A 208,673-nucleotide genomic window follows, 5' to 3' on the forward strand; every position below is an offset into this window, starting at 1 on the left:
GATAGTGTTCTAGGAAACGGATGAAATGTTCCAGGACCAGCTGTCCCACCTCATCAGGAAGTGGGTCTTCCTGACAAAGAAAATAAATGTAGGAGGCCCGTTAGAGGCAAGGCCTCCCTCCGTGCTGGCTGGTTAGTTCGAGGGGGTGATGATGGCAATTACAGCAGGGTGGGAACAACCTCCTTGTCAACATGATTATAGTTTACCTTTAATATCAGGAATCAGTGTACGTTCTAGAACACTGATTTTGAAACCGGATCTATAAATGGACTTCAGGGAGTCAGTTTTCCCTGCATAAAAATCTAGGCAGAACTTTTTTTTTTTTTTTTTGCATTTATCTGAGATAAAATTCACAGGTGTCCTCAAATTTTCTGAGGGGTTTTGTGAACTAAATAAGAGTTAAATATCACAGACCTGGACTTTCAATAGAGGTAAATGCTAAAATAAAAACTGTAATGTTGGTATTTATCTTTGGTATTTCCAGCCTCTTCTTTCTGTAATATTTTACCTTTATTAATAATACTCTGTTTCTATCATCCCTTACCATTTTATGTACTCAGCATTCTCACTGTCTTTTTCTGTCTTTTAAAAGAAAAGGAAAAGTACTCTCAAACTCTGGATGCCCCACTGAGATGTATGACTGATAAGGCAATCACCCATCTGTTCTCTTCTGTTTAGTTGAGCTAGGGTTTGAGGAGGGCCACCTACTTCCTGCTTTGGTAATGAGAGGATGTCTTCAACAATCCTTGGATCTTTGCAGGCCAACTTTAATGATTCCAGGTGGAATATAGTTCCCTTCCTGTGTTTATCAATTTAACCTTCTGAGAACATAGAGTTTTGTCTATGGGAGCTAGGTAATATTTCTATTTCTATTGTCATTGTCTATGGGAGCTAGGTAATATTTCTACTTCTATTACCATTAAGTCCTAAGAATTCTCTAATTTCCTTTAAGATTTGTGTTTGTTTGATCTTCATTTGTTTAGAAATCTGGTTTTAAATTCCCAATCATAAGCCTCTTATAAATTCAATGCAATCTCTATCAAGATTCTAATGGCATTTTTCATAGAAATAGAGAAAACATTTCTCTATTTATATTTATAAAACATTTCTCTATTTATATTTATAAAGAACCACAAAAGACCCTAAATAGCCAAGGAAATCCTGAGAAATAAGAACAAAGCAGAAGGAATCATACTTCCTGATTTCAAGCTATACTGCAAAGCTATAATCATCAAAACAGTATAGTACTGGCATAAAAACAAATAGACCATGGAACAGAATGGAGAGCCCAGCAATAAACCTAAATATATATATACAACTAATATTTTACAAGGGAGCCAAGTATAGTCAATGGAGAAAAGACAGTCTATTCAATAAATGGTGCTGTAATAATTAGATATTTGCATGTATAGGAATAAAGCTGGACCTATTATACCATTCACAAAAACTAACTTGAAGAAGATTGAAGATTTAAGTGGAAGACCTGAATCCATGCAAGTCCTAGAAGAAAATATAAAAATTAAACTTCTTGTTATAGATTTTGGATAATTTTTTTTGATATGATGCCTAAAACAAAGCAATAGCAACAACAATAAAAAAGTGAGAATACATCAAACTAAAAAGTTTCTGCACAGCAAAAGAAACCATCAACAAAGTGAAAAGATAACCTACAGAATGGGAAAATATATTTGCAAACCATATATACGATAAGAGGTTAATATCCAAAACATGAAAATACTCATATAACTCAATAGTAAAGAGTCAGTAAGCTAATTAAAGAATGGGAAAAGGACTCGAATAGACATTTCTTGAAAGAAGATATATATAAAAGGCCAATGGGTACATGAAAAGATGCTCAACATCATTCGTCATTAGGGAAATGCAAATTAAAACCAACATGAGATATTCCCTCACACCTGGTGAAATGGCCATCATCAAAAAGACAAGAGATAACAAATGCTGGCATAGATGTGGAGAGAAGGGAACTCTTGTCCACTGTTGTTGAGATTGTAAATTGGTATAGCCACTATGGAAAACAGTATGGAGCATCTTAAAAAAAATTAAAAATAGAGCTACCACATTGTCCAACAATTCCATTGCTGGTGAGAGTGCAGCTACTGTGAGCACCATCTGCGAGCACCATACTAGATACAAGGTATTGCTTTGGGACTCACAGGAAAACTAAGCCGCGAAAATTTTACAATACAGATTTTCCTTGACTTACAATGGGATTATGTCCCAATAAACCCATTGTAAATTGATAATAGCCCATGTCGAAAAAAATCCATTTAATACATCTAACCTACCAACATCATAGCTTAACCTAGTTAGTGTACCTTAAATGTTCTAAGAACACTTACATGAGTCCACAGTTAAGCAAAATCATCTAACACAAAGCCTATTTTATAACAAAGTATTGAATATCTCATGTAATTTATTGAATACTGTCCTGAAAATGAACTACAGAAGAGTTGTATGGGTACAGAATTGTTGTAAGTATATCAGTTGTTTGCCCTTGTGATCTGGGTGGCTGACCAGGGCCTGTGGCTTGCTGCCACTGCCCAGCATCATGAGAAAATATTATATTGCATATCAGTAGCTCAGAAAAAGATCTAAATTCAAAATTCAAAGTACAGTTTCTATGGAATGTGTAGCGCTTTCACACCATTATAAGTCAAAAAAATCATGAGTCAATCCATTGTAAGTCGGGGACCATCTGTATTTTGGTGGTATCTAAGTAGGGGAGGTAGAAGGATAGGTATGAGTAACAATGTATAAAGTTGTGTTTTTTTGGCTTATTTTGATTTTATTAGTTTTTTGACAAATTAAAAATTGTATATATCTAAGGTGCTGTGATAGGCATCAGGACATCTCTCCCTACCAAGAAGTTGACAAAATCCCAAATCAAAAACACTGGACAGTGGACTAGGCCAACACTTGGTTGAGTTGGAAAAGGAGTTATATCAGCCACATAACTTGCATCTAGAACTCTTTTCTGGAAATACAAAGATCTAGACAACAAGAAGGACTCAGAAAATATCATAGAAATCGAACAGGTATGACTGGACCATTTATTCCTGAGTCTAGAAGGGGTAACAATTCCTACTAATCAAGTCTACTAGAGAGGAATAGAGACTATAGTTTACATCTTACATCCTATACTATTTAGGATTAACACAAATGCTGGTATGAGACACATTGACTCTAAGGGTGGTAACGCCAATAAAATTGCTGTGAAGAGCTGGAGTGGCTAAGGGGAGGGGAAATTTGTGAAGACTACAAAAAAAAAAAAAGACGGAAGTCATGTTTTAGAAAGATCAGTCTAAATGAGAGATGCAAAGTATTCTATAGGAGAGAAAGCTTAGGCTTAGGAGAGCCAAATTTATACACTGGAACATTTCAGAAGTCCAGGCATAATAATAGAAATTGAGAAGGGGGTGATGAACATACCAAAAACTGTAGGTGAATAGAAAGTCTTGCAAGTATACAATTGAGACTTTGGGGCTAGATGAGTTACTATATAATTTACCATCCAAATCAAGCCATATTGAGAGTGAAAAGTGGTAATACCAATAGTTAGGCCAAGACAAGAGGAGTAAATGGGACAACTCACCGCTTGTCCCAGGTGAGTTAAGATGTATGGTCACCCTGGGTATGGGGTGAAAGTACAGGAAAGATTCTCAGGTTTGCTCAGCTCATGGGAGACTCCAATCCCGCATACAGGGAAGTAGCACTTTACCTTCACTCACCCTTTGTATGATGTGGGATCACAGAGGGGTTAAATCACCTAAGTAGGTGTGATTTTCTTTTCAGACCCAGGTGAGGTTATAAACTTCCATCCAGGCCTCAGAGCCATGCTCTGAGGAAATGTTCAGGCTCTGTGGGGAGACCTTGTGTGTGTGGTTGTGTGGTCCAAGCTGATGCCTGACTTGGGTCCCAGGCAACAGCCAGCGCTAACCTCCAGACGTGAGAAAAGGATCCTTCAGGTGTTTCAAGCCCCAGCTGCAAGACACTGCAATTGTATGAGAGATTCCAAGCAAGAACTGCCTAACCCAGGCAAATCCCAGAAATATGAGGGATAACAACACTCATATATTATTGTTTTGTAAGTACTGATGTGTGTGAGATGATATGTTATGCAGCAGAGATCACTGGAACAGATGGTAACCATTCTTTCACCAAAATTAGTTTCATGATCAAATATCTTCTGGAAATTCTAGATAGTATCTTGGCATATAAGCAGATATAGTAACATTAAAGTTCCTGATAAGTCTTCCAGTAAAGAAAGCCTATCTATCATAAAAGGTATACACCTCTGCCCCACCTTTTTTGGTAGAAACAGCTCTTAATATCTAAAAAGATTTTCACAGAGAATATTGAAAAAAAACTAGAAAAGCTCTGTTTCCACTTGGCATTGCAGATTGTTACTGAAATATCTCATTCGGGGCTAAATTTATGCTTTCATGTGCATTGCTATCTTTCTAATTTTGCCAAAATAGATACTGTGCAACTGAATAAAAGCTTTTGCTCAAATTCATCAAATGTCTTTTATGGACCAGTAAAGATCTTCCTTTCAAGAACGGGCTAGGGGCACCTGGACGGCTCAGTTGGTTAAGCATCCAACTCTTGATTTTGGCTCAGGACATGATCTCAGTTTCTTCGGGCTCCGTGCTCAGCACAGAGTCTCCTTGCTATTCTCTCTCCCTCTGCCCTTCCCCCCGCTTATGCTCCCTCTTAAATAAATACATAAATACATAAATACATAAATAGATGAAATCTTTAAAAAAAATGGGCTAGACAGAACCCAGGGGTGATGGCACAGATTATTAGGTGGAACAGAATAAAACTCAAGTTTGTGGGTAGGCTAAACTCAAATTATCTACCTGGATGTCTCCTGAATCTCTATCCTGATCTCAAAATGCCATCTGAAGTTTATCAGAAGTAAAGATTAGCAGGCTGAAACAATGCTAGAGCAATTGTAAGGAGAACAGAACCATGATTAATATATACGTAGGGTCTTTGGAGAAGATGGAGCAATACACAATTCACTCTGATATGAAGCTTTTTTAAAAATATTTATCTATTTGAGAGAGAGAAAGAGAGAGCACAAGCAGGGGGAGGGGCAGAGGAACAAGCAAGCTCCCTGCTGAGTGAGGAGCTGGATGCCAGGGCTCAATCCCAGGACCCTGAGATCATGACCTGAACTGAAGTCAGACGCTTAACCAACAGCCACCCAGGCACCCCTCTGATATTAAGCTTTAACGAGAAATGATAAAGAGAAGTATAAATTAGTCATGACTCACTTTGTAATCTGGTACAGACCGCACCCTCTTATGTGAAATACAGCAAGCCCTGTCCCTCTTTCCCATACACAACTACTGGGAACAGATGGCTTTGGAGAAATTTGTTTTGTAAGATGAGCTTCTGAATTGTCTAATGCACTTTTTTACACAAGCTTTACCTCTAAACATAAGACCTTCAAATCCTTTATTTATCACACTGTTAGGGGATGCCAACTCCTCTCATTCTACACTGACAAATCTCATGCTCTGGCCCTGGTCCATTTCTGCCTAAATTAACAAATGAAAAATGCTATAACTGGAAAAGAGTTTTGAAGGAAAAAAAAAAAGCCCTTGATTGAGAGGTAAGAGAACTGAGTTTATTTCCTTTTTTGGCATGAACTGATGGTGGGATTTTTTTTTTTTTTTTAAGTAACTTGGCATGACTGACCTCAGCTTTCTTAGGAAAATAAGTGGGTTTGGCTCAAAGGCTTCTTAAGAATTCTTCCCACCAAACTAGTTATGCAGTAGCTCAGATCCCTGATCCATTCAGCAGTACCTCTGTTGGGGTTAAAAAGAGTGTGTTCTGCAAAACAGGTTTGATTTTCACAGCTCAGTTTTTCACTTTCCTGGTTGTATTTTCTCCCTCTCCTCCACCGATTTCCAATTATCTTCTCACCACGCACATTATCAGCTAACTTTGCTTCAGCTAGCATCCCCAGACTTCCTGTCCCTTTTACCTTTCATTAGTTCTAAATTCTAATGTTCTCTCCTCATTTCCTCATCAGCTCCTTTCTCTCAGTCCTCAACCCCGTATCCAGGTTGTTAGCAATCACTAGAACTGTTGCTTACGTCTTCAGCCTGCCACTTATCTATTTCTATTCCCGTACAAGATTTTGAAATATTGTAGCTTCATGATTGATTCTAACATCTGCTGAAAATTGACCCCCTCTTGTTCTCACTTTAATGAATTAATGTATTAATCAAGAAGGTCGAGAACATGAAAAAGACCGTTCAGGGGCCATTTACAAAGTTTTGACAGGTAAACTGACAATGTATTTCCTTAGGTCTCTGGGCCAGTAATTTCATTATGACTTGTTTACATACATAGACAGTTTTCATCTGCAGATCAGTGCTTCTCCTAATCAGCTCATAGAGCTCTTTGGATTCTGTGGTTCGTGTTTCATTCTATTTATTCTACTGCTCTAGTCTCATTCACAAGGTATCACTGTTCCTGATAAATACCTTTTCTACAGTAAACATGTTCTAAGGTGTGTACCCAGCAGATAAGGTATATCAAGCAACTCTGGCAATGATTCATTAGGAAATGCATGCTTTAGACATTTAGGATTGCTTTTGGAAGTTTCTGTGATACACAAAGATAGTTCAAGACAATGTATGTACATGAAAACTCTCATCTCCCATTTCTGCATTCTCCTTATTTTTCTCCTACAACTGTATCTTTTTTCCTAGAATTGTACCTTTTTCTTTCAAGTCCTGGCATCCTTGGTTATCTTTCCAAATAGAAACTACTTTGGTAATTTTTTTTTCTCTACTCTTCTCTAAAAAGTTCTCTGTTCTTCCTAGGCTAACTTGTCACCTCGCCACTGCTCTGTCTTCCAGGCAGGCTAGTGTGCCTTCCAGAATGTTTCATTGTTTACAAAACCTGTATCATTTTCAACATCTCTTCACCTCATTCAACTACTCCAAGGACAGCATACATGTGTAGCTTTTTTGTAGACAATCCTCATTCTATCACTTCCTAGGAATGGAGAAAGCAGTGGTTAGTTTCCATAAGTTTCCCACTGACGTTCACATGCTTTTTTCTTCTACCTGCTGCAAGGATATCTTTTTCCTTGTAGCCAGGAACCTCTCCCCATTTGCTTAGCCCCCAAGCTATTTCTCCGCACTTACCTAAAATTTAGCACATAGTTAACAGGTTTTCCTCTTTCAAACCCTAGTTTCTGCCATCATCCCACATGATTACAATGTTCAAGTCATCTGATAGAAAACCTTAACTTACCTTTCAATTTCTGGACATTCAGTTGCAGTTATTGTCTCTCTTCTTATGCCATTTCCAGAAATAGCTTCATTCTTGACCTGTTCGTCACTCTAAAATTCTTCAGCTTTGAAAAATTAAAAAAAAAGTTTTGATTTCTTACTTATTTTATAAAAATAATAATGTTCATTTTAGAAAATTCTAAGAAATCACAAATATATAAAGAAAATACAAATTCCCAGTAAGTTCATGATATTGGTAATTTGTATATTATATATGGACCTCTATATCTACCATCTATCTATCATCTATCTATCTAATCTGTCTATCTATATCTATCATCTATCTATCTATCCATCTATCATCATCTATTTATTATCTATTGTATGTATGATATCTGGCTAGTTAGCTATTATCTAGCTATCTAGCTATCTAATTATCTATAATTCTTCCTCTTCACACCCACAGCCGCCCACTAACACACCTATACTAATATATAGGTATACAAAACATAATTTTGTCTATGTCTATGTGAGGTGGCATAAAGCCCATTCTGGCCCAGCCTGCTAGGAATAAGCATGTGCTCTGGAAAATGACTGGGTAGATGAATTTTCAAAATTGTAATGGTATGATCCAAGCCAATTTGAGCAAAGAGCACAAAACTTCAGACATACTAGCTCTCATAGTCTAAATGGAAGACCTCTTTAACTGTCTATAGCTCTTAAATAGTTGCCAATAGTGTGACTAGCAGTGGTGCAGCAACTGTCCTAAAGGAAATTCAAGCTACACTATGTTCGGTATATCTCCAGAGGACTTGGAGTGTCTGGAGCAGAAAGATCAGGTGCTTATGCTCACATTGCCATCTTACACGTTTGTCTCATTACAGGCAGCTCTCTCTGCATGTTTAAGTGTGGTTCCTTCTCATGCCTTTCTCTTCCTGCTATACAGAGATTTAAAAAAAATACATTTTGGAGGGCAACATACGCCTCCTAAATTTTTTATATAGCTTTCATAAAATTATTTTAACATTCATGCTTTTTTATTAAATTTGAGGGTAACGTTCAGTTGCCTTAATTCTGCACATATTTTCATTGACTCCAAGTTGGTTATTTTATCTATATTCAGCTTGGATGGAAAGATATCCTTCTAGTTCTGGTGTTTCCTAATAGGCATGTTGATGGAACTGCACTGCAGATTAATGGATCCCAACATCCAACATGCTTCTCAAGTCCCTCACCTAGAGCAGGTTACTTTGCTCTTTTTTTTTCTTGGAGAAAATAGTTTTCATAGTGTGTGTACTTCTTTACTAGCTGCCAATATTTTTTACACATTTCTTTTTTTTAAGATTTTATTTATTTATTTATTTAGAGAGAGGGAGGAGGAGCAGAGAGAGAGGGAGAGAGAGAATCTCAAGCAGACACTGCGCTGAGTGTGGAGCCTGATATGGGCCTTGATCTCATGACCCTGAGATCACAAATTGAACTGAAATCAAGAATCAAACGCTTAACTGACTGAGCCACCCATGTGCCCTTTTTAGATGTTTCTATACATGTAACCACTTATAATTAGTAACTCCAGTGTAATCCATTTATAAATCCTCACATAAGTGGTCAACTACTATTTGACAAAGGAACCAAGAATACTCAATGGAGAAAGCTTAGCTTCTTCAATTAAGACTATTGGGAAAACTGGATAATTACATGCAGAAGAAATAAGTTGGACCCTTATCTTACACCAAACACAAAAAAACTAACTCAGAAAGTATTAAAGACACATATGAGACCTGAAACCATAAGACTCCCAGAAGAAAACATAGGGAGCAAGCTCATTAACGTTGGTCCTGGTGATGACTTTTTGGATGTGACACCAAAAGCACCACCAACAAAAGCAAAAATAAATAAGTTGGACTACAGCAAACTAAGAAAACTTCTGCATAGCAAAATAAGCAATCAACAACATTGTTGGTTTGTAACCTCCTCGGTAGCTTCCTGGGTCTAATCAGAAACTGGCCCCTGAACATGGAGGGCAGGGAGAGACCAAAGAAAGAGGCAGGCCAGTCCATGTTGGTAGGTGGTGGCAGTTTTAAGAAGCAAAGGGAACTTGCATACAAGGCTTGTCTGGGGCAACAGCCAGACAAATGGATCCTTGCACCTGCCCCCTACAAATCTTAAAAGTCATCTTTTCAATGTTGCCCCCCAACATTCCACCCCTTGCAGCCAGCTCTTACATTCTCACATACTCCCCTCTTCTCCCATGGCCCCCGAGTGGTCAGCACAGGTTTCACTAGTATGGAAGTGGCTCTTTTGATGGCTACCTGCCTGCACTGAAGGCAGCGCTACAGCCACGAATCAGGCACATGCAAAAGAAAACATAGATTAGACCACGATTCCCAAAATCAGTGACAACCTTTTCTTTTCAGAGCTCCATGATATGAACCCTAATATGCATGTTGCTCAAGTCCCCTAAACTGAGGGTCAGATCATTCAGGGTGTTTACGTGTGTTCTCATATGACTTAATAAAAAGGATTCATTCACAGATTCATCAGGTATGAACACACAACATTCTGTCTGGATAATGGCACAGGTGCCTCCTTGAGAGGGAATAATAATGTCTTTGGCTCTTAATTTTGGAAGACAGCTTTTCTCATGAGATACATTTTGGTGTTCTCCAAACCAAGACAGGTTTTGTTGCTATTAGTTAAGGCTTGCTCAGTGGAATTTAGTAAAGGCTTCTATGTGTGCTATCCCGTCCTCCAGGCCAATCGAGGAGACAAAGATGGCTGCCAAATGATTGTGGGTGGAAAAACCTGACCTGGTTTTACATACTGTACATATTAGCTCGGGGAGGCACCACTATCAGGCATAGATAGGCTGGGAATGGGATATGCCAGACCAAGACCCCCATCTTTGCCCCCTCTTTCAATGGAGTGTGCTCCATTTCAGGTATAACACATTTTAACAGGTCCAGCTTGAAGTAGGACAATGGGATCCTAGTGGAGATTGAATAGTTCCCCTTCACCCCGAGGTGTGAAGTAACTCACCCATCTCAGCAAGATGTCCCATTGTAAATTCCAATGTGCTCTCAGTGGCATAATATGTTGATCCATGGTGAAAATAAGGGGAAAGGCTGTTTCCCACGACTTCCACATTTTCACAGTATTGGGTGCCTTGGCCGGGGTCCCCTGTCTGGCATATGAGGGAACAGGACCTACAAGTCGATCATTCAAATGTATTAAAGCTTGGGACAATACTTCAGTCTACCTGGCCAGGGTGGTTTTATGTGTTAGTAGTTTAATCTGCTGCTTTAATTTTCCATTTTTCTTTTCTACCAACCCTTTTGCTTGTGGGTTAATAGGGGAGATGAAATCACCATTCAATGTCATGTTCTTTTGCTCAGCCTTGCATGCCATGGCTTTTGAAATGTGTTCCCTAAAGACTGTCTTGTCAATGAGGGTATCCATAGATTCTATTTCATTTTTTTAAGCACCTAATGGTGGCAGTCTGGTTTGCACTCTAATAGGAAAAGCTTAAGTTAGGCCAGATGTAGTGTCCACACAAACTGAAGCATATTTAGAACACTTACTCAGAGGGAGAGTGCCAATATAATCAATTTGCCAATCCCTCACTGGTTGGGAACTCAGGATTCTTTTGGTAGTAGCTTGGGCACTGTTTAAAACACACAAGACACGCTGTTATGGCATTTACCAAGTCACTAATTCTTCAGGGTCAACTGGCATTCTTGGCAATATGCTATCTTATTTAGGCATCATAGTAGCTTTATGTACCTAATCTACTGCACCTACTGAAGGGTCAATACCTAAGTCTCATACCGAAGCTAAGGCATCTGCTTCCTGATTACCAGAGGCTGTCAGTATCTTATGAGCTGGGACATGAGAAACATTGAGGTCTGGCTGCTTTAGGTTCTTGCAGATGGACCCCAATGTCTTTCCACATATCTTACCCCACAAGGGCTTATTTATGATCATGCACTCCCATTTTCTATTGTCCAAGCCATAGATAGGGTTAATCCCTTTAAAATAGCCCAACTGTCCGTGCAAAGGGTTAAGGGCTCATGAGTGATCAATCTCCAGCCAGACAGTTCTGAGCTCACCCACTGACGGCTGTGTGAAAGGCTTTAGCTGGAGAAGTTCCATGTACACTGCCAGGGTATATATTGGGTTTCTGCCCCCTTCTAGAGCTTGGACCCCAATTCTAGGGGCATTCTTCCCTTATTGTGTCTACCACAGGGTCCGACCCATACCTTCTAAATTCATAGACACAACTCACTCAAATAGTGGCCCATGCTTAGGAGATATCCCAGAACTTTAATCTGCTTTACTGGTATTTTTGCCTTCTAAAAGGCAACTTGTTGCTCTGATCTCCAGTCCCACACATGCCCTTTCTTTATCAGGCAGTACAAAGGACGGGGGCACTGTGCCAGGTAGGGATTAAAAGTCTTCCCAAACCCCCAAATCCCTACAGAGGTCTGCACCTCTTTCACATTCTTACCGGTTAGATGAGCTTGCACCTGATCAATCACAACTTTTGGGACAACACCCATCTTACCTGTCCAGATGACTTCCAAACCTTTACAGTGGTGCCTGGGCCTTGAATTTTTCATGGGTTTATTGCCCAGCTTCTCCCTCACAGATGTTCCCCCAAAGCCTTCAGTTTGTCCTGCAACAGAGGTAAGTCTTCACTTGTTAACTTTATACTATCAATGTAATGGGCCCATTTTACTGATGTGGGAAAGAAGAACAAGGGTGGGTCCCTAGCTGCCATCCCATGACATATTGTGGGGCTCTGCAGGTAGCCTTGAGGGAGCACTTGAAAGATCTATCACACATGAAGGCAAACTGATCTTAGTTATCATCTGCCTGTACTTGTCAAAGTCGTTTCCATAAATATCTTTGAAGATTAAGCACTTTTGAAGGAACACATTTTTTTTGCTAAAGGATCAAAGTGAAACTATAATTGTCTGCACATGACCAAAGACTTAAAAATGGCCATGATTGAAGATGTGGTGAGAGTTTGTTATAATGCAATTGACAAAGGAATTTGATTATTTCTGCGACATACATACATATATTTTAAAATTATGACTGACATTATACCAAGACAAATGAAATGGAACAGGTCCAGCTCAAGGGTCAATTTGTGGTTATGTCTTCTCAATGACCTCTCCCAGCACTTACTAAAAAAACAAAAGGATTAAAAACACAGCTTCTAACCATGCAAGTCTCTTCTGGACCACTTATATGCAATTGGTATTTAGTTAGCTGTTGTAGCAGAGTGCATTACAATGAATTGACAAGGGCACTTCTATAGCAGTCTGTATTTTAAAAGGTCTCTCTCCCGCCTTGTTTTTCTTCAATCTCTGTGGGCAGTGTTTTTGTTATATTCTGGGGTGTTTACATTCTCAAAGACAAGGAAAGATTTACAACTTTAAAAGACAGAGAAAGAATGCAAGTTTTCTCCTATGAGTTTTGGGGTAATTACTATTTTAAAATGTTCCTTTGTATGCGGGGTCAGAAGTCTGGGGCATTTCAGCTGTTTCCTCGTCAATTACAATACCCTCCTCTTCATTTTCATCACTTACTCAGAGGTTCTTCCTCAGCATCCTAATCCAGGTGTGTCACAAGTGCCTGGAACTTAAATCCAGGCATTCGACCCCTCCTAGTTTTACAAGACAGCACGTTAAAGGTTCTAATTCATTATCCTGCTCTCCCACCTTATCTGTCAGCCTCCAAACTGGCTGACTAGTGGACATCCACACATTCTTCTCTAACCTTAGCTCGTCTTCTAACTTCCTGACCTGAGCCTCAGCCCCCAGTTGGGCATTGGTGGCCAACTGAACTGCCCGCAGTAGAGGCCAACCCACTGCACATACCATGTGCTTCCCTCTCCTGCTGCAGTGTGCTATGTATGTGTAGTTCCTCCAACAAATGCATGAGACTGGCTCGTGTTTGGGGAAGTGCCCCTGTACTTACATGGTGATCCACAAGCATCTAATGTGCTGGTCACCCCTCCCCACATAGAGGTCAATGGCCACCTTGGGATTTCCCCTGAGGTTGCCTTATTCACATTTCTCTGGTCTCCTGGCAGGCTCAGCAGTTGTTGGTTTGTAATCTCTTTGGGAGCTTCTGGTAGAATCTGAAACTGGATCCCTAATGGAGAGGGCAGAGAGAGAGAAAGACGCAGCCACTCCACTTTGGTTGGTGGCAGTTTTAAGAAGCAATGTCCACAATAGCCAAACTGTGGAAAGAGCCAAGATGTCCTTCAACAGATGAATAGAAAGAAGATGTGGTATATATATATATATATATATATATATATATATATATATATACACACACACACAATGGGATATTATGCAGTCATTAAAAAGAATGAAATCTTGCCATTTGCAACTATGTGGATGGAACTAGAGGGTATTATGCTAAGCGAAATAAGTCAATCAGAGAAAGAAATGTATCATATAATCTCACTGATATGAGGAATGCTTAACCTCAGGAAACAAACTGAGGGTTGCTGGAGTGCTGGGGGGTGGGAGGGATGGGGTGGCTGGGTGATAGACACTGGGGAAGGTATGTGCTATGGTGAGCGCTGTGAATTGTGCAAGACTGATGAATCACAGACCTGTATCTCTGAAACAAATAATACATTATATGTTAAAAAAAAAAAAAGAAAGAGAGAGAAGATAGTAGGAAGGAAGAAATGAAGGGGGGGAAATTGAAGGGGGAGACAAACCATTAGAGACTAGGGACTCTGAGAAACAAACTGAGGGTTCTAGAGGGGAGGGGGGTGGGAGGATGGGTTAGCCTGGTGATGGGTATTAAAGAGGGCACGTACTGAATGGAGCACTGGGTGTTATACACAAACAATGAATCATGGAACACTACATCAAAAACTAATGATGTATGGTGATTAACATAACATAATAAAATAAAATTTAAAAAAGGAAATACAATTGGCTATAGCAAAAAAAAAGAAGCATAGGAAGTCTGTCTTGCATGACAGCAAGACAAAAGAATGCACCTGCCCACCAAATCTTAAAAATCCTTGATTTAAATGTACTCATTTAACAAATATTCACAAATATTTACTGGGCTCTTACTCTGAAACATACACAGTTGTAAGTGCTGGGGCATGCCCTTATAGAACTTAAGGTTCAAGTGGGCAAAAGACAGACTGTAAAAATGAATAAATAAGTAAACAAATGCATAGTGTAGGATGCTAGTGTTTGATGATTTCAATGGAAAAAATAAAACAGTAAGGGGATAGGTTGTGCTAAAGAAGAGAAAAATGGAAATTATGGTCAGGTTACCTTTCACTGAGAAGGAGATGTTAGACCAAACACTTGAACTAATTGATCATTCAGGTAGATACCTGAGGGAAGCATATTTCAGGAAGAAGTGACAGTCAAAGCAAATGTTGAGGCAGGCATATGTCTGACATATTCAAGGAATATGAAATAATTCAGTGTGGCTAGATTAGAGCAAGCAAGAAGATGAGGTCAAAGATCAGGAGGGAAAGAGTAAATGCAGAACATTGGGCTCCAGTTCCTGTTCAGCCTGAAAGTCATTGCAGTGGATGGAATTGAGTTTAATAGAGATGGTGAAGATTTTTTAATCACTCTGGATTTTCATGTGTAGGCAGACCATGAGTAAACATAAGAAACCTCTCTCTATCCCTGATTATAAATAAGAGGAATGAATAAGATTTCCCTGAGGGAGTTTAACTGTGAAATAAAAACATAATGAATCAAAGCAGATATAAACAGAATACTTCTCATGGCCAAGGACATGTAACTGTGACTGGAGGTATCCTTGTGCTGGGGTGCTTAATGCCTACTATTTTCTCCACTGGTGAGGGAGCGATGCCTGCCCTAGTTATGGGGATGGCTGAACACACAACCCCCTACACTGGACAAATGAGATCAACAAGAGTTTATGTCTCATATACTCACAGCCCAGGGTTGGAGGGGTAGCATGCCATGCACGCTGCACCCAAATACCCAAGGGTTGCACTTGGGAACAGAGTGAACCAGGGACTGTGAGAGGTAGGCTTGGTAGTATCAAGGATATGAGGTGACCCCCGGTTCCCATGGAAGCATTTCATTGGTTTGAGTAATTCTGTAAGTTGGCAAGGAACTGAAGCCTGCTATTCAGGAGATAAGCAGGAACTGGGCCTGGTCCTATAATTAAGATTGGTGTTTAACTAGGGGCCCTGACCAATGGAAATAGGGTAGAAACGGAAACTCATGTTTAGGCCAATCCAGGCCCTCTTGTTTTTCCCTAGATGTTAAGGAACATGTAATATTGGATCTTAATTTTAGTTCTTATACCAGATGGAGTGCTGGGGAGAGTGTGGGTCAGCAACGGAACACAGAATTGAAGGATCAGATATAAACATGGACAATATCTATCTTCGTTCTATCTGGATGGTGAAGTGCTCTCCTAGTCCTTTGTACTTAGTAAGCCCTTGTCTGATTGTTAAGTACGTTAGATTATGCAAATGGTCAATCAGTTGATTGGACCCAATAAATCTCTGCTGATTACCTACTGCCTTTTGATTTAGATTTTGCATGATGAGAGGAAATTCATATTGTAGGCATACCTTGGAAATATTATGGGTTCAGTTCCAGAATACTGCAATGCAGTGAATATTGCAATAAAGTGAGTCAAATAAATTTGTTGGTTTCTCAGTGAATATAAAAATGATGTTTATACTGTACTGTAGTCTATTAAGTGTGCAATAGCAGTATGTCTAAAAAAACAATGTAGAGACCTTCATTAAAAAATACTTTATTGCTAAAAAATGCTAACCATCATTTTAGTTTTCAGCCAGTAATAATCACTAATCACAGATCACCATAACAAATAAAATAATAATGAGAAAGTTTGAAATACTGCAAGAATTATCAAAATGTAACAGAGACAGGAAGTGAGCAACTGCTGTTGGAAAAATGGCACCTATAGGTTTGCTGGATGCAAGGTTGGCACAAACCTTCAATTTGTGAAGTGCAATAAATGTAAATAAACATATCTGCAAAAGGAGATACTCCTGTACAAAGAACCTAATGCGATGTAGCAGGCCTTAAACGCATAGCTAATAATTCAGTGCCCGCGGTTATTGGCTGATTATAATATTAAGACCTAAGCAAGAAACTAGACTCTTAGGTAAATACAGTACCTGAAAGGTGATAACAAAATCTCTTGGCTTTCTTATGTAAAAATGTATTTACTAAGCTTAAAAGCAAATAGCTTTCTTTCATTTGTGTCACACTACTTACCACAGGTAGGAATCTGATAAGTTAGAATAGGGAACCCTAAGGCTTTAAAGTGGTTTTGGTTTTAAAAGACTACTAGCTATTTCTCTCCCTTTTATTCTAAAACTCAGCTGTTCATGGCTTGTGGTTCAGAGACTCTGCCTGTGTTTTTGAGTGATCCTCCTCCAACCATTAATTCAGCATGCAAACCCATATTTAGTAGCCACTATTTTCAAAGCACTATCTTGGGGTCTTGGGGGTACAATGATGGCTGAAATATATCCTAAAGGAGAGCTCAGTTTAAGGGAGGGAAGGCCCGTCAATGATTTTGGAAAATATTTTGATTTTTTAGTATTTGTTATATAATTTTTAAATTATAAAAAAATAACAACCACTACTTAAAAATCCAGAAATACAGAAAGAGGTAAAAACCCTCAACTTCCCAGCACATACAGCAAAGCTTCTCCAAATATTTTGATTTTTTTTTCTGCTTTGTTTTTCACTCTGAATAGGTTTGTGAAGGTTTTATTTAGTTTTGATCATTTTGTATACAACTTTATTGCTTTACTTTTGTTCTAATATTATAATGGAGAGATTTCCCATAATATTAAAATTCATTACACAGATAATTTTAAATAATGGTTTAATATTTCACTCAATAGATATGTAGTAGATTGCAGAGCCATCTCCTTATTTGGGGGATATTTAGCTTTAGCTTTTTTCCTTTATAAATAATATAATTAACATCTTGATGTATAAATCCATTTTATATTTTAGACAATTTTCATAGATTGATTCTCAGTGGTGGAATTCTTTGTTTAAAATATAAGAAAATACTTCAAAATGTTGAATCTGATGACTAGTCTGTCTTCTTTTGGAGATTACTTTCAAACTCTGTTTGTATTTTTGTTTGCTCTCTTACCCTAAATAGAGGTAAGAGATGTGATTAGGTAAAATGTCAACATGTGTACAATGTGTGTATAGAGCAGAGAGAAGGAATTTTCCAACCATGTTAAAACCTGAGCTCCTTATGCCCCTCCACACACATTTTAATGGCATTACTGGAAGCATTGACTCAGTGCCAACTCTGTGCTGTTCATTTCTGGGTGCAGGGTAAACAGTGGAGGCAATGCCTCAGAATTCAGTCACCTTATAGTCTGTCTTTGGTTTGAAGGAGTGGTATGTCTGTGTCTGTTCCAGAAGCAATTGTAACAGCACAGCGGTTTAATGTTTTAATTAAATAAAAACTTATATTAAAGATCCTATCCCCAATGGTACCAAAGTTTGTCACACATGCTTAGAAAAGATCAACTGTCTTTGATATTTCAATGCTACTTCTTTCTCAAGGTGGTGGTAGAGATGGGTCCATGCTCATGTAAAGATCCTGGCACATTCTAATCACCCAGTAAGGCTTTGCGCCCTTCTCTCTTCCTTTTAAGAAGACCTTGCATCCTTGGCCTAACTGGGTCCAAGTGGGTGGTGACTGAATTATCTTTTTCTTTCATTTCCAGTACTAACACCCTTTGTTCTTCTTTCTACATGACAGTCTTTGGAATAATTAAATTGAAAGCAGAAAGGATAGTGAGAAGTATGGGATGAAAAGAGACTTTTGTGAAGTGAGGATATATAATCTTCCACATGTGCAATTCCTTTTCTGCCCTTAGTGAATAGAATAAATGGGATTGGAATCACTATGGTCCTGGGGGTGAAACAGTTACAATGAGGTCTTCCTGGTGCTTCAGTAATAACCCACCTTGGATAGAATGATCTCTCATTCATAGAATTTGGTGGTTCTAAGTAATTATTTCTGAAGATATTTTGAAGCCCTTGAGTGAAATATATTTACAGAGAACAGAGCAAAGTAATTATGTTTATTTATTTAATCAGATCCAATCTATGGGTCTCCAGAAACTACCCATAATTGGGTCCTTTTTTCTCATTCTCATACTCCCAAGTTTTAGGTCCATCCACTCCTAAGAGGGAGAGGTCATCTACCATAAAGATAAGGTGTTTTAAACCTTGAACACCTCCCCTCTCCATTTATCTGTATCTGTTTTATCCAGCACTTTCTTTCTTTCTTGAGATGTGCACCAGAAAGAAAATAGGAGAAGGTATCATACCTTGCTATAGATACTCTGCTCTAAGAAACACCTCACAAAGAACCAGTAAAAAGGCAGTGCTCAGGACCAGATCTTCCTTGAGACAGTAATCCTCATTACGTCTTCTGCTTGGTGCTGGAGAATTCTTTTACTATCAGTCTCATCCCAATCAGCACCCCTGAAGGATTTTTCTCTAACAATCATTACTCAGTGAGCTGTGTCCCCTGAGGGATGGAGCTAGGATCTGAGCAAACTCTGTTGGTGAATGTCACTACCAAACAATCATCAAAAGCTACACACTGCTGGCATCTCTGAGACAGCCCTAATACCTCTGGGCCTCAGTTTCTTCAGATGGAACTTGCAGTTGATGATATCTACATTGAAAGGTTTTTATAAGAATTAGGGACACTAAGTACAATGCACTTCAAATGGTATCAGACATATATTAAAAGAAAGGGGCTTTCTTGATATCCCATAAATTACAATATATAGGAACTACACAATTTGGAACACTGGTACAAAACAGTAATGCTCTTACTGCATCCAAATCAGATTTCATAGCTCATTATTTTTAATCATATGGTTAAAAATGGATCAACTTGTTGGGGTGCCTGGGTAGCTCAGTCAGTTAAGTGTCCGACTCTTGGTTTCAGCTCAGGTCATAATTGCAGGGTCATGAGATTCAGCCTCGAGTGGTCTCCACACTCAGCTGGGAGTCTGCTCTCCCGCTCTTCCCCCTGATCAAACATGCAATAAATAAATAAATAAATAAATAAATAAACCTTAAAAAATGGATCACCTTGCTAGAATCCTCTTTTTTAGCTGATATTTAACTAAAAGAAGTTTGTGTAGAATAGAAAACAAAATAGACATTTTACACATGTGTTGGAAAGGAGGGACAGGAAAGCATCCTTCAAACTGAGAAGGCACTTTGAGACCAAAAAAAAAATGAAGCAGGAGACATCATACAGTTTATGGAGAGTTTTATTCATGTAACTTACTGACGGGGGAGCAGGTGGATTTCACGCCATTCTTCCACAATGACCGTACATCCGAATACTGGGAGGTGACTTGCATCCTTATGCCACAGCAGCAATATAAAAATTAACATGAGATTATTATGCATATAAGACAAAAGAAAATACTTAGAACTAGAGTTCCCTCAGTGACCTGGTTAAGAGATGAGCTAAGTAGTGAAGGCATCAGCAAAAGAGATCTTTTCTACATGATTAATAAGCTTCTGCATATGAGGCATTAAGTTCAGCATTCTGCAGATGCAGTAGTGGAGTGATTGTGAATTTCAGCATAGATGGTGGCCCATGACAGCACTAGGTTGAGCCCTCATCCTTTGTAGAACCATTATTTTGGAACTCTCATGTACAGGTATAGAAACATCTGTCCACGGCAGTAAGTGGGGTGTTAAAGTCCTTTAGTATTGTTGTATTATTATCAATGAGTTTCTTTATGTTTGTTATTAATTGATTTATATATTTGGGTACTCCCAAGTTGGGGGAATAAATATTTATAATTGTTAGACCCCTTAATTATGATATAATGCCTTTCTTCATCTCTTGTTATGGTCTGTGGTTTAAAATCTAGTTTGTCTGATATAAGTATGGCTACTCCAGCTTTCTTTTAATATCATTAACATGATAAATTGTTCTGTATCCCCTTACTTTCAATCTGCAGGTGACTTTAGGTCTAAAATGAGTCTTTTGTAGGCAGCATATATATGGGTCTTTTTTTTTTTTTAATCCATTGTAATACTCTGTGTCTTTGGCTGGAGCATTTAGTCCATTTACATTTAGAGTGATTATTGATAGATATGAATTTAGTGCCATTGTAGTACCTGTAAAGTTGGTGTTTCTGGAGATTTTCACCATTCCTTTCTAATCTTTGTTGCTTTTGGTCTTTCCTTCCCACTCAAAGAGTCCTGTAATATTTCTTGTAGGTCTGGTTTAGTGGTCATGACTCCTTTAGTTTTTGTTTGTCTGGGAAACTTTATCTTTCCTTCTATTCTGAATGACAGACCTTCTGGATAAAGTATTCTTGGCTGCATATTTTTCCCATTCAGCACACTGAATTTATCATGCTACTTTCTTCTGGCCTGTCAAGTTTCTGTAGACTGATCTGCTGCGAACCTTGTTTGTCTTCCTTTGTAGGCTAAAGACTTTTTTTCCTTTGCTGCTTTCAGGATTCTTTTCTTGTCTGTGTATTTTGCAAATTTGACTACGGTTTATGTCTTGGTGTTTGCAGACTTTTGTTAATTTTGATGGGAGTTCTCTGTGACTCTTGGATTTCAATATCTGTTTCCTTCCGCAGATTAGGGAAGTTTTCAGCTATAATTTGCTCAAATAAATCTTTTGCCCCTTTTTCCCTCTCTTCCTCTTCTGGGACTCCTATAATACAAATGTTATTACATCAAGGCTAAGGTCTAAGCCAAATACTTGCCATCAGATTTGCCTACAGTACCTATAGATTTGGATTACTTCATCTTTTTTTGAGATCCCCAAAATATCTTGAGGTTCCTGAGCCTGTCACAAAGTGACCTTCAGTACTTGATTGTGAAGTCCCCCAGAAATGTTATAAAAAAAGGTACCAGGTCAATTTTTCCAAGGGGCTTCACTGGTTGCATGAAGTCAACCTTAGTTCCTTAATACTGTCTTGTCATATCTGAGTCTATGTATGTCTTTCTCAAATATGACATTCCAGTCAAAGCCTTGGTAATATAACCAGCATTTCCCATAGTGTCCTGTTATAAGGAGAACAGATTCTTGTTGAACTTATGCAATAACCGTAATTGCCGTCAAGAAAGAATACTCACTGAGAGTTTCTGAATTCTGGAGGGATCAGGTAGGGAGAAAATGATAAATGTTTTTGTTTTTTAATCTGGTAGAGCAAATATAAGAGTTAGTGATGTTTTAAACAGGAGTCAGAAAAACTATAGTTATCTTTTTTGATTCATTCAGTCCCATGTTACCAATTCTTTTTCTGTTTGAATGAAGTTTTTCCTTTAATTCTAGAAATTCTTACTCAGCTTAGTTTTCTGATCTTAAGTGTATGAGAAACGTTTATTCATCAAAAGTCCTCCCCATAAATCTCTTTGAAGATAAAACACATTTGTAAGAACATCAGGACAATAGCTGTAAACAAGACTCAAAAATGACCATGGTTAAAGATCTGATGAGAGTTCAGTATCAATAATTAGAATTACATGTAATGAAGTTATACCAAGACATATGAAACTTCAGGAATTTCATTAATTTCCAGAATAGTTGTAGCATTCACTCATACAATATAACCTAAAAAGGTTTATCCTACCTTTTCTGGCAATGTTTCCAATTTAACTTGACATATCAAGTAAACAAGCCTAATCAGGCAAAAAGGCATCATTTAGAATTTGAATTTTGGGAATTTTGTTAAAAATATCAGAAGGTTTTAAAGCATATGCCTAAATAGGATTATAGGTCATTACAAAATTTAAAACTTAATTATCTGTTTAACCAAGGTGACAATAAGAAATTCTAAAGGCAAATATAGAAGTTTACATAGTTGTCAGCAAAACTTGGCTCTTTTAATATTGAGAAGATTTAGCTTTCCTAAGTAATGAAAGACCCAATAAAGACAAAACATAAGAAACTTTTTTTTCTGGGCAGATAAACATTTTGTTTACAATTTTCTTATCAAGAGCAGACCAACAATAAAACAAGAAACAAAAAACAAAAAAACCTTTGTCATCTTAACAGAGAGAAAAAAAAAACAAATTTTAACCTTACGCCATTATACTTCTGATATTAAAACTCATTCATTCCGATCTTAGTCATTCCTGATTATGCATAAAAATTCTTTTCCAAAGAGTATCTTCTCATAAACTTTCTATAACTTTCTTTTTCATTCAGATTTTGTTCTGTTTTCCCTCTCCAAACAAGCAATCTCATTTTAGGACAAATTTACTTTCTTTTCCCTCAACAAAAATATATTCCCATTCCTCATACATTTCTTACCAAAAACACATACCTTACTTTCCTTGCATACAGAGTTGTTTCTCTTGTTTCCAGTAGTCTTAATGACATTTATTATAATCTTCATGTTTAGAAAACTCACATTTGAGTGAAAACTAAATAGTAAGCAAGTGTGAACTTTCCACTTCACCAGAATTCTTTGGATTGGCAAATTTATGAATACATTTCATAATCTCTAGAAATGTGTTTTTCCATGGTACCACCTTTCAATAAAGCATAAAACATGTTTACTAACAGACTCAAATTTACTTTATCTGTAATCAGACAAAAGTAGATAAATGTATGTTTAGTAATCAATGTTTCAGTATTTTATCTTACTTGGAAAAGACAGGTATCCAATGAATTCAACCAAATTTATCATTTAACCTAGCCAAACTTTGAAGATTTAGGTTACCAGAGATTCTGAAAGCTATTTAGAAATTTATCTACAAACCATTTTATCTATTCAACCTACTTGTTCCTACTGATTACTCATGAAAACTTCATGAGACAGACAAAATCAACTACCATGTTAAATCATTTTTGCTGACAAATTGCAACAGATACAACATGAATTTAACTAATAAATTCAGGTAGAATATAAGTTGATTATCTGTATTGTATTTGATGTTTATAACTCTAAAAAGCATGCCTATTTTAATTCAACCAACAAACTTAAACTAGCTTTTTTTTTTTTAAAGATTTTATTTATTTATTTGACAGAGAGAGGCACAGTGAGAGAGGAAACACAAGCAAGGGGAGTGGGAGAGGGAGAAGCAGACTTCCTGCCGAGCAAGGAGTCCTATGCAGGGCTCCATCCCAGGACCCTGGGATCATGACCTGAGCCGAAGGCAGACGCTTAACGACTGAGCCACCCAGGTGCCCCTTAAACTAGCTTTAATACTGAATATTTTTCACATGATCACATGAACATGAAAAACATTTGACTTAATCTCTGTTTTTTTTGTTTTGTTTTGTTTTCAGTTTTAGAATGCTCAATTCTTACAAGTGCATGCCTTTTAACCACTGAAATAGAGCTCTTTTACAAATTAATTATAACAATATCATCCGGAGGGAGAAAATATCACATACAGACAGAAACAATAAAATAAAAAAACGTTATAGTGAAGATTTGTATTTATCCTTGATAAGTAACCTCATGGGAGCTGTGACTAGATTTTGAGATACTTTCCTTAAAAGACTTCTTTTTCCCTTTTTTAAAAGTTTCAGTCTTAGGAATGGGAATGATCTAGATAAGAGTTCCCAGAAATGTTGAAAAACCTTGGCTTGTTTCTGGGGCCTCTTTTCTAGTTTTTGCAAAAATTTGCAAGATAAAGACAGTTGCTTTCAATCCCTCAAGGAATTCGGTTGCAACCCAAATGGCATTATAGGTTGATCTACTCATCTGGCTCCATTTTATCCTGTCAGTGTTTTTAGAGGCTTCCAAGTACAATCAAAGTATGCATCCCACTCAGGTTGTTTAATCTACTAGCTGATTTCTCAAGTAGGGTGTACATATACAGTTATTAGATATTTTTTTAAAGATTTTATTTATTTATTTGAGAGAGAGAGAATGAGAGATAGAGAGCACGAGAGGGAAGAGGGTCAGAGGGAGAAGCAGACTCCCGGCTGAGCAGGGAGCCTGATGCGGGACTTGATCCCGGGACTCCAGGATCATGACCTGAGCCGAAGGCAGTCGTTTAACCAACTGAGCCACCCAGGCGCCCAGTTATTAGATATTTTTTAAAAGAACCTCATTTAGGCCATTCAAGTGTTAAAATCATCCTCGGTGTAATCTTAAAATTTTCTTTTGACTTCCTTCATCCAGGGATTTCTAGGCTCTACTTGAACAGAAGTATTCAGTCTGCCAGTGCATTTACCAAAGGGGGCTTTCTCTTTCTCTCTTTTTTCAAAGGGGGCTATCTCTTAAAATACTTCCCCAGACAGTTCCTTTTTTCCTACTGCTTGAGATAGGGGCAGAGCCCTAAAGCTGATTTGTAGGGCAATTGCCACTCACCTCTCTGAAGGGACTCTCTGATTAAAGTGTCTGGAGTGGCCACTGAGCCTGTTCAGTCAGTCGAGGTGCACAGACCAGCAAGGTGCCAGGAGGGATTCTCCTATGCACCCCTCCCATAGATTCTCCAGCAACACAGATGAGCTGTGGACAATGGACAATGGGCTTTCCCTGGGCAGGACCCCTTCACCCACACTTGTTTTGTTTTCCCATCTCCTGGCTGGCTTCTCAACTGTGAGAAGATTCTATTCAGAGTAACTTACTGATGAGGTAATCTGGTGGTCAACAATCCAGACAGTGACACAGCTATCCCCCACAGAGTCCAAACATTTGTCTACGGATTTTATAAAGTGAGGAGATATGCAGAGGTCAAAGAATCTGCAGGCACTTACTTGATCGTTAACACTTAACAGAATTTGTGGGGCTATTTGGGCAAAGGAGTAGGGGGAAAACAAAATTATCTCTATTGATTATCTAAACAACTTTAGGGAAGACCAGAATAAGCCTCCCTGCCTTTCGGTCAGGGCACACATTAACCTCCAACGGGCCTGGAACCTGTAGTCCCAAGGGAGGTCATCCCATGAATATGAACAAGATGGAGGGCCAAATATGAAGTCAGTATTGTCAGTACTTGCACACTGACAAAACCAGACATAGGATCTCTTCCCATTCCTCCAAGCTCTCTTTGCTCCAACAACACTAAACTATTACCACAAACTAGTATGTTATGACATAATGTCCTCACCTTTTCTCATAATTAATTTTTCATTGACCTCATTATTCTTGCTTCCAGGAAGTCTTCCTTGCCCTGCTAGGGGTAGCCTCTGACCTCCATGCCTATGCACAGACCTATGCACAGTGTCTCATGATATACAGGTAGCACTCACTTTGCACATCTTCATGGCATCTCCCTCACCAGACTGTAAGCATCTCAAAGGGAATGACTATTTTCAACTGTGATCTCAGTGTCTTACATGTCATTGGTACTAATGAATGTGCATAGAATTAATGGGGGGAAATCATGTGACAATTAAGAAATGGGTATAACCTTTCTATTCTCTGAAAAAGAAAAAGCAGTAGAACTTGGATTAAAAGAAAAGAAACCTGTGATGTTCCCAATCCTATGGCTGAAATGCGCAGTAACTAGATTTATTTTTATTTATTTATTTATTTATTTATTTTTAATCAACATATAATGTATTATTTGTTTCAGGGGTACAGGTCATCAGTCTTACACAATTCACAGCACTCACCATAGTACTTACCCTCCCCAATGTCCATCACCCAGCCACCCCATCCTTCCCACCCCCCTCCTCTCCAGCAAACCTCAGTTTGTTTCCTGAGATTAAGAGTCTCTTTATGGTTTGTCTCCCTCTCTGGTTTTGTCTTGTTTCATTTTTCCCTCCCTTCCCCTATAATCCTCTGTCTTGTTTCTCAAATTCCTCATATTAGTGAGATCATATGATACTTGTCTTTCTCTGATTGACTTATTTCGCTTAGTATAATACCTTCTAGTTCTATCCACGTTGTTGCAAATGGCAAGATTTCATTTTTTGATGGCTGCATAATATTTCATTACATCACATCTTTTTTAACCATTCATCTGTTAATGGACATCTAGGCTCTTTCCATAGTTTGACTATTGTGGACATTGCCGCTATAAACATTGGGATGCATGTGCCCCTTCGGATCCCTACATTTGTATCTTTGGGGTAAATACCTAGTAGTGCAATTGCTGTGTCATAAGGTAGCTCTATTTTCAACTTTTTGAGGAACCTCCATGCTCAGTGACTAGATTTAAACAGTCCCTTGTGGTAGTTAGTTGATGCTATATGTCATTTTGAGAAATCCCTTTTCATCAAAATCACTCTATTACAAAAATACGCTTTGGAATCCATAGAACACCGCATAATTTTAGTGGACCAAGAATTGGTTAACACCAATGTCATAACCTCAGGATTGTCTAATAGAACTTTTATTTCATAGGATTAGGACTTGTATTTCATAGGCAGATATTATATAATTTTTCAGTAGAAATAAGACTGGGTGTATAAATCAGCTGTTAGAATGTGTGACTAAGAGCTCAGACAATACTGAGTTCAAGTTCCACTCCTGCCACTTACTGGTTAGATGACCTTGGGCAGAATGCTTAGTCTTATTTACTATATAAAAGGAGGACAACTGAGTCTTAATCTTTTGAATCCTTTATCTTTTTAAATCCTAATTTTTTAATCTACAAAATCGGGGTAAGGTGGCATTTATCATACAGAAGTGTCATAAGAATTAATATGATAGTAAGTATAAAGGACCTGGAACTTAGTAAAGCAACTCAACTTTAGCTATTTAATTCATTACACAGTGTGATATCTGGACATGATGGCTTAGCCTCACTATACCACACCAACAACAGCTCCTAAAGTTTTTCTGGAATTACATCCTTTGGGTCTTGAAGGCCTTCCCCAACTCCTGGTTTTTAGTGATGATACAACTGCCCTTGGGGATCTGAAAAACCTTGAGCTTGTATTATCATCCATTCTTATTTGAGGATAGTTCAAGGTCCCTCGAGCACTATTGTGTGAGAAGAGAATAGGAGGTAACTGGAAAAGAGAATTTTATGTAATAATTGGATTGGATTAGAAATTGTTTCACTGACTGCATATGCATGTGAGGGAAGAATAACATTCGCAACAATTTGTTGCCAACATAGCAAATACATATATAAATATATTTATATATATTTTTAATATACATAATAAATGCACACTCTTATCAAGGTTCATCAGTCAGTTATGTCAAGGTTGCTTATTGGGCTATAGTAACATACTGGAAACGTACTACTTCTGAGCGGGGAATAAGGAGAAGCAAGAAAAGAGAAACAACGGCTTTTGGTAAAGGAGTCCTACAGCCAGGAGGCGGCCAGAACTTCCGCCTGCTGTGCCATTGTCACAGGACCACAGCTCCAAGATTGTGCAACACCTTTAGTAAACACTTCCTGAAGCAGAGACAAGAATGAACCTGGGAGTTTCATTCTGTCTCACTTGCGAGGAGGCAGGGACAGACCAGACCAAGTCGTGCTCTCGGAGCGCGAACGGCCGGCGCTGTGCGGCCTTACGGTCCCGCAACATGTTGCAGGGGCTTCTTCTGACCGCCACTTTCCTCCTTTCGCCAGTTCCAGGTTGGTGTCTAATTCCTTTTCAGGTTCTGGTAAATATGTCAGTGAACTGCTTGCTTTTCATCTTCTCTCAATAGGTTTTTTTTTTTTTTTTAACCAATTTTACTAACCAGTTGGACTGGTTTTAATCTGTTGCTTTGAGGGGGCTGTGACTGATGTAAACTCAATGTAAAGGAGAGACAAGAAGACGTCTTGAATCGATAGGTCTGATCTGAGACTAAATAAAAATCAAAGGGAAAACTTAATACAGCTTAATTTAAATAGTGAATATGATCTTAGAGTCAAAAAGTGAAATTCGTCAAGTCCCACCTGACCGTTTTTAGAGCAGTAAAGATGCAGCGGATGTGACTAGCTATCTCTGTGCAGGAGGCTTTCAAAAGTATCTCTGTTCTTATTGGGACCAGTTTGGCTGGGTCCTATTCCTTTTGAGTGCACATTTTTATGCTTAGTCCTTCCATAACTGGTGATAATAAATATGTCTAATTAGAAATAAACAGTTGACCGATTCGATACTTATAAAGCATTGTGCTATTACTTGACTAAAATAATGTTGCTGCTAAGCTTAAACTGATAATTCACTTCCATTTTGAATTTAAGAATTCAAAAGTAGAGGAATTTTACTTCCCAATAATAAATCACTTCTAGCATGTCTCTCCATTTCTGAGAAATTCACCAATTAGATTTTGGTTAAGTTCGATTGGGTAACACATTTCCTTAGCTTATTTCTATTTCTAGAGCTTAAGTCACCACATTAGCTTCAATGCCTGGGAATCCTTCCCTAGCAAACCTTTTCTTGGGTTTTAGAATGCTTGCCAGGACCTAGTAACAGGAACAGATTATCAACAAGAAGTATAAGATTAGGGAGGGAAAGATTCTCCTCCCCCTTGCACTCACTCAGCACTTTGTCACTAAAAGTGATTTTCCCCACCCCTGGTTTCTGATTTGTTTTCCAGACTTGTGAAAGTTTTAGTTAATATCATTAAATATAGAACTGTACTAGGCATTTATGTTATTGACTCAAAATTTCTACTTTGTGAGTCAAACTTAATAGAAATATTTTTTCCCTACATTCTCCAAAAGTGCTATCCCTAAAAATTCTTTGGGATCCTTTACTTAGTTGAAACATAAGAATTGCTTGGGAACTAGCTTTATCCAACAGCATAAAGATCAAGCAAGATATATTAACAGAATCACATAGCTAACCCTGGAGTCCACCCACAGGACAGCCTTTTCAGTAAAATAGGCATATGATGGGGCAGCTGGGTGGCTCAGTCGGTTAAGTGTCTGCCTTTGGCTCAGGTCATGATCCCAGGGTCCTGGGATAGAGCCACGCATGGGGCTCCCTGCTTGGTGGGGAGTCTGCTTCTTCCTCTCCCACTCCCCCTGCTGTGCTCTCGAGAGCTCTCTCTCTGTCAAATAAATAAATAATATCTTTAAAAAAAATTGGGCATATGAGGTAATTGTTCCCCTGTCTTTGCATTCACAACATGGCACCAAGAGACAACTTCCTTAGAATTATGCCTCAAACTGTAGATTTTCAAGTACTTGGTGGCGGGGACAGAGGTTCTGCAGTGTCTTTTGTGAGAACAGGGGGACATATAGACAGTTGTCCCTTATCTTCCATCTTGAACAGAGAGCTACCTCCTCTTTTACCTTCCATCTTGTATTTTCAAGACTGTCTCCTTGGTATTATTCCCACTGATATTATTACCACATGGATTTATTTCCCAGCCAGAATGTAAAAAATAAAGCAATTTGCATTTTCCCATCTTTTCCCTTTTGTTTATCTGCCCCCATCATCCAAAGGAAAAAATATGCACCTCAGACCATGACTTGTACTCAGTTTCCATATACATGAAATGAAAGAATGAAACATAATTAGGCCAGCTGTTTGTTTGCCCTTCACCATCCCCTGAGAGAAATAACTTATAGGATTTCATCATAGAAAAAAATACCCCAAATATTTAAAAGGTTGTGACAGTTGTTTGGGGGTGACGATGTAAGTGCAATGACAAAAGAGAAAGGTCTTCAATATACTACAGGAGGATATCTAAAGGATACAGTACTTTTTGAAATTATTTTGTTTCAAATTAGCAATGCTTTCTTGTCTTCATAAAGTGACTAGAAAACCCTCAGAAGTATTTATAATTTAATCTTAATAGCCAAAATGATAGACTTAATCAGGATGTGTTTTCCCTCGATAATTTGTACTCACTTTTATAACACTAAATTTAAAATCACCAGATAGTTTGAGGGGTACAGCAAAGCCCAGATCTGAAGTCAATATTGGATAAACTCTGATCCAGGTCTTAATGTCATGTGTCTAGTTTGGGAAGATGTTCTTTAAACAGTTTGGAACAGGTTTGAACAAAAATGAAAATGCCAATATTATGTATTATGGGCTAAATTCCAAGAATGCTCCAAACTCATTAAAGAATAAAGTAGCAACCCAGACCAGTGCCTGTTATATTAATCTTGTCAATGAGTTTTAACTTTTCTAAAACTAATAAGCAGTAAAATAATTATCTAACCCAATCCAAAATAATAGTTTTATTTTCTTCATCTAAGTTTTGCTTGTCAGGAGTAAACCACCGTGTGAGTTCTCTGGGAGAGAGAAAGCAAGTATTAAAATGAATTAATAGAAACATATTGTGTTACGTCTCAGATTTGTGTAATCCCTGGATGGCAGTTAGTTGTGTTTATTCCACAGGCTTCAAAATAATTAGCCTGATGTTATTCAGCTGGGAGGAGGCTGAGTCATTTCCATCAAACTTAAGGATGAATGAGCCAAACAATATTTAGGTCTGTCATATTTCTCTAACTGCCGTCTACTTTGTTCTAATTCAAGTCTCTTTCAGAGTCCTTCTTAGTTTCATAAAAATAAAAGCCATTTAAAGAAATTCTATCTGTTTCTTTTAGAGAATGTACTCTGTTGCAAGAGTTTGGGAAGAGCTGAAAATCTGTTGATTTCAAACCGAAGAAAATGAGAGGTTGCTGGAGGCTTTTTAAAAAATACTCTGGTTCATTTGTTGATTTATTTTGTTTGTCATTTGGAAGTGCTCAGCTATCAAAAAGTTGGGAATAATTTTCTCCACTAATTTATGTATTTGACTCCATATTTAAGTCAATTGGTAATTTCTGATTTCATGAAACATTGATTTAGATATTAACTAGAATCATGGAGATGAGAGTGTATATTAAGAAAGCTTGCAGTGGTTGGATTGGCCTGTTTCCCTCGCTACTTCTGAATGGGAAATGTGTGTGGGCTATCATTTTTTGCTTTTATAAAAGAATCAGTTATAATTAGTTATTATTTTATGACCCCAGGGAAGGTTGGACTAATATTTACTCTCAGAATAATGTGTGTATTGGATGAAACCATTTTTCATGCAGCATTTTTAGAAGAGTTACTATGGTTGCAACATTGGTGAATACATGGCTTCAAGAACTCCATATTAGTGGGACTAATTGCATTGATTGGACAAAATCCACTAGACAGCATGTGGTTGCCTTATGGTATGCTTGTTTGGTATTATGGGTTTACAAGAAGCTCCAGGGAATTGTGTCAATACCATCATTTCATTTCTGGCAAGAGTAATTTTCTTACCTCATGGCATCTTATTATTTTGAAATAATTATGATAATTATGAAAATTTTAACTCAATGTTAAGAAAATGATTGTAATGTTCCTTTAGGCTTTTGAATTTGATATAATTTTTTATAAAGTAATGTTATTATTTTCCTTTACCAAAAATTAATTAAATAGAAATAAAAATGCCCAGTGATTATCTCTGTAACAGCAAGAAGTCATTGAGGTACCTTATGCTTGAAGTCTTGACTGTGTAATGAGACTTATTTTATCATAACCAATTAAAACTTTATCCAAATGATCATCACCTTTTCAAAGAGATTATGGGGAATTTTGTATTTATTTTCATAAAATCATAGACTACTTGAACTGTCCTTAAAGATCATTTAATCTGCCCTGTCTGTTCCAACAATTAAAAAATTAGAAGCAAACCCAAAGTTCAAGTATTCTAAGGTTGAATCCATGGTTTTAAAGGGTTTTGAAATGTTTTTAAGAGTAAATCTTGAGGCACATACACCCCAGTCTTTATAGCAGCAATGCCACCATAACCAAAATATGGAAAGAGCCCAGATGTCCATCAACAGATGAAAGGATAAGGAGGATGTGGTATATATACACAATGGAATATTACTTAGACATCAAAAAGAATGAAATCTTGCCACTTGCAACAACGTGGATGGAACTAGAGGATATTATGTAAGTGAAATAAGTCAATCAGAGAAAGACAAATATCATATGATTTCACATATGTGGAATTTAAGAAACAAAACATGAACATAGGGGAAGGAAAGGAAAAATAAGACTAAAACAGAGAGAGTGAGACAAACCATAAAAGAATCTTTTATTTATTTATTTAAGAGAGCACAAGCAAGGGGAGTGGCAGGCAGAGGGAGAAGCAGGCTCCCCGCGGAACAGGGAACCCAATGTGGAACTCGATCCCAGGACCCTAAGATCATGACCTGAGCCAAATGCAGATGCTTAACCAACAGAGCTACCAGGTGTCCCAACTGTAAAAGACTCTTACTATAGGAAACAAACTGAGGGGTGCTGGAGGGGAAGTGGGTGGGGATGGGGTGACTGGGTGATGGGCATTAAGGAGGGTACTTGATGGAATGAGCACTGGGTGTTATATGCAACCGATGAATCACTAAATTCTACCTCTGAAACTAATAATACACTATATGTTAATTAAATTGAATTTAAATGTAAAAAAAAAGAGTAAATCTCAAACCAGTGAAAGAGAAGTTATTGCATCCCTTTAATTTTTCATTTTTGACCTAATAAGTTTTTAGCCAATTTAATTACTTTTCCTATTCTTCAAAGTTAGAAGTAAATGGCTCTTGAGTGATCAAGTGCATTTAGCCATCCTAAAATGATAAAAAAAAGTGACATAAATAGGATTTTTTTAAAGATTCTGCTTTAATTTCTAAAGAAAATTTTTAAAAATAAATATTCTCTGGAGTATTATTGGGATAACTGTACAAGTCATCCAAGATGACTAACAAAAAAATACTCACTTTTATTTGTTAGAAGATCAACAATAATAACATAAATTTATATTACAATAGAATTTAGGGTTGAGTAATTTAATAGGCTGGGATTATCTTTAGAGCAACTCTAGTCATGACACAGAGAACTAAAGCCTTTCCAGTCCATAGTGTTAGTAAATTGCTAGGCTGGGCCCATACTTTGTTTCCTACTGCATCTATATTCTGGGTAGACCAGTAGCCTCCTGAGAAACCAAAGAGTTGGTCTAGTGACATTTCCTTACACGCTACTCTACCCAGAGCAAGGACTCGATCAAGTGGGCAAATAAAAGAGAAAATAGAAAATTAAGTGTTAGCTTTGGGAAAACTGAATTCCTCTTAAAAATAATTTGTAGAGGGGCACCTGGGTGGCTCAGTCAGTTAAGTGTCTGACTTCTGATTTTGGCTCAGGACAGGATTAAGGGTCTTGAAATGGAGCCCGGAGTTGGGCTTGTGCTGGGCATGGAGTCTGCTTGGGATTCTCTCTTCCCCCTCCCTTTGCCCCTCCTTGTTTGCTTGTGCATGCCTGCACGTGCTCTCTCTCAAAAAAATAAAAGAAAATTTTATAAACATAACTCATATTGAATGGAGCACTGGGTGTTATACACAGACAATGAATCATGGAACTCTACATCAAAAACTAATGATGTAATGTATGGTGATTAACATAACATAATAAAATTTAAAAAAGTAATAACTTGTAGAAACAATGTTGACTTGAGAATTCAAAATATAGATAGAAGGTTGGAGATAACTGTTCTGTTCTCTTTCAATATGACTGCAGGCTCAAAAATTTTCCTTCCAGACCAGTAAAAATGTTCTAATTGTTTGCTTCTCTAATTTTCATTCTTTTCATGCTCTGTATGCAAAAATGAAAGTTTATCTGTATTGCAAAAGCCTTGGCTTTTTTTCCATTCTATGGAGCTGATATTGGAGGTTTTCTTACTGTGTCTTAGTTTTATTCATTACAATTGGAAAATATAAGAAAAAAATATTAGACTCAGAAATGGCACACATTAGTTATTTCATTTTTGTAACACTGTAGTTTTCAGAGTACTTCTACTCAATTATGCTGACATTGATTAGCATCTTAGATTAGGTTGGCTTTTGCCTTCCCGTACTAACTTTTGCCTGTACTGCTTGCTACATTCCTCTATAGAGGATTCAAGGGAGCAAGGAGAAATGGAAAAATCCAAAAGAAATATTTTCACCAAATAGAGAAACACTTGTAAACTTTCAGTGGGGAAATATTTGAAGATATAGGTTCAAGATTTGAGAGGAAGTGTGGGCTTCTGATTTTGTCTATCTCTACACTTAAATAACTCTCTGACATAACTCAGGTAAGCCTCTGTGTGTAGCATTATTCATCAGAAATGCAATAAGTCTGATGATTATCAACCAGATTGCTTATTTGTTATGCTCCACTAAATCTTCTCTTACCTTTTTTTCCCCCTCAGTAAATGCTATCAAAGAACTCCCTGGAGTAAAGAACTATGAAGTGGTTTATCCCAGAAGACTTCATCCACTACATAAAAGAGAGGTCAAGGAGCCAGAGCAACAGGTACAGCTTTTGGTTTACCAAAGAATCTTGAAAAAATATACATAAATATATTTACATATGATATATAGATAGATATACAACCATAACGTATATACATATTTATATATAGACATTTGCATTTGTTGTTAGACCTTATTTTCATTAATCTTCACAATAATCCAGTGTTTTATCATTAGCCCCATTTTGAAGATTAAGATTCTGACAGTAAATAAACTGCCCAAGGTCACACAGAAAATAAACTTTAATACTTTTATGATAATTTATAATTCTGTGTACTTCCAAAGAGATTTGATACAACTTATTTTATCTATTATCTATCTATCCATCATCTATGTATCTATGTACACACATACAAACAAAACCATAAATAATAAAACTGAGGTGGAAAATAAAATATTGTGGATGAAAATTAAGTTAGAATGAATTACTGTAATTAAACATGAAATTTACCTTTGTCTTTTCTGAAGAGAAAGGTATGAAAGTTTGTATAGTTCTTATTACTTAATGAAAAAACACATTCTCAGTCAAAAGATAAAAGCTAAAACACAATGATCATTCAACAGTTTTCTAAGTACCTGCACCCAGAAGTTTTTGCTGGGAGCTAGGAAGAATATAGATAAATGAGACATAAATAATAATTTGCAGAAATATTGTAAGATGCCACTCCCTGGGAGTACATACTTCCCCAGCGGATAAGATTCCTAACAGATGATTTCTTCTAAAGCAAATGTTTATAATAGCAGAACCCACAGTAGACATTGTTTATAAAAACAATTCTTTCTCAACAAAATGTTTCTGTTAAATTTAAATGGGACCTATATGCATTGCATTCCTCATCAGTATGGCTCCCTTAAATGCTTTCCAGCATTCTCTTAAAAATGCCAGATATCAGGACACCTGCGTGGCTCAGTCAGTTAAGCGTCTGCCTTCCGCTCAAGTCATGATCCCAGAGTCCTGGGATTGAGCTCCGTATCGGGCTCCTTGTTCAGCAGGGAGCCTGCGTCTCTCTTTCCTTCTGCCTGCACCTCCCCCTGCTTGTGCTCTCTCTCTCTCTGACAAATAAGTAAATAAAAAAATTTTTTTAAATGCCAGATACATTGGGGTGCCTGGGTGACTCGGCTCAGGTCATGATCCCAGGGTCCTGGGAACCAGCCCCACATCAGGATCCTGGCTCAGCGGGGAGCCTGCTTCTCCCTCTCCCACTGCCTCTCCCACTGCTCAAGCTCTCCCCTCTCTCTCTCTGTATCTCTGTGTCTCAGATGAATAAATAAATAAATAAATAAATAAATAATAAATAAATAAATAAATAAAATGCCAGATACATTTTGTCACTCATTATTTTGAGGGAAATTTGAATACACATCCAGTGTTTTTTATCGCAGTTATAAAGTGATTTCTTTATAAAACAAATTTAAGTTTTTGAACAATTTATTTTGATGAAAAACCATAGAGTAGTTACTGGTACCTAATAGATGATCATCTTAATTTTTGGAATAGTTGAGTAGATACATGCAGTTGATGCAATGTGTTTGCTATTTATTGCAAATACATCATTTATCTAGTCTACAACTCGATTAACTGGTTGCATGAACCTTATATTTTCGTGATCCAGAGTGAAAGGGTAAAGGATCTGAATTGAAAAGGCTTGTTTATATTCACATCTTAACTTTGTTAATTTTCTTTGTATAAATTTAGACAAAAATGAACTTCAAATTCATGTCTTTAAATTGAGATAATAATAGTAATGCTTATCTTATGTGGCTATTTTGAGAAAACTTGTCTGAAAAGCAGAGCTGGATGCAATCATTAACTCCCTGATCAAGATTATGTTATGACACTGTCCTATGTAACTTATGACTAACCATCATGGCTCTTTTGCTTGATGTTATGGTTTATTAAGCCATTTTGTCTTCTTTTTGCTTTTGACACAACCTCCTTTTTAGTCAGCTTTGGTATTCTCAAGGCCTTTCTTAATAATACACTTGTTTCCACCTCTCTGCACTTTTTTAAGGAGTTTTTCCCTACTTAACGTGTTCTCCTTATATGTAATGCCCAATCTACCTTATATTCTTTGTGAAGTCAACGTGGAATTGTCCATGCTTCAGAAATGGTCAGTATTACACCGTTTGGCTCTTGATTTTCTTTTAATATTGATTTTACTATAGTTATGGTGTGTGTGTGCGCGTGCATGTCTGTGCACGTGCATGTCTGTGAGAGTAAGTTTAATCTTCTCTTCTGGTTTAAAATAGCCCAGGTCAATTAAAAAAAATAATTTCCTTCTAGTGGGTACTTTCCAAATCAAGATGCATCTTTCCTCTCCTCACCCATAGTTCAGGACCCAGGTTGCACACAAATAGGGTAGATTTTTTATTAGCAGGCATTGCTCTCCACCACAGACTTCTACTTGGGACATAAAGTTATCACATCACCCAGTGCACCCTCTTTCATAAATACTTGTTTTCTTCCTTATTGTTTCCTTTCATCTATAATCTCTATGCCAGTGTTGGCTAAAACTTCCAGTCTAAAAGCAATAATCTTTTCTAAAACAATCTCCAAATAATATTTTAGGTGAAAATCCACTAAAAACCATTGCTGACAGGAAATAGAAATTGGAAAGCTCTTCTGGACAGAAGATTATATCTACTATCCTAATATTTTAATTCCATCTGGCCTTTCTTAAATCTAAATGATAAGTGGTACAATGATTCCCCATAACTTTTATTTTCAGCCCTTAGCCTTTTTTTTTCCCCAGCTCCTGCTATTCATCAACATGAAGTGAATTACAGCAGCCTCTCCTCTTCTAGACCTACAGTATAGGATATTTATACCCCGGAGTTTTTGACATCAGAGAGAACTCCAGTAACTAATCATTTAAGGGGAATGCGGACCATACCAACTGACCTTGGAGATGGCAAATCCCTGCACAATCCCCCTGACTTGAAGTCTCTAACTCACTGTTGTCCCTTGCTGAGCTCAGGTATTGTTCTGGCCAGGAGAGGGAGGAGAGAAGAAAAGCTTGGCCTTACGTGCAGCCCAGCAGAGGAAACAGTACTCAGTCATATTTGGTCTGCCGTATTTAGATCTCTTTAATAACAACATCGTGGCACTCCCCAGTGAAAAAACTCTGTTTTATAGAACAAAATCAGAATTCAGTACCCAATAGCATCTTCTTCAACATACAGTCCTCTGTATCTCTTTTGGTATATATAAATCTCAAAACTGTTCTCCTTTTCCACATGAGGTTTGCTTGAGGTGTTATTTTCTCATTCTGAACTCCTGAGACTTTATTTTCTTCCTGATGACTTCTCTCTGCTTTTGAGTACATATTTCTGTTGTTCTGTCCATATTCTGACCTCCAGTTAGCCGTGAGAAGACCTCCAGACCAAACAACTATCAGTTGGAGTCTTTGAGGTCTTTGGGTCTGTGGGCATACTATTCCTTCTTCTCAAATAACTTCCCCACCCTGCTTCACCTGGCTAATTCATATCTCAGCTTACATGTTACTTCCTCAAGAAAGCCTTTCCTGACCTTAAGATGTTAGACATCTTACATTGCACTCATATTTATATCCCTTGTCATACAACATAAATCACTTTTATTGTCTGTCTTTCCACATGATTATAAGCTTTCTGACAGTAGGTTTCAATTTTTCTTGCTTAGAGTTGAATTTCCAGAACTGAGTAGAGGCATGCATATAATAAACACTCAAATAATATTTGTAGAATGAATGGGTGGATGGGTGGATGGATGGATAGAAAGGTCCCAAATAATTTGTCTATTCAGCTGGCAGGGTTAAATCAAACTAACAAATCAGAAGAGACTGGAAGCAGACATTAGCGATGTAAACTATATAGACTACCATTAAAGAAAGCAAGCATTGTTTGCTAATTATTAAAAAGATGGACATAGCCAAATGAATATTTATGTGTGTTTATAATCACCAGTAAATGTTTGTGCATTTTTGCAGGAAAAATTTGAAACTGAATTGAAGTATAAAATGACAGTTAATGGGAAAATCGCAGTGCTTTACCTGAAAAAAAACAAGTAAGTGTTTTTACTTCTCATATTGTCCTTTTCTTCTGATGTTGCCCTTACCGACGGTAAGTCAGCATGTGGAAAATGTGTTAATTGAGGCTGTTTCTGCTTAAGGCTCTCGAAAACCTCTAATAAGTTTTTTCTTTCAACCGGCCCAAGGGGTTCAGTGAATACTTGTTCCTACTGAAGTGGTGAAAACACTTTGAGTAAAGTAACAGTTTACTAGTATTTGGATCCTTCTAAAAAATAACAGTTTACTAGTGTTTGTATCCTTGAGATACTAGCAGATATACATTTTATCAAATTCTGTGAAAAAGCAGATAGATTTTTAAATCTTCCCCTACATTATTGTAGTTTGTTATTCTAATACTGAAAGATTAGGTCTTAAAACAATTTGCAACCATTTCCATCAGGAAAAACAAAAAAGACATACATAATTAAATAAACTCTAGGACCAAAGGACAAGTCAGTGGTAAAACTGGAATTGGGCTCTCCTGATGCCCACACCAGTGCTCCTTCCATCCAGCTACACACTAATCTGCCCACTTTCTCATGCATTATATTGTTCTCTTGTTCCTTCATTCTCTGCATTCAGGTCAGCTACATTCAACATTTCCTTCAAGTTTCACTGTCTCAGCTCTCACTCAAATCTTGATGAGCTTATATGTCGACTATTTCAAAAGTAGTTTTCTCCCCTAATTTTGTGCTTTCAAGCTCTTCCATTCCCTAAACTATTCTATATAGTACAGCAAGATTTTTTCCTCAAATAGACTATTGCCTTTTGCAAAAAATCACAACGGCCTGGACTTTGGAAATGGAGTGCTAAAATGGAAATAGTACACGTGTGGACTTTAGGCAGACCTAGATATGATCCTTTGCCCCTGGAACTGTGTAATCTCATCTGAAAAATGAAGCAAGTCATATTTATCTTATCAGATTGCAGAAAGGATTAAATGAATGATCCATGTAAGGTGTCTAACTCAGTGGCTGGCATAGAGATGGCATTCAACATATAGCAATTACTTCCTTTTCTCCTTGCCCTGCCTCTTTAAAAAGTATATCCAGACGCCTATGTGCTGCCAGGTAATTGAAAGAATTCTGAGAAGTGCAATGAAAATGCCGGAAGGGCCCTAATTACCAAATGCAAGTCAATTCCCAATAAACTTTCCACTGCTACAATTGTTAGCAGTCACTGGGAACCAAAAAGGACTGGGTGAAAATGTAGTTATCTTAAAATGATGAGGAGAACTGCTCTTTCCAGTCATTTTTATCAACTCTACCCTTCTCAGTTCCATTTCTTCCTCAAATCTCCCCTCAGAGAAGTATCAAAGTCTGATGAGAAAGCAGACACCGTTCCACACTACTCAGGAATGTCAGAAACTCAGCTCTCTCAGTCTTAGCATTGTAAGCATCCTTTTTATGCTTGGATTCCTCTTGAGGGCTTAGGAGAAGGAGCTCAGGAGTTAAAACTTTCCTGCACATCCAGTGGAACCTTTCACTTTGATCACTGCACTTTTCAATTAACATGAGTGACCATGAATTTTTTTTTCTTTTTTTTTCTCCAGGGGTCTCCTTGCACCAGGTTATGTGGAAACACGTTATAATTCCACTGGAGAGGAGGTCACCACAAGCCCACAAATCATGGTAAAAGAATATCCTAGAATCATTGTCATTTGGGGTGTGACCCACATACCCAAAGGTAGTGTCATTGCCAGACAAGTAGTGAAAGTGAAAAAGCATTTACAACATTGCTGCTTTTCCCAGCAGTAGTGATATCTTTTTTTAAAATTTTTATTGTTATGTTAATCACCATACATTACATCATTAGTTTTTGATGTAGGGTTCCATGATTCATTGTTTGTGCATAATACCCAGTGCTCCACGCAGAACGTGCCCTATTTAATACCCATCACCAGGCTAACCCATCCCCACACCCCCCTCCTCTCTAGAACCCTCAGTTTGTCTTTCAGAGTCCATCATCTCTCATGGTTCATCTCCCCCTCCGATTTCCCCCCCTTCATTCTTCCGCTCCTGCTATCTTCTTTTTTTTTCTTAACATATATTGCATTATTTGTTTCACACGTACAGATCTCTGATTCAACAGTCTTGCACAATTCACAGCGCTCACCATAGCACATACCCTCCCCAATGTCTATCATCCAGCCACCCCATGCCTCCCACCCCCCACCACTCCAGCAACCCTCAGTTTGTTTCCTGAGATTAAGAATTCCTCATATCAGTGAGGTCATAAAATACATGTCTTTCTCTGATTGACTTATTTCACTCAGCATAACACCCTCCAGTTCCAACCACGTCCTTGCAAATGGCAAGATCTCATTCCTTTTGATGGCTGCATAATATTCCATTGTGTATATATACCACCTCTTCTTTATCCATTCATCTGTCCATGAACATCTTGGCTCTTTCCACAGTTTGGCTATTGTGGACATTGTTGCTATAAACATTGGGGTGCACGTACCCCTTCAGATCCCTACATTTGTATCTTTGGGGTAAATACCCAGGAGTACAATCGCTGGATCATATGGTGGCTCTATTTTCAACTGTTTGAGGAACCTCCATACTGTTTTCCAGAGTGGTTGCACCAGCTTGCATTCCCACCAACAGTGTAGGAGGGTTCCCCTTTCTCCACATCCCTGCCAACATCTGTCATTTCCTGACTTGTTAATTTTAGCCATTCTGACTGGTGTGAGGTGGTATCTCATTGAGGGTTTGATTTGGATTTCCCTGATGCCGAGCGATGTTGAGCACTTTTTTCATCTGTCTGTTGGCCATTTGGATGTCTTCTTTGGAAAAATGTCTGTTCATGTCTTCTGCCCATTTCTTGATTGGATTATTTGTTCTTTGGGTGTTGAGTTTGATAAGTTCTTTCTAGATTTTGGATACTAGCCCTTTATCTGATATGTCATTTGCAAATATCTTCTCCCATTCTGTCGGTTGTCTTTTGGTTTTGTGGACTGTTTTCTTTGCTGTGCAAAAGCTTTTTATGTTGATGAAATCCCAATAGTTCATTTTTGCCCTTGCTTCCCTTGCCTTTGGCGACGTTTCTAGGAAGAAGTTGCTGCGGCTGAGGTCGAAGAGGCCTGTGTTCTCCTTTAGGATTTTGATGGACTCCTGTCTCACATCTAGGTCTTTCAACCATTTGGAGTCTATTTTTGTGTGTGGTGTAAGGAAATGGTTCAGTTTCATTCTTCTGCATGTGGCTGTCCAATTTTCCCAACACCATTTGTTGAAGAGACTGTCTTTTTTCCATTGGACATTCTTTCCTGCTTTGTCAAAGATGAGTTGACCATAGAGTTGAGGATCCATTTTTGGGCTCTCTATTCTGTTCCATTGATCTATGTATCTGTTTTTGTGCCAGTACCATACTGTCTTGATGATGACAGCTTTGTAATAGAGCTGGAAGTCTGGAATTGTGATGCCTCGAGCTTTGCTTTTCTCTTTCCACGTTCCTCTGGCTATTCGGGGTCTTTTCTCATTCCATACAAATTTTAGGATTATTTGTTCCATTTCTTTGAAATAAGTGGATGGTATTTGGATGGGGATTGCATTGAATGTGTAGATTGCTCTAGGTAGCATTGACATCTTCACAATGTTGGTTCTCCCAATCCATGAGCATGGAAATTTTTTCCATTTCTCTGTGTCTTCCTCCATTTCTTTCATGAGTATTTTATAGTTTTCTGAGTACAGATCTTTTGCCTCTTTGGCAAGGTATTTATTTATTCCTAGGTATCTTATGGTTTGGGGTGCAATTGTAAATGGGATCTACTCCTTAATTTGTCTCTCTTCTTTCTTGTTGTTGGTATATAGGAATGCCACTGATTTCTGTGCATTGATTTTATATCCTGCCACTTTACTGAATTCTTGTATGAGTTCTAGCAGTTTTGGGGTGGAGTCTTTGGATTTTCCACATAAAGTATCATATCATCTGCAAAGAGTGAGAGTTTGACTTCCTCCTTGCCCATTTGGATGCCTTTGATTTCTTTTTGTTGTCTGATTGCTGTGGCTAGGACTTCGAATAGTATGTTGAATAGCAGTGGTGATAGTGGACATCCCTGCCGTGTTCCTGACCTTAGGGGAAAAGCTCTCAGCTTTTCCCCATTGAGAATGATATTCGCTGTAGGTTTTTCATAGATGGCTTATGATATTGATGTAGGTACCCTCTTATCCCTATACTCTGAAGAGTTTTGATCAAGAAAGGATGCTGCACTTTGTCAAATGCTTTCTCTGCATCTGTTGAGAGGATCATATGATTCTTGTTCTTTCTTTTGTTAATATATTGTATCACGTTGATTGATTTGTGGATGTTGAACAAACCTTGCAGCCCAGGGATAAATCCCACTTGGTCATGGTGAAGAATCCTTTTAATGCACTGTTGGATCCTATTGACTAGTATTTTGGTGAGAATTTGTGCATCCATGTTCATCAAGGATATTGGTCTGCAATTCTCCTTTTTAATGGGGTTTTGTCTGCTTTGGGGATCAAGGTAATGATCAAGGTAATGGTAACTCATAAAATGAGTTTGGATGTTTTCCTTCCATTTCTATTTTTTGGAACAGTTTCAGGAGAATAGGTATTAATTCTTCTTTAAATGTCTGATAGAATTCCCCTGGGAAGCCATCTGGCCCTGGGCTTTTGTTTGTTGGGAGAGTTTTGATGACTGCTTCAATTTCCTTAGTGGTTCTAAGTCTGTTCAGGTTTTCTATTTCTTCCTGGTTCAATTTTGGTAGTTGATACTTATCTAGGAATGCACCCATTTCTTCCAGGATATCTAATTTGCTGGCATATAGTTGCTCATATTATGTTCTTATAATTGTTTGTATTTCTTTGGTGTTGGTTGTGATCTCTCCTCTTTCATTCATGATTTTGTTGATTTGGGTCATTTCTCTTTTCTTTTTGATCAGTCTGGCCAGGGGTTTATCAATCTTGTTAATTCTTTCAAAGAACCAGCTCCTAGTTTTGTTGATCTGTTCTACTGTTCTTTTGGTTTCTATTTCATTGATTTCTGCTCTGACCTTTATTATTTATCTTCTCCTGCTGGGTTTAGGCTTTATTTGCTGTTTTTTCTCTAGCTCCTTTAGGTGTAGGATTAGGCTGTGTATTTGAGACCTTTCTTGTTTCTTGAGAGAGGCTTGTATTGCTATATACTTTCCTCTCAGGACTGCCTTTGCTGCATCCCAAAGATTTTGAACAGTTGTATTTTCATTTTCATTGGTTTCCATGAATTTTTTAAATTCTTCTTTAATTTCTTGGTTGACCCATTCATTCTTCAGCAGGATGCTCTTTAGCCTCCATGTATTTGAGTTCTTTCTGACTTTCCTCTTGTGACTGAGTTCTAGTTTCAAAGCCTTGTGGTCTGAAAATATGCAGGGAATAATCCCAATCTTTTGGTACCAGTTGAGACCTGATTTGTGACCTAGGATGTGATCTATTCAGGAGAATGTTCCATGGACACTCAAGAAGAATGTGTATCCTGTTACTTTGGGATGGAATGTTCTGAATGGATCTGTGAAGTCCATTTGGTCCAGTGTGTCATTTAAAGTCTTTATTTCCTTGTTAATCTTTTGCTTAGATGATCTGTCCATTTCAGTCAGGGGGGGTGTTAAAGTCCCCTACTATTATTGTATTGTTGTCAATGTGTTTCTTTGCTTTTGTTATTAATTGCCTTATATAATTGGCTGCTCCCATGATAGGGGCATAGATATTTACAATTGTTAGATCTTCTTGTTGGATAGACCCTTTAAGTAGGATATAGTGTCCTTCCTCATCTCTTATTACAGTCTTTGTTTTAAAATCTAGTTTTCTGATATAAGGATTGCCACCCCAGCTTTCTTTTGGTGTCCATTAGCATGGTAAATGGTTTTCCACACCCTCACTTTCAATCTAGCGTGTCTTTGGGTCTAAATTGAGACTTTTGCAGACAGCGTATCGCTGGGTCTTGTTTTTTAATCCAATCTGATAGCCTGTGTCTTTTGATTGGGGCATTTAGCCCATTTACATTCAGGGTAACTATTGAAAGATATGAATTTAGTGCCATTGTATTGCCTGTAAAGTGACTGTTACTGTATATTGTCTGTGTTCCTTTCTGGTCCATGCTACTTTTAGGCCCTCTCTTTCCTTAGAGGACCCCTTTCAATATTTCTTGTAGGGCTGGTTTCGTGTTTGCAAATTCCTTTCGTTTTTGTTTGTCCTGGAAGATTTTTATCTCTCCTTCTATTTTCAATGACAGCCTACCTGGATATAGTATTCTTGGCTGCATATTTTTCTCGTTTAGTGCTCTGAAGATATCATGCCAGTCCTTTCTGGCCTGCCAGGTGTCAGTGGATAGGTCTGTTGCCAATCTAATGTTTCTACCATTATAGATGAATCTCTCCTCCTGAGCTGCTTTCAGAATTTTCTCTTTGTCTCTGAGACTTTTACTATTAGATGTCGGGGTGTTGACCTATTTTTATTGATTATGAGAGGGGTGCTCTGTGCCTCCTGGATTTTGATGCCTGTTTCCTTCCCCACATTAGGGAAGTTCTCTGCTATAATTTTCTCCAATATCCCTTCTGCCCCTCTCTCTCTTTTTTCTTCTTCTGGGATCCCAATTATTCTAATGTTGTTTTGTCTTAATGTATTGCTTATCTCTCGAATTGTGCCCTCATGATCCAGTAGTTGTTTATCTCTCTTTTCTCAGCTTCCTTATTTTCCATCGTTTGGTCTTTATACTGCTGATTCTCTCTTCTGCCTCATTTATCCTAGCAGTTAGTGCCCCCATTAATAGCCTTTTTGATTTCAACTTGGTTAGATTTTAGTTCTTTTATTTCTCCAGAAAGGGTTTCTCTAATAACTTCCATGCTGTTTTCAAGCCCAGCTAGTATCTTTAAATGATTCTGAACTCTAGGTCCGACATCGCACTAATGTCCATATTGAGTATGTCCTTGGCAGACGGTTCTATCTCTTGTTCTTTTTGTTGAGGTGATTTTTTTCATCTTGTCATTTTGTCCAGAGGAGAATAGATGAATGAGAGAACAAAATGCTAACAGGTTAACGGTGTCCCCAGAAAATATACTCTAATCAAATCAGAAAAGACCTGAAACCAGGGGAAAAGAAAGGGAAAGAAAGAAAAAAGAAAGAGAAAAAAAAGAAATAGATAAAAACAAACAAAAACAGAACAAAACAAAACAAAAAAACCCAGAATATGATGAAATATGATAAGGCTGGTGCATTGATCAGTGCCACAGCCTAGATTTTGGGTGTATTTTAGTCTGTTAGAAGAAAGTGCCTCCTAAAATTTTAAAGAAAGACATATATGTACAAAATAAGGGTTGATACGATGAAGGGATGGAATATGACTGTAAAGATGAAAATTATAAAAAAATTTTTAAAAAGGAATTGATAAGAAGATGTTTGAAAAAAGAAAGAAGGGGATTAAAAAAAGGAAAGAAAGAAAGAGAAAAAAAAGGGGGGGAGAGAATGTGATCAGGCAGGAGACTAGAACAAAGCCATACACTAGAGATGTAGGGTATATTTTGATCTGTTAGAAGAAACCATATCTCAAAATTTTAGAGAGAGAACAACTTATATATATATATATATGCCAAAAATAAGGGTAACTACTATGAAGGGATAGAATGTGACTCTAAGAATGAAAAATAAAAATGTTTTTTTTAAAAAGGGATTGATAAGATGTTGGTTGAAATAGGGAAAAAGAAAAATTAAAAAAAAAGTTAAAAAAAATTAACTTTGAAAGTCTAATGAATCATGGTAAGAAAGCCATGAATTCTATGTGCAGCATTCCCCTAGCGCTGGAGTTCTGCTGTTCTCATTGATCGGTAAACTTGGTCTTGGCTGGCTGTTCCTGCTGATCTTCTGGGGGAGGGGCCTGTTGCCGTGGTTCCCAAATGTCTTTGCCGGAGGCGGAATTGCCCCGCCCTTGCCGGTCTGGGCTAAGTAATCTGCTCGGGTTTGCTCTCAGGAGCTTTTGTTCCCTGCAAGCTTTCTGTACAGTGTTGGAGGATGACAGTGAAAATGGCGGCCTTCCAATCTCCGCCCCGGAGGAGCCAAGAACTCGGGGCCCCGCTCCTCAGTGCGCCCCCAGAGAAAAATAGTCAGTCACTCCCGTCTCCCCAGCCTCTGGCCGCACTCCGTGCTCACCCGGCCTTTGACCGAGCGTTTCTATCTCTGGCACCTGACCCCGTGTGGAGTCTCCAAACCCAGCAGATCCCTGCGGTGCGCTCCCGCGCCACTCCTCCCGGGGGAGGAAGGGGAGTCTCCCCGGCTCTGACGCTTGTTGGGTCCCTGCCGGAGGAGCAGTGGCCTGACTGTCACCGATCACAGTTTATGGCAACCCCGAGCTGAGAGCCCGCGCCTCGGCTCCGTCTCTGCAGCCGGCTTCCCCGCTCTGATACCTGGGAGCTCTGCCGCACTCAGGCGCCCCCAGTCTTTCTGTGACCCCGAGGGTCCTGAGACCACACTGTCCCGCGAGGGTTCCATCCACCGCTTAGCCACTGGAGCGACATCCCTCAGGGGAACCGACTTCTAAAAGTTCCGATTTTGTGCTCCGCGGCTCTATCACTTGCCAGAAGCGGCCGACGGAGGCCCCCTCCCCCGCCGTCTATCCTCCCGAATATCGCCTCGGATTCACTTCTCTGCATGTCCTACCTTCCAGGAAGTGGTCACTTTTCTCTTCAGAGAGTTGTTCCTATTCTTCTCTTCGATCTCCTATTGAGTTCGTAGGTGTTCAGAATGGTTTGATCCCTATCCAGCTGAATTCCTGAGACCACAGGAAATCCAGGTCTCCTACTCCTCCACCATCTTGCTCCACCTTGCAGTAGTGATATCTTAATAGATCCTCTAATATTTGTACAGTTTGACAAGAACAAAGGCATTCCTTGACAACCATGGTAACCTCTTCCAACCTTCAGGAGCTCCCTATAACAGAGTGGGCAGGAGTTTCTCATTTTCATTAGAAGAGTGAAGAATTAAATACATCTTATGTTCTTAGTCAATGCCAATCACCTCTCTAGATCATATAGTGGCTCCAACTCAAGACTATTGCCTCAATGACAGAATTATAGGATTCTGTTTTCCTTAAATATTTTTTATTCTTGACTCTTATTTAGAAAATATGGCTGTGTGAAGTAGCGTGAGGAGTCTTTTGTCATTGCCATCTTTTTTGAGCTCCATTTTTCTATTGGATGGCCTTCAGGCATTCTCCTCATAGTGATGGGGCAGACATTTATGTGGGCCAATACCTCATCTATCTCAAAGCACAAAGGTATGCTTGATTCAAGTACATCCACATGGGAAAGTGCTAGGATTGGGCATTTTGCTCCAGATGGAGAAGAGGCTGTCATACTAACTCGGTCTGCTGAAACTCTTTGAATAAATCAAGAAATAACAACATTATCATGATAATCCATTCTTTGGAAAAAGCTTGTAGGTGTTAGAAAATAAAATGAGCAATCAGCCAAGGGAAAGAATGAACCTCTGATGTTTTGGGGGCTCCGATTTTAAACTTCTGTCTCTAAATTTGTTTCTTCCAGATGATGCATCTATCCCTGTTATCCTTTTTCTGCAATACCAATGTGCATTTAGTAAATGCTCTTTAAGCATTGGGTTAATTAACTAAATATTACAGATTTTAACCATAAAAAGCTTCTTTTTTTAAAGATTTTATTTATTTATTTGACAGAGAGGGACACAGCGAGAGAGGGAACACAAGCAGGAGGAGCGAGAGAGGGAGAAGCAGGCTCCCGCGGAGCAGGGAGCCCAATGTGGGGCTCGATCCCAGGACCCTGGGACCATGACCTGAGCCGAAGGCAGACGCTTAACGACTGAGCCACCCAGCCGCCCCAACCATAAAGAGCTTCTTAACCATTTTTTTTTTACATCTCTAAGTTGACTGTTGCTCAGCATAAAGTGATTTGAAAACATTAGGGATCTTGTTTCAAGCTTTCAAATTCAAATTTAGCAGTGGATCTTCGAAACATATACTTTCCTTTACAAAACCCCCTTTTTCATTTCTATAGGATGACTGTTATTACCAAGGACACATCATTAATGAAAAAGTTTCAGATGCTAGCATCAGCACATGTAGGGGTCTAAGGTAAGGCTTCATGAATGGTTTGTGTATACCTGTGGTATTGGCATGAGTGTGTGTGTTTTAAAAAACCTGATGAATCTCAAATAGAATGAAGTAGGGCGCCTGGGTGGCTCAGTTGGTTAAGCGACTGCCTTCGGCTCAGGTCATGATCCTGGAGTCCCGGGATCGAGTCCCGCATCGGGCTCCCTGCTCAGCGGGGAGTCAGCTTCTCCCTCTGACCCTCTTCCCTCTCGTGCTCTCTGTCTCTCATTCTCTCTCAAATAAATAAATAAAATCTTAAAAAAAAAATAGAATGAAGTATACTGTAGTTAAATATGAATCCTAAGGGTTCAAGGATTTTGAGATTTGAAGGAATCAGGGCTTCTCTTAATGGTGGTTTGTAAATTTACACATTTGAATTGCTTGCAGAGGTGTGTTTGTTTGTTTGTTTTCAAAATATAGGTTTTATGAGTCTGACTCTTTAGGGAATGGGAGCTCTTCACCTTTCCTCTTTATTCTAAACTCTCTCTTCAGTTTGTCCCCATATCAATGCGCATGACATTCTTTTCTTCTGTATATTAATGACTCCCGAGGCATCTCTCTACAATGAGATATTTCTTCTGATGCCCAGACCTGATTATCTAATTTTGTCTTCCATATATCCATATCTGGATAGATTAATGAAATCTCAATCGCAATAAACCCCTAATCAAACTAATGTTTTTCTCCCAAATCTGGTATTTTTCCAGTGTTCTTTATCTCAGTGAATGATATAATCAACCAACCACTTGCCCAATCCAGAAACCTAGGTTCCTTGATGATTTCTTGCCTCTCAGCTGCCCATTTTCAACACATTATCAAGCCCTATTGATTAGATATGCTAAATATTCACTGAGATTATTCACTACATTCTTTCTCTACTGCCACATCCTAGTCCAAACTACCATGATCCTTTATGCAGACCATTGCAACAAACTAGTTACTTATCTCCTCCCATCCACTCTTTTAAGATTTTGCAGCAGGGGGGAGGAGCTGCAGGCAGAGGGAGAAGCAAGCTCTCTGCTGAGCAAGGAGCCCGATGCGGGACTCATTCCCGGGACCCCGGGACCACGGGACCACGACCTGAGCCGAAGGCAGACACCCAACCGAGCCACCCAGGCACCCTCCTCCCATCCACTCTTGCCTTCTAGTTCTGTGTACACTTAATCCAGTCTCCTATTATATATCTTTATACTTTTTTGTCCTAGCAGTTATCTGTAATTTTGAATATCTCATATGTCATGTAATTATGTTATTTGTAGGTCAAATGTGACTATTTTATCCACGTCTGTCTTCCTCACTTGACTATAAACTCCATGAAAGGAGAAACCATGACTCTTTTTTCTTATTGTCTGCCTTTAATCCAAGGACTAATGAATAATGGGTGCTCCCTAAATATTGGTTAAATGAATCTTAGCTTGGGGCTTCAGCAGAGATAACTGAGAAGAAATTGGTAATATTTGTTTATCATGTGCTTTATATATTATGTCCTTCAACCTTTATAATCATTCTATTAGGTAGGTACTATTCTCATGTTATGGATGGAGAAACTGAGGCTGTGTGAGTTTAGGTAATTTTCCCATGGTATCACATCCAAAAAGTTATAGACTGAGAATCTTAACTCTTTTTTTTTTTAAGATTTTATTTATTTATTTGCTAGAGAGAGAGAGCGCGTGCGCCAGGGAGTGAGCAAAAGTACTAGCAGGGGGAGCTGCAGGCAGAGGGAGAAGCAGGCTCGCTGCTGAGTGAAGAGCCCGATGTGGGACTCAATCCCAGGGCCCTGGGATCATGACCTGAGCTGATTAACCACCCAGGTGTATCTAGAATCTTAACTCTTATTTATAAGCCTTCAAAGTCTTTATTTTCAGTGCACCTTTTGAGCAGACAAGGTATTAGATTGGAAGAACACTGAGTGAGAATCAGGAAATTTCCATTCTAATGTCAGCACTGACGTAAGTTAGCTATGTGACATTACAGCAGTCACTTCATCCCAACAGGTCCCATTTCCTTATAGAAAAAATAGGTTTAGGTCATCTCTAAGTGTATCTAGCTACAGTGTTGCACTATAGTCTACTGCCATGAGCTTGAAATTATGTGGAATTGGCAACGTTTTGGAGTCTATAAGTCTATATAGCACCCAAAAGCAGGAATATTTTTTAAGGAGCCTGGATTTTCATGTTTTTCAGGGGCTACTTCAGTCAGGGAGATCAAAAGTACTTCATTGAACCTTTAAGCCCCACAAATCAGGATGGACAGGAACATGCACTCTTCAGGTATGATCCTGATGAAAAGACTAACAGCACCTGTGGGATGGATGACATATTATGGGCACATGGATCTCAGCAGAGTGTGGCTCTACCTGCCACCGGTCTGGTGGTATGCATACTTTCCCTTTTATTTGCAGTGCTTTCATGTATTCTGTCCTGGCTCTGCTGCGCTCCAGTCTTAGTAGTTGCAATTAAAGGAAATTTTATAGTCTTTGTTGAAGTACTAGTACTATCGTAGGCTATAGAGACACTAGAACCTTGTTGTACATTGATGATTTATTTAATAAGTGTTTGTGGATTAACTATTATTAACAACAATGTGCCAGGGTTAAAAAAAAGTATAAATATAATAATGCTTGCCCTCTAGGAACAGGCAACGTTAACAATACTACAACAAACAACAAAGGTGTAAAGTATTATTACTTTGACATAAAATATCCTGCTGTCTTTATGAATGAATTCATTCAACAGTTTTCTTCCAGTCACGGAAGAAAAATGAATATGGTTTGTTGAAACCATAGGAGGTATCTAAAAAGTCATTGCCATAATCACGTTCATTTCCTTCAGGGGACACTTTATATCCAATCATCTCTTCAAATGTTCTCAGAATCCAAAGCACTGGACAGAACTGGTTTAAGCAAAAGAAAATCTCTTTTGGGTTCACTTTGCTGTGTGTTTAAATTCTTCCGGGGATATGATACCGGGAACCCAGAAGAACCACTCTTAGGGATGAAGGATAAAAGAATCAAGGATAATTTCTAGATTTGGGCCGGAGCAAATGATGGATGGTAGTACTGTTACCTGAGCTGGGGAGAATGAGGGAGAAGCAGGTTTTGTTTGAAGTTTGGGAATCAGTAGTTTTATTTTGACCATGTTAAATTTGTGGTATTAGACATTTGAATGGATGCATGGAATAGGTAGTTAATTATAGCAGTCTGGCCTTTAGAGGAGAGGCCAAGGCTGGAGATACACATTTGAAAGTAATTAGTGCAGAGTTCCTATTTAAACAAGGCATAACACAGGATGGGATTACCTAGGAAGAATGTGTAGATAAAGAATGGGACGTGGGGTTGAGCTTTTATGAGGGCCTTAATATAGAGAGGTCAAAAAGAGGAGGATGACAGTGAGTTACAAATCCTTATATGCTTAGGGCCCCACTTCTATCTGTAATCTACCTCCTTCTACTCCCTGCCTACAAAAAACCTCCCCCAATATATTCTGACAAACACAGATATCTTTTCTGTGCTTTCAACATGCCAATATCAATTCACTTCAGTCTTTTTGTTCATTTTTTTTTTCTCTGCTGGAATTATCTTCCAATTTATCTTCCCTCGCCTGCTTTCTCAATGAGGAGGCTGGGAGGGAAGTGTGTAGCTCATTGGACTACACCTAAAAGTCTACTTTCAGTAATGTGTTCTTTTAATGGAAGCTCATTTGCCTGTTTAAAAGACAACCACCTCAGGGGGAGGAGCAAAATGGCAGAGGAGGAGGAGATCTAAATTTCGTCTGGTCCCAGGAATTCAGCTAGATAGGGATCAAACCATTCTGAACACCTACGAACTCAACAGGAGATGGAAGAAAAGAATAGCGACAACTCTCTGAACAGGAAACCGACCACTTTCTGGAAGGTAGGACGTGTGGAGAAGTGAATCCGACGTGATATTCGGGAGGATAGATGGCAGGGGAGGGGGCCTCCATCAGCTACTACCAGCAAGTGACAGAGCAGCGGAACACAAAATCGGAACTTTTAAAAGTCTTCTCCTCTGAGGGACGTTGTTCCAGTGGCTAAGTGGGGGGTGGAATCCTCGCTGGGACAGTGTGGTCTCAGGAGCCTCGGAGTCACAGAAAGACCGGGGATGCCTGAGTGCGGCAGAGCTCCCAGCTATCGGAGCGGGAAAGCTGGCTGCAGAGACAGAGCCGAGGAGTGGGCTCTCAGCTCGGGGTTGCCATAAACCATGATCCACGGCACAGTTGGGCCACTGCTCCTCCAGCAGGGACTCAACAAGCGGCAGATCCAGGGAGATTCCCCTTCTTCCCCTGGGTGGAGCAACTTGATAGTGCACTGCAGGAACCTGCTGGGTTTGGAGACTCCAAACTGGGTCGTGTGCCAGAGATAGAAATGCTCAGTCACAGGCCAGGTGAGCAGGAGGGCGGCCAGAGACTGGGGAGATGGGAGTGATTGACTGCTATTCTCTGGGGCTCACTGAGGAGTGGGGCCCTGAGTTCTTGGCTCTTCTGGGGCAAAGATTGGGAGGCTGCCATTTTTGCTCTCATCCCCCAAAGCTGTGCGGAAAGCTTGCAGGCAACAAAAGCTCCTGAGAGCAAACCCAAGCATATTACTTAGCCCAGCCCCTGGCAAGGGCAGGGCAATTCTGCCCCCTGCAAAGATATTTGTGAGCTGCTGCGACAGGCGCCTCCCCCAGATCAGCAAGAACAGGCAGCCAAGACCAAGTTTACCCATCAATGAGAACGGCAGAACTCCAGTGCTAGGGGAATACTGCACATAGAATTCATGGCTTTTTCCCCATGATTCTTTAGTCTTTCAAAGTTAACTATTTTTTTAACTTTCTTTTTCTTTCTTTTTTTATTTGAATTTTTCTTTTTCCCTTTTTCAACCAACATCTTATTAATCCCTTTTTTAAAAATGTTTTTTATTTTTCATTTTTAAAGTCATATTCTATCCCTTCATAGTAGTTAAACATATCTTTGGTATATATATATATATATATATATATATATATATATATATATATATATACGTTGTTCTCTCTTTAAAATTTTGGGATACAGTTTCTTCTAACACAACTAAATATACCCTCAATCTCTAGTCTCCTGCCTTATCACATTCTCTCCCCCTTTTTTTTAAATCCGCTTCTTTCTGTTTTCAACAAAATTCTTATACTATCAATTCCTATTATAAAATCTTTTATAATTTTCATCTTTACAGTCATATTCTATCCTTTCATCATATTTACCCTTATTTTTCTACATGTATAAGTTTTTCTTTCTTTAAAATTTTGGGAGGCACTTTCTTCGAACAGACCAATATACGCCCAAAATCCAGTGTGTGGCACTGATCGATTCACCAGCCTAATCATATTTGATCATATTCTTTTTTTTATCTTTTCTTTTTCTTTTTCTTTTTTCTTTTTTCTTTCTTCTTTCTTTCCCTTTCTTTCCCCCCGGTTTCAGGTCTCTTCTGATTTGTTTAGTGTACATTTTTCTGGGGTCATTGTTAAACTGTTAGCATTTTGTTCTCTCATTGATCTATTCTCCTCTGGAAAAAAGACAGGACAGAAAAAATCACGTCAGAAAAAGAACAAGAGGCAGTACCGACTACTAGGGATCTAATCAATAGAGACATTAGTAAGATGTTGGAACTAGAGTTCAGAATGATGACTTAAAGATACTAGCTGGGCTTGAAAAAACCATGGAAGATATTAGAGATACCCTTTCTGGGGAAATAAAATAACTAAAATCTAACCAAGTGGAAATCAAAAAGGCTATTAATGAGGTGTAATCAAAAATTGAGGCTCTAACTGCTAGGATAAATGAGGCAGAAGAGAGAATCAGTGATATAGAAGACCAAATGATGGAAAATAAAGAAGCTGAGAAAAAGAGCTCAGATAAACTGAGATAAAGATCCAGAGATAAACAACTACTGGATCATGAAGGCAGAATTCGAAGATAAGTGATACCATAAGACAAAAAAATATTAAAATAATTGGGATCCCAGAAGAAGAAGAAAGAGAGAGAGGGGCAGAAGGTATATTGGAGCAAATTATAGCAGAGAACTTCCCTAATTTGGGGGAGGAAACAGGCATCAAATTCCACGAGGCACAGAGAAACCCCTCAAAATCAATAAAAATATGTGAACACCTTGACATCTAATAGTAAAACTCAAGAGTCTCAGAGACAAAGAGAAAATCCTGAAAGCAGTTCGAGACAAGAGATCTGTAACCTACAATGGTAGAAAGATTACATTGGCAGCAGACCTATCCACAGAGACGTGGCAGGCCAAAAGGACTGGCATGATATATTCAGAGCACTAAATGGGAAAAATATGCAGCCAAGAATACTATATCCAGCTAGGCTGTCATTGAAAATAGAAGGAGAGATAAAAACTTCTGGGACAAACAAAAACTAAAGGAATTTGCAAACACGAAACCGGCCCTACAAGAAATATTGAAAGGGGTCCTCTAAGCAAAGAGAGAGCCTAAAGGTAACATAGACCAGAAAGGAACACAGACAATAGACAGTAACAGTCACCTTACAAGCAAAACAGTGGCACTAAATTCATATCTTTCAATAGTTACCCTGAATGTAAATGGGCTAAATGCCCCAATCAAAAGACACAGGCTATCAGATTGGATTAAAAAACAAGACCCATCAATATGCTGTCTGCAAGAGTCTCATTTTAGACCCAAAGACACCCCAGATTGAAAGTGAGGGGGTGGAAAACCATTTTTCATGCTAATGGAAACCAAAAGAAAGCTGGAGTGGCAATCCTTATATCAGACAACTTAGATTTTAAACCAAAGACTATAATAGATGAGGAAGGACACTATATCCTACTTAAAGGGTCTATCCAACAAGAAGATCTAACAACTGTAAATATCTATGCCCCTAACATGGGAGCAGCCAATTATATAAGCCAATTAATAACAAAACCAAAGAAACACATTGACAACAATACAATAATAGGAGGGGACTTTAACACCCCCCTGACCGAAATGGACAGATCATCTAAGCAAAAGATTAACAAGGAAATAAAGACTTTAAATGACACACTGGACCAAATGGACTTCACAGATCTATTCAGAACATTCCATCCCAAAGTAACAGGATACACATTCTTCTTGAGTGTCCATGGAACATTCTCCTGAATAGATCACATCCTAGGTCACAAATCAGGTCTCAACTGGTACCAAAAGATTGGGATTATTCCCTGCATATTTTCAGACGACAATGCTTTGATAATAGAACTCAATCACAAGAGGAAAGTCAGAAAGAACTCAAATACATGGAGGCTAAAGAGCATCTTACTAAAGAATGAATGGGTCAACCAGGAAATTAAAGAAGAATTAAAAAAATTCATGGAAACAAATGAAAATGAATACACAACTGTTCAAAATCTTTAGGACAGCAAAGGCAGTCCCTAAGACGAAAGTATATAGCAATACAAGCCTTTCTCAAGAAACAAGAAACGTCTCAAATACACAACCTAACCCTACACCTAAAGGAGCTGGAGAAAGAACAGCAAATAAAGCCTAAAACCAGCAGGAGAAGAGAAATAATAAAGACCAGAGCAGAAATCAATGAAATAGAAACCAAAAGAACAGAGGAACAGATCAATAAAACTAGGAGCTTGTTCTTTGAAAGAATTAGTAAGATTGATAAACCCCTGGCCAGACATATCAAAAAGAAAAGAGAAAGGACCCGAATAAATAAAATCATGAATGAAAGAGGAGAGATCACAACCAACACCAAAGAAACATAAACAATTATAAGAACATATTATGAGCAACTATATGCCAGCAAATTAGATAATCTGGAAGAAATGGATGCATTACTTGAGATGTATAAACTACCAAAACTGGACCAGGATGAAATGGAAAACCTGAACAGACTTAGAACCACTAAAGAAATTGAAGCAGTAATCAAAATCTCCCAACTAACAAAAGCCCAGGGACCAATGCCTTCCCAGGGGAATTCTACCAAACATTTAAAGAAGAATTAATACCTATTCTTCTGAAACTGTTCTAAAAAATAGAAATGGAAGGAAAACTTCCAAACTCGTTTTATGAGGCCACCATTACCTTGATCCCAAAACCAGACAAGGCCCCATTCAAAAGGAAAATTGCTGACCAATATCCTTGATGAACATGGATGCACATATTCTCACCAAAATACTAGCCAGTAGGATCCAACAGTACATTAAAAGGATTCTTCACCATGACCAAGTGGGAGTTATCCCTGGGTTGCAAGTTTGGTTCAACATCTGCAAATCAATCAATGTGATGCAATACATTAATAAAAGAAAGAACAAGAAACATATGATCCTCTCCATAGATGCAGAAAAAGCATTTGACCCAGTACAGCATCCTTTCTTGATCAAAACTCTTCAGAGTATAGGCATAGAGGGTACATACCTCAATATCATAAAAGCCATCTATGAAAAGCCCACAGCGAATATCATTCTCAAAGGGGAAAAACTGAGAGCTTTCCCCTTAAGGTCAGGAACACATAAAGGATGTCCACTATCACCACTGCTATTAAACATAGTATTAGAAGTCCTAGCCACAGCAATCAGACAACAAAAAGAAATCAAAGGCATCCAAATCAGCAAAGAAGAAGTCAAACTCTCCTCTTTGCAGATGATATGATACTTTATGTGGAAAACCCAAAAGACTCCACCCCAAAACTGCTAGAACTCATAGACGAATTCAGTCAAGAGGCAAGATATAAAATCAATGCACAGAAATCAATGGCATTCCTATACACCAACAACAAGACAGAAGAAAGAGAAATGAAGGAGTCGATCCCATTTACAATTGCACCCAAAACCATAAGATACCTAGGAATAAATCTAACGAAAGAGGCAAAAGATCTGTACTCAGAAAACTATAAAATACTCATGAAAGAAATGGAGGAAGACACAAAGAAATGGAAAAGCATTCCATGCTCATGGATTGGAAGAAGAAATATTGTGAAGATGTCAATGCTACCTAGAGCAATCTACACATTCAAAGCAATCCTTATCAAAATACCATCCACCTTTTTCAAAGAAATGGAACAAATAATCCTAAAATTTGTATGGAATGAGAAAAGACCCCGAATAGCCAGAGGAATGTTGAAAAAGAAAAGTAAACCTGGTGACATCACAATTCCAGACTTCCAGCTCTATTACAAAGCTGTCATCATCAAGACAGTATGGTACTGGCACAAAAACAGACACATAGATCAATGGAACAGAATGGGGAGCCCAGAAATGGACCCTCAACTCTATGGTCAACTCATTTTGAAAAAGTAGGGAAGAATGTCCAATGGCAAAAAGACAGTCTCTTCAACAAATGGTGTTGGGAAAATTGGACAGCCACCTGCAGAAGAATGAAACTGGACCATTTCCTTACACTACACACAAAAATAGACTCCAAATGGTTGAAAGACCTAAATGTGAGACAGGACTCCATCAAAATCCTAGAGGAGAACACAGGCAGCAACCTCTTCGACCTCAGCCGCAGCAACTTCTTCCTAGAAACATCGCCAAAGGCAAGGGAAGCAAGGGCAAAAATGAACTATTGGGACTTCATCAAGATAAGAAGCTTTTGCACAGCAAAAGAAACAGTCCACAAAACCAAAAGACAACCGACAGAATGGGAGAAGATATTTGCAAATGACATATCAGATAAAGGGCTAGTATCCAAAATCTATAAAGAATTTATCAAACTCAACACCCAAGGAGCAAATGATCCAATCAAGAAATGGGCAGAAGACATGAACAGACATTTTTCCAAAAAAGACATCCCTATGGTCAACAGACTCATGAAAAAGTGCTCAACATCGCTTGGCATCAGGGAAATCCAAATCAAAACCTCAATGTGATGCCACCTCATGTCAGTCAGAATGGCTAAAATTAACAAGTCAGGAAATGACAGATGTTGGCTGAGATGTGGAGAAAGGGGAACCCTCCTACACTGTTGGTGGGAATGGAAGCTGGTGCAGCCACTCTGTAAAACAGTATGGAGGTTCCTCAAAAATTTGAAAATAGATCTACCATACGACCTAGCCTTTGCACTACTGGGTATTTACCCCAAAGATAACAAATGTAGGAATCTGAAGGGGTACGTGCACCCCAATGTCCACAATAGCCAAACTGTGGAAAGAGCCAAGATGTCCATGGACAGATGAATGGATAAAGAAGAAGTCGTATTTATATACAATGGAATATTATGCAGCCATGAAAAGGAATGAAATCTTGCCATTTGCAACGACTTGGATGGAACTGAAGGGTATTATGCTGAGCAAAATTAGTCAATCAGAGAAAGACATGTGTCATATGACCTCACTGATATGAGGAATTCTTAATCTCAGGATACAAAGTGAGTGTTTCTGGAGTGGTGGGGGGTGGGAGGGATGGGGTGGCTGGGTGATAGACACTGGGGAGGGTATGTGCTATGGTGAGCGCTGTGAATTGTGTAAGACTGATGAATCACAGACCTGTACCTCTGAAACAAATAATACATTATGTGCTAAAAAAAAAAAAAGAAGAAGAAAATAGCAGGAAGGGAAAAATGAAGCGGGGGAAATCAGAGAGGTAGATGAACCATGAGATACTAGGGACCTTGAGAAATAAACTGAGGGTTCTAGAGGGGAGGGGTTTGGGTGAATGGGTTAGCCTGGTGATGGGTATTAAAGAGGGCATGTACTGAATGGAGCACTGGGTGTTATACGCAAACAATGAATCATGGAACACTACATCAAAATCTAATGATGTAATGTATAGTGACTAATCATACATTACATAATAAGAAAAAAAAAAGGACAACCACCTCTGGGGCCCCTGGGTGGCTCACTCTGTTAAGCATCGGACTCTTAGTTTTGGCTGAGGTTATGATCTCAGGTTCATGTGTTCAAGCCCTGAGTTGGGCTCCATGCTCAGCATGGAGTCTGCTTGAGATTCTCTCTCTCCCTCTCTTTCTGACTGCCCCCACCACCACTCGTGCTCCCTTTCTCTTTCTCTCAAATAAATAAATAAAATGTTAAAAAAATACAAGTACTTCCAGAAATATAATAAACTTTGATAGTTTATTATTTAGTATGAATAATGTATCTGCTACTTTTCAATGGAACAAAGCACTATGAAATGTGTCTTTTGTTGTTGTTTGGTTTGGTTTGGTGGAATAAAAGGAAGCTTGGAATGTGGGAAAGAGATCCACCTCTGCCTGAGGAAAAGAGAGCCATGGTGAAGAGAGATAGGTGCCATGGGGGCTCTGGGCTTTGCACTGTTGCTAAGGAAGGGGGTGCTCACTGACAGAAGGATAAAAGGCTACTTATAGCCACCACCACCACCTCCAGCAACAACAACAACAAGAAAACACTAGGAGGATGATGAAGTCAGAGTTTCTCCATTTCAGGGCAGGATAGTGGAGAAAGCCCATTGTTCAAAAAATGTGAAAACTTTGGTTTTAGTTCCAGCACATGTGCAATCATTTAAATTCTGTCAAAATGGAGTCAGACTAGAATTTCACTCATGTCCCTTCTAGCTCTGATATTCTGAACCTCATCTATAGATAATTTTGCTTGGTTAGAGTTAAAATGGTAATGTTGTTTTCCCTTATTGCCAGATATCAACCAATCTTTTCTAAAATTACACATTTCAAATAAAAGAATGACTCTTGAGGAGAATGATGTTGTTTCAGTAATTTTCTTTTTTATATTTATTACAGAAATCCAAACACCAGAAGGGTCTGGAACATAAGAAATACATAGAATATTATTTGGTGCTGGATAATGGTGAGGTAATTATAACAAATAAATGTGTCTTTTAAAATCCCCTTCTACATGAATTTATTTTGGGAAATATAAAACATATGGATCAGTTTTGAAAAATCATGAATCTGAGCTATTCCTTTTTATGAATTGTTCTGATCCTAGGAAATTTGACATATAATTAGACTGATATGATTTTTCCTTCTCAGGAATGTGCACCTGATATGATATGCATAAAGTGAATTTTTTGCATTTTATCCTCTATTATTGTATCCAAACTTAGTTTCCAATTAAATTCCTTTGTCCTTTTTCTTTCATTAAGCAGTTAAATCACTGGTAAGTTAGAATTTATCCTCATCAGAGAGTGGTAAATGTACAAGACTGATGAATGGAATTTTCTGAAAAAAGCATTTTTTGGTAATATTCATTGTTTATATTATTTACAAGAATGCATTTTCAAATATTGGAAAACTAAGGTTCACATGTGTGATCTCAAAAGGGAAAGCTTTGCACTATGATAATATGATAAGTTAATTTCTTCAGGCCCTAAAGCTTGACCTCTCATTATACTACATTCATTTATCATTTATCATTCATATATATGAATAAGCTACTCCTTGCACCAGTTCTGCACAACTTGTGAAACCATGGCATTTAAATGAGAATATATTTGGAGTAATTCCTTAGAACTTTACACTGAGCTACTACTTTAGGGGTAAAACATCATCTCTACTCCAAAAGTACTTCAATTTAGCTAAAGAAATAAGGGAGCATTTTGCTTCTATCTTTTAACTGTTAACTTTTATAACTGATTATTAATTATAACCACTGATAAGCAAAATAAACTGAAGTTACCTTTTTATTTTTTTTACCTTCCAATTATATTCATTTCTGTCAGTACCCATATTTTGTCATGGTTGGTTTTTGTTTGTGTGTTTTGTTTTGTTTTTTTTTCCAGTTTAAAAAGTACAATCAAGATCCAGAGGAAATAAGAAAGAGGGTGTTTGAAATGGCCAATTATGTCAACATGGTATGGTATACTTCAAGTGCAATTTTAACAATTTGTGAGGCAGTGTCATTGGGTGTATCTATGAATGCTCATGAAGCAAGGAAAGAGAGACAATACTCCTAAGATTAATACTGCTGATTGGTTCTTGAAATTTTGCTACTTAATTGAATATTAATATTACATGATAGAGATGTTTCTTACCTACTTGCCACACAACTCTCAGGCTGATGAAGGTATAAGAAATGGTTTTGTTTGAATTGGTTGTTTTGTTTTGTTTTTCTAAAGCCTGGGGAGATAGCACTGACCAGCAAATCCCAACAGAAAGCCCATCTATGGGAGAACATGGGAAAACAAACAAAATCAGCCAAACTCTGGCACAGTACTATCTTTCAATACATCATTTCATTGAATCTTCAAAACAGCTCTGTGATATTCCTAGACCTAATTTATAGCTAAAGAATTAAATTCTGGGAAGCAAAGTAACTTGCCTAAAATCACAGTCAGGAAATGGTAGAGATAAGATTTGAACTTGGATTGGTTGGATTTCAAAGTCCATTTCAATTGGAACGATGTTGATTTCAAAATCCATTTCAATTGGAAAAATTAGATGATTTTGTCATCTAATTAACAAAATCTTTTAAAAATGATTTCTGTATCCCTTCTATTTAAATCTAATTGTTAGTGTCTTGTTAGTTGAACATACAGTTAGTCTGCCTACTTACATGAGTGAGTCACTTTGTGGTAGCCTGCAAGTCCTCTAAGGATAGAGAGAAAATGAAGGTGGATTTAATGACCAATATCATCCCTATCTCATCTTCTCACCACAAAGATCATTCTGACTCCTCTTAAAGAACCCCAAGAACTGGCCATATTTATTGAACATCTTTGTGACAGGAACTTTTCTAGGTGACAGAAATAAAGTGAGGAACAAAACTGACAAATATCCCTTCAAGGAGTTTACATTCTTGTTCAAGATGAACATAAACACACCAAATAAAGAGAATATAGGATGGTGATTATAAGTGGCCTAAAAAAATAAAGCAGCTTAAAAATAAAGAGATAGGTTCATCTTGGGTGCTGTGTTAAATAAGAAAGCTCAAGTCCAAAGTGTCCAAGTTGACATTTGAGTTAAGGAAAGGAACGGAGATAAGAGTCTGACTCTAGGGGAGGTTGTGCAAGGCAGAGTGAGGTTCTGAGGACAGAACCTAGATTGTCATATTTGAGGAACAGTGGGAAGGCCATTGTGGATGGCATGCAGTAAGCCGGGGCAAGGGTGGGAGCAAATGACATCTGACAGGTAGCAGTGGTCGGAATCTGCAGCTCCTGGTAGGCCTGTGTAAGGACTTTGTTATTCTTCACAAGCAAGGAAGACATTGGAGAGCCTGAGCTGAGGTGTAACATGTTCAGATGTGTATTCTTAAAACGTTATCTTGGCCATTATATTGGAAATAAACTGAAGGAAAGCAATTGGCAGAAGGTAGGGGAATTATTCCCTAACTCAGGGCAAGAAATGATGGTGGCTTGAGAAAAAGCAGTGGTATTGGATCTAATGAGAATAGCTGATCTCTGGATAGAGTACACAGGGTAGATGAGGTAGGTGAGAGATAAGTATAAGAAAAGGAAGAGAGTCAAGTGACATCAAGGATTTGAACCTGAGCAACTTTAAGGATGGGTAACATGGTGGGGGATAGTGACTCAGAGGAAAGATGAGGATTTCCATTTGGAACACATTTGCTTTGAGGTATCTTTTTGTATAAAGATTTCCAGGTGCACATCATTATGTTGTATACCTAAAACTAATATAATGTTATATGTCAATTATATCTCAACAAAAATATTATTGTTCTTAGTGGGGGTGGCAATGGCAGTGGATTGCTAATTTTTATTAAAAGTGTTCTATGACTATAATTTTTTCAAATGTGTACATGTTTCATTTATACATCTATATATTTTTATATTTAAGAAATGAAAAATTAGAGACTTTACATTTCAAAAATCAGAGAAATAATACTAGGAAATTTCCCTGAGATGAGGGGTAGACATGTCCATATTGACAATGCCCTCCACATGTCCAGCACCTAGTAACATGTGTCAGATTATATCATTGTGAACTTTTGGATCATTAAAGATTAAAGAGAAGATTCATGGATGCAAAAAAAAAAAAAAGATTTCCAGGTGAAAATGCTAGATATACAAGATTGCTTGGAGTTCAGGGGTTAGGTCTGGGTAGAGATATAAATCCATGTCTTTAACACATACAGATGGCATATGACATGGATCAGCAAACTGTAGCTTGTGGGACAGATTTGGCCTGCTGCCTTTTTAAAAGTAGTTTTAATGAAACATAGCTACACCCAAGAGTGCCACTGGTGGTGAGTAGTTACCACAGAGACCACGCAGCCTCAAAGTCTGAAGCATTTTCTGTGGACCTTTACAGAATAAGCTTACCAATCCTGGTATAAGAGAACCAAAGGAGTGGGCATAGATAAGTAGAAAAAAGACTGAGAACAGGTCCTTGAAGTTCTTCTTTGAGGAGAAATCAAAGTGCAGGAGAAAATGACAGAGACCAATAAAGAGTAGACAATGAGCTTTGAGAAAAATCAGGGGATATTGTTGTTCTGGAAGCTACTTGAAACAAAAATCTATCAAAGGAAGAAATGATCAATGATGTTAGATGCTTCTGAGGACTGAGGATTGGCCATTGGATTTAACAAAGTAGAAGTTATTAGTCACCTGATGCATGATGCAAGTTTCTGTAGAGTGTAAGAGTACAAGCATGATTAGAGTGAGTCCAGTGAGAATAGGAAGTAGAATTAGAGACAACAGATACAGAAAATTCTCTTCAGAAGTTTTGCTATAAATGGAAGCAGAGAAATGGAAATAAGTGAAAGGGAGAGGGGTCATAAAAATTGTCCCCCAACCATGATGGGTCATCCTTTTTATGCTGATGGGAATGATTCTGTGGAAGGCTAAGCATAGAATTGCAAGGACGATGGAAGAATTGCCAGAATAATCTCCTTGACCTGGGAAGAGGTCGGAAATCTAGTGCATGAGTGGAGAAGTTGGCCTTAGGCATACAGCATTCATTCATATAGTAAAGAAGGGGAGGTATATGTTGTTTGAAGTAAGCCAGTAGGCAGACAGTGGTGGGAGCTTGTGGATATTCTCTTCTGGTTGCTTCTATACTCTGAGTGAGTTTGGAAGCAGGGGCATCTGCTCAAAGTGAGGTTTTAATAGAAAGTGTCACAATTTCTAAAAGAGAAGAGTGAGCATGGAAAAAATGTGCAGAAGCCTCTGGGAGTAAATGGATTTTGGAAATGCAGCAGGTTTGCTGAGACTGGTAAAGACCACTTGAGGTTAGTAGTCATGGCTTCCAAGTGAAACCAGTCAGCATAGTGTGCTCTCTCCTTTGTTCTGGGGCATGGTGCATGAGAGTCATAGGGAGGAATTGTTTTAACCAGGATTGAAGTTTAGTCAGGTGGGTCAAATAAAGAAAGAACGGAAGAGGGAAGTTGAGGGAATCATCAAGGGGAGGGTTTTAATCTAGTTAGATTCTGACTTCTTTTGATGATAATTGCATTCCTCAATGCTTTTATTGTTTTCCAAACTACTTAAACAGTTCCTTCAGGTTTCTCAGCAAGAAGTTGCCCCATGAGAAAACCTGTCACTGTGCAGGTTTTTTCCCAGCGTTATTGCGATATAATTGGCATATAACATTGTGTGAATTTAAGGGGTCCAGTGTGTTGATTTGATATACTTACTTGCAAAATGATTTCTGCCATGTTAGCTAACACCTCCATTGCATCACATAGTTGCTGTTGCTTTTTTGTGGTGAGAACATTTAAAAATTATTCTCACCAATCTTAAAGTAATTAAGACAGTATTTTTACTGTCACTACCAAGCTATATATTAGATCCCCAGAACTCATTCATTTAATAACTGGAAGTTTATCTGACCAACACTGTGCAGTTTTGTGAACTATAGCAGCAATTTAAACTTTTGTTTTTAGAGTAAACATACTCTCTTATAAGATTAATTCATTATTTCTAAAGATTATCCTATGTGCATTATAGATTATTTGGTTCAGTCCAGTTTTAAGAATTAGAGGACCACTTACTTTATTGTGACTCACAGATGCAGGACTTTTTCATATAGCATGTTCCTTTCCCAGTGTCCAAACCAGTACTGGATCAACCTTGCTAATTCTGAAATGTTATTACTCTGAGAACATTGCAAAGCATTTGAATAAATACACTTAAGTTGAAGTCATAGTAATGAACTACTAACAGAAAATTATAATGTTTCTTGAGGTTGCAAGCAAGAGAAGTTTGTTTCAATAGGAACTTTTCTCCAAAAAAAAAAAAAGGAGTTTTCACAGTGAATTATCTAAGGGTGTCTGCCTTGCCTAAACAGGGATGCTAGCTAGCATCTGTGAAAAGAGGTAGTAACTTCCATTTCACAAGTATGTTTGGAAAGTTTTTACAGTGCTGCTATTAATAAGTTCAAAAATCTACAGTACATTGAAAATATTGAAAGATAATATCACCATTATGTAGTTCCTTTGACATGTATTCTCTTTGGACAGCTTTACAAAAAGCTCAATACTCATGTGGCCTTAGTTGGTGTGGAAATCTGGAATGATGAGGATAAAATAAAGATAACCCCAAATGCAAGCTTCACCTTGGAAAATTTTTCTAAATGGAGGGGAAGTGTCCTCCTCCGAAGAAAACATCATGATATCGCTCAGTTAATCACGTATGTATAAATTTTCCCTTTGTATGTTAAATGGTATTTAGCATAGAAACTTTCCAAAGCCTTGGCAAGGCAAGTGGTATCTCAGGGGATAGGGTAAGAGGAAGTGGCTTATGCAATGGGGTTGAAAATTTAAAAAAGTACTCATTTGAATATCATGGTGAATATGCTCTTACCTTTGTTACAAGTATTTCTTTTTCTTTCATTTTTAAAGAAAAGCTAACAGTTTAACAATGATTCATCAGAATTTTGTCTGTTTTGATTAGGTATACAGAAAGGAAAGATGGGTTTAGAAAATGGCAAGAGAAATTTCGATTCAATGTTTTAAAAGACCTGATTAGCTTTAAGCACTAGTCAGGACAAACTTCTAGGATTGAAAGAAAATTGCATATTATATTCTAATCCCAAACCTCTACCATCCTGCTGAAATGACTAATTAAAAAAAAAAACAGGAAGTAAATCTGGTGACTATAAATTAGATAAGACTGCTGAGCATGTGCCTCAAAAGAAATCAAGAAAATTCTGCTGGATAGTTTGCAGCTGGAATCAGATAGAAGGAAGCAGCAAGAAGTGACTTCAAATTATTCAAGTTTTACTTCCTAAGAAAACAGGAGTTATAGGAAATAAGAATTAATTAATATTCTGTGTAGTTATCTACCACACATAACATATCAGCCCACAACTTCCTGACTTAAAGTAAATCTTCTTAAGTGTCTGGTTCCTTGCCTGGTATGGCTGGAGCATGGGTGCTGGGTTGGTCATCTCTGCATAAACAGCTTTCATGTGGCTAACTAGGACTGCCTCCAGCATGGCAGTCTCAGGGTTCTGGAGATCTTGCAAGGTGACTAGTTTTCCCCCAGAAGAAGCATTCTAAGAGGACCAAAAGAAAGCTTCAAGACTTCCATGACTGAAGCTTAGAAATTGCTCAGTGTCTACTAGGTATTTATCCAAAGGATACAAAAATAATGATTCAGTGGGGCACCTGTACCCCAGTGTTTATAGCAGCAGTGTCCACAATAGCCAAAATATGGAAAGAGCCCAGATGTCCATTGACAGATGAATGGATAAAGAAGATGTGATATATATATATACACACACACACACACACACAATGGAATATTACTCAGCCATCGAAAAGAAAGAAATCTTGCCTTTTGCAACTATGTGGATGGAACTAAAGTGTATTATGCTAAGTGAAATAAGTCAGTCGAGAAAGACAAATACCATATGATTTCACTCATATGTGGAGTTTAAGAAACAAAATAGATGAACATAGGGGAAGGGAAACAGAAGTAAAATAAGATGAAAACAGAGAGGGAGGCAAACCATAAGAGACTATAGGGAACAAACTTAGGGTTGCTGGAGGGGAGGTAGATGGGGGGATGGGACAATTGGGTGATGGGCATTAAAGAGGGCACAAAACGGCAATCCAATATCAAGAGCAGATTTCCTGACTAGACTAGAATAAACAAGATAAAAGTACTAAAAAGATATGATGGAAGGAAATAACTGTCCTTTCACTTGTAAACTGAAAGTCATAGCCTTTAACTTACAAATTAACAAAAGGTATATATCTATACCTGGCATAACCAGGTAAGAACCTTGTGGTACAGCTATACCCCACCCACTGAAAACAGGAACCAAAATAGCTAACTCCATAATGGGAGAAGATTTTATTTATTATAAATAAGCTCGTAGTGAATATTAAACCCACACAAATGCAGACTTAAGTAATTTTATAATGTAATTTTTAAAGAGGATATAAATGCCATGAATCTTTAAAATATGTATAATGCAAAATACCATTTCAAAATAACAGATATCTGAACTTTCCAAAGGAAATGTAAAGTGGGAACAAGTTCTCTAATTTTCCTTATTTTGCATGGCAAAATTAATACTCTCCATTTTTGAGGATGATAACTGGGAAAATATAAGTTCGACTATTTATGTAAATACATCTACTAAAGGAATTTTTAAAATAATGCATTCTTTGCAAATTACTAAAGACAAACCAGGGCTAGGATCTTGAACAAATAGCAGAATAATAACAAAGGCAGCACATGAAATCCCACTACAAACTGAAAGAAAAACAAAATGAACAAAACTAAAATAAAATTATGAAAGACCAAACCAATTGTCTATGCAAATAAATGCAAGTGGTTCTGATTCCTTTTCAGTAACAAATATTTCAATAGCATAAGTGCTTCAGTAACACAAATATGTTCAGAATGGGCCCAAATTCCAAATCCCACTATAGCTAAAACAGTGCTAAAAGAGAACAAAGGTAAATGGATATAAAAATATATGAGAGAAAAATATAAATTAAAACAAAGCATGTGTGATAATACTAATATACAAATAAGATATGTATATATACATATATTATAATAAATAAATAATAAAATATATTTAATATTTTATATATATAATATTCAAAAGGTGATTATGTCCAGGTGCTTATATTTAGGTGCTATGACAACCATTGTATATAAAAAAAAGCCTAATTCAATTTCAAAAACTGAAGGAAATATTTAAGTTATTCACAATGTGAGTTTCTCTATTAACCGTTTAGAGTTCTGGATTGTCTATAGGACATATAGTTGAGAGTCATAAATTGTTATATCATTTTTTTTCTTTCTTGCAGAGCAACAAAACTTTCTGGAACAACCGTGGGCCTTGCTTTCATGTCTACAATGTGCTCTCCTTATCATTCTGTTGGCATAGTTCAGGTTTGTTTGAAGATAAATAGTTGGTTCTACAATTCAAGTGTGTCAAATGCTCTTTTTTCTGAATCATGTAGTTTTTTGTTGTTGTTATTGTTGTTGATATGGTAAATAACATGGATTGAATTTCAAACCTTGAAACAGTCTTGCATATCCAGTATAAACCCAGCATGGTCATAATGCATTATCTTTCTTATATCTTGCTGGATTCAACAAGCTAACATATCTTGAGGATTTCTATATTCTATATAATCATGAGGGATATTAGTCTGTAGTTGTCTTTTCCTGTTACCTGTTTTTCAAGTTTTGTTATTAGGGTAAATCTGGTCACATAAAATGATATATTCCCAACTCTTCCATTTTCTGGAATGTCTTAGCAGAATTGGCATTACTACTTCCTAAAATATTTGGTACAATTCATCAGTAAAACCATATGGGTCTGGCATTGTCCTTATGGAAAGGTTTTTAACTACAAATACAATTTCTTCCATAGATACAGGACTATTCAGGTTATTTATCTTTTCTTGAATAACCTTGGCCATTTGGATCTTTAAGGAAAGTGTCCATTTCATTTAAGTTGGCATAAATTTGTTGATGATATTCTTATAATATCCTTTTTTTTATATCTGTAGTGATGTCCTCTCTCATTCATGATATTAGTAATTTATGTCTTTTTCTCATGGTCAGTCTCACTAAGAGTTTATTAATTTTATTCATTTCTAAGAAACTGCTTTTGTTTTATTGATGCTCTGTGGTTTTCCTTCTTTCAGTTTCATTGATTTCTGCTCTTCTCTTGATTATTGAATTTCTTTTGCTTTCTCTGCACTTAATTTGTTCTTTTTTTTTTCCTATTACTTAAGGGAGAATTTTAGATCATTCATTTGAGACTTCTTCTTTTCAAATGTAAACATTTAAAGCATAAATTTCCTGCCATGCACTGCTTTAGCTGAACCCATCATATTTAGATATGTGTGTTTTCATTCAGTTAAAAATATTTTCTAATTTCTTTTTTGATCTCCTTTTTGATTCATGTATTATTTAGGAGTGTACTGTAATAATTTCCATTATGGTTTTTTTTTAGTTTCATGTTGTTATGATCTGCTTATTCATTTGCTAGGGCTGCCATAACAAAATACCCCAGAGTGCATGGCTTAAACAACAGAAATGTATTTTCTCAGAGTTTTGGAGGTTAAAAATCCAAGATCCAGGTGTTGGTAGGTTTGGTTTCTCCTGAGGTCTCCCCCGTTGGCTTGCAGATGGCCACCTTCTTGCTGTGTCCTCACATGGCTTTTCCTCTGTGCACACATCCCTTCCTCTTTAGCCCTGTTGTATTAGGGCCCCAGGATCATAGTCTCATTTAACTTTAATTATCTCCTCAGAAGCCCTATCTCCAAATACAGTCACATTGGTGGTTAAGGCTTCAACATATGAATTGGAATGTGTGTGTGGGTGGGCACAATTCAGTCCATAATAGTCTAGGAACATAATTAGTAGAATTTCGATATTTTAAAACTTTTTGAGGTTTGTTCTTGGTCAGTACCGCATATGCACTTGAAAAAGAATACCTTCTGCTGTTATTGGATGGAACATTCTGTAATTGTCAGTCATGTCAAGTTAACTTATAGTGTTGTTCAGTTCTTTTGAATCATTGATGTAGAGAGAGTAGTTAAGTATCCAAGTATAATTGTAGATTTGTCTGTCCTTTCAAATCTATAAATTTTCACTTCATGTATTTTGAAGCTCTGTTGTTAAACAAATACACAAATAGAGTTGTCATGTCTTTTTAGAGAATTAATCCATTTATTATTTCATGTTCCTCTTTTTTCCTGAAATATTCCTGTTATGAAGTCTACCTTGTCTGTTATCATTATAGTTACTCTGACATTTTGTGACTAAAGTTTGCTTGATACAACCTTTTCCTGACTTGTATTTTTAGCATATATTTTTCTCTGCATTTAAAGGTTTCTTGTAGACAGTATATACTTGGCTTTTACTTTTTATCTAATCTGACAATCTCTGTCTTTTATTTGGTGTATTTAAATCATTTATATTAATATAATTTTTGATATTGTTGAACTAAAATCTTACATTTTGCTAGATCTTTGCTATTCCTTCTATTCTATATTTTTCTACCCTCTTTAGGATTGAGGATTTTTGAAAATAATTTCATTTATTTTCATTATTAGCTTTTCATTTTTATCTCTCTTTATTTTTAATGGTTGTCTTTGTTTATTATATACCTCCGCTTGTCTGTTTTTACCTTGAAATACTCTTGTCCTCAGTGTGCCTGGGTGGTGCTGTCAGTTAAGCATCAGACACCTGGTTTCACCTCAGGCCGTGATCTAAGGGTTGTGAGATCGATCTCCACGTTGGGCTCCATGCTCAGCATGGAGTCTGCTTAAGACTCTCTCCCTCTGCCCCTCCTCCCTGCACACTCTCTCTCTCTAAAAAAATAAATAAAATCTTAAAAAAAAGAAGAAATATTCTTCAGCTGCTTCACAGGTAGTATAAGGATATTATAGGAGTATACCTCTAATTACTCCCTTCCATTTTTTGTGCTATTGTTATCATATGCTTAACTTTACATACATTAAAAATACACAACATATTGTTACTAATTTTTCTTAGTCTTTCTCAGTGCAATTTAAAATAAGAAAAAAATAATATTATGCTTACCTTATCTTTACCTACACTCACCTTTATCACATTCCCAACACTCTCCATTACTTTTCTTTAACACTCTCTGTTTCTTTTTTTTACCTTTTTTATTTTTTTAATTTTATTTTATTATGTTATGTTAATCACCATACATTACATCATTAGTTTTTGATGACTGTTCCATGATTCATTGTTTGCATATAACCCCAGTGCTCCATTTAATACATGCTCTGTTTAATACCCATCACCAGGCTAACACATTGCCCCACCTCTCTCCCCTTTAGAATCCTCAGTTTGTTTCTCAGAGTCCATAGTCTCTCATGCTACATCTCCCCATCAGGTTTCCCCCCTGTCATTTTTCCCTTCCTACTGTCTTTTTTTTTTTTAACATATAATGTATTATTGGTTTCAGAGGCACAGGTATGTGATTCATCAGTCTTACACAATTCACAGTGCTAACCATAGCACATACCCTCCCCAATGTCTATCACTCAGCCACCCCATCCCTCCCAACACAACCACTCCAGCAACCCTAAGTTTTTTTCCTGAGATTAAGAATTCCTCATATCAGTGAGGTCATATGATACATGTCTTTCTCTGATTGACTTACTTCGCTTAGCATAGTACCCTCTAGTTCCATCTATGTTGTTGCAAATGGCAAGATTTCCAGGTTTTTTTTCTAAAGGCTGCATAATATTCCATTGTATATATACCACATCTTATTTATCCATTCATCTGTTGATGGACATCGTGGCTCTTTCCATAGTTTGGCTGTTGTGGACATTGCTGCTATAAACATCGGGGTACACATACCCCTTTGGATCCCTACATTTGTATCTTTGGGGTAAATACCCAGTAGTGCAATGGCTAAGTTGTATGGTAGCTCTACTTTCAACTTTTTGAGGAACCTCCATACTGCTTTCCAGAGTGGCTGTACCAGCTTGCATTCCCACCAACAGTGTAGGAGAGTTCCCCTTTCTCCACATCCTTGCCAACATTTGTCATTTCCTGGCTTGTTAATTTTAGCCATTCTGACTGCTGTGAGGTGGCATCTCATTGATGTTTTGATTTGGATTTCCCTGATGCAGAGGGATGTTGAGCACTTTTTCATGTGTCTGATGTCCATTTGGATGTCTTCTTTGGAAAAATGTCTATTCATGTCATCTGCCCATTTCTTGATTGGATTATTTGTTCTTTGGGGGTTGAGTTTGATAAGTTCTTTATAGATTTTGGATACTAGCCCTTTAAGTGATATGTCACTTGCAAATATCTCCTCCCATTCTATCGGTTGTCTTTTGGTTTTGTTGACTGTTTTCTTTGCTGTGCAAAAGCTTTTTATCTTGATGAAGTCCCAATAGTTAATTTTTGCCATTGCTTCCCTTGCCTTTGGTAATGTTTCTAGGAAGAAGTTGCTGCAGCTGAAGTCGAAGAGGTTGCTGCCTTGGTTCTCCTTTAGGATTTTGATGGACTCCTGTCTCACATCTAGGTCTTTCAACCATTTTGAGTCTATTTTTGTGTGTGGTGTAAGGAAATGGTCCAGTTTCATTCTTCTGCATGTGGCTGTCCAATTTTCCCAACACCATTTGTTGAAGAGACTGTCTTTTTGCCATTGGACATTCTTCCCTGCTTTGTCGAACATGAGTTGACCATAGAGTTGAGGGTCCATTTCTGGGCTCTCTCTTCTGTTCCATTGATCTATGTGTCTGTTTTTGTGCAGGTACCATACTGACTTGATGATGACAGCTTTGTAATAGTGCTTCAAGTCCGGAAATGTGATGCCACTGGCCTTGCTTTTCTTTTTCAACATTCTTCTGGCTATGTGGGGTCTTTTCTGGTTCCATACAAATTTTAGGATTATTTGTTCCATTTCTTTGAAAAAAGTGGATGGTATTTCGATAGGGATTGCTTTGAATGTGTAGATTGCTCTAGGTAGCACGACATCTTCACAATATTTCTTCTTCCAATCCATGAGCATGGAACGTTTTTACATTTCTTTGTGTCTTCCTCAATTTCTTTCATGAGTATTCTATAGTTTTCTGAGTACAGATTCTTTGCCTCTTTGGTTAGATTTATTCCTAGGTATCTTATGGTTTTGGGTGCAGTTGTAAATGGGATCTACTCCTTAATTTCTTTCTTCTGTCTCGTTGTGGGTATATAGGAATGCCACTGATTTCTGTGCATTGATTTTATATCCTGCCACTTGACTGAATTCCTCTGTGAGTTCTAGCAGTTTTGGGGTGGAGCCTTTTGGGTTTTCCACATAAAGTATCATATCATCTGCAAACAGTGAGAGTTTCACTTCTTTGCTGATTTGGATGCCTTTTATTTCTCTTTGTTGTCTGATTGCTATGGCTAGGACTTCTAATACTATGTTGAATAGCAGTGGTGATAGTGGACATCCCTGCCTCATTCCTGACCTTAGAGGAAAAGCTCTCAGTTTTTTCCCCATTGAGAATGATATTTGCTGTGAGTTTTTCAGAGATGGCTTTTATGATATTGAGGTATGTACCTTCTATCCCCATACTCTGAAGAGTTTTGATCAAGAACGGATGCTGTATTTTGTCAGATGCTTTTTCTGCATCTATTGAGAGGATCATATGGTTCTTGTTCTTTCTTTTATTAATGTATTGTCTCACATTGATTGATTTGCAGATGTTGAACTAAACTTGCAGCCCAGGGGTAAATCCCACTTGGTCGTGGTGAATAGTCCTTTTATTCTACTGTTGGATCCTATTGGCTACTATTTTGGTGAGAATTTTTGCATCCATTTTCATCAGGGATAATTGTCTGTAAATCTCCTTTTTGATGAGGTTTTTATCTGATTTTGAGATCAAGGTAATGCTGGCCTCACAAAATGAGTTTGGAAGTTTTCCTTCCATTTCTATTTTTTGGAACAGTTTCAGAAGAATACATATTAATTCTTCTTTAAAAGTTTGGTAGAAATCACCTGGGAAGCCATGTGGCCCTGGGCTCTTGTTTGTTGGGAGATTTTTGATGACTGCTTCAATTTGCTTAGTGGTTGTAGGTCTGTTCAGGTTTTCTATTTCTTCCTGGTTCCGTTTTGGTAGTTGATACATCTCTAGGAATGCATCCATTTCTTCCAGATTATCTAATTTGCTGGCATATAGTTGCTCATAATATGTTCTTATAATTGTTTGTGTTTCTTTGGTGTTGGTTGTGATCTCTCCTCTTTCATTTATGATTTTATGTATTTAGGGCCTTTCTCCTTTCTTTTTGATAAGTCTGGCCAGGGGTTTATCAATCTTACTATTCTTTCAAAGAACCAGCTCCTAGTTTTATTGATCTGTTCCTCAGTTCTTTTGGTTTCTATTTCATTGATTTCTGCTCTGATCTTTATTATATCTCTTCTCCTGCTGGGTTTAGGCTTTATTTGCTGTTCTCCAGCTCCCTTAGGTCTAGGGTTAGGTTGTGTATTTGAGACCTTTCTTGTTTCTTGAGAAAGGTTTGTATTGCTATATACTTTCCTCTTAGGACTGCCTTTGCTGCATCCCAAAGATTTTGAACAGTTGTGTTTTCATTTTCATTGGTTTCCATGAATTTTTTTTTTAAAGATTTATTTATTTATTCGACAGAGAGAGACAGTGAGAGAGGGAACACAAGCAGGGGGAGTGGGAGAGGGAGAAGCAGGCTTCCCACTGAGTAGGGAGCCTGATGCGGGGCTTGATCCCAGGACCCTAGGATAACGACCTGAGCCGAAGGCAGACACTTAATGACTGAGCCACCCTGGCGCCCCTCCATGAATTTTTTAAATTCTTCTTTAATTTCCTGGTTGACCCATTCATTCTTTAGTAGGATGCTCTTTAGCCTCCATGTATTTGAATTCTTTCCAACTTTCCTCTTGTGATTGAGTTCTAGTTTCAAAGAATTGTGATCCAAAAATATTCAGGGAATGATCCCAGTCTTTTGGTACTGGTTGAGACCTGATCTGTGACCTGGGATGTGATCTATTCTGGAGAATGTTCCATGGGCACTAGAGAAGAATGTGCATTCTGTTGCTTTGGGATGGAATGTTCTGAATATGTCTGTGAAGTCCATTTGGTCCAGTGTGTCATTTAAAGTCTTTATTTCCTTGTTGATCTTCTGCTTACAGGACCTGTCCATTTCAGTGAGGGGGGTGTTAAAGTCCCCTACTATTATTGTATTGCTGTCGATGGTTTCTTTGCTTTTGTTATTAATTGCCTTATATAATTGGCTGCTCCCACATTAGGGGCATAGATATTTACAATTGTTAGATCTTCTTGTTGGATAGACCCTTTTAGTAGGATATAGTGTCCTTCCTCATCTCTTATTATAGTCTTTCTTTTAAAATCTAATTTGTCTGATATAAGGATTGCCACCCCAGCTTTCTTTTGGTGTCCATTAGCATGATAAATGGTTTTTCAACCCCTCACTTTCAATGTGGAAGTGTCTTTGGTTCTAAAATGAGTCTCTTGCAGACAGCATATCAATGGGTCTTATTTTTTTATCCATCCTGATAGCCTGTGTCTTTTGATTGGGGCATTGAGCCCATTTACATTCAGGGTAACTATTGAAAGGTATGAATTTAGTGCCACTGTATTGCCTGTAAGATGACTGTTACTGTATATTGTCTGTATTCCTTTCTGGGTCTATGCTGCTTTTAGGCTGTGTCTTTTCTTAGAGGACCCCTTTCAATATTTCTTGGCGCGCTGGTTTCGTGTTTGCAAATTCCTTTAGTTTTTGTTTGTCCTGGAAGCTTTTTATCTCTCCTTCTATTTTCAATGACAGCCTAGCTGGATATAGTATTCTTGGCTGCATATTTTTCTCGTTTAGTGCTCTGAAGGTATCATGCCAGTCCTTTCTGACATGCCAGGTCTCTGTGGATAGGTCTGTTGCCAATCTAATGTTTCTACCATTGTAGGTTACATATCTCTTCTCCCGAGCTGCTTTCAGGATTTTCTCTTTGTCTCTGAGACTCGTAAGTTTTACTATTAGATGTCGGGGTGTTGACCTATTATTATTGATTTTGAGAGGGGTTCTCTGTGCCTCCTGGATTTTGATGCCTGTTTCCTTCCTCACATTAGGGAAGTTCTCTGCTATAATTTGCTCCAATATACCTTCTGCTCCTCTCTCTCTTTCTTCTTCTTCTTCTGGGGTCCTAATTACTCTAATATTGTTTCATCTTATGGTATCACTTATCTCTCGAATTCTGCCCTCATGATCCAGTAGTTGTTTATCTCTTTTTCTCTCAGCTTCTTGATTTTCCATCGTTTGGTCTTCTATTTCACTAATTCTCTCCTCTGTCTCATTTATGCTAGTAGTTAGAGCCTCCATTTTTGATTGCACGTCATTAATAGCCTTTTTGATTTCGACTTGGTTAGATTTTAGTCTTTTATTTCTCCAGAAAGGGTTTCTCTAGTATCTTCCATGCTTTTTTCAAGCCCAGCTAGTATCTCTATAATCGTCATTCTGAACTCTCATTCCAACATCTTACTAATGTCCATATTGATTAGGTCCCTGGCAGTCGGTACTGCCTCTTTTTTTTTTTTTTTTGAGGTGATTTTTTTCCGTCTTGTCATTTTGTCCAGAGGAGAATAGATGAATGAGACAACAAAATGTTAACAGGGTAACAATGATCCCAGAAAAATATACACTAAGCAAATCGGAAGAGCCCTGAACCCGGGGGAAAAGAAAGGGAAAGAAAGAAAAAAAAAGAAAAAGATAAAGATAAAAAAAAAGAATGTGATCAAATATGATCAGGCTGGTGAATAGAGCAGTGCAACACACTAGATTTTGGCCGTATTTTGGTCTGTTAGAAGGAAGTGCCTCCCAAAATTTTAAAGACAGAAAAACTTATATATGTGCAAATAAGGGTAAATATGATGAAGGGATGGAATATGACTGTGATGAAAATTATAAAAGATTTTATAAAAGGAATTGATAGATAAGAAGTTGGTTGAAAAAAGAAAGAAGAGAAATTAAAAAAAAACGAAATAAAAGGGAGAGAATGTGATCAAGGAAGAGACTAGAACAAAGCCATACACTAGAGATTTATGGTATATTTCGGTCTGTTAGAAGCAACTGTATCCCAAAATTTTAAAGAGGGAACAACTTATATATAAACCAAAAATGAGGTTACCTACTATGAAGGGATAGAATAAGACTCTAAAAATGAAAAATAAAAAAGATTTTTAAAAAGGGATTGATAAGATGTTGGTTTAAAAAGGGAAAAAGAAATATTCAATAAAAAAAAGAAATTAAAAAAATTAACTTGAAAGACTAAAGAATCATGGTAAAAAAAAAAAATCATAAATTCTATGTGCAGTATTCCCCTAGTGCTGGAGTTCTGCCATTCTCATTGACTGGTAAACTTGGTCTTGGCTGGCTGTTCTTGCTGATCTTGCCTGTTGCTGTGGTTCCCAAATATCTTTGCTGGAGGTTGAATTGCCCTGCCCTTGCAGGTCTGGGCTAAGTAATCTGCTTGGGTTTGCTCTTGGGAGCTTTTGTTCCCTGCAAGCATCTGTACGGCTTTGGAGGATGAGAGTGAAAATGGCAGCCTCCCAATCTCTGCCCAGGAGGAGCTGAGAACTTGGGGCCCCACTCCTCAGTGAGCCCCCAGAGAAAAGCAGTCAATCTCTCCCATCTCCCCGGTCTCCGGCTGCACTCCATGCTCACCTGGCCTGTGACCATGCGTTTCTATCTCTGGGGCACGACCCCGTGTGGAGTCTCCAAACCCAGAAGATCCTTGCAGTGTGCTCCCGCGCCGCTCCTCCCAGGGGAGGAAGGGGAGTCTCCCCAGATCTGCCATTTGTTGGGTCCCTGCAGGAAGAGCAGTGGCCCGACTGTGCCGCAGATCACAGTTTATGGCAACCCCGAGCTGCAAGGCTGTGCCTTGGCTCTGTCTCCACAGCTGGTTTCCCCGCTCTGATACCTGAAAACCCTGCTGCACTCAGGCACCCCCAGTCTTTTTGTGACTCTGAGGGTCCTCAGACCACACTGTCCCGCGAGGGTTCCACTCCCTGCTTAGCCACTGGAGGGACGTCCCTCAGTGGAGCCAACTTCTAAAAGTTCTGATTTTGTGCTCCGCTGCTCTATCACTTGCCAGCAGCGGCTGTTTGAGGCTCCCTCCCCCACCGTCTATCCTCCCAAATATTGCCTCGGATTCACTTCTCCGCACATCCTACCTTCCAGAAAGTGGTCGCTTTTCTGTTCAGAGAGTTGTTGCTATTCTTTTCTTCAATCTCCTGTTGAGTTCGTAGGTGTTCAGAATGGTATGATCCCTATCTAGCTGAATTCCTGGGACCAGAGGAAAGTTAGGTCTCCTACTCCTCTGCCATCTTACTCCTTCTCAACACCCTCCATTTCTTTATATAGCTACAAGTTTCTACCTGGTATATATATTTTTTTTCTTCCAGAAAATTTGTAAAAAATATTTCCTGTAATACAGGTCTGCTGTCAATTAATTCTTTTAGTTGCTTCAGATAACTCTATCTCTCTTTTATTTTTGCATGTATTTTCACTGGTTTGTAATTCTGAGTTAATAATGTTTTACTTTCAGCACTTCTAATGATTTCACTTCACTGCTGGATTGCAGAGTTCCTGATGAGAAGAAGTCTGCTATAAACTTTATCTTTGTTGCTCTAAAATGTGTCTTTTTTTTTTTCTACTTCAAGATTTCCCCTTTCTTTTTAATTTTCTTCAGTTTGATTATAATTATGGTATAACTAAATGGGTTTTTTGGGAGAAATGGTTAATTTATCCCACTTAGTGTTCTTTGAACTTGGCCCGGGGCTTGTATCCGTAAAGAATTTTGGAAAATTCTGGGCCATTACTTCTTCAAGTATTTCTTCTATTTCATTCCGTCCCTTTTTTCTTCTAGGGATACCAATTACATGTATCTGTGACCATTTTATATTGCCCCTCAAAAGTTGTATGCTCTGTTCTGTTGTTTGTTTGTTTTCTTTTTTATTCTTTTTGCACTTTGTGTTTCCATTTGAGTAACTTTTGTTGAACTATTAAGACGAGTGATTATTTCCTCAGCTATTCCAAATCTATTGTTAAGCCTGTTGAAGACATCATTCATCTCTGTTACTGTCTTTTTCATTTCTAGCATTTCCATTTGAGTCTTTCTTATGGTGTCCAGCTCTGCTGAAATTTCTCATCCAAACTTGTGTGCTATTCATCTTTTCCACTGGAGCTTTTAACCTATTAATCATAGTTATTTTAAAGTATCGTCTTATAGTTCTAACATCTGTGTCAGATATGAATCTGGATCTGTTGATTGGCAGGGTATTGCTTTTCTTTCTTTTTTTCTTTTTTGTTTTCTTGGATGACCTATTATTTTTTCTTGAAAGTCAGACATCCTGTGAAAGACATTAGTCCAAGGTGTGTGTGTGTCTGTGTGTGTGTGTGTTGTGTGTGTGTGTGTGTGTGTGTGTGTGTGTATTTTGGCCTAGAAGTGATCAATTCTTTCCTTCTGCTAGGCCTCTTGCATGAGGATTTGAATCAATCTAGAAGTAATTGAGTTGGGTTTGGGATTTTGTTGTTGTTACTATGACTACTCTCAGTACATCACAGGCTTTAAATTCCTCTCCCATTATTTTGTGTTTAGGGTGAAGTCTCGTTTTCTAGATGGTTTTCCTTAGTGTGTGCTTCACGCTCATCTTTAGGTCTTTACTGGATTCCCCAGTTTCTTTATGCTGTTGGCTCTCCCCTCTCAGTAGGTTGTTGTTACTTGTTACTGGATGATCATTAGACTTCTGGTGGGAGGAAGGCATTCTCTTTGTTCTTATTAAGTCTCAGTCTGGTGTCCCTTAGTGTCTGGGGTAGGTCCTTATAGTGATCTTCCTCCACTGCCAAGTGGTACAGACCTCTAATGACAGAGCCCAGCATGTATTCCTGCCCTTCCTTCCCCCCGCTTCCAGGGGTAGAGGTTTGTGTGTGTGTGTGTTTCCCTTCCCATTCCTGTTTTAGAGTTGCTTTGAGACTTCACCAGTGCTCTAGATGACAGGATTTATTGCCCTTTCTCTCAGAAGCTTAAGCCCTTTAGCTAGGTTTAGGGCTAGGACTAGAGTAAGGCAAGGGAGACACTCATTCTACCCTGAGTCTGGTCATGTTTGTTCCATAGCAGAGATAGAGGAGAATGATCCTGGGAGGGTTTTATGACTTTTCAGCTGCTGTTCCCCTCCTCCAGGCCCATTCTATGGGGGAAGCTTTCTTAGAGCTTTCACTTGGTGAGGTCCATGTGGGGAAAAATCAGTAGGTAGGTGGGAATTCCCCTATTTCCGAAGCGCCCACATTTTGTATATTCACTTTTATTTAAATAATTTTTTATTGTTATGTTAATCACCATACATTACATCATTAGTTTTTGATGTAGTGTTCCATGATTCATTGTTTGTGCATAACACCCAGTGCTCCACGCAGAATGGGCCCTCTTTAATACCCATCACCAGGCTAACCCATCCCCCCACCCCCCTCCCCTCTAGAACCCTCAGTTTGTTTTTCAGAGTCCATCGTCTCTAATGGTTCGTCTCCCCCTCCAACATACTCCCCTTCACTCTTCCCCTATCTTCTTCTTTTTTTTTTCTTAACGTATATTGCATTATTTGTTGCAGAAGTACAGATCCGTGATTCATCAGTCTTGTACAATTCACAGTGCTCACCATAGCACATACACTCCCCAATGTCTATCACCCAGCCACCCCATCACTCCCACCCCCCACCACTCCAGCAACCCTCAGTTTGTTTCCTGAGATTAAGAATTCCTCATATCAGTGAGGTCATATGATACATGTCTTTCTCTGATTGACTTATTTCGCTCAGCATAACACCCTCCAGTTCCATCCACGTCGTTGCAAATGGCAAGATCTCCTTCCTTTTGATGGCTGCATAATATTCCATTGTGTATATATACCACTTCTTCTTTATCCATTCATCTGTCCATGGACATCTTGACTCTTTCCACAGTTTGGCTATTGTGGACATTGTTGCTATAAACATTGGGGTGCACGTACTCCTTCGGATCCCTACATTTGTATCTTTGTGGTAAATACCCAGTAGTGCAATTGCTGGATCGTATGGTAGCTCTATTTTCAACTGTTTGAGAAACCTCCATACTGTTTTCCAGAGTGGTTGCACCAGCTTGCATTCCCACCAACAGTGTAGGAGGGTTCCCCTTTCTCCGCATCCCCACCAACATCTGTCATTTCCTGACTTGTTAATTTTAGCCATTCTGACGGGTGTGAGGTGGTATCTCATTGAGGTTTTGATTTGGATTTCCCTGATGCCGAGCGATGTTGAGCACTTTTTCATCTGTCTGTTGGCCATTTGGATGTCTTCTTTGGAAAAATGTCTGTTCATGTCTTCTGCCCGTTTCTTGATTGGATTATTTGTTCTTTGGGTATTGAATTTGATAAGTTCTTTATAGATTTTGGATACTAGCCCTTTATCTGATATGTCATTTGCAAATATTTTCTCCCATTCTGTCAGTTGTCTTTTGGTTTTGTGGACTGTTTGCTGTGCAAAAGCTTTTTATCTTGATGAAATCCCAATAGTTCATTTTTGCCCGGGCTTCCCTTGCCTTTCACGATGTTTCTAGGAAGAAGTTGCTGCGGCTGAGGTCGAAGAGGTTGCTGCCTTGGTTCTCCTTTAGGATTTTGAGGTACTCCTGTCTCACGTTTAGCTCTTTCAACCATTTGGAGTCTATTTTTGTGTGTGGTGTAAGGAAATGGTCCAGTTTCATTCTTCTGCATGTGGCTGTCCAATTTTCCCAACACCATTTGTTGAAGAGACTGTCTTTTGCCATTGGACATTCTTTCCTGCTTTGTCAAAGATGAGTTGACCATAGAGTTGAGGGTCCATTTCTGGGCTCTCTCTTCTGTTCCATTGATCTATGTGTCTGTTTTTGTGCCAGTACCATACTGTCTTGATGATGACAGCTTTGGAATAGAGCTGGAAGTCCAGAATTGTGATGCCTCCAGCTTTGCTTTTCTTTTTCAATATTCCTCTGGCTGTTCAGGGTCTCTTCTGTTTTCATACAAATTTTAGGATTATTTGTTCCATTTCTTTGAAAAAGGTGGATGGTATTTTGATGGGGATTTCATTGAATGTGTAGATTGCCTAGGTAGCACTGACATCTTCACAATGTTTGTTCTTCCAATCCATGAGCATGGAAAGTTTTTCCATTTCTTTGTGTCTTCTTCAATTTCTTTCATGAGTATTTTATAGTTTTCTGAGTACAGATCCATTGCCTTTTTGGTTAAATTTATTCCTAGGTATCTTATGGTTTTGGGTGCAATTGTGAATGGGATCGACTCCTTGATTTGTCTCTCTTCTGTCTTGTTGTTGGTGTATAGGAATGCCACTGATTTCTGTGCATTGATTTTATAGCCTGCTACTTTACTGAATTCCTGTATGAGTTCTAGCAGTTTTGGACTGGAGCCTTTTGGGTTTTCCACATAAAGTATCATATCATCTGCAAAGAGTGAGAGTTTGACCTCCTCTTTGCCGATTTGGATGCATTTGATTTCTTTTTGTTGTCTGATTGCTGTGGCTAGGACTTCGAATACTGTTGAATAGCAGTGGTGAGAGTGGACATCCCTGCCGCGTTCCTGACCTTACGGGAAAAGCTCTCAGCTTTTCCCCATTGAGAATGATATTCACTGTAGGTTTTTCATAGATGGCTTTTATGATATTGAGGTATGTACCCTCTATCCCTATACTCTGAAGAGTTTTGATCAAGAAAGGATGCTGTACTTTGTCAAATGCTTTTTCTGCATCTATTGAGAGGATCATATGATACTTGTTCTTTCTTTTGTTAATGTATTGTATCACGTTGATTGATTTGCGGATGTTGAACTAGCCTTGCAGCCCAGGGATAAATCCCACTTGGTCGTGGTGAATAATCCTTTTAATGTACTGTTGGATCCTATTGGCTAGTATTTTGGTGAGAATTTTTGCATCCATGTTCATCAAGGATATTGGTCTGTAATTCTCCTTTTTGATGGGGTCTTTGTCTGGTTTTGGGATCAAGGTAATGCTGGCCTCATAAAATGAGTTCCAAAGTTTTCCTTCCATTTCTATTTTTTGGAACAGTTTCAGGGGAATAGGTATTAATTTTTCTTTAAAGGTCTGATAGAATTCCCCTGGGAAGCCATCTGGCCCTGGGCTTTTGTTTCTTGGGAGATTTTTGACGACTGCTTCAATTTCCTTAGTGGTTATAGGTCTATTCAGGTTTTCTATTTCTTCCTGGTTCAGTTTTGGTAGTTGATACATCTCTAGGAATGCACCCATTTCTTCCAGGTTATCTAATTTGCTGGCATAGAGTTGCTCATAATATGTTCTTATAATTGTTTGTATTTCTTTGGTGTTGGTTGTGATCTCTCCTCTTTCATTCACGATTTTGTTGATTTGGGTCCTTTCTCTTTTCTTTTTGATCAGCCTGGCCAGGGGTTTATCAATCTTGTTAATTCTTTCAAAGAACCAGCTCCTACTTTCGTTGATCTGTTCTACTGTTCTTTTGGTTTCTATTTCATTGATTTCTGCTCTGATCTTTATTATTTCTCTTCTCCTGCTGGGTTTAGGCTTTATTTGCTGTTCTTTCTCCAGCTCCTTTAGGTGAAGGGTTAGGTTGTGTATTTGAGACCTTTCTTGTTTCTTGAGAAAGGCTTGTATGGCTATATACTTTCCTCTCAGGACTGCCTTTGCTGTATCCCAAAGATTTTGGACAGATGTGTTTTCATTTTCATTGGTTTCCATGAATTTTTTTAATTCTTCTTTAATTTCCTGGTTGACCCATTCATTCTTTAGTAGGATGCTCTTTAGCGTCCATGTATTTGAGATCTTTCCGACTTTCCTCTTGTGATTGAGTTCTAGTTTCAAAGCATTGTGGTCTGAAAATATGCAGGGAATGATCCCAATCTTTTGGTACTGGTGAGACCTGATTTGTGACCTAGGATGTGATCAATTCTGAAGAATGTTCCATGGGCACTAGAGAAGAATGTGTATTCCGTTGCTTTGGGATGGAATGTTCTGAATATGTCTGTGAAGTCCATTTGGTCCAGTGTGTCATTTAAAGTCTTTATTTCCTTTTTGATCTTTTGCTTAGATGATCTGTCCATTTCAGTTAGGGGGGGTGTTAAAGTCCCCTACTATTATTGTATTGTTGTCAATGTGTTTCTTTGCTTTTGTTATTAATTGCCTTATATAATTGGCTGCTCCCACGTTAGGGGCATAGATATTTACAATTGTTAGATCTTCTTGTTGGATAGACCCTTTAAGTAGGATATAGTGTCCTTCTTCATCTCTTATTACAGTCTTTGTGTTAAAATCTAATTTGTCTGATATAAGGATTGCCACCCCAGCTTTCTTTTGGTGTCCATTAGCATGGTAAATGGTTTTCCACACCCTCACTTTCAATCTGGGGGTGTCTTTGGGTCTAAAATGAGTCTCTTGCAGAGAGCATATCGATGGGTCTTGTTTTTTAATCCAATCTGATAGCCTGTGTCTTTTGATTGGGGTATTGAGCCCATTTACATTCAGGGTAACTATTGAAAGGTATGAATTTAGTGCCATTGTATTGCCTGTAAGGTGACTGTTACTGTGTATTGTCTGTGTTCCTTTCTGATCTTTGCTGGTTTTAGGCTCTCTCTTTGCTTAGAGGACCTCTTTCAATATTTCTTGTAGGGCTGGTTTTGTGTTTGCAAATTCCTTTAGTTTTTGTTTGTCCTGGAAGCTTTTTATCTCTCCTTCTATTTTCAATGACAGCCTAGCTGGATATAGTATTCTTGGCTGCATATTTTTCTCGTTTAGTGCTCTGAAGATATCATGGCAGTCCTTTCTGGCCTGCCAGGTCTCTGTGGATAGGTCTGTTGCCAATCTAATGTTTCTACCATTGTAGGTTACATATCTCTTATGAGCTGCTTTCAGGATTTTCTCTTTGTCTCTGAGACTCGTAAGTTTTACTATTAGATGTCGGGGTGTTGACCTATTTTTATTGATTTTGAGAGGGGTGCTCTATGCCTCCTGGATTTTGATGCCTGTTTCCTTCCCCACATTTAGGAAGTTCTCTGCTATTATTTGCTCCAATATACCTTCTGCCCCCTCTCTCTTTCTTCTTCTTCCGGGATCCCAATTATTCTAATGTTGTTTCATCTTATCGTATTGCTTATCTCTCGAATTCTGCTCTCGTGATCCTGTAGTTGTTTATCTCTCTTTTTCTCAGTCTCTTTATTTTCCATCATTTGGTCTTCTATATTGCTGCTTCTCTCTTCTGCCTCATTTATCCTAGCAGTTAGTGCCCCCATTTTTGATTGCACCTCATTAATAGCCTTTCTGATTTCGACTTGGTTAGATTTTAGTTCTTTTATTTCTCCAGAAAGTGTTTCTCTAATAACTTCCACACTTTTTTCAAGCCCAGCTATTATCTTTAAATTCATGATTCTGAAATCTAGGTCCAACATCCTACTAACGTCAGTATTGAGTAGGTCCCTGGCAGACGGTACTACCTCTTGTTCTTTTTGCTGAGGTGATTTTTTTCATCTTGTCATTTTGTCCAGAGGAGAACAGATGAATGAGAGAACAGAATGCTAACAGATTAACAACGTCTCCAGGAAATATACTCCATACAAATCAGAAAAGACCTGAAACCAGGGGACAAGAAAGGGAAAGAAAGAATAGGAAAAAAAATGAAAAAGAAAATGATAAAAACAAACAAAAATAGAACAAAACAAAACAAAAAAACAAAATATGATCAAATATGATCAGGCTAGTGCATAGATCAGTGCCACACACTAGATTTTGGGCGTATTTTTGTCTGTTAGAAGAAAGTGCCTCCTAAAATTTTAAAGGAAGAAAGACTTATATATGTACAAAATAAGGGTTGATACAATGAAGGGATGGCAGATGACTGTAAAGATGAAAATTTAAAAGATTTTATAAAAGGACTTGATAAGATAAGAAGTTGTTTGAAAAAAGAAAGAAGATATAAAAAAAAAAAACAAAGAAAGGGAGAGAATGTGATCAGGCAGGAGACTAGAACAAAGCCATACACTAGTGATTTAGGGTATATTTTGATCTGTTAGAAGAAACTGTATCTCAAAATTTTAAAGAGAGAACAACTTATATATATATGCCAAAAATAAGGGTAACTACTATGAAGGGATAAAAATATGACTAAAAATGAAAAATAAAAAATGTTTCTTTTAAAAAAAGGGATAAGATGTTGTTTGAAAAAGGGAAAAAGAAAAATTCCAAAAAAAGTTAAAAAAATTAACTTTGAAAAACTAATGAATTATGGTAAAAAAGCCATGAATTCTTTGTGCAGTATTCCCCTAGCGCTGGAGTTCTCCCATTCTCCTTGGTCGGTAAACTTGGTCTTGGCTTGCTGGCTGTTCGTGTTGATCTTCTGGGGAAGGGGCCTGTTGCCGTGGTTCCCAAATGTCTTTGCTGGAGGCAGAATTGCCCCGCCCTTGTTGGTCCGGGCTAAGCAAGCTGCTCCGGTTTGCTCTCAGGAGCTTTTTTTCCCTGCAAGCTCTCAGTACAGCTTTGGAGGACCAGGGTGAAAATGGTGGCCTCCCAATCTCCCAGGAGGAGCTGAGAACTCGGGGCCCCGCTCCTCAGTGCGCCCCCAGAGAAAAGCAGTCACTCCCGTCTCCCCGGTCTCCGGCTGCACTCCGCGCTCACCCGGCCTGTGATGGCGCATTTTCTATGTCTGACACCCGACCCCGTGTGGATTTTCCAAACCCAGCAGATCCCTGCGGTGCCGCCACTCCTCTCGGGGGAGGAAGGGGAGTCTCCCCGGCTCTGCTGCTTGTTGGGTCCCTGCTGGAGGAGCAGTAGCCCAACTGGGTCGCGGATCACAGTTTATGGCAACCCCGAGCTGAGAGCCCGCGCCTTGGCTCTGTCTCTGCAGCCGGCTTCCCCGCTCCGATACCTGGGAGCTCTGCCGCACTCAGGCACCCCCGGTCTTTCTGTGACCCCGAGGGTTCTGAGACCCCACTGTCCCGGGAGGGTTCCACCCCCTGCTTAGCCACTGGAGCGACGTCCCTCAGCGGAGCCAACTTCTAAAAGTTCCAATTTTGTGCTCCGTGGCTCTATCACTTGCCAGAAGCAGCCGACAGAGGCCCCCTCCCTGCCTTCTATCCTCCCGAATATCGCCTTGGATTCACTTCTCCGCACGTCCTACCGTCCAGAAAGTGGTCGCTTTTCTGTTCAGAGTGTTGTTACTCTTCTTATCTTCGATCTCCTGTTGAGTTCGTAGGTGTTCAGAATGGTTTGATCCCTATTCAGCTGAATTCCTGAGACCAGATGAAATCCAGGTCTCCTATTCCTCCACCATCTTGCGCCACCCCTCTAGTTGCTCTTTTTTTTTTTTTTGTATGAGTTATTACTGGCATCTGGTAGTGTCTGTTATCACGGTAGTGTAAACAAATATTCATGCTCTGACTTTCCCCGTAGATGTAAGCCTACCTTTCCTTAGATTTCAGGTTTGTTTGTTGCCTTGTGACCTCAGCTCTGGATGAGTTCTATAAATTATGAATCTTATTATGTCCAGTGGTTCTCTCCCCAGTGGCTTCTGGCTTCTGTTCCTTAAAAGAGAAAGATTTGGATATGGCTTATGCTCTTTTCCTGCAGCAACAGCTACTTCACTCCTTCTGGCCCATTCCACAAGAGAAATTCTTTCTGTTTTACTACCTGGCTCCCAGTGTCTATCATGAGCTCCTAGAGAGGAGGTCTCTGGAGAAATGTCTGTAAGTGTGTGCAAAGCACCCTTGTTTCTGAGGTCCTGCAGATTCTATACTCTTGCACTGGCCCATACTAGGCCTTTAGCAATTAATTTAAGAATTTAAATGAATTACTTCCCCACTTGCAGGTACCTGGCATCTCCTTCTCTATGCTTTGCTGGAGATAAACCAGTTCTTATGTCCAATCTGTACTTGGGAGGGCCTGTCTCTTCTTAGTTTCCAGGATCTGTCAATGTCCTACAACCACAATTGACTGATAGATTCAAAGAAAATTATAATGAAGTTTATCTACCTAGTCCTTGTTTCTAGTGCAAGAATAATGTTCTTTCCAGCTTTCTACATCCTAGGTGGAAGTGTGAGATATATATATATATATATATATATATATATATGAGTCTGGTTTTGTGATAAGCTTCATAAGGTGAACAGAAGAAGTAAAATATATTTTTTCTTTTCTTTTTTAAAGATTTTATTTATTTATTTGAGAGAGAGAGAGAATGAGAAAGAGAGAGAGAGCACATGAGAGGGGAGAGGGTCAGGGGGAGAAGCAGACTCCCCACTGAACAGGGAGCCCGATGTGGGACTCGATCCCAGGACTTCAGGATCATGACCTGAGCTGAAGGCAGTCGCTCAACCAACTGAGCCACCCAGGCGCCCCAAATATATATTTTTTAAATTAAAAGAGCTTACCATAGAATTGGAAGAGAAATTAGACTACTTAAAGCAATACTTAATAATATATGATAATAGAATTGAAAACTGCAGTAGGAATCCAGAGTAGAGGATTATTAATGAAGATGAATATGGTCAGGAAATGTAGCTGTAAAATAAACTTCAAAGGGTGGGTAAGGTTTAGAGAGGGGGGAGAGAGAATGGAGTTCATTCCAAAGGAAAAAAAAATTAAGTTATGAAAATAATTGTTTAAACGAAGATACTATAAATTTAAGGAGTCTCACGTAAGGCAATTGTGGAAAGTCTAAACATATTTTCATTTTTCTTAATTTTTTTTGGTTTGTTTTTGTTCCCACTTGAGTAACTCCATCTTACTAAATAGCAAGGTTTACCAGATTCATCTTCACAGAATGATTGAATATCATGAATTGTAAGTATTAACTTCCTATCTTACACAGGTGTTCCTTGTTTACGAGTCTTGTACCATGCCCTATGGATCTCTTTATTTGGTTCTTTAGAATGAAGTTGATAAGGAAATCAGGTTTCTTTGGGTGGGTGTAACTGGCAGATTCCTGTCTCCCCACTGGGAAATTACAGCCTGCAGTGATTCTGTAGTGCTGTTTTATTGCTCCTGAAAAATCTGGAGCCCCCAGTCCAACACTTCTAATCAGAAATAATCTAGTAATCAAGTTGGCTACTAGCCAGATTTCATGCAATGGGGCAAGTCTAGAAGCGACTGATGTCTAGTCTTGGTGGTAACAGAATTGAAAAAGATACCAATGGTACTAAAGTCCTGGGTTAACAGACACTTTCAGATCCCCACTAGCTAAACATATCAAAACCCTTCAATCAAATTAGAAGGTATTAAAAGCCAGCCGGGGGGGGTGGGGGCTGGAGGTAGATCAGTTTAAAAAATTCTGATTCCTTATCATCGTTGAAGACATTTCACCACTATCTCTTATGGCAGGAAACCACAGAAACGTTTCTCATCATAAATATTCCCCATGTACAAGAATAAAGAGCAAGCAATGTGTCTGTGATGCACATTCAGTACCAAAGTTGTGTGTGTGAGAGAGAGAGAGAGAGAGAGGGGGAGAGATAGACAGACAGAGGCAGGAGAGGAAAGGAAGAGAGAAGGGGAGGGAGAGAAAGAGACATGGTGAGTAGTGAAAAAGCTGAAAGTAAAATCACTCATTCAGCCCCAGTTAGTAAAACTAATTATACCCTGAGTTATAATTTAGTTTGAAAACCAGAGGATCTATTTCCTTATTCTCGCCCTTAGGACCACAGTGACAACATGCTTAGAGTAGCAGGGACCATGGCCCATGAAATGGGCCATAACTTTGGAATGTTTCATGACTCCTATGTTTGCAAGTGCCCTTCTACAATATGTGTGATGGACAGAGCACTAAGGTGAGGCTCTCTGGGAAGATGCTTTCTGTCCCAGTTTTTGGTTCACTCTGGGCTTTATCTGTGCTATATCTTTCATGTCATCTTCAGCAACACACTCAAGCTTTTAAATATTAAATAGTATAATCATGAATGCCTATCTATACCAGACCACTTTATCCCTCATCTATATGCAATATTTTTCATTAACTAATACATCATTTAAACATATTGTGTCTTTGCTGTTGGCATGATTGACATTTTTAACTTCATCTTATCTACATAAGACCTGGTTTCAGAAAATCTTTAGTATTTATCAAATTTTCAATGAATTCAGATTGGGTGGGTTCTAAGAGAACATCCTTGCAGGAGCATAAAGAAATGATACATTCCTGCCTTGCCTAAGCAAAGTTTCCAGGGAATTTTATCTTTAAAAATCCCCAAATCCCTTTTTATGTATGTATTTCCTCTCTTCTATTTCCCTGTCCCAGCTCACTCAATCTAGGGTTAGTCTCCTAGGCCATTCCCCAAAATACTTGGTTCTGGTGGCTGCCAGTCACATACATTTGTTATCTCTCCCAGATACTACTGCATTTTTAAACCTCATCTTTAGTTGAGGTATGTGAAATGAAAAAATTCTCCCCAAAGTATTTCCTCTGAAGGAAAGTGAATTCTTAGACACATAAATAAGTATGACTACTAGCTGTAGGACTTCACAGCCAAAATGACCTAAGGCTGAATAAGATTATCTGGATAAGTCAGACGCATCTTTGTCTTTTTAAACAGCAGCCCGGATGCTACACTTTAAGATCTGACATATTTTTTCATTAAGCTGGAGGTGTTTGTGTCCATCTGGGGCTAATTCAGGTACACAAATGAGCTCATGATTTAGCAGTTGGACAGTGGATTGGGTTTAATCTTTTAGGGCAGGTTTTGGGTGTATTATCCCCAGTGTGTCATATTGCTCCCTTCATGCTCAGCGTGACTGTGTTCCATTTTCTTTCCTTATTGTCATAGCTTCTATATACCTACAGACTTCAGTTCCTGCAGCCGCATCAGCTATGACAAGTTCTTCGAAGATAAATTATCAAATTGTCTTTTCAACGCTCCCTTGCCCACAGATATCATATCCATCCCAATCTGCGGGAATCAGTTGGTAGAAATGGGAGAGGACTGTGATTGTGGGACTCCTGAGGTACCACCAAATACTTTCTAAAATGATCTAATTTGTTTTTCAATTGCTAAGAAGATAAACTATAAAATTGTATTATTACTCTGAAATTGTGCGTTTCTTATAATTTTGCATATGTTTATTTGTAGACATTTGTCAGGCCAGCCTTTCTAACAATGACTACTGCATTGCTTAGCAGACCTTCCTAATTTCCTTCTTGGTGTTCTTTCCCCATTTCCTGATTTTTAAGAACCACTCAACAACTGGGCTTTGTATCCTCCTCCCTCTCCTTCTGGCAGAAATAACTTCACTTTTCTTATGTGGCTACAACCTGCTGAGCCGTTACTTTAGGGTCAACACCACAATAACGCTCAGAGGGTGTAAATGGCTTGCCCAAGGTCACGGAGCTGGTAGAGGGAGAGGCCAAGATGAAGACTCAGGTGTTTGTTTTGGCAGTCCTGGGGACATCTTGCACTGAGATTTAGTTCTTCTCTTTGTGACTTAAGAGTTTGTACCATTAGGAGTCCTAGCCTGATCCCACCCTATTGACAAGGCAGCCAGGGTTCTGAATGGGATCTTTGTCTCCATTTTATCAACACTTAATATGAGTGACATGTCAAGGCTTCAAGGGGTCATCTCTTCAGTAATTTCAAAATACGACCACAAATGTATTCATTCTATGAGAAAGAGGAATTTTTCCAAGATGATGTTTATATTTGAAATAAGAGCAAGAGTTTTAACCCTAAAAAGTTGTAATTCTCTTAGGGAACCTAAACAGCTATAGGAGGAAGTTTCCAAAGTAGGAGCTTCCTCAAAGCCTCATGCAGTTGACTGATTTCTCAGAAACAAGGTGGGGAGAGCAAGACACAGCCTATTGCTTTATGCAGAGTTGAATTAAATGTCAAAATTGCATAAAGAACTATACTTCTAGATTTTTAGTACGTGTCCTAGAGATTAATTTTGCTGCTGGATAGGTACAAAATTGATGAGCTCAACTAATTATGTTTTTAACTATTTAGATAAATTTTATTTTATTTTATTTTATTTTCCTTGAATAACAGGTTTATTGCTCAGATAAACTTAAGAAATGTTACACATACTATTTGCCTCTGGAAAGTCACAGTGAGCCTTGTGTATTAAAGGCTCTGAAAAGTTCCGCAGTCAGCAGTTGTGCTTTTTAAATTTTTTTTCTTATTATGTTCAATTAACCAGCATATAGTAGTACATCATTAGTTTTTAATGTAGTTTTCAATGATTCATTAGTTGCGTATAAATTTTATTTTAAAAAAATATCCTTTTTCCTTTTGTTTTCTTTCATATTTTACCAAAAATAGATCATTTTCAGTACTACCCTGGGAGGCTGAGTGAACTAGAAGAGATACTCAAATTTAAAAAGATGTCAGTAGACTTCAGATATGTGACAAATCACCAGTGGCTCCAAAATCTGTTTTTCTAATGTTGAACTTTGTTCTATCTTTTATTTTCCTGAAAATTATTTTCAGACTATATCACAGTAGGATCTGTATGATAAAAAAATATATTATGAATTGTAGTGAAACAAGAGCAAAAAATTGAGACCCAATCTGGCATTTGCATTTGTTTCTGGTATTTCTCAGGAATGTACCAACATTTGCTGTGATGCTAAAACTTGTAAAATCAAAGCAAGTTTTCAATGTGCATTAGGAGAATGCTGTGAAAAATGCCAGGTAAGATTATTATTTTATTTTATTTTAATAATTATGATTACTGTTTATTTTTCTATATTAAAATCTCAGTGATTATGTTAAATAAAATAGCAAAGCACTAGTTTTCTGTCTATAAAATAATGCTGCCTACCATTTATATATGAGTGTTTATAAACATGGGCTATTTGATCCCCCAACATCCCTTTGAATTAGGTATTATTATCTCATTTTGCTCTTGAAGGAACAGAAGCTCAGAATAGAAAATGTGCAACATAATAGACCCACTGAATGGCAAACTCCAAATACGACCTGTTCCAAAACCAATGCTGGGGAACAATATCTGCCGCTGCATCTGATGCCACAGAGCCTTCTTGCACCAAATCTCATAACTGGTTGCATATTCCTTTAAAAATAGGTTCAGTGGAAAAGCTTTTGTTTTTCTCTTTCTTTTTTCTTTTTTTTTTAAATTTTATTATGTTAATCACCATACAGTACATCATTAGTTTTTGATGTAGTGTTCCATGATTCATTGTTTGTGTATAACACCCAGTGCTCCATGTAGAACATTCCCTCTTTAATACTCTCCACCAGGCTAACCCATCCTCCTACCCCCCTCCCCTCTAGAACCCTCTGTTTTTCAGAGTCCATCATCTCTCATGGTTCATCTCCCCCTCCAATTTCCGCCCCCTTCATTCTTCCCCTTCTGCTATCTTCTTTTTTTTTCTTTAAATATATAATGTATTATTTCATTCAGAGGTACAGATCTGTGATTCAACAGTCTTGCACAATTCACAGCGCTCACCATAGCACATACCCTCCCCCATGTCTATCACCCAGCCACCCCATCCCTCCCACCCCCCACCACTCCAGCAACCCTCAGTTTGTTTCCTGAGATTAAGAATTCCTCATATCAGTGAGGTCATATGATACATGACTTTCTCTGATTAACTTATTTCACTCAGCATAACACTTAAAGCTTTTGTTTTAAGTAATGTGGGGTCTCCCCTATCTTTAGACTTTGAAGTCACTTCAGGGTGAATTTCTTAGAAAACAGACATAAAGTAAGGATTCTGTGTCATTTTCTCTGTGGGGCGTATTGACTTGCCTTTCATGTTCAAGTTTAGGATTTTACCTTCTATTGTTGCAAGGAATTCTCTATTATGATTATTTGTTTATATGCCTGTTTCCTTAGTTAGACTGACTTCTGAGGGCAAGAGACTGATTCATCCTCAACTACCACAGAGTTTCATACATTTTTTTATTAAAGATTTTATTTATTTATTCATGAGAGACGGAGAGAGAGAGAGAGAGAGAGAGAGAAGCAGAGGGAGAAGCAGGCTCCCAAGGAGCAGGGAGCCTGATGCGGGACTCGATCCCAGGACCCCGGGATCATGACCTGAGCCGAAGGCAGACGCTTAACCATCTGAGCCACCCAGACGCCCCAGTTTCATACATTTTAAATGCTCAAGAACTGTTTGCAGAAGGAATGTGTAGATAGATGGCATACCAGGTTATAGGTAGTATTGGGGAATTTTTTTTTTTTTAATGTCAGAAGGAGAGGAAAGAAATAAAAGAGGCCAAAAGGAAGAAAGTTTGAGAACTTAAGTCGTATTCAACAAGTGTTGATTAAATGCTATTTGTTGGAAATTGTGGGAAATTAACAAAAAAAGTAGTTTTTGACTTCAAAGAACATGCTGTTTCTTTAGGGTAATGATATACATACCTGAAACAGATGAAAATATAGTGCATGATTAAATGCCCAGGTAGACATTATAAGGATATATGCCCTTTGTGTAATGCTTTCCACTTAAATTTTCACTTAAGTTCCATAATGACTCTGTAAAGGAAATATTAGATGGGGAAATGGATTTTCAGAGAGATTAGGTCCCTTTTCTAAGGCATACACCTAGCCCCTGGCAGAGCCAAGATTTAAACCCATATCTTCCAAATCCAAATTCAAGGCTCTTCCCACCATGTGTAGGAAGAAAAGGCAACAATGTGCCCTGAAGACGTCAGAGGAGGCTTCGTGGAAAATGAGGCTGTCACTAGTCTTAGAGTAAGGCGTAGATTTTAGATAAGTAGACAAAAAGAGAAAAACACTCCTAAATGAGGAGGCTGAGGGAAGGAATAAAGTTGGATCAGGAGGTATAAGCATGGCTCTGGTAAGAAAGCTTGTCTGGCTGGAGCAGCGGGGGTTGAATTTGGAAGGTCATGTATGATCTAATTAAATTTTGGATTCCATTCTGTCATCAATGTTAAGATACTGAAAGTTTTCTGATGATATAGGGAAACATGCTTGCTCACCTCAACTAGGGAAAGATATGCTTCCAGTACCCATACAGGCCTCTTCAGATCTGCATAAATGGCAGAAGTTGTCTAAGGTTTCTCTCAGGCAGTAAGAGCAAGATTTGCAGGAATAAATTGCAAGGAATTAATACATCAAATGCACATCCAGTTATTTCTCCCCCATAAGAAATCATTTCATAGGAAGAAGTGAATTGAAAAGAAACATTTGAGCATACAATAAAAGGAATTAAGGATTAGGAAACATGATGCCTGGGAAAGTCTCAGAGCACGCTGATCTGGTGCTTCCTTAATACAGAAGATTCACTTTGCCAATAAATCTCTAAAGTTGCAGGTGTAAATCTTGAAAATCCTGACAAAGATGCCTTTAACAAAGGAAAAAATAAATCCCTTCTTTGCATCTAAGATGAGGCTTGGTTTCCTTCTGCACTTTTCTCATTGATATTCTATAGTGCTTGCACCATAAATTCAGAAATATTGATTACTTAAAAACTCAGGCCATTGGCAGAAGTCAATAGAAGTGATATAATAGGAGATGTCTTTAGTTTATGCAGTGCAGATGTAAGCTACAATAGAATGATGCCTCTAACTACCTTGCCAAAAAAAGGCCAAAGGGAAAATATTATTTGCATTAATTTGAGATATTAGAGTAAGTCAGATAGAAAAAAGCCTTCTCTTCATTTTTCTTTCCCTGCAGTTTAAAAAGGGTGGTGCAGTGTGCAGACCAGCAAAAGATGAGTGTGACCTGCCAGAAATGTGTGATGGCAAATCTGGTATTTGCCCTGATAATAGATTCCGAGTCAATGGCTTTCCCTGCCAAAACGGAGAGGGCTACTGCTTGATGGGGATGTGCCCCACGCTGCAGGAGCAGTGCACCCACCTGTGGGGACCAGGTAGGAGGACAAGCCCCAGTGTTATGGGCATTCCTGCCTCTCTCTAGTCACATAAAAAGAAAAATCATGTTACCGTGTTATAACAGATGACAGTGTTTAATCATGGCCAAAGTAGTATTCTATCCCAACCTTCTTTCTTGGAAACTGCGCTACAGCTCCAAATCTTGGATGAGTGCATTTTAAGACATAAGGTCAATTTGGGGATTTCTAGATTCAACAAATAAAAATAAGGATGGACCAGTCAATTTGAATTTGAATTCCAGATTAACATTTTTTTTTTTTTTTTTAGTATCAGTATGTCTCATGAAATACTGGAGGTAAGCTTATACTAAGAAAACTTTATTTGAAATTCAAGTTTAACTGGGTAAAGCAGGAAAGGTTATCCAATGGGAAAAACTCTCTTCAACAAATGGTGTGGGGGAAATTGGACAGCAACATGCAGAAGAATGAAACTGGACCACTTTCTTACACCATACTCAAAAATAAATTCAGAATGGTTTAAAGACCTATGTGTGAGACTTGAAACCATAAAAATCCCAGAGGAAAACACAGGCAGTAACCTCTTTGACATCAGCCAGAGAAACTTCTTTCTAGACATATCTCCAGAGACAAGGGAAACAAATGCAAAAAATAAACTATTGGAGCTTCATCAAAATAAAAAGCTTCCACACAGTGAAGGAAACAATCAACAAAGCTAAAAGGCAACCTATGGAATGGGAGAAGATATTTACAAATGGCATATCTGATAAAGGGTTAGTATTCAAAATGCATAAAGAATTTATAAAACTTAACACCCCAAAAACAAATCATCTGGTTATAAAATGGGCAGAAGACATGAATAGACATTTTTCCAAAGAAAACATGCAAATGGCCAACAGACACATGAAGAGATGCTCAACATCACTCATCATCAAGGAAATGCAAATCAAAACTACAATGAGATACCTCCTCACACCTGTCAGAATGGCTAAAATCAACAACACAAGAAAGGACAAGTGCTGGCGAGGATGTAGAGAAAGGGGAACCCTCTTGCACTGTTGGTGGGAATGCAAACTGATGCAACCACTGTGGAGAAGAGTATGGAGATTCCTCAAAAAGTCACAAATAGAACAACCCTATGATCTAATAATTGCACTACTAGGTATTTACCCAAAGAATACAAAAATACTAATTCAAAGGGATACATGAATTCTGATGTTTATAGTGGCATTATCTACAATAGCTAAGATATGGAAGTAGCCCAGGTGTCCATCGACTGATGAATGGATAAAGAGGATGTGACATATTAATATGTATATATAAATAGATCTACATATATAAGTAAATATATATAAGTAAATATATGTAGATCTATTTATATAATATAAATAAATAGGGAGAGGAGTATTACTCAGCCATAAAAGAATGAATCTTGTCATTTGCAATGACATGGATGGAGATAGAGTGTATTATGCTAAGCAAAATAAGTCAGAGAAAGACCTACCACATGATTTCACTTATTTGTGGAATTTAAGAAACAAAACAAACAAAGCAGGAAAAAAAAGAGACAGGCAAGCCAAAAAACAGACTCTTAGCTATGGAGAACACACTGATGGTTACCAGGGGGCGTTGGTTGGGGGAGATGGGTGAGATAGGGGATGGGGATTAACGGGTACACTAGCTGTGATGAGCACTGGGTGTTGTATGGAAGTGTTGAATCGCTCTATTGTACACCTGAAACTAATATAACACTGTATGTTAACTACTGAAATTTAAATAAATAAATTTAACTGGATATCCGGTACTTTATCTGACAACCCTAATCAAGATCCTTCTCAGATAAGTACACCCTTAGAAGTCTCTGTGTGTGTCTGTGTGTGTGTGTGTGTCTCTGTGTATGTGTCTGTATGTGTGTTTGTGTGTGTGTCTCTGTGTATGTGTCTGTGTGTGTGTGTGTCTCTGTGTATATGTCCGTGTGTGTCTGTGTGTGTGTCCATGTGTGTCTGTGTGTGTGTCTCTGTGTGTGTGTCCGTGTGTGTGTGTCCGTGTGTGTCTCTGTATGTGTCTCTGTGTATGTCTGTGTGTGTGTTTTTGTGTGTGTGTCTGTGTATATGTCCATGTGTGTGTGTCCGTGTGTGTGTGTCCGTGTGTGTCCGTGTGTGTCCGTGTATGTCTCTGTGTGTGTGTCCGTGTATGTGTCCGTGTGTCTCTGTGTGTGTGTGTGTGTGTCTGTGTGTGTCCGTGTGTGTCCGTGTGTGTCTCTGTGTGTGTGTCCGTGTATGTGTCCGTGTGTCTCTGTGTGTGTGTGTGTCTGTGTATGTGTCCGTGTGTGAGTGTGTGTGTAGGGGTGGCAGGAGTGCTGGGAGATGGGCAGAGCATAAGGGAAGGGGGAGGGAAAAAAAAGGACTGTGGGAATGCAGATGAGCAATGTGGAAAAGTGAAATCTCTTAAATGCTTATTTTGCCCCAATACTAGAATTTTAGAAGCCATATTCTCTGATATACCACAAAAAATAAATTAAAAATAAAACTTAACAATCTCCAAAACTGTAAACTAAAACTTAAATTGTACTAAACAACCTTGATCAGAAAGGCAATATAAAAAAATATCAGTTCTTTGGACTTTCTGGATATGATGTCCATTGCGCACATTCCTTAAATGACTGAAGGGAATTTTTTACAGGGAAAATACATATTCCTAAAAATACTTGAAGATGGTTATCACATGCCAGGAACTTTTCATAATTCCTGAAAATATACATAAAACAAGATAAAGGAAAGCAACAAAAATCAGTCTTTCACAATATACCCAGTAAAAAGGAAACCTGAGAAATACAGGGATTAGAACTTAGAAAAATTCCTGAATTAAAATAAATTCTTTGTATCAGGCAAGGGTGGGCTGAGACACAATTTGAGGAGCATAGCTTAATACCATGGGTGCATGGGCAGGTGCACTGGCGTGCAGGAATCTGGCCTCAGCAACCCTCCCGCTTACAGGTAATGCAGACTCACATGCTAAGTTACAGGTGGAAACAAAGATGTTTGTGTGGGTTAAAGAGAGACTCTGTGCTTTCTTTTTTTTTTTTTTAAAGTTTTTATTTATTTATTTGACAGAGAGAGACATAGCGAGAGAGGGAACACAAGCAGGGGGAGTGGGAGAGGAGAAGCAGGCTCCCGCCTGAGCAGGGAGCCTGATGTGGGGCTCGATCCCAGGACCCTGGGATCATGACCTGAGCCGAAGGCAGACGCTTAACGACTGAGCCACCCAGGTGCCCCGAGACTCTGTGCTTTCTTGACTAACTTTGGTATATAGCAGAAACTAGGGAAAGAAAATCTTCTGCACAGAGTTGAAGCTCTGAGCATCCCCTTTATTATCTGGTGATAAATCACTGCAGTAAATACTATTACCTTCTCCTTTTGCCTGACCCTTCACTATCTGCCTCCCCTGCAAATCTCTAAATTTCCCAGTACCTAGACACTGTGTATTTTGTTCACAACTGTATTCCCAGTGTGTCCCAGCACATTGCCTGACTTTTGTAAATGTTCAAAATTATTGAATTAATGTTGAACATATTTATCTTTTATTGGAAGAGGAAAGATCTTTTAAATCACACATTTAAAGGTAGCCCATATAAAAGATCAGAGAACAGATTGGCCTAAATAAAATTCCAAATTTTGTAATTCCTAAGGGATCACAATTTATTTCAAATTAATCTTCAGAGTTTGAAAAGTCTTATATATAAGGAGGGAGATCACTCTCTCTGATATCAAGTCATTTCTATAAATCATTTGCAATTCCAAATATTGAAAATGCGACCAAGGCATTAACAGGCAATTTGTCATAAAGAAGTCCAAATGTCCAAAAACCATTAAAGTCATTCTAACTTACTAGCAAGAAGTATGAAGTACTGACACATTGATGTGTCAGGAAATGCCAATATAGTAAGAAATATGAATGAAAAGTTGATTCCTTCAACACTTGTCAAATTGGCAACACGTTGTTACAGTTAATCCTCAGTGTCAGTGAAGATGTGGCAAAACACCTGGTTTTATACAGTCTGGTAAGAGCATGAATTAGGACAGTCTTTCCAGGATGAATTGGAAAAATGTATGTACAACTTAAAAAGAAAATGTACTGCTTTCCCCAGCAAGTGTATTCCGGAATATTTTTTTCACAAGGGATTTTTCAGCCAGCACTTTTAAAATTAATAACGGATAATTGGGAAACATCTCAAAGTCCAAGAATAAGCCTCAGTCAAATAAGTTATATAGTATTTCTTCAGTGCAGCTTTTACAGCTATGAAACTGCTTAATATTTAGTGCCTGGGGAAAGCACAAGTATACTGTTATTTGGGAAGCAGCATGGTACCAGGTGTATGAATGATACTTTCTACAATATTAGCCGTAATAACTCTGAAGTTTGGGATTAGGAATATGCTTTTTCCTTATTATTCATGCCCAACTATTCAATATTTTCAGTGTAGATATTTTATTATAATAATGAGCCTATAAATGTTACTGAGATCAAATAATTAAGAAAATATGATAATAAAACTTATTTTATCATCTTGGACATTGAAACATGAAATTCATTTAAAATGATTCAGGTTTACAGATAAACCAAGAGGTTAAGGCACTTGGCCAAGGTCACACAGCTGCAACTTAGCTCCTGAGCTCTTAACCACTGTGTTCTATTGCTTATCTGATGAGGATCTAAGGAAGATCGCCTGAGAAATTAAATATGTGGTGCCTGCACAAAGCAGAAGTTTGACTAAGCATAGCAAGTAATTGTGACAGAGCAAGTATTAGCAGAAGAGCATCCCAATGTCTGCCTGCGAGATGTTAATATAAGGATTGTGGCTCTCCTAGCTAAGTCTTCATATTTAGATGGATTTTTTTAAATCTTCAGCAAATCAACCACATTTCCAAATATTTAGATGGCCATTATTCAAAATTTAAATATATGAAGGGTTATTTTATTGTATTTTTTAAAAGATTTTATTTATTTATTTAGAGAGAGAGTACGTGAGGGGGAGAGAGGCAGAGGGAGAGGGGAAGGATCTTAAACAGACTCCAAGCTGAGTGAGGAGCCTGTTCCGGGGCTCGATCTTACAACCCTGAGATCATGACCTGAACCAAAATCAAGAGTCCCATGTTTAACCAACTGAGCCACCCAGGCACCCCTAAAGGATTATTTTAATTTCTAGCCATGTTTCTCAATAACAAACTATTGCAGCCTATATTTCTGACAATGTCCAATGGGATTATGCCAGAATAGTATTTCTCATGCTATATATTTCATTAATTTTATATTTCATTAATCCTTTGTAGCATTGAGTATCTTATCTCTTTTCTTTTCTAATATGTCCCTACTCACCATGCCTGGTTTCAGGGACCAAGGTTGCAGACAAATCATGTTATAGCAGGAATGAAGGTGGGTCAAGGTATGGGTACTGTCGCAAAGTGGACGACACACGCATTCCCTGCAAAGCAAGGTGAGTGGCCTTGTTTGAACCTTCCCGCTCCTCAGACCAGAGAAATCATTCACTTTCAGACACATGTTCTGATTTATTCCAATTAAAGCAAAAGTTAATTTGGACATCATTCGTTTAGTCAGCATTCATGAACTATCATGTGCTGTGTTTTAGACTAGGCACTAAGTTAAAAGACGAATAAGAAATAAACTCTTTTTTCCAGTCCCTCATGGTGGGTGCTTTGGAGGACATCAAGTACAGTCATCGTGAAATTGAGTGACTGTGTGGATGGAACATGCAGCAGCAGTGAATGGGCCTGTATGGAAGTCTATACATGAATTTTTCAATATACGTTAGGCACTTTTCCATCTAGGTATTTTGTTATGATTCTAGGAGTAGAAATATTTATCTACTCAGAGGAATAACCAATACAATGCTTGTATAGTTTTGTTTAAGCTTGTCGTGGCATTACAGAAAGAAAAAAATACAGTAAGAGAAAAGATTGACAATTCGCCTGGAGAGCTTGTTTTACTTTTTGTATGGATATTCTGGAAAAAAAATTTCTAGAATATCATGAGCAATGGACTTGAGATTTTTGTATAAGATTTTTGTGGTTCTACAATTTTAAGGTGACCTTTAAAATTCAAATTATAATAGGTTAAACTTAGTGCCTTCTCCAAATTTCACACATACTAAGTAATGTATAACAAGAGACTGAACAAGATAAACATTTCTCAAAGTTTTTCTTTTAAACAGTGGTTTTTCCAGATGATAAGTATTACCAAACTATACTTTGGACGTAGTGTCATCCCTTGGAGAGTCTGAGCCTAAAGGATAATAATATTCCATGGCCTCTCCTTTCTAAGAAATCAGGGTAGATTCAAAAGGGAAAACAGTTATGTAAAAAGCAATGTGTGTGTTTTCTGGGAGCCAATATGTAGTTCGAGAGGTAGCGAGCGGGAAAGAGCGTAAGGTGGTTCCACTTCCTTCTGTTAGCATGCACACACATTGTCCTGAATGACTGTATGATCCCTGGATCATTTCTGCAACTAGAGGCACAAACATGTCATTCTTTCCACAGGTTGACCTCTTAGTCACTTCTGAATAGTCATTGGCTGTAGTGGAGAATAGACCTGAATAGTCATTGGCTGTAGTGGAGAGTAGACCTGAATGGTCATTGGCTGTAGTGGAGAGTAGACCTGAATGGTCATTGGCTGTAGTGGAGAGTAGACCTGAATGGTCATTGGCTGTAGTGGAGAGTAGACCTGAAAGTAGGCCTTCCTTATAAAGCTCTAAGTGACTCAAGAAAAACAGCTCTTCAGGTTTGGAAAGAATGTGTGCCTTTCTCCACTCCTCAGTCATATTTGCTAACCGCCACCAGAAACATCAGGAGAATCTGATTCTGTCCCTTGCAGAGTAGTTTTTCACAGCCCTCCTCTGAATTCAGCATAAAGCAACTGACTCCAATTTTATTGGCCCTGACTTTATTCACCTTGGCAGTAGTGAATGGCTTTACTGAGTACTGAGCTGTTTCATCTTTATTTGCAGGGAGACAGTTCTTTCAGTAACTCCACATGATGCCTTGGAGTGTCACCCAAGGCTCAGCCTTACGTAGACACAGCTATAGTTGGGAGAATTATTCTGCTGCAATTCATGAAAATAAAAAAGTAACTTTAGCTGAAACAAAATAGAAACTGTCTACGTGCCCTCCATGATATTAGAAGTCCATCCTCCTTATATCTGGAGCATGACCTTCATTCCCAGGTGTTTCTCTTGGCCTATCATGGCTTCTGCAGCTACAGCCATTGCATTCCAATAAGCCAAAAAGAGAAAAAAATGAGAAGTAGGACATACTCTTCATGTAACGCCCTCCTCAAGGATTTACACATAAGATTCTGCTTCCTTCCCATTGGCCAGAACTAGGCAATTGGCCAAAATTAGCTGCCTAGGAATCTGGGAAATGTGGGTTTTGTTTTTGAGCAATAATGTGCCTTGCTAGTGCTTTGTGGTTCTATTACTGAAGAATAAGGGGAAATTTGACATAAAGGGAGAACTAGGAGTCTCTACTATGGGGAGAAATATGATTAGTTAAATACTGATAGCCAGGGAGCTGATTTAGAACTGCATAGGACTATAATTTGGATTCTGGTATTTCAACTGCAACAAATTTGGCTTTTCCTCAGTGATGCCATGTGTGGAAAGTTGTTCTGTCAAGGTGGGTCAGATAATTTGCCCTGGAGAGGACATATAGTAACTTTCCTGACATGTAAAACATTTGATCCTGAAGACAACAGTCAAGAAATAGGCATGGTAGCCAATGGAACTAAGTGTGGAAACAAGAAGGTAAGTTGAAAATGTAGCCTTTAATCAAAATGTTCTTTTGTCTTGTTTTTTTGTTTTGTTTTGTTTGTTTGCTTCTCAAGGACTCTTTATGTTTCATGGGGCACAGTTTTCAAAACAATACTTAATGCCATTCAGTTATGCATGTGTGAATTCATCCCTCCAATACTATTTAATAAGTAACTATTATGTGCTTAGTACTAGGTTATTAAACCTTGGTAAGTTTTATTGTCCCCAAATCAGTAGGTTCTCGATAAATGATAGCCACCCTGATAATAATAAAGATAATAATAACAATACTATTTATTTTTACACAAATGATAGGTATTATAATATTGCAGATGATGTGATATTAACATGTTTTCCATAATATTTTTGTTTGGAGTGGGTGCCTTGTATCATGCACAAAGCTTAGCTCAGTGCTAAGTTATCAGTCTCAGGTATGGACTGAAGAGGTGGATTAAGGGAATGACCCATGAGGAATAAAGTGAAGTAAGGAACTATTCTTTAGAGGACTTTCCAAACTTTTTCAATAAAAATTATCTAGCTTCATCTTCTTATTTCCAAAAGAATGCTGTGATTTCCCTAATAAAAAGGTAAGTTTGATAACAATAATCATAGCTAGTAATAGAAGACTAAATTCCAAAGAGTCAGCAATTTGCAGAGCTGAAGCCTTTGGGTATTGATGTCAGCTTGATGTTTTTCACATCACTTTCAGATTTGCATTAATGCAGAATGTGTAGATATCGAAAGAGCCTACAAATCAACCAATTGCTCCTCCAAGTGCAAAGGACACGCTGTAAGTTTTGAAAATGTTTCCTCAAGCTTGCTGAATCTTTTGTAATTTTAGGTCAGTCTTGATGATGCTAAAGTAATGTTTCAGCATTAAGTGATTAAAATTATTAAGTTTGCCTTAATGCACAGTAGTTTGGTTCAATGAAAAAAATTTCTTCTAAGAACCTGGTATTGACATTCCTATGATGGATTCATACATTATGTAGACAGCTGAAAGGCTGCAGAGTTGGGGTTAGTTTCTGATGAATAGGGCCCTTGGGTTGGTGGTCAGCCTAGTGTGGCAACTAATAGGATCACTGCTTCTCTAGGTGTGTGACCATGAGCTCCAGTGTCAGTGTAAAGAAGGATGGGCCCCTCCTGATTGTGATGACTCCCCAGTGGTCTTCCGTAGGTAACATTACACGTCTAATCTGAAAAATTGCTCTTCTAAGCTTTTATCTCATATGACATAAGATTTCATTGCCACTTTTCTCTCCTCTTGGAATTCTTGTTCATTCCATAAATATTGAATCTACAATATTAATCTTCAAGGTCTCTAACAACTTTTTAGTCATATTTTCCACAATCTTTTGCTTTTACTATACATACAAAAAATTTCCTCAAATTTTATATGTGTAATCTTAATTTTAATTTCCTAAATGTTCTTGTTTTATGATTGTTCTATTTTTGTAGGAGCTTTGACTTAATGTATAGGTATAATATTCTCATAAAATTCTCTAAGAATATGGCTTGGATTATTTTTGTAGGTTCAATTCTGTTCTTTGAATCATCTCTATTTCTTTTGAGTTTGATTTGTTTTTCACCCTGTCTCTTATTGTGCTATTTTTCTTCAGGATATAGGACCCTTAGCTGAGGGTGGGATTAGGTTGACTTCAGTTAGCTTTCATCGGTTTTCTTTGCATGCTTGTGTGCTTGTTGTAACTACCCATACTTCTCCAGATGGGAGATCTGGCTGTGAGCTCTATCAGTAGATAGATAGGCCTCCATCCAGACCATCAGGGTGGGAAACAGCCAGGGTGCGGATCCTCACCTCCAGTCACCATGGTGAGGAGTACTTTGCCCAGAAGAGAGCTCCTCACTGCATTTACTTCTTGAGAGAACTGCTTTCCCTCAGCACTCTTTCCTTGATCCTCCCTCTGTGTCATCTACTGTGGGTATCTGCAGTTAGCCTCTGTTCTGCTCCTCAGGCCCTTGCATCCCCCATTGCTTCTAGAGAGCAGTTCTTGGGTCTTTGTCTTCACTCTTTTTCTTTATACAAAAGGGATGGGGATAGGGATGCAGATGGGGATGGACCTGAACAAACCATCTGTCTCAAGTTAAGATTCTCTGTGGGCTTCCCAAGAAAGAATAGCATCTACTTCTGATGTTTGGGTTATTTTTTAAAGATTTATTTTTATTTATTATTTTTTAGAGGAGGGGATGGGCAGGAGGAGAGGGAGAGCAAGAATCTCAAGCAGACTCCATGCTGAGTGAGGAGCCTGAGACAGGGCTTGATTTTACAACCCTGAGATCATGACCTGAGCTGAAATCAAGAGTCTGACACTTAACTGTCTGAACCACTCAGGCACCCCTGAGCTATTTTTTAAAAATGTGTTGGTGATGGGTATTAAGGAGGGCACGTACTGCATGGAGCACTTGGTGTTATGCACAAACAATGAATCATGGATCACTACATCAAAAACTAATGATGTATTATATGATGAGTAACATAATAAAATTAAATTAAGTTAAAAAAAATTGTTGGTTATTTGCTAAACTTCCCAAGAAAGAATAGCATTTAGTTCTGATGCTTGGACTATAATTTACTCTGTTTCTGTCTGCCTGAATCCCTTTACTTTCTTTCTGAAATTTCTAAAAGTTCTTTACTATTTTTCTAGTGCTCTATGATTTTATTACATATATGTTTAAATATTAAATATATTATTACATTTATATAGACATGCAAACACATGCACATATGCTACTTAGGATGTGTTATCTGGTATTTGGATATGGTAGGGGAATAGACGCATCAACATCAATCAACTACTTATTTAGAGAATTCTTTAATGGTTTAAACACTCACTAAAAATCCTTTTAAAATATGACTTCCCTCTTCTTGAACTGTATTTTGTTTAATCTCTTGATTTGCTAAATCACTTCCATTAGTCATTCCTTCTTTCTTCTTGCATGAAACTTTCTATGTTGCATTTATAAGGATTTATTTCCACTGCTAAATAGAAAACATGAATAAATTGGATTGGATTAGATCTTTTGACTCACAGTTTTAATTTCATGACTCTCTCAAGATGTAGATACTGATATTTAATGTTCAAAAACCAAGGCTACCCAGATTTTGCTTGTTGTTGTTGTGAAATAACCCTTTAAAAATCATTAGTTTATTTTCCCTTAAGTGTTTTTAGACTCTGAAACAAATAATGTTTAAAAAAAAAAAGAAGAAGAAGAGAGCAGGAAGGGAAAGATGAAGGGGGGGAATGGGAGGGGGAGACGAACCATGAGAGACGATGGACTCTGAGAAACAAACTGAGGGCTCTAGAGGGGAGGGGGGTGGGGGGATGGGTTAGCCTGGTGATGGGTATTAAAGAGGGCACATTCTGTGTGGAGCACTGGGTGTTATGCACAAACAATGAATCATGACACACTACATCAAAACTAATGATGTAATGTATGGTGATTAACATAGCATAATAATAAAAAAAAGAAAGCAACAACAACAACAACAAAAGAATTGCTACTATCTGAAAACTAATCATCATGCCATGCCTGGGTGTTGTTTTGTTTTACTTATTTTAATTGTTAGCGAGTGAGGTCTTTCAAACTGAGGATTTGATTCTTCAGTACAAGGAATGTTTCTGTTATTACAGATATTAAAATTGATTCTGTTCCACTTCTCTGGTTTCTAATTCAGAAATATAAATTATTTGTATCAAATATCTTGATTGTGTGGCTTTCTTGTTATCCTTTTTTGTCATTGTCTATCTCCTGTTATTTTGGGGAAAGTCCCTCAAAATTATTTTCTGTATCATAGAGTGAATTTTTGGCAATGTCAACACTCCTATTTATTAGTTATAATGACATTCTAAAATGGTCAGTGGCATTTTTGTGTTTCTTTAAACCTCTTTCATACCACTCTATTGTCTTCTCTTATTTTGTATCTTTTTTAACAATCTATTTTCATTTTAATGGGAGTACCAAGCAGATGCCACCTTAAATTTACTTTGATTCTTTATAATTTTTTTCTGAAAGCATATATTCTATATCTATTCTACTTCCACATATTATTTTAAACCTAATCTTTTCATATTTTTATGTTCTTTCCCCCTTAATTACTTATCCTCCAGTAAAGAAGAATCAATTCCAACACAAATTGTTAAAGTATTTCTTGAAAACTTTAAATCAAAGGACTAGTAATGGAAATATGCATTATGTGACATCAGATTTATATCTTAAGGGGATCAAGGAGGCAACTGGAGTGGTTCAGGATACAGATAGGGGATGTTTTTCTCTGAATCACTTGTTCTACTTGTTAAAGCCACTGTGTCAGGATTCAACTTCATCCATCAGGTTTTCTTTTTGTTTCCGGACACTGTGTTGGTGAGTTTGGTTCCATTTGTGGCACTACTTCTGACCCAACCATCGAGCAAAACCTCCACCAGACTGGGGAAAATGCAGTAAGGTGTCCCGTCACCAAAATGACAGACCGCAATGGCTGGTTTTCCTGAAATCCAGGCTTCTAATCAAAACTTGAATGAGAAAAATTACATTTCTATTTTCACTAAACTCTAACTAAAATTTAGAATTTTCTACAATTACAGGGATGTAAGGAAACAAACCACAGTGGTATTAGTTCTCATGACTGTGTCACCAATAGAAATTACACATTTTTACATCACATTGCCGTTGCTGCATAAATCCTTAAATGTCCTATATGTGTGTTTCTAGTTTGAAATTATAGTGGCTACTAAGCCACTGTCAGGTCTTATAATTTAGGGGTTAAAAAAGAAGTATATATGTAACCATATCATAAATTCCTTTATAATATTTTGACAACTGTATTCTGACATAATTGGCTTCCTTTTTAGTCCTATGCATTTTATTAATGAATTTAAAAGCATTCAGAGAAAGGGTTTATAGACCTTATCAGATTTCCAAAATGATCTGTGGCACATAAAAGGTTAAGACCCCTGCTCTCTAGTATGGCCATACATAACCACCGGCTTTCAAGCTTCCTTAATTAAAACAATTTTTTGTAAAATGTGTACAGAAAAACATATAAATAGATATATTACATGTATTGTTTGTATACATTTATAATATAGCATATATATATATATATAATACAAATTATAAAATGAGCATTCATACACTACAGTCTGGGCCAAGAAACAGAGCATTGCTAGCAGCCCAGGCATGTTAGCACTTGGCTTCATCCCTGTCCTAATGTCTTCTCTCTCTAAGGGTTAATCATTAATGTGTCTTTTATTATAAACATTTTGTTACTTTTCTTCATGGTCTTCCTTTCCAAATACACATTCCTAATCAGTAGGTTCTGTTTTTAACTATATATGTGTATGTGTGTGTGTGTGTGTATATATATATATATATATACACACACAATTATTGGTCCCCATAGTCTTCTTTTCTCTATATTATGTTTTTAAGAGCATCCATATTCTTATGGATGGAATTAGTTTATTTTTGCTATTGTGCATAATATCACAATTTTGTCATATATTGGTATAATATTGTGTATGTGTATATATATATATATATATATGACAGTTTCCTTTTTTTTTACTGCTTTTATGGATATTTCAGGACTATTTTGAGAAAAAGTTTCTATAAATATTGTCATTCAAGTCTAATTTAACTAGATCGTACCAAACTGTTTCCAGAGTGGCTGCACAATTTCACACTCCTAACAGCAGTGAATACAAGTTCCTATTGTTATACAACCTTTAAGCCATTTGACACTCGCAGATAGCAAATTTTATTCCTTCTGGTAGGTTAGTAGTGATAGCACATTGGGGTTTTAATTTGGTTTCTTTATTTTCTTAAAGATTTTATTTATTTATTTATCAGAGAGAGAGAGCGGGAGTGAGAGAGGGAGAGAGAGAGAGAGCACAAGCAGTGGGGAGCGGCAGGCAGAGGGAGAAGCAGGCTTCCCGTGGAGCAGGGAGCCTGATGTGGGACTCGATCCCAAGAGCCTGGGATCATGACCTGAGCCGAAGGCAGATGCTTAACCAACTGAGCCACCCAGGCGACCCTTAATTTGCTTTTTATAACTAATAATAATAATAACCAAAGAATCTTTCTTTATTTGCGGGCCAGTTGGATATTCTTTTCTGTGAAGTATTTGTTCAAGCCTTTTTGTCTGTATTTCTATTGAGTTGTCTCCCCTCACCCTTTTATTAACTTACATATGTTTTAATATATTTTTGATATAAGCTATTTTCAGTTATGTATGTTGAAAGAACTTCCCTCCTGTGTTTTCTCACTCTCTTTGTGATATCATGTGGTTAATGGAAGATTTTAATTTCAATGTAGTCAATTTTTTAATCATTCTCTTGATGGTTAGTTTTTTTTTTTTTCCTTTGTGTGTCCTTTTCTAAGGAAATATTCCCTACCCTGAAGTTATGAATATATATCTGTATATTGTCTTCTAAAAGCATTCTGGTACTGTCTTTTCAAATTTAGGTCTATAATCTGAAACTATTTTGTGTATGATACAAATGTTTAATTTCATTTTCATCCCAGATAGATGGCCAACTGTCACGTTATCATTCATCCTTCCCAAATGCAAGTGTTCACATATGTGTCTTTCTGGGATATCTATTCTTTTCTGGTGGTCCTACTTGACTGTCCTTTGTGCTAGTATGACACTTTTTTAAACTCTGTCTTTAGAATAATTTTGATATAGGCTGTCCTTTAACTTTGTTCTTCTTTAAGAATGATTTGGTTATTAGCTTTTTGCACTTTTACATATATTTTATAATCAGATTCTCAATTTATACACATAATTCTTGTTAGGATTTACATTTAACATAAACCACATCTATGATTTACTTGGGAGAATGAGTATATATAAAAAATATTGAATTCCTAGGGCACCTGGGTGGCTCAGTTAGTGAAGTTGTTGACTCTTGATTTCAGCTCAGGTCATGATCTCAGGGTCATGAGATGGAGGCCCGTGTTGGGCTCTGCACTCAGCAGAAAGTCTGCTTGAGATTCTCTCTCTCTCTCTCTCCCCTCCCCCTGCCCTCTCTCTCGCAAATAAATAAATAAATCTTTAAAAAAGTATTGATTTTCCTCTCTCTCTCTCTCTAACAAATACATAAAATCTTTTAAAAAATTAAAAAAAAGAAAGGGGGACACCTGGGTGGCCCAGTCGCTTAAGCATCTGCCTTTGGCTAGGGTCATGATCCTGGGGTCCTGGGACTGAGTCCCGCATCAGCTCCTTGCTCAGCGGGGATCCCACTCCTCTCTCTGTCTGCCACTCCACCTTCTTGTGCTCTCTCTCTCTCTCTAACAAGTAGATAAAATCTTAAATAAAATAAATAAAAAATGTTGATTTCCTAATCATTGACATGAACTATCTATTCATTTATTTAGTCTTTCTTAAAATTAGTTACCCCCCCCTTTTTTTTGGCAAAAATGTCTTAGTTGCTTTTAGGGGGAGAGTTGGTCAGAATTTCCCAAACCACTGTTACCAGAAACAGAAGAGCATACTTACTCTTCAATTATTTCCATGTTAAACTGCATACCTCCTTCCTATCATAATATTCCCCATCTGTCTTTTTTTTTTAAAGATTTTTATTTATTTATTCATGAGAGACAGAGAGAGAGAGAGAGAGAGGCAGAGGGAGAAGCAGGCTCCCAAGGAGGAGGGAGCCCGATGCGGGACTCGATCCCAGGACTCTGGGATCATGACCTGAGCCGAAGGCAGATGCTTAACCATCTGAGCCCCATCTGTCTTATACCTCAACTTTCTCTGCAGACCTTGTCCTTTCAAATAGGGGTGTTTGTTAAGTCCTGTCAATTTCCTCTTTATTTCTTCTGATACCATGTTGCTCTTCTGAAAATAGTTATAATTCTGAGGTTAGTGCCTGTATATTTTCTTTTTCATTCTGAATCTATCTATGCTATATTCAACTGAAATGCCTCAGAATTTTATTTTCTTTGGCTTTTTGGATAGGAATTGTTATGGAGGGGTGGTAAGTTTAGATATTGTTATTATCTTAGAATTCTACTTCTGACATATCTGCCTCTATCTGCATGTATGCATGTTCACACTTGGGAACTTTTCTTGCATTATACCAAAATTAATCTTATTATTGCCTGGCTGATCTCTAATGAGAAAGCAGTAGTTGTTCTCATTGCTCTTTAAATTTGTACCTCCTGGTCTCTAAAGTTTCAGATTATTATAAGAGAAATTAATATTTGACATAGCAAAAGATTGACGTTACACTCGTTACTTCAATGAGCAGTTAAAAGAGAAAATACCATATAGACCCAGGAAATTTGTTCAAATTGGTCTGCAACTCACAGGGTCACATAGTTTCTTTTCTGTCTGTAATAATTCCGAGATGGAGCAAACACCAGTAAAACGCTCACCTGTGCCTCTATCAATTCTCTTCTTCTCGTCTCCACTCCTCATTTGCTGCTGACAGGAATATGATCACAAGGCTTCCGTTTCTTTTTCTTTGTTTGATGCCAAGGCCAAATTTTAAAAATGTTTCACTCCTTTTCTTCCATCCTCCTCCCTTCCCATTCTCTTTAAACTCCCAGCCTAACACTTTCCAGTTGGTACAAACATCATCCCTTCTAAGGATTCTCAGTAGTATGATGCTTTACCTATTTCATATGCCATGTTTTATATGGATTTTCCCCCTACTTCCTCTATCTACATAATATTACAACACTCATGATCAAAATGCATTTTCATTTTACTGATTATGAGAGATTTTCCAGGGAATGCCTTCTTTGGAGGAAAGGGTAGAATGGAGTTTGTGATAAATGAAGAAATAAGGACTAGAGTGATGCATATTTGTGCATTTCTCATACCCTTAACAGGTCTGGGTTCTCTTTGTTGCAGACTTCTCCATTGTGGTTGGGGTGCTGTTCCCTGTGGCCATGATATCTGTGGTGGTTGCTATAGTAATCTGGCATGAAAGCACCAGAAGAAAGCAGAAGGAAGTCCAGAGGTAGCCTTCTATCTTACTTTGGGGACTTTTTGACCTCTAATTTATTTTAAATTCAAGGATATGACCCAAATTCTCAAATTTAAGTAGTTTACTACAAATACTCAGAAATAAGTACAGATACATTTCTCTTGGACCAGAGGCTGGGTATCAATTTTACTGGGAAATCCGTCACAGCAATACATGTATTGTTTTTATGTTGATTACTGTATTCATAATTAATAAAAAGTTATAACTCTTATTAGTAAAGATTTTACACCCATTATAAGAATACACTGTGTAACATTTATTGGTCATTATCTTTATGACAAGTGCTATGCTGAGTCTTTTTATAATTCATTATCTCTAATCTTCACAAGAATGTTGTGAAGTAGTAACTATTATTTCCATTTTATAGGTGAAAAGGTGTTTTATATTAGTCCTTAACTGTAGCAGTCTTGCAAAATCAGGCACTTCACACTTTTTCTTAAGTGGAAACCAAGGCTCAGAGGTTAACAAATATGTTCGAAGTCTTACCACCTCAGTTGTTGGAATCTTGATTTGCACCTACATTGGTTAATCTTTCAAACATGGTCTTGACACTACAGTTATCTTTCTAGCCTTTGTTAAAGACTAACTTATTCACATATAATGGGTTTCCTAAATATTGAATGAATAAAATAAATCATTAATTAAATGAGATAATTTAAATAAACGCTGATTCAACACCATCATTATTAGGAATCAAGGCCCTGTAGAGAATCTAGAAGAAATTTAGTGGTGGTGATTATGAATTCCAGGACAAGGAGTCCTTAAGAAAGTGCTAGAGAGCAGAAGAAAGCCCAGTCAATGACCAAAGATGACACAATGGGCAAAGAAAATTACCAAGCTTCTTTCAAGTGTCCTCATCATGGTGAAGGAAATGTTAAGTCCTTTTATATGATATGCTTTCATATACAGGCCACTTTCTACTACTGGCACCAGGCCTCGCAGACAGAGGAGGACCCCACTGATGGTGAAGGATATTCAGCCCCAAGAGGTGAACCATAGTTTATAGTGTGCTTGCCTTGGACGCCAGTTTGTGATTCTTTCATTTTCTTGTCCTGACCACCTACCTATCTGTCTTTCCTACTCAGCAGTATTTTACAAATCCAGTCCACTAGTTAGTATGTAGCTAGAATTTGGGGCTCTCTAACTACACATTCGGAAAATTCTCCTTTGCCTTTTTTTTTTAAGATTTTATTTATTTGAGGGGGGCGGAGCAAGATGGCGGAGGAGTAGGAGACCTAGATTTCGTCTGGTCTCAGGAATTCAGCTGAATAGGGATCAAACCATTCTGAACACCTACGAACTCAACAGGAGATCGAAGAGGAGAGCAGCAACAACTGTCTGAACAGAGAAGCGACCACTTACTGGAAGGTTGGACGAGCGGAGAAGTGAATCCGAGGCGATATTCGGGAGGATAGACGGCGGGGGAGGGGACCTCCGCCGGCCGCTTCTGGCAAGTGATAGAGCCGTGGAGCACAAAATCGGAACTGTTAGAAGTTGGCTTCGCTGAGGGACATCGCTGCAGTGGCTAAGCGGGGTGGAATCCTCCCGGGACAGTGTGGTCTCAGGACCCTTGGGGTCACAGAAAGACCGGGGGAGCCTGAGTGTGCCAGAGCTCCCAGGTATCGGAGCGGGGAAGCCGGCTGCAGAGACGGAGCTGAGGCACGGGCTCTCAGCTTGGGGTTGCCATAAACTGTGATCCGCGGCCCAGTCGGGCCACTGCTCCTGCAGCAGGGACCCAACAGGCGGCAGATCCGGGGAGACTCCCCTCTCTCCCCTGGGAGGAGTGGTGCGGGAGCGCACCACAGGGATCTGCTAGGTTTGGAGACTCCACACGGGATCGGGTGCCAGAGATAGGAACGCTCAGTCACAGGCCGGGTGAGCACGGAGAGCGGCTGGAGACCAGGGACAAGGGAGTGACTGCTTTTCTCTGGGGGCGCACTGAGGAGCGGGGCCCCGAGTTCTCAACTCCTCCGGGTGGAGATTGGGAGGCCACCATTTTTGCCCTGGTCCTCCAAGGCTGTACCGAGAGCTTGCAGGGAACAAAACTCCTGAGGTCAAACCCGAGCAGCTTGCTTAGCCCGGACCGACAAGAGCAGGGCAATTCAGCCTCCGGCAAAGACATTTGGAAACCACAGCAACAGGCCCCTCCCCCAGAAGATCAGCACGAACAGCCAGCAAGCCAAGACCAAGTTTACCGATCAAGGAGAACGGGAGAACTCCAGCGCTAGGGGAATACTGCACATAGAATTCATGGCTTTTTTTTACCATGATTCATTAGTTCATCAAAGTTAATTTTTGTTAACTGTTTTTTTTTTCTTTTTCACTTTTTCAACCAACATCTTATCAATCTCTTTTAAAAAAAAATTTTTTTTTATTTTTCATTTTTAGAGTCATATTTTATCCATTCATAGTAGTTACCCTTATTTTTGGCATATATATATAAGTTGTTCTTTCTTTAAAATTTTGAGATACAGTTTCTTCTAACAGATCAAAATATACCCTAAATCACTAGTGTATGGCTCTGTTCTAGTCTCCTCCTGATCACATTCTCTCCCTTTTTTCTTTTTTTTTAAAAATCTTCTTTCTTTTTTCAAACAACTTCTTATCTTATCAAGTCCTTTTATAAAATCTTTTATAATTTTCATCTTTACAGTCATCTTCTATCCCTTCATTGTATCAACCCTTATTTTGTACATATATGTCTTTCTTCCTTTAAAATTTTAGGAGGCACTTTTTTCTAACAGACCAAAATACGCCCAAAAGCTAGTGTGTGGCACTGATCTATGCACTAGCCTGATCATATTTGATCACATTCTGCTTTTTTTGTATTGTTCTGGTTTTGTTTTTATCTTTTTTTTTCTTTGTTTTTTCTCTTTCTTTTTCCTTTCTTTCCCTTTCTTTTCCCCTGGTTTCAGGTCTTTTCTGATTTGTATACAGTATATTTGCTGGGGACGTTGTAAACCTGTTAGCATTTTGTTCTCTCATTCATCTATTCTCCTCTGGACAAAATGACAAGACGAAAAAAATCACCTCAGCAAAAAGAACAAGAGGTAGTGCCGTCAGCCAGGGACCTACTCAATATGGACATTAGTACGATGTTGGACCTAGAGTTCAGAATCATGACTTTAAAGATACTAGCTGGGCTTGAAAAAAGCGTGGAAGTTATTAGAGAAACCCTTTCTGGAGAAATAAAAGAACTAAAATCTAACCAAGTCGAAATCAAAAAGGCTATTGATGAGGTGCAATCAAAAATGGGGGCACTAACGGCTAGGATAAATGAGGCAGAAGAGAGAATCAGTGATATAGAAGACCAAATGATGGAAAATAGAGAGGCTGAGAAAAAGAGGGAGAAACAACTACAGGATCATGAGGGCAGAATTCGAGAGATAAGGGATATGATAAGACGAAACAACATTAGAATAATTGGGATCCCAGAAGAAGAAGAAAGAGAGAGAGGGGCAGAAGGTATATTGGAGCAAATAATAGCAGAGAACTTCCCTAATGTGATGAAGGAAACAGGCATCAAAATCCAGGAGGCACAGAGAACCCCTCTCAAAATCAATAATAATAGGTCAACACCCTGACATCTAATAGTAAAACTTACGAGTCTCAGAGACAAAGAGAAATTCCTGAAAGCAGCTCGGGAGAAGAGAGATGTAACCTACAATGGTAAAAATATTAGATTGGCAACAGACCAATCCACAGAGACCTGGCAGGCCAGAAAGGACTGGCAAGATATCTTCAGAGCACTAAACGAGAAAAATATGCAGCCAAGAATACTATATCCAGCTAGGCTGTCATTGAAAATAGAAGGAGAGATAGAAAGCTTCCAGAACAAACAAAAACTAAAGGAATTTGCAAACACGAAACCAGCACACCAAGAAATATTGAAAGGGGTCGTCTAAGCAAAGAGAGAGCCTAAAAGCAGCAAAGATCAGAAAGGAACACAGGCAACATACAGTAACAGTCACCTTACAGGCAATACAATGGCACTAAATTCATATCTTTCAATAGTTACCCTGAATGTAAGTGGGCTAAATGCCCCAATCAAAAGACACAGGCTATCAGATTGGAATAAAAAACAAGACCCATCAATATGCTGTCTGCAAGAGACTCATTTTTGACCCAAAGACACCCCCAGATTGAAAGTGAGGGGGTGGAAAACCATTTACCATGCTAATGGACACCAAAAGAAAGCTGGGGTGGCAATCCTTATATCAGAAAACTAGATTTTAAAACAAAGACTGTAATAAGAGATGAGGAAGGACACTATATCCTACTTAAAGGGTCTATCCAACAAGAAGATCTAACAATTGTAAATATCTATGCCCCGAACATGGGAGCAGCCAATTATATAAGGCAATTAATAACAAAAGCAAAGAAACACATTGACAACAATACAGTAATAGTGGGGGATTTTAACACCCCCCTGACTGAAATGGACAGATTATCTAAGCAAAAGATCAACAAGGAACTAAAGACTTTAAATGACACACTGGACCAAATGGACTTCACAGATTTTTCAGAACATTCCATCCCAAAGCAACGGAATACACATTCTTCTCTAGTGCCCATGGAACATTCTCCAGAATAGATCACATCCTAGGTCACAAATGAGGTCTCAACCGGGACCAAAAGATTGGGATCATTCCCTGAATATTTTCAGACCACAATGCTTTGAAACTAGAACTCAATCACAAGAGGAAATTCGGAAAGAACTCAAATACATGGAGGCTAAAGAGCATCCTACTAAAGAATGAATGGGTCAACCAGGAAATTAAAGAAGAATTAAAAAAATTCATGGAAACCAATGAAAATGAAAACACACCTGTCCAAAATCTTTGGGATACAGCAAAGGCAGTCCTGAGAGAAAAGGATATAGCAATACAAGACTTTCTCAAGAAACAAGAAAGGTCTCAAATACACAACCTAACCCTTCACCTAAAGGAGCTGGAGAAAGAACAGCAAATAAAGCCTAAACCCAGCAGGAGAAGAGAAATAATAAAGATCAGAGCAGAAATCAATGAAATAGAAACCAAAAGAACAGTAGAACAGATCAACGAAACTAGGAGCTGGTTCTTTGAAAGAATTAACAAGATTGATAAACCCCTGGCCAGGCTGATCAAAAAGAAAAGAGAAAGGACCCAAATCAACAAAATCGTGAATGAAAGAGGAGAGATCACAACCAACACCAAAGACATACAAACAATTATAAGAACATATTATGAGCAACTCTATGCCAGCAAATTAGATAACCTGGAAGAAATGGGTGCATTCCTAGAGATGTATCAACTACCAAAACTGAACCAGGAAGAAATAGAAAACCTGAACAGACGTATAACCACTAAGGAAATTGAAGCAGTCATCAAAAATCTCCCAAGAAACAAAAGCCCAGGGCCAGATGGCTTCCCAGGGGAATTCTATCAGACATTTAAAGAAGAATTAATACCTATTCTCCTGAAACTGTTCCAAAAAATAGAAATGGAAGGAAAACTTCCAAATTCATTTTATGAGGCCACCATTACCTTGATCCCAAAACCAGACAAAGACCCCATCAAAAAGGAGAATTACAGACCAATATCCTTGATGAACATGGATGCAAAAATTCTCACCAAAATACTAGCCAATAGGATCCAACAGTACATTAAAAGGATTATTCACCACGACCAAGTGGGATTTATCCCTGGGCTGCAAGGCTGGTTCAACATCCACAAATCAATCAACGTGATACAATACATTAACAAAAGAAAGAACAAAAATCATATGATCCTCTCAATAGATGCAGAAAAAGCATTTGACAAAGTACAGCATCCTTTCTTGATCAAAACTCTTCAGAATATAGGGATAGAGGGTACATACCTCAATATCATAAAAGCCATCTACGAAAAACCTACAGCGAATATCATTCTCAATGGGGAAAAGCTGAGAGCTTTTCCCCTATGGTCAGGAACACGGCAGGGATGTCCACTCTCACCACTGCTATTCAACGTAGTATTAAAAGTCCTAGCCGCAGCAATCAGACAACAAAAAGAAATCAAAGGCATCCAAATCGGCAAAGAAGAAGTCAAACTCTCACTCTTTGCAGATGATATGATACTTTATGTGGAAAACCCAAAAGACTTCACCCCAAAACTGCTGGAACTCATACAGAATTCAGTCAAGTAGCAGGCTATAAAATCAATGCACAGAAATCAGTGGCATTCCTATACACCAACAACAAGACAGAAGAGAGACAAATCAAGGAGTCGATCCCATTCACAATTGCACCCAAAACTATAAGATACCTAGGAATAAATTTAACCAAAGAGGCAAAGGATCTGTACTCAGAAAACTATAAAATACTCAGGAAAGAAATTGAGGAAGACACAAAGAAATGGAAAAACGTTCCATGCTCATGGATTGGGAGAACCAACATTGTGAAGATGTCAATGCTACCTAGAGCAATCTACACATTCAATGCAATCCCCATCAAAATACCATCCACTTTTTTCAAAGAAATGGAACAAATAATCCTAAAATTTGTATGGAACCAGAAGAGACCCCGAATAGCCAGAGGAATATTGAAAAAGAAAAGCAAAGTTGGCAGCATCACAATTCCGGACTTCCAGCTCTATTACAAAGCTGTCATCATCAAGACAGTATGGTACTGGCACAAAAACAGACACATAGATCAATGGAACAGAAGAGAGAGCCCAGAAATGGACCCTCAACTCTATGGTCAACTAATCTTTGACAAAGCAGGAAAGAATGTCCAATGGCAAAAGACAGTCTCCTCAACAAATGGTGTTGGGAAAATTGGACAGCCACCTGCAGAAGAATGAAACTGGACCATTTCCTTACACCACACACAAAAATAGACTCCAAATGGTTGAAAGACCTAAACGTGAGACAGGAGTCCATCCAAATCCTAAAGGAGAACCACGGCAGCAACCTCTTCGACCTCAGCCGCAGCAACCTCTTCCTAGAAACATCACCAAAGGCAAGGGAAGCCAGGGCAAAAATGAACTATTGGGATTTCATCAAGATAAAAAGCTTTTGCACAGCAAAAGAAACAGTCCACAAAACCAAAAGACAACCGACAGAATGGGAGAAAATATTTGCAAATGACATATCAGATAAAGGGCTAGTATCCAAAATCTATAAAGAACTTATCAAACTCAACACCCAAAGAACAAATAATCCAATCAAGAAATGGGCAGAAGACATGAACAGACATTTTTCCAAAGAAGACATCCAAATGGTCAACAGGCACATGAAAAAGTGTTCAACATCGCTCGGCATCAGGGAAATCCAAATCAAAACCTCAATGAGATACCACCTCACACCCATCAGAATGGCTAAAATGAACAAGTCAGGGAACGACAGCTGTTGGCGGGGATGTGGAGAAAGGGGAACCCTCCTACACTGTTGGTGGGAATGAAAGCTGGTGCAACCCCTCTGGAAAACAGTATGGAGGTTCCTCAAAACAGTTAAAATTAGAGCTACCATTCGATCTAGCAATTGCACTACTGTGTATTTACCCCAAAGATACAAATGTAGGGACCCGAAGGGGTACGTGCACCCCAATGTTTATAGCAGCAATGTCCACAATAGCCAAACTCTGGAAAGAGCCAAGATGTCCATGGACAGATGAATGGATAAAGAAGAAGTGGTATATATACACAATGGAATATTATGCAGCCATCAAAAGGAATGAGATCTTGCCATTTGCAACGATGTGGATGGAACTGGAGGGTGTTATGCTTAGTGAGATAAGTCAATCAGAAAAAGACATGTATCATATGACCTCACTGATATGAGGAATTCTTAATCTCAGGAACAAACTGAGGGTTGCTGGAGTGGTCGGGGGTGGGAGGGATGGGGTGGCTGGGTGATAGACATTGGGGAGGGTATGTGCTACGGTGAGCGCTGTGAATTGTGTAAGACTGTTGAATCACAGATCTGTACTTCTGAAACAAATACCGCAACATATTTTAAGAAAAAAAAAGAAGATAGCAGGAGAGGAAGAATGAAGGGGAGTAAGTCAGAGGGGGAGATGAACCAGGAGAGATGATGGACTCTGAAGAACAAACTGAGGTTTCTAGAGGGGAGGAGGGTTTGGGGGATGGGTTAGCCTGGTGATGGGTATTAAAGAGGGCACGTTCTGCATGGAGCACTGGGTGTTACAAACAAACAATGAATCATGGAACACTACACCGAAACAAATGATGTAATATATGGTGATTAACATAACAATAAAAAATTTAAAAAAAAAGATTTTATTTATTTGAGAGAGAAAGAGTGAGAGAGAGAGAGAGAGAGGGAGAGAGCACAGCAGGGGGAGGGACAGAGGGAAAGCAGACTCCCCACTGAGCAGCGAGTCTGACATGGGGCTCGATCCCATTACCCTAGGATCATGGCCTGAGCTGAATACAGATGCTTAACCGACTGAGCCATCCAGGCCCCCCTCCTTTGCTTTTTTTTTTTTTTTAAGTGCAAAAGTGTCTTGCTAAAATGCAGAGGCTGCTTTGTTGAGATTCACAAATGCAAAGAAAATAAAGAGAACAAGGAGAGCAGAGTCCAGATGTCTCTCTCTTTCTCTCCCTCTCTCTCCCTCCCCTGACCCTCCTCCATCTCTCCTCCCCTCTCTGTCCCCCTCCCTCCCCCTTCTCTCTCTCTCTTCTTCCTTCTCTCTCTCCTTCTCTCTGACTCTAAGTTGATTCCTTTTTCCTTTTGCAAATGTCCCAATTAAGACAATAATATGTGTATTTGTATGACAATACATGTAATATGTATAACCCTTAAAGCCCTGGCTGTGTCCTGCAAGTTTAGAAGTTTTAGCAGAGATTGGCTAATGGTAATGTCATTGGAAATAATGTTTTTGATGGAAACATACCTATCTCTGACAGCTCTGGATACAGCAGAATGCAGCAGCTGGACCACTGTGATTGCCCATCCTATTTCTTGGTGTCATCGCAATTCTGATCTCCCATCTCTTGAAAGGACTGCTTATTTGGAAGTTGAATTTAGAAAACTGATCATTTCATTTAAAAATATTATTATTTTCTTTTTTTTTAGATGAGTCAGATGAAGCTCCATGCACCTGATCTGCCAGTAGAGAGCAATGAGCTTCCAGCTTCTGTTGTGAGTTAGCAACTTCTCTTAAATATCACTTCCAATCTAATCTCAAGGTAATACTAGTAAGAGACATAACCCACAATACCCAATTATTTCCTCAGAAGAATGTTAAAATCTTGGTGAATATTAATATAAAATACAGATTTTCCAGCAAAACTTTTTAAAATGCAAAATGTGAGAAGGTTGAACCTACCTATGTTTAACCCCTTAATCTGAATTACTGGGTCTGAAAAGCTGGTAACTTATTACAAGAAGAGTACCAAACTGCTTCATAGAGTGGCATTTTCATCATCTGTCTATTGGCACTGGCCTTATTTCTGAATTGTATATATATATGTATATATATATATATATATATATGCGCTTAAATAAAGACACTTGAGCTTACAGATTTAAACTATTTTCATGGGTAGTATCATGAGTTCTCCATTTCTGAAAATGATTTAAGCCTTTCCATTAAGCACATCTGTTTTCAAGGCCCCATCTTTGAATTAATTTTATTTTACCTTTTTATTAGCTAATTACAAAGCCAGATTTTCCACCACCACCGATTCCTACGTCTGTGTCATCTTCTTCTTTCCTTGTAAGTATCAGGTAGTCACTAATAATTTTTTAAATGTCTTTTGTGCCCCATGTGGATAGTGTCTCTAAATCTATGGATTCTTTCTCAGGATACATGCTCCCTAGGCCAACCTGAGATATTGTAGCACATGGGTTTATCTGAGAAAGCAAGGCCTACTTACTATCTATAAATCAATATGGGTATTAATTTTTTATTATTAAAAATATTTCTGTTACATAATCATCAAGAAATGATAAATAGTTTTTATTATTAAAAATAGTTCTGTTACAAATGGTAAGTAGTTTTGCTTTAGGAGGTAAACAGTCTCCTTTCTAGATGCTTATTTTGGAGAATATAAAATTTTATTATATATTTTACTTTTTAATTTAATATAGATAGAATAAGGCCTATATTAGCTACAGTTTTCTATAGAAGGTGGGGTATGAAAAACAGACCATATGTAGGCAAACCTGGAATAAAAGTTAGGCACTTAGGAAGTAAAAGGTAGAATTCATTCACTCAGTAATTCACGTAATTACTGAGCATGTTTCTTCATACTTGGTACTCTGTTGTGGGTAAATGAGAAAGAACTAAAATTAAAGTCATTTTTTCAAGAATGTTTACATTTTTAGTGTGAAAACTAGTCATATGTGTATAGAGCGCTTAATCCCTCACATATTTTTTTGTGCCAAGGTATGTGATACCTATGAAAAGAATGTGGTAAAGGGGAAAATGAATGTTAAAGTGGGAGAAAGATCCATTGGGTAAGTGGTTGAAATTTGAACTAGAGTGATGGGGCGGTAAGCGATGATTTAAATAAGGAAATAAATATGCCTAGGATTGGGAAAGAATAGCATTTCTAATGACCTACTATTATTTTTGTCTCTAATATAGCATAATGCCACAAAAGTACTTCCCTCTACTGTTTTTAAGGATAAAATAATGTCAACACCTAAGGTAAGAGATCCATAGGCAAACAACTATAATCTTGTCACACTCCCACTGTCAAGGAGAGAAGTTCTAACTGTGTCTTCCTAGAAGATGTTCACTAAGAACAGTAGCTGTATGATTATAGGGTGGGAGCGGAGATATGTCTTCCTTCCTAGTGTGGTCAAAACCAAGAGGAAGAAGATGGAAGGGTTTTAGCTAGAAAGTGATGATGATCCCAATATTCTTTATTTTCTCAGAAATATTCCCCAGGGAAGTGAGATAGAGAACATCTCCCATAGGATAATCCCCCAGTGTCTCATAACTCTTCTCTTGATCCCTCACCTTCTCCATATTACATCAATTAGTCAGATGGATATTTGGATCCCAGGGTGGTGTTTTTCCTCACATTCTTTTCCTGCCTTCCCATGTTTGCACTCCTTCACTGCGGTATATCAAATGATCTATAAAATAGGAAGTGTGACTACACAGAATTTATTTTAACTTCTTAATAGTTCAAAGTTATAGAATATCTAAGTTTTAGAATTAAATAGACCATTTAAGAACTTTGTCTTTTTCAGGGTTCCAATCCAAAAGTCTGAAGCATCGACTAAGCAAGGATGGGTGCAGTAATGATCTACTTGGAAGATTGGATAATCTGGATGGAAGAGAAATATACTTACTTCCTCCTTATTATTTGCTCTTGATACTCAAGATGTTAACATATCTTGATTCATCTTGTACTTTGAGGAGACTAAACAAAAATTTTCGAGAGAGACACTCTTGAGAATCTTTGTATGAATTTACAATTTCTATCTTCCATACTCATGGGAAAGAAAAGGACTCTAAACAAACAGCTGTGGATCTGAAATCTCTAATTAGGTGACTTTCTTAGACAACCCTCCTTTTCTTACTATGATGTTGACTAATATTTCCTCAAATATTTTGAACATCTTAATTTTCTCATTTAGTAAGAAACAATTTACCCTCTAATTAAAACAAACAAACGAAAATCCCCAGGAAATCACAGGAAACTGGGAGGGATGGAAGAAAACCCTATGTTCCTCATTAGATGACTAGCAGCATCTTGACTGTTTTAACCATAAACCCGTCAAATTAGAACGGTAAGAACAAAATTATATAAACAATCTCTGATTTATATAACTTTTTCCTACATTATCTTTTGCAATCCTTATTAGCTGTGTCATTTGAAATTTGCTACAAGTGAATAAAACTTTATTAATTAAAATTTTTTCACAGAAATTTGTACAATTCAGTTACTGGCAAGCTTAAAGTGAACTTCACTTTCTACGTGGAGAAAGTTTTAATTACATAAATTAATAGCATAAACCAGAGGTTGTCAACTGGTAGCTTGCCGGACATATCTGGACTACAGATTTAATTTATTTGGCCGGGATGATTTTGGTCATAAAGTATTTTAAAAATGTTTTGAATTTGTGGTCAGTATTTAAAAATTGGGAGATCTTGCATAAACATCCAGATTTCCAGCTTTGTAAAAGTAATCAAATGGTTTGGCAGCACTGGAATCACATTGCCGATAGCAACCATTAGCTTAGTTGACTGATGTTGGAATAAACATTGTTGGTTGCCTTCCAAACAACTTTCTTCCTTCTTGTTTTCAGAACACCAGTTTTATTCAGTTGTCCATATTTTAGAAAAAGGCAAACCTGATTCCATCTCCAGGTTAAATCTCTATCGTTTCAAATCAGTCATAATAATCTTATTTCCCTTACTAGTGATTGATTTGGTAAGTGTATGACTCCCCCCCTTTTCTTTGCCCATGAAACAAGAGAAGAGACATGTTGTGAAATTTTCACAAACGGTATTCTGTCCCTTCTTCTGGATGTTGGGATCTGGATAGCCTATCTGATAGTGTTGCAACCATGTTGTGATTATGACGTCAAGGTTGATATAATAAAACCTGGTCTCTTAAAGATGTCATTGAATTGGTAGATTAATAACTGCTGGAGTTACCCTAAACTTTGCTGGGATTTCCTATTATGCAATCAATAAAATTTCCTTATTGTTTAAGCCATTTCAAGTTGGATTTTCTTATTTGCTACACAAATCGTCCTAACTAATAAAGTTGCTGCTTCCATTATTAGGGTACATGCTTTCCATGTGTGCAATTAGGGCCACTTCATCATCACCACGATTTTTGTGTTTTTTTTTTTTATACTTGGCCTGCTTTGCCCATTTCCACCACGGACCTGGTCCCATACCCCTTCTTTTCCATGGGGAACTTTATCCGCAAGAAGTTCATTTCCCCTTTTAGTGTGAGTTTCTATATAAGCTCAATCCCCAGCATACCCAGAGTCCATCTGTCAAATCTCTCCTATTATAGCAGTCTTTCTTTCCACGTGGGAGTTTACTCAAGAACACATTAAAAACTATAGCTTTATCTTTGGGGTTAGGTTTCAGAAGACCTTGCCCTAACCAGAAATAAAACCCTATTTCCCACGAGGCCACAATCTCACTTATGACAAACCTGTAGATCTTTGCTCTATTGTTTGTTTTCTTTCTTTGTTTTTTGGTTTTTGTTTTAATTCCTGTCCCTGTCTCATTCTTAATATTGATAAAATGGAAATCTTTAACCTATGAATCTTCAACTGGCCACCACATGACCTGAGCTAGAAATAAAACTTATGCTATCAAGAAGAACCTTCCTGTAAATTTTGAAATGATGGCACTAGGTCTCTGATGTGGAGGCCTCAGAGCTCCTTATGAGGACAGACAACTGGAAGACAATGATGGAGAAATGATTCTCTTATCCTAAGACTTTGAACCCAAGCCCTGCAGAATTTCCTACTGAGCTGAACTGTAGAACAATTTAGACCGTTTAAAGCAAAGACTTTGATTTCACAGTCCTGTTTCCAAATTAGATCTGCCACTTACCAACTTTGAAGGAATTGCACAATATGACATTTAAAACCTCAGGTATACCTCCAAGCTTGCTTTTATAATTAGTTATTTTTACTTTCTCTGCTTTAAAATAATAGATTAAATTATGGTCTTTTTCAGGTATACCATATGGTTTCTCTAACTACTCCTTAGCACCTCACCAAGTTATTGCTTTTTATGATATTTGAAAATGCTTTTAACTTTGCATGAAATGACAAAGTTGTGCGAAGTATGAGTGAAAAAGAAAGCAAGTTTTAGCTGTAATTAGAAATTATGGAAAGGGTGGAGCTATACGATTTAAGCGAGTAATAATGACAGCTAAATTGTAAAGAATCAAGGGCCTCTGAGTGACAACTAGCAGGGAACTGAGCCTGTCAGCCCAACAACACTCAAAGGACTAATTCTGCTAACAAGCACTGAATGACCTGGGGAGCAGCTTCCAACCCGGTTGGACCTCGGTGGCTACCTCATGAGAGAAACTGAAGCAGAAAACTCAGCTAAGATTTGCCCAGATTCTACAAAAACAGAAACTATGAGAAAATAAATATGTGTTCTTTCAAGCTGCTATGGTTCGGAGAAATTTGTTATGCAGCAATAGATAACTACTACAAAGGAGTAGAGATCAAATGTTTCGAATATTCCAGACAGGTTTAGGTAGAATTAATCACTATCTTTAACAGGAATTTCACCATCTCAAAACTTTCTTTTTTTTTTTTCTTTCTTTCTCCTTTTTTTCCTTTCTTTCTCTTTTTATATTCTCTTTCATTTATCCTCTCTTTTTAAAAATTATCAGTTATCCTCTTAAGATTTCTGATATCCCATCTTCTCATATATCATGTTTTCTCTCACATCTGTTTGCCTGTTTTCTTGGTCTTTTTGAAGAATTCGTGAAGTTTATCTTTTAAACTTCTTATTTATCTTTTATACTGTGAATGCTCCTTTTTGCTAATTTTAAGGCATTTTATAATTATTCCTCATATTTGCTTAATAACAGTCTCTCCATTCTTATCTCCATTCAGTTTTATAAAGGCCTGCTAATGAACTATTTTGGCCTCTTGTTTCCAGAATTTTACTTTTAAAATTCAATTAGTGAAGCAATTTCTGTCTAAATTTTATTAGTGCTTCTCAAAGTAACTATTTTTCAAAAGTTCATCCTTCCTCAGCCACTTGAGTACTATGCTCCCCGTCTTTCACTGACATAATTATTTTCATAGGTGATGCATTGCTATTTTCCAGTTGGCTCACCCTCGTGTTTTAAAAGTTCTATCCTGAACTATAATATTCTTACATTTTATGTCTTTGATGAGAGAATCTATCTCTTCAGCTAAAGAATTTCAGTACAACTAGTATTCTGAGTGTAATTTGCAAGTAGCTGGGCCATGGGTAAATCTTGCATATTCTCCTCTGCCCAAGATTCTCTTTTATTTTGAGCTAAAACTGTCTACCAGGGCCACATCAGGAGTGGCAAACCTTGTTGTTGATACTGAGATCTACCTCATCAGGCCTTCCTGACTCATTATGGGAAGGCCTCCACCAACAAAACTTGCAACCATCTTGGCATATCTGCTCTTTAATTTGCCTTGTCTTTTCTGCTGCTTCCAGAAAAAGACCTTCCCTTGCCAATGACAACTTTAGACATTGCTTAGCAACTAGCCCCGGGCGGTCTGTTATGCTGCTCATCAGTAGTACAATATTACTATTATTATCATGCTAAGTAAGTAAGATTGCTATGGAATAACCTAAATCCCTAAGCAGAAGAAAATTATGGTATGTAATTTATTGTGAAGGCATCTTCTTGATAAAATTTAACTCTCATGCCTAGTGTTGAAATCCAAACTCTTTTTTTAATAAATTTAAAAAAATTATTGTGGTGAGAATGCTTGACATGAAATGTACCCTCCTAACAGATTTTTAAGTATACAATACAACATTGTTATCTATAAGCACAATGTTGTACAGCAGATCTCTAGAGTTTGTTTATCTTGCATAATTGAAATTTTATGTCCATTGATTAGCAACTCCCCACTTCTCCCTCCTAGGCCCTGGAAATCACAATTCTATGCTTTGTTTCTATGAGTTTGATTACTTTAGATACTTCATATAATTGGATTCATGCAATATTTGTCCTGCTGAGACTGGCTTATTTCATTTAGCATAATGTCTTCCAAGTTCACCCATGTTGTTATATATGACAGGATATTCTTCCTTCTTTAAGATTGAATAGTACTTCACTATATGTATATATCACATTTTTAAAAATTTATCATCCAGGGGTACCTGGATGACTCAGTTAGTTAAGCGTCTGACAATTGATTTTGTTTCAGGTCACCATCCCAAGTTCTTGAGATCAGCCCCATGTGGGGCTCCATGCTCAGTGGGGAGCTTGCTTGAAGAGTCTCTCCCTCTGCTCGCCTCCCCACAGGTTCACACTAACACACACACACATACTCTCTCTCTTTGTCTAAAATAAGTAAATAAATCTTTAAAAAAATCTGTCATCCACTAATGGACATTTACATTGTTTCTACATTTTTGGTATTGTGAATAGCTGCAATGTATATGGGATTACAGATAATTCTTGCAGATTCTGATTTCAATTATTTTGGATGAATACCCAGAAATGGAATTGCTGCGTCAGATGGTAATTCAATTTTTATTCTTTTGAGGAATTCCCATGCTGTTTTCCATAGTGGCTGTATCACTTTAAATTCCCACCAACAGCGCACAAGTGTTCCCTTCTCAACACCCTCCCTGAACTCTTGTTATCTCTGATCTTTTTTGATAATAACCATCCTAACAGGTGTGAAATGATATTTCAATGTGGTTTTGATTTGTGTTTCCCTGATGATTAGTGAAATTGAGCGCTTTTTCATATACCAACAGGTATAGGCATTTATATGTCCTTTTTGGAAAATATGTCTATTCAGGTCCTTTGCCTATTTTTAAAATCTGGTTGGGATGCCTGGGTGGCACAGTCAGTTAAGGGTCTGCCTTTGGGTCAGGTCATGATCCCAGGGTCCTGGGGTCGAGTCCCACATCAGGCTCTCTGCTCAGTGGAGATCCTGCTTCTCCCTCTGCCTGCCGCTCCCCCTTCTTGTGCTCTCTGCCTCTGTTTTCTTTCTCTCTCTGACAAATAAATCAAATCTTAAAAAAAAAAATCTGATTATTTGTGTGTGTGTGTGTGTTTTTGAAAATATACATAACAAAAACTACCATCTTAACCATTTTTAAGTTTAAAGTTCAGTGGCATTAAGTACATTCATAATGCTCTACAACCATCATTACTATCCATTTTCAGAACTTATCACCCTAACCAAAAACTTTGTCCCCGTTAAATATTTTCTCATTACTCCTTGCCCCAGCCCCTGATAACCTCTATTCTACCTTCTGTCCATATACATTTGCCTATTCTTGGTATTTGATGTAAGTGAGATCATACAATGTTTTTTTCTTTTATGTAATTGGCTTATTTCATATAGCAAGGTTCAAGGTTCAAAGTTCATCCATGTTGTAGAATGGACCAGAATTTCTCTCTTTTTAGGGTTGAATAGCCTATTATCATTTTATTATATTTATTTTCTGTTTGAAGCAGTTGGGGATAATTTCTGGGGCTCCACATACTCATTCACATTAAGATTGCTTTTATCTTGCTCATTTTCCTGACAAATAATGCTTTTGACACTTTGTTTTACTGTACTTCTTTGAGGGTGAACATATTTTTAAGTTGATAATTTTACTTACTCTATTCCTAGCATTTTAGAAGCTTGTTTTAAATCAGGATTATTTCTATCTTCGTCTTAGCAAGGAACCATATCTGAAGTTGCTTTCTTAGTCTTATCAACCCTCTGCATCAGTTCAGTGTTGAAATCCATGGTGTACAACCCTGATGGGGGGAAGTAACAAGGAAGTTCACGAATATATATAAGTGAAAAACATGGTGGTGACACTATGACTGTAGATAATGATCTCCTCCTGATGTCCTAGTAACTTCTGAGGCAAAATAGTCTCAGCCTCTGAACTGCAAAAATTATCACATTTCTCATAGCAAAGACTCCTGAATCACAGGCCAATTGTTGTGACTCAGCATGTGGCATTTTTCCCTTGTAAGTCAATGTGTGTCACCAATTTGGCTTTCTAAACTATGTGAAATAGCTCACAGAGATTTGTGTGTCTTTTGGGACATGTAACTATAATTGGAATGGAGTCTACAGAAGTCAATTCTAGGCAGGGACTCCTTTAGCTCTATTGCCAATGGTGGAGCCAAACAGATCCAGTAGAGAGCTGAAGTATCAGATGGGAAAATAGGGAAAGTCAAGAGAAAATTCAAAAAAATGTCCAGGAGAGAATAAGAAATTTTTTTTCCTAAAATAATGTTATATGAGGGAAGTAGAAAACATACAGGATAAAAACAGAGACAGACCCCTAACTCTACTAATAGCTGGCTTTTTAGACTTAGCAAATATTTTCAACTCTTTGGGAAATTTAAAAATTTCCCCATCCTTGAAATGGAATTAACAATTTGTGACTTACCAATTTCCAAAGATTTTTTAAGTAACATGTAAAGGCAGTATGAAAATATAAAACAAAAAAGAAAAGAGATATCCATTGTCTAAAAGGATGACTCTGTCCTTGGATTTGTCAGAGGTAAGGCCCTCTCTGTGTGGGCTACTGTTTCACACAGCTTTGAGCAGGATCTGAGAAAAATTACTAATTATTTGTACATATTTCATGATGAGACTGCATTTTTCTTGGTGTTTTATTCTTCCTCTGAAATGTGTCAGGGAGCAAGAATTCCTGTCCCCTTCAAGGGTCTAGCTGGACTAAGAATCAAATTGACATGAGGCAGATTAACATGAGAAAATCAAATTTAATAGCATATGTAAGGGGAATCCAACACACAGGGAAATTGCAAAGACAGTCAGGCAAAATGAGGTATAACTGTCAACCTGAAACAAGAAGGGGATCTGGGACTTCAGAGAAAAGGAACGCACTTCACAGGACATTAAGAAAAGAGCAGATGTTTGGTAATTAGATGTTTGCCCTGCCATACAGATGGGTCACTCAGATAAAATTTACCTCTGCTAATAACCCTGATTCTGGGAAAGAACCCCAATTTAAATTTTCCTGGGTAGTTAAGGGAGAAGCACAAGTTTCTCTTGAGCTTCATGGGGCTGTCAATTGCCTTCAGCATAGAATAAACTTCATGTTGAAGTGGCCCATTTTGGGGTGGCCTTCCCTCAGCCTCTACAAGTGCTTTCAGAATGTGTCTCCATTTCTATTCAGATTTCTCCTATTACATTAAGTCTAAATCTCAAGCAGGACTTCTGGATTGAATCAAACACTGTCTTCAAACTGAGGCTGCCTTGTGCAATGATCATGAATTGATGATTTGGGGAAATCAATATGCACTGAATCCACAATCTATTAGAAACTATGAAATTACAGCTGGTTGTCCATTTGATGATTTTTAAAATGAAAATATCATATGATAATAAAAGTTTACATTTGTAGCATGCAGTATGATTTATACAAGTATGTGTATATGTTGAATACATGACTTCACATTCACCTAATCCTTATAACAAATCCATGTAAAGAATCATTGTTCTCATTTAACAGATGAGAAACCAAGATAAAAATGAAAATAGGTGATTTTTCTCTACCTCACACAGCTAGTAAGGGTTGGAATAGGGATTCAAACCCAACTATTCTGAGTCCAAGTTTTTAATTCCTTCTACACAACCACACTGCTTGCAGCAAAACTATTTTGCACAAAAAGGCACATTTAATATTATAGTACGAGTATAGAAATTCCCTTTTATTTCGAGCTACAATTTATTTTTGTTTTTAGTTTACTGTTTATTTTTATAATAATTTATTTGAGTATAGTTGACAATTTCTTTTATAAAATGTTTCCAGTGAAAATTTATCTGATGTTTCAGTCAGATAAATAGGCCCCCTGACTGTCCACTCCTTCTGAAAATCACTTTGGATTTTTGTCCCCATTCTTGTGACTAGTGATCACCATAAAGCCTAGAAAATGGAAGTCCTCAAAAAGTCTTTGTTTAACAAAGGTTTTCTATCAAAATTCTGGATTTATGCATTGTACAGTCTACACTTACCTGGTTGTTTTCTTTTTTTCTTTAATTCAAACATTTACAAACCCCTTATTTACTATGTTGCCACTGGAAATGGAAAGATTAAACTCTTTCCCTGCTGTCCATGGACTCACAGCCTCCTTTTAAAGACTGACATCAATAAATACAGAAATAAAGTAATTGCTAAAATAGAGGTACGTTGCTAAAACACCAGCACAAGGGAACAAAGGAAATGCTTATCAAGGGAGGGCATGAGAAGTTTCTCAAGGAGATGCCATTTAAATCTTAAATTATAGGCGGTTTATCAAGACTATAAAGAAAAAGGGGACAAGGGCATTGCAGGGAGGGAATGAGGTTCAACAACAGAATGTGTGAAGCCATGATTCATCAGGTTTATCAAGGCTGAACTGAAGTAAAGCATTTTATTTATTTTTAATGATCCCCTTAGTATGTTTATATGTACCACCCTTCATTAAACATGCACACACTTGTGCGCATACACAAATTGAGGAGATTTAGAACATATAACAAAAGAAAAAGAAACAGTTAAGAACAGAAAACATGAAAGCAAGAAAGTTCTAGGAGTTGTAGTACCATGGATCAGACGATACCAGTGAGATATAAAAGTATAATAAGTAGGAGCTCCAAGTTTCATTCCAAACTACAAACAAGCAAAAATATAAACAAATGAGAAGTAAACAGGATTGATTCTAGATTTGTAATGTCCATAAAATAAAAACGCACATGCTATCAAGGATAATAAAACCACATAAACAGAGCAAAACCAACCAACCAAATAAATAAAAGTCAGTGGCTCAGATGGAGTATAGCTCTTCTGCCTCTGAGATCTTGAAAGAAGTTTTCATGATGGTATTGCTCTCAGATTAAATTTGGGAATGTGTCTCTGCCTTTTTCCTGGGTTCTCACGCTGCTAGGCCCTAGGTATTTCACATATACAGACTCTTGGCTCCTTGGCCTAATCCACACGCTGGTCACACCCAATAAGAAACAAACCCCAGCGGGGAACAATGCATAGGTTCAAATCAGGGCATCTGCCCAAACTTTTTGTTAGTAACTTTATCATGTGTCATGGTAATGGAGTAGTTATTTTTAAGTGAGCTGCATATCATGAATTGAGAAACCAAGTAATAGCTCCTTCTCAAGCTATGATCTCATATCAACATTGAACAAATAAAATAGGTATTTTCATCTGTTTTAACAGTACTTAAAGGATTTTTTTAAATGTATATCATAACATATTTGAATTTTCTACTGAGGGAATTTAAATCTGAAAGCAACAATGCTTTTACACTAAGTGACATTGCTTACATTTTATATCACTGCAGAGCCATTATTTATAAATGTTTCTATCTCAATTGATTATTTGAGAATCTGAATCTATTTTTTCTCAAATAGAATCATTCCTAGGCTCATTGAATTGATCTTTTATGTTCACTATGGTATATATAGAGTATCGTATTTGCTCTCTTACCCATATAATGATTTTATCTGTAATCAATTCTGCTCAGAGTAAAATAAACAACGAAGTTATATATAACATTTTTTTCATTTCCTAAAAATCAATAATGAGAGTGTTTTTATAATTTTTTTATTGAATTATAATTGACATGCAATATTAGTTTCAGGGGTACAACATAGTGATTCAAAATTTTTATACATTATGATACGATTACCTTGATAAGATCTAGTTACCAACTGTCACAATACAAAGTGCTTATTATTGACTATATTACCTATGCTATCAATCCCCATGATTTATTTATTTTATAAGTAGGAGTTTGTACCTCTTAGTCCCCTTTACCTATTTCACCCATCCCCCAACCTCCTCTCCCCTGTGGCAACTGACAGTTTGTTCTCTGTATCTATGAGTTTGTTTGTGTTTTGTTTTGTTTGTTCATTTGCTGTGTTTTTTAGATTCCACATATAAGTGAAATCATACAGTATTTGTCTTTGTCTGACTTACATCTCCTAGCATAAATCCTTCAGGTCATCCATGTTGACACAAATGGTTAGATTGCATTCTTCTTTTTTTTTAATGGCTGAGTAAGACTTATGTATACCACACCTTCTTTATCTATCCATCTATGGGTAAACATTTAGGTTGCTTTCATACCTTGGCAGTGGTAAAGAATGCTGTAATGAACATAGGGATACACATATCTTTTCAAATTTGATAAATATCCCAAAGTGGAATTGCTGTGTCGTAAGGTAGTTCTATTTTTAATTCTTTGAGGAACCTCCATACTGTTTCCACGGCAGCTGCCCCAGTTTGCACTACCAAAAACAGTGCACTATTCTCCACATCCTTGGAGACACTTGTTATTTCTTGTCTTTTTGATAATAGCCATTCTGACATCTGTGAGGTTTTGTCTCATTGTCATTTTGATTTGCATTTCCCTAAAATCTGTGATGTTTAGCATCTTTTCATGTGTCTGTTGGTTATCTGTATGTTTTTTTTGAGTAAATGTCTATTCAGGTCCTCTGCCCATTTTTTAATGAAGCAGTTTGTTTTCTGTTGAATTGTATGAATTCTTTAATTTTGGTTATTAACTCCTTAACATTATATCATTGGAAAATATCTTCTATTCAGTAAGTTGATAAAGATTTTCAAACAGTCGTTATACAGATGCAAAAACAAGCAATTATATTTTAAATTTTTTATTGTTATGTTAATCACCATACATTCCATGGTTCATTGTTTGTGCATAACACCCAGTGCTCCATGCAGAACGTGCCCTCTTTAATACCCATCACCAGGCTAACCCATCCCCCCAACCCCCTCCCCTCTAGAACCCTCAGTTTGTTTTTCAGAGTCCATCATCTCTCATGGTTCGTCTCCCCCTCTGATTCCCACTGCCCCTTCATTCTTCCCCTCCTGCTAGCTTCATCTTCTTTTTTTTTTCCTTAACATATATTGCATTATTTGTTTCAGAGGTACAGATCTGTGATTCAACAGTCTTGCACAATTCACAGTGCTCACCATAGCACATACCCTCCACAACGTCTATCACCCAGCCACCCCATCCCTCCCACCCCCTACCACTCCAGCAACCCTCAGTTTGTTTCCTGAGATTAAGAATTCCTCATATCAGTGAGGTCACATGATACATGTCTTTCTCTGATTGACTTATTTCGCTCAGCATAACACCCCCCAGTTCCATCCATGTCCTTGCAAATGGCAGGATCTCATTCCTTTTGATGGCTGCATAATATTCCATTATATATATATATATATATATATATGTGTGTGTGTGTGTGTGTGTGTGTATATATATATATCACTTCTTCTTTATCCATTCATCTGTCAATGGACATCGTGGCTCTTTCCAAGGTTTGGCTATTGTGGACATTGCTGATATAAACATCGGGGTGCATGCACCCTTTCAGATCCCTACATTTGTATCTTTGGGATAAATACCCAGTAGTGCAATTGCTGGATCGTAGGGTAGCTCTATTTTCAACTGTTTGAGGAACCTCCATACTGTTTTACAGAGGGGTTGCACCAGCTTGCATTCCCACCAATAGTGTATGAGGGTTCCCCTTTCTCTGCATCCATGTCAACATCTGTTGTTTCCTGGCTTGTTAATTTTTGCCATTCTGACTGGTGTGAGGTGGTATCTCATGGAGGTTTTGATTTGGATTTCCCTGATGCCGAGCGATATTGAGCACTTTTTCATGTGTCTGTTGGCCATTTGAATGTCTTCTTTGGAAAAAATGTCTGTTCATGTCTTCTGCCCAATTCTTGATTGGATTATTTGTTCTTTGGGTGTTGAGTTTGAGTTCTTTATAGATTTTGGATACTAGCCCTTTATCTGATATGTCATTTGCAAATATCTCCTCCCATTCTGTCCATTCACTTGGTTTTGTTGACTGTTTCTTTTGCTGTGCAAAAGCTTCTTATCTTGATGAAGTCCCAGTAGTTCATTTTTGTCCTTGCTTCCCTTGCCTTTGGTGATGTTTCTAGGAAGAAGTTGCTATGGCTGAGGTCGAAGAGGTTGCTGCCTGTGTTCTCCTTTAGGATTTTGATGGACTCCTGTCTCACGTTTAGGTCTTTCAATCATTTGGAGTCTATTTTTGTGTGTGGTGTAAGGAAATGGTCCAGTTTCATTCTTCTGCATGTGGCTGTCCAATTTTCCCAACACCATTTGTTGAAGAGACTGTCTTTTTGCCATTGAACATTCTTCCCTGCTTTGTCGAAGATGAGCTGACCATAGAGTTGAGGGTCCATTTCTGGGCTCTCTCTTCTGTTCCATTGATCTATGTGTCTGTTTTTGTGCCAGTACCATACTGTCTTGATGATGACAGCTTTGTAATAGAGCTGGAAGTCTGGAATTGTGATGTCGCCAGCTTTGCTTTTCTTTTTCAACATTCCTCTGGCTATTCGGGGTCTTTTCTGGTTCCATACAAATTTTAGGATTATTTGTTCCATTTCTTTGAAAAAAGTGGATGGTATTTTGATGGGGATTGCATTGAATGTGTAGATTGCTCTACGTAGCACTGACATCTTCACAATATTTGTTCTTCCAATCCATGAGCATGGAACGTTTTTCCATTTCTTTGTGTCTTCTCCAATTTCTTTCATGAGTATTTTATAGTTTTCTGAGTACAGATTCTTTGCCTCTTTGGTTAGATTTATTCCTAGGTATCTTATAGTTTTGGGTGCAGTTGTAAATGGGATCGACTCCTTCATTTCTCTTTCTCCTGTCTTCTTTTTGGTGTATAAGAATGCCACTGATTTCTGTGCATTGATTTTATATCCTGCCACTTGACTGAATACCTGTATGAGTTCTAGCAGTTTTGGGGTGGAGTCTTTTGGGTTTTCCACATAAAGTATCATATCATCTGCAAAGAGTGAGAGTTTGACTTCTTCTTTGCCAATTTGGATGCCTTTGATTTCTTTTTGTTGTCTGATTGCTGTGGCTAGGACTTCTAATACTATGTTAATAGCAGTGGTGATAATGGATATCCCTGCTATGTTCCTGACCTTAGGGGTAAGCTCTCAGTTTTTTCCCAATTGAGAATGATATTCGCTGTGGGTTTTTCAGAGATGGTTTTTATGATATTTAGGAATGTACGCTCTATGCCCATACTCTGAAGAGAGTTGATCAAGAAAGGATGCTGTACTTTGTCAAATGCATTTTCTGCATCTATTCAGAGGATCATATGGTTCTTGTTCGTTCTTTTTTAATGTATTGTATTGATTGATTTGTGGATGTTGAATCAGTCTTGCAGCCCAGGGATAAATCCCACCTGGTCCTGGTGAATAATCCTTTCAATGTACTGTTGGATCCTATAGGCTAGTATTTTGGTGAGAATTTTTGCATCCCTGTTCATCAAGGATGTTGGTCTATAATTCTCCTTTTTGATGGGGTCTTTGTCTCATTTTTGGGATCAAGGAAATGGTGGCCTCATAAAACGAGTTTGGAAGTTTTCCTTCCATTTCTAATTTTTGGAACGGTTTCAGAAGAATAGGTATTGATTCTTCTTTAAATGTTTGGTACAAGTCCCCTGGGAAGCCATCTGGCCCTGGGCTTTTGTTTTTGGGAGATTTTTGATGACTGCTTCAATTTCCTTAGTGGTTGTAGGTCTGTTCATGTTTTCTATTTCTTCCTGGTTCCGTTTTGGTAGTTGATACATCTCTAGGAATGCATCCATTTCTTCCAGATTATCGAATTTGCTGGCAAATATTTCCTCATAATATGTTCTTATAATTGTTTCTATTTCTTTAGTGTTGGTTGTGATCTCTCCTCTTTCATTCATGATTTTATTTATTTGGGTCATTTCTCTTTTCTTTTTGATAAGTCTGGCCAGGGGTTTATCAATCTCATTAATTCTTTCAAAGAACCTGTTCCTAGTTTCGTTGATCTGTTCTACTGTTCTTTTGGTTTCTATTTCATTGATTTCTGCTCTGATCTTTATTATTTCTCTTCTCCTGCTGGGTTTAGGCTTTATTTGCTGTTTTTTCTCTAGCTCCTTTAGGTGTAGGGTTAGGTTGTGTATTTGAGACCTTTCTTGTTTTTGAGAAAGGCTTGTATTGCTATATACTTTCTTCTCAGGACTGCCTTTGCTGCATCCCAAAGATTTTGAACAGTTGTGTTTTCATTTTCATTTCTTTCCATGAATTTTTTTAATTCTTCTTTAATTTCCTGGTTGACCCATTCATTCTTTAGTAGGATGCTCTTTAGCCTCCATGTATGTGAGTTCTTTCCGACTTTCCTCTTGTGATTGAGTTCTAGTTTGAAGGCATTGTGGTCTGAAACTATGCAGGGAATGATCCCAATCTTTTGGTACCGGTTGAGACCTGATTTGTGACCTAGGATGTGATCTATTCTGGAGAATGTTCCATGGGCACTAGAGAAGAATGTATATTCCGTTGCTTTGGGATGGAATGTTCTGAAAAATCTGTGAAGTCCATTTGGTCCAGTGTGTCATTTAAAGTCTTTATTTCCTTGTTGATCTTTTGCTTAGATGATCTGTCCATTTCAGTGAGGGGATGTTAAATTCCCCGCTATTATTGTATTGTTGTCAATGTGTTTCTTTGCTTTTGTTAGTAATTGGCTTATATAATTGGCTGCTCCCACGTTAGGGGCATAGATATTTACAATTGTTAGATCTTCTTGTTGGATAGACCCTTTAAGTAGGATATAGTGTCCTTCCTCATCTCTTATTATAGTCTTTGTTTTAAAATCTAATTTGTCTGATATAAGGATTGCCACCCCAGCTTTCTTTTGGTGTCCATTAGCATGGTAAATGGTTTTCCACCCCCTCACTTTCAATGTGGGGGCGTCTTTGGGTCTAAAATGAGTCTCTTGCAGAGAGCATATTGATGAGTCTTGTTTTTTTAGTCCAATCTGATAGTCTGTGTCTTTTGATTGGGGCATTTAGCCCATTTACATTCAGGGTAACTATTGAAAGATATAAATTTAGTGCCATTGTATTGCCTGTATGGTAACTGTTACTGTATATTGTATATTTATAATATAATAATAATATATATTGTATATTGCACCTCATTAATACCCTTCTTTATTTCCATTTAGTTAGATTTTAGTTCTTTTATTTCTCAAGAAAGTGTTTATCTAATATCTTCCATGCTTTTTACAAGCCCAGTTAGTATCTTTAAAATCATCATTCTGAACTCTAGTTCCAACATCTTACTAATGTACATATTGATTAGGTCCCTAGCAGTTGGTACTGCCTCTTGTTCTTTTTGTTGAGGTGATTTTTTCCCTCTTGTCATTTTGTCCAAGGGAGAATAGATGAATGAGAGAACAAAATGCTAACAGGGTAACAACGGCCCCAGAAAAATATACACTAAACAAATCAGGAGAGACCTGAAACCGGGGGAAAAGAATGGGAAAGAAAGAAAAAAGAAAAAGAAAGAAAAAGAAAAAGATAAAAACAAACAAACAAAAACAAAAACAAAAAAGACAGATTATGATCAAGTATGATCAGGCTGGTGCATAGATCAGTGCCATACACTAGATTTAGGGTGTATTTTGGTCTGTTAAAAGAAAGTGCCTCCTCAAATTTTAAAGAAAGTAAAACTTATATATGTACAAAAATAAGGGTAAACACGTTGAAGGGATGGAATATGACTGTAAAGATGAAAATTATAAAAGATTTTATAAAATGAATTGATAACATAAGAAGTTGGTTGAAAAAGAAAGAAGATTAAAAAAAGAGAGGAGAGTGTGATTAGGCGGGAGACTAGAATAAAGCCATACACTAGAGATTTAGGGTATAATTTGGTTTGTTAGAAGAAACTGTATCCCAAAATTTTAAAGAGAGAACAATTTACATATATATATACCAAAAATAAGGTTAACTACTATGAAGGGATAGAATATGACTCTAAAAATGTAAATAAAAAAGATTTTTTAAAAAAAGGGATTGATAAGATGTTTGTTGAAAAAGGGAAACAGAAAAATTCAAAAAAAAAGAAAAAGAAAGTTAAAAAAATTAACTTTGAAAGACTAAGGAATTATGGGAAAAAACCATGAATTCTATGTGCAGTATTCCCCTAGCTCTGGAATTCTGCTGTTCTCATTGATTGGTAAACTTGGTCTTGGCTGGCTGTTCTTGCTGATCTTCTGGAGGAGGGGCCTGTTGCCGTGGTTCCCAAGTGTCTTTGCTGGAGGCGGAATTGCCCCGCCCTTGCCCGGTCTGGGCTAAGTAATCTGCTCAGGTTTGCTCTCGGGAGCTTTTGTTCCCTGCAAGCTTTCGGTACAGCTTTGGAGGAGGAGAGTGAAAATGGCGGCCTCCCAATCTCCGCCCCAGAGGATCCTAGAACTTGGGGCCCCACTCCTCAGTGAGCCCCCAGAGAAAAGCTGTCAATGACTCCCATCTCCCCAGTCTCTGGCCGCCGTCCATGCTCATCCAGCCTGTGACCGAGTGTTTCTATCTCTGGCACCCTACTCGGTGTGGAGTCTCCAAACCCAGCAGATCCTTGCGGTGCACTCCTGCGCTGCTCCTCCTGGGGGAGGAAGGGGAGTCTCCCCAGATCTGCTGCTTGTTGGGTCCCTGCTGGAAGAGCAGTGGCCCGACTGTGCTGTGGATCACGGTTTATGGCAACCCCGAGCTGAGAGCCCACTCCTCTGCTCTGTCTCTATGGCCGGCTTCCCCGCTCTAATACCTGGGAGCTCTGCTGCACTCAGGCACCCCTGGTCCTTCTGTGACCCCAATGGTCCTCAGACTACACTGTCCCAGCGAGGGTTCCACCCTCCCCCAACCCCCGCTTAGCCACTGGAACAACGTCCCTCAGCAGAGACGACTTCTAAAATTTCCGATTTTGTGCTCCGCTGCTATCACTTGCCATCAGTGGCTGATGGAGGCCCCCTCCCCCACCGCCATCTATCCTCCCGAGTATCACCTCGGATTCATTTCTCCTCATGTCCTATCTTCCAGAAAGTGGTCGCTTTTCTGATCAGATAGTTGCTGCTATTCTTTCTTCGATCTCCTGTTGAGTTCATAGGTGTTCAGAATTGTTTGATCCCTATCTAGCTGAATTCCTGGGATCAGATGTAATTTAGGTCTCCTACTCTGCCATCTTGCTCCTCATAACAGCCTATTTTTACAACGCAGCTTTTATTCCATAAATAAGCCCGTAGCAGTAACCGTTTAAAAAAATTTTAAGAAAGGTCCCAAGAAACCAACTGTTCTAAATTGTTGATATTTTTATGTATTTTTATAATACAAACTTCAAAAGTTTTTTAGGGGTATAATATGCATATGCATATTCAGAAAAGTACACAAAATTTATAATGGTGCAGCTCAGTGAGTTTTCACAAGGCATATATCCCATATAATACCATCTCCATTAAGAAATGTAACACTGACATTACCCTGGAAGACTCAGTCATACATCTTTGGAGTCACTAAATGTCTTCCTTCCTAAGGGATATCTTATATGATATCTAAAAGAATAGCTGAGTTTTGCCTGTTTGGGAATGCATTTCAGTAGAATCATAGAGGCTTTTTTCAAAATATATTGGTGATATTTGTCCATGATTCTGCATGTGGCCGATGGTACACTTTCATTGCTGTCTAGTATTTTACTGAGTGGATATATCAAACTTTACCTTTTCTTTTGGTAGGCAGTTAAGTATCAAGGTAGATCACTTTCGTACAATTTGGGACTAAGTCAATCAGAAGCTAGTTTTCAATCTCTGTAAAGGCTGAAGTATTTTTTGTTTGCCTCTACTAACACAGTACATTCTTTCTCAGATCCCAACTAATGCTGAGGAGCTTATTAGACTCTTCTCCTTCTTGGGGGACACTTAATTCCAATTTTTGCTTTTATAGTACTTGTGAAACTACTGAAAACCCTACTCAGCTTCTTAATGTCTTAATTGAAACCTAAGAAATGCCAAGTGCCTGGAGGAGAATGTTGAGGGGAATGCCAAGTTCACCTCTGTGTACTACTTTTCTCTCTGGGATGCTGGACATCTACTCTAGTTCTTGTTGCCTCAGCTATTCTCAAATCCCTTTAATAGATCACATCTGGATAGATAGTTAATAGATAGATGATAGATGATAGAGGATAGATAGATGATAGATATGATGAAAATAGAACAGCATCTATTATATACATACATATGTATACATATGTATATAATATGTATATACTATTTGTATATATATATATACTATTTCCATGTATACATATATACATATATATCTACACAAATATAATACCCAACTCTATATTCTCCCTTTTTGCATTGTTCTACTTAACATTCAGAGTAATTTTCTCCACAATTCTATTCAATCTCACATCCCCAGAAAATTTGTACAAAGCCTGGAGCATAAACAATTCTAAATATTTGTTGAATAAATGGGCAAACTCTACTGAACCCTCTCTCACTCCTTTTGCTGATATATCTAGAAACCTTTGTTCACTGCAAGCTTACCCTACATCTTCAATCTCTTAACCATCCATAATACCTAAAATCTCACTTTCTATGAAATGACTTTTTTACCTTCCACCTATTTCAGGGATATGTTTCATATACTCCAGTATTTCATACATAAGTGGGAAAACTGTCCGTTCACCAAAGATGGTTTTAAAACTATTGCTTTTTTCACTTTTATTTCTTTTGAGTTCATTGTTGCTCAGGTATCACCTTCTAGTCTTACTCATCTTTGATATCTAATGACTTTTTATCAACAAACATACATTAAAGCTGTGTGGCATAGTTCTTCCTCAAACCCATTTTCCTTTTCTCTGGGTCTTATAGCTAGACAGTTGTCTCAGACTCCCTTACCACTACATGTGACCACGTGACTGAATTTGGCCAATGGAGTTCCAAGGATGTGATTTTATCATTTCCAGTTTGGCCCCATAAATGCTCCACTCTTTCTTTCTCCCTCTTCCAGCTGGATGTTGATTTCAATAGTAACACTGCAACTTACATGTGGAAAATGGCAGTCCCCCTTCATCTTGTGTCTATGAATGGCTGTGTGGAGCAGAGCCCTTTGCTGCTGATTGGATTTCAAATAAACTATATTATGTTTATAACCACTGAGATTTGAAATTGACACGTTACTACCCTTAGAGTTACCTTTGGTGATACACCAAGCTACTTCTCCATATTGATAAATTTTGCTATAATTCTAGAAATTTTAGGATTTTAAGAATGAAAAGTATACTAACATCATAGTTCTTGGACCTTACCATCAGACAGCATGTGGTAACAAACTTTACTTCCATTTCAGAAAACTAGAAAACCTAACGTATTCTCTAATGTGAAGCTCTTGTACATCTAATTATTTCTGTAATTTGTAATCTTAGTTATTTTGTCAATATTAACCAATTTTTTAACGTGTCTTTAGCTCTCCTTCCATTTTTCTCAGCAATTATTCCGAGTCCTCTCTTCTCATCTCAAACCTTCCTCTCATATTCTTAGAATAGTTTTTTTTTTCCCCTCTAGTTCATTAAGATATCACTAGTGGAGGACTGGTCTGATACATGCTCATCCACCGAAGCTGGAAGCATTCCTTGGTTGGTACCTAATTCCTATCCTCTCATATTCTTAGAATAGACTTCTTCTTTGAGGCAACTGAAGCCATCTTATATTTCTTCCACAAAAAATATTTGAATTACTTTAGTTCTCATACCAAGTCCTCTTCTACCTCAGTGACTTAGGGAGTGTATTGCAGACCCTGAAAATCATTTGAAGTAAGTCATTTAATCTCTTAATCTGTAACATGGGAATTGAAATCTTTGAACTGACTACTTAGATCTATTATGATGATAAAAATGGTAAATTATATAATAATCTTTACTTTTTAAGGGATTATTGCAATTCTTATTCATGATGCTGTATTTTCATTTCTAGTTAGATAGTGTTTAAACATGCATCCCCAATCATCAGATATGCTTTATTATGAAAAATTCCAGAATGTTAAGTTGTAAGTTTTACGGGAACAAAATTCTCTGTGGTCAGGATGTTGGTCATGATTTCTTAGTTTTATCATCATAAATTAAGCCCTATGTTTAGTAATTCCTTGGATATTGTATTCATAAGGGTACACATATGTCATTCCTCATTGCCTCCAGATGCAGCAAATAAACAATCTCTTCACTGTTATTTCCACAGTTTTAATTTACAGGCTGAAAGTCAACTATCTAATAAATATCATTCATAGCCCAATCAGATAGTTCAGTTTACAACTTCTTTCATGGTGTGTATGTTCAACGAACATGTTTGAACATCTATTATCTTCAAGGAGCTGTGCTTCTGAAGGATATCCTGAAGATATATCAGGAGATATATCTCCTCATTTTAGGAGATATAACTAAAATGCAATTCACATCAACTGACCAAATTAGAAGATGTCATCTATAAGATTCGTGCATTTGCGGGCACCTGGGTGGCTCAGTCGTTAAGCGCCTGCCTTCAGCTCAGGTCATGATCCCAGGGTCTTGGGATCGAGTCCCACATCGGGCTCCCTGCCTGGCAGGAAGCCTGTTTCTCCCTCTCCCACTCCCCCTGCTTGTGTTCCTGCTCTCGCTATCTCTGTCTCTTTCAAATAAATAAATAAAATCTTAAAAAAAAAAAAAGATTCATGCATTTGCTCCAGCTGCACCTTAGAACTCATTCCAGATTCCTCTATCTCCCTCGGTTGCTACAGCCAATCAGTTAACAAGACTGACAATTTTATTAGCTAAATATTTCTCAGATGTGTGCCTTCTTCTTAAGGTCTTTAGCATTTGTCTCTCCATAACTTGACCCTGCATATATCACAAGTTTTATGTCACATACCTATGACTTTTAATGTTATATCAAAGTCATGGAGAACATATTATACTTCTACAAACATATTATGATTTTCTACATTCCCTCGGCTATGCTCATGTAGTTTTGTCTCACCAGAATGCCCATTCTCTTGTTTTTCTCTTTTTTTTCCTTCCAAATCTTTATTTAAATTCTAGTTAGTTAACATATAGTGTAATATTGGTTTCAGGAGTAGAATTTAGTGATTCATCATTTACATATAACACCCAGTGCTCATGATAACAACTGCCCTCCTTAATACGCATCCCCCACCCCCCATCCACCTCCTTCCATCAACCCTCAGTTTGTTCTCTATCATTGAGTGTCTCTTGGCTTCCCTCTCTCTCCTCTTTTTTTCCCCTTCCCACACATTCATCTGTTTTCTTTCCTAAATTCCACATATGAGTGAAATCATATGGTATCTGTCTTTCTCTGACTGACTAATTTCGCTTAGCATAATACACTCTAGCTCCATCCACATTATTGCAAATCATAAGATTTCATTGTTTTTGATGGCTCAGTAATATTCCTCCGTATATCTATACCACTTCTTCTTTATCCATTCATCAACTGGACACCTGGGCTCTCTCCATAGTTTGACTATTGTTGATAATGCTGCTATAAACATTGGGGTGCATGTACCCCTTTAAATCTGTATTTTTGTATTATTTGGGTAAATACCTAGTGGTGTAATTGTTGGATCGTAGGGTAGTTCTATTTTTAACTTTTTGAGGAAACTCTGTACTGTTTTCCAGAGTGGCTGCACCAGTTTTCATTCAATCAACAGTGCAAGAGGGTTCCCCTTTCTCCGCACCCTTGCCAAAATTAGTTGTTTCCTGTGTTGTTAGTTTTAGTCATTCTGACAGGTGTGTCTTGGTATCTCATCATGGTTTTGATTTGTATTTCTCTGATGATGAGTGATGTTGAGCATCTTTTCATGTCTGTTAGCCATCTGGATCTCTTCTTTGGAAAAATGTCTATTCATGTCTTCTGTCCATTTCTTAACTAGATTATTTGTTTTTTTTGAGTGTTGAGTTTAAGTTCTTTATAGATAGTGAATATTAACCCTTCATCAGATATGTCATTTGCAAATATCTTCTCCCACTCTCTAGTCTGCCTTTTAGTTTTATTGATTGTTTCCTTTCCTGTGCAGAATCTTTTTATCTTAATTAAGTCCTAATAGTTCATTTTTGCTTTTGTTTCCCTTGCCTCCTGTGATGTGTCTAGTAAGAAGTTGCTATGGCCAAGGTCATAAAGGCTTCAGCCTGTGTTCTTTTCTAGGATTTTGATGGTTTCCTGTCTCACATTTAGGTCTTTCTTCCATTTTGAGTTTATTTTTGTGTACAGTGTAAGAAAGTGGTCCAGTTTCATTTTTCTGCATGTTGTTGTCCATTTTCCCCACCACCATTTGTTGAAGAGACTGTCTTTTTTCCATTGGATATTCCTTCTTGCTTTGTTGAAGATTAGTTGACCATATAATTGTAGGTCTATTTCTGGTTTTTCTATTCTGTTGCATTGATCTATGTGTCTGTTTTTGTGACATTACCATATTGTCTTGATGACTACAGCTTTGTAATATATCTTGAAGTCTGGAATCATGATGACTCCCACTTTGATTTTCTTTTTCAGGATTGCTTTGGCTATTTGGGGTCTTTTGTGGTTCCATAAAAATTTTAGGATTGTTTGTTCTAGCTCTGTGAAAAATGCTGTTGGTATTTTGATAGGGATTGCAGTAAATGTGTAGATTGCTTTGGTAGTATAGACATTTTAAAAATATTTTTTACCTCTTGGTTAGGTTTATTCCTAGGTATCTTATGGCTTTTGGTGCAATTGTAAATGGGATTGATTTCTTGATTTCTCTTTCTGCTGCTTCATTATTGGTGAATAGAAATGTAACAGATTTCCTTACACTGATTTTATATCCTGAAGCTTTGTTAAATTCATATATGGTTCTTAGTAATTTTTTGGTGGAGTCTTTTGGTATTTCTACGAAGAGTATCATGTCGTCTGCGAATAGAGAAAGTTTGACTTTTTCCTTGTCAATTTGAATGATGTTTATTTCTTTTTGTTGTCTGATTGCTGAGCCTAGGACTTCTGGTACTATGTTAAATAACAATGGGGATAGTGGATATCCCTATCTTGTTGCTCACCATAGGGGAAAGGTTCTCAGTTTTCCTCCATTGAGAACGATACTAGGTGTGGGTCTTTCATGTATGGTATTTATGATGTTGAAATATGTTCCATCTATCCCTACTTTGTTGAGGGTTTTTATCAAGAATGGATGCTGTATTTTGTCAAATGCTTTTTCTGCATCTATTGAGAGGACTATATGTTTTTTATCCTTTCTTTTATTAATGTGGTGTATCATGTTGATTGATTTGTGAATATTGAACCCACCCCTGCATCCCAGGAATAAATCCCACTTGATCATGGTGAATAATGCCTTTAATGTACTGTTGTATTTTATTTGCTAGTATCTTCTTGAGAATTTTTGCACCCATGTTCATCAGGGATAATGGCTTCTAATTCTCCTTTTTAGTGGGGTTTTTGTCTGTTTTGGAATAAGGTAATGCTGGCCTTAGAGAATGAGTTTGGTAGTTTTCCTTTCATTTCTAGTTTTTGGAACAGTTTGAGAAGAATAGGTATTAGCTCTTCTTTAAATGTCTGATAGAATTTCCCTGGGAAACCATCTGGCCCTGGACTTCTGTTTTTTGGGAGATTTTTGATTACTTTTTCAATTTCTTTGCTGATTATGGGTCTGTTCAAATTTTCTAAATTCTTCCTGTTTCAGTTTTGGTAGTTTGTATGTTTTTAGGAATTTATCCATTTCTTCCAGATTGCCCAGTTTGTTGACATATAATTTTTCATAATATTCTCTTATAATTGTTTGTATTTCTGTGGTGTTTGTTGTGATTGCTCTTCTTTCATTCATGATTTTACTTATTTGGGTCCTTTCTCTTTTCTTTTTGATAAGTCTGGTTAGGGGTTTACCAATTTTGTTAATTCTTTCAAAGAACCAATTCTTTGTTTCATTGATCTGTTCAACTGGTTCTTTTTTGTTTGTTTCTGTATCATTTATTTCTGCTCTAATCTTTATTATTTCCCTTCATTGCAGTCTTTAGGCTTTGTTTCCTGTTCCTTTTCTAGCTCCTTATGGTGTAAGATTAGGTTGTGTCTTTGAGACTTTTCTTGCTTCTTGAGGTAAGCCTGTATTGCAATATATATTCTTCTTAGGATAACCTTTGCTATATCCCAAAGATTTTGGACTGTTGTGTTTTCATTTTCATTTGCTTCCATGTAAATATTTATGCTCCCAAATTGGGAGCACACAAATATATAAATCATTTATAACAAGCATAAAAAAACACATTGATAATAATACAGTAAGAGTAGGGGATTTTAACACTCCACTTATAGCAATGGATAAATCATCTAAGCAGAAAAATCAACAAGGAAACAATGGCTTTGAATGACACACTAGACTGGATGGACTTAACAGATATATTCAGAACATTTCATCCTATATCTTTTCAATATCTATGTCCTCCCCCAAGTTAAGGAAGTTTTCTGGTATAATTTGTTCAAACCTTCTGCTCCTTTTTCTTTCTCTTCTTCTGGGATTCTTTTCATACGAATGTTATTATGCTTTATTGAGTTGTTGATTTCTCCAAGTCTACATTCGTGATCCAATACCTTTCTTTACCTCTTTTTTTCAGCTTCATTATTTTCCATAATTTTTTCTTCTATACTAACTGATTTGTTTCTTTGCTTCATCCATCCTCGTTGTCATTACACCCATTTGGCTTTGCATCTTGGTTGTAGCATTTTTATTTCAGCCTGACTAATTTTTGGTTCTTTTATCTCTGCAGTTCTTTTATCTCTGCACCTTCTCTAGTGTCTTCTATGCTTGTCTCAAGCCAAGCTAGTACCCTTATGATTATTGTTTTAAATAAACATCTTACTTGTATTTGCAGTGATTAAATCCCTGGCCATGACTTCTTCCTATTCTTTCTTTTTTTAAAATTTATTTTAATTTTTTAATTAACATATAATGTATTATTTGTTTCAGGGGTACGAATTCCCCATCTTGTCATTTTGTCTGGGTCACTGTTTTTTGGTGTGTGTGATTGTTAGGAAAGCCTGTTTTATTCCTGTTCCTGAGAAAAATGACTGTGTTAAAAAGAGGTCCAAAAGAAAACAAAACAAAAAACAATCAAAAAAGAAGCTAGATCCTAGGTGTGTTTTGGTCTGCTTGTTAAAAGAAGCTAGATCCAGAAAAATAAATAAAATAAATAAAATAAATTTCAAAAAATTAAAAAAATTGTTTTAAAAAGGAAGCTAGATCTTAAGTGTGTGTTGGTCTGTTCATTAAAAGAAGTTAGATTAAAAAAATAAATGGCGGGGGGGAAGCTAAATCCTATTTCCCCTAGAGTTGAAGGTTTACAGCACTCTATGACTTGGTGTGTGTGAAGAATTTGTGTTGGGATTTTGGGGGAGGGACAGGCTACTCTGAATCTCAGATGAACTTGCCCTAATGAAGATGTACCTGTAGGGCACGGGACGGGGAGGGGGCGGGGGGGTGTGGGGGCACCCACGAGGAGGTGCTGTAGGACTCCATGTAAACAGCTCTGGCCTCCACTGGGTGGTGCTGTTTTGCTCCCTGAAGTCAATCAGTGCTGATGGGGATGGAGAATGGTATTGCCCCACTCTTTCATCCCTAGAGCAGGGAGCTCATTCCCACCACTCTTCAGGAAGCCCTCTCAGAAGAGCAAACAATTACTCTCTTGTGTCCCAGGCTTCTGCTAGATCCCTGCCGTCACCCTGCCTGTGTCTGAGCTGTCCACCTGCCAAGCAGCATAGCAGTCTTGTGTTTTATCTCAGGCACAAGTGGCTGGGTTTCAAAACTCCAAATTTAGAGATCCACGCAGTCTGGACTGGTGCTGATCCTCTGGGGGAGGGTCTTGCTGCGCTGTTGCCAGTGCCTGTTTGTCCCAGAAATCGGTTGTACCACCATGCAGCAATTCATAGTTTATGGTAAAGTGCAGCTAAAAGCTGACATGAAGGTCTGCTGCCCTCAGGCGGTGTCTTTGTTCCTATGCTAGGGCACAGGACAGCATACTGGTGCTGCTGGTTCTTTTGCCTCTGAAGAGCCTGTGCCACCACTCTCAAATACTTCAAGCAGCTTCCCTGTGACCCAGGGGATCCTCAGACTACTCTGCCCACTCCTGTATCTCCACCCTTCTTCTCCACTGGTGTACCACCGATCCTGCCAAGTACAACCCTGGCCGTGGTGCAGACCTCCAAAACTTCAGACTCTGTGCTCTGAGTATTCAGGGATGCCTGGATATCATCTGACTCTTAATTTCAGCTCAGTTCATGATCTCAGGTTCATGGGATCAAGCCCCGCTTTGGGCTCCACTTTCAGTAGGGAGCCTGCTTGGGATTCTCTCCATCTCCTTATGCCCCTCCCCCTACTCACGTTCTCCCTCACTCTAAAATAAATAAATAAATCTTAAAAAACCAAAATAAAACAAAACAAACTTGTGGTATTCGGCCCCTCTCTCCCTTTCCCAGTCAATGGTTTTGGAAAAGTTTCTCTTGTGCAATTCCCTCTACGTGCTTTCACTCTCTCGCTGTCTCTTTCTTTCTTTCTCCCTCACTCTTTCCATGATCAAGGCTCCCCCCACTTCGTAGCACCTGCAGCTCTTTTCTCCCCCAAATCAACTCGCCACAGATCCTACCTTCCAGGATGTGGCATTTTTTTTCTACCTCTAGCTGTGCAATTTTGCTGTTTCCATCCTCCGATCGGTTTTTTGGGCGTTCAAAATGATCTAGCTGTGCTCAAGGGATGAGGCAAGCTTCAGGTCCCCTTACTCCACCATCTTAACCACTCCTCCCTATTTGTTTTTCAGCTAATATTACCTAGTTCTCTCCACCCACCAAATGATAGGCTTCTAAAATCTACCCCAACACAATGCACAAACTTCAACAGTCATGCATAGCATTTATACAAATTGTATCTGTTTGTAGATTTATCTTAATTAGACTTTGTTGCAGGAATACCTCAATAGTAAGGATAGTATCAGGGTCATATTGGAATGCCTAGAAATGTAGTATTAACTTAATATAAACTCAAACTTAACATGGTCTCCATAAATATTTATCTTGCAATACTGTTAGATAATTAATAAACAAAATGAAATTCCACTTAATAGAGTGAAAGTAGAATTTTAAACTGCAATAAGAGTTGCCAAAAGGTAATAAAACAGCTCCCAAATACTGAAAGACATCATCATTCTAAAACTGTATTTCCAGCTAAACTACCATTAAAGAATAAGGTAAAATAGTCTCAGCAAAAATGAAAAGAAAACATGAAAGTGCTTCTCTAAGAAAATTTTAATGACGTGTTTATCAAAGAACAGTTAACCCAGAACAACACAGGTTTAAACTGCACAGGTCCACTTACACCTGGATTTTTTTTTTGAGAAAAATATAATACAATACTGTAAATCTATTTTTTCTTCCTCATGATTTTCTTAACATTTTCTTTTCTTTGTTTTACTTTATTATAAGTATACAGTACATACTACCTATAACATACAAAATATGTGTTAATCAACTATGTTATCAGTAGGCTTCTGGTCAACAGTAGACTATTAGTAGTTAAGTTTTGGGGTGGTTAAAATTTATACCGAGATTTTCAACTGCACAGGGGGTCAGCACCCATAATCACCACATTTTTCAAGGGTCAACTATATGTTTCACTAGGAAATTTCTATTTTTAAAAAAGAACTGATGTTAAAAGAACCTGTGAGTAAAGAAGGTGGTATATATATGAGTGATTTCAATTAGCATCATCTGTATAAAACACACAACTAATGATAATGACTAATTTGGGCATGAGAATCATGATAGAACTAAAATACTTGACAACAACATGTAAGGTGGCAAGGAGTGGGTTATGGATAAGAGTTAAACTGTGCCAAGGCCTTGTATTATTTGATAGTAGAGATGTTAATTAAGATTATATTCTGTTACATTTTAATGACAACCACTATAGGTTGTATGTAGAATGTTGATCTTCTGGATCAGCAAAATAAGTATAAAATTACAAAGAAAACTTAAATGACTCAAAAGAATATAAAAGGATGGAAAACAGGCTAGCTAGACCTAGGGAAGTAACTATAAAATTTACAGTCACATCCTAGTAAGTCCCCAAATGTATCAGGAAAATTAGCCTCAGCAGTTAAAGAGCATAGATTTCTAGATTGGGAAAACTATAAAAGGAAATGCAATTTGGTGATAACTCTCTGAGAAGTTTCATGTCAATGTATATGAAGAATCTCACATCGATTTACCTTTTTTAATTAAATAATACCATTTCTAGTAACTAGTAATTTATCTACAAGAGGTAATTAGAAGTGGCAATTGAAGAAATATACACATACTGAGACACACATAAACACAGAAATGCTTCATGCTGTGCAAAAAAATAACAGTTTCCCAAAACCCTCTATACAATAAGAACTAAAGTTTATAAATTTTAATTTCCTTTTATTTCTTTTCTTTTATTAGTAAATAGAAAAGATATAAAAATGCCACAATGTTAATGGAAATCCTTTCCTGATGATGGGCCTTTAGGTAGCCAACTTTTTTTTCTTAAATATTCCCTTGATATTTATGACCATGAAAATTCATTATTTTTGTAATCAGAAAAATACTGTAATTTTTCTGCAGTGGTGTGCTTCAAATGTACTTCATATGCAGGATAATTAGGTTGAGGCTCATAGTGCCAGGAGAATCTACATTGTGCAATTCTTTATAGTCTTACATGTGTATGTGTCATGCATATGTGTGTATTACCTTGTACAAATTTTATAAGAAGCTTGAGGTAGGTGTTGTTATTATCTGTTTTTACAGATAAGGAGACTAAAGGTCAGGGAGATTACAATATGCAAGTTTGTAAGACTTTACCTAGTACTTGCTTTATAGATTCTGTGTTCTCTGTGCCAACTTCTCAAAATATGTATGGACTACTAATACCTTTTTTAAATTTGTAGATCAATTTCTATAAAGTTACTGAATGGCAATTGTGGTGGTTCAGTTTGGTGAGTATGCAAATATGTACACAGGCATCTCAGCCTCAGCTGATTCTTTCCCACCACTATGGGAACACCAGGGCCAAGCCGCTGTCCAGATATAAATTCCTTAACAAGCTGTAACCACAGACATAAACACCTCTCTTAAATGAGGAACATTCTCATGATCTTGACACTGCAATTTCTTGGCAATTTCCCAACACCATTAAGAAACATTCCCTAATCTCACAAAGAATGCTTGAGGTTTTTCTGTTTTGTTTTTTGTTTTATTTTGTTTTGTTTTTTATTTTTTGTAAAGAGAAGAAGGGGAAGATAAAACCGGACTGCTGGGGAAACCAGTTTCATGCTGTGTGGGACTTCTCAGCTATATGCAGTAGGCAACATGTCTTTGGCACTACTTTCTGTCCTCTGGCTCATCATTCAAACTCAAGGTAAGCACTAAAATATTGACATTTTATACAAAAGTCAAATTATTTAATGCATTTTTAAAGTACCCTTGAAAAAGTAACATTCTTATATGACCCAAAGATCACTACTGTTTGCATTTTGGTATATTTACTCAATTTACATAAACTCCATGCTCATAGTCAAGGTGTTGTGATTCGTATAATAATTTAGTTAGGATGTACCTGAAATTTTACTTCTCATTCAATAATTCTCCTAGATCTATAATTGTATTTTCTAAAACATACAGCCCAAATAACACCAGAGGATTAACTTCCAGATCAGAAATCAAGAATTTTCTCACCATCTCCAATGCTATCTTGAATAACATTGATATTTTATACTCCATAAAGAGACAATCATCTATCAAGACACAATTTGACCAAAAATTGTGCTAGGATGGATGACAAGGAAGACTTTTAAGTAAAATTAGCATTAGACATAATTACAGTATTAAGCAAAATTAAAACTTAATTGACCAACTGAACAGTTAAAGACTAAAATTTATTAAAATTTATTCTAACCTCAACCCCACAACTCTTTCCATTAACTGGATTCATATTCTCCATTGATTAAAAAAAACTCTTAGTAATATATTTATAAATTTCCTGTTTTCCGGTGTAATGAGTCCTTCTTGGGATAGCATCATAGCAGAACTCTGGGGTCTGACTAGGAGAAAATTTTTGCTTGATTATTTTCCTTCAGGTTCTCCACATCAGCCAGGTGTTAAACTGCTTCGTGTTCTCAAGGTCACCCTGTCTTTCAGTGGGAAATTGTCTCTAAGCATAGACATTTACCTTTGAAAATGGGAGCATTTAAAAATAAGACTGACCTTACATGAGTGATTGAAAAATTAAAAGAAAAGGTAGATAAAGTGCACCTATACCATCTTCCTAGACTAGTGCTGCATAATTTTATATATTTTATGTTATTCAATTTTTACATCAACCTCCATTTTAGATAAGTAAACTGATAGGAAAGCAAAATAACTTTTATAAGGTCATTTAGCTAGGACTTAAGACCACATCCTTTGGCTCTGATATCAGTTCTCTTCCTACTATATGCAAGCAAAATATAAAATTGTCTGTGTAATATTATACCAAGTGTATCAAGAAGGACATTTAGCCTACTTGCTATCTGATTTTCCTACTTGCTATCTGATGCTTTGAAATTGCTCCAGCAGGGGATAACACAAACTTTGTTTCCTATGAAATCTGAAGTCTTGAGGGTAAATGCTAATGAGAGGAAAAACAATGGTTTATTGTTACACTTAGAAATAAAAATAAAATAGTGGTTAATAGAGTCTTCTCTAATAATGAGGTATTAAATGCTTATGAAAAATTTGATTTTTGGAAGAGGTAGTCAGGGGTTGCACCACAAAGAGAAAAAGACATAGAAAGCAAAAACAGAGATCTCTGAGAACACTGAGAGAAAGATCCACAATTTTGAAGAGGACTACAGAGGAAGAGGGAACTGGACTACAAGGCAGAATCCTGGCTCTTATAAGCTTCCATGTACTGAGCAATCCTCTGAAGAATTATTTCATCATCTCCCTGTCTTTCCAGAATAAGTAGATAGAGCAAATAAAATTTCTTTGTTATCAAAGTTGATAAGGAGGAAGAAGGACGACCTTGCTTTTCTTAATACTTACTTTCTGGATGGGAATTCAGCCTTCCATGCCATTTCAACAAAGCCAACCAACCCAAACCAAAACAAAACCCAAGACCTTTAAATGTATTATATTAATATTTTCTCTTTTCTTCTCCAGCAATAGCCATAAAGCAAATACCTGAATTAGAGTTCTATGAAGTAGTTCGTCCTAAAAAACTACACATTTTACACAAAAGGGAGATACAGAACAACCAGACAGAGAATGGCAAAGAGGTAAGTAATGTGAATAATAGTGGGATTTCACAATCAGAGAGCCAATAAAGGGTCTTTTTAGTAATAGAGGTGATGCCTAACAGTTTACTTTTGAAGCCCATATCCACAGCTTCTCTTTGTCCAGAAAAGAACGTAGGATTCTCAGAATGCTTTTACATTTAAGCAGTAGGAAGAGAGTTAACTATTTCACTTGATCAGAAAAAATAAAGCTGCCTAGACATTTCTCTGTTTGGAGGCTAGGGAGAGAGCCCAGGAAGGGAAGCCATTTCTAGAAAGAAATGTTTCTTGCCAAGTTCACCAAACAGTACCCTCACCTCCTGCCCCACAGAATTGCCTTTTCCTTGACCATTTTGCTTATGATGGAGAATTCAACATTATCTCATTAATTAGCAAGATTTACAAACTTAAAAAAGATATTAACTCTTTGACTCTTACATTGTTGCAAGTACTTATAATTTTTACCTCAATTCTTAGTAGTTCTTAGTTGGTTTTCTTTAGTATATTTTGTTTGGTTTTTTTAAAGTAAGAAAAATATGTGCCTTATTATTAAGCCATTAGTGATCCATTAGGATACACAGGATAGTATACTGTACAGGAGGGCAAAAAATAAGTTCCTATCTTACATGGTAGAGTTAGTTTAATCTGTGAGTATTATTACTGCATTATTGTACTTTTTGGAAATCCATCTTAATGTACAATTTGTATTTTATTTTACTTATTTTAAATATATGAGAACTATTTTATATTACAGGGACTTGTAATTATTCTATATATATACTACATGTATTATTGTATTATAATCATTTTACATAGACTCAGAAATATAAATTGATATCAGTATATTATTAAATATTTTTTAGGAAAGATATGAACCTGAACTTCAGTATCAGATTACATTAAATGGAGAAGAAGTTGTTCTTCACCTGCAAAAAAGCAAGTAAGTTGTAGTTCCTGAAAGTCTAATCACTAGATTATATTAACAGAATATGGAAAAATAAACCTTCTTGAGACTCTATTTAATGTTATTTGAAGTAGAAGACATGAAACACGTTGAGTTTTAGATGTTACTAGATTGTGCTAATGTTAGCTAAGAGGGTTGTGGCTTTCTAAGGAAATTACATGCAAAGTATAAAGCAAAGAGAGCAACACAGATAAATATTTTTCTTCCTTAATACTTCTCCCAATTTACTGAAAATCTTTTCTACCCATATGAACTCAAATTTTTGACGTGGCTTCCCATTATTTTTATAAGAACGTAGGTAAGGGTCATTCAGGGCACAGAGCCTGGAGATAGATCCCTGGGGATGGGGCTCAACCAAATTGTACATCTGTTAGTAAACTTCTCCCTGATAACAATGGTCTTTTATGCACGTTAGTCTTTGATGCAAAGAATACCAAAATAACCCATTTGAGGATAGAGAATTTTCAGCTGAAAAGTATCTGGGGGCAATTCTTCCCTTGAATCTAATGGGCATAATTAATGCTTTGATTTGCTTCAGCAACAGAGTTCCAGTGTTGAAAAAGGATCAGTGAGTCAGAATGTCTGCTGTTTCTCAGTGTAGACATAATCATTCTTTTAGTGCTAAATATCATCCAGGAACATTAGCCCTTATTACCACCCTAAGTGTATCTTGCAACTTTTTGAACTTTGCAGACATCTCCTGCGGCCAGACTACACTGAAATATATTACTCACCCACAGGAGAGGAAATCACTACAAGCCCTCAGAACATGGTAGGTTCTGAATACTTTCTGGGATTCTTTCTGGGATCTGCCACTTATGTTGTAAAATGCATAGGTCCGAGGACAATTAAAAAAGAAATCAAAGGACTTGGAAACAAGGTGCTTGTCTGTGACCAATGAGCCAACAGATGAAAAGATGAAAAAATCATAGTCAGCTTTTTTTTAAAGGTAAGGATAGTAGGAGGCTTCCAAGTATTGCATTTGTAGAAGCAACCACAAGTCCACTTTCCTCTAAACCATCTTATCAAAAGGTTAGAAATATTCTGCCTGGTAGCTACTGAAACATCATACAGCTATTTACTATTTTTGAACAATATATGCATATATCCTGCGGTCAGAAATGGAATATTAATTATTTAATTAATATAATTTTATGTCTCATTAAACCACCATGCCATAAATAATGCCAAGGCCTAGATGTCAGACATAGAAAATCAATGCCTAAGACTGATTTTCCTGTAAGAACAGGAAGAGAATACAAAAAGACAATCATAGACTGTTACCAAGCTAAGTGAATTCCTCAGAGCCACTCTCCTTGGGCACCCCACACATGTGTGTCTCTATAAAAAGGCAAAACTTCTGTCACAAAATGGCTCTTTGTTCCCCTCTCACATAAAATCTCTGGTTTCATGGATATCTGGATTTTTGCTAACACTTAAATTAATTCATGCTCAAGTGTGAATGGCTGATGATATCTTAATTTGGTACCTTTTCCAAGTCCTCTACAAGAAAATGTTTATGATGACAAGGTTTCTTCCAAATCAAGAAAAACATAGATGGAATTTCAGACCCTAAAACAAGTCAGTTTATTTTGAACAAGAATTTATTCAATAGCTTTGTTGGATCATTCTATGTAAGTGACCCCCTACTTTGCTTATATGGAGCACCAACCATGTATGACTGTCTAGTTGTGAACAAATTTGCTGTGGTTTTGATGCTGGTAAAGGGATTCCACTAACACGCCAATTAAAATGACAAGTTGGACTAGCCCCATGAGGGGCTTAGGAGTGGTAGTGTGACTTCTTGAGAACCCTGGAATCTAGAAAAATGGGTACCTCATTTTATTGATATGTGATGCACAGTGTCTTAGGGACTCACACAGGGAAGCCAAATTCTCAAAAGAGGGTCTTCAAACCTGAGGGCTCTCTGGAAGTACTGTCGATCCCAGGGGGGCTGGCCACTTCTCAGATGCAGCAACTACTTTCACCAGAGACCACTTAAGTTCACACTCCTTGGACTTTTCTATCATGCAATTAATGCCGGAAAGACAATTCAGCCATCACAGATGGAATTTCCAGGGTCAGTAGTGGAACAGGTCATAAAATAAAGTTCTCACTGTTTTTGTTTCTGGGAACTGGTCTGGCTGCCACCACTATTTGAAGAACTTTCCTACGTATTCAAAATAACAGCTTTCACCACAACTGTGATATGTTTATTCTTATAGTTAAAAAAATATATTTCTTTTTTTCCATCTTTAGGAACATTGCTACTATAATGGACACATATTAAATGAAAAGGATTCTGTTGCCAGCATTAGTACTTGTAATGGGTTGAGGTGAGTCACTTGCAAAAATATTAAACATTAAGTACAATTCTATTACACAGAATTGAGTCTTCCTGGATGTCATGTCTTATTATCTTGGTGAAATCTTCTGCATAGATAAAATGCTTTTAAAATGAAGATTAAAGTATCACACTTGCAATCATTTTATAATTATGTTTAACATGATTTTTAACAGTGTATGTGTTCACACGCACATGCTCGTGTGTGATATTTCTGTTTACAAAAATAATTCTTGCCAATTCGGGAAAATTTAGAAAGTAAGAAAAAGTACAAATAAGAAAATAATTACCACAAAATTGTGCTTAGGAGTGACTGCTATCATTAACATTTTGTCATGTTTGCAGACTTTATGCATATAAACATGTATCTTTTACATGGTTGAAATATGAAATAAAATATATATAATTGTTCTTCTAACATGGTTCATGCCACGTGATATCATAAGCCTTTTCCCATATCATAAAATGCCTTCATAGACATAATTTTTAATGACTATCTATGCTGTATTTGTAGTCCTCTGTCATACTAATTCACTTTATATTTCTGAACTCATTTTCTTACTAAAAAGAAGAATTCTTTAAACTACTACTAGTTACAACCTGTTCCTCTGGCTGATTTGCTCATGATTCTTTCTCTCCTTTGGGGTTCTCAGCATCTAAACACTTCTTTACTCTGTCCTCCATGATATTCCTAGGACCTGCCAAGAAATGTTTGCTAAGTGTATAAATAAACTATGGACAAATATTTATTGAGCTTATGATATAAATTCTAAATTCTCTGGGATAGCTTCATCTTAGCAATTCTTGTTCAGAAATTTCTAGTAAATAATATAGACTTCATTTTACTATTGACAAGTACTGATTATAACTTAAATTAGCAAAAGTTAGCTAGAAAGCCTATGAATGAAAACTGTATGTGTGAGCTTATGATTTAGGTAGAGGTATACTCTGTTCTGGTCATTACTGTGACTCTGTGTGGCAGAGAATCTTGAAATATGAGTGCCTGTATCTCACAGGGGATACTTCACACATCATGACCAAAGATATATGATAAAGCCTCTGAAAAGCACAGACCAAGAAGAACATGCTGTCCTCACATATAACCAGGAGGAGATAGACCTGGCTAATCACACTTGTGGTGTAAGAAGTGTTGGCAGGAAACAAGGCCATATTCGAACTTCCAGGTCACTCAATATCCCAGAGGTAAGTGTAGATTTCCTATGTCATCGTTTCTTCCAATTATCTCAACAATGATATATGGTATACCATTGTGTTCAACAGTTACTGGCATAGGTAAAGCCTATAATTCACTTACTTATTCTTTAACTTAATTTCCCTCTGGAAAAAAATCTCATTGCACATTTTTCAATCTTTTAGGATAAAGATGATTATTAATGATGTTATTTTACTCTTTGTAAAGCAAGAAGACTTTCTTCAGGCTGAGAAGTACATTGATCTCTTGTTGGTGCTGGATAATGCCTTTGTGAGTATGAAATATGTATGCTTCTTGAGCAGTTAAGTCAATTTCTAAGTTTTCTTATCAAATGAGCAAAGGAAATAAGCTATCTTAGCTGAAAATGCACTCTGGCCACCTGATTGTCACATCTTTTCTACCTGCTTTGCTGCCAATAGTTCTCATTCGCTTTCCAACTCTTTAATACCCACCTGCTGCCAATATATTCAGATATTGGAAGTATACTTAATACCAGATAGCTATAAGAAATCAACCATAATGATGAAAAACAAAAAAAGAATGGGTTATTGAAATATTTTCAAAATTCTCACCCTGTTATGTAAATATAGAGTAGATACAAAACTGTATATATTTTACAAATTATATTTATATCCATAAAATACTATAATCTGTGATCTTAAATTAGCAAATATTGCTTTATAATCAAATTTTAATAATATTGAAATGGTTAGAAATATTGAAATTGTTAATTTGATATCTTCAACTTAAAATGAAAAACATTGAAATATATATGTTGCCTACTTTTTTTCTTACCTTTAAAAAGAATTTGTTGAAACACAGTGTTATATAAGTCAGACATGAATGAGTACACATTTACTTATGTTGAAGTGTGTAATTTTTCTTAAAATGTTAAATCCTGTACCACGTCAACTTTTTTTTAATTATGTTTGCATTTCATATTTTACAGTATAACATGTATAAAGGGAATCTGACTTTGATAAGAAGCTTTGTGTTTGATGTGATGAACCTACTCAACGTGGTAAGATATTTGTCCTGTAAACATGTATTTCCACAGAGAAACTTGGGGCTTCTCTATGGTTTCACCAAGTAAGGAGTTGGGAGGGTCACAGTGGCTTAATGTCAGGAGTTTTGGGAAATTTAGCAGGCAAGGATTAACATCAAGGTAAAATCACATGTACTATATAGCAAAGGCAACTTCTAGGATTTCTATTTTCAAAATGTGATACACTTATCCATCACTTATGGTGAACAAAAGATTTAAGACAATAAAGAAATCTCAAACATTTTCATGAAAAAAAATGCTCTTCCCACAGATTTATAATACCATAGATGTTCGAGTGGCATTGGTAGGTATGGAAATCTGGTCAGATGATGATAAGATCAAGGTGGTACCCAACACAGGTGACACCTTTCACAACTTTCTGAATTGGCATCGTTCTAACCTGGGGAAAATGAGGATACATGACCATGCACAGCTACTCAGGTGAGCAGATGCTGACCAGTGCCGGGTGTATGAAGGCAGAGTGGAGAATTATCCCAAAAGGTTCTTGGCAGAGATTTCTGTTCAATTGTATCTCCCCAGTCTGTTGTCAGAGAGGCTGAAGTTCTACCATTAGGAACTCACCTGTAAGAATGTGGAGACCCATGTCAGGTTTACTAAAATGGACTCCTGGAGGTGGTGATCATCTGTGATCATACAATGCTATGGAATAGCAGAGGCTTTTCTGCAGCCTAGTGAATATAAAAAGGGTGGAGCAACATGGGAAATCTGAAACATAACTGACAAAAGCTAATGGTTCCAAAGACTCAGCTTGTGACAACAGACCTGTAATTTTCACACAGTGGAAATGGCTTCAGCAATGGACGTGTAGGAATGGCAGCCTCGAATTCCTTGTGTTCCTCGGCTTCGGTTGCTGTTATTGAGGTTTGTAAGCTCATAGTGAGGCTCCCTGTGACTCTGTGTCCTTTATGAAGACCAGAATGGTGCCTTATACAGAGTTAACACAAAGAACATTTGCTGAGTCAGTAAATAAAAGTAGAGATGAACCTACTGGTAAATCGTTACACTGAAGATACCTTGGATTATAAAACAGAGTATCTCCTTACCTTGGCCCTCCCAGAAGTCCTCATTCCTTAGTTGGTATTAGGGAGTAAGAACCGGACGATTGGAACAGAAAGGGAACCCAGATGCCCTCTGTGGCCTGAGCCAACTTCAAATTAATTATCTTCAGTATCAACGGTCAGAGAGGTCAGAGAAGGTGCATTTTGATGTCATATGGCCGAGTACTGCCAATGTCAAGCATTATGACAATAGGTTTTGGAGGCCTTTGAATACATAGTATGGTACTTCTTAGGAAGAATGTAATTACCTTAATTTACTCATCATTCACCAAGAACTCCTCGTTAGCTCAGAAAATATTTATTGAGCATTGATTCAATGGTTGGATTCACAGGAGCCAGCCACTTCAAATGTTAATTCAACATTTTACAATAGCCAATGACAGGGAAAGGAGCTTAATGTCTCATTATTTTTCATCTGTCGAACTATTTTATCAAACTAGGAAATAACTGAATATAAGTAATAGATGTTTCTTTTTTTTTTTTTCCAGGCTAAGAAAAAGAATAATGTGGCTCTTGTAGGAGTGATGTCACATGAGTTGGGTCATGTCCTTGGTATGCCTGATGTTCCATATTATACCAAGTGTCCCTCAGGGAGTTGTGTGATGAATCAATATCTGAGGTGAGACCTTGTCACCCCTGAGAAAAAATACGTATTTCTTAAATCTTAAAGAATTCAGATGCAGTCTATATAGTGAATGGGTATTTTTTACCAAGGGCTGTGAATCCCATTAATTCACGCTATAGCCTCTTGATGCACAGGTTTGACCAGCTTATCAGGGCTAATTATTTAAGATTTCCAAATATGCCAAGTTAGAGATTATGAGTATGGTAACCATGTTATTTTAACTTAAAATAATTTTAACATTAAATAACATATTTTTTAATAATAGTCGAGACATGAAAACAACTTAAGTGTCCATCAATAAATGAATGGATTAAGAAAATGCTACACACACACACACAGTGGAATGAAATCTTGCCCTTCAGGTCAACATGGACGGACCTAGAGGGTATTATGCTAAGTGAAATAAATCAAACAGAAAGAGACAAATATCACATTATTTTACTTATAAATGCAATCTAAAACATAAAACTAATGAACAAACAGACAAAAACAGAAATATACCTATAAAAACAGAATAAACTGGTGGTTGACAGTGGGGTAGGGGTTGAGCAAAATAGATGAAGGGGATTAAGAGGTACAAACTTCTATTAAATAATAATATGTGTTCTAAAAATATGTATCTAATTAAGATGATGACAACATTCTTATATATCTTCATCACTAATCACTAAATCCATTTTTATGTTATTAATTAGCTTCTAATGCCAGTCACTTTGCAAGGACTTGGGATAGAAAAATAAAAAAGAATACCTTGCTCTTAAAATCCTCATGAATAGGAAGACAAATATATCCAAATATATCCTAAGTCTGCAATTATTTCCTTTCATTAATTCATTATTATTATCTCTTACCTCTCAGCCCTCAATGGTGATCACAAATGGTGAGGCTCATTCATCATTCCTGCCATTTAGGACAGTACTGGATCCACAGAGGAATTTAAATTCTTCCAGTTCTACAAGCTCAGTGTTTAGGGAAACAATTTTCCAACTAGCGTAGTATTTATGCTCTTTTGCCCTCCACATATAACATAGTGCAATCTTAAACAGATATTGAATTTGGAATTTCCATTGAACCAGGTGATATAGTTAGAGAAGTCAGATTCTCATGTTAATTTATCACTAGATTTCATGATTTCTCTTCTGGTTGCAGTTCAAAATTCCCAAAGGATTTCAGTACATCCTGCCGTTCACATTTTAAGAAATACATTTTATCTCAAAAACCAAAGTGCCTACTGCAAGCACCAATTCCTAAAAATATAATAACGAAACCAGTGTGTGGGAACCAACTTCTGGAATTAGGAGAAGACTGTGATTGTGGCTTTTCTAAGGTATGAAAATATCTGCAATTTAAAAAAATTTTAGAGAGTTATTGCAGCATGAGAATTATGCTGTTTTCTTTTTCTTTTCCTTCTTCAAGGAATGTTCTTTTGGAAATTTTTTCTAAAGACAAACATGGCATCATGGTAAAAAAAATAGGCTTGCACTTGCAGTTTTCTTCATTTTTTTAAAAGACTTTATTATTTATTTATTTATTTATTTATTTATTTATTTATTTATTTATTGCAAACTAGGGGAGAGGCAGAGAGGAGGGAAAGGGGAGAGAGAGAGAATCCTAAGCAGAATCCACACTGAGCACAGAGCCTTATGTGGGGCTCCATCTTGCAACCCTAAGATCATGACCTAAGCTGAAACCAAGAGTCAGATGCTCAACCTACTGAGCCACCCAGGTGTCCCACACTTGTGTTTTTAATACTGGTTTTCGACACATTTTGAAAGACATTTCAAAAGCCAGGATACACTTATGACATGATTGTATAAAGTTCAATGTAAAGAAGTAAATCGTTAACCATAACATATCACTTACAATCTTTCCTAGACATATTGGTCAGAAATTCTTAAATCATCTAAAGTCACAGTTGATCATTTGTTGAGCAAAAACACTTACAGATCTAGAAGCAAGGTCTCTCCATAGAGAAAGCTGGCCTTTCCTCACCAAGCCAGTGTATAAACCAGACAGTAAATGAAACAGAGAAGGAGAGAAAGAAAAATCACATAAACCTGTAGAAAATAGGTTATTAATATAAAACATCTAAGATAATTACTATAATTCTGCTAATCTTTATAAAAATCTGTCCCTGCAAAGTATCAATGTACTGTAAAGAATGTCTCTGATAAATATTTGCCAGCAATCCCACACTAGTTTCTAAGAGAACATTCTGAGGTCCTAGCAATCTTCTTTTACTTTTAAGACTGAAAAAAACGAGTTACTATTTGAAGAGATTTTTTTATGTGTCAATCTGCAAAATAAATTTTTATGTACACCATATCTCCTTTATTACACACAACAAACCTACAGAATGGGTTTTGTTATTATCCCAATTTAGAGAAGTAAAACTCTGAAAAGTTAAGTAACTAGTTCCAAAGATCCAAAGCCAGTAATGAATGAAGCCTGTGGTAACCCAAGATTCATTCATTACTTTAAGAGGCCGCATGACAATGGGGAGGGCATACATTCTCTCTATGCTTCAGTTATTTATTCAGACTTTTTAAACTGTTGAATTACATTAGAAGATTTCATAGTGTAACTTAATCATTTGTAAAGAGTATTACAAATATTCTTTTAGTTATAATGAAATATGAAATAATGCAAGTGATTTGGTGCTTTATAATGAGTTAGATATAAGTTTATCTCATTCCTCCTTGCTTGCATTCCCATATGGCTTCTTGGGTGAAAGGCATTTGAAGTTGTTCACAATCCGGGGTACTTCTGATTTCAGCAGTCCCAGGGCCTATAGTCAGTGCACACTGACAAAGAGAGACAGAGAGAGAGAGAAACACTGTGTGATGTGTAGGATCTAAAATTGTCTAAGTATATCAGCCAGCTCCTGTATTGCTTCCATTTTGTGTTGATTTTCTTCTTAAGGAGTTGAATAAAACTAGAGTTCAGGCTTATGAACAGCTGAATTTTATATAGCTGTTTTCCTACCTAAAAAGTAGTTTATAAACTTTATATAGTATCTTTTAGTGAATAATCCAATTTTCCATGATCTCATATGCTATTTTACTATTTTTATGTACACATTTAGGTCTATTTCTAGATCTTAAAAACAACCATTCTGCTGATCTACCTAGATATTATCACACACTTTTTTAATGACTTTAACCATGCAATGCATTTTAATATCTGCAGTGGCAAGTGTGTTCATTTCTTTTTTTTCTTTTTTTTATTATTATGTTATGTTAGTCACCATACATTACATCATTTTTTGATGTAGTGTTCCATGATTCATTGTTTGTGTATGACACCCAGTGCTCCATGCAGAACGTGCCCTCCTTAATACCCATCACCAGGCTAACCCATCCTCCCACCCCCCTCCCCTCTAGAACCCTCTGTTTTTCAAAGTCCATCATCTCTCATGGTTCATCTCCCCCTCTGATTCCCCCCCTTCATTCTTCCCCTCCTGCCATCTTCTTCTTTTTTTTTTTTAACATATAATGTATTATTTGTTTCAGAGGTACAGATCTGTGATTCAACAGTCTTAAGTGTGTTCATTTCTTGAGGTGGAATTTGCATCATCACTCTTCAGTGTTCATTCTCCCATATAGCTCTTGGTACTTACTTTTTGTCAGTTTGCTCACAAATACAATTGAGATTCTGATTGAAATGCATGAAATTCATATTTTTCTCCGAGGGCCACTGGGATTTTCACAATATGATTGTTTTATTGTTTTAAAGATTTTATTTATTTGAAAGAGAGAGAGACAGCAACAGAGATAGTGAGAGAAGCACAAGCGGGGTGAGGGGCAGAGGGAGAAGCAGACTCCCCACTGAGCAGGGAGCCTAATGTTGGGCTTGATCCCAGGACCCTGGGATCATGACCTGAGCCAAAGGCAGATGCTTAACCAACTGAGCCACCCAGGCACCCCACAATTTGATTGTTTTAAAAGACTAATTGTCTTTTGAGTTTCTCAGAAAAGTTAAATATAGTTTTTCACGTAGTTCTTGCATATGATGAAGCTTATTCTGAAGTATTTTCTATTTTTCTTTTTGCTATTAGTGTGTGTAGTGTTTACCTTTTTATATTAGGTTCTACTTTATTACTCCTTTTGGTGTTATTTTAGTATTACCTTAAAAATTGATCTTAGTGACTCATCCATTGTTTTTAGAGTTGATTCTCTATTTTTTCTAGGTCAAATATTTTATTACATAAAAAGAATGAAAATGTGATTTATACTTTCCATTATACTTTCATATCTTTTCTTTGTCTCATAGTATTTGTCAGAATTTTCATAAAAATATAGACTATAAATAATCCATGTCTTACTGTTTATTTTATTAGATATATTCTTGCTATTTATCAGCCAGATTTTCTTTCTTTATAGATTATCTTTACTTTCTAATCTTTGCCATCTATCACAATAATATTAGTTGTTTTCTACCCTCAGTCTCTTAATGTGATGGATGATATTACTTTATTCTGTATTGTGGAGACACCCTTGTATTTTTGGTGAAAAAAAAACACTGCATAGTTGTAATGGAAGAATTATTATATTAATAAACTGCTGTTTTGTTAATATTTTATTCAAGCTTTTGCATTTATATTCAAAAATGAGAATTATGTATGTACATGTATGCATGTGTGCCTGTGTATATATATGGATGCATGTGTATACATATGAATGCACATGTGCATGTATGTAGGTGTGTGTGCATGTGTATATGTATGGATGCATGTGTATACGTGTGAATGCACATGTGCATGTATGTAGGTGTGGATGCATGTGTACATGTGTGTGTGCCTGTGTATATGTATGGATGCATGTGTATACATATGAATGCACATGTGCATGTATGTGTGTATGCATGTGTATATGTGTGTGTGTGCCTGTGTATAGGATGAATGTGTACACATATGAATGCACATGTGCATGTATGTAGATGAGTGTGCATGTGTATATGTGTGCGTGTGTGCCTGTGTATATGTATGAATGCATGGGTATACATATGAATGCACATGTGCATGTATGTAGGTGTGTATGCATGTGTATATGTGTGCATGTGTACCTGTGTATATGTATGGATGCATGCATATACATGTGAATGCACATGTGCATGTATGTAGGTGGGTGTGCATGTGTATATGTATGGATGCATGTGTATGCATATGAATGCACATGTGCATGTATGCAGGTGTGTGTGCATGTGTATATGTGTAAGTGTGTGCATGTGTATGTGTGTGTGTATTCATTACCAGCTCTCATTATCAGAATTATGCAGGCTTAGTAAAATAAATTGAGAATTTTAAATTTTTTTCCCTACCTTGAAATAGTTTGAATAGCAGAGAAATATTCTCTTGAAGTTTTAAATTAATTTACATGTAATATCATCTAGGCCAAATTTATTTGTGGCAATTCTTTGATAAATCTATTTTTGTCCTTTTTAGAGGTAGTTTTCATTGCACTTAACATTATTTTCTATTTTTAAGTTTCCTTGGTCATTTCCTCTGGAATCTATATAGTGGAGTAATTTAGTTTAAAAACTGAAATTTTTTTGCTATCATGTACTAAAACTGCATGTACCTGGTCTATAGAAAAAATGCTGAACCCACTTTTCCATTGTGTGTCTTTTAAAGGAATGTTCCAATCCTTGCTGTGAGGCCATGACCTGTAAATTAAAATCTGAAGCTGATTGTAGAGGAGACACTCTGAACCATATCATGTAAGACCTTCTTTTCTCTCTTTTTGTTTCAAAATATTTTCTCACTTTTATTTCAGATTTGAGAAAGATGCATCACTGAGTTGTGCAATACACTAAAACACAATTTACTTCACATTTTTATTTTATTAATTTTTTGAAAATTTTTATTATTTATTTTTAAAATTTTTTTACTTCACATTTTTAAAATAGTTCAGTTTCAGAAAGGAAAAAAAAAGCCACCATACTGAACAAAAACAACTCAGGGTTGTATGTATACTAATATGCTAATGAGAAAAGTAACTACATGGTTATCTGTGAGATGTGAGATTAAGACTGCTTAAATCTATGCTAAAAACTGTATAAATTTCTATTAGGTTGTGATGAGTTTAATACAAACTAAGAGGAGAGAAAGAAAAGTTCATTTATAAAAAGCCCTCTGTTGAGCACATTTTACTCTTGATTAAGAGCTGATAATTGTAACTTACAAGGTAGTCAGAAAATCAATAACATTTAAGAACATATACTATATGATTCGATGGTTTTACTTCTTTTAAGGTGTTTCAATAAGCTATAATCCATGTATTACTTTTGTGTTTTATAGAATCATATATCAGTTGGGCTAGGGAACTCAACTGCTCTGACTGAATATGGTATTTATTTCAGTGAAAAATAGTCTCTGAACAACAAAAAATCATAAATGGGGAAAAAGTTGGGATAAAATATATGGAAAGTGTTATTACTCCCCACCCCTTTCCCCGAATCTTTTCTGGAATTGAACCTGCAGAGACATTATAAAGGGAATAATTGACACCATCAACGATCACTTCCTTAAGAAAGGGTTCTACAAAAACAATGAATCGTGGATCACTACATCAAAAACTAATGATGTATTGTATGGTGACAAACATAACATAATAAAATTAAAAAAAAAAAAAAAGAAAGAAAGGATCAGCCAGGTCCTAAGACCAGGAGCAGCATTCATTCCTTTCACAAGCCCCATTTGACATGGCCTGCTGAAACCCATTCAAACTGAAACCCATGTGTGATCCACTCTGCAGGGAATTCTGGAAATTTTGCTCATCTTATTTGGTCACAGAGACAAAAACGTAGCATCTAAAAAAATATCTGTTCAATCCCTCAGGGGCTTGGAATAATAAGTGGGCAAGTCTCATTACTGGGCAAGATTGGCAATCTAGTATTATGGAAAGGAAATTGGACTTGGACTCAGGAAACTTCAGTTCTTTTCTTAGTTCCACCCAAAACTAGCTGTGGGACTTCAAACCAAGTTATTTAATAAGTGTTCTCACCTACAAACTGGAGCTAGTGCTGTTGTCACTCAGTAGGGTTCTTAGTACTATTTAAATTTTATAAATGTTATCAATGTTATATAACATTTTATAATTTGTAACAACCATGGCTTACAATTTTTTTTCTTTTAATCAGACAATGAATCAAAAAATCTACTTCATTGAAATGCTACTTGCTAGGACAAGAATCAAGAAATCTGGAGTCTTGTACTTAGATATATTTTGCTTTTCACTGGCATTATACTTTTTACATTTTTATCAGTCCAGCCAACAGGTAAATGTACTCAGTGAAATTGCCTGTTTTCTAAAGCCTGATCCTTAATGTATTTTTAAGGATGGTGAAGGTTGTTGCCTAGCTTTGCTCTTTGGAGAATGAAAGAAATTAACCCTTGACCAAAACCCCTCAAATTATGCAAGCTCAAGTCAGAACTGTAAAATTACAAGTGGCTTATGTTTTTACCCCACTCTCATTTTACTAGTATAGCCCATGACAAAATAAGACCCCTTGAGTGAAGACTTTGGCAGAAGAAGGGAGAACAGAATTCATGTGTCATGTACTGATCCTCAGTATTCCACTTGCCTTGCTCTTCGAAGTGTGATAGTTGTCTTTCTGTATCACGTCAAAATTAATTAAACATAAACATTTTTCATTTTGTCATGTATAATCCTCTCACCATCACAGATGGTGTTAATTTTGAGAAGTCTTAATGCTCACAATTTAGCTCAACCATCAAGGAATGCTTCATTCATCTGTTGATTTAACATACCCCATAATGTCAATGAATAAAACCACAACTTTCTGAGGCTCTTGTGTGTGGTCATTTTCAAAAATAAGTATTTTGGAGTTTCGTTGTAGGTTTGCGTTAGGTGTTAAAGTCTCACATGATTAATTTGACTATTTTTCCTATGGTCCTCTAACCATATTGCCACACAAACCAGGCATCACAATATGGAGATGAATAAAGGGCACATCACCTTTTAATGCCCAAAATGAAAAGACTTGAGGCCAGTCACATAAGATGAGACTTCATCCTGAGGTTTCTTTCTTTAAATACTTTTTAACAATTGCTCAAAAAAATTACTCAAAATTCCATTGATGTTTATACTGGGAGAACAGAAACTAAGACATACTTCTAAAGATTGGGCTTTGAAAAGAACAACCTTCCAGAAAGCCCTGCTTATGGGTGTTGCCTCTCTCCCCCTTCACTGCCTCACTATTATTGCTGGGCTTGGCACTACCAAGGCTAAAGTTGAAGCTGCTTGTCCGATGTCACTGAGAGCCATGCTATAACCTGCAGGCTTGAACTGTCAATACTTTTACTGTCCACTGGTTGGATACAGACTTCCAGCCAATTCTTCCAGGGCAAAAAGTTTTCTTTTGGCGTATTTCCCTCCCCTACTTTATGCTCAGATAAAGGTTTCTTATACTAAAACTGTCTGACTTGCAAAAATTATAGACAGTGAGTATGTGAGTGTCGATTGTTAGATTTTCAGGAATATTATGAGCTGGTTATGAAACACAGCCATTACTTGAAACCATCCTGTATAAATTTATAATTAAATAAATTATATTAAATCTTATGGAGTTCTCAGAGGCTTCTCAGAGTTCTTCAGAGAAACAGAATATATATACATATATATAATGAGATATATGTATTTTATGTACTTAACCATGGGTATGTATATAGGTATTTTATTATATACATAATTTATTATATATCATATATGCATATACATATTTATAGAGAGATTGAGATTTATTATGAAGAGTTACTTATTACGAGGAATTTGCTCACACGATTATGAATTCTGAGAAGCCCCAGGATCTGCCATCTGCAGCTGGAAAACCGGAAGAGCTGGTGGTGTAATTTAGTCCAAGGGCAGAAAATGAGGTGGAATGCCCCAGCTCAAGTAGGCACGCAGGAAATAAAAAGAGCGAACTCCTCTTTCTTCTGCCCTTTGTTGTCCTCACTGCCTCAACAGACTGGATGACGTGCACCAACATGGAGAAGGGCAATCTGCTTTACTGAGCTCACAGATTTAAACATTAAGCTCATCCAGAAACACCCATACAGACACACCAGAAATAATGTTTAATCTGGGCACCTCAGGGTGCAAGCAAGTTGACACGATTAATCATCACAAAAGCAAAAGGCATACTCAAAACTTATGACTTCCTATTACACTACATTTTGACCTATGCTCTTCTGACTAGTTCTACCATAGCTGTGTGTTGCCAGTGCTATCCACACACACGGGGCATACATCAACCGTACACCTCAACTGCACGTTAAGTGATGTCACATTGGTAGCTTGAAATGGACTGTGGTGGGAAAATTATATTATAGAAATAAGCAAATATTATTAATTGTTTATTGATTTGCTTATGTCTATACTTAAGAAAGTGATAGAAAAAATTTATAATGCAGATTAAATTTTTAAAAAATGAGTTGTTATAGCAATTATGATGTGACTAGCATAAAATCCTGAGATACTACTCCTTCAGTATTTGAAAACTCTTGTCCAGTTCAACAAAGAATTTACATCTTTGACAAATAAGTAAAATTCATTGTCATTCATTCTTTGTTGTTTCAACTTCACTCATTTGCATAAACAAAGATATGAACTAATATTCATATCAGAACTACAATCACACATAACATGCAACCATAGTTTGGCCTCAGACATAAATTTCCACAGAAATCAGTGAAAGCATTCTGTGAAAATCTAGTGGCTGTATGGAATTTACAATAAAGAATATCACATATTTTATTATTTTAAAGTTATATGTCACACATCCTTTCTACCAGTAAAATTTACAATACACATATGTACTTATGTGCATACATGCGTTTGTTTTTCCAGAAAGTCAATTTTTAAAACTTTACCAGTATACCACTGACTAGAGCACATTAAATGTAAGGTTTTTAAGACATATACATGCAGCCATTTCTCCAAGGCATATCAGTGTAATCAGAATAAGATGGATTCTATTAGCCTAGAAATATGATCATGAATCTGTCTCCACACTCTTCTCCCCTACTGAGTAAGTGCAGGTATATAATCTGGTCTTTTTCTCTACCTTTTAGTGTTTTGTTTTGTTTTGTTTTGTTTTGTTTTGTTTTGTTTTACCTAAAAGATCCCTTGTGTCTTTCTGAAATTTGCCTTGATCAGGGCTACTCCAGCCTATCCAACATGGAATTATACCTATAAACTTCAAAGGAAAGCAGTCAGGATTCTGGTTCTTTTCCACCCTCAAAGAATGTTCTACCTCAGTTACTTGAGACAATATATAGATATATGGGCTGCAGAATGAGGAACAGAGGGCCCTTTCAAATTCTACTTAGTAACATCCAAGCTTCAAAAACTGGAGTATATCATGGGGAAGAGGGGCAACACCTAACTCAAGGGGCTTCAGGCTCTAAGTTTCAAGCCTTAGTTTAGTGAAAAAGACCTATTACATAATTTTCAATTTCTTAATGATTCTTCATTTATCATGGAAAGATGTGCATCTTCCAAAAAGGGGCCTAGAGATTTGGTAACAAATATAGCTGTGTATAACTGGCATATCACCAAAAACCAGTTTAAATGAAACTTTTTCCAAGGAATTTATCAGGTGAACTATTCAGAAACAACAACAACAACAACAACACAAAAGCATTGCTATAATAAAGATTTAAGTACTCTTTTTGGAAACCTCCAGATGGTTGACATGTTGGTAGACCAAACATCTGAATAGTTTCCTTTTGATGTTTGGCAATATGCATATAGTCTAACAGTAAAATGTGATGTGTTTTTATCATCTAGAAATTCTTTTAAAAGTATAATTCTGTTTCCAACCAAAGCAAAATCAAAAGACTACCATATATCTGCTCAGTGTTATAAGTTTTTCAAAGTATTTTTATATCTTTTACCTAGTTTCAGTCTTAATGAAAACATTAAGAGACAGGCATAACAAGTGTTATCTTACTGATCAAAATGATTTTCTGTGGATGGTGATGAGTGAAGAGACTCTGAAGTACAAAGATGGGAGAGTTTAAAGAGAGCTTGAGTACTCAAAATGATACTGCATGACAGATGAGGAAACAAAGAGAAACAAAACAAAAGACCTCTGTGAGGGAAGTTGTATAATATATATTTTTGGAGAGGAAGAGAGAAACAGGGCTGTGAGCACTTAAAAGGGGAAACTGAAATATTTTCAATTATTAAGGAGCCCATGTTTGAAAGAAGAAATATGGCTTAGAAGATAATTTTGTAGGGTCAGTTTTAAGAGAGTAAAAACCAAATGAGAGATGTCTTGAATAAACATGCTGTTGACATACTGGAATAGATCCTGGAAACATGCGGAACAAACATTGTGTTTTAAGGGAGGTATTTGCAAGTGGGCATTCTGGAATTATGTACTAGAAAATATCTCTGGACTGGACTTTCTTATGAGAGGTTTCTTTAGAACAAGAGTTTGAGGAAAGAGTAGGAGGGTGTCCATAGGCCTAACACCTTAACACCTAGCACTTACCTTAATACGTATCATATAGCGTGGTACCAACTAGACACAAAAACAGAGAGAGAGACACACACAGAGAGAGAGAGACAGAGAGAGACAGAGAGGAAAGGAAAGGAAAGGGAGAAAGAAAAGAAGAGAAAAGGAGATGGGGGAGTGAGGGAGAAAAAGTCATGAGAGAATGGGAAAGAGAGTTCACATAATGTCTGAGGAAAAGTTATGGCTCAAAAAGAAAAACTGTTTAAAAGGGCATTTACAAGTCCTTCAAACTCTGAAGCAATGTACCGAAAAAATATAAGAAACATGATTTTGACCTCTACTGAGAGTGGGGTAGAATTCTCAAAGAAGTAGTGTTAAAGATTCAATCATTCCTGAGAAGTGAGAAAGAACTAGAAATAAAGGAGGTAGAAAGAGACAGATAATGAGCAGTAGGCGAGAGAACACTGAGGAACCCTGAGGGAACATTGTCACCATCAACTCTGGACATGAGTATGACAAGAGGCCAGGTTTTCTCTTCTCCAGAGGTTTTTCTGCAGAATACCATATTTGGGGTCCATTAATGCCTCAGCATCCAACTCTCCCTCACATTATCACAGCAAGTAAAAACAAACAAACAAAAAGCCAACCTTGGGTAATGGCCAACTGTGTGGGGTCTGCTCTACCTCATCTCTTATGGCCTTCTTCAAAGAAGGTCTCAATTTTCCTGTCATGTTTTACCCAAGGGAGGGAGGAGGAGAGTGGCTTTCCCTCAGCCTTTTTTCATTATTTCTAGATCTATTCCCTCTTCTGTGTTGTTCACAGCCTCACCCAGTATACCTCTTGGTGCTCTCTAAACATTTTCGACACCCTTCCATCTGTGTCAGGGAATGAGAGATTGCCTTATGTTTCCACTTCCTTAACACTTGCATGCTAATGCTCTTTTTTTTCTTCTTCTTCTCCTTCTTCTTCTTCTTCTTCTTCTTTTTTTTTTTTTAGAGAGAGGGAGAGAGAGCACATGTGTGTGAGCAGGGTGATGGGGAGGGGCGGAGGGAGAGGGAGAGAGAGAATCTTAAGCAGGCTCCACACCTAGTGCAGAGCAGTGGGGCTTGATCTCACGACCCTGAGATCACAACCTGAGCTGAAATCAAGAGTCAGACACTTAAGTAACTGAGTCACCCGGGTGCCCCAACATGCTAATACTTCTTAAAAGCAACACAAATAATTGCTCAGACATTTATAACTTGATATACTTCAGACTTCCTTTAAGACCAGTGGGATGCATTGGGGTGCCTGGGTGTCTCAGTGCCTCTCCCCACCTCCCCCTGCACAGGTACTCCTTCTCTCTCTCAAAATAAATAAGTAAAATCTCAAAAAAAAAAAAAAAAAAGACCAGTGGGATGCAACTTCACCCCAGCCCTTGGAGCAAACCTTCAGCATGTCTTGAACACCTTGAATGCCATCAATTAGAAAAGACTTTTTTCTAAGTTTTGGAACTGGGACTTGCCTTCTATGACTATTTCTGCCTTATTTTCTTATACAATCCCATGTCTGCCCATTCTTGTGGTGGGATCTGCTTCCATGTACTGACTTTCTTCTAGGTATTTATCCCTTTCCCCTCTCTCGACTTTATAACCCAAATGGAATCCCATAATTTGCCATTTCAGTGCTTTCTTCCCTACTCTACTTCGTCCTTCCCAGTTTGGCTTCTGTCATGTTAATCACCCGTGACCTTGGTATCCTTACCTTCCATTTCTCAGATGGGCTGCAAGGTTCTGGTCAACTGGGCTACCACAAAGTCACATGAAACTCAGCAGGACTCTTATTGCTCTTCACCATTCCTTTTAACAATCTCACATTAACTCCTGACTTTTTCCCCTGAATTGACTGTGTTAACTCATCCTCCCTCCTTTTCAATTTAAGGACTGCTCTTCCCATAGAGCTGAACTGAAGTATAGGAAGGGAATTCCAGTCCCCAAATCTTCCTTCATGGGCATTTCAGGCCATCTCTGGGTCCACATTGGTCTCTGCCAGGATCCCTGACACCTGCGTCACTCACTCCTCTGCTGCCATTTGCTGTTTCAGAGAGGATGACTTCTCTTCATTTCCAATTCTACCGGTGTCCTCCTAATTTTCTGTCCACTCCTTTCTTGATTGTTTCCTTCTTGATTTCTTTATTGATTCCTTCTGCTCGAATGGCTTTAGCAATCAGCATCTTTCTTCACTATTCCTGGCCCCTTCTTCAGTTACTCCTCCCCCCTACCCTGTTCCATTCCTGTCCCCTCACCCATTCCTAACACCTTCACCACAAGCCTCCCCAGCTGCTTTTTTGTTTTCAGCTGCCCCTTGCATCGTCTCCATTCCTCCCCTCTCCTTGCCCTCAGAAAAGTCTTAATGAAAAACCAAAGTGAGGAACACTCTTAGCAGGCAACTGCTTTTCATGGAGAAGAGGAAGAATTCGGCAGAGAGCAGAGCCTTCCTTTCAGGTCTGGGGCCTCTATATCAAGGAAAGAAATTAAGTTGCTGTTAACTCTAATCTCCTTCCCAGAGAGAAGGAGATGTCTCAAGATGGTGGTCCTAAGACTACCTGAAGAGGATTTAAATGTGGCAGGAGGGACCAGGAGTCTTCCTTGAATACCTACATAGGAGGTGGCAACTCAGAGGGCTCCCTGAAGGTAAAGGAAGCAGAGAAGCAGTAGTGGCTAAGAGAACATTTTGCAATGCAAACATTTATGAGCATATTTGAGATATAGTAAACGTTTACTTTCACTGATTATATTTTACAAATTCTCAATAATTTTAAAATAAAATATTTATATTAATATTGGCACATTTATATAAAAATTACAAACCACTGGTATTGCCATTTTGTTCCCGTCTTGCAACAACCGTTTATGTACATCATGTCAGGGTCTCCCTGATCTAAAACTAATTTGGCCTCCATTCTGAATGCCTATTGAATGTCTTCTCCATTTCAGGTAACTTCTACAAAGAATAGTCTACCATCACTGCCTCATTTTCCCACCGCTTTGTCCTTCCATAGCTCTTTGCAATCATGTTTTTGACCCCACTGCACTACTGGATCACCTCTTTGTAAAACCACCAACAGCTTCCTCTTTGCCAGAAGCTACTGGCTTTCTCTGATCTCTTCCTTTTTGCAGCTGAATCTCCTCTTTGAAACTCTTCACTCTTATATCCCACGATGCTGTAATCCCATTTCTTCCTTCTTCCCTACCTTCGCTCTGAAAAGTACATAAAGTACCCTTTATTCTGTCTGCAGCTCCTCTGAGTTAAGAAGTTATCAGCTGTCAACCCGACCCAGTTGAGCCCTGTTGAACTTAGTGTGCGTGTGTGTGGACCTGCTCTCTGAGCTGCAGGCCACGGGGATTGTTCGGCCCTACCAGATATCACCCAGCTGTCTGGTTTTCATCTCAAATGCTACATCTAGGACTGGATTTACTGCTGTTCGGGAATGCGATCACACACTTAGTAATGGCCGCAGAAAATCTCATTGGGAGAACAGGGGTAAGAGAAGAGCAGAATGAAAAGAAATCCCATTCTCCTCAACAGTGGGATCAGAAAAGCTCCCTTCTAGGCAGACCCCCCTCTGTTGCAGGAGACTATAAAATCATTCTTCATCTTGACATTAAATATCAAAATATCAGAATATGAGGGAGTCATAGCTTATCAGCTTCACCCATCTCCAAAACCACCACCACCTGGTGATGGCCTAAAATTGACACCAGTTTCATTTCTGAAGTCACATAACCTGGATGTTGGTATCTTCATAGACAAATGACAATAATCAAGAACAGATAAACCCATAAGAAGGAGAGATTCCCCCCACACAAATCAATCTTGGGGGTAAAAGAAGAAGTACTGTTTCTTCAGGTAGAATTCAGTCCATGGAGTATAAGAAAACAGTGAGAAATCAGGGTAACATGAAGTAATAAGATTTCTGTGGACAGACAGGAAGAAGCTGAGAGGGAGAATCGGGTTTGAAAGATCAGTTCTGTTGAATCAAATTAGAATCGGGCTGTTAGATAAGCTTTATGGTGATACTTATAAACAACTGAATCTATCATACAGAAAAAATCCATAACTTCCCAAATATTCTAAGAGAGGCCCTGGCTCCTCCTGAGTCCTCCTGTCCTCCTGGACTGGGCTCACTCACTTTGCATCTGCTGATCCACCATGACAACTCCTAATGTAGTTACTCCTTCCCTGTGACAAACAAATCTTAAATAATGAAAACTAAAAGCTTCTTTCTTGGGTTTCCCTTAGCAGAGCTAACTAAAGTGCTTTCCCCCAAAACTGACTTTACTGTACACTTAATAATAGCAAGAAATAACTAGCAGTATAAATCCATCATATAGGATTTATGCAATGCAAACATATAAACACAAACATAAATACAGCCATCTTCCTAAAGTTCGGCTCTGCTCTTTCAATAAGCTCCAGCCCAAAGAACTGGTACATTTTTGTGTATTTTGCCCAGTTCCCTTAATCGTCTTATTTATTTTCGTGTAGAAGATTCCATTTTATTACCTATTAACCTTTATTGCTCAATTTCTGATTCCTGTTCATCCCTAAAAATCCCATTTGTGAACCATCTACAAGGCTCCTCCCCGTAGGTTTACAGGAAAGCCACTTACTTCCCTGCTGGAGACTCTTTTCCCGGAATGCTTCTGACTAGGAGCCCATTTAGCTGGTGACAGAAAGCATGAAGCAGATTCTCTCAGCCCAGCGTCCCTGCAGACCACCGAGCAGGGTGGCGGGCTTCTCCAAGGTCGGGCTGATCCCAGGCCCTTCTGGAGCAAGGACTTCTTGTCTTCTCGTCTTTGCATCTCAGTCTACTCTACTTTTCTCCCGCATTTGAGGGGCTGTGGCCGGTGAGCTGTTGTTGAGCAAAGTAGAGGATTCCAGGGTGGGGGCAGGCGGGCTTTAGTCGGAAGTTCTGAACCTTAGAGAGGGGCTCAGGCGGGGCCCCGCTTGTTTTGTGGACTCAGAGTGGACACAAACCTTTGTAGACAAAAATCTTGGGCTTTGGCGCCCTCCTGTGGACATAACGTGAACAGCAGCAGAGCCCTTTTCTGAATCTGTTCACCTCGAAAATCCTCAGGGCTAACACAACCCTCAGAGAAACCCAGAGATTATTTAGGGCCTGCTTCTGAACCAAGTCCAACCTGCAGCTTCTACCATCAGCCCAATCTGCATTTCCTTCAGGACATTTTAACAAAGTTGATCCTCTCGGGCTGAAAGCTGCATTCCTAGCCAAGCCTTATCCATTCGGTCTGATAGAACCATCAGCTCTCTTGTTAACTATTCAATCAGCAAGAAGTTGACCTCTGTGCTCACCGCAATGTCTTGGTTCTATTTTTGATTTGAAACTAAATCTGGGACTTAGAGTTTAGAATAACCCTCTTCTTTATTCATTGAAGATTTGACCAGTTTCCTACCTTAGCGGTCTTTTTTTAACGTTAATTTTCATGTGTGTGGTATCAGGTAAGATCTAATGCTCATTTTCACCATGTATAAATTTGTTCTAGCACCATTTGTTGGAAAAAGTGTCCTTTCCCCATTGAGCTATCTGGATGCAATTATAAAGGCAACTGTCAATGAGTATGTATGTGAGAGTCAATTTTTGGTCTCTGTTCTGTTCCTTTGATCTGTGTATCTGACCTGTGACCTTGCTAAACTTACTTACTAGTTCAGGTAGCTTTTTTCTCCTAATTTTATACTGCTTTTTCTTGTTGTATGTTGTCTACAGGACTGCAAATGCCAATGTTCTTCATCAACTTGTCACATTATCTAGACACCAATGGCCATTCCTAAATCAGTTGTGTAGCCAGTTCAGTGACTGCCAATTCTTATTTAGTCTGGGTCTGACATGTGTGTGCTGTTCCGTGTCCTGATCCCTTACTCTTTCCTAATCCTGCTATGTGATGACTTCACGGTCCCATACCCAATATCCTCTCGCCCAGAACCAGCCTGATATGATCATCACTCTCTCTTCCCCATTCTCCAAGCCAGTGGTATCATCTATATTTTGCTTAGGCAATAGCTTTTGCTCCATAATCCAGTTTAGAGACTGGATCTTTCAGCTTTTGCCCTGGAGAGGGTTATATCTCTATGAGAAGAAATATCCCATATTCATTGGTAATTGGTCATTTAAAAGATTTCTACTTTTTGCCTTATTTTATTATTGTCTTTGGATGCATAGAAGTGTAGGCTTGCAATGCAGCTTAGGACAATATTTCTTATCCTTGTGGAATAAATAGAAATAGAAAAGAAATATTATTTTCAAAGAGGATGTATCTATGTCTGGAATATGCCAGGATATTTTTCATAGCTCGGCTCCTGGAGGACATCTTTTCTGACACAGTACTCATCCATCTCTGTCTTACAAAGGAACATCCACCAACAAGGATGATAGTCTTAGCTAAAAGGAAGGACCCAGGATTGAGTGCAGAGATGTATTATATGAGAGGCTGAGGGCTAACTTACTTTTTAAAAAATACAAACAATAGTAAAAGCTTCTCTAAGAATGGAAGCAAAGGAAGATAAAAGCTTCTGCTGAACTGCGAGGTGAAATTTCTCATGGTCTGCTGCCATGGTTGAGATGGGTATTGCCCAAAGATGGTTAGCTGGTTTGTTCTCCTTGCATTTGTTGAGTGATGGGCCAAGTACCAAAGCAGCAGGCATTTGCTGTAGGTTCCTATCAGAGACAGCAGAGAGAGTTCCTTATTTCTCTCCTAACTGTGCCAAAAATGCAGATGAAAAGGAGAGTACTAGCTCCTGTGTGCCTCAGCAAATACCCAGTGACCACTACCATCCTTCACTACCCCAGGCGCCACTGGCTTCAAAATTCCCTACTGTTTTCTGGAGGCATCGGCCAGCAGGGGTATTGGCGCTCGGTTGTCATCCTCCAGAATTAGAATCTGTGCAAGGAAAACTGAACTGGGCAGATACTTGGGAAACTGGGAAGCAACGGCAAGGAGGTATGACTCACCTGCAAATAGCATGTGGGTCGTTACTATATTTCCCTGGTGCTAACGGTGACATTCTTTCACATTTTGACATTTATGAAGTTGAGATACTGCTTGTAGTGTACTTGGATATATGTTTCTACACACGTATGTGAACATGCATTTGATGAGGTAGCATTCCCTTTTTTCCCCCTTAATAACTATTATTAAATCACTGCTGTAGCTTACCAGCATGTGACTTGTCAATAGAGGAAATGTGCTCATTATCATGTCAATTCTAACATGCTAATGGTACTAACTGAATATTTTAAAGGCATATTTTAAGGTGATTAGTGCCTTTCTCTTTTGCATTAAAACTGACTGCTTCTCTTTTATTAGGCAATTGTGACACCTGCTGTCAGAAATAAAGAACTTACACTCCCGTTGCCAACTAGCCTTTCTGATGGATAAGAAATAAATATTGCTAGAAGATGAAAATTTCTAGGAGAAAATGGGCAAATAACGGTTGTTATTCTTGCATTTATTAAAGCTATAATTATTCCCGACCATTAAAATTATGGTTTTAAGCAGGTAGCATTTGTTTTGAAACATTGTAAGCAACCCAAGACCTATCTTTTTCCTTCCTCAATGCTTTCCTAAGGATTTGGTGCTGAGTGATTTAGTGACCACTAGATGGACAAATATTTGCAGATATCTACTTAGACTTTGACATGTAGGTAGCACTCCCAGATCCCAGGCCATCACTGACCTGCTTTCTACCACTAGAAATTAAATGTGTGTTTTCAAGTTTCAAGTAAAGGGAATCATACAGTATGTATTCTCTATGCTCAGTATCTTTCACTCAGCCTATTTGGAAAATTCATCTACTGTTCCAGTCATTATTAATACATAACTATACATTTCAAAATTTAGTGGAATAAAACGTGTTAGTATGTTCACTGACTGTGGGTCAGCATTTCAACAGGGCACAGTGGAGACAGCAAGGTTGGAGAGGGTCCTCTAAGGTTTGTTAAGACTTGTTTTGTGGCATGACATAATCAATCTTAGAGAATGCTCCATATGCACTTGAGAAGAATGTGCGTTCTGTTGCTTCTGGCTGAAATGTTCTGTATGTCCATCTGGTCTAATGTGTCATTTAAGGTCACAGTTTCTTTATTGATTTTCTGTCTGGATGATCTATCCATTGATGTAAGCGGGTATTTAAGTTCCCTACTGGTATTGTATTACTGTCATTTTCTCCCTTTAGGTCTGTTAATATTTGGTTTATATATTTAGGTGCTCCTATGGTGAGTACATAAATATTTACAAACATTATATGTTCTTTTTGGATTGACCTCTTTATCATTATGTAATGCCCTTCTTTATCTCTTATTATGGTCTTTGTTTTAAAGTCTATTTTGTCTGATGTAAGTATAGCTACCCCCGGTTCTGTTGGCTTTCATTTGCATGGCATATCTTTTCCTATCCCTTCATTTTCAGTCTTTAGGTGTCCTCACATATGAAGTGAGTCTCTTGTAGGCAGCGTAAAAATGGGTCTTGTTTTTTAACCTATTCAGGCACTCTCTGTTTTTTGATTGCAGAATTTAGTCCATTTACATTTAAAGTAATCATTGATAGGCATGTACCAGTAAATATAAATATCAATATCAATCAATGCTTGTTATGTGCCCTTCTCTCTCCAATCTAATCTATAATTCTATCTACACCAACTTACTTATTCTTATACCACATAGTTAAAATAATTTTTAAGGTAACTCATGATACATAATGTACAAAACAAAAATATAAATTTGAAGTAGACAAGAATAAAAAAATAAACCTTTGAATTTTTTAATATTCCGCTTTTTAATTTTATCCTCAATGTGAATAAGAGGCATTCTGGATCAGTGAGAGATTGTTTATTACTATTTCCAGAATAATAACTGTATTGCTTCCTTTGTTCCCACTCCTACCCTGAGACAACAGTGAGAGCCAGGTGGGAAAACATATTTGGGGAGCCAGACACTCCCTATGCAAGGGCCAGAGAAAAATGGATTTTTTTCTGCTAATATATAAGAGAAAGATTCAGCTGTCTTTCTCTCCACTCCAAAAAGAAGGGAGAAAATCCCTTGCTCCTTAGAAACAGAATAGAAAGCATCCTGGGTTCTCACTCTAATCTTTTGGAATGTAAATACATCACTCCAAAAGCCAGATATGCCCCCAGACTTTCAGGCTTTAATGGCCTTTAGGAATATATCCCAGGTCTCAGGCCTCATTTTCCCTTGAAATGTAAATTCATATCTATGGTGTAAATTAACTTCTCAAGACTTGTTCTTAAGCCAGAGTATGAAATTTCTACAAAAGTTATTCAGAAAACCACAGATCTGCAGAAACACAAAATAGTTACTCAATTCCTCAGAAATATAATGCTAAGGTCATAAAATGTATATTAACAAGAAACATAAAAGTTATGCTAGGTAAAGTCCTTGAAGCTGCCCTTTTTAGTAAACCCTAGAGATCTCAACTAGTTTCTGAGTTAATTGACTCTCTTTAGAGTCTCTTCTCTCCTATGCATGTACACACACACACACAAAATGAATAAGCAGAAAAAACCCATTATTTTTATTCCAAAAAAATGTGACTGTTGTTTTGTTTTTTACTTCCACTTGGGAAATTAAAATAGGCTTCACAGAATTAGAGACGCAAAATATTTTATTGTAAAATGGGGGAAAACTCATTAGGTTGACTTAAAATGTTATTTTAGTGATTTTATCCTTTCAGATTAAGTGCTTTTGCCCAGGGCATGTGGTTGAAGTCAGATTTCTTTATTAGGAACAGAGCATTTTAGAGCCAGGAGAGACTTTCAATATCTAACAACCCTAATGGATTCAGAGCTAATTTTAGAAATAGATATAGCTGGCACACATATTGATTTGCAGTATTGATGAGGTTTGTGTTTCTTCAGAAATATGTACTTCCAGTTATTTTTCCATTTTCCTATCACCCAAATGAGATTTCTAAAACCTTGAATCATAATTCTTGACAGGAGATTCATGGTTGAGATTTTGTTTTTCAGTTACTCATCTTTATTAGAATCAATGTGGTATCCTGAGAAGTATTGACTTTGTAGAAGATAAACTTGGTTTGGAATCCTTATTCTGCCGGTTACTACTTGTATGGAATTGGAGAGTGAAATTGGTTTAGTCATTTATGAAATCACTCTCTCTCTCTCTCTCTCTCACACACACACACACACACTCTCTCTCTCTCTCTCTCTCTCTCTCTCTCTCTCTTTTACAGATGAGGACACAGCTGTACACATATTAGAGGAAGTCTGTCTACATGTTGCAGTCTTTGGAAGTTTAATAAAGATGTATGAATTGCTTTAGTAGTGTGTATGAGCAGTAAGCATTCAACAGATGAAAGATGACATTAGTGTATAACAGTAATAAAAATTGCTTTCCTCTTTGTCCAATCTCAGATGGAATATCTAAGCATTGCTTATTTTCCATACTACCACTATCTTCCCCATCAACAAGAGGATCACTCAGGACACCCTTAGAAAGTTTCTTTAAGCACGTCTTTTGAGGACTACATTCTTCTGCATCACTTATACTGCCACAATCATTTATACATATTTGACAAAAAGTGGTGCCCCAGAGTCCATGGAAAGAATGCCTAGGAAATTTATTAGATATTCTAAGACATAAGCTTTTTTTCTAACAAAAAAGATATAGCATTAGCTGACCCAGTGGACAAAATAAATTGTTCCATGCTGGTTTCATCATGTTTTCTTTTTTCTTGTCTTTTCAATTTTTTCTCTATGTGTGCGCGCACATGTCTGTGTTCATATGTGCAGTACTCTAACTCTGGCTATTTGAGATGGCTTTTCTTCAGTTGTCCATTTAAGATCTTCTTAAGAGTTTTGGTCAGCAAAAGGCAATGCAGGGACCATCTAAGTAGAATAAATACTTTGAAACAAAACATATCTTTAGAAAAATGATTCCTCCTTCTCTCCCCTATGCCTGTAATAAAAATAAATGAGTTATGTAATAAAATAATGAGTTATAGTCATGCCTGCATAATTAGTAGAAAATGTATTTTAGAAGAAATAACCTGAAGCAAAGAATTTCATAGCTATATGTTTCTACTGGATATTTGTTCCAAGTTTAGTTTGCTTGGCATTACTTTTTCTCCTGGGGGTGGACCATTGCTCTTAGAAGTAACTGAGAGCAGATATTTTGATAAATCTCAAGTCCATGCTTAGTTTAAAATCCTTACTGGAGTTAACCTGAAGGATTATACTCTTGCCTGGCCATCAAACACATTTATCTTTCTCTTGCCTCTCTAGAGTAAGGTCCATACAGCACATAGCATCTGCTCTAGGATTAAAATACATACACATAGTCCCTAATTTTAATTGCATTGCTTTACCTGGTCATCTCTGATCTTCATTTAACCAACAAATAGAGTGACTACTATGTGTCAGACAATTTGCCAAGCACTGGAAATACAACAGTAGTCAAGCAGACAAAATTATTTTTAGGTGATAAAGTCAGGCAAGTAAACAGGGTTCAGAGAAGCAGGACCTTGTGAATCAGGATAAGACATTTAGCTTTTCTTTTCAGTTTGTCGAAAAGCCATTAGAAGGTTTTAAGCCATAAAATAAATTGACGTGGCTTATATTTTAAGAAAAGAAAATCATTTGGTTGCTGAATGCAAATGACGTCTTGAGAAGGGTTGAAGGGGCAGGAAGTCTAAATGCTTTTCTGACCCCCCATAAATAGAAACACTGCTCTCCTACCAGGATCCAGGATCATGCCATGTTTCCAAACATGGTCTCTTGAAACTGTTTATAGGTACAAATACTGGCTTGTTGCTCACTAGCTATGTGACCTTAACAGGGTTACATAAACATCTTATGTTACACAAACATTTCAATTTCATCCACAAAATGGGGATAACAATTTTACCTTCCACCAAGTGTTGATATTAGGATTAAATACTGATACATATAAAGCTGAAGCAGTTCCTAGCACACAAAAAACTTCAGTAAACAGCGGCTTCAAAAAAACTTTATTCATAAAATCCATTGACTACTCTCTGTTTTTGTTGTGTGGACTTTGGAATATCTTACCACAGTGACCACAATTCCCTTCCAGCTTGATTAGTCTCTTAAAATATTGAGCTACCCACTTGTTCTTGCCTGATCTGAGGTATCTCTCTTGGCTTGATAGATTGCCTGACTATATGATTAGTATGCACCAGTCATCACATTCTTCATCAAAGTCAGGGTTTTAAACTTCTTGATTCCACTGGGCCTTTGCAACTACCTCCCCCCCGCCCCAGTGTAAATCTACACTTATACTCTTCGTGTGTTTAACATCAGAGACATCTTATATAACTTTTGCTGCTATAGTATCTTTAGTGTCTGAGGGTCATGTTCTCATTTAAACCATACATATTCTCATGTCCATTTTATAATGGATTGTTTATATCATCAGCGTAGTTGCTGATTTTCACCATTTGTATCACTACCTTTCCCCTCTAGCCTCAAAAACAAGAATTCTAACTGCCTTATTGTGTTTGTGGTGTTGTAAAGTCTTAGTCTAGAAATATGTTAATATATAAGTCTTGGATTTCAGTGTAAGGGGAGGTATATGCAAGCGACCTAATACAGAGAGCTCTGGAGAAATGGGTTGAATTAAATCATCTAAGAATGAGCCTCCCAAGTGAGTTGCCAGAAGTTCAACCAGCCTCCTAATTTCACTGTTGTGACCCTCCAGTATAGCCAGGCTCCCTGTGGTGGTCCAAAATTATAATATTTTGTTCTTTCTTCACATCCTGAAAGTTTGGAGAATGTCTTTTGTGACTGGGGTTTTGTACGTTTGAATTTGAGGTTAGCTAGCGATTTTCTGATGAAATAAATTCACATTTGTTTTTACATCGAGTAATTGGCTATGATTTAAAATTCAATATAAGTCATAAAAACAAGTATTAACCTTTTCTTATATCACAACCACTGTACTGTGCATTTTATATGCATAATGCCATTTAATTCTATTATTTTTTCAACCTCCTATATAGAGTTAGTAGAGATTGAGAAGCAAATATAATCATTTCTATCAGAGATCCAGTGTCAAATAACACTCTTGCATTATGTCTATATGTCCCTGGCCTAAAATGTTTTTGCAAATGCTAGCCCAGGATCTCAGCAACATAAATACTGTTGAATATTTATCTTTTCAATGATTCAAAACTCTTCCAAACTTAAAAAAAAAAGAAAGAAAAAGAACACTGACATATAAAAACAATATTGCTTAAAACAGGAGTTGGTATACATTTTCTGTAAGGGTCTAAATTGCATATAAGTGTTTCATGGGCCATATGGTCTCTGATGCAAGAACTACTTAGCCATTGTAGTATGAAAGTAGCCATAGAAGATACATAAACAAATGGGTGTGGCTGTGTTCCAATAAAACTTTTCTTGTGAATCCTCCTTAACAATTAGGGATAAATGAGTATTATTCTTAAAAGAAGAAATTTTGATGAAAGAAAATTTTAAAACTCTTGAATTTTTATTTATTTCTAATCGGGGGCACAAACAGGCAGCAGGAACACCCACAAAGCACAGTAGAAAACAAAGGTTCCAAACACTTCACATGACTTGTGGTTGAAATTTAAAATTGAAAGGGAGTGTATTCCTTAATTTCAAACCTTGTGCAGATGCTGGTTACTTTGAGATATTAAAATGTTTTTCTGTGTGTGACTATCACTAATACAGGATTTCTCTGTGATACTCAGAAGTAAGAAGTAGGATGGCATAGTGGAAATCTCATGAATTAATGGTCTAAGATAATTGGGCTTACACAAACCTCCACTGGTCACTGGTTATCTCCGAGCAGGCAAATTTCTCTTTTGAGGCTCAGTTTTTTCACTTGTATAATGACTAAATAATAACTACCACATATTGTCAAAACTTAATGAGCAAGTCCCTGACAGAGTAAGCGCTCAGGGTATAAGTTTTACTTCATCACCAAGTAGTAGGGTTTATTTCAAGCCTGAATCAAGATTGTGTGTTCTGAGTTTAGGGACATCTGGATGCCAATATTTCCTCCCTTAACTTTCTCTTTGAAGACAACCTGGATGTGGGGAGTTTCTGGCACAGGTTTGAGGGCCATACTGAGCCTCTTCCTCATGATTAATGGAGTACTGCTGGTACAGGCACACAGTGATCAAGCTGTGCTGGAAGGTACAGTTGTGGGTGAAAACAATCACATTCATTCCTACTTTCAGGAGAAAGGCACGACAGTTGCCCAAGCTATTAGAAATATTAATGTAACCTCAACTCCTAGTATTTGATGGTGCCTGAATAGCTCTTTGTCACAGGTGAGTCTGGAGCTTTCAAGCAGCCTTGGATTAGCTATACAGAGACCCAGAGAAGCTTGATTTTCAGGAAAATAAGAGTTGTGGAATTTGTTTTCAGTCATAGTAAATCTATAATGTTTATCATCTATTCTATGAACTGAGTACAGCAATAAAGTTATGATAAATTAATAAACTTCTTTACTATTTACTGAGTCCCAACAATGTGCAAGGTCTGGAGTTGTTAGACCCTGTAGGGGACAAGTGCATATTGGCCATGGTCTCTGTCTTCAAAGGGCTTACACATATTTCAGAAGATAAAATGAAAATTTTACTAATAATTCCTGACTTTGCAAATGTTTGAGAGCATTAATAGTCAGAGGACAAGCAACGTCAGATATATCACTTTATTAAGATCTGGACAAACTTACTAAATACCTCAGGTTTCACTACATTTAGTCTAAAAATCAATTTGGGGAAAGAAACAAAACTCCCTCAAAGGTACTCACACACCTACCTACAGACTGTAAGGCAGAAGAGGTAGTGTTAGGAGTCAGGGAAAGAAAAGATCAGTGGTGGGTAGCAGAAGTATCATGAAGAATGTAGTACTAGATGTGTGGATTGAAGAAGGGTGGGCAGGGGATGGCCCTTCACCCCAGAGTGACTTACCATATTTGTCAAATCAGAGAAGAGTGGCCTGGAATGAAGATATGATTAAGCCACAAAGACTGATGAGTATACTGAGTTCTGTTCAATCAACCCTGAAAAAGATGGTTCAGTTGAACCTGTAGGAAGATGAAAGGAGAGCTCAGCAGGTGTGCTGAAAAAAGGAGCAGGGGCAGCAAGACCTGAGCAGGCCAACCAACCAAATGACCTATTAGCTAAAAGTAAAGTCCCTAGTTTTCTTTAGTTGGTGGTCTTAAAATATTTTGTAAAAAGTGTTTGGATGTGACAACTTAGGTCTTCTTACATTTGGCCATCCATGCTATTGAGAAATTCCCATCAGAAAGGCAGAAGGGGACAGAGTCTCAGTCATTCACTGGTACTACTCAGTTTCTTGAACAGAAAATATAAACTTTAAGGAAAATATCTTTAAGTAAAATTACTCTAAACACATTTATTGAGAGTCTACCCTGTGTGAGATACAATTCTAAACCTTGAAGATATAGCACTGAACAACAGCCAATATTTTCTGTATTGCATTCTAGTACAGTTAGATAGATGAAAATCAAATACATAATTAAGTCTTCACTGATCAGGTGCTTAGTCTTCAATGACCAAGTGGGAAGGCAGATAAGGAGAGCATAAATGTATTGTATTAAGGGTGTGTATTTAAAATAGAGCAAGTAAAGAGAGACTTGCTGAAAAGGTGTATTTGAGGAAAGAACAAACAGAAGTGAAGGATGGAGCCCTGAAATGACAACATGTTGTCATATTATTTCTGTGTAGAGCAAGAAGTGGGGAGTAGCTGAAAAAAGCCAGGGAGAAGAGTAAGGTCTGAGAGCAATAAGGCACCAGATCATGTAAGGACTTTAAGAGCATTTCAAGGAATTTAACTTCTACTCAGTTAGATGATAAACCACTGAAGGATTTTACACAGAGGAATGACATGCCATCGCTTCCATTTTAAAAAAGATTTCCAACTACTTTGGAAAATAGACTATGAGAGAGGCAAGGACAGAAAAGTGAACCCACTGATCAGGAGGTTGTGGCAGTCATCCGTGCAAGAGGGAGATGATTGTGGTTTTGCTCAGAGTGGTATCAGTGGAGCAGATGAGAAGAGGTTAGATCCTCACTACATGCTGAAGGAAGAGCCAACAGGATGTCCTGACAGATTGTATATGGAGTGTGAGAGAAAGAGAGGTGGCAAGGACAATACCATGATTGTCTTGAGTGGTTATATTGATCTATAGCATTATTTCCTGAGATGAGCAAGACATTTGGAGGAACAGTTTTGGGGATGCAGATCAAGAGTTTTGTTTTGGTATAAATTAAATTTTTGATGCCCACTAGATATCAAAATGAAGTGTCAAATAGATAACAGAAGCTAAGGAAATATTTCTGAAACATATAAATTTGCAATCAACAGCATAGCAAGAGTTTTTAAGACATGTGATTTGTTGAGACCTCCAAGGAAATAAATGTAGATAGAAAAGAGAGTAAGTTCAAAGAGTGAGCCCTAGGACTGTCCAATGTTTAAAGGTTCGGGTTGTGAGGAGAAATTAGTGCAGAAAGGCAAGAAGAAACAGCTATTTGAGGGAGAAAATGCAGGCTAGGAGTCAAGAAAGGAAAGTGTGTCAAGAAAGAAAGAAAAGAAGAAAGAAAGAAAGAAAGAAGAAGAAAGAAAGAAAGAAAGAAAGAAAGAAAGAAAGAAAGAAAGAAAGAAAGAAAGAAAGAAGAAAGAAAGTTCAAATAACAAACCAAACATGACCAAGAAGTGAAATTAAGACAAACTTGATGATTGAATTTAAAATCTGGAAGTCATTGGTGACATTGATGAGTAATTTCAGTAGAGTAGTGGGGACAAAAGAGATTGTCTTTTGTCCCTGATTGGAGTGGCTCAAAGAAAGAAGAACTAGGGAAAGTGATTGTAGATAATTCTTTGAGAACATTTTGTTGTATCAAAAAAAGTATTCAAGCTGTTGGATGGGCATGAGAGATCAAGAGACTTACTACAATTTGTTTAAAGATAAAGAACATTACAGTTTGTTGAGGAGTGAGGAGAAGGTGTGACATAGTCCTATAGGAATATGGGACTTATGAATAGAGTCATGAGTGCTGTCTTCTTGGTCTTGCCTATCCAACAGGAGAAAATCTAATTATATTGCATTTCATTTTATATCCTGTCACCATTTAGCTTTTAAGTTATGTTCTTTAAACCATTTTGACCTTGCTAAATTTAGTGCATTTCTTAAAGCTGTTATGAAACATAAGCTGAAGGTGAGAAATAATGTCAACCCCTCAATAAAATTGTTATATGTATTATGCACAATTCATTAATTATCTCAATCTATATAGCAACCCTATATAAAAAAATTCTCTCATTTTTAGTTTATCACGAAGAAACCAAAACTCTAGGAATAGTAAGTAACTTGTTCAATGACACTGGCTAAGGAATGTGATTATCAGAATAAAGGAGTGAAATGACTAAAAACTCTATTCACCCTGGGTCTGCCGTTCCCCAGGAATAACTTTGTCCCTTTGGGTGGCAGAGCTGGGTAATTTGTTATGATTTTTGTTGCATTTATCACATGATGTTTGCTATGCATGTTAATTGATAAATCTGCAATTAGAAATAAAAAATATGGTAGTGATAAAAAAATCTCAAATTTGTCATTATTCTGCCAAGTCAAAATTCCTACTTAAAATGAAGGTCTTAGAAAAGGAAAGAAAATTTAGTAAACATGGCAACAGCATTTTGATGATAAAAAAATCTTGGAGTTCAAACAATCTAACAATCTCAATTTATAAAATAGGTATGAGGGCCCAGAAAATAAGTGATTTGCCTAAGGTAGTGGAATTAGTCACACAAGAACATAGAGCTCCTGATTTTGAATCTACTGTTCTTTTTGATGCACTTAAAACACAATTAATGGGCTGAAATTAGCTTCTACAAAGAGAATTACAAGTTTCCTTTGATTAATGTGGTTTTGGAGTACTTGAAAATAATATTTCTTTTAAAGCCAGACAGAAAACGCTCATTTTTATTCCAGTATTTCTATGTGAAACTTCTCCCATTTCTATTAAAATTTAAATATTTTTCTTTATTCACCTTATTCTCTTCATTCACTTGGATTTGTCACCCCTTTTCTTCATGTTTCTCTTCACAAAGTTGGTACAAGACTAAACATCTGGGTGTACAGTGTGGGCTGCTTCTCATTTCTGATTTAGAATACATTCTACATCATCTGTCATCCTTCCTGGGACATCCACCACTGAATACACTCCTTTAAGTTTTTAAGAGGGTCTAGGGGATTGGTTTCCAGGTTGCTAGCTAGAAGGAGAGTGAGAAAAACATTGAGGAAAGAGAGACAGAGGAAGCTCAAGAGGGCAAGCCCGAAGAGTATCTGGATTGTCAAAAGTAGAAAGTGAGCAAGCTCTGCACAAAGCTGGGGGCCTCCAAGACTGTTTTGTACAAGAGCCGATCCTCGTGGTGATACCGAATGAACACAAGAATCTACAGCCTCAAAAACCTCTCATGGAAACCACAATGAGAGTAGATTAGAGAAACTCCTATGAGAGGTTGCTTCACTAATTTGTAGCAGAGAAATAAGAAGAGAACAGAACATTCTCATACATATCTAATCTTCTTTAAAATATGCTTTTGTCTGACATTTGGACTCCATGGAGTCCCTTTGATATTGAAATATGTTCCAGGGTTCATTGCTTTTTGAAAAAAAGTTTCATATACTTTAGCGATCATGTTAATTTAAACAGAAAACTCTGACTGGGGAGTGAGAATAATGTATAGACTAGTTATATCATAATATTGCACTATACTACGCTAGTCACTTGGTAGAGTTTGGAATTGAATATAACATTCTCCAAGTTTGAAAGATTGATTATGGTGTGATTATGAGAAAGAGTAAAGCTTATTTTTTCCTCTCAAAAAAAGGGACACCAGTATATGATAGAAAGAACATAGAGTCAGGCAGAAATTTTCTTTTAATTTCTGCTTTCCATTTATTGATTATGTAGCTTGAATAAATTACAAAAACTTTTCTTCTTCGAAAATGCTTGGTTGTTTCACCTGGCTTAACCATAGATAATGCTGTATCTGTAATATTTTAGATATGCTAGAAAGCTAGCCTAGATGTAACTAATGCACAAAGACAGCAGACAAGGGCCTCAAAACCTTTTCATTTACCATGACACTATAAAAAATTGAGATTGCACAATTGGTATTTTAAAAATGGTTTATTTCCCACAATTTTGACTGTAACTAAGGCAAGTTCAATATAGTTCCTGTCACCCAATTTAAAATGCTCTTTTCAACTGTCACAACGAATAAAGCTGGCAAATTCCATTTGATGTGTGGATGAGTATTTGTTTGGTTTGGTAATGGATCAAATACCCTGAGGACATTCATGAGTCTTCAATTCTCTCTTGCCATTGCCCTGAAAGAGTGACAGAAATTCTACCAGTAAATGATCATTTAGATTAAAGTTCTTTTGATTATGTTCGAAATTTCTGGAAATACATGAGCATGTAACCAGGCAATAATCGTGTTGTAAATTTATTTTTTGTATTCAACAAATTTATATTAAATGCAGTATCTATATGCAAGACAATGCTAGGTTTGTGGTACCAGAGTAAGCACAAACAGAATCTTTGCTGTCTGGATATTATAGTCTGTGAGAGGAAACAGATAATCAAATAATTGGACCAGTAAGTGTGTGATAAACTAACACAAGTTTTCAGAAAATAAAATAATAAAGTTTGGTATAAAGTTATCTGAGCTAGGGCTTTATTTTGGAAGGAAGAGAAAGGATCTTCTGCATAAAATTTCATTATTTTGAACAAAATGGTATATTCAAGGTTTCTGTTTCTTCTTGTGTCAATATTGACTTTTACATTTTTTCCAAAAACCAATATGTTAAATACAGGTTTCAAAATTATTGATGTATGGATATTAATGATATTCTTTTGTGGTATAAAAGATAACTATTATATCCTTTTTTCCTAATTCTATCAACTTGTTTTCTTTCATCTTTGTCAATTAAATTATTTTCAGTTTAGGGGCAGAGCAAGATGGCAGTGGAGTAGGAGACCTGGATTACGTCTGGTCTCAGGAATCAGCTAGATAGGGATCAAACCATTCTGAACACCTATGAACTCAACAGGAGATCGAAGAAAAGAATAGCAACAACTCTCTGACAGAAAAGCGACCACTTTCTGGAAGGTAGGATGTGCAGAGAAGTGAATCTGAGGAAATATTCGGGAGGATAGATGGAGGGGGTGGGGGCCTCCGTCCGCCACTTCTGGCAAGTGATAGAGCACAAAATAGGAACTGAAGTCAGTTCCGCTGAGGGACGTCGCTCCAGTGGCTACGCGGGGGGTGGTACCCTTGTGGGATAGTGTGGTCTCAGGACCCTCAGGGTCACAGGAAGACCGGGGGAGCCTGAGTGCAGCAGAGCTCCTGGGTATCAGAGTGGGGAAGCTGGCTGCAGAGACGGAGCCGAGGCGCAGGTGATCGCCTCGTGATCAGTGACACAGTCGGGCCACTGCTCCTCCAGCAGGGACCCAACAAGCGGCAGATCCAGGGAGACTCCCCTTCCTCCCCTGAGAGGAGTGGCACAAGAGTGCACCGCAGGGATCTGCTGGGTTTGGAGACTCCACACCGAGGAGGGTACCAGTGATAGAAATGCTTGGTCACAGGCGGGGTGAGACCGGGGAGACGGGAGTGAATGCTTTTCCCTGGGGGTGCACTGAGGAGCGGGGCCCTGAGTTTTCAGCTCCTCCAGGGTGGAGATTGGGAGGCCACCATTTTCACTCTCCTCCTCCAAAGCTGTACTGAAAGCTTACAGGGAACAAAAGCTCCCGAGAGCAAACCCGAGCAGATTACATAGCCTGGACTGGCAAGGGCGGGGCAATTCCACCTCCGGCAAAGACTTTTGGGAACAACAGCAACAGGCCCCTCCCCCAGAAGATCAGCAAGAACAGCCAGCAAGCCAAGACCAAGTTTACCGATCAATGAGAAAGGCAGAACTCCAGCACTACGGGAATACTGCACATAGCATTCATGGCTTTTTTTTACCATGATTCTTTAGGCTTTCAAAGTTAATTTTTTTAACTTTTTTTTTTAATTTTTCTTTTCCCCTCTTTCAACCAACATCTTATCAAACCCTTTAAAAAAAACATTTTTATTATTCATTTTTATAGTCATATTCTATCCCTTCATAGTAGTTACACTTTCTGGCATATATATATAAGTTGTTTTCTTTAAAATTTTGAGATACAATTTCTTCTAACAGATCAAAATACACCCTAAATCTCTCGTATATGGCTTTGTTCTAGTCTCCTGCCTGATCACATTTTCTCCCTCATTTTCTTTCTTTCTTTCTTTCTTTTTTAAAACTTCTTTCTTTTTTCAAACAACTTCTTATCAATTCCTTTATAAAATTTTTTATAATTTTCATTTTTACAGTCATACTCCATCCCTTCATCATATCAACCATTATTTTGTACATATATGTGTTCCTTTCTTTAAAATTTTGGGAGGCACTTTCATCTAACAGAACAAATACACCCAAAATCTAGTGTGTGGCACTGATCTATGCACCACCTGATCATATTTAATCATATTCTGTTTTTTTTGTTTTGTTTTGTTCTGTTTTTGTTTGTTTTTATCTTTATCTTTTTCTTTTATTTTTCTCGTTCTTTTTTCTTTCTTTCCCTTTCTTTTCCCCTGGTTTCAGGTCTTTTCTGATTTGTTTAGAGTATATTTTCTGGGGATGTTGATGCCCTGTTAGCATTTTGTTCTCTCATTCATCTGTTTTCATCTGGACAAAATGAGAAGACAGAAAAAAATCACCTCAACAAAAAGAACAAGAGGTAGTACCATCTGCCAGGGACCTACTCAATATAGACATGAGTATGATGTTGGGCCTAGAGTTCAGAATGATGATTTTAAAGATACAAGCTGGGCTTGAAAAAAGTATGGAAGTTATTAGAGAAACGCTTTCTGGGGAAATAAAAGAACTAAAATCTAACCAAGTCAAAATAAAAAAGGCTATTAATGAGGTGCAATAAAAAATAGGGGCACTAGCTGCTAGGATAAATGAGGCAGAAGAGAGAATCAGCAATATAGAAGACCAAATGATGGAAAATAAAGAAGCTGAGAAAAAGAGAGATAACTACTGGATCATGAGGGGAGAATTCGAGAGATAAGCGATACCATAAGACGAAACAACATTAGAATAATTGGGATCCCAAGAAGAAAAAAGAGAGAGAGGGGCACAAGGTATATTGGAGAAAATTATAAAAGAGAACTTCCCTAATGTGGGGAAGGAAACAGGCATCAAAATCCAGGAGGCACAAACAACCCCTCTCAAAATCAATAAAAATAGGTCAACAACTTGACATCTAATAGTAAAACTTAGGAGTCTCAGAGACAAAGAGAAAAACCTGAAAGCAGCTCAGGAGAAGAGATATGTAAGCTATAATGGTAGAAACATTAGATTGGCAACAGACCTATCCACAGAGACCTGGGAGGCCAGAAAGGACTGTATGATATATTCAGAGCACTAAATGAGAAAAATATGCAGCCAAGAATACTATATCCAGCTGGGCTGTCATTGAAAATAGAAGGAGAGGGGGCGGAGCAAGATGGCAGAGAAGTAGGAGACCTGGATTTCGTCTGGTCTCAGGAATTCAGCTGAACAGGGATCAAACCATTCTGAGCACCTACGAACTCAATGGGAGATCAAAGAGAAGAATAGCAACAACTCTCTGAACAGAAAAGCGACCACTTTCTGGAAGGTAGGACGTGTGGAGAAGTGAATCTGAGGCGATATTTGGGAGGATAGACGGCGGGGGAGGGGGCCTACATCAGCCACTTCTGGCAAGTGATGGAGCTGCGGAGCACAAAATCGGAACTTTTAGAAGTCAGCTCCACTGAGGGACGTTGCTCCAGTGGCTAAGCTGGGGGAGGCTAAGCTTGTGGGACAGTGTGGTCTCAGGACCCTCGGGGTCACAGAAAGACCAGGGGTGCCTGAGTGTGGTTGAGCTCCCAGGTATCGGAGCGCAGAAGCCAGCTGCAGAGATGGGGCCGAGGTGGGGCTCTCAGCTCGGGGTTGCCATAAACTGTGATCGGCGACACAGTCAGGCCACTGCTCCTCCAGCAGGGATGCGACAAGCAGCAGATCCGGAAGACTCCCCTTCCCACCCCGGAAGGAGTGGCGCGGGAGCGCACCGCAGGGATCTGCTGGGTTTGGAGACTCCACACGGAGGCGGGTGCCAGAGATAGAAATGCTCGGTCACAGGCCGGGTGAGCACAGAGTGCGGCTGGAGACCGGGGAGACGGGAGTGATTGCTTTTCTCTGGGACTCACTGAGGAGTGGGACCCCAAATTCTCGGCTCCTCCGGGACGGAGATTGGGAGGCGCCATTTTCACTCTCGTCCTCCAAAGCTGTACGGAAAGTTTTCAGGGAACAAAAGCTCCCGAGAGCAAACCCGAGCAGATTACTTAGCCCCGACCAACAAGGGCGGGGCAATTCTGCCTCCAGCAAAGACATTTGGGAACCACAGCAACAGGCCCCTCCCCCAGAAGACCGGCAAGAACAGCCAGTCAAGACCAAGTTTACCGATCAAGGAGAATGGGAGAACTCCAGTGCTAGGGGAATACTGCACAAAGAATTCATGGCTTTTTTACTATGATTCATTAGTTTTTCAAAGTTAATTTTTTAACTTTTTTTTTTGAATTTTTCTTTTTCCCTTTTTCAACCAATATCTTATCAATCCCTTTTTGGAAAAAAAATTATTTTTCATTTTTAGAGTCATATTCTATCACTTCGTAGTAGATACCCTTATTTTTGGCATATATATATAAGTTGTTCTCTCTTTAAAATTTTGAGATACAGTTTCTTCTAACAGATCAAAATATACCCTAAATCACCAGTGTATGGCTTTGTTCTACTCTCCTGCCTGATCACATTCAGTCCCTTTTTTTTCTTTTTTTTTAACCTTCTTTCTTTTTTCAAACAGCTTCTTATCTTATCAATTCCTTTTATAAAATCTTTTATAATTTTCATCTTTACACTCATATTCCATCCCTTCATTGTATCAACCCTTATTTTGTACATATATAAGTCTTTCTTTCTTTAAAATTTTAGGAGGCACTTTCTTCCAACAGACTAAAATACACCCAAAATCTAGTGCATGGCACTGATCTATACACTAACCTGATCATATTTGATCATATTCTGTTTTTTTGTTTTGTTTTATTTTGTTCTGTTTTGGTTTGTTTTTATCTTTTTCTTTTTTTTCCTCTTTCCTTATCTTTCTTCCCCGTTCTTTTCCCCTGGTTTCAGGTCTTTTCTGAATTGTTTAGAGTATATTTTCTGGGGATGTTGTTAACCTGTTAGCATTTTGTTCTCTCATTCATCTATTCTCCTCTGCACAAAATGACAAGACGAAAAAAAATCACCTCAGCAAAAAGAACAAGAGGTAATACCGTCTGCCAGGGACCTACTCAATACAGACATTAGTACGATGTTGGACCTAGAGTTCAGAATCATGATTTTAAAGATACTAGCTGGACGTGAAAAAAGCATGGAAGTTATTAGAGACACCCTTCCTGGAGAAATAAAAGAACTAAAATCTAACCAAATTGAAATAAAAAAGGCTATTAATGAGGTGCAATCAAAAATGGGGCACTAACTGCAAGGATAAATGAGGCAGAAGAGAGAATCAGCAATATAGAAGACCAAATGATGGAAAATAAAGAAGCTGAGAAAAAGAGAGATAAACAAGTACTGGATCACGAGGGCAGAATTCGAGAGATAAGCGATACAATAAGAAGAAACAACATTAGAATAATTGGGATCCCAGAAGAAGAAGAAAGAGAGAGAGGGGCAGAAGGTATATTGGAGCAAATTATAGCAGAGAACTTCCCTAATGTGAGGAAGGAAACAGGCATCAAAATCCAGGAGGCACATAGAACCCCTCTCAAAATCAATAAAATAGGTCAACACCCCGACATCTAATAGTAAAACTTATGAGACCCAGAGACAAAGAGAAAATCTTGAAAGCAGCTTGGGAGAAGAGATATGTAAGCTATAATGGTAGAAACATTAGATTGGCAGCAGACCTATCCACAGTGACCTGGCAGGCCAGAAAGGACTGGCATGATATATTCAGAGCACTAAAGAGAAAAATATGCAGCCAAGAATACTATATCCAGCTAGGCTGTCATTGAAAATTGAATGAGAGATAAAAAGCTTCCAGGAAAACAAAAATTAAAGGAATTTGCAAACACGAAGCCAGCCCTACAAGAAATATTGAAAGGGGTCCACTAAGCAAAGAGAGAGCCTAAAAGCAGCATAGACCAGAAAGGAATACAGACAATATACAGTACCAGTCACCTTACAGGCAATACAATGGCATTAAATTCATATCTTTCAATAGTTACCCTGAATGTAAATGGGCTAAATGCCCCAATCAAAAGACACAGGCTATCAGATTGGAGAAAAAAACAAGACCCATCTATATGCTGTCAGCAAGAGACTTATTTTAGACCCAAGGACACCCCAGATTGAAAGTGAGGGGGTGGAAAACCATTTACCATGCTAATGGACACCAAAAGAAAGCTGGGGTGGCAATCCTTATATCAGACAAACTAGATTTTAAACCAAAGACTGTAATAAGAGATGAGGAAGGACACTATATCTTACTTAAAGGGTCTATCCAACAAGAAGATTTAACAATTGTAAATATCTATGCCCCTAACATGGGAGCAGCCAATTATATAGGCCAATTAATAAAAAAGCAAAGAAAAACATTGACAACAATATAGTAATAGTGGGGGACTTTAACACCCCCCTGACTGAAATGGACAGATCATCTAAGCAAAAGGTCAACAAGGAAATAAAGACTTTAAATGACACACTGGACCAAATGGACTTCGCAGACATATTCAGAATATTCCATCCCAAAGAAACATAATACACATTCTTCTCTAGTGCCCATGGAACATTCTCCAGAATAGATCACATCCTAGGTCACAAATCAGGTTTCAACCACAACCAAAAGATTGGGATCATTCCCTGCATATTTTAAGAACATAATGCTTTGAAACTAGAACTCAATCATATGAGGAAAATCAGACAGAACACAAATACATGGAGGCTAAAGAGCATCCTACTAAAGAATGAATAGGTCAAAAAGGAAATTAAAGAAAAATTAAAAAAAATTCATGGAAACCAATGAAAATGAAAACACAACTGTTTAAAATCTTTGGGATGCAGGAAAGGCAGTCCTGAGAGGAAAGTATATAGCAATACAAGCCTTTCTCAAGAAACAAGAAAGGTCTCAAATACACGAACTAACCCTACACCTAAAGGAGCTAGAGAAAAAACAGCAAATAAAGCCTAAACCCAGCAGGAGAAGAGAAATAATAAAGATCAGAGCAGAAAACAATGAAATAGAAACCAAAAGAACAGTAGAATACATCAACGAAACTAGGAGCTGTTTCTTTGAAAGAATTAACAAGATTGATAAACCCCTGGCCAGACTTATCAAAAAGAAAAGAGAAAGGACCCAAATCAACAAAATCATGAATGAAAGAGGAGAGATCACAAGCAACACCAAAGACATACAAACAATTATAAGAACATATTGTGAGCAACTATATGCCAGCAAATTAGATAACCTGGAAGAAATGGGTGCATTCCTAGAGATATATCAACTACCAAAACTGAACCAGGAAGAAATAGAAAACCTGAACAGACCTAGAACCACTAAGGAAATTGAAGCAGTCATCAAAAATCTCCTAACAAACAAAAGCCCAGGGCCAGATGGCTTCCCAGGGGAATTCTACCAAACATTTAAGGAGAATTAATACCTATTCTTCTGAAACTGTTCCAAAAAATAGAAATGGAAGGAAAACTTCCAAACTCGTTTTATGAGGCCACCATTACCTTGATCCCAAAACCAGACAAAGACCCCATCAGAAAGGAGAATTACAGACAAATATCCTTGATGAACATGGATGCAAAAATTCTCACCAAAATACTAGCCAATAGGATCCAACAGTACATTAAAAGGATAATTCACCACAACCAAGTGGGATTTATCCCTAGGCTGCAAGGTTCGTTCAATATCCGCAAATCAATCAACGTGAAACAATACATTAACAAAAGAAAGAACAAGAATCAGATGATCCTCTCAATAGATGCAGAAAAAGCATTTGACAAAGTACAGCATCCTTTCTTGATCAACTCTCTTCAGAGTATAGGCATAGAGGGTACATACCTCAATATCATAAAAGCCATCACGAAAAGGTTACAGTGAACATCAGTCTCAACGGGAAAAAGCTGTGAGCTTTCCCCCTAAGGTCGGGAATGTGGCAGGGATGTCCACTCTCACAACTGCTATTCAACATAGTATTAGAAGTCTTAGCTATAGGAATCAGACAACAAAAAAAATCAAAGGCATCCAAATTGGCAAAGAAGAAGTCAAACTCTCATTCTTTGCAGATGATATGATACTTTATGTGGAAAACCCAAAAGACTCCACCCCAAAACTGCTAGAACTCATATAGGAATTCAGTAAGTGGCAGGATATAAAATCAATGCACAGAAATCAGTGGCGTTCCTATACACCAACAACAAGACAGAAGAGAGAGAAATGAAGGAGTCGATCCCATTTACAATTGCACCCAAAACCGTAAGATACCTAGGAATAAATCTACCAAAGAGGCAAAGGATCTGTACTCAGAAAACTATAAAATACTCATGAAAGACATTGAGGAAGACACAAAGAAATGGGAAAATGTTCCATGCTCTTGGATTGGAAGAACAAATATTGTGAAGATGTCAATGCTACCTAAAACAATGTACACATTCAATGCAATCCCCATCAAAATACCATCCACTGTTTTCAAAGAAATGGAACAAATAATCCTAAAATTTGTATGGAACCAGAAAAGACCCCGAATAGCCAGAGGAATATTGAAAAAGAAAAGCAAAGCTGGTGGCATCACGATTCTGGACTTCCAGCTCTATTACAAAGCTGTCATCATCAAGACAGTATGGTACTGGCACAAAAACAGACACATAGATCAATGGAACGGAATAGAGAGCCCAGAAATGGACCCTCAACTCTACGGTCAACTCCTCTTTGACAAAGCAGGAAAGAATGTCCAATGGCACAAAGACAGTCTCTTCAACAAATGGTGTTGGGAAAATTGGACAGCCACCTGCAGAAGAATGAAACTGGACCATTTCCTTGCACCACACACAAAAATAGACTCCAATTGGTTGAAAGACCTAAATGTGAGACAGGAGTCCATGAAAATCCTAAAGGAGAACACAGGCAGCAACCTGTCACCTCAGCCGCAGCAACTTCTTCCTAGAAACATCGCCAAAGGCAAGGGAAGCCAGGGCAAAAATGAACTATTGGGATTTCATCAAGATAAAAAGCTTTTGCACAGCAAAAGAAACAGTCCACAAAACCAAAAGACAACCGACAGAATGGGAGAAAATATTTGCAAATGACATATCAGTAAAGGGCTAGTATCCAAAATCTATAAAGAACTTATCAAACTCAACACCCGAAGAACAAATGATCCAATCAAGAAATACGCAGAAGACACGGACAGACTTTTTCCAAAGAAGACATCCAAATGGCCAACAGACCAATGAAAAAGTGTTCAACATTGCTCAGCATCAGGGAAATCCAAATCAAAACCTCGATGAGATACCACCTCACACCAGTCAGAATGGCTAAAATTAACAAGTCGGGAAACGACAGATATTGGCAGGGATGTGGAGAAAGGGGAATCCTCCTACGCTATTGGTGGGAATGCAAGCTCATGTAACCACTCTGGTAAACCGTATGGAGGTTCCTCAAACAGTTGAAAATAGAGCTACCATAGGATCCAGCAATTGCACTACTGGGTATTTACCCCAAGGATACAAATGTAGGGATCTAAAGGGGTACATGCGCCCTGATGTTTATAGCAGTAATGTCCACAATAGCCAAACTGTGGAAAGAGCCAAGATGTCCATCGACAGATGAATGGATAAAGAAGATGTGGTATATATATATATATATACAATGGAATATTATGCAGCCATCAAAAGGAATGAAATCTTGCCATTTGCAATGATGTGGATGGAACTGGAGGGTATTTTGCTGAGTGAAATAAGTCAATCAGAGAAAGACATGTATCATATGACCTCGCTGATATGAGGAATTCTTAATCTCAGGAAACAAACTGAGGGTTGCTGGAGTGGTGGGGGGAGGGTTGCTGGAGGGATGGGGTGGCTGGATGATAGACATTGGGGAGGGTGTGTGCTATGGTGAGTGCTGTGAATTGTGCAAGACTGTTGAATCACAGATTTGTACCTCTGAAACAAATAATGCAATATATGTTAAGGAAAAAAAAAGAAGAAGAAGATAGCAGGAGGGGAAGAATGAAGGGGGGAAATCAGAAATCGGATGAACCATGAGAGACAATGGACTCTGAAAAACAAACTGAGGGTTCTAGAGGGGAGCAGGGTGTGGGGATGGGTTAGTGTGGTGAGGGGTATTAAACAGGGCAGGTTCTGTGTGGAGCACTGGGTGTTATACACAAACAATGAATCATGGAACACTACATCAAAATCTAAAGATGTAATGTATGGTGATTAACATAACAATAAAAAATTTAAAGGAAAAAAATTATTTTCCATTTAAAAAAAAGAGAGAATCTTGTTTCAGAATGAAACTTTGTCTAGACTCTGGGTTTGGGGAAGGCTTTCCTGAGAGAGGTATCCTTGAACTGAAAACTGAAGACTGAGGAGTTGATATGGCTACAAAGATGAAAGAAGAGGACTCCAAGTGGAGAACCACATATATCCCGAGGCCCTTTGATGGGAGAAAGAATGGTGTGTTGGGGCAAAGAAAGGAAGCCAAAGACCTTGAAACTACGAGAAAAAAAGGAAGATGAAACGTGGATGAAACTGGCACAGAAAAAGTAATAAAAACAAAAATCAACACTTACATAGTTCTTAAAAAATCAAAATTCTCCCAGCTTTTACTATGCAACAGGCACTGCTTTTAGGTGACTTACATAAATTACCTCTTTTTTTCCTTACTACAAATGCTATGAGTTTAGTCTCGTTTTGGGAAATGAGAAAACTGAGGCACAGAGAGATCAGATATTGTCCAAGGTTTGCAAGTAGAAATTGCAAGTGCTGGGAACTGAGCCCAGGTGGTCTGGATTTGAATGTAAACCCTTATTTACTCTACTATAACCTCCTCATATTTAAAAGTTAAAATAATTATAGTTTAGTTTTATTAGGTGCTTACTATTACCAGACATTGTCCAACTTCTTAAATGTATTAATATATGCATTTAATAAAAATCATTTAGCAACTTATTGTTCTAGGCCCTGAAGATACAGCAGTGAATAGAACTGCCAAAAATCCTCATGGAGGATACATTTCAAGGAAGAGAGGCAGGCAGTTGAAATATAAATAAATATCTCACTTAGCATATTGCCAAGTGAAATAAGTCAATCAGAAAAGGACAATTATCATATGGTTTCACTCATATGTGGGATATAAGGAATAGTAATAGGGGAAAGGAGAGAAAACTGAATGAGAAGATATCAGAGAGGGAGACAAACCTGAGAGACTCTTAACTCCAGGAGACAAACTGAAGGTTGCAGATAGGAAGGTGGGTAGGAGGATGGGGTGACTGGGTGATGGGCATTAAGGAGGGCAAATGATGTGATGAGCACTGGGTGCTATACACAACTGATATATCATGAACACTATATCAAAACCTAATGATGTACTATATGTTGGCTAATTGAATTTAAATTAAAAAAAAGAAATATAAATAAATAAATAGCAGTCCAGATGACACCAAATGTAAGGCAACAGAGGGCAGCAGATGTACCAGGATGGAGGTGAGCATGTCTACTTTGCCTAGAGTTTTTGGAGAAGACCTCACTAACATGATGATATTTGAGTAGGGACCTGAAGGAAGAGAGGAAGAGAGACATGTGGCTGAAAGAAGGAACAAACAATAAGCAAAGCAGAATATGTTTGGCATGTTCAATAAAGAGCAAGGACACATGGTGACAGGATCTGAGTGGGTGACAGGAGAGTAGAAAGTATAAAGCCAGAGAGCATCAAGCTAGATCATATAGATCCTAGAGGCTATCACAGGTCTTCAGCTACTACTCTGAGATGGGAAGCCACTGGAAAGTTTACAGCAGAAGAATCACATGTGATGTGTATTAGTGAGATCATTCTGGCTGATGTGTAGACAATACACTGCAGACAGGGACTAAGAGAACACCAGTAAGGTCAATTAAGAGGCTATTTTAATAAACTAGGCTAGAGATGATAACATGTTGGATCAGCAAAGCAGCAGTAAATGTGGTTAGAGGTGGTCAGTTTCTTGATGTCTTCTAAAAATAGACAGCTGGATTTATTGATGGATAACATTCAAAATGGGGGAAAGAGAGGAATCAAAGATGACTTCTGGGTAACTGAAAAGATGGAGTTGTAATATCCTAAAATAGGAAAGACTGTGGAAATACCAGGTTTGAAGAGGAAGATCAGATATCTAGATTTGTCCTTGTGTTTGAGATATCTATTAAATATTCAAGTGAAGATGTTGAAAAGAGAGTTGTTTCTATGAGTCTGAAATTCAACGATGTTTGGATTAGATATATAAATTTGGCAGCCATCATGTCACAGATGATATTTAAACCCATGAGACTAGGTGAGAACTACTTTTTTAGTGACTATATATAGACACAAGTGCTAAGAGTTGAGCCCTGGGAATCTGGACTATTTAAACAATGGAAAGAGAAGAAGGATCCAACAAAAGCAACTAAGAAGAAGCACTGAATAAACACAGAGTTGATCCATGGTATACTATTGGATAAACTCTTCAAAAGGTAGAAGCGATTGTATCAAATGCTGCTAAAAGGTCAAGTTAGTAGGGATTGAGAATTGACCACTGGATTTAGCAAGAGCAAATGGGGAGAGAGGAACTGCAGACAATCTGTACACTCATCTTTCAAGAATCTGTGCTATTAAAAGAAGTCACTAATGGGATAGTAGCTGGGTGGAGGAGACAGTGATGTAAAAGGAGAGGTACTTCTTTAAAAGAGGGACATAAATGACAGCATGTTTGCAAATATACAAATCAGATGATGGAGTATCGAAAGAGAACAATTGCCAGAGTGATGACATTGGAGGGGGAAGAAGGAATGGAATCCAATATATTAATGGTGGCTACACCTTATAGGCATGGGCAGTCCATCCATAGAAACAGGAGAGAACTAGTCTGTATTGGCACACATCTTGGTAGTGTCGTAGATGTGATCATGGGAGAAGGTGAGATTTCTTTCTTCCAGTGCTTTCTCTGTTTTTCAATGAAGTAGAAAGCATGGTGATCAGCTAAGATTAAATAAAGGGAGATTTGAGGTTTGAGGAGAGGAAAGAAAATATGAAATAGTCAACTAAGAGAATTGGCGAGTAAATGAACTGTGGAAAGTAAGATTGCCTTTCAGCACAGATTCATTTAATACTCATACTATCCCGATGAGATACATGTTATTATGCCCAATGCCCATTTTATAGATCAGAAAATGGGAGTACAGAAATGTTTCATACTTTGCCGAACGCCACAGAGTTAAAAAGTAGCAGACAATTTACCTTTTGAGGTTTTAAAGCCAAGTGAATCTTAATCCCAACACCAATGACAAACTATTGAAGCATTTTCAACAGGCACATGACATGATCAGATTTGTATTTTGAAAAGATCACACTTGTTGGAGTGTAGCCAAAGGAGAGTCTATAGGAACTTGGACTAAGTAAGATGGAGGCAGAAAAGCCAGAGAAAAGAGGTCAGGGTATTTTTTAGAAGGTAAAATAACATACTTAGTGATGGGTTGATTATGAGGGATATCAATGATGACTACTGGATTTCAGACTTGCAATGTGGAATGGATATTGACATCATTAATGAAAGCAGAGAACAAGTTGTGCACCTTCTGAGTTTTCAGGGGCTTTGAGCCCTCCCAATGAAGATGTTGAGTAGAGAGTTGGCTGTAAAGATCTATAACTCCGGTGGCTAGAAGTATAAATGTGAGGCATAGTAGAGAGATGAAAATTAAACCATAACTGAAGATGAGATGGCTTTGGAACTAGCATACAGTTGGAGGAAAAGACAGTAGAGGATAATACCTTGAGGAACTACAAAATTTAAAAGTTGGATAAAAGAATATATGCCCACAAGTAGCCAGAGAGCTAGGAAAACGTTAGGAAGACTGTGTCAAGGGAGCTAAATAGAATATTTCAAGGGGGACGGTATGGTCAACAGTGCCAAATGTTATTCAGAGGGCAAGTAACATAAAGAATCAAAATATCCATTGGATATAGAAACTGTGAAATTATTGGCAAGATTAATCAGTTATATCAGCAGAATAATGAAGGCAGATGCCAGAGTACAATGTGTTAGAATGAGCTGGAGGGAAGAAAATTGCCACAAGAAGTAAAGATGAACTTTGTGAAAAGTTTAACTGAAAAGAGAATGAAAAATAAGGTGATGGCAGGGGTCTGTGGAATATAGGATTGAGGGTAGGATTTTTTGAAAGGGAAAGATTTGAATGTATTTAAATATCAAAAGAAAGCTTCTAGTTATCATAGATTTTTTTCAGTTTATGAGAATATTAGTGGGATAATCAATAATGTGAGGTAGGTGGGAAGACAGAATACCAAACACAGAGAAGAGATTGTATTGGCAAAGGGATATCTCTTCTAAAATAATAAGAGATCCCA

At 37.7% G+C, this 208,673-nt stretch overlaps 2 protein-coding genes across 2 annotated transcripts; both read left to right on the top strand.

The window, feature by feature from the left end:
* Positions 1-27,786: 27,786 nt before the first annotated feature.
* Positions 27,787-150,982, top strand: ADAM28 (ADAM metallopeptidase domain 28). The gene is made up of 24 exons (XM_088021319.1): positions 27,787-27,838; positions 34,408-34,511; positions 38,479-38,555; positions 40,112-40,190; positions 48,581-48,657; positions 50,859-51,045; positions 60,389-60,460; positions 61,390-61,461; positions 66,027-66,196; positions 68,838-68,922; positions 90,253-90,383; positions 91,377-91,554; positions 93,147-93,236; positions 96,217-96,412; positions 101,783-101,885; positions 104,048-104,207; positions 104,923-105,003; positions 105,308-105,386; positions 113,095-113,203; positions 114,140-114,218; positions 122,288-122,353; positions 122,865-122,930; positions 123,603-123,673; positions 150,805-150,982. Exons 1-24 carry the CDS (start codon positions 27,787-27,789, stop codon positions 150,980-150,982), a joined length of 2,562 nt encoding a protein of 853 aa, XP_087877445.1.
* A 3,077-nt stretch (positions 150,983-154,059) lies between these two features.
* ADAMDEC1 (ADAM like decysin 1) lies at positions 154,060-171,160 on the top strand. Its single transcript, XM_028114364.2, has 14 exons — positions 154,060-154,186; positions 155,968-156,083; positions 156,944-157,020; positions 157,738-157,816; positions 159,304-159,380; positions 160,405-160,591; positions 160,809-160,871; positions 161,551-161,622; positions 161,918-162,087; positions 162,447-162,528; positions 163,214-163,344; positions 164,500-164,677; positions 168,983-169,068; positions 170,491-171,160. The coding sequence occupies exons 1-14, from the start codon at positions 154,099-154,101 to the stop codon at positions 170,495-170,497; spliced, it is 1,413 nt and encodes a 470-aa protein (XP_027970165.2). The 5' UTR covers positions 154,060-154,098; the 3' UTR covers positions 170,498-171,160.
* The last annotated feature ends 37,513 nt before the right edge of the window (positions 171,161-208,673 follow it).

Source organism: Eumetopias jubatus, unplaced genomic scaffold (assembly GCF_037043125.1).
Source record: "Eumetopias jubatus isolate StellerSeaLion01/CBP00866 unplaced genomic scaffold, mEumJub1_p1.0 scaffold_2, whole genome shotgun sequence".
In the NCBI taxonomy this organism is placed as follows: domain Eukaryota; kingdom Metazoa; phylum Chordata; class Mammalia; order Carnivora; family Otariidae; genus Eumetopias; species Eumetopias jubatus.

Bases quoted from the DNA above. Each gene is read 5' to 3' on its own strand.
- ADAM28 (XM_088021319.1), top strand. From the start codon at position 27,787: ATGTTGCAGGGGCTTCTTCTGACCGCCACTTTCCTCCTTTCGCCAGTT. The intron at 48,658-50,858 runs GTAAGGCTTCAT...CATGTTTTTCAG, and splicing joins AGCACATGTAGGGGTCTAAG to GGGCTACTTCAGTCAGGGAG. The intron at 90,384-91,376 runs GTGAGGCTCTCT...TTATTGTCATAG, and splicing joins GTGATGGACAGAGCACTAAG to CTTCTATATACCTACAGACT.
- ADAMDEC1 (XM_028114364.2), top strand. From the start codon at position 154,099: ATGCTGTGTGGGACTTCTCAGCTATATGCAGTAGGCAACATGTCTTTG. The intron at 154,187-155,967 runs GTAAGCACTAAA...TTTCTTCTCCAG, and splicing joins GCTCATCATTCAAACTCAAG to CAATAGCCATAAAGCAAATA. The intron at 163,345-164,499 runs GTGAGACCTTGT...TTCTGGTTGCAG, and splicing joins GTGATGAATCAATATCTGAG to TTCAAAATTCCCAAAGGATT.